This window comes from Corvus hawaiiensis, chromosome 2 (assembly GCF_020740725.1).
Source record: "Corvus hawaiiensis isolate bCorHaw1 chromosome 2, bCorHaw1.pri.cur, whole genome shotgun sequence".
In the NCBI taxonomy this organism is placed as follows: domain Eukaryota; kingdom Metazoa; phylum Chordata; class Aves; order Passeriformes; family Corvidae; genus Corvus; species Corvus hawaiiensis.
The window spans coordinates 51764698-52014184 of record NC_063214.1 but is presented as its reverse complement, the minus strand read 5'-3'; the positions used below and the strand labels follow the sequence as shown (position 1 = coordinate 52014184).

Below are 249487 nucleotides of genomic sequence, written 5' to 3'. Positions count from 1 at the left end.
TAAATTTCAGATGCCTGGGAGATGAAGCCAAGAGCACTACGTCACCACCACACCAACCCTGCTATGCTGAAAGTAGCTCATTCCCATAATGATGCAGGTGTGAGTGTGAGTGCATGTGAGTGGGGTCCAGCATACAGTGGAAATGCTTACTAGTATTCTTCTATTGTACTTGTGTTTTTCAGGGGCAAAAAAAATCTTGTTCCACTCTTTTTTTTCCTGTTCAGTAAAATATTGCTGAATGCATATATAAAACCAATTGTGTAGTGTTTTGTAAGAAAATGTGCATTGTAGCAGATTTTGCTTTTAGTAAGGGGTTGAAATCACTGGCATTCTGCTGTATGGTCCTGACCGAAAGAGGAGATGTGGGCAGACCAAAATCATGTTGGATGTGCCAGAGACCAGTGAGGGCCAACTGATTCTTAAGTGAGCCAAGGTCAGTAAAACAGGAAATGAGAGCAGTTCCCACACCAGCAAGGAGCCAGAATGTGGAATGACATGTTTGGGTCAGGATCAGGTCCAGAGACAGTGATCAGGGTCAGACTCTGTCTGGTGATTGCCCAGTAGGGCCCCAGTGGTGGTACAAGTCTGGGCACAGATGTACCTGTGTGAGCTGTGGTGCAGCATAAGCAGGGATCAGCGGTATGGCTTCAGGTTCAAAGCAGCTCCCAAGAGCAGCAGGAGCAGACTCCCTCCTCTGGCTATCACCTACTGCCGGTGAAGGCGGTGACCTTGTACTGGACCAGCTGAGCTCCAGCCACTGCAAATCCTGGAAGGGGATACTCTCCATGCCCAAGTATTCCAAACTTCCCAATAAAATGCCAGGTAACCTAGTTAATTGCTTATGCCGGTTAACTAATTACAATGAAAAATGAGCAGCATCAAATTACATGCTCCCATTGCCTCTACTTTCTTGTTATAGTTAGACAGCTGCCTGCTTTGCCTGCCCTCAGAAATGAACCTAAGTTTGATGCAGGTGAACACTGACTGGATACAGAGTCAAGAGTCTATACAACGTAAGGTAAAGCTCAGCCTTGCTGAGGGAAAGCACCACCACAGCCGTAGTTTATGTTTCTGCATACATTTACCTGTGCATGTGCCTGGGGAGCAGGTGTAAGTAGCTGTCCCAGTAAACACCACAGTACAGAGAAGAAGTCTCAGCTTCTGCTTCTCACAGTCCATGAGAAAACTAAGGATAATGATGACGGTAAATGGGATTTACTTGACAGTGTTCTTCTTGAACTCTGTTCCTGCCAGAGGATGTCAAAATAATGGTGATTGGAAACACCTCATTGAAAAGAGAGAGGAAAAGAGTCAGAAGGAAGGTCTTGGGCAGAGCAGACCCAGTCCATCTCACCTCACATCTTGCTCCAGGTTACAGTCTCCCCAGTAGCTGGATCAGTACAGAAAGCACCAATACTCTTCTAGTCCTCACAGTTCACTGCATCTCCCATTGTATGGATGTGCTTGCTGTAAGCTGTGCCAGTAAAATCATCCGGGTTATGTGACTCTCCATAGAAAGCATGCAAGTTACATCCTGGATTATTTCATCAAACTGTTTTAAATTGAACCCCAGAAACTGTCCTAAGCCTCAGAAATAGCTATGCCAGTGGAATTGACAAAGGACTATGGGGATGGAGGATGATAGACAGGGAGCATTGGAACCTTTCACACTGGTTCTGCAAAAATATTAATGTTTTCAGGTGATCAGCTGAAATAGTGCTTTGATTAAATTTTCAATCCTGGAAGCACCCACTCATCTTAAATGAAGTTGGCAGATGCAGATTCTGCAGAAGATCTGCAGAGGGAGATCCAGTCTGCTTTGCTTTGACATCTTTCCTTCTCTCCTGACAGCAAGAGCTTGGGACCACCTCAAGGACAGTCTAGTATGTTCCTGTGAGGTGTCTACCTCTCTGCTGTGCGTACAACAGACACCATGCAGTCCCTCAGCTGTAACTCTGACCCACACAGTCTTCTTCTATGGGCAGGCACCTGCAGTTGCAGGTGCTGAACATTGGAACCAGTGCCACAGGGAACTATTCTGAGCATTGGTGCAAAGAAGGAATTGTTTCCATGACCAGAAAGAGTCAGGTCATGTTGGGAGGGTATCAGCTTCTGGTATGAATGAGATTTTCCAGGCTCTTTATTTTTGGCAGGTCCACAGGAACTGTCCAAGCAATTCCTCCCAGAAGACTTGGCTAAAGCCTTAACCAAGGAAATTCAAGTGCCCTATTTCCATTCAGGAATAGAAACCACAACCTCAGAATGTGTCCCAGTGACTTGACTAAGTCACATCCATAGGGGAGTAGCCACTCCATCTAACTCCTGAAGCTAGACATGCAAGAGAGAGAGAGCATCGCCCTGGCTGAGTATTCAGCTATGAAAAGTCTGATGTGCTCAGGGTGATGTCTCTGTTCCTTTGTTGTGGTAGTCTGCTGCTCAATGTGGACCTAAGGTCTGAGTGCCTTGATTACCCATCTTCTCAATCAGCTTTTCTATTGCTCATTTTCTATGTTGTTCCAATGAGTCTGTTGGCCAGGAAGGGGCAAGGGATGCAAATTGGAGAGTTGGTGCTTTTGCTGCCTGACAACTTGATGATTTTAGTGTCAAATGTGTGGGTTGTTCAAGCAAAAGCCTCAGAGCAGAGTAAAATTCAACAATGCAAGGTACTGCTTGGGCTGCAAGTGAACACTGAAAACAAATGTTGTCTACTGTGAAGGCTGTTTCCTCTCTTTTTCAGCTTCTCTAGTGCTGGAGATTGAGCAGATGATCAGTCTTGCAAAATGTTTGCCTGATATGTTTCAGAGGGCTTACTCTCAGCTGCTAAATTTGGCTGATTTCCTTTCTAGTATTTAGTAATAGTATTTTTAACAAATGCTAGAAAAATGTAAATTTCCACATTTCAGAGCTGAAGGGAACATAACAACTGTTACTGTATCTGTTATTCATAGAAACATAAAATCATTGAATATTCTGAATTGGAAGGGACATGCAAGAATCATCAAGCCCAACTCCTGGCCTTGAACAGGACATCCTAAGAATCACACCATGTGCCTGAGAACATTGTCCAAACACTTCTTGAGCTCTGGCAGGCTTGGTGTGGTGGGGAAGCTGTTTCAGTGCCCAGTCACCCTCTGGGTGAAGAACCTTTTCCGAATATCCAGCCTAAACCTCCCATGACATTCCCATGGGGCCTATTACTGGTCACCAGAAAGAAGATCTAAGCTCCTGTCCCTCCTCTTCATCTTGTAAGCTACAGACCACTATGAAGTCTCTCCTCATTCTTCTCCTCTCTAGGCTGAACAAACAAGTCACTTGAGCTGCTCTTCCTAAGTCTTGCTCTTGAGGCCATTCACCACTTTTGTCCCATTCCACCGCACATACTCTAATAGTTTGATGTCCTTCTTACATTTTATCACCCAAAACTGCCCCAAGGACTTGAGGTGAGATCACACCAGTGCATAGCAGGTCGGGACAATCCCCTCCCTTGCCTGGCTGGCAATGCTGTGCCTGACACCCGCCCAGGATATGTTTGGCCTCCTAGCTGCCAGGACTCACTGATACGAGTCACTAACGTGAGTCACGCTGCAGACCAGTCTTATATTCAACTTGCCATTGACCTTTCCTGTGGCGCTGATCTCCAGCAGAACCTGACAGACTTGTAGTTATCAGGGTCATCTTTCTTGCCCTTCTTGAAGCCTAGGACATTTGCCAGCTTCCAGTTGAGTGGGACTTCTCCAGATACATGCTCGTGCTCCCCAGGGGCTCTCTGTGAGAGAGTGGGGGCAGCGCTGTCACTCCTGGCTTTGTCCTGTGCTGAGTCAGCCTCTCTTGTGCAAGCTGCTGGTTCCATGTGGGCCTGTCTTGGGTTTCCCCTGGCTCTAGAAACTCGCCCTATTCTCCACAATCCCCTGCTCCGCTGTGAGATATGCTTGTACCAGAGCTGTTTTCCTCAGTGAGTAATGGTTGAATTCCAATAATAAATTTGTCCTCACATAGGCCACCCACTACTTAGGATCAAACCAAGGCCTAAGATTCTGGTACGAAGAGATCATATTGCCTGCTGGATAGAGCTTTGCCTGAGACGGATCTATGACTCTCTCCTTAGTGTTTGTCCAGCCACAGCACACAAACTACTCTTCAAAGGTAGTTTGCACCCTACTAGGTGTTGCAAATTGCATGGTAGTAGTACACAAAAAAAAAATCAAGTATATTCCACACAGCCCTCCTTTTCACACACACACTGCCCATCTGTCCAGATGTTTCGAGCTGGGTGTTCAGACTGTTTCATCCACTTTCAGGCACAAGCTTCCTACTGTACCTTCATTCTGCTTTATGAGAATATCTGCTTCTTCTTTCTTCCCCATATCTCACTACTAGGGTCTTTTCAGTCTACAAGCTCTGCATCTCATCTCTCCCTGACCTTAACATATAAAAGAGTGAAAAGAGATTAGGAGTAGATCTTCGGGTTTGGCCTCCCTGGTCCTCAGCTACTTGAGTGGATCAGGAGCTGATGACATCTGTTGGAGAAGGAAGAAGCTATGTCTTGCCAAAGAAATGTGGTCTTTGGAGGGCCATGACTGAATGCAGCTGTGATGTAGGAGGTGTGAAGAGGATGGGGAGGATCTGGTGTGGCACGGCTGCTGAGCTTGTGATGGGGCCTGCATCATCTCAGACTCAGCATGTACTCAGCACTGGGTTCACCAAAGGCAGGCACAAACTGTTCCCTGAGGTCCTTCCATAGGGGGCCCTTGCTCCTAGGGGGTCTAAGCTGTCAGGATGCCCAGTGTCCTAGTTCTTGTTGGTCTGTCCTCCCTGGCTGACTGTTTTCCCAGCTGCTGTCCTCTCCAGTGGAGGAGGCGACTTCATGTGAGTCATCCTCTTCGGGAAAGAAACCTCTGGGTTCTCCCCCCCATGGTGTGAGCAGCTGAGGGGGAAGGTATCCATGGCTATTTTATTTTCAAGGTCTCAGCTGGGGGCAGGAAGATTGGAAAATGCAGACTTAAATTTGTAGCTTAGGGTGTAATTTATGAATAGGAGTCGAACAGACGCGTGCAGGAAATATTCTCACAGACTTTAAACTTTAAAGCTAAACAGTTCTTAAGTTAAAAACAACATCAACTTCTTATTTTTTTTCTTGCACAGGATGGATGGTCTGGTGGGACACAGGAGGTCTGAGTTCTATTTGTGTCTCCTGTCACCAGCTTCCTATGACCTTGGACTAGCTGCCTAACCTCTCTCTGCGCCTCCGTTTCCTTCTCTGTAAAAGGGGGATGATCACATTTACCTGCTCCATGCCGACACTCTTGTGACTTATTTCATAGCATAAAAATATAGGGAGGGTCAAACTGAAGATCTGACTCACGCAACAGCCTTTCTCTGGCTACACAGGGAAAAAGTGGAAGCACAGGGCTTGAGTTTTGCTGTCATGGGCTCTCTTCTCATCTTTCACAAAATAAAACATGCATGTGAAATGTGAGGTATGTGCATAGGGGGGAAGAAATATATTTCCAGCGCTGTCCTGGGTGTTATAGGGTCAGTGAAGGCCAGCAGGAATGCTGGCAGGGCAGACTCCCTAAGCATCCTCAGCCAGTGCTGCCCCTTCCTGGCTTCCCGGCTCTGAGCGCTCTCAGTGCTGCTGGCCGGGGACCCGTGCTGGTCTGGGTCAGGCCACGCACAGGGCGATTTGCCCCGCGGCTCTCCCTCCCCAGAGAAGGCGGGGAGCAGAGCCCCGGGCCCCCGGGGCACGGTCAGCGCTTTTGGGCGCTCCGAGCATCGTGCCCGGTAGCCGGGGAACGGCTGTAAATGGCCCCCGCCCGAGCTGGCACCCGGCTCAGCAGCCGGTGACGGGACGCGGCGCTGTCGAGGTTTTCCTGCGGAGCCGGAGAGGGGCTCCTCGGGACCGGGACCCCACCGCTCAGCATTTGGTCCAGGAATCGCAAGTCCACTCCATGCTCTCCCCACGGGAGCCCAGCGACGTGCGAGCGACGAGTCGCGCTGCCCGCCCCAGCAGCGCTGCGGCCGCGGCGGCTGGAAGCAGCCCAGCGCCGGGCTCCGGCGGGACGGCACGGCCGGGCTCCCGGGGGCCGGGGGCGGACGGGGGCGGACGGGGCCGGGACACCCGCGGGGCAGCGACACCGTGCCCGCCGACGGGCGGGCGGGCGAGCGGGAGGGGGACGCATCCCGGGGAGGGCGTGCTCCCGGCGGAGGATGTGGGCGGGGGGGGCGGAGGGGTGCTCGGCGAGGGGTGGAGAAGTTATAAATTAGCGAGGCTGGGGCTGGCGGGTATCTGATGCCCGCGGGAGGTGAAGCTGGCAGGGCGGCCCGCAGCTGATACTCCGTTTCCGCAGTCGGGTCGGGCCGGGGCGGGCGGGTAGGACTCGGGGGCTGCTGGATGCGGATTCCGCGCCGCACTGTGCCGTTATCTCTGCCACCGCGGGAAGCGCCCGGGACCGAGGAAAGCCCGTCGGAGTCCAGCCGGCGCCTCTGCCCCTGCCTCGCCGTCGTCGGCAGGGAAAAAGCCCTGCGTTCCCGCAGGCAGGACCATGCCCTGCCAGCTGCTCTCAGGGACCGTGCTGCTGGGAGCCGCCCTCCTGCTCGCAGGTAAGGGATCGCCGGGACGCGCTGCTCCAGTCAGACCCCGTTCTGCGCCGAGCTCTCCGCGACGGGCCCCCCGTCTTGTCGGCTGGGCCTCCCGCGCCCCTGACCTGTCCCGCAACACCCCGCCTGTCAGCTGGAGCCGGCGGGCACCTGCCTCCCCTTCGTCCTTCTCCTCTGGACAGGGCCGGGGAAGTGATCTCTGCTTTCCAGGGAGCGGCGAAACGCCTCATCCCCGAGCGGTCGTTATCGTCCGAATCCCGTCGGCGTGCCCCGGGACCAGGTCCCCGGAGGGCCCGGCGATGAGGAGCCGCGGTGCCTCTCCTCCTCCAGGCAAGGCAGTGGTGGCGTGGAGGCGAGCCGCTCCTGGGCACAGGGGACCGCCGTACATCATCGGGAGTTGTCCGAACCGGTGCACCACGGAAAGAGAGCATGTCTTGGCTGCAGGGCACGCTTCTTTCTTCCGCATCTTCTTTTCAAGTGTCCCAGCTCTGCCCGTGAAGCGGCAAAGGTGTACCTTTTCTGGCAAAAATCCGGGTCCTGCTGCCTCCCGCCCGAGCAGGTCGGCGGAGCACCGGTGGCGCTGCCTGCGGGGGTGGCCGCGGGGTTTTACTGGAGAGTGGGATGGAGCTGCTCTCCGATGCCTGCATCCCGCAATGATGCGTGTACTGGGATGGATCCTTGTAGATTTGATGTTCTTAATTAAGTTTAATTTATCTTTGAGCCAAGAGCGTGGGCCGGAGCGCCGTGGTGGGCAGTGCGTCCTAGTGTTGCGTGGCTGGTCACCTGGGAGCAGGGGTGCGTAGTGGCCGGGCAAAGGCTGGTCCCGCGTGGGGTCATCGCTCCGCAGGGCCGCTGACCTGCGGGGATGCGCCGCGGAGAGGGGCGGATCGGCGGCCTGTCCGCGCACGGGCTCCCCGTGTCCCGCCCCGGGGCAGCGCGCACGGCCGCGGGCCGCTCCCGCGGGGACGGCGCTCGGCAGAAAGGGGCTGGCGACCGGCGAGGAGCGGGAACAAACCCCGGGCGGGGAAGCGAAAAGCCGAGCTCCCCGCGGGACAGCCGTCGAGGGCAGCGTTCCTGCGGTTAGCGGCGCGCCCGCCCGGCCACGCTGCCCCGCCCGAGTGCCGGGGGCTCGGTCTGCTCCGCGCCGCTGAGCCCACGGGAGCGGTCCCGCTGCCTGAGGCTTCCCGGGAGGAGGGCTGGCGGGGCCGCTCCGACGAGACGTTTTCCTGCTCGGGAAGTGCTGATTCATCAGCTTTAACACAGATATATAGGTGTTCTACTTTTTTTTTCTCTTTCTTTTCCCCAGGAAAGCGCTAGTTTCCCCACATTATTTGTCTCCGCCTAGGAGGTTCTTATGCCCAAGATGAAATAGGCACAGGCATGGGACACTCACCCTGGATACAGGAAATGTGGGTTCAGATCCTTGCCAGGCTTCCTTCACAGCTTGAGTTTGAACTTCAGCGTCCTGCTCCCACGTGGGCTCCTGCAGCGACCAGCTACGCTAGGGGACTCGCTTCCTCTTTCCTGTCGGAAAGGTTTTCCATTGTGCAGATCATGGCAAACCCACTGCCCAGGGAGAGGGTGGACTCTGTGAGCCAGGGGCTGTGAGAAAGACCCTGGATCACCTTCCTGTTCATGTGCACCCTAGACCTATCCTGGTGGGAAAAGCTTGGCTTACTTAGGAGACAACCTGGGGCTCTGGATGCTGGGGACAAGCATCCCATCGTGATGGTTGGCTCAGGTACTGTAGGCATTGGAAAGTTACTTCTCTGTAGTTTGGCTGAGTGCCCTTACAACCGTTTTGCTGGAAATTCATATCCCACCCATGCACAAGAGATTGTGCTCAAATCAGAATTTAAATTTTTTCAGACTCATTGGTTTTGTTGCTTTTTTTGCTTGTTTTCTAGAAAAGCATTCTTGCTCAGCTTTGTTTGGACATTTCAAATAGGTTGACCATGCTTCTTCTGGGCCACTGGCAAAACTCTCCATAGTTGTGTTTGAATGGAGAATTTCAAAGTTATTGTTGCAGTTGTGGGATGTTTTGTACCATACATCTCTCTGTGCTTTTCTTCCCATTTCACCCTTCTTCACTGCTTATTTACCTACAATTCTTACTCAGGCTGCCCAGCGCTTCCCATTTCCAGTGTTCTTGATGAAATTCAGTTCATCATTGGTCCTGTCTTGTAATTCAGTCTCTGCAGGTGTCTGCTGAGCTTCCATTTACTGACGGGTTCTAGAGGAGTTTCTCAGAAACAGTCAGTGGTTCAGAAAGAACCTAAAAAGACCTCCACAAGGAAGTGACAGAAGGAGGTCTTTCAGCTCCTATATGTCTACTTAATAATTTAAATTTCCCAAAAGCAACATGCAGCCTACAAGCTTTGAGAGTACCCATTTGAAAAATGAGATTAAGGAAATTAAATTCATTTGACATGTGAGTGTTGGGCACTTCAGGTCTCTTGTGCACATGCGTGTTTTGGTTAACTTGGGAAAGAATGACACTTTTTTTCTGGGTTTTGCGTAGTACTCACATATGTTTTCTTTACATCTTAAATATATTTATTCCACAGATTGTATTGCATACGCTTGCTAATGACTGTACACATAATGGTCAACATGAAAATGTGGTTGCTGTATTAAGTTCAATCTCCCAGTCCTCAACTTTGTCTTACTATAATGTTAATCACTAACATTTGGGATTGTGACGGACTGTGTTTAAATCCTGAAAACATCAGACTCTGCAGCCTGGATCAAGGCTTATGCACCATGTTTTCAGAAATATAAACTGGTGATTTAGCTGTATTTCCAGCTGTATTTCTGGCTACCCACATAGAAGTGGTACCTCACAATTAGCAGCTAGAAGGTAAATAGACTCTATTACAGTCTTATCTGTGAACAGCACTATATGATCTCAGTTATTTCAGCTGGAACTAGAGCATCAAAATCCCCAGTGGACTTTTCAATTTCATGGTCAGCTGGAAAAAATGAAGGAAGAAATTCCAGGTCAAATCTAATCAGTGCTGACGCTAATTTCTTGCAATAACTAACCTGTCTTCTCTGAAAATGCTGTTCAGATGGAAGCTCATATGTTAAGGTTTCAATTTGGTTTGAGTACTTGCTGAAACAACTACACAGACAGAATAGTCCAGTTTGGGATTAGGGCTGGAGTTGTTAAAAAAGTTCAGACAAACTGGCTTTCCCACTTCTTCTGCACCTTCATAGAAATGGGGCTCCCTTAAAAATTCCAAACTGTATTCACATAAAGCAGAAGAGTTAGACACTGCTTTACAAGGGAGATTTTAAAAAAATATGTGTATGGGGTTAAAGCACCAAACTTTTTTAACATAGCTAAAGAAAATCACTTACACAGTTTACTGATGTTTTACCAGACAGACTGATGTTTTACTCATATGCTCCACACAAAGCTAGATTTCATTCTCTTAAAACTGGTGTAAATCTGGAGCAACCTTTGGGCTAGGCTAGCATCTTCTAGATTTACAGTTTGTGCTGGACAAAATCAGGACTTGACCTGTGCCGTAGTAAAGATCTTCATATCCAGAAGCACCCAGTATATTTAGAACCCTAAAAATTTGCCACTGGGGAGATTTGAGAGGTTTTTTGGTGGTGTTGGGTTTTTTTTTAACATCGGAACAGTAAAAAACAAGCTGTCTATTTTTTGTCAGATGCTTCAAAGACTGAAACCCGTAGCACTTCACACTGTGTGGGTGTATAGGACAAAAGGAAATTGTCCGGATTTGCAGGACAGTTGATAAGTCCTTACACTTTACGTGGTTTGGAAACTTCCAACACACTGTTTATCAGCTTGCTGGTTTTCATGTTCGACTGAGATTGGGAAAGGAAGAAGCTCAGCAGATGAGGGTTAAGGTTCAGTGTTTCAGAAGTCCGTGTCCAGAGGGGCTGTGGTGGGGCTTCAGCAGCAAAATTGTTCCTTTGAAACCCCCAGAGTCAGGGTTTGGGGCTTCTTGCTGCAGCCCCAGAGGGAATGGAAAGCGAGACTGCTGCAAGAGTAGGTTTTGCATGAAATGCCCACTCATGGTCACCTCTGCTCTTGGAGACAAGTCTTTCCTATTGGTGTGAGACCTTCAAGAGGAAAACTGCTCCCTCCAACAACATGCTTCATCTTTAGATCTCATCCCTGCCCCAGTAGTCTCTTTTTTCCCCCCTCTATCAATATTTGTGAGAAGGTAGAGAAACATTTCTGTATAAGTTTGAGTATGAATTCTACCCACAGACAGAACCAGGCTCTTTTCTCTTTGCCCTTGTGATGCATCCTTACTGCACATATTCCTGCAACTGGGAAGCAACCTTTCCCAAGCATCCTCAGCTGGGAATGGTCTGACTTCTTGATGCATCACAGGAGACTGCTTATCCTAAAATTGGTCCAGTGATTGTCAGGAAGGTGCCCACACAGTTTTCTCTTACTGAGATGCAGAAGTTCAGTTTCATTCCCCTATGGTTGGAGATCAGTGCTGCATAAATCCTGATGCTCGAAAGAAAAAACTATGCTGCAAGCAGGAGCTGGAAAAGGGAAAATGTAGTCATTAGTGCTCTCTCCAAAGCCAAGCATGGCATAATATCATGCTTTTGTGACCAGCAGAATGAGCTCATGATGGAACTAAGTGAAGTACTAACAGATTGAGAAACCAACAGTGGGGGTAAAGAGATTTGAAACTGTAGATTTCAGAGATACTTTTGTCTGAAACTTAAGTCTTGAGCCATTGAGATGTATGGAGAAACTTGGACAGGGAATGTGAATGACTGTTTCTTCTGTATTAAGTCATGTTTGCATTTGGGGTATATTTTGTGTGGCACAGTGAGTGGAGATGTGCCAGATTAAAGATGAAGAGAAGGATGATTTAGCTTGTGCTCCATCAGTGTATTCAAGAATGTTATAGATGCTTGTGCAATAGTTAATTAATTCATTAATCATCTTTCTTGGACTTTGGTTTGTCCTGTGTTAATGCAGATGCAAAAGGTTCATGTTCACGGTGAGTTGATTTTGCTCTCTGTTGTTTTTCCCTCAAATCACAGTTGATTTGTCATTACCAAAATCCATATCCACAATTTTAAGTCACCCCTGTAACATACTTAGAGCATAATCCAGTGTGATGTTGTTAACACTGATTTCTCTTGGCATGACTTTTCTGGGTGGTGGGGCTGCTTTTCCAGCATTCACTGATATGTGGCACTAAGCACATGTGCAATACTTCTTTTTGAGATGTATTCCTTCTTTTGGAGCTATGGCCTTGAAACAAGGTTCTCTTTGCTGGTGGAGCACCTGAAGGATGGGCAAGGAGCTAGAAGGCAGCTGCTTCTAGGATTTCAGTGGGTTGAAGATGCTGTGACATTATTCCCACTCCGTGCTTGGGAGCGGGTGAAGCAGGCAGGGCACAGTGGTCCTGGAGAGCTGGGGACCTGTGAGCAGATGTTTCTCCTCCTCAGATGTTCTCTCAGGAAGCCTGTGCTCTGGGAACAGACCCCCTGCTTAGTGCGTGGGGAGCGACAAGGGATGAGTGTGAGGGCATTTCTTGAGAGGAATTTCACAACTTCACATAGCTCGCTTAAGCGTCCTTCCTGTGGGATTCTGCCTTGACACAGAGTGAAGGAATTCACCTCTTTTGTTCCCATTGTCATTCCTCTGTGGAAAAACCTCTCATCAGGATCACCATAGACTAATGTTAACAGAAGCGTGAGAGTTGCCATCCTGGATCAGACAAGGGCTCTATTTAGCTTCATGTCGTGTCTTTACTGGTGTCCAACATCTGATCTTCAGGGAAGGTCCAAGAAGCCTTGCAGGAAGCAGTTATCTGATAAAATTCTCAAGAGGGGAATTTTTTTTTTTGTAGTATGATCTAAAATTCAGTATTATTTCATAAGAAACCATGGGATTGAGGGTCGAGGAAACTAAAATTTAGTTGTTGTCTATGTTTATGCAGGTGGATATTACATAGTAGAATTAAATCATGTTAAATTGTATAATACAGAGAATTTTCTTGTTCTGTTGTGCTGAAAGTGTTTGGGGTGAAACCCCACCTTTCTTTGTCTCATGCAGTGCTGCAATTGACACTCATCCTAATCTATTTTATAAGTATTATTGGTTATCATTTCCCAATGTAATTGAGCTACAGGCACGCTTGCCAGAAGATTTCTCCATGTGCATGTACCTTAGAGTTGGTGCTTTAGATGTCATTCAACAGCAAAGTGGGTTTTCCTCCCAAGCCATTGCAAGGGACTCCTCTGTGCAGGCTGTTCCAGTTCCTCTCACCTCTCTATTTTAATTTGTTGTGCTTCATTATTTACTTGCTCTTGTTTTGAACCCAGGGTTCAGTGCTTACAGCTCTGTTTTATAGGTTTAAGTGGGGTGGATGGAAAGTCAGTTCCTGACTTTTCTTTTTGTCTTGGAGCACTACAGGGCAGTTCAGCTGTAATGATGGAGCTTTGGAAATAATAAACAGCAGCCTTCAGCAAGGTGGAACTCCATCAATTTTGCTTTGTATTTCTTTTACATAGTTGCTAATTTGTTTCTTTGCTTACAATTTAGTGATTACTGAAGCCCCAGATGAGTTTGACAGACCTGTGTTGCTGGCTGAGCAGGTAGATTACTGGCAGGTAGGCAGTTTGTCTGTCTTTATGAAAGTCTTCCCATTCAGTCCTAGTGTATTACTTTATTTGTCCTGCCAAGTAATCTGTTACAAATTTTAAGTATCTAACTGGCAAAGAAATTTAGTTTCGCCAAGAAAATGTACACTTTAAATTCTTAGGAATTCTGAATTATTTTCATGTCAATTTTAGTATACTTGCTTTCTCTTTATAACATATCAATACTTTTCTACTCACTAATTAATGAGATAAACTTTTCTGAAGAATATTGAGCTGATGATTATGTGCTAGGATCTGTAAGGGTGGATTAGAGCAGAGGCACAGTACTTGCTGACACATGTCAGTCAGTAGATCTGATCAGTAGATCTGATCCAGGCGTGGCCTGGATGGGACTCCCTGCGCTGTGTAAGCAGCACAGGCTGAATGGTGTGTGGAGGCATGAAACAAGACCCCTGGGTGAGTGCCACTGGCTGATCACACGGCATCCTTTTTGGCTGGGCAGATGGCAGATTCACAACCACTTCTCGTCTGAATGGCCTGAGCCGGGCCTCCATGCAGGGGACAAGACAGGCACATCAAAGTGGAGGGGCATGAGAGCCACATGGATTTGTGCTGAATGTGGCTGTGAAAGTGTTGCTATAGCCTAGCTCTACTGTTACCAGCCTCAGCTGACCTGTTTTGTTTTGTTTTTAAGCTGGGCATTTACTCTGTTGGAGTGAAGACCAGACTAAGGCGGACACAACTGTGGTATTTCTCTTCTCAACGCACATCACATATATGTGTGTGTTTTGCCTCCTGGATGTGGTTTACCAAAGTGATGATCCCACAAGAGTTCATAATGGAGGTGTCAGACTGTGCATTTGGATAACCATTTCCAATTCCATATGCCCAATGGGAAATAAAAAGTTTATGGCTATGGCTGGTTTTACTTCTTCTCTGTAAATATGTCCTCCTTATATAGCTGATGAAATGAGTACCTGCCTCGGGCTAGATGCTCATTTCAGATCCTATATTCTAGAGATACTGCAACTTGATGGATGCAGCATGAAACCAAATTTATTTTTCTCTCAGGTTCTCCGGCTGTTTAATATTGAAATTTACTTTTCATTGGCATTATATGAAGTGCCTATGCTCAGGCATGGAAGTCACCTGGTGAGTTTAGGGCTTCTGATGAGCTGGTGAAACAAGTGCCCTCAAGCGGGTCTTATGGGAAAGAGAACACTGAACTGCATGGCCTTGGTTGCCCCGGTACGATGGGAAATGTTAATAATTTCAATTGGTAGTAACTGGAATGAAATTTTATGTCAAATAACCAGCTGAGATTTCAGTTTGTTTAATTTCTACGTCTGAATTTTTAAATGAACAACCCCTCCCTGCTCTTTAATAGAATGGCTTTACCACAAGCTTCTATAAAACCAGCCTGACCTAGCTTGGGCAAATACTGGCAAAATGTTTGGCAATTATTGGGGAAATACATATTTGTTTACATTTGCAGCTATTGGCCACATTGGCATGATAGTGTACTGCTCAGGGGTGTTAATGAAGTGTTATCAGAACTATTGTGCTATTTTTAGCAACCGGGTGTTTTGCTTTGCCTCTGTAACATTTACTTATATTGGTGTGTACACTAATCTAGGAACAGCAGATGCATACAGAGAGTAAACAAATTATAGCTTGCCCTGAGATCTAGAACTAAAAAGGAAGTGACACGCTTGTTTGAATACCTGTCTATGCCTACGAAGGCCTGTTTTGGGCAGTTGCACATCCATTTTCCCTGCAGACTGATTTTTAATTCCACAGCATGGAGTCATGGCCAAGGCTTTTAGTCTGCTCAGAAATCATTTAATCTACTGTTACAAATCCTATGCTGTTCAGACTCTATTATGATGTGTATTATAGAGCAGACCAGCTTTGCCATCCATTAACCTATCAATTTTTTTGGCTGGCTCTTACGTCCTGGTGGTACTTTAAATTCTTAATTATAGTTGAGATTGATCAAACTTAAGCATTTGATCCAGAAATCACTTGGCATGTGTTGCAGAACATCAGACTGGATAAATGGAATGTCCTTTTTGGACCTGAAAGGGATGAGCCAATGAATTGATCATTTTTGTGCATCTGTGTGTACTTTGTAAGTAAATGGCATCCAATAGTTTTCCTGGTCTTGAATGCAAAAGAGAAGAAAGTTTCAGTCACCACAGGGATATGTGCAAGTGATGGCTCTGTTAAGGAGTGATACAGCCTGAGCTGCTGCTTCTACCCTGAGGGTGTTTCTGTCTGCCAGCTGTGTGGTGCCTCTTTGCACAGGAACCGACAGGAAACAAGTACAAAACTACCTCCGAGTCCAGGGACCTGTATCTGTTAACACTTGTAAATCCCCATGGCTCTTAATTGACCTGCAAAGTTCTGCTTCAATAGAAACGGTGGTTACATTTTGCTGCTTCAGATCATGAGTTTGCTCATCTGGGCTGTTGTCAGTGTCAGCTTGGGACAAAGGCATGCCTCCTTGCTCTCACAGTTAAGCTGCCCTAGTTTCTCTTCTGCAGGCTTCAGGTGTGAAGCTTGGATTTACTTCAGAAAAGTGCTGTGAAATGAATGGAGACTTAAATGGCATCTGAAAGACCTGGAGATACTACTTGGAGTCTCAGGGTGGCTCATGGTTTGACACTGTAGGTCTTTCCCGGAGACTGTTTCTAAGTGCAGGCAATGGAGAGGGTGCTTTTACCCCCGGGAACAGGAACCAGGCTGTGCTGCCTTCTTTGTCTGTACCTGAGCATCAAAAATCCAGGTGACAGATGAGATGGGGGCTATTGATGCCATGGGGTTAGAAGAGTGTCTCCTTCAAGTAGCATTTCTTCCCAGCCACCAGCACTCACAGAAGTAGAAAGCTTCATTGTCCAGGGTGCTCCCTTCTCCCTCTAGTCCTGCAGCAGGACCAGGCCAGACAGTCACACTCTGAACAGGAAAACAAAATTTTCTTTTCCATTCACCACACAAATTTTAAGACAATTTCCCTAAAAGTTCTCCTGTTTTAATAAATGCAAGTATTAATGCTGATGAGAATCTCAGTGTTGATTAAACTAGAAGGACCTGTTGGTCAAGGCTTCTTCATGTGGTCAGATGTAAATCAGAACTTTAAGTGGCTCTTAAGAGTTGACCATTAGTTCGTCTCTCTCTATATCTTTTTTTTTCTTTAATAGAGTGAATTCATGTAATGATGTAATTGCAATTATTATGGATAGGTACAACTGTTTGACCAAGAAAAGAGTTATATTTACTTACAGAATGGCTTGAAGAACCTTTAAAAGATATGGTAATACAATAGATTGTCAAGAATAGCTCTGAAATAAAGAAAACTACTCATATCCCAGGTTTCCTTACACAATGGAGTAAAGCCATATACGCCATTTGAGGTTAGCTGATGGCCATGTTCTGGTTAAGGTGCTGCTGCAGATCAGAGTCAGCTCATTTTCGCTGGAGATGCACTGAAGGTCGACCCACTGGGTACTGCCATGTTCCTTTACGTTTCGTTTGGATTCTGCAATTGCTTATTAGTTGCACACATGTGGGTATTCCCAGTCCCATCAGTGGAATGACTCATAAGGAAGTGCTCATATGCATGAGTAAAGTCCTGGGCTGCGTTTGAACTGAATGACAGATGTTTTAAGCAGCACAGACAGGAGAAGACCCTAATAAGAAATCACGTGAGCTCTCCTTCCGATGCAGGAGTGTCATCTACAAAATGCATTTTTGCTGAATATTTGAATCAGGAGTAAATGATAGTTGATGGTAAAACCCTCAAAGGCTTCGTTATGTTTCACAAGGGGTAAAACACGTGCAAATCCAACAGTGACTGAAACAATTACTTCATGATGGATAACTTTATTGCCCACAGATGGCACTTTAAACCCAGAAGGTCAGATTCTTTGTACATGCTGAAGTTGCAAAGAGAAACTGATCATTCTCCTTAATCTCTCACTGTGCAGGTGAAAAAAAGATTAGTCAACATGTTGAGGATAGCTGGAGTGGGTGGAAGAAAGTTACAGTCCCAAATTATGGAAAAGATGTTAGAAAGTCATCAAGCCTGTCAACTTCAAGGAAATTTATAATAACTTCTAATATTGTAAATGTTTTTAACTAGGTTTTAAAGCTAGCTTTTTGATTTGCTTTCTTTAGTCAAAGGTAGCAGAAATTCTCAGTGTATGAAAAGAAATTTAAAAGTAGAAACTGGGAAAATCTGAATGGGAATAATAACCCAGATCATGGTCCCAATTTTGAGTTCAGCAAATCTATCATTTTAAAGAGAAAACAAGATTTAGCAGAAATCAGTGGAAGGTTCATCATGGGTCCATGGTTACTCATTTGTCTGTAGAACTGGACACACATTGTGTTGGAAAAATATATGCATGTTCATCTATTTTATCTTTTTTTTCATGACTTGTGATCAGTGGGTTTTTTTGGTTAACAAATAATTCAAATTTTTATTTACTTAATTTGGAAGACAATCAGCTTTTTTTGAAAGGCAGAAGATAATTGAAGAAAGCTTTTTTTTTTCCCCTTGCAAATTACAGATTGCTCTCTGTTTTCATAAAAAATATTTTTCTTTCCTTTTCTTTACTTAGAATGGCTAACTTTTGCAATCTAAATTAATGTTTGCTCATTAATTAAGCAACCCCATTGACTGACTTTCACATATATCTAATAAGCCTTCCATAACAAATAAAATACATCAAAAAAAATCATCCCTTTCCCCATGGGAGGAGATTCCTCAGTTATCAGGATTAATTAGTTCTCTTGTTGTCACATGAAAAGAAGTTGCACCCCTCAATGTAGGTCATTGTGAGGGTAGGCTGCTGATGGTCGCTTAGTGACAGGCACAATGATAAGTGAATGTGTCCTGTTGAGCCATGACCCTTCAGAAAAGACAGTGTCAAGTAAAATGCCCACAGAAGGTACATAGAAGGCATAATCTGCTTCTAAATATTGACAGTAGGAATTTCCCTGCTATTCTCCTTCCTTTTTCTTTCCTGGCAAACACGTCAAACTCTATTGCATTTGTGCTTTGCATCAGTTTTGAAGCATTTAAAAACGTAAGGAACCTAATGACCCATGAATAGATAGGATGTCAAATAAAGCTATTTTTCTTCAAGACATAGCATCTTGCTGGTAAAAGCATTGTCTCCCGTACTTGTAAAAGCAACAATATTGGCTTGAAATAAGACTTCAGTTTTTTGTCACTGAAAAACTAAATAAATGAATACATAACAAGGCTTGTATCTCTTGCCAAATACACTGACATTAAGTCTTCAATGTTAATATGATTAACTACTGGAGTTAAGTGTCTAAAATGTACTTGAAATCAATGATGAAATGCTGGCTTGTGTCAATGGGAGCAGAGTTAGACAAACACTAAGCACTCCTTAACATCCCACACACTGTGCTGTCTTTTAGATATATGTAAAATGTGTAAAAGGGCAAAAGCTCAAGTATGTATCCAGTATGTTTGGGTTTCTTTTTCTGCCTACGAGATGGGGTGAAAAGGTAGGTGGTTTTGTTACATTTTTTCTTTGATTTTAGTAACTCTGAGGCAGATCTGACCTACAGGCTTCCAGGCTGCTTTGTTTTTTATGCTTCATTTAGGATAGATCTTAAGATTTTCATGTCTGTTTATATCACTGTAAAGTTACGAAGAGAAAAACCTTGTAACATTTATGATGGTTTCTTGCTCATCACCTTTAGCAGACTTTGAGAACAACAGCAGCCCACATTCCCAGGGCTGGTCTCAGCATGGGTCAGATGTGGGCACGGTGCTGCATGACTGGCTTTGCTCCTGGGCATGGTGCCGGTGCCAGTGCCGAGCAAAGCCAAGCGCTCAGCACTGCAGGCATGGCCAGGCACCGCAGACTTGCTCTCCCGTCTTGCTGTCAACACCTGTCACTCACATGTATTTTTCCACTTTCCCACCAGTTTTACACAGGAAGCAACCTACACATTGCTCTCTAGCAACTAGGTTGAGTGTTGCAGCTCTAGCAGCTGGGCTTTGATCCCGATGGTTTCCTCTGGCAGACCATCATTGATGTTTTTTTCATATATATTGAACAGCTTGTAAACACTGTTGCATGCTTTCACCTTTTCCAGAGCCTCAAATAAGGAGCAGTTCAGGGAAGCTTGAGGTCCAGTGTCCCCCTGAAGTAAAAACCAAATTCGTAAAGCTGAATATAAATGCTGCCTTCTTGGGAGAGCATCTGACCCTTCAATTCTGGAATGACAAGAGGAATGCAAATGAAATGAGGGAATGTGGGAGTTTCACAAAACCATCAAATTGTTTAGCTGGAGGATGTTGACAAACCCTCTCAACTAGAGTGCCTGGGTTGCTCTCCAAGAAGCTGCCTAGGCTGTTGTAACATCTTATCTCAATTTCTCAGTGATTATCCTCAGAGGCATTGTTTCAGAACAGGGAATGAGAAGACTCACAGACTGTAAGTATCTATGGGATAGTATCCCATAAAAGCACAGTGTGCACTTTGGGGGAACCAGCACTTCAGTGTTGAGATTCCTAAAGGGCAGCTGAGAAAGATGTATGTTTGCAGTATATATCATACAACAAGTTGCTTCTTCAATGATTTGCTGCATCAGTTTTCTCCCCTCTTAATAGCTGGCAGAATATATTATTTTCTAGTTAGAAATATGATTGTCTAGACAGATCTCAGGGGAAGTCTGTGAGTAAGTACTGTCTCACCATTCAAATCTATGCTGTTATTTGTGGTGCAGTCCAGAAGGCATCTTTATTCTGAAAATTTGTTATGCCCTTGCTTGCAGCTTGTGCAAGTGAGCCATAATTCAGTTTACATTTATGTTCAAGTGTACCCTTTAAATCTTGCTTTGAGTAGGCACAGATGATAGAATATATAGGAAAACTACTGGAGCCACAGCTTCAATAAGATACACAGGGCTAAAAAGAAAGCTCCTGAATTTGGAGCACCCATTGACTTTGAAGTGTTTATACATCCAAATTTTTGTCACCAATCTCAGCTGGAACTGGTGTCCAAAAGTTCCTTCTCTAGTCAACAAAAGAGGGAGGTGTTTCTGATGGGTGATACGTAGCCACCAAGTAAGGTTCATGTATTTCTGCTATGTTTGTTGCATACAGCTGTTCATACTTGGCTGTGGCAGGAACCTCTTGGAAGAACCTAAAATAGCTGAGCTCAAACTGTACTTGACTGAGTTCTAGAAGAAAGATGTGCATTACCCTTGGCCATGAGATGCTGCTTCTCCCATATGTTGGCAAAGTAATACTTTCTCTTGGAGTGAAGTGGTTTGAGGTAGTTTCTTTTGCTCTCTCTCAACGCTGAAATCTTTACAAATTACACTTGAGTCCCAATTAGACTAAAACTGGTTTTCAACTTTTAACTGTTTTGAAATATTTTTATGTTATGTTCCCAGCTTCCGGAACATTTTACTGTCAGTGCAAGGGCAATGGGATGCATCAAGCACTGTTTCTTCTCTAAGGCATGCTCTTCTGTCAGCTTGCCATGGAAGCTTTTGTGGCCATAGCCTATTATGGCGTAAAGATAAAACACAATGTCTTTGCAGTCAGCACCTCCTGACTTGATGAGAGGGAAGATCTCGTGTTCTTCTGGCTTTCTGACCATGGGGCTTTTTCATGGTCTTCCTAAAAATGGCTCCACATGGCCTTTGTGAAGCCCACCTGGATGTTTTCAAGTGTCCTAAGCCACCTTGTGTTATACTGACACCAAGGGTTTCACCCATGCCAGCATGGTGTGGCCATGACAACATGCTTGCTTTCTCAAATAGGCAGCAAATCTGGTCTGGAAGGTGTCTTGATCCTGTTCTCAAAATTTACTGTAAACCTCTACGTTTTGACACTGCTTCACTGACAGGAAGCCCGCCCCTTGCAAAGGACCATAGGTAACAGTGCTGTGACCTTCAGTCAGGAAGGGAAGATCCTTAATGCCCTGTCCTTCCACATGAGTTCCAGCTTTGCAGCGAGCTGAGTGGGATTTCGGTATCTTAGAAGTCAGTCTGTGGCTCTTACCATGGGAGTGGCTGACTTTTACCCTTCCTATTGAAGGGGCTGCCATGGCCGTATTTCCTGAGGAAATGCAGCCAGTGGTGCCCAGGGGCACACTTCCTTGGTTAGATGTGTAGTCATGAGGTCCTGAAGTTTCTTCATGTTAGGTTCAGTGAAAAACTTGAGAGCAAAGTCATTGACAGATAGCTTTCAATTCTATTTTCTTTCCGGAGTAGTGCTGCTGGAAGGTTATTTGAGTCCTGAGTCAGGGCAACAGGACTTTGCTCAAAGGAAGAGAGTATGTGTGGTGAGAGAAGCACACAGTTTTCTTTTCCTTTCCAGTATAACAGCACAAATGTGAGTGGGCTGGAAGTAGAATTATTCGTCTTTGTTAATGTTTTGTTTTTTTCTTTGTTTTTCTAGGATCTAGTTCAGGATCAAAACTAAAAGTTCCTGAGCTGAGTATAAATGGCATACAGCACGTTGTTCAAGCCGGCCAGACTTTAAATCTCACCTGCAGGTAACCAGCTGAGTTGGATTCTGATAATTTGGCAGGGAGGCCATACACCTGACACTTTCTTTTTTTTGTAACTGAAATTAGAAAAAAATTAAACCTTATGCTGTGGGGAAAGGTGGGGAGTGAACTTCAATGGCAATTGTTTAATAGTTCTTTGTTGTTTCTGTTGTTGTTTTTGGAAAACAAGATAAAAGAGAACCCCATAAATAGCCTGATATAATAAAAAAGAAAGCTTGGGAACTGAAGCTATATAATTGCAGCCCAACATAATTGTTTCTGCTTCCTTATCTGTATTTGCAGGGGGGAAATGGTTCATTCATGGTCTTTGCCTGAAACTCTCAGCAAGGATAGCAAAAGGCTGAAAGTAATTAAATATGCCTGTGGAAGGAATGGGAAGCAGTCCTGCAGCAGTCTGACCTTGAGCAGAACTCAAGCAAGTGACACTGGAAACTACAGCTGCAAATACCCAACAAGTCCAGCGAAAAAGAAGAAGGAATCTACAGTCTATGTATTTATTAATGGTAAGATGAAGTTTTTCTAACACTTCTTGGTACTTGCTCTTCAATACAACAAGGTGGATAAGTAAGGCAGTTCAGCTGTGGCTGAGTTTTGAATGACACTTTCAGCCTTGAAAAATGTTAATTTACCAATTAATGTATAAAATTTTCTTTCCCAGTACTTGCAAATGCAAATGGTAGTCTTTTATCTGTTAGGAAAAAAAAAAAGAAGTAAGAAAAAGACCCAATCCAGTCACTTGTCTAGAGTAAACAGGAGTCCAGATGGAAGTGGACTACAAGCAAATATATGAAATGGGTATCACAAACCATATCCTACATGACTGGATGAGATGCGATTTCTAGGCCTCTGAAGGATGCTAAAGCTGTCTATCCAGATCACTGACTTGCCTCATGCAGCAGAAAATTACTATTTGCATGTGAAACCGTATTCAAAAATGTTCTCTGTAGTCCATGTCACACAGATTGAAAAAATCTAGAATAAATGGAATCAAATTAAACACAGAGCTGTGTTCAGCAAACAAGTATTTTGTAATGTATGGGAAGTGCTGGAATTAGGTCAGTTAGACTATAAAAGAAATTGCTTTCTGATCCTGTTTCCTTCCAGGGTATTAATCAGATACTTCTGAGGAGAGTTGAATTCAATAGACACAGCAATAAAAGAACAAATTATAGACACTTTAGGGATTTAATTAATACTTTAGTTTTTCCTTATTTTTACAGAGTAAAATTAATAGATTACTGTAGTATTTCAGGATTCACAGATTTTGAAAGCCCATGTTACAGAGAACGTGCAACTGGAAGTTTTCCAAATTCTGGGTCTGCTGCATCTAATGAGTTCACATCAGAGTGAATTAGCCTTTGTCTTCATTTTGTGACATGAAGAGTGAGACTGGCACTGTGAAAAAGCAGAATGAAGTGGACCTCTCACTACACTGATAGAAAATAAGATAGCTCCCCCCATTATTGTGTGTTGCTTTATTGAGCACTATTGGCTATTTCATGCTGTTCATCCTGCTTTCCTTCATCAGAAGTATGCTGCAGTGTTTTTGTTGCCCAGCTCTTTTCATTTAATTCTCTGTAAATCCAACAACAGATGCATCCATGGAAGAGTAGCCAAAATAGGATATTAATTTAGTGACCAACAGCCTGCAACCTAGGAAAACACACAATTTCCTTGGATTCCCTTTATAATTTCCCATCATGGGACCTTCTTGAACCTCCCACCTTGGATGTCATCCCTGTCTGAGACCTATCCACAATCGTCTCCCTTCACCACATGAGAAGAACCTCTCTGATAAACTGAATTTACGATACAAGAGATGCCTTTGCATTCTCTTGGTCTCTTACCCGTTTGAAGAGTTAATTTTTCTGTATCCTACATTTTTACAAATGAGAGGCACAACTGGTCTTTCTAACTCTTCACTGCTTCCCAAGTCGTATGTGGCTTGCCTGCATCTGAAAGGCACCTTCAATTAGATGATTGTGAACCAAGGTTATCTACAGAATTCACATGGTGATGGAAGAATCATTGCAGAAATAGTTTTAGGACAGCCCCTGCCACCACCTGTCCTCCTATCCCCTCTAATCAGTTAAAGAAGGCTGCCTAAGTGTCTTGGTTTCGTTGGTTTTTCAAGGACATTCAGTCATAAATCTTGATGTCACTGTTGAAGAGATGGCTAGATTTTTTAACTCCTCTAACCTTAATTGCCAAAAACATAGTATAATGTTTCAGGAACAAACCTGTAGCAACCTTAGACCTCTCTGGCATGTTAATTTTCTGAATTTGACAATCATTTTAATTGAAAACCAATTTCTTAATATTTAAGTGTTAATTCTGTCCCAGGAAATATACTTGAAAGTTAGAGAAAACTATGGATAATGAGGGAGGCTGCAAGGTTACTGCTCATGTAAATGGCTGTTGAAAGTGTCACTTTGCCCTAAGGTGGAGGAAGGTATATTAGTCTTCCAAAACTTTCCAGTTCCAGGAAGAATTGTTGAGTAAGTTGGAAAGAAACAAGATATTGAGTATCAAAACTCACCCTTTCTGATAAGTGTAGTGTCAGAAAAAGTATTTTCTTTCTCTATGCTATCTCATTATATCTATCTCTTCTCTATCTGTCTCTTAATATGAGTCCCTGTTTCTCTGAACATGCGTGAAATTCAATTATCTAGCTCAAGTGGGGTTGAGATGGGGGTAACAAAATCCGCTGTGAAGACTATCTTTCCTGAGTTTAGTTTTACTTTGCATTAATTTGTGGGTGTTTAGGAAATAAACATTTGTGAAATTTGGGTCCCTCCTAGTTTTGTATTGTTTCCTGTGGCAGGACGCTGTGTCAGTCCATTTCCCATATTAGCTCCATGTGGATCACCAAGGTGCCTGTTTCCCATGTCTTAGCATGTGGCCGATGAGAACAAATAGTTGCTATTTACAAACACAGAATCTGAATCAGGAAAGTTGATATTGTTTGTACAGGAAGTCATCACTTATTGTTTTAAAAATGTTATTCATTTCCGTAATTGGAGTGATACTGAATATGAACTGGATTTTAAAAAAAAGCCCAAAGACCAGACCACAATAAAGCCAGTAAGTCCTTTGGTTCAGTAATGAGTGTATGCTACAGCAGAAAATGAGCTGATATAGAAAAAAACAAGACACAGGACAATGAGGACATTGCAAGTCCCACAGGCCCCAGGATGACTTGAAGCATTTCTGAAGTCCTGCTTCTGGGGATGAAGGAGAGGCAGGCTGGTGACTTGCCTTGGAGGAGCTAATCCTGTCACCACCCTTCTTTCAGCTGGAGAGGTCACTACTGAGTTGCAGCGGGGAGCGAGTCCACAGTGTCTCGGCAACTCTTGACCCCACACAGCTCAGGAATTGAGACATTAAGAGAGGGAAATTAATTCTCTTAAGAGTCTTCAACTTTGCCACAAGAAAACTGATGGCCTGACTTCCCCCACAAGCCATGGGAAAAATCTGAAATGCAGCAAAACCTCTTTGCCAATTTCTTCACTGTCTCGGACCCAAAACTGCTCAGAGCTTTGTTTTGTAAGGGAACTGCAGCCTAATAGTAAAAAGGAAAAGATTTGCAATGAACGCTCACTGCATACATTGCAGTGAGGCATGGGGAATTTTCTGCTTGAAAAGAGATAATGGTGGAATAAAGACATTTAAGAAACACCAAATTATCAGCAGGCCATTCTGAATCGTATGTAAATTTCCCTTGGGACAGTACTAAGGGCTTTTCTTTCTGTCTGCTTTGTCCCAATATCTCCAAAGCATTTTTCAATTGCTGGATCTCATTCACTCTCTTCAAAGATGTATAGTACTCTTAATTCTCTACTCTCATAATTTCTTGCCTTTGAACAATTGCCCCCCTGGTATGACAGAGGAAAAGCAAGTTCAATTACATTGATATAGCAAAGTTAGATTTTTGCATGAAGGGTTGCTATTTTCTGTGATGAAGACAGATTTTGGCTAGTAATATACAAGAGTAAAATCTTAATTCTGCTGCAACAGAGAACAGAATTCTTCTTGAAGTAAAATTGTATTTGGCTATAGGGCAGTAGCCCATTTCTTAGTCAGTGTTCTCCCTCTCCTTGTCTTTTCTCATGATCCTGCTGTGTATGTCTTCTGGTCACCTACTTTTCCTCGCAGAATGAGATGTGCTTTAAAATCATATCTCTAGGCTGAGTCAGTCATCTGTTCTCTTCCCATAATTAACAGAGAACAAAAGGAGCTTCTGGTATGTGCTTTTCATCACTGACTTTTCAAGAAATCTGGGAAACAAGCTTAGAATAAATTCCTTGCTTTGAGATGATTTAAGTCAGGTGAGATAAATGAGTAGTTGTGCTCACCAAAGCCTAGAATGTCAGACATGCCTACTAGTTGTATGTGTTTGGCTTGATATGTGTCTTGGGCTCAGCAGTCCAAAATGAAGGGCTTTATCATTAGGCAATTGTTCAAAATGTAAGCCTTTGAAATCCCAAAACATCCGGGATTCTGAGCTCATTTTCAAACTCTAAAGTTGTATGCTGCAGGTTCTGAGTGTATTAGAACTTCCCGGGCATGTCCCTGGAAGGTCCTCCTGCTGACAGATAGCTGGATCCAGCCCCAGAACTGACATGCATTTGAGATTTAGCTTGAATGGATTGACTCCTGTAATCCTAGAGATATTATTGTTGCAGTACATGGAGGGTATCCAAAGAGTTCTCCAAAAGGGTCTCTTTAGATCAGAAGTATCAAAGTCAAAATAATTCAGCAGGTAAAAAAAGCAGTAAGACACAACACCCTGAGAGCTAACAGAAAGGGAGATTTTTCTTCTTTTTCCTTTTTCTTCTTATTCACAAATAATGCACTGATAAAAGAATCTGCTAAGGCCTGGGAAACTCTTCCTCCCTGGTGCCTTTTTTCTGTCTTTGCTTTTGGCACAGTTTAACATATGAGCAGTACGGTTTTGGCTTACACCGTTGGAGTCAATACTATGATAGCGCTTCTGTTATGAAGAGGAAGCTCGTTGGGATTAAACTATGTTGCAGCTGTATCAAGTATGTGGACACATTTTTAGTTTCTAATGAGGTTCCTGTTACAAAACAGAGACCTCTAGGACTTGCTGACGTCAATCGCCTGTAATTGCCGTGCTTTTGTCATTGAGTGTACATGGACTTCGTATCACGGGATACTGTGTGGAGTGGAGCATGTGTGGACACTTTGGCAGCATCAAACGCTCTGCACTCACCCCCCGTGGTCCTTCTCCCTCACCAAGGCTCATAGCTCCTACTGAAACAAATACCTTTCCAGGGTGAGACATCACAATGGAGGGATACGTTTGAAAGAGCGTTCCTAGTATCCATTAGCCTTTCTAGGGATTGTTTGCTGAACATAGTAATAGCTCTAGCGCGGATTTCCTGGCTAATATGACTATTTTTCCTGAAGATTTCTAACTGTGTTTCATTTGTGCCATGGTCCTACGTTGATGATAGCATAGTATAACTAGTCTCAAAGGAAAACAAACCAATCTTGCCTAAAAATTCTTGTACAATTGTAGTAGGAATTCTTTCTGTCTGAATGTGCTCTAGATATAAATTAATAATCATATAAGTCCAGGTAAAAAAAAGCAAAACAAAAAAGGAGGGGGATACTTATGTCTCAAGTTTTCTTTCAAGGTTTAGACACGCTTTGTTTTGGAAGAGTGTTATTTTGCAGGTAAGAAGAGGCAAGAGTGGAACAACCTTTCTTCCTGAATAACACAGACAAAAGGGGATAGTTTTTCTTTAAGGAAATAATGCATTTGAGCTGGTTCAACAGATACATTTCCTAGGGCATGATTCATCTCATTTTAAAGCAGATGTCTAAAACAGGTCAGATGAGTCTCATTGCAAAATTCCCCTGTCTCACCAGGACAACACTAACGGTTTGGCTCCTAGCTCAGTGAGAAATGTCTATATTGTAGATGTGCAAATGAGGCTGGAATGACTCTTGGTGCAAAAGATTCTTTTGGAATTACTTCTGAACAGCCCCAATAATTTATCTGGGATAAATTTATCTGGGATCGTAGGTTTAATCCCTACAATGGAAAGAGAATGTGGCAACTGGTCCATGAACTTCAATGAAGTCTGCATGTCTGTTCGTTCCTAAATATTGTGGTTCTTTTCACATGCATGAGGGAAAAGGTTGTTATGTGGATGTGATGATAATATTTCACCTCTTTTAGCCTGAAAAAAATCTTAATGATGAGCCAAGTGTAAGTAGGCATTTTGGAAGAACTTCAGAGGATAAGCTTTTAGAGATTTCAAGGAGCTTAGATTTTCCTGTAGTGACTTCTCTTCTTGCAAATGTATGTATAAGTCCTCTGACTTACATAGCTCAGATTATTAAAAACAAAACAAACCCAAGAACAGTAGCTGAAGCTTGTGGAAAGAAAAACCCTCTCCATCTTTTCGGAATTTGGCATTTCAGTGTTGGCTGATTTAGTTGTTTGTGCAAACCCCATAAATAGCCTAGACAGGTTACTGATACCAGACATAATATTGCTTGTGCTAAGTCTCTTATCAAGTTTTTATCTGGCTGCCAACTAGCTTAGTAAAAAGCTGCTATTTATGCTCTTTAACAATATAGCAAATGACCTTCATGGATTTTGTGATTTCATGAGTGCTCTTTGTGGGTTCATGTTGATTGTAACTGAGAGATATTGTAAGGAACACAGCCAACCCAGCACACAGTCATTCATTCTAGGCACAATTTAAAAATACACTAAGCTGACTTTTAAAGTAACCTTTAACATATGTAAATATTCTGGCTGTCCAGCTTTCATTTTGCTACCCTCACAGGCAGCTGTGAATAAAAACAACCAAAACAAACCAACAAACCAAATCAATGATTCATAAAAATAAGGTCAACCCCCTTAGATCTTCCATTCCAAATCCCAGTGAAGCTGAATGTAACCTGGATGTGGTCTTCAAGATAGGTCAGTCTGCGATGTTCCTTTTATGTCTAGAGCTTTCTGAACATAGAATTAGTGGAGCTGGCCCAAAAGACTGCTGATGGAAGATTAAGTCATGCCAGATGTGCTTCCAACCAGCTACATGGGGAAGGATGGCATTTACCTCCCCTCAGGAGGAAATTGAGAAGAAATGTAGTGGGAGCTAGTGGCAATAGCTGGGGTTGTGATGGGAAGGAAAGAGGAAAAAAAAGGCAAGGAGAGCTATTGCTTGGGGGACAGAAGAATTCATGTTGTTGGCAAACCCTGCAGATGTGGTATAACCTGCCCTGGCGCTGCCGTGTGTTCAGCTTTTCCTGATCCAGGCTCATAAAGCCCGCACCAGATTCTCATCTGCAGGCACTAAGAGTATTCCATTATGGCCTTTAAGGTGGAAGGAGAATAAAATTCAAAGGGAATCAAGAAAAGCCTCCGTGTTCATTATGAAAAAAAACTGTGCTAGGAAAACATGATGTGTATTTCTTTTAATCAAAAGCAGGAAGACATTTGGAGCACTCGGGGCCATCGATTGCCCTCTGGCCCATGGCGGAAGTCCCTGGTGATGTCAATGGGAGCTCTGCACACGAATAGCGGGGGCACGGCGACGCCTTGGCGCACACGGCAGGGAGTGTACCAGGAGAGGCTGTGACTGAGCTTTGCAGCCTACCAAGGGCAACCAGAGCGCTTAGTCTAATTTTATACAGCACTTTGTTGACTTCTCCAGGCGTGGACATGTATTTCCACTGAAGAAGAAGAAGAAGAAAGAAAAGCCAAACATGGTGTTTTATGCTGGTTTCCTGTCCTTGCCTTTGGGCGGGCAGGAATCCTGCAAGGTCTGAGCTGCACAACCCCCACTGCTTCCATATTGGCATCAGTCAGTGGTGATACTCTGTCTGCAGACAGCACCGCAGTCCCCAGAACAGCTCTTCCTCACACTTACAATGATCTGGAGATTATGGTACAGGAAACCACTTTGCAAAGCTTGCTGGTTTCGGGCAGGAGCTCTTAATTTTGTGACAAAGACAAATGAGTCTTTGGGGAGTAGTAAATCAGTTTGTCTGGTGATGTTAAGGGGCAGGTGACCTCTTCTGTGGCTGCAGCCCCTGAAACAAAAAAGGTTCTTTTCCCTGTGCTACAAACAGGTTCATTCTTGGTTTTTCCTTGAATCGTACTGCAGAGGAAACGTCGGCCTAACAAGTCCTCAGGGCATTTTTTATTACATATGCATCCTCTATTACTCATAAGTTCCTTTCGCTATCTCAGTGGACATTAATACCTATTATTAAATAATACTTTGTGACTTTCATTTCAGAAAGTTTGTATAACAGTTTCATTAAATGACTTTAAGAAAACTTTTTTCTGTATCCTGGAGCACATTTGAGATCCTCTGCTTTAGGATTTTTACCAGTATAAATTAGAGCAGAATCTGTTTTTCTTCCTGTTTGATGTCTCAAACAAAAATATTATTACACATAGTAAGAAAAGAGGATCCTAAGGGCAGAACAGTTTGATGACACTGGAAAGTGCATATTACGCTTTTGAAAGACAGGCAAAAGTAACTTACTTGAAGAACTATTTAAGTGAACATAGGTCAACATGCAGAAGTTTGGGGCCAGAACACTTGAATCAAGAGTTGCAGTTTGAGGTTTTATAAGGGATCAGTTCTTGCTAGCTTTACTAATTTCTTATCCAAGAAAGATTTCCATTGTTATTTCTAAGATTTTTGACTGAGTGAAAATAATGGGATTTGCCTGAAAAAACAGAGCTGTAGATAAGCACAGAATTAAGATCTGAATGTTCCACTTTTTTTAGGAGTTAAAAACCAAACCTTATGTGAATTTGGAGGTAGTCTATCTGCAATGTGAGTCAAACTGAAACTTCAGATCTGAACACCTGCAAAGAAGATTTGGAGCCAGAGCCTGTGGCTTGAGCCCCTCTTTGTTAAGTAGTCCAAACAATAGCAGCAGCAATGTTCCCTGTTCCCAGCGCAAGCTATTTATGACAATGCCCTTTGTTAAAGAGATTGTTCAAGGGACGGTAAATTACTCTGCCAAGCTTTAGTTATTGAGTCAAGAGGAATTAATGTTTTCCTGGCATTTTCATTTACCTTGTCACATAAAAAAGAGACACATAGGTATTGTGATAGTGGCAAGGAGGAGAATAATTAACTCTCTCTAGTCCGTATGCTCTGAGATGAAAATATGGCTGGATAATCACAGTAGATTCTTTCTCCTGATGCAGTCAATGTGAATTTTTCCTATCAATTTCCTTGCAGACAGCAGGATGGTGTACTTTGTAGGGGTTCCTGATAAGTGAATTTCAGCTCACTTCCCATATCGTTACTTTTCCTGGTGATAATAAAATACAAGTGCCATGAAGCAAGAAACACATATCTCAGCAGTAGAGATGTTGCTGTACTGGAAAAAATGTGCTTCCACTGTCCTGAAATTTAAAGAAGACTTCAAAGTACTGATACTGATATTGAATGATACATATATTTTCAAATATTTAATAATAGTTTGATGAACATGTTTAAACAAAAGTAAACGGATGATTGATTTCAGCACTTTTTTAGCTTTCATTACGGACAGGGCTAGTCTGTTTTTTAAGTCTGTATCCACTGTTACAATTCCCATACAATGTCTTGAGATTTCACATATTAACCTTTATTTTTCTTCTTTTGCAGATACAACCAATCCGTTTGTAGAGATGCACAGTGATATCCCTAAAATAATAAATATGGCTGTAGGAAGAGAAATGATCATTCCATGCAGAGTCACAGCACCAAACATTGCTGTTACTTTAAAAAAGGTACCTCTATCCAAGCGTGCTCTCAAAGTGTTACTGTGGATGATGTTTTAGTTTGTTTACAGCTATTGTAATGCTTTTGAAATATTTTAACAATTTAATATTTCTCATGCAACGTTTCTGGGTGTCAGTGTGTTCAGAAATATGTCAACCCTGGAGGCTTCATTTTGTGTCGCGCAGAAGGGCTTCATCAAATCTCCTGTAAAAGGCGGGAATTTTCTGAAGGATCTTAAACTTCTCATACTTCTTTATTAAATCCTCACTGGCAAAGGTTTCTTAAGCCCAGGAAGGAATTTCTTGTTAGGAGAAGAGATTTCCTCCCACCTCTTCCCCTGCCCTTCCTCCCTTTTCCTCTTCTGTCCTCTGGAACAGCCGGTGAGTCCCTGGAGACTTGCTGTGGCTGTACAAGGATCTCTGCAAGCCTTTGCCCTACCTCACTCCCACCAGTGATTTTGCTACTTCCTTTTACATATGAGTGCACTTAGAAAAGGGATGGCTTTTTGTTGTGGGGAAACTTTGCAGGGAAACTGCAGAGTTTGATGTGGCAGGACTAGTTATAGAAAAAAAATAGACATTTCCATGTTTTGGGAAAAACATTAGTCTAGGTTCCTTAAGAGTTACATGGACAGCTAACTGAATCATATGTATGTAGTAAAGTACCTGTTATCAAGACGGAGAATGGGGCATTTTTTTAAAGTTACCTTTTTTTTTTGCTTAAAAATTAGGTGGAGGTGGCAATGAAGTTTTATTTTCTAAATAAAGGGAGTTATGCACATAGTGGCAATGAAAGTTCATCACTGTTAAAAGGAAAAGAGGTTTGTCTCTTTGTAGAATAACATACAGTTGCCAAACAATACCACCATAAGATACTTGTTTAGTGCAATAGAAGTCTTTGGTTATTCTTTGACTGCAGAGTTTTACACCAGCCACAGATTTTACCAATTCTATCGAGTTCTGCTTTGCTAATATAGATACTGATTTTTCTCCTTGGTTTTTACTTGTTAAATCCCATGAAAGAGAACAAAATGCAAAGAAAAGAAAGTGATCTGACCCAGGATGTTGCCCTATGAGTATAAGTACACACCCACACAAACACACACATGGTTCTCCTGCAAGAAGATGCACAAGACTGTGTGGCAATAGAATCAAAAGCAAGTGAGACTTAGCATTCCATAGAAGGGGTGTTGTAAAGTGGGAATTTATTTGGGCACTGTAGTGTTGCATCTGAAATCTTAGCATATTAGATTTCTACCTGAGAAAACTCCTGTCAAGTTTCTCTAATTAAGCAACATTTAAAAAAAATTCTCCTTATTTGGAGAAGATTGAGACATAGCTACTCTCTTTTACTCATATCAACTTGCCTTTAGCCTGGGATTGTGGTGTAAGGCACAGCTTTACACCATCAGAACCAGATGTAATACTCTCAAAAGGAGAAAGAGGAGGTGGAGCCAAGTCTTGAAAGAAAGGATTGGTTGCTTACATGTTTTGCATTCCAGGAAAAATAAATGTGTTCCCTAATTAATCCTAGAATTTCCTGAAGCATGTAAGTTACAATGCATTACATCATGTCTTACTTTATTTATCTTCTATGACACCCTTATATGAAGATTCCAGCAAGGTTTTACTCACACAGCCATTAAGAGATGTGTTAAATGCATTCCACAGCTGCAGGCATACTACTTCTGGAGAAACAGCAAGAGCTATTTTGTGTTTTCCAGCAGTGATAAAGGAAGAAGTTGGTGTCCCCATAATGCAGTCTCTGGCTCTGGAAAGAAAATCCCAGCTCAAGTGTCATTAGGTTCTGCCTTCTATATTGCCAGGAAGTAAAAATATGAAATATTTTAAATAATCTCTCTCTTCTGGAAGGATTCCCTACAGTTGCATGAGCACTGCCTCCAGCATTTGTTCCTTTGCAGTGCCGCTTCTTAGTTTTAGTGGACCAATGTGGGAAAGGTTTATTATTCATCTTCAACACCACAACTTATTATTTTACTCGAACTGCATCTTTAGTCAAACTTTTTAAGATGCTGTGTTGTTTTCATTTTCAAGCTGAACATCTGTGCAAATTGTGTTTTATAGCATGGAAATCAAATACAACAGAGGAGGAGGGTCTTCAAAAATCAAGAAGCTAATAAAACATGGACTGGGAAATGGGAATGAAGCTTTTAATTCCTCATTCAAGTTCAGCCTTCAGGTCCTGCTGTAACCTTTACAGGCAGCAGCTGATGGGCTTTTCTCTTCCTTATCATATGAAGAATTGTGAAATCAATTTATAGCTTTGATCTAATGATTAATAGTTAGATATTCAGAGTCTCTGAAACCATCATTCCTATCAACATGATTCTAGCAGCCTCATTCAGGATCCTTAAAATAAGACAGTTTTTTGCAAGTAAGGTGTACACTTCTCTTCTCTTGCCTCTTCATTTGCTCTTATCTTGCCAAATGGAGAAAGTATCACCTTTTAGTACAATAATTTAATCCATCTGTTTGCTATCCTTTTGGATTCTCTATCATAAAAACAATGACATTCATGGGAATAGAAGTAAATAAGCTCCAGTATAAGGAATAAAACCTGGAAAAAAACCCAAGGAATGCCACAAATCACATATCTGGACAATCTGAATTCTTAATAATGCCACCTCATCCTTCCCAAGTTGGTGAAAAGGGAAACATGAAAGAAAAGACAAGAATTCAAGACTCTAATATGTATTTTTAATAACCTTTTAGTTGTCTCTTTCCAATACAATCTGCCTTTGGAGATGTGGAGAACTACAGCTTGACTTTAACTCTTGACCATATGTACATATGCAGTATGTGGCAGTACTGTGTTAGTGCCACCAGGTACCAAAAACTTTCAGCAAAGATTGAGCAAAGAAGGCGGCACAGCCTATACCAAAAAAAGTTTCATTTGAAGCAAAGTACAAAGAAGGTAAAAGGCCGAGAATGCACTGGGAGCCCCAGTGATATTGTCCGCACAGATTAGCATGTGGACAATAAATTCCATGTTTACTGCAGCCGTCGCAACAAGCTGATTCTTTGAATCACATTGATTCCCATCTGCAGGCTATTATTGTAGCTGAATTTATCCTCTGCTGCTTCAGTGGAAGTCTCACTGTTCCAGCATGATGTTTCTTCATAGGTTTTCTACTTCTCTCTGTGATGACCAAATGGCCAAGACTTTGAGTTACACTGGTTGTGCTCTGCATAGGGGTGGGACCAGATGACCTCTGGAGGTCCCGTCCAACCTAAATTATTGTGTGATTCTGGGATCCTCTGTCCTGTACCATCCGTGCAGTGATCAGCATGGTGATGAGATTGTGTTTCTAGTTGGTGGCCTGAAAGCTGGTTCAGGGCAGAGCAAAACAACTGTGGTTCTCTGAGAGTGGGAAACAGGTCATCTGAACTAGTGGAGTTGGCAGAGAACAGAATGGAGAAGAGCTGGGTAAGAAACTGAAGCAAGCAGGAAGAGAGGGTAGAGCTGTGAAGGGCTGTAGGGTGAGCGCCCAGCCACCACCCATGTTCTCATCTGAGACAAAGTCCTGGTATTTCCACCCTCTAAAAGGGACTTGGTGCAGTATCTTGGGGTTTTCCCCCTTGAGATTTGGTCAGAGACCGGCTATGTCACAGGGGTCTTTTGCTAGTCAGAGACCTCAGTTTTCCAAAGTTTTCCATAGAGTAACTTATTGTTGCATTATGCTTTCATGGGTGACTGAGTGTAACTTCTTAGTCTCAGAGCTGCAAAAATATTAAAAAAAAAAAAAGTAGCTCTAGTGGTTTTGAGAGGTGTCAGATGAGTAAACTGTACAGGTAAAGATCTGCCTCCAGAGCAAGTAAGCCTGCTAGATATCCAGACAACTCACAAAATTACATGTTGCAAAACAGGACTCTTCTGGGTGTTTTGGTTACTTTTCTATTCCTGGAGTAAGGCTAATACAAAGTCAGTAATCCATCAATTAAGTAATGAATGTGCAGTGAATGCATTCACTGGGAAATACAAGTCTAGGAAGGCTCTGACCCTCTGGCTTCGCTTTCTTCATGAAAGCCTATACAGAAATAAGCTCAGAAATTGTTTGATTTCCACCAAAGCAGCAAGAGGATAAATCCAATTGAAACTCTTGAAAACATAACTATGAACTAGTTAAACTGAAGTTGAAAATTTGTTTTGTTTAGAACAGGAATGGCAGCAGAGCTTGTAGGGACCAAGATGCTGTTGAATGGTAGCCAGCAGGCTGTAATGTAATGGGCTTTACTTGTGTGTGTGCTACACACACTTCCCAGTGATTTGCATGCTTATTATAGCATCTTATCAGCTGTTGTAAAGATAAGGAATTCTACCACGTCATTTTGTGCTCTGTATTTATTGTTCTCTGTATTCATTTGATTCACCATGCACTCAGTTATTTTGGAGGAAATGGGATGAGATGAGTGAATATGAACTCAAGGGTGGCTTTCTGCATAGGCAGGCAGCATCAAGGGTGGCATATTTTAGAGGGAAACTGTACCATGCTGGAAGGAGAGACATTCATGCTTCCCCCAGCCTCTGACAACCACCCATGATGGCTTTGCTTGTAGGAAGGAAAGGGCTGTCCAACGCATAAGTCCCCTGCTCAAATAAAGGGGAAGAAAGAGATGAAGGGACACAGTGAGACTGTTGCACAGTGGGAAGTGATGGGCTGCAAGGTGCTCAGTTGATCCAGGGATCTTTCCTTGGGACCATAATTCATTTGAACTCTGCTCTGTGCCAACTTTAAAAATATATTCTTTTTACCATAAAACCAGGTCTTACCAAAGTAGAGTCACAACCAGACTTTGTACTCATGGCTGATCTCTGTGCTCTCCAAATGGTGGCATTTATTCCATCAATAAGGTGTAACAAATAGCATGATCCAAAACAAGAGGTTTTGTCTGAGCTTCAATGGCTGTGTCAAGCTTTACTTTTTCAGGGTTTTCTTGATACCTTATTAAAATGGGGCTTAAAGTGCCAAGGATCATAATGTAGAAGATAACATGTACTGCTGACAAAGTAAACACTTGATCCCACGTGGCAATAATTTTTTTGCTTGTTTTTTAAGTCTTTGAGGTAACATAAATATGACATGCATGGAATTGAATCCTGGCAGGAATTTGTTAAAGCCACAAAATGACAGCAAATTAAGTCAATTTGTCATCTCCATTGAAAAATATGTGTTTGTTTCTCCATGGCAAAACCAGGCTACTTAATTGCAAAGGTTCAGAGAGATGAGCACTTTAGCTGCCAACCAGGAGCCAACAGAATAGCGGCCCAAGTGCTGAAGCTAATGATAGTGTCAATCTATTTTGTCATAAATTACATCCTGTTATAAATAATGAAATCTTGGAAACAAATGTAACATCCGCATTCTTCACCCACATTTTTCCTCTACTTTGTGATGAAAATGTGACTTAAAAAACCCACATCATTAAATGTCATCCTTTTCATGTTGATTGGCATTTTTTGGGTGCTTTTTTCCCCCATCCCTTTTTACTAGGCTACTTTGATTAAAGAGTAGACATGAGGATGAGCTGTTTTTATGATGCATGTTTGGCACTTCCAGATCCCACGAGAAACCCTAATTCCTGATGGCAAGACAATAATCTGGGACAGCATGCAAGGCTTCAGAATACCTAAGGCAACTTACAAATTCATTGGGCTCCTGAGCTGTGAGACAACCGTCGGTGGGCACACGTACAGCACGAAGTACCTAACGCATAGAGAAAGTAGGTGGCATTCTCCACTCCCTGTCTCTCAGAAAGCACCCTGCCCTGCTGGCATTACTAATTCTTCTCTCTCTTTGTCACATGCAGCCAACACAATTTTTGATGTTCAGCTAAGCACCCCGCGTCTTGTCAAGCTGCTGAAGGGAGACAGCCTGGCAATTAACTGCACTGTCACTGCAGCCTGGAACACCAGAGTGCAGATGACATGGACTTACCCTGGAGAGGTGAGTGCTGTGGTTGGAAAGGAGAAACCAGAGGTTTCCCACAGATCACACTGCATCCAGCATCCTGGGAGGAATTCTGCTTCGGAATGCTTGCCGTTTTTTGCATTCCATCATTTTGACCCTTGCTGACATGTCTCTTAATGTTTCTTTTTTTTCTTTCTGATGCTTAATTTCCTAAGTAAACATGTTTACACAATGTGCTGTGGTTATATTGCATAATCACGAGCGAACGCTAGAATTGTTTCATCTCTGGGAGCTTCTTTTCGACCTGCTGAAACGAGAGAAATTTATCACCCCATCCCAGGCAGGGGCTCTCTCTTGTGACAGAAAAGTTTTCAGTGAGGCTGTCTTCTCAACACATTCATTTCAAAGACTGGCAGACAGTCAGGCACCCGATTTGAGCATGTTTAGAAAAGATATTTTGATTTAGCTAGCCAAAATCTCATTTGTTAAGTGTCACACGAACAATCCTCTTGTTTTGACAACTACAGGAATGATCTTGAATGTGCTTCTCCACCCCCCACATTGGGACCATCCTCATAAATATTTGTCACTTACAGAATAACTGCCAGGCAGTCCGTGTAAAACTGATAAGAAATTTGACATTAGCTTAAGGTTTACAACTCCAATTCCTTTCATGTCAGTTTGATTTATGCTGGTGATTCAAGTCAAGATCATTTATTTTGTCACTCATTGTATCTAATCACAGGCTGAAATTATGATTGCATTATATAGGGAAGATTAATGCAATTGTTTATTGCTTACTGTGGCCATTTTCCCTGGCATTTTTTCACCTCAGAAATAAACAACTTAGCAACAAGAAATGCTCCAAATATATTATATTGCGCATTGCTGCCCTACCAAGCCCTATCTGGGCACCACACTTGTGAAATTGTGCTTTGTTTTTATTTAGATGGTAACTGAAGGGTGCTCAGTGTTTGTAAGACATCAACAATGTCCTGGGTTAAATAAACTTTGAGGCCAAATGCTGAGGGGGAGTTGCAGGAAATAACTCCTCAGAGTCGCATTATCTTCAGTTCCACCCTGCAATTCCCTTGCCAAATCTAGTCCCTTTTCCGTCTGTAGCGTTTCCAGAATTCTCCCCTCCTTGCATTAATGTCTTTTCTTCTATGTGTCTGCTTCCTATGGCACTGAATCCAGGCATCAAACTATGTGCTGCTCTTCATATCATGGCTTCAGAGATTTTTTGGAGCAGTGCTGGACAATGGCCATGGGGAGCCGGACGTGTTGATATGACAGGCTGTGCAAAAGGGAGGATCTTCCTCTGGAAAGTACTAGTTTGGATGCTATGACAACTTGGGTGAAGACAGGGATGAATTGCCCTATAATGTTGCTTACATTTTTTATTGTTAACCCTCTGGAAATGTTAAGCATCTTTTGTGTGTCTGTGCTGTAAAAAGGCATCTGGGATTTTTTTATTAAGTTATGGTGGTGGTATAGCAAAATAAAAATCTTAATAATCATGAAAATTGGTTTGATTAAGCTCTTTCTTGTTAATTTCTTTTGCTTCTATAGACAAGGAGAAGAGGTTCTGTAACACAGCGTATTGACCAGAAGAATGCAGAGGCCAACATCTTTTACAGCATCCTCGTTGTCGACAGAGTGCGGGATGTTGATAAAGGCCAGTACACCTGCCACGTGAAGAGCGGGCCTTCGATCAAGGCTGTCAACACAACAGTCATTGTTTATGGTAAGAAGTGGTGCAGATTTGTAGAATACTCAATGCTCTTGTACCAAGGTCTGTCACGTGATAGTTTTACATTGGGACACAATTTGTAGTACATTCATCATGGACAGAAGAAGGGAAACGAGGGAGGGAGGCCCTCCAGGAGGGAAAACATGCACCATTTCTTCCATGGGTGTTTTGTACTGTTGGCAATAGACATGCTAATGTTCAATTTGATCACTTTTGTTTGTTAAATACTGTGATGGCACTGTCCTTAGTTCTAGCACATACAATCAGGGAAAGTATAGTTTGGGAGGAAAAAGAAGGTACAAGCTGAATTTAAATAGAAGAGTCCCACTTCCTCTTCTGTAGTACTTATGCATTGCTTTCTATGAAAAAATGAAGAAGAAATAAATACCCTAGCTCTGCATGGAGCTAGTAGCTGGTAGACCATTCAAAAAATGCAAATCTTTAATATGGTTTTACAGCAGGACCCTTAATCAAGTTCCCTGTGGTTTGCCTGGGCCTTCTGTGAAATCTAGAAATTTCTGGTATTATTTCAAATGTATATGAATAAGGACTTTTTTGCACTGGGACTCTTTGGGAAGCGACCTTCTTTGGGACATCCTGTTACAATTAGAACTATCCGGGATCTTTGGACCACCATTGGTATTAAAGACCAAGTGGCTGGTGGGTGTCCTCTACAACAGATGACTCATGGTTAGAGTATTGATTTGTTACATATTTTCAGTGGTATATCTTTTCTCTCTTACCTAGAAGTGTGGACTAGGCACCTGGTGTTGGTATTCTTAGAGAGCTATTCCAGACCATTTTCTCTATTTAATTTCTGGAATTAGCCACTGGGAGCATAGGATGAACCATGGTACCCACTTACTGTATCTTAAACAGATAAACTGAACCTGTCAGAAACTGAATTTTAGATTAAAGTCAGAGAAGTTGGGACTGTTGAAGTCAGCCTGTATTCACATAAGCAGCCCCATCTACAGGGTGCCCATATTAGAAAGAGCCTGTGTGAATAAAGGTTTGCAGAATCAGGGCTGTATCTCTATAACTTGACTTGTGTAATTAAACTACTTATTTGTCTTGTGCATATTATTTTCAATGTATGTGGTAAGTGTGATTAAATGTTGAGCTTGTTTCATGGATATCCACCATCCTTATGCAGTCCATCATGTGAGTAAATATTGCACCATAGATACTATCAAAAGGATACTTGAACATTTTTTATACTTTGAATGTTTTATTTTGCACAAGTTGGCCGGGGAAAAGAGATATTTTCCAATGTATTGTATGAATTTTGTGTTTTATTGCCTCTGGTAAAAGCCATCAACTTGCCACAGAGTTGCAGATATGGGGCAGAGCAATTGGAAAAGAGCAAATTCCAGCAGGTTGAGATTATTCCAGTGAAGTGACAAAGATTTGTTTGTTTGATGAAACAGCTTCTTTACCAATGATAAAGAAAGTTTCTGCCTTTTCCTTTGCTATTTCTCTGAAGGTCCCTTAAATCCTCTCTGGCAGAATATTTTCTTTTGGAACATTCATTGATTCTTGGCCTGTAGGAGAAGAAAGGTCATCTGATTATCCTCAATTTGGCCTCCCACATACCACAGACCACTTTATCTCTTGTGCCTTTTTTCCTGGCTGGAGCACAGTGTGAATTTGGCTAGAGTGTATCTTCTCTAAGTAGATTCATGCCCTGGGAACTGCATCTCAGTTTCTTGTATATTTGTGGTATTCTTTTCTATTTTATAGATCTCTAGGAGGTTAGGCTCTATTCTTGCTGTTGACATGTGAGAGCATCAAAATTATTAAAGATAATTTTTATTTGGAGTCACATTTTCTTTAGTGGAGCTACTCTTTTTGCAGGATGAAAATAAGTAATACAAAGCACTTTTTTATTTTGTTTAAGATAAAATGTTCATTAATTTGAAACGTCGAAGGAAAACTGCGCTGGAGGCTGTAGCTGGAAGAAAATCCTATCGTTTGTCAATGAAAGTGAAGGCATTTCCCTCTCCAGAGGTTATATGGTAGGACAACAGTTACTTCCACATAGGCATCCTGGACCTCTTTTTATAATAGAGTTGGGGAGGTTTTTTTAAAGTTTTTCAGTTGCTTGGGGTTCTAACAATTTATGAGAACATTATCTCCATTTTGCAAGTGCATGAAAGGAGATACAGAAAGTTTAAAGCTGAGATCCTCAAATAGGTTGGGTATGTCTCCTCTTGAAATCAGTGGACGCTCCACAGCTAAATATCTTGACTGAAGTGTTACATCCAGCTTCCCTCAGACCTAGATATGAAACCTGAACTTGCTTTTCAGACAGTAAGAGAGAGGAAAGAAGGCTTTCATTAAAATAAACGATTGACTTGAGTCATACAGACATGCGCTGTTAGGCAAAACAATGGAAGTTGGTATTATTATGTGGTGACCTGCAGGTTGTAGATCTAATTCAGCAGAGCATTCACTGGATCATTCATTTTGTCTCATGTATCCTGTGCTAAGAAATTTTTTGAACAGTTTTTTTTTATTAATCCAAACCACTTCTATATGTAACAACGTTATCTATTCATGATCTCAAGGGGTTTTTTTTGTTTAAATCATTTTAAACACCAGTAGCTCTGGCTCAATTCATTGCATTTTAACAAAGGATTTATGACAAGACTGATTAAGAAAACAAGCCATACATATGTGAACAGTGGGAGTTCATGTTACAGCCAGGAATTACTTTTGCTCCAGAAGTGTTGTCTTGTTACACAAAACCTTTACATTTATGGCTCCATGTGGAAAACTAAGGGGTGAGTGTGACACTGATGCCAGCCATTTATACGTCATTTTCTGTTTCTCCAGTGTTTGAGCTTATTGATTACACATATAGGTCTGAAACTTCTGAACTAAAAAAATCTCCAAACGTTTAAAAATTTTAAAAAATTTTTTAATTTAAAATTGAGTTTGGTCAAACATTGGAACAAGTAGTCCAGAGTGGTGGTGGAGTCTCCATTCTTGGAGATACACAAAACCATGTTGAAAATGGTCTTCGGCAACCTTCTGACCTTGCTTTGTATAGGGCATTAGACTACATCACCTCCGAAGGCTTTTTTGGCTGCAACTCTTCTGTGGTTCTGTAAAATACAGATACAGTGAAATGCCTAAACCCATAAGTCCTTTGACCAAATTTTAGTGCTCCTCTAATAACAGTAAGAGTTTTCTGTGAATACTTACTAAAAGCTGTGAATCATTTCCATCAAGTCCATCATCTTAATGAATCTCAGTTGCACCCTCCTACTAACATCATGTTAACCTTGCAACTGTTAAAATATGCTTTAGACTGTACTTTAGACTTTGAATAAAAATGTTTTACTTCAGGAATCTGTGTGTGAGCAACAGTTAGTACTTTCTATGTTGATTTTCTGTTATCTTTAAAAACATTCACTTGATAGCAGGATATCTGATTCTCGAGTGCTTATCTAATCTACTTACTCTTCCTCTTCCTAAAATCACAGCTGTGCTTAGGCTACTGTAATACTTTGTCCCAGGATGTATTCTGAGGTCATAGAGAAATGGCCAGTGCAAGATGATGCAATCTTTATTTCTGTGACTGACTCTTAGCCAAAATGGTTGTCTTTTAGACTAAATGGCAGCACAACCATGGACAACTGGGATCTTTAGAGACAGAGTTGCATTTTTCAGCAACTCTCAAATACCATAGAGCCCTGTCAGATTCTTATCAATTTTAATATACAGAATAGTATTCTCTAAAGTGGTTTACAAATATCAGCAATCTTATTTGAAAGGAAAGGACAAGCCTCTGGTAAACAGAATCTCAGACTGTGAACCCAATCCTTTCCCAAAGATTGAGGAATATGATGTAACATGGGTGGTTTAAGCAGAAATATTTTTCAGAATTTTGATTTCTGGAATTCCATGAAACAGGTTAAAAGATGGGCTACCTGCTGCTGAAAAATGTGCCCGGTACGTCATTAAAGACTATTCGTTAGTCATCAAGGATGTTGCTGAGGAGGATGCTGGAAACTACACCATAATATTGAGCATTCCACAGTGGAACTTGTCAAAGAATCTTACAGTCACTCTTACAGTAAATGGTAAGTTTGCAACACGTTCCCATGCTTCTCCTGAACATGTAAATGCTCAATTTTCTTTGAGCTGGATTGCCACCATTCTTGAACGCATCAGGTCACTGTGGGCTCTCTTACTGACTTCATGGACCCAAACCCAAGCCTCACATGCAGGGTGAAAGACCCATCTTTGAACCAGAAGATAGACACTGGTTTTCATTAGAAGTGTTTCTGTCCTCCACAGCCACATACTTGTTTCTGATGACTTAAATGTGTCACTAACCACTTGTCTGACTTGACTTAGGACTGCTGTTTTTCTTTGTTCTCCTGGGGATTTTTCTTGCTACTCACACTGCAGGAATGTAGTATTTTTATAAACATGCAATATATTGGAAATAAGCTGGTTTTAATTGCTTTCCAATTTTTACTCTTTCCAGTGAAACCGCAGATATATGAAAAGGCTGTGTCATCATTCCCTGATCCCAATCTGCGTTTACTAGGCAGCAAACAAGTGCTGACATGCACTGTGTATGGTATTCCTCCACCTAAAGTTACATGGATGTGGTACCCCTGTAAACAAAACCATTCTAAAACAAGGTAGGACAACTTCTTTACTTTTATTTAGCATGTCTTCCATTATTATTACACTTAAATATTTTTTTACAAGCATAAAGTTGGCTGTAAACATTGTTTAGTTAATAGAAATTATCTACTTTTTATCAATGTATTTTTTAATGGGCATATAGTCACAATGCAATTTTTTCTCCTTATTTGAAGATGGAGGGCTTCTTACCCTTAATGGTGGTTATTTGGTATTGCTGTTTGGGTTTATTTATGGTTCACTACTATTCATGCATGCAGTATTGGTCCAGAAGCGATAATTGCTTTTTCATTTTCACGGGAGAAGACAATGTCTTGCAAAGTTCACATGCTTTCACGTGGAGGAGTTTTCCTCCATGCTTTTCTCCATGAACAGTGATTCTTATGTGTGGCTTCTTTTGAAATTAACAGAAAACATCTCAGAAACTTTTTCCATTATGAAGGTCACATCTGTCCTGTGATATGTTTAGTCATATATTCAATTCAGCAAGCTAAATGTGCCCGGCATTCTACAGATGATATTTAAACAGGGTAAAGAATAAATGGCACCATGTAAGCTTACTTGATGCTGAGGTGGTGCTCAGCTAATCCTCTTTTTACATTTTAGTTTTCTTTTGAACTCTGTTTCTTATGATTAGGAGTTTGTGTTGACTCACTTATCCAAAGCTCTTCCTGCATCATGAAATCTGACACAAACTTAATGATTAACACCCAACCTCCACAGTGGCATTATCCTTCAGTTGCTATTGGAGGGTTCAAACAGGCAAGGTATTTGAATCACAGCCCAATGAAGATATTTAAAAACCTAACAAGTTTAAGAGACAACATTTTCTCAGTCTCAGTTGAAGAATAATCACATTCCATAGGATGTCAGTTTTTTAGCACTTTCATAGAATTGGGATTTAGTGCCAATCCAGACAAATATTTAAGTACATGCTTAATTGCAAGGGTACAAGACATGTCATTCAACCAAATAGGACATCTCAATACTAAGGGTCTCAATACTAAACATCTCAAACTAAGGATACTTATAAGTGTTTTGATATCAGTGAGAGAGTGGTCAGCACTTTCTAGAAGCCCATGTTATTTTTCCCACTATGTCTTTGGGATTATGGCTGTGCCCTTCTCACCAAGAGGTGGCACTAGCAATCTCTCCTCTTCCTTGAATAGGTATTACCTGAAATCTTCCATTTCAAGGACAGGTGAGGGCTGCATTTCCTCTGTCTGGTATGTCACCTTACAAGGACAAGTTGCAAAATTTATTTTTGCTAGTAGATGTAAGAGAAGAGAAGAGAAATCACAACATCTTTTAACTAGAGAAACCTTGAGAAAGGCATGTATGAAATTTTTCAATCTTTTAGTTTCTTTCAAGGGTTTATACAAATGAATACTCTGGATTGAAATCCAGTGCAGTGCTGAAGAAAAGGCTGGGTCTTCCTTGGGAGTCAAGGTGGTGCTCATCTATTGTCAGATATCTCCTTTTGTTAGCAAGCACAGGTCTGCACTCCAGCACAGGAGAGCATGCCATCAGAAAGAGGAATTAACATCTGCACGCAGGTGTTCAATAATGTGCTGAACTGTACACTCCATTAAATGCTAATTAGGAGTGTGTTTGAGCAGGTGATCAAAGCAGAAATGTAACAATTCTATTCAGCTATTGGCTCTGTTACAGCGTTGTTTCCAGAATGGCTTCCAAATTGCCTTTGTAATTGTTCTGTGATGATTCCCTTTAACCCTCTCCCCTTCCTTCTCCTTTAAGTACTCCCTGAAGAAGTAGTTTGGAGAACACCATTTTAATGCGTTGCCTAAAAGGAGTGGGATGACTCCCTCTGAATAATATGACTATTAACTACTGCAGAAAGGCAGACATGCCTGAGTAATTACATTTTGTCTCCTGCTCCAGGAAGGTAGCAGGGCAAGGTGTACCTCAGCAGCTGGCACACCTTGCTCAGCCTAATGTCTCTGCAGGTTCAGGTGTTCTCCCTGCAGAACTAGAAAACCCTTTAATCCCACCTATTTCATTATACTTTTCTCTTTGTGGGAGGGGAGTTTTGCCTGAACAAGACATTTAAGGTGTGTGTACCTTGTGCAGCAGATAAAAAGCTTATCTTGTTCTGCCATTACAGCATTTTTTTGTATTTATCTACCCAATGTTAGATTTCCAATATTAAAATATTGCTCTACTTGTGCTCAAGTAGTGCTCGTTTCTGCACACAGATGTACCTTGTACTTTAAGTCAATAAACCCCCATAGGTTATCCCTCACTGTAAGGTAGTAGGGATTCTCAGGAAATTTCTCAGGAATCCCATGTCACAGGACAGAGTGTGCACACTGAGTAAAAAGATGCCTTTGCTGCAAAGACCTTGCAGTGCACTGTTGGCTCCAAGACCTGTTTGCTCCAATATTTATGTATGTGCTTAACTTCACACCCTTGAGTACTGTCACTGCAAGCTGGCGACTGACACACAGTGCCTAAGTTAGATGCTTTTATTTTTGAAGGACTGTTGCCTATGGCCTCCTTTAATAGCAACCATTAGGTTGTGTGGATACTTCTTTCAATTTATCTTCCAGGCAGTATTTCAGTTACAAAAATCTAAACATACCTCAATGAATTCCATTGCTTTTAAATGCAGATATAGTTTCAAGCTTTGTGATTGATACAATCAATTTGCATAACTTCCTTCTGCTTCATTCAGGCCAGTAACAGGAGACTGGCCAAATAAAATAATTTCCATAGTTTTCTCTAAGCAAATTAATTTTTTTTTTAAAAAAATGGAAAAATTGCTCAATTAATGTGAATTTTTGAAATGTGGAAAGACCCACATCATTAAAAATTGCCTGTTCTTTATTTTCTGTTACAATTACTTTGCTTGAACCAACTCTTGCCACTAATAAACCTTTTGTTAGCTAGCTAGCTAACTAGAAAGGTAGATGGAAAGATTCTCTTCTGATGTTCACCCCAGCAAGGAAACATAGAAGAGTCGAGGAAATCTGTCCGGGGCAAAAAGCAATATTCTGGGGTTTTTTAAAGCTTATGCAGAGCTATTAAATTTTGAGATGGTAGCCAAAAGACAGTAGAGACACAATGAAGAATATAATTAAAAGTAATTAGAAAAAAAATTAGTCTTTGTTAAATGATTGAGAAACTGCTTTGCCGGGGCTATCCTACTGCAGCCAATGCTGCTGCTCTGCAGCAGACACAGTCCCAGGCTGGGCAGCCCCCAGGTGTTCAGTGGATATAGAATAGGACAGCCCAGTGGGACACTGGTCCTGAAGTGCCCAGCAGCCTCCTTGGCCTCTTTTCTGCCACTCTGGAGCTGTTCTTTCTGTCCTGGATTTGTCTCAGGCTGGGCTGTCAGCAGAGGTGTATGGGAGCAGACAGCAGCAGGGTTTGCTGAGGATCTCCAGAGCCAGGCAGGCTGGGATTCACCTAAACCAGATCAGCTCTGAGGCTGCAGAACAAGCGTCTGCATGCCAGGAACGTGCTTGATGTTAATGGTTCTTGACCTGAATCTCTTCAGTAGATTTTGTTTATCTTAAACTGACCTGGCAGAGATGGCCAAGAAAGGCATGTGGGACACTGCTATTGCTCACTGGAAGCGCTGGCTTGCTCAGTACTTGTGCAGTGTTGTTTGGGGCCAGTTTCTCTGGCCGAACAACATTTCTATGTGGGCAGCTCAAGAGAGATCTTCAACCTCTGCCCAAGGTTTGACTGATTGGCCCTTCAGAAGTTGCAAACAGTAACACTGAAATTTTACCATGAGTGTTTTAACTCTCCCATCACCCTGATGCCTCACTCTTTCCTTGAGCTTTGTTTAGCCTCAAACTGAATGCTTTATTATTATTTTACAACCCTGGCATCGCATCAGTCTGTGTTTTTTTGTTTTTTGTTTTTTGTTTTTTTTTTTTTCTCTCCATGTGTTTGCTTGAGGGAGAGAGAAGTATAACAGTATTATGGAGTTGCTCACAAAAAAAAAGTAGTTGGGGAAACTGGTACATGATTCTCTGCTCTCCTGACTGCAGTGTCAAGATATGAACTCTACTTGGTGGTAAAACCACCTAATGGTGGGATTGGAGATGAAGGGCTGAATACATGAAGTATCTGGGAGGAAAAAAAAATAGAGGTTTTCCTTGAAACTTCTGCAGAGATACAGAAAGACTGAAACTATCATAATGACAGTGCATGGGCAGACTCCCAGCAGCTTCAGTGAAAGAGGAGGCAGGCCATGCGTGCATAGCAGTCTAATTGCATTTCTGCATTGTTTATGTCAGGGTATTAATAAGGGATTGAAAGGCAGAATCATTAGGATGTGCTTGGATAGATGATCAGGGGGAACCAGATTTGGAACATCAGTGAGGTATGTAAAATGAACAAGTAGAGAACAAATGTTAATTGTACTTAATTAGGAATGTACTGAACCACCCAAATTTAATTGTTGGATGTCTGCAAATGTTGATGCCCGTTAGTTTGTCCACAGCGACTGGTTTTGTTCCCCGTGCCACCTTCTATTTTCAGGAAGGGAAAGTCTGAGTCTTTGGAGCTGGTATAAGTAGGTCAGATGCCATTAACAAACAGGTAGTTCTAAAATGCCTTTGTTTAATTTGGCAGGTGGCTGGATCCTCAGCTCTACATTCACACTGGCTGAGGGTCTGGCTGGTGGCCTTTGTGCCTTCCACCCTGTGTTACAAGAAAATCTTACAGTAATCTAGTAATGTAAAGGTACTTATGGGTACACCAAAAATCATACTAGCTATTCCCTTATTTTGGTGTAGTAGGGGAAATAAATTAGTGTAAATAAAAGTCACACACTGTGGTTTTTTACATAACCTTAAAAAAATGCACTGGAACTGTCATGAGTGTACATTGCAGCAGCATGGACTTCCAGGAAATTTGAAGCCAAAGGGAAGAGAGGAGTGAAACAGCATCTGATCTGCTTCAGCCTGAATAAGCACTATGCTCAAGTATCTCATTCTGCACTTTCGCTGGGAGCCAAAAGCCAATGCTTGCTTGTGAACACATTCTTTCCTCTGAGTAGAGCTGTATCCTTGTTTTCAGTCATTATTATGGTATTTAAAAATATTTTTTTAATATTTTGATTGCAAAATGCTGTTTGAATCAGACCTGGCACATAGATATGTGCTTGTCAAATACATGCTTTACAGCAAGTACAGTTTACTCCTGTCTGTCCTCAGGGTTACACACTGATGAATTTATTCTGCAAGTATAAATTACTTCATTATGGGTCTTAGTTGAATCAGAACCTTAAGATTTCAAGTTTCAACACTGCTAGTTTCCAAATCACTTTAAATCAAATTTTAAAAGAAATTAAAAGAAGAAGCATTATATTTTTTAATTTGTCACTGATCAATCTTCAAACATTAGAACTACAGCAAGATCCAGATGGTCAGGGATGCTCTCTTAGTATCACGCTTTTATTCTCAATTGCCTGTGTTGGGGTTTTTTTCACTTGCTCTTCCTTTTATTTTTTCCCAGTTTCTTTCTTTTCTTCTTGTTGTGTTGTTCACAGGGTGGTCTCTTGGCTTTTCTATGTGCAGTCTGACACCTAGCCTTAAGGAAAAACACGTAAGGGTCACGTAGGTGGTGGGATGTTTCTGCTTGATCTTTTACTCCGTGTGGCCCAGCCCATAGGAAATAAAGTGTGTGACTGGCTGTACGTGGGGACTGCACGACGTGAGCGAGGCCCCGCACGCTGGCGGTGTCCGAGCCAGTGGGGCGTCCCAGTAGCCAGAAGCCTGCTCCTGCACTAGCAGGGGCTCCTGGCCAAAGGAAGGCACCAGATCAAACTCTGTGTGTGCTTAGGCGTGATTATGAATGGAGTACTATTACTGGATTGAGTACACCTTTTACAAAAATATACAAACTGTAGTTAGCATCCTCTTTCCTTTTATGTGTATGCCTTTCAAAAAGCCTTTGCAGAAGACTTTGAACAGACATGTGAGGTAGGATCGTGCTCAGAAAAAATATTCAGTTAAAAAATAGAAAACAGAGGTTAAGAGGGAACAACCAGTTCTTGCAGCTTAGGGAGGTGATCGGTGAAGTTTTTCAGGAGCTGCTGCTGGGGTCTGTACTTGTCAACATGTTCAGGAATAACCTGGAAAAGGTGGTAAGGAGGTGACAGAGATTGCTGATGATGCCAAGTTATTCAGATTTGTAAGGATGAGGAGCTGATTGCAAAGAAATGCAGAACTCTATGAATCTGGGTATCTGAGTGAAAAGGTGGCAGGTGAAATTCACTGAAGATAAATGTGCATGATGTACATAGGAAAAAAACAATCTTGCTTTCGTATGTAAAATGCATGTTAAAAAGCTGTTGGCTGATCACTACTGCTACAAAGAGAGATCTGAGTGTTGTGATAGATGGGTTTGTGAAAGTGAACACCACCATCATGAGCAGGTCAAAAAGAAAATCAAGTGTTAGGAATTACCAGGAAAGAAATAAAGACCGCAATACAGAACACCATGGTATCTCCACAAATCCATAAATTACTGACATCTTTTATACTATGAGCATTTCTGATCCTTTCGTTTCAAAGGATGCAGCCAAACTGGGAAGTACACCAGGAATAGCATCAAAACGGATCAAAGGTATATCAGGGAATGAGAGGAATGTGTGAAAGATGAGTGGAGAGCAAGGTCAAGACTCTTGCAGACTGAAAAAGAGGTGACTTGGGAGCTACAGGATAGAGACCTACAGACTTGTGAAGGACTCAGGTCTGAGGATCAGTTGTGTATGTCTTTTCGAGTTCAACAGGTAGGGGCCATTAGATGAAGACAGGAGGAGCAGAATTTGGAACAAAAAAAGGATGTAGCAGTGGATAGCATATCTGTGAATCTCCTTGCCAGAGGATTTTGGGGGTTTGAAAACTTTCCACAGTCTTGAAAGAGAAGTGTAGAAACAGTCTATACTGCGGGAAGTTCCTGAGCTGATAATAATTGGTGACTGGGGGAGTATTAGGAGGAAATACCTGAAGTTAGTCCCGCTCTTACTCATCCCCAACCATCTGCATATGGTCATTGTTGGGACAGGATATGGGGTAGATGGATCCTTGGTCTTACATGCATGTCTGTCAGTATTTTCTCTTCCTGTTTTCCCTCTAATTAACTCCCCTCTCTCCTTAAAAATGTTTCCCTCCATTCTTTCTCATCCCTTCCTTGTTTTCTGCCTGCACTTCAGTCCCTCACTCCAATCAGCCCAGAGTTTCTCCCAGACCCCTACTTGAAGAGAAGTTAAAAACAAATTATCTTAAAAAACACAACCTAAGTGGATCAACAGCTCCTCCGTCTCCTTTGCTTATCACTGGAAAAAGGAAAGGGTGAGAGTTGTGCTTCCAGCTTGTCAGCAAGACGGGCAGTATGAAGGACTATGCAAATAGGCTGCTAAAGAGTTACTCCTTTCTAGAACCAAGAGGATCCAGTTAGGACAGCAAAGGAAAGAAAGGGAATTTTGGCATTATGAGAAGGAAGGTGTTGTGGATACATGGATCTTGGAATATTATAGATGTAAGGTTATGTCTAGAAGTTGAGTGAGCTATTAGAAGTGACTTGTGCAAGGAAAATAACTTACACTAAAAGGATCTGAACAGTATGTATTTATAGGGAACATAAACTGGAAATAAAAGAATTGAGTGCAGGGGTGGACAGTGTATGTAGAGGTTTTGTGGACTTTCCCTTTAGGATTCTGACTGTTCAACCAAATCGCAGGACGTTCTTACTTGCAGTACTACGGACTCTCAAGATCAAACACTTTTTTCCCCTGAAAGAAATTCTAGGTGCCTGTGGAAATGTGATGTGATTTCTGTAGTTCCAACCAACATCCTGCTTCTTTGTGCAGGACATGATTTTTGCTTTTGCACAGAGAAAGTGGAGGCTGACTCACAGTGACTTCATGGGAGATGAGAGTGATTACAGTTTAGTAAAGGAAGGAATAGAGGTGTACAACAAGGAAGGTAGGTTTGGCAGAAATATGATAGTATTCTGTGTCCATGAAGAATGTTAAGCAGTGTGAAGCAGAAAATTGAGGGTCAAGAAGCAAAATATAATTTTCTGATAAGACAAGGTGAGAAAATTTCAGATAACCTCAGTATGCGTAGGCACCTGAAAAAGACTTCCAAATGCTGTTTTGTTCCCTAGTGGTCAGAGGTCTCAAGTACTGACAAAGAAGTGGGAAGCAAAATGGGTTTTTTGGTGACCCTCAGCCTCATTTGCATTTTTTGTTGTGAGTAACTGTTGTTTCAGGGTGCCCAGGTGTCCAGTTATAGAAGTGATTTTTTTCCTGTGGAAATCTGAGTGTGGGCTGATGAAATATGTAAAGTAGGGGTACGTAACGTTGCTGTTGATCTTACTGCTTCTTTTGAGATAGGTCAGATCAATCAGCTTTCCATGTAGCAAACTGGAATAGCTAAGGGCAAGCCATAATGTTTGGAAAGGATGAGTATGAAAGGGAAACACCATCCAATTATCTGGTTGCATATCAATAACAGCAAGAAAAGCAATGTGCAGCTATCAAATGCTTCCTTTTTCGACAGAGCCATGGAAGTACACGACAAAGCTCTAAGTGCCATCTACCCTGCTCTTTTCAAAGATACTCCCCAGGAGAATGAGGCTTTTGGGACATCAGGGATCTCCCCTAGAGAGTGTAGGGGAGTTTCTCTCCAAATATCCCCCTCAATGGGATATTCTACATCCTACAAAACAGAAAACAACTCAGTCCTCCCTCTGGCAACTGAGAAGTGCACCAGGGCCCCATCCCAGCCTAATTCATAGAGGCCACTTAGAAATCCTCCATCTGACCTGCAACTTGTCAGTGAATAATGTCTCAGCATGGTGTCCTTGATGACAAGTTGCACCCTCGCTGGAGACAGAGGAGTATTGTTGCTGCACTCTCGGAGTCATGAATGTGTCTGAAGTGAGATGGGCTGGTGAGGTCCCAACTGCTCTTGATGGGCAGGTGTTGACACTGTGATGGGAAGCTGTAGGGAACAGAGACAGTAGGAGGAGAGAGGAGAAGGAGACTGGGAGGGAAGGAACCTGCACCCCTTTCACTAGGATTGCTTGTTTGGTATCCTTTGCTAAGGTCCTAAATAAATATAAATAAACAGTGTAAAATATATCCAGTTCTTACCGCTTGTAGTTTTCCTTCTAGCCCCACTAACCCACATATTAGGGAAGGTTCTTGGGATGAGCTCCCAGCTGCAGTTTTGCCAGTAGTTCAACCTCTAACTGATTGGTTTTGACCTAGAGCAGGAACACCTGGACCATAGCTTCTTAGAATCACAGAATCACATGCACAGACAAAGCTGGCGGGGGGCCAGCACATGTTCTCCTTCCCCCACCCCCATAAAGCACGTTTTACAAACTGTACATGCTCCCTGCTACTATTTTTCCTCTCTGTTTCCTGCTTCAAATTGACTCAGTATTCCCAAGGGCACGTGGCTACACCAGCCCTGTACTACCAATCGCATGGCACTGGATGCTGAGACACAGAACAGGCATGGCCCAAGTCATTCATTTTTTGGTAACTTCCAAATAAAAATCAGTTCCTATGTATTCTTTACAATTCTAGGAGTTTCCAGAGTTCCTTTCTTAACATTAGTATCGTCACCATTGCCTCTTGAAAGATGTGAGTCAGCCCAACTTGAATTTGTAGGAACATTGCCCTGATGTTGCTAGGAATTGTTGCCCTAAAAAGAGGATAGATGCTGAGAAAAGTATGGTGACTGCCATTAATCCCTCTAAAAAATGAGTGCTGTTGGTGACAGGATGGTTTGTTCTCCCTCTCAACAAATACTACCCCAGTGAATGAGAGCATGAGTGAGGCTGCCAGGGGCTTTGCCAAGAGGAATGCTTAGAGAGTTGAATGAGATGTTACAAGAGGTAACAATTGCAATGGCCTCTGGAATCACACAGGAGAGCTTGGGAGAGAGAAGCTGGTAAGACAAGGAGACAGAAGATGAGTATTTTCCAACTGATGTGGACTGAGGCTCTTTCACTGGTATTTGTTGTTGCGCTGCTTGAACTGAAAACTGCAGTACTGTCTTTGGGACGGGGAAGATGTGTCTGGATAGGCTGGGTCTGGGGCTTTCAATCAGAACTGTTCTACTCAGGGTCAAACCATGCTATGAATAATGGGACAAATTGCTTACCTCAGCTCCCATGCTCTGCTGTAAATCAGTGAGGAGCTTTTCTTCTGCGACCAATAGTTTCAAAGGCAGGACTTTAGCTTGGAGCTGGTTTGTAGTTTGATTTCAGTGAAATACATCAAGATGACAAGAAATACACTCTTACCCTGGAAAATTTTCCCTGTTGGTAGTTATAAATACACCACACTATTGTGCTTGGCGTGCTGCATGCTAATAGAAGCGAGGGCTCAGAAACTCATTAGGAAAGGGAGCGGGCCGTGGAGCGGAGCGAGGACAGTGTGAAGCGAAGGTTGATCACCACAGCCTTGTCCAGAATAGGCCATGAGAGTTTTCTTATCTCGCTTTGGCAGGAGGTGCTGCTAGCTTCCTGTGCGAAATCATGAGCATATGCTGCTTTCCTCTTGTTGTTTGGCTTCCTCCGCTACACAAGACGGTTCCCAGCACTGTGATTATCTTTGCATCTTCAAACATGGCACACTCTGCTTCCTCAAGGGCTTGATGTATTCTTGAGTAGCAGGCTGGCTCCCCTCCCCCCATCCACTTCTCCAGGGCCCCTGTGGGTGCCAACTCCACACATCACAGACCTTTTATAAAGCTGGACTTACTTCTGGTTGCATAAGCCACCCCCAGCCTCTGCAAATTCATGTAAATTCCCGGAGCTCTGGGCGATGAGCAGGTCTGACAGCAGAACTCGCCCTACCACAGGCAGAGCCACTCTCACCCCTCTTTCTCCCTGTGCTGGGCTTCTCTGAAAACCTTACAGAGAATTAGTGGCTCCTGTTTTTACAAAAGAATAGCCTTTTTCTCAGGCTCTTGACACAAAGGCCAATGAGTGCCTGTGTGGGCGAACACCTGCAAATGTGCACGCCAGCACGCATGCAGGCACATGGGAAAAACTACTTAGGGCGTGATAAACCTGAGAGCTCTGCTTTCACCAGCACTCGACTAAGGCAGCAGAGTCTGATTACCTCACTCCAAGGTTGTGTAACTTCTAGAAACTTAGGTTTGTACACAGCCCGTTAGCACTTGTTATGTGGGATCTCTACACGTGCAGAGTTGCACCCACAAAGTAGAAATATGAAAGGGTCTGCAGGGACACAGGTGAAAGAAGTGCTTAGAAATGTGCTGGCAGATATCAGCTTGTTTATCAATCCCTGCACACACTACGTGCTTTTTCATTAACCTGGCGGTAACCCTGCTGTAAGATTTCCTGAAGATGCAAAGCACTGAGGCTCATCCCACAACAGAACACTTCAGGAATTCACGTGCTCTGGAGATATCTGGAGTAAGATTAAAGTATCTAAAATTCAGTAGGATTCCCTGGAAACACAGACAGTTCTTGCTAAAAAGGCAATGGCCTTGTTATTTTACTGCGTGGGCAGTTTGAAGAAATTGGTGATTTCCTTGAAATCAGAAAAATATGTAGCTGATGTTATGTGAGGACACATGCTATGAAACATCAATCGAGTTAACTGGAAGACGATTGCCTATTTTGGTTCCAGCCAGCATAGATTTTTGTGTTTTCAGTTTTCTCTTTTTCTCTCCAAGCATCTGTGCTTAACACAAACATTTGGTTTGATGATTACATCTAAGTTCAGCAGAACCTTTTCTCTTTCTGCTACAAAATGCCAGTTGTTAGAAGGTGAGGTCACATTAAGAGGCAGGACTCCTGACTAATTTTTCCCTTCCCCATCTCTACCTGATGCTGCTGGCTTAGGCAGCGTTCTTCACATGGCACCCCAGGCAGCAGTAAGAGGTGGGATGACTTGGAGTACTAACCTGAGTAGCCAGCTCAGAATAGTGGACACAGCTCATGTGCTGTCCCTGAGCTATTTTAGTGTATTTGAGGTTAAAGTGAAGGGATTTGGCAGCTGATGAGAGAAAGCATCTGGTTCTGCACCCAAAGGGATGAGTCTGAGTTTTGTCCTAGACTCTGCCTGGCAGCTGTGCTGCAACTGATCTGCAAACATTTGTTGGTCCAGCAGCCAGTGGAGCTGAAGTAGTGTGTACAACAGTACGCACATCTCCAGCTGTGTGCTGTTGGATGTAGTATTTTCAGCTTGATTGTGACTCCTTTTTTATTAAAACCATGGACAACAGCTATGACATGTATTCGATTTTCTACTCTAATTGCATTAACATTGTAATCGCCAGTTCGGATATAGAATGGAATGTGACGTCAGTAGAGTTCACATATGTGCCTCCAGGGCCAATCAAGCACTTTACATGTGTTTTTCTTGTTATTGTGATGCTATTGTAGTTATGATGGTGGTTTGCTTTCTGGTATTAATGAGTAATCAGCACCTCATTGTGCTAAGCATCAACAAAGACATAACACTGTCCTCATCCCTTAGACATGGCACACTAAATGTATATGGTCTTTTTAAGGAATTGTGAGGAAGAGTATAATAATAGCAACTGAGTCTGGAGGCTCCAGAGCTGTAAGAAAGGAAATTGGTGATGCTTTTCTGAGTTGCACAAAGAGCTTCTGAATATGCATTATGCCTTCTCTCTGTCCTTTACCAATGTATGTTTCTCTGTAAGGACTTCTATGTTAAAGAGTACAAAATTTCAGCAATGTAACAAAGAAACATAAATGCATTCCGTGGGGATAGGAAAAAAAATTAGGAGGCACTTTTTGACACAGGTGAAGTGAGATTTTGTTGTCTCTATTTTCCTGTACAGATTACATCCAGTCACAAAGATGTGCATTTGCTACTGCCTGTGTGCCTGGCATCGTAAATTGGGTTCTGATATCTTCTATGGCATGAAAATGTTACCAGCTTAGCCAAATTATCATGCCTTTTGCGTTGTATTCTTGTTACAGAACCAGATTTCTTAAAGCATTAAATGTGCAAAGTAAATGGCATCTACCTTTCTGAATAATTGTAACCATTTTTTCTCCTCTGAATGCAACAAGTGCCCATACTAATGCAGCTGTTTTTCATCCACCCTGGCCTCAACAATCATGTATTAGAAGTTGGCTTTTAAACCAAGTCTGAAAGAAGTGTAGATAGCCGTGCTATTGCTCCCTGTCCTCTCTCCATGCATGAATCTCCACTGCCTTCTCCTGGGATTTTTTTGTCTTTTCTGGCACACTGATCCTTTCAATGCACATTGTGAAATTTGGGCAGCCCAAGCTAGTTTCCATGTCATTATTTCTTTAAGCTGTAATATCTGCTCAGACGTTGGCCAGTTTGACGCAAAGCTGCACAATTAAAAACAAGCGTGTAAAGTTGGTGTACCATTGATATTCTAAACGACACAAATTTTAAGCAAACTGCAGAGTTGGCTGAAGGGAAATTAACCTCATTCTTTGGTCAGGATTGCATCACATTCTATTTTCCAGTCACTGGGCTTTAAAGTTCATTTCTCCAAACAACTGTTATACAAACCAGAACTATTTGATTACAGATACTACAGCCGTTATCTTTCAAATCCAAGAAACACAGTGTATTTGAAAGAACTTCATGCAGCTGAAGGGTTAATCTCTGCCAGTGAAGCTGGAACTGAGCAAGCAACAACTAAATTCTGGATGAAAAACTGAACTAGATATTCTCAAAGAAGAACAGAGTCAGGCAGCACATAAGAAGCATTCCAATGTGTTTATTTCCATGTGTACCAAATCAGACTTTAAGAAAAAAATTAGTTCTACCATGACCACACCTGAATGTTCTGATTACAAGCCAATTTGTTGCATAAGGCAAAACCATTTTTTCTCTGGGACTTCCATTCATTAAGAAGAATTTTATTTTTTTTCCAGTTAAATGATCATTTAAATCCCTTTGCAATCTAGGTACGTTAAGTTTAGTTTAACTTTGTTTTGTTAATTTGCAGGATTATGCTTATTTTTACCATGTGTCTTGTAATCATTGAACCTCAGTATTAATATCTTGGCATTTTGTAAACAGAACTAAAAAAAAAAAAATTCAGAAGTAAAAACTGGCATCGTTTTTTGTTAAAACAAAAAGAACCTGCACAGAGTAAAAGAGCATCCAATGCATTATGGAATGGATCTTGGAACAAATATAAAAATAGTATGAACTCATGTTTTGGCAATGTCTGAAAACAGGAGCTTTGGAATTGGGATGTTGGTCTTGTACAGCCCTATATTTAGGCTCTGACTATAAATTCTGACCTCTGAGTTTGCAGTGGGTTAACTGTGAACACTGATGCCAGAGAGCAAATATTCAAGGAGGGGCTGTGGAAGTGAATCTGATTATCAGGCTCCAAACCTCAAGATTTAATGAGAAGTAATTATACTTGCCTGGTCATCACAGCACCTGTAGTTTTCCTGACTAATCACTGTTTTCAAAACAATTGCTTTGTTTTATGTGTTCAATTTCTATCACCAAATCAGTTAAATTTCAATTTTTATTGTCTTCAGGCATGGATTTTGCTTTCATACTGAAGGATCTTTCATCCTGAAAGCTGGCAGCCACGTAGGAAACAGGATCCAGAGCATCTCTGAGCGAACGGCTGTAATAGAGGGCAAAAATAAGGTATGTTTCCTAGGAGCAGATAACTTTTCTGTGTGACAGCATGTGTTGAAAAGGCACTGTAAGATGCTTTGAGAACAAGGTAACAGAGAAGAAGCCAGTATTTTGATATTGTTTGGATTTGAGGACTTGCATACATGCAGATAACTTTCATACTTGGTATTTATCTGCTGAGAGGCAGAGATGTATTTTTTTCTGGAGGCAGTCATATTAAGGTAAGTGACATACCAAGAGAGTGTATCAGCGGGATTCACTGTATCTGCTCTCTTAGTCATAGCCTGAAGTATCTTGGGGTACCTCAGGAGCACAGGGGCAGGGTTCCAGGCCATCTTTGCTTCATTTTGTGCAATTGCACAATTTCATGTTGTTTTTTCTATGAGAATTAAACTATTTACTCTCATCAGTGAGTTTATTCACAGATGTGGTCCTAGATGATTAGATGGCCAAGTCTTTTTTGGAATAAATTCTGAAGAGCCAAGAGAATCCAGATTACAGAAGCAAAGTTTAAGAGAGATCTCAGTCAGAGACAGCAAGATGGGATTTATCCCAGCAGTGTTGATCATCTAAATTTTAGGTGTTAGTCTAAGTCAAGCATCCCTTTATGGGCCATGGGGAGATGCAGATAATTCCAAAGGGCATGTGGACCTGTAGTCTATTGGTGTCTAATGTGGAAGAGAAAGCCAATGAGATTACCTTGCCAAGGGCTAAGGAGGGCTGTCCATCAGTTAAAGCCTTCAAATCAAGGATACCCTAGATCAGCTGCACTTCCCTGGGATAGACATGAGACTGATTTGGTGTGGTTGGGTGGTCTGTGCTTCTGAGCAGCTCAGGTGAAGATGTACAATGCTATGACACTGTCACAGAGTCTGTTCTCACAGGTTAGTTTGGTTTGTGACAATAATACCTAAAGAGATTATAAATTTTAAAGCCTATCTTACTCTAGGCCTTTCACTTTTAGTGACATCAAAATGCTTTTTGTAATTCTAAGGGCACTGGGGTTATAGGTCTCTTTTCCTTGATGGCTTTTCAGTTTCTTGAATATGAAAATGGGTATAAACTGTAGTTACTCTCATGTCAAGGCCCTTTCACACACCGCAGAATAAACAGGGTTTTACATGCAGCCAAGAATCAGATCTGGGACTGCATTTTCTCCTGCTGTTATATTATTTAGAAAGTATCACAGGTGTTCATGGCACCATTCCAGCACATGGGAACAGCCTGGATCCCAGTGAGACATTTGCCCTATTTAGCTGTCCAGCTCTACGTGCTTAAAGATCAAGGTGAAGATGGGAGCAAACAGTTTCCTAGGGTGGACTATCATAGGAAAGCACACGAAAAGTGAAACATAAGGAGGGATTTGAAGGAGGAAAGGGAAATCATTTCAGGCACAGGAAGACACCGTCTATTCCAAAGCGGGAATGATGAACAAGATGCTAAGAATCAGTTATTTTCCAGCAGTCATATAGCCGTGCTGTGGGTGCAGTCCTACCTGTTCACAGGGTGCAGAAGGAGCTGTCTAATGACCAGATCTCATTCTCCTTGTGTACCATGTATTTTGGAGACAGTGGAAGAGAAGTGGCTAAAATGTCAAAGCAACTTCCAGTCAACAGCAAATAAATTTCTCCCTGGAGGAAGATGCTAATAATGGGTCCTTGCAGCAGAACTGCAAGTCTTTGGCAAGCAGCCCTTTTTGAAAAATGTGCCCAGAAATGAACCAAGGAATGGTCTTTGCATGGAAGGACTTGCAGTGAAACTTACTGGTCCTCCCTGGTATTCCTTGTCTTTTTGCTATTTAGTTCAACTAAGAAAGGTCTGCCTTGTTTTGCCTTGTTCCTCCTGGTCTCTATGGGGAGCGGGAGGTTGGTGAAACAATCTCTTTACTCAGCTTTTTCACAGCTTTTCTAAAGTTTCTCTACTGCTGCTCTTCCGTAGCTTTTCAAGCACAGCTGGATTGCTATTGTAAGTAAAAAATGCTCTCTATGCCCAGGCTCCTGGCCAGCTGAGAGTTGCATGATTAGTGCACATACAGCTGCTCTAGAGCATCCAAGATTGTTCTTTTAAATCCCTGGGAGTCTATGGCTTTTTACTCTTTGCAGCCCAAGACTCACTCTCAGTCTCCCTGAGCAAACTCAAAGAGACAGTTCAGACAGAACCCTTGCCCATCTGCAGCAACATTGTCAGAGTGTTAATAGCACTGAGCTCACTGAATGCAGCACGTCATCACGAGTGCCTGTCTCTGATGGACTGCTACTGTGAGCAGTTCTACTCCTGCAAGCAGCTGTGAACAGCTCTCTGAGGCACTTCCACATCGGTGGTGCCCTGCTAAATAAACAGTGTCTACCCTGCTTCCACATCCCAAGACAGCAAGTGTGGTAAAAATAATCTCAAAGCTCAATGGAAACAACAAAGATGTAGGAGACAAAGAGGTAGGAAATGAATGAAGAAACTCAGAAAGTTTCACATTTGGGTTAGCATGAAAGGAGAAATGAGGGTGGTCACAGGATGAGATTATTGTAAGCAAGGGAAGAGATGAACAAGGAGTGATCAACAGGTTTCTTTAGCAATGAAGGTAGCTGCTTTCACCTTCCTAAAGTCATTGTGCCAGTTCCACATGTTTCCTGTATGTGCAACATCTAAGTGCTTCCAGTTTGGCTCTTTGCTGTGGTAGGTTGTTTGTTTGTCTGCAGTTATCAAGGTAGCCACAAGTATATTTTAAAGTTAGAAAAACCTCAAGCCCTGTGCCTGTGCAGTTAAAGTAGTGCAGGAAGCCTGCATTACATTATTCTTTGGTGACAGCGAAACTGTGACAACAGTGTTTTAGTAACATTTCCGCTAAAGCCTCTCTAAGCAGACATTGAGAAACTCGAGTGGTACAATGGAAGAACTTCGTAACACAAGCCATAATACTTAATCATAAGACAAATCTTGAAGTGATTTGCTTCCCCCACCCAAAGTTTTCATTCTTGTTTTGTTGGACATTTCAGTGACTTCCTACAAAGCTGTGCTATTCTTAGGTTTATCGTGTAAACAGGTCACAGGCACTCTCCTGTCATTCAACTACTAATACCCATCACTTCTCAGTGTTCCCAGCTAAAGCTAACTGCTATGTCTAACTGAGGGCTAACACTGATTATTATTCTTTGCATGGTCAGTGTTCATTAGAATGTCAATCAGTGAATGATCTGCAATAATAAGGTACAAAGAGCTGGTGTGTTCATTGTGCCAGTGCATGCCATCAGAAGCAGTGCATGCATACAGGCATCTGTTCTCTCCTGAGCATGCGGGCACACACTAGCTTATCAACAGCTTTGGAAGCACTTGGTACACCTTGTACAAGGGTACAAGGGACAAGGTGCTATAGGAGAAGTCAACAAGGATCCTGGGCATGGAGCATGTGCAGAAGACCACTAAGAAGGCAAGTTCCGATGGGGGAAAGCTAAAGCGTGGGCCAAGAAGAAAGAATTATAAATCCAAGGAAAGGAGACAGTAGATGAGAGGGTAGTTGAGTACAGGGAAAAGTTGGAGGGAGTGGGAGAAAATCCTCTTGTTTTTGGGACCTAACCTATAGAACCACATTTTTGAGAACCTGAAATGGAACAGAATGTCCGTGATGGCCTCATGCCTCTGCTGCTAGCAAATGTTGGAGCCCCACTGACCAATAGAAGGTACCATGAAAGCTGGGTCTGTGTCACAGGGTATGCCTCCAGGAATTGTGTATCAAGGATAGTAATGCATGAAATTGGGGTTTATCATGCATATATGTATGTGTGTGTGTGTGTGTGTAAATATATATATATGGATGGATGGATGGATGGATGGATGGCTTTGTTTTCCACTGCATGAATACCTAACTGACACAAGTCTTTAGTGGCACTTGTGAATGACAAAGTCACTTGACTTCATGGAAAATGGAAAGTAATGGCCCTGCAACATGATTCTGTGAGACAAAATTTAGACTCACCCTTGTGCATCTCTGTCTTGGCTGGCAAAGATGGTGGTAGTTTTAAAAATTGTAAGCCTCCAAAGCGGAGTGCTAGATAGTCACAGGAGTCAATCCTTCCTGGACATGACTGATAAGTGTAATCGTGCAAAATAGAATGGTTCCATCTCTCCTGCATCTTCTGTGCCAAGCCCTAAACATCTACCTGTCTTCCAAGTTCCCACATTACTGGTGAGGTGAAGAAGTCATGTGCTGTGTCTGTTCTCAGTCCTGACACATGCCAGCTGTCTGGCCAGTACATCTGTGCAGATTGGCCATCTGGAACCCAAAGAGGAAGAGAAAGCTGTTCAGCTCACTGCAGCAACGTTTTGATCTTTCTTCTCTACTCAACAGCTGGTTTTCATGAAATGCATGAGATCTTACGAGCTTTGACTTGTCAATAAGTTTTGGACAATGGATTCAAAAATTACCGAGCACGTGGGGGAGGAGAGGATACTGGCAGACAGATGGACAGGCTGGCAGGCAGATGAATATACGGACAGTATGATCTTCCTCAGAGCCCAGGCTAAAGATAGCACTGGGAGCATCACTTGCCTCTCTTCAGCACGTTGTAACTTCTCCTGGAGCCTTCCCGAGTGCTACTAGAATTGCTGTCAACACTCCGAAGTGAATCGTTGGGAGGCACCAGCAGAGCCAAGCCCTTGGTGAGATTAAAACCAGCAGAACTTGGGGCTTGCTGCTGCTGAGCTGTGCCTCCCTCCACTCCAGAGGTTGATCCCCTCCCTTGGAGCAGGAGGGAGGTGTGAATGGAGCACTGCCTTGCCCTGGGGAGGAGGGCAGGATACTGGTCTGTGCCGTGATTCTTTGCCAGCCAGCTGTGTCCCATGGACTGTTCCAGCAGGACAGCATGGGGTGCAGAGGGAAAACGCAGCTCTGCTTGCTATATGGCAGCAGCTTGCAGAGATTTTTCTGTCTAACCTCAGGGGGAAAGTGGGTGCTCTCCTGCACATACTCATGTCCTCCTGTTGTGGATATTCTGGTGTTTCTTCTATGGTGGTCCTGAAGATGAAACGTGTTGACCAGATGTTTTGCTCTGATGCTCCTTGCCAACATGTGAGGCACGCAGATTGAATGTCTGTGGCACAAACAGACCAATCCAACAGTGAGGTACCAATATTCAGATATGGATCTTCCTAAATGATATTCCTTTAGACAAAGATAAATCCAAGTGTGTAAAGAGAGCATATTTTCATTTATTTCCTTTTTTTCTTTCAACAAATAGTCCTTCTTAAAAGCATAACTAGAAGGGAATCGGCAATAACTGACAGACTTGCACTAACCTGCTCTATGTTGAAAGGACAGTGTTTTGTTTTGCTTTTTAAATGCTTGGGCTGTTTCAAGAAGTCAGGTCAGCAATCTCTGAGCAGAGCAAGTTTATGTCAGTGTCTACAGAGGCCTTCTGGGAGTCACATAAGAGCCAGGTTGCCAAACATTTTCTGAAGACTCCTTTTCCTTCTCTGCCATCAGCTGGAGCACTGGGAATCCTCTATCTCAGCTACTTTGAGAAAACAGAAATTCAAGCAGACCCTCCAGGGGAAAGACCAGCCCACCCTGGCTCCAAGCGCAATGATTGTGTCAGCTGCTTTGTACTCTCTTTGCCTCCCCAGTCTTTTTGTCATCAGTTTCCACCACAAACAAATCTGTAAATTCTTCTTCCATCTCTTAGGATTTCTGCTTTGTGTCTCTTTTATTTGCCTGGCAAAGCAGCAGCAGTATGGGACTTATTTCCCTAGCCCCTGGTTTGAGATGAGCCTGTAACATAGTGCTTCAGCTGAGATGGTGGGAGTAGAAAAAAAGGACTAAAGGGCCAAAACTTTGGTGGTAAATGGGGTTTGTGGACAGATGATGCTCAAGATATTGAGCATGCCAGGAGGGATTTGCCTGTTCTGTCTGATCATGCCAACTCAGTTCAGACTTTCTGTATATAACATAGTTGCAAATCCAGAGCCTGAAACTCCCAGTTGTGATGCTAGACAATACAAGATTGCAAAAACTTTCGCTTCTTTTGCAGCAGCAGCTGTATAGAGGAACCGTGCTGCACGAACTGATCTCAAACAGCCATAGTTTCTCCATAAACAACAACATGCCATGCCTAGTTTTGTACACACTGTTTCTCGGGTGGGTTTTGGCTGGCATCCACAATGCAAAACACAGACAGCACCACTGGAGGGCTCACAAACTATTTAAAGAGATGTTATCTTATCCTTGTGACTAATTTATAAGCTAAAAGATTTACACAGAGACATGTTGTCTCTGAAATATTCTGTTCTGTTGCAAAGTCAGTCTTGCTTCCTCCTAGACACTGTGGCTTGCTCTGCCTTAGTCAAGTAAACATATCAGTGTGTGCTCTCTGGCACCAAGGCCTCCTGTGCTCATAGCATTTATTTCCCCTGCCTTCCAAAGAGACACTGCTTGCATGGGAGTTGCCTGTTGGAAGTGATCCTTGGCCCATGCTAAAGAGGTATTTGGGACCGTGTAAGTTGGTCAAAACCAAAACACTGCATAATAATAAGAAAAGGCATAGTCTGTAAGTCAGCGCAGTCATATTGCTTTAGCATAACTCTGTGTGCTGTCCTCAATGTGATAGAAGTGATAAAAGTGATAATCACATCACAATGGGCTGAAGCAGTAAAACTCAAAATAGTATGCACAATTTTCCATTAAAAGATAATGCCTTATGGTATAAGGACAAAACGTATTCTGATACTTCCAAAAACTTTTCAAACCTTTGGAGTAGTTGTGGGAGGGATAGTCAGCATGTGTTTTTCAGGCTCAGAAATGCTCTGCCTCTGTGTATAGTAGATTAAAGACAGGCGTCCTGGAGTCAGAGAGCAAGAACTTCATTCTCCTTCACTGTGCATGTTAGGTCACAGTTGCTTCCTGGGCAAAGTTGCTGTGAGGTAATACCAGCTAGCAGAAAAAAGGCTATTTTTTTGGTGGAAAGTCTGGGATGGCAGAAGCAGTTTTTAACCACCCACATTAGCTTTCTGTGGCAGACATTGTGGGACTTCCTTCTGGTCTGAGTTAGTGTTGATAAAACAGATGCAGGAATCCTGGTGCTGGGTTCTGTGTCCACACTTTAAAAAATTATGTTTAGAACCTGGAAAAAATTCAAAGAGAATGGCAAAATATGGACAGGGCTGGGCCCACCCTTTATAATTAGAAATTTGTAGAGATCAGCCTACTGAATTTAGCAAAACAGGATGATTTTTTCTAAGGGCTGTAATTATCTATCTGGTATTACTGATCCTCTTTCATCTCACAGAAGACCCAAAAAGGTAGTTTAGAAAAATTATAGCTAGAAATGTTATGTAGTGTGCTAGCAGACAGGTAGTTGGCCACAGACACAGTTTAACAGGGTAGAGGTGCTTTTAGCATGACTTGTAGTGATTTTACCATAGTGCAGTCTTCTAAAACAAATAAGCCAAAATCAAATTATTTGCCTCAACTGTGTTTGCTCAAGTAGTAGGAAAAGTAATAGACTCTTTCTACTAAAGAATGATTTTTGGAAACCAGAAGATCTATGTTATTTAGGGGCTCAACAGGAGTTTGGAGATAGCTATGAATTCTCCCAGTAGGAGACTAAAGCAGGGCAAATGTCCAGTCAGTGTTTATGTTGAAATGTAGATAACTGGTCCTTATTTATTACTGCCTCACCCTCTTGTGCTTGTCTCTGAACTCCTGCAATCAGGCAGACTTAAAAGAATGTATTAATTGCACAGAACTTATTTTTAAGGTTTTTAGAAGAGTCAAACAATTCCAAACAGTGGGATTCTGAAGGCCCACAATTTCCTTTACTGTCCCAGCTTTGCGTGTAACTCCAGCCAAACCATGTTTTACAGAAGAAGTAAAATGGCAACAGAAAGACATAAAATGAGGCTACCAAGTTGTAACTGGGAGCACATTACACTGATGAAGTCCGTTCATGCCTCATGTCTCAGCTCTGTAACAGAATGACATGTCAGTTCTTTCTGCATAACTTTACCCTTTTGCTTAGTGTACGAGCCATTAGACCATGGCTTTCCATCACCCTAAAGGTATAACTCTTATTATTACAATGGTTTTTATGTTTCTTAAGGGCACATTAGGTGGTTTTGGTCCCTGGCTTTTCAAGGTCTTATCTTTCAAGTCATATAACTCCGAGAAAATAACTAGTGTGCTGGACCTCTTAAGATGGTGATAGAATATAACATAAATAAAACTGACACATTATTATTTAATTATAGAAATATTAAGTCCAAGAACAGAAAATAGTACAAAAGAGAATGGGTAAACATCTCTTTTGCTGCTGTTCTGTCTCACCTGACACATACGTGGGAAAATGAAAGAGAAAGCAAATGAGTTTAGTGCCAAACGGAGTGACTTTTTTCCCCCAGCGTTATCCAAATGCCTGAGGCATGCCTCACCTACTGCCTTTGCAGTCTGGCTCTCCTACAGGCTGCTTATCTCCTCGTGTGAAACACACTGTGTCATGCTTCATGTCTTGTAGATTACCATTACATCACCAGCGAGAGATAAATCAAACTCAAAGACACATTCAGAGATTTTTTGGTCATGATGGCTTTGATGATATAAGGGTCACCCAAGGAGCTTGTTTCCTGTTATTCTTCTCCCATTTCCAAAACTGTATATGATGACATCTCCTTTAAATAGCCCCAGAGGTGCCCATCACTGAATGAATGGAAAGAGTGGATCTTGGGTCTGCCAGTGGTGAGACTTAGGAAAAAGAGAAGGCAAGCTTTAACTGAGCTCTTGAGCCGGGGAGAACTAAACCTCTTCTTTTTTTTGCAGACTGCTAGCACTCTGGTTGTAGCTGAAGCCAAATCCTCAGGAATCTACAGCTGTGTGGCATCCAATAAAGTGGGAAAATCTGAAAGAAATGTCAGTTTTATTGTAACAGGTAAGATCTAATCCTCTATAGATTCAAACATGTTTCCTGATCCTGGGATTATAACTGTTAGGCTGTTGTGGCTTTTTAATATACCATGGTTTCAGAATTGCTGTAATGTATGCACTCGTAAGCTCATACCATGCTTTTGGGTGATGCTGGTAGGTTTCACAGCAGCTGTTCTGAATTTCTAAGATTACCAAATTGGTGAATGACGCATTCCTCCATCAAATATCAAGCATGACACAAATTACTCACAAATACAACAATGAGTAATTCCTCATTTTGGTTAATCTCTGCAGTCATTTCATATATGAAATTTTAGTGTATTTTCATCCACCAGTAAGCCAGTTTCATGTGTGACATTTATGATGTCTACAGCCTTACTCTGTTGCCCATCTGGATGTGTCACAACACAGCATCTAGAACAGTGCCAGTGTCTGCAGCCTGCATGATGCTAGAGATGTCTGGGGTACCCCTCACAGATCTCAGGGACAATGGCAACTTACAGATGTAAAAGAGTCAGGGTACAGATTACAGAGTTTTGTTTCCTCTTCTGAGAAAGACAGCCTTGAATGTCATTTGGACCAGGGAATTACTGAGAATTCCTATCGTGTTATCTGTGTGCCTGAGTATGCTTTCTATTATTTTTGCATTACAAGATGTGTTTAGAGTTTTCACAAACAAATGATTTAATGTTTTACTTCAGGAATTTCTGAAAAAACCCACAATGTGTTTTTGGGAATAACTACTGCATTGTTCAGCAACGTAAAGTCTGCGCATGCAACTACAAAGGATTTGTTTTCTGTCAAAAGTTTTGTTTTGTTTATAGAGCAATAGTTTTATAAACTTAGACTGTTGGCAATTTTCAGGGTAGATCATTAAAGAAATGTAATTCATTTGAAAATATGAGAAAAAGCAAAAAGGCTAAAATATTTAGATGCTTTAATCCCCAAATCATAATCTCTGGGATTTTTATCTTGTCATTCTCTTGTTTATAATTCTGATGAGTGATTTTAGTGAAACTCATTCTATTTCTATTCTGAGAGATATCAAAAGAGAAGGGACACTCACTAGATTTAGTAAAAAAAAAAAAAAAAAAGGAAAGCGACTTCACAAAGTGCTCCCCCTCCCAAACTTTGTATTTTTTAAATATTCTGACTAGCTGAATCATAGAATACCAAGTTGGAAGGGATCTCGAGAATCATTTGGTCCAACCTGTCTAGGCAAAAGCACAGCACCATGTCCAGATGGATCTTAAGAGAGTCCAATATTGGGGAATCCACCACTTCCCTGGGGACATTATTCCAATGGCTGATTGTCCACATTGTGAAAAATGTTCCTTTTGTGTCCAATCAGAATCTCCCCAGGAGTAACTTGTACCCCTTACACCTGGTATTTTCCATGCGTCTCCTTGTAAAATAGGAGTCCCCAGCTTCTTTGCAGGCACCCTCTAAATACTGGAACATGTTGATAAAGTCTCCCCTAAGCCTTTTCTCAAGGCTACACAAACCCAGTTCTCTCAGCCTCTCCTCATACAGCAGACTTTCCAGTCCTTTGATCATCTTTGTGGCACCTTTCCGGACCCTTTCCAGATTTTCCATGTCTGTTTTGTATAGAGGGGACCAAAACTGAATACAGTATTCTGGGTGTGGCCTGACAAGTTCTGAGTAGAGTGTCACGACTTCTTTGTCTCTGCTGGTTGCACCTTGCTGGTGCAACCCAGCAGCCTGTTGGCTTTTTTTGCCACAGCAACACACCGTTCATCCTGAGCTTGTTGTCCACCACAGGTTCCTTTCCACAGAGCTGCTGCCCATCTGAGTAGATCTGTTGACCCAGATGATCTGGTTTTGTGCTTCCAGGAGAGCACCCTTTCCTCTAACTGGTAAAATAGAAGAAAAGATAGTTTGGACACCTATACTTTTCTCTGGCACCTCCAGGATTTTGTAGTCTTCCTTGAATCTGCCCAGATTCCAGCTTGAGGTATCACTCTTGCTCACACAAAAGAGCAGCAAAGAATAATAGTCAGTGCTCCTGACAAGTTGTGGCACCTTTCAGTAACATCTCCGGCCTTAGCTACCAGAAGGCAGCATAAGTCCCTGTCATGCCAGCAGATGGGCACCTTAGTGCCCCTAAACAGAGCATCACCCACTGCAAGCACTCGTCATCTCTTTTTTCGGTATCCACTGTTGTGCTGCTGGTACAGTTTCACCTGGCAGGCTTCGTTTGTGGGTGTCTACAGCTGTTAAAGCTCCATGTCATAGCACACTTTCACATTTAGAAAGTGCCAGTTATCTATAAATATAGAAAATTGGTAAGGAGCATGAGAAGTATAAGCAGATAAGTGACACATAGGCAGGTTGTTTGTTAAAGTACAGAAACAAGCAGAATGTCTCCATGTTCTATTAATGGAAGTGACAAGAACATTTGCCACCTTGAAGATGACTCCTGTCCCCACTCTCAGTTTTGCTTTCATCCCTATCCTCACATTGTGTCTGTTTGGACATAAAGCTGAACAGCACATAGGTTTGCATAAATTAACATGCCAATGATAGTCTCATCTTTGTGTGGGTACTTCACATGAAACTTGGAGAAGTCACTGAGAGTCATTCACTGAGAATGCTGCTCTTTCAATGTGCAAGATGCTGAATTTGGCCTTCTCTAACTCTTACTCCTCAGTTTTCAAAATATGTCATGGAAGATCCTGAAACCAAATGAAGCTGTACTTTGATGGACCCCATTCACTGTATCCAAATCTCCCTTTCAAAGTTTTGATGGTGATTTTGAGTAGTTTGCAGTAGGTGCAGTGACATGAAGGAGTTAGTTTTCCTGCTTAGATCTAACATTCTCAAATCTTAACCAAGGATGGAAGGAAATCCTTCTCCTTGATACTAAAGCTTGCATGAGAACATGCAGAATATTGTGACTTTCCTTTGAAGAATCTTATATTGACTGGTGTTCAGAAAGAGGAGTGCCAGATTTGTTATGGCTTGGAATTTCTTAACTTCTTGACTGGTGGCAAGCATTCTTTATAGGGTGGTGAAGTTGAAATGCATTTGTACTTTGAGCTCCTGGAGCTGAGCACTTCAGTTGTGTGACATGGAAAGTCCTGATCATCCTCTGACACTCACTTGCATTGATCAAAGGCAGTGTAAATGATACTGCAGTTTGGTCCCTACAAAAATCCAGTTAGGCTCACCATAATTCTCCTCCATTGGGCTGAGACCAAACTGCCGTGGCTGGGTACAGCCTGTGTTTCACATCAAGAAACAAACACGTCCAGAATGTGCTGGAAAATGCACTGAGGGAGTAAAAACCTGAGAGCCTTAAATGCTGATGGATGTGAACAGGACACTGCAAAGTATTTCCTTCTGATGAGTCCAAAACCAATACTTCAGGTTTTGTGTGACAGCTTAGGGCTAGTTTATCTTATGTTGTTGAGTCTGCTGGCGCCATTTGAAGTCAGTCTGAGCCACACAAAAGTGTCTACAAGTAAGAGAAGTGTCTAAGCAGGAGGGGATGATTCCTTTTAGGAAAAGGAGCTGCTGCCCTCTGTAAAAGTGACAAGCCAGAAATTATTCCAAAGAGCAGATGGAGACAAAGCCTGTTCTTAACAGGAAGATCCCTTTCCTTGAAGGCAACCTCCCTCAGCCCTTGTCCTGAGGGTGAGAAAATGCACGTACTCCGGTGGCGTGGCTGCAGTGCTGTGAGGGGTCTCTTTTTTGTAGGCAGAAACCATTAGGAAGGTGGTGGAAGGCAGAACGTGTCCCAGGAGCCCTAGTTTGGAGCTGACAAGTTCCACTCCTTCAGGGAAAGGTAAACATAAGGAGATTAGTGCCAGGAGAGAGAACCTAGGAAGAACAAGCACTTTCTTTAGTTACTGTAAATATATTTCTGGGCTTAAATTGAAACCTGCCTATCTTTTCCTAGGAAGTTTGAGAGTGATATACATCATTTTATACACTGTGCCTGAGGGTGTATGACATGAAGACCATGGGCATTGGAGTAGCTTTCCTATGGCTTCTGTTAGAGGAAGAACATTTTTGGTGTATTGTCACTGACTTAGCTCTGAAAGCAAATTATCGTTCAAGACTCGAAAGTAGCTGTGAAGCTTATATAAAAGCAGTGTAGAAAGGTGATTTCTGAAAGCTCTCCTGCTCACTGGTATGGAAACAGTCTCTATAACAACACCTTTATGCCAAATTTAATTCTATTAGCCCCCTTTCCTCCAGCCTGCCCCTTTCCCTACATTTTGGGCTGTTTTGCTGGCACACAGCAGGCCTATGGGTGTGTTTGCAATTACAGAGGGTGAAACAGGAACAGCTCTGCCTTATCTCCCTGGTTTCCCAATGTCACTAAGCGCATTTTATTTTGAGATTCCTGATGGTGCTTGGCAAAGATAAACAAAATCTTCCATCAGGAAACCTGGGAGCTATTTCCACAGGAAGCTTCAAATCACTAAAGTAAATAAAACCCTTTTACATTATTCCCAGCCATGTTATTTAGCTAGCCTGAGCCTGTAACAATTGGTGAGAGGTGTCATATATTAGGAGGCTCGTAGCCTTTAAACAAATGATTCTTTTGGAATCCTGTGCATTTTTCTTTTGTCCCTAGATTTATTCAGAAAATAGTCTTCACAGAAGGCACATTGAGGAAGAGCTCCAGATTTGACAACATGAAAGTAGTTGTAACTGTATGATTCTGTTGGCATGCTATCCCTTTAGGCTAAAAATAGTTCATTTGCCTCAGTCCCCAGGGATCTTTGGTTTCATCTTGAGAGTTTTGCTTGGCTCTTCTTAGCTTTTACTGAGTACTGGCATCTTCAGAAGCAAAAATTACCACTATTTCTAACCTGGCTTTCCCAACACACATAAGAAGAATTTGAAATGTACTGTGAGTAAGATGCAGCAATTCCTTTCTTTCAAGTACTTACCCATATTCAAAATGTTGGCCATTTGATTGGTTCTAAGTGTATCTGAATTAAATGCTTTTTAACAAAATCAAGTGTAGGATTCACTTCTTCTAACTTAAATCTTAAAGTTAAGTATCTCAGCCTAAGCTGATCATGTAGGATCTCTTTATAATTAAGCATGAGGGACCAGGATCTCCAGAATCTGACCCATCTGAAAGGGATGGTTTGCACTGCCCTCTGGAGAAGGCTGTGTCACCCCATGGGCTATAAACTTTTGCCCACATACAGAACACAGAACATCTATATTCAAATAGATGTTTAGATTTTGGCAGCTGAGGCTAAATATAAGGTATTCTATGTATGAAGATGTTTCATCTCAATAGCACTTTCAGTCAACATGTTCTTAATTGTGATCAGAATCTGGCACCACACACTCTTACATATGAAACAGGATCCTGATGGTGGTCACTCATAAATGAGTTCATGAAATTTGAATTTTTTTTATAGCTTTGTTTGACAGAGAGAGAAAACTGGTATCCCAGTGGAATGTTAAGTGGAACAAGTCAACCCACAGGCTTTAATACCCAGTCTAGTATTTTAGTGTCACGGCCTCCATTAGGTTGATCCTTGGACTGCACACCTGAACTACAGCTGATGACAGGCACACACTTTGCTCCCACTGCAGGGGCACGATGAGTTCAACCAGCAGAAATCAGGCCTCTCCCTGGAAGGCATCTACTGTCAGGAGAAATTTCAGTTCAGGACTAGCAGGAGCTCATTTACCCTCTGTTTAGCACTCAGGGCTAAATGTGGAAAAGAGGACATTAAGGGGAACAACTGATGCCCAGCTTCCAATAGGCAGGGAGCAGTGAGCAGGTTGTACTCATGGTTCCCCTGGGAGGCAAGGCAGCCCAGTTTGCAATATGGGGACTTAGGGAGAAGCTTTCTGATGGATCAGTCAATCAATGAGAGAGGTTAATGAATGAATATGTGGGATATTATTCACTTGAGAGCTACTTTTTACACATTCCTGCTGAAGTGACATCAAACCCGAAGCAACACTGGTAAGAATGAACTGAATGGAAGTCAGCATTAAGCTGCTCATGATCTAAGAAACAAGAAAAGAAGGTATAATTCTCCCTTACGAAAGAAGAAGCCATTCTTAGGATTTCAAGTCAAGTTTACAGCCAAGTGCCGTAGCAATTAGTAGTGAAAGAACAATTGAAAATAGCCACAGTCGATGTCACTTGACCGAGAAGGAAATTACTTTATCAGAATATTGGCTACAAATAAACCAAGAGAGGTTGCATTCTAGGAGTAAAACTTGGAAGTGCTTTCTCTCAGGAACTTACTTCTACTTTCACTGAGGTCAGTGGTGTAAGGGCCTCGCTGGAGGGATGAGCCCCAGGTGGAGGCAGCTGGGAGGCAGCTGACACCACCACAGCTCTGCTCCACTGCACAGGTGGAGGAAGTTGCAAGTAACATTACAATAAACTGCAAACAGGACCTTTTCAAGTAGGACTTTCTACATTGTTGGCTAAATTATTCCTGCCTGAACCATCTGCTGTGAAGTGAAAACTTAAGCCATATCTACACTTAGTAAGTTGTTAGCGCAATGATCCTTGATTTCTGCCAGGTGAAAATACCTTTCACTTGCGTTTAATGCTGAGCCACCTAAACAAAGTATCTTCATCCGAATGCTGCCCACACACAGCTGGCCACCCAGGGCAGAGGGTACTGCTTCTGCTTACCTCTTGGGTGGCTGACAAGCTTTAAAGGTGGGGAGGGTAAACACCTCTGTTCCAAGGGAAATCTCAGGCATGTGATCACAGATGCTGTAATTTCTCAGGATTTGAAGCATTTTGAAGAAACAGACATACTTTATCTGAATACCTTCTGAATAACATGAAAACAATATGACCAAACATGATGAAATGCAGTATTTTTATACTGCCCTCTTGAGATTCCTTTTCTCTTATGCAGTTCACAAGCTGGAGCTGTGATCAGAATACTCCTCCTTTTTCATAGTCCCACTGCGCTGTCTTTAAATAATTCTGCTTTTGGTACCTTGTCCCAGTCTGTCTTGGCATAACATTTATACATACTTATTGCTTCCAAGAGCAACTTCAGTTTACACCAGCTGATGTCTGAAGCCAACTGTATCATAGCTCCAAGACAAATTATAAGAATAACTGGATCCTAGTGTATGAAATGAAAGATTACACACTTGAGCAGGAAGACAATGACACTGATTAGTTCAAAGACTTCCTGATAAAGGGGAAAATATATACTGTGTTAATTTTGGCTCATTTGTTTCATATAAACTAAAAAGTGTTCTTGATTTTTGACAGATGTACCAAGTGGATTCCATATTAGTTTGGAAAAAATGCCCATTGAAGGAGAGAATTTGGTATTGTCCTGTTCGGCCAACAAATTCCTGTACAAAGACATTGCTTGGATTTTACCGAGGACAGTCAACAATCAAACGAAAGCAAAAAAGTCTCACAACAGGGAGTACTCCATCACCCTCACTCTGACCATCAAAAACGTTTCCCTGGCACACTCAGGCACCTATGCCTGCCGAGCAAGGAACATATACACGGGGAAAGAAGTGCTTCAAAAGAAAGACGTTACAATCAGAGGTGAGCACTGCAACAAAAAGGCTGTTTACTCTCGGATCCTCAAATATAAAAGCACAAGGAATGATTGTACAACACAAAGCAATGTAAAACATTAAAGGACTCATTAAACAGTAAGAGATGTCTCATATCATCTTGATTTTTTTATTACTGTTGCTACCTTTCAAGCCCTGAGGTGGTGCTCATTTCCCCATGGGTTGGAAATAGGAGGAATAGCAAACAAAATCCTAACGTGTGAGCTTCCAGTTGAGTTCAGACGGGTGTTTTCTGCTTTGAAAAGGCACGTGGAAGCTGGGGTTTGGAAGATCCCCTGTGCTACATTTTACATGTCGTTATTTTTTCTCTTGCTGTCTCCTACTGAGCAATAAGGAAAACTTTGGATCAATCTTTTCTTCTGCTTTGATATCGGCCTCATCAAAAGTGTCAAAGCTGAATAAACTGATTAACTTTAAAAACTGCTGTTTTCAGTCAACAATGGACATTTAATAAGCTAACTTGAATGTGCAGAATGAGCACAATTCAGTTTGAGATTGACTGGACTATATATTTTTTATTTTAATCTGATCTTGATGGACTTATAAATATTACCTGCTGAGCAAGTTCTAATGCTTATTTATTTGAAATTATTTTCTACACTAAAGTACATTAATCTTAAAAACTATCTTCTAAAAGAAGTATGCAGGGAAGAAATAAAAATGTTGATATAATGCACAGACCTATCATATCATTTATAATAATGATGATTTTACAACTGACAGACGTGAACCATGTTTCTCCAAATAAATCCAGGTAGATTTCCAGTTGCTGTGTTGGTCAATTTTTAAAGTCAGTTCTGCACTAATGTAAAAAACTACTGATAAAAGTGTGAGTGTTGCTTCTGGCCTGAAGATTCAGGAGTTTGTAATGCTGTAATTATTTTATTAAGTGAGGAATGTTACACTAACACAACTGACAAGGTTTTAGCCAGCACAGTGAGTTAATACATTTTTAAAATACAAATTCAAAACTGAAGCCATTAAAAATATTCATTGCTTTTGGTATGCAAATGACAATTGGATTTATTATGGGGATTAAGAACCAGCCAAACTGCTGAAGGAGAATTAAGGGCAACCTGAGAATTCCTTGTGAGCATTTCCCCTTTTCTTTTCCTTTGTCATGATTTTGCTATGAGATGTTTCTGTGTGCTATAAATTCTGTATAAGGAAGAAGTTACTATTTTTAATAGATCTGATAACTTTATTTTTTTACAATACATAGCTTTTATTATTTTTGGTTACATTTACGATCGATCATTTATATAGCATTTACATAAGCCATAACAAAACAGACCACAATGACCAAAATAGCTACAGCAAAGGAACAAAGTGGCTGTGCTTTTAAAATAGAGGTTGACAACATGACAGTTTCTTGCGCTTGGGAACTCACCAGACTATTTCCTCCTTTAGGTATCGAGACTGTGTCCCACGGCTAAACTTGCCTTTCACGTGGGAATTGCTTTTGTCAAGTGTGAAAGGGTAAACAATAGCATTTCCCCATAATGCCAGTTTCATGGAGCCTAAAATGCCTAGAAAACAATTGATAACCTGGAAGTTGTCAGAGTAAAGAAAAGAATAATCATTTATATGTTGAAATGTCACCTATAGCCTACTTGTATACAGTAGCTCTTTTGTTCATTATTAACGTGATGGCTTCCAGAAACAATGTGTTCTTGCAAAGGGATCAGGCTCTCTTTTTTCCTAAAACATGCCTAAAATGCAAATGAAGTTGTTGGTGACTGCTTAAAAATGGAGCAAGCGCACTCTTTAGCATTTGCAATTCTTCAGAAGAATTACAATACAGAATCCCCTTTTTTCCTAGGGTATTTTGTGGGAAGACATTTGATGGCAAGGTGGGTGGTGATGACAGGACGTTATGAATTTTCCATGGCCTTGGGAGCCGAAGCATGATGATTTGTAGCAGCCAGTTGCCAGGCAATATGAGTTTGGGTCAGAAAAAAAAGAGATGTGGCAATTAGACTGTTCTTCTGTGAAATTGTTGTGCATTGCAATGATGTATGTCACTGCTGAGTGGATGTCCCACCAGCCTGGTCTCAACCAGCACTCCGAGGGCCACGCTGTGCAAGGATGTCATAACATCCCAATGTGGCTGTCCATGTTGGAGGGCACAGAGAAAGCTCACTGGAAACCTTTGAGGAAAGCAGTTGGTGGCAGGATAAAAACTACTGATTTTGATGTCCTCGGATGACTGGAGAATCTCATGGGTTTGGGGAGTTTCTCTGCCTTCTGTTGTGTAATATATTATTTAGGGAGAAAGGTGTGAATTATATTTCTTCTTTTTTTTTTAAGTGTTTAAAATAAAGCTTGTATTTATATTTTTGTACTGATCAATAAAAAATAAGTGAACAGACAACATAATAGTAACAAAGGGCAAAAGTGGATGGAATGCAAATGTAAACCCCAAAATTAATGAATTGTAATTTTTTTCCCTTTGTTTGCTTTTAAAAATGCAAATTTCCCCTCCCTACCATCCCAGGTCAGACAAGTACTCTGACACCAGTGTTCTGTTCTCCCCTCTGTGACACCCCTGTCACTCCACTGGGCCAAATTCTGCCTACAATGAAGTTCCTCAGAGTAACTGAGAGCGGAGTTTGGCCAGCAAGGCAACATTTGCGGCCAAGCATGAAGGCTGGGGTCGGGTCCGGGGAGTTGCCCTGGGCACTGAGCCCCACGCTGTGCTGGCGGCCAGGCTAGCCCCTCGGCTTTGGAGTGAGCAGAGTGGGACATTGGAAACTGTCCCCTTTGGCTTCACTGCAAAAATGAACGGGAGAAAGCAGGTGGTTTGCAAAACAGAATAATCCTCAGGTTGACCAAGTCCTTGAAAAATCAGCTGATTGTAGCAGAGAAATTATTGAAAGTATGTGAATGATGACTTAAGTTTTAAGAAAAAAAGCTTTTCTTAATATGAAAACCCATCTTTAGTGTATGGCTATAAACAAATTAAAATTAATCACAACTCACAGAACGTGTGATTTGCCTTTGTTTTGTCATCTTGTCCACCTTCATTTTGGATGTCTGGGCTCGGGTGTCCATCAGGGACTGCTAATAAATGTGGAGTTCTTCTCAGCACATGTATGTGGATGTGCCTCAGACTGTACTTGATCATAGTGTTGTGAAAAATGAGAACTGAGCAAAAATTGAGGCGAGGTATCAAGAAGAAGAGGGCAGTCTTCTTGGCTGCAAGGCAAATATAGTTGACTATGTCATTGTGTAGGTATGTGATGAAGAATTTATAGCGTCTCTCATAAGCAATGCTGTTTGGGAAGAGAGAACAAATTATCTACTGGTCTCTAAACAACAAATATCACTGCCTGTGGAAATTATTGGCTTGCAGCTCAGAAAAGCCCAAAAGCCATAGTCATTGCACAGTCATGGCTATGTTGGGATTAAATTCAAGGGGTAAGGGCACAGAAAAGGTAGCCCGCTTTAAAAGTGTTTTTAGTGCTGTGAGGCTCATGCACACTGCATAAGCTGGTTGTACATAGGGGTTTAATATTTCTGGACAGTTTTTATTTATGGCTGGTAACAGAATAATTATGAAGATGGAAATGGCTGATGGCTAATTTTTCTGTAAGGATAAAGAATAATCTTCCAAACACATAATATCTGAAATTTAGCTGATACTGAACTTGGTGTATTGGCATCTGTTGCAGCTTCAAAGAAAATATTTGCAAAGAGTTGGTTTCTGCTTTGTTTTGTTTTGTTTCATATTTGGAAAGCGTGTATTACCATTGCTGCTCCTGGCAGTGTCCTTGAAGGGAAAGGTTGCAAATAATCAGGGAATTTGAGGGAATCTGCAGAGCATCTCCATCTATGACACTGCTCAGGAATCCTCCATCGCTGCTTTAAATGGACCAAAATACCAAAAATAATTATGTGAGAGTTGCAATGAGAATGAAAGATGTTGCCATATAATGTGCATAAATGTTGTAAGTACTTTGACCTTTGTCAGAACAGCCTTCGGCTCTGTATGAAGTGAGGGAAGAAGTGGCAAAGGGTTGAAATGATCATGAGATTGTTTTGTTTCTTTCAGGGATGACTTTAACATGATGTTTATACTGTGTTTTTGAAATGCTATGGTGTGGTTTGGCCAGGCCTGGTTATGTCCAGCCAAATACATGAAACGCAAAAGTGGAATAAGTTATGAAGACTTTGGTACAATTCTGCTGTGCTCATGGTTACTGGTTTTTGATTATGTGAATTTACTGGGTATGATTTGTAACTGTACTCTCTAAAGTAAGTAAATTATCAAAGTCACACTCATGGATGCCATGGTGTACGGAGCTGCAAGGTGCTATCAGCAGCACAGAGATACTCGGCTAACAAGAGTGTCCTGACGATTCTTCAAATCTTTGGTGTCACAGTTTGTTTCTTTTGATGATGAAAAACTGAGCTTTCATAGAAACTCATTGCTTTCGGTATAAACAAGCGTGGTTGGTCATGGAACTGAGAAAATCTTTTGAACACTGTCATCATTGTGTGTCTTCATGGGTCACCATAACCTGCTATTGCTGAGTAATGGGAGTTCTCTGTACACACCAAACCCTCCTGAGCAAAGTAGAAGAGTAAATAAAATCAGTGAAAAATGAACTTGGTAGAACAGCCATAGCAGTCTCTAACACCAGTAAAATGAGTGTAGGGAAGATAATTAAATCCCCACCGTTACAAGAATGTAAAACAAAGGTGTTGTTTTGTCTTATAGCTCAAGAGGCACCAGCCCTGCTGCAGCAGCTTACGGATCAGACAGTGAACGCCAGTAACTCTGCCATGTTGGAGTGCCAGGCTCGTGGTATTCCTGAGCCCCAGATATCCTGGTTTAAAAACCATGAGGAAATACAGCAAGAACCAGGTGAGAGCTTTGTGTACTCACCTACCTCTTACAGTAGGCTTTTTATTTACCCATCTGCCTTAGGAAGCCATTTCCAGAGTCATTGGCATCAGTATCCAGATGTAAGGAAGGCAGTCAGGCACAACCCAGGTGCTCCAGGTTATTCTGTTTCACTCCAAAACGTGAGCCAGGCTGGAGATCCAGACACAATGGGTCTCTGTGGAACTGGTGAACAAATTTTCATCTCATTAGAGTCATCTCCAGAGAAACATATTTCCCTCCATTTATTATAGAGGGAGCCCAAGGGTCAGGTGTCTTAGCCAGCAGATAACTAGGCAAGAGAAAACTAAGCTCTCATGATGTGTATGGAAGTACTGGGGGAGTCTGTGGTCAGGCGTTTGAGTTTTGAGTCACAAGCTATACAGGAGACTAAATCCATGTCTGGGGTGTCCAAAATCCAAATGCATCTACTCGTGGCAGAGGAATCCAGGTCTCATGCAACAGAAAAGGAACAGCTTCCCAGGTGGCAAGTTGCAACAACAGGAAAAGTTTGGGAGCTGTTTACTGCTGTTTCTGGAATGTGGTTTCAAAGATCAGCTAAGGCTAAATGTCCAGCTGCTGGCACCACAGTCATTGAAGTGTTCCTTGGATATTTCAGATGGAAATGAATGACAGAGGAAAAGGCAAAACCTTTCTCATGGGAATTTATGCCCAGCAAAAATGTTCAGAGAGGTTTGATTCATAGGAACTTGAATTATAAGTGTAGTCTTCTACAGAATGTTTTAGAAAGTTTGTAGTTATGGTTCTGTCTTGAATTATTGGAAATTACTATAGCATGAATAAAAACAACTGGAAAACATTCAGAGGATTTCTGCAACTGAGTTATAAGCCTGTGCAGACTTGCAGCCCAGGCACTGAGCTTAATCTAGCGCCAGATTCCATGAAGCTTTGCAGTGACCCCATCACTGCAGTGTGCGTTAATAACACTATCTTCCAAAATGATGTGTTATGTGTCTAACTTGGGTGCAGTGCAACAGATACAATTAAGAGCCTGGGAGATGTCTCCAGAGGGTAGGTCAGAGCACTATACTTAGGTGCCTGAAATAGATGGTGGGAATACATTTTGATGGGACTGAGTTCTGATGGAGCCAAACACAAGTGTGCACTTGACTGCACATTTCCTGGCTAGAAGGTGCCTTAGCAGCAGTCCTGAGGCCAAATCTGCTCCCTGCCTCTTCCTTGCTTCTTGGAGAATTGCCCAGGCTGGCTTCTGGGTTGACCTAGGTGGAATAAATAAGATGTTTAAAACTTCAGGGTGTTTCAGGGTACACTGCCTGGGAACTCTCTTTGCACTATCCAGCACCCCTTTGCAAAGGAGCCCATCGTTCCATGCCACATGGGCAGGTGAGATTTGGAGCAAGTCTGCTGCCCATAGGGGCAGTCTGAACAGCTTTTGGAAGGGCTCTAAGCTTGAGCTGCTTCTGGGGCAGACCTGGGCCTGTAAGTGCAGTAACAAGAGTACCCTTTTTCCAAAAGCTGGAGACACGCCAAAGCGCTCACATGGATGAAAGCATAGGCATAGTGCTAATCAACATAAACAGTACCAAGTACTTCCAAGATCATTCCCATAGGCTGAGCTTTTTGACTCACACAAGTGCTTTGTAAACACTGATTTCCAAAAGATTCACAAAGCATCCCAGTATATTTGGCTTTCCTGCAGATAACATTGCGCCCTGCAGTCTGTGGTCAGCTTTCTTTTGGGAAGAACTTGAAGCAGATACTGTTACACAAGGGCCAGTTTTTGTTTATATCCTGGCTCCCTCTCATTGCAAAATATTTCATTTCACAGGAATAATTTTAGGGCCTGGAAGCCGAATGCTGTTTATTGAAAGAGTAAAAGAAGAGGATGAAGGACTTTACCAGTGTATAGCCACCAACCTGAAAGGGTCTGTGGAGAGTGCAGCGTATGTCACAGTACAAGGTAAAGCACCACACTATATGGGAAGAGCAAGCTTTCCAGAGGGATGTTCTTAGGCTGGAAGGGCAGGGGTATGACCTGGACTCATCTGGTGATCTCTGAAGCAATTTGAAGGAAGTTCTAGCAAGGGAAGTGTACCAGGTTGGAAAGGAAGCCCAGCAGGAAATGCTAACTCAGAGTGTGTTTACACTGACCTAAAAAGAAGAATTGCTTCAACCCAACAAAGATCAGGTCAGGGTAGAAGACAAATGTAAATTTAGTATCAGCAAAACAAACAAAAAACAGAATAAGAAACACTCTCCTACCGACACATTTTCCCATTTTGGGTTAATTCCATAAAAATTAGAGGCCTGGGATATTCTCTATTGTTTATTTTCAGTGTAAAGTGAACTGCCAAATCAGACTAGAAGGCTTTAGCCTAGCAATAGCTACATATGCAAAGGTACTACTACAAAGAAGTAGTTTGATCTAGTTATTTCTGTAACCACTACTTGATTTGCTATTCGTTTAAATGTCCAGCATTGTTCTGCCTTCTGACAATCTCAACTCATGCCTGTGGCAGTGATTTCTATCAATTAATTTTACATTGAATAAAGATAAAGTTTATTCAGTGACCTTTCAGTTTCATTGAATACCCTTTTGGCTCACGAATTATGAGATTAGAGGAGTAGGTTGACATTCTCCATGTAAGTCAGTGTCATGTATGAATCAAATTTGACATAATCTCTTTTACTGACCTGGTGTTAAATAAATAGTCCTAAATGCATTTAGTTGCTCCTTATAGAACATAATTTGACTATCACCAGGCCTCTTAGGCAGAGATTATATGTTTGTGGATGTTCTCATACAGTTGTTAAATGTGTCTGAATACTACTCAGTATTCGGATACTACCCTGCAGCACAAGAAATTAAAACTAATACTGATTTTTTGCCATGAGTGTGTAGGCAGTCGGAACTAGTGGTGATGATACAATGATGTTTTTGCTTTAAAAAGTCAGGGATAAGTATATGTACATGTGGGCTCGCCTAACTAGTGAAATTGAAGAGTTAAAGCACCTATCCCCTTATGAATAATTATAGAATCATAGAATGGGCTGGGTTGGAAGGAGCCTTAAATATCCTCTAGTTCCAGCCTGGTCTAGTGGAAGGCAGGAACACCTCCACCAGACCAGGTTGCTCAAAGCCCCCTCCAAGCCAGCTTTGCACACTTCCAGGGATGCAGCATCCACAGCTTCCCTGGGAAACCTGTGCCAGGACCTCACCACCCTCTGAGTAAAAAATTTCTTCCTAATATCTAATCTAAACCTGCCCTCTTTCAGTGTGAAACCATTCTCCCTTGTCCTGTCACTCCATGCCCTTGGAAGAAGTGACTCTCCAGCTCTCTTGTAGATCCCCTCCAAGGAATGGAAGGCTGCCAAAAAGTCTCCCTGGAGCTTTCTCCTCTCCAGGGTGAATGACTCCAGCTGTCTCAGCCTGTCTTCATAGGAGAGGTGCTTCAGCCTTCTGGTCATCTTTGTGGCCCTCCTCTAGACTCACTCCAAAAGATCCACATCATTCTTATGTTGGAGGCCCCAGAGCAGGACTGCAGCACTCAAGATGGGGCACAAGAGTGGAGTAGAGAGGCAGAATCACCACCCTCTAAGTGCCTTGATAATACTAAGGTTTTTACAGCTGCTGTAACAGCTAAATTAATAACTTGTGCCAGGCGGTTGCTATCCAAATCATCCTACTAATTCATACTCATGGACAATGTAATTCATTATTGTATTGATTTTTAACATAACTGAAGCTTGCCTGTTCATTACAATCACAAGCATTCTGTCAGATGGCTTCTAGGAAGTCATATATCCTAGTCCAGAGGAGAGGAAAGAGAGCAGCCAAGAAGGCTTCTTCAGTGGTTACATGTCCTGAGGGACCACTGGCAATGTTCTTGTACGACTGCTATGGGAGCAGGAGGTGAAAACTACCACATTAAAATTCATGGCTTTGAGACTGGATGATAAAAAGAGAGAGAATTTTTCTTATCTACTATGATCAAGGAAAATGTCTTTCTATGCTTTTCTAACTTTAACTACATGAAGGGATGTCACTAGAGGTTTTTTACCCATTCCTACACTCCTCTGGAATGTCTGTCCCTCTCCCAGGAAATGGCAGTCTCCCACCTCCTCCCTGAGCCTGGAGGGACAAGATCAGGGCTTGAATGTGGGGCTCTCTCTAAGCTTTGCCACTTTCTTGTGTCTCTGAGAAATACAGGCCCTGTGCCTGCTGCTGTGAGCACCAAAGCCTTGCCTCTGTCCCGCGGCTCTCGGAACATGGGGCTGCAGATCAAGGGGAATAGAGCAGCGCCTCGTGTCGATGGCCACGTTTAGCAGATTGGAAGAGTAGTTTGTGAATGAGTCAGGAAGGAAACAGTCTGCTGTCTTTATTTCCTCTGAAAAAACATTCTTATACTCACAGATAAAACAATGTGTTATTTTTGTGTCCGAGATGGATGAATGGATGGCGGAATCAAAGGGCCGTCTTTAAATAATTGTAGGCTGTGTTTGGTTTGGAAGCAGGGGTTGATGGGCTGTCTGAGGAGAAGAAGGGCCACGTTTGGGTACATGTCAGAGCAATCTCTCTGCTTGCTCTTGGCTCAGGAACTGAAGAGGCAGCAAATCTGCAAGGACAGAATAGAAACAGCAAATGGCTGCCAGAGCACCCAGCAGGTGGGGAGAGGACTGTATCCCTAAAAGTCTGGAGAGAAATGCTGATAGGCATGTGGGGAACACAGACTCTTGGGCAGCTTTCTTTTGGGGGTCAACCCGCTTGCAGAGTTGCCATGAAAGCCATGCCCTGCCTCCCCTACTGAGGGCCCTCAGACCTCCTGTCAGAAGGAGCCAGGGATACAGTTAATTGCAGAGGTGCTGCTTTGAAGGAGATGTGTTGGCAAAGGAAGGAGCACCTTTTACAGCTCGTGCTCACTGAAATATGGACATAAACAGGCAAAGGAATATAGCAATGTGCCCTGTCTTAAAGGTGACATTTGATAACTTAATGTGAACCCTGCTGATGAAAAGGAAAGCATTTCATTTATTAAGTATTCACTGAACTATTCTGATACTATGAAAATGGTGTTAGCTTTTAAAATAACTTCTATTGAAATTACTTCTTTTAAACAACTTTCCTTTCCTTTCCTTTCTGTCTGTCTATCTATCTATCTATCTATCTATCTCCTTCCCTCCCTACCTACCTACCTACCTAACCAACCTTTCTGACCTTGCATCTCAAAACGTTGTTGTGCCTTTTGAGTCATGCTGAAGTAATCAAGAACTTCGCCATGAAGTTTAAGTGGAATGCCTGCAGCTACTAAATGAAGCTCAGCCTGGGTAATGACTTAAGTTTGTAAGAGTGAAGGTGGACATCAGGGGACACTAAGACTCCTGTTACCTCAGAATTCCACCAGAGAGGGTTGGAATGGAGCCCTGGTGGTCAATAGTTCAACCTCAGTTCAAACGAGGGTCATCACCAATGGTCTGGCTAAGCTATGGCGACCTCCAAGGGTGGACATTCTTCAGGATGTCCGGTCACCCATCCCGATGCTGCAGCACTAGGATTGTGAGATCACACGGATTAAGCAGGGTAGATCCCATTGGGGTAGGGGTGAGGGATGCTTTAGCTGCAGCAGATTAGCATTGTTGCCCCAGGCATTGCTTTTTCCCTGGTTGACACCTGAGCTGCACTGCAATGTTTAGGTGTTTAGAGCTGAAATCCTAATGGGAAAGCCCATGTCAGCCAAAGGCTTGAGGTGGTAGCTGGAGGGATCAGCACATTAACCCAGGCTCTCATCCTGGCATACTTGCATTGTTCTAATGGCTTCTGTTGCTATGAAAAAGAGAAGATGCTGCTGGTGGCACTGCTTCACTCGCCCCCACATCACCCCTCTGCAGTCCTGCACAGACATGGGGTGGTGCAGGGGGGCTTTGGAGGGGCTCTGGGGGAGAAAGGGGGCTGCTGCTTGGGGCGGTCAGGCAGATGGGACAGAGCTGCACACTGGTAAAAGTCTTTGTCTAATGAGGTGTTTGCTGAGTAAAGGTCTGGGATGGGGGTGTAAGGGGAAGACAGAAATCTTTGGCTACCAGGCAAAGAGAAGGATTTAGTGCTGGTTACAGCCTCACCAAAGTCTGCTAATCCTAAGGCCTCTTCTGAATGTTTTTGTCTGTTCTGCCTCAAATCAAACCTTTTTCTATCCACCTGAGAGACACTCAGAGAGCTCTGACTTCAAGGCTTTTAGCAAGACTAGGAGTCTGGCATTTGATAACCCAGCCCAACCTCAGCTTGGAGAAATGCTTTCCGGTTGCCTTCATTTACCCAAACATTTCAAAGACAGCACCTTTGCGTCTCTTTGCTGACTCCTGGGCAGCTACTGAAGTGGTTAGACGGTTGCTGCCTTCCACCTCAGGCCTGGCTGTACCTCATGGGTTTTCCATATCCTGCATATGAAGCTGTGGCAACCAATGAACCTTCAGCCCCTCCAGGTTTTGCTGAATAAATGTCAGAAACTATTATCTTCCATCTGCAGGAGCGCTGTTCAGAAGCAAGAGGAGACTATCCGTATGTAAAAGGGAATACTGATGCCAGAGACTGGGCAAGCTGCATTAGGTGTATTATTTGTGCCATCACTATGTTCCATATCTAAACCAAGTACTTAAAAAAATGCTTGTGAAAAAAGAACACTGTTGGTATTTTTGGGGACTATTGTATCTCCATTTGTAGTTGCAGCCATGTTTTTCCTCAATGAGCTTTATTCTCAAAGCTCCAGAATGGACATGCCAGGGGAATCTTAGATATGGGGCAGGAATACAAATGTGATCATCATTTTTAGGGAGGGAAGACATTATGCTAATTAAGGAACACATCCTCTGAACAAAGCTCTGTAGCCTTGCCTAAAACCAGGCAGCACATTCCTCTGGATTACCAGGTAAACCCACCAGTGAGACATAATAATACCTTATTCATTTGTCAGGAGCAACACCAAGCTGCCAGGCTCTAAAACTCTGCAAGTGCAGTTGACAAAATACTGTGAAATCATGTTCCAAATTACTCCTGCTTGTCCTCTCATGTACCCTCTCTGGAGGGTATATCAGAACAAGCGGCAGGATATGATGGTTCTTTTTGCATTTGCTACCAATCAGATGGAAAACATACTGTGGGGAGTGTGGGATTTTGATGCGATCACAGGATTTGCAAAACAAACTGCTCTGAAACTATTTTACAAATCCCTAAATAGCAGTCTGAAGTGAGTTTTATTCTGGCTTTTTTTAAGATCCATCAGTGGGCTCTAATACTTTCCAGATTTCTAATGTTCGTGGTTTTTTGCTGCTTCATTTTCATTTGTTGTTGGTTTTGTTTTTCCCTTTCTGTGCTTAATCTGGTACCTGGTTCTCCCAGATATCTGGGTTCTGTGAGGTGCTGCTGGGAAAGGAGGGGGTCCCGTGTTCCCTCAGGGAGCCTGGCCATGTGCTGCTCCTGTGACTGGCAAGAGACCTGAGGGCACAGAGTCTGCCAGGGGAGCAGTGGATTGGAGGGAGTGCTCAACCATATGCCCTGGGTTTCTGCCCAGTGGGAATGAGGCTCAAGACCCCTGGACCATGCTGTGTATGAGCTGAGCTCCCTGGTGACAGAACAGATTCGTCCAAGCCATGGGAAGAAGAGCTCACGGACTCCTGCTGGCAGCACCATGAGTCTCCAAGAGAATCCCCAGCTCCCACCCAGCGATGGTTTTGCTGAGGGCTGGTGGGTTTCCAGCATGTCTGGGATGGAGGTGCAGGCTGCAGAGCTCAGCCAACAGCAGGGAAGAGCTCTCTGAGCAGTGGATGAGGAAAGGCATCAGGTCCTGGACAGCAAACCCAAGCAGCAGCACTGCAACATGCCCTGGGTTGCCCTTGGAGTCACTGATGCCTACACCAGCACAAGCCCTCCCAGGAGCTTCTCCTGCACGTTAGCAGCAGCTCTCACACCACAGTACTGCCTGTGGGAAAGGCCCAGCAGAGCCATCCCCTCTGTGCAGCCTTGTCCTCTCCTGAGGCTGCAGGAGACCTTTTTTTTGGCTCTGTGAGCCAGTCCAAACAGAGATTAATACCCCATTGAAAAGAGCTGGTCCTTCCTGGTATTTTATTTTAATGGCAAAAAAACATGAAGTGCCCTTGGTTTGCAGGTCATTTTCTAATATGTTTACCACTTGATTTTCCCAGGCATATCAGAGAGGTCAAACCTGGAGCTGATAACTTTGACCTGTACCTGTGTGGCTGCGACGCTGTTCTGGCTCCTGCTGACCCTCTTCATTCGCAAGCTGAAGAGGGTAAGAACAGACAGGGATCTCCCAGTGACACCTGTGTCTCCTTGGAAGCCCTTTGCTCACATCAGAAAATTTTTCCCATGCTGCTGGGATTGCTGAGTCTACCAAAGAAAAAATGTGTTTCACTTTCACAGCACCAAGCCTGCCAGAGCTCAAGGAGTGTTTGGACAACACTCCCAGGCACATGGCATGACTCTTGGGGCTGTCCTGTGCAAGGCCAGGAGTTGGACTTTAATGATCCTTGTGGGTCCCTTTCAACTGAGAATATCCTGTGATTCTGTGATTCTTTGATACTGCTCACCCTTGTTCCTGGTGCAATAACCAGGCTGCTGGTGGATGCTGGAGAACTGTGACTTGCAAGGCTGAGTATGAGTAAGCCAGAAAGAAAAGCCTGGGTGGGGGACAAGGCTCTGAGGCTCACAAGAATTTGGGTGCCTGACTCACACCCAAGGCATCCTCATTCCCTTATAAAAACTGTGGGGGTTTGGCATCTTAATGTCTTTGAAGATCTGAGTGAGTGGGAATGACAGATCTTCACAGAATGTGCTGGGGTCTGGTTTGCACAGTGTCTGGTATGATTACATCACTTCCAAAGTAATATTTTACTGAAGGAGTTTTGATGGTGCAGCTTCAAAAGCAGGTGATCCTGTATCATCATGATGAATTTAACTGCCCCTGCAGCTGACCCTCCTTCTTGTCCGAGGCTGACTGTGATTGTCTAAAACCCCTTTTTGCTGACAGCACCCTGTCTGCATTGTATGGTGTGTGCAGGTTAAACCACAGCAGCTTTCCCAAGCAGAAAATACAACTCCTCAGCCCTGCAGGAAGACCTCAGTGTAACCTGTAGGAGCAGATGGATTTGAGGGAAGGTACTGGGGCACTGCAAGACATGAGCTGAGAAATGGCTGCGTGCCCCCCCCGTCCTCACTCCCACAGCACCACCAGCCCAGGGGTATCACAGAGCAGCACCACAGGGATCTGCTCACAGCCACCACAGCTGAGCATGTCCCAGCTGGCTGAATGATGCTCACTAAAGGTCCACTGCAGCCTGGAAGCACCATTTTCTCTCAACCTGCATTAAGGCCTTCCGGTATCTTAGGTTGGGTTCTGAGGACATTTATTGACTGATGGGAAAGCAGCACTAGACCTCCAAATCAGGGTGGTATGGCAGCAGTCACTCTGCCTGCATTCCTACTGCTGCAAGCCTTAGTGAGGAGAAATGTGTGGGAGTTTGGGGGAAAAGGAAAGCAAAGGTCAGCTGAAGCTGTGGAGAAACTTCATAGCTGTAAGAGAAATTACAAGGCAAGTGGGACCAGTTCTGAATGCTCAACAGCAACGATGAGGCAAGTTATAGCATGACTGCAAATCTTGGGAAAAAGTGAGCTTTAAGTGTAGCAAGGGGCTGCAGATCTTTTTCGTTTATTTTTTATGAGACCAAAACTTGTTAGATTGTTAAAAGATAATAAAAACATCATCATTGCTGTAGAACAAGGGACTTTGACTAAATGATGTGTCAAGGCTCCTTTCCAGATGAGCCTTTCCAGCTAGTGCTAGTCTGTGTTTATGGTCTTCTCTGTGTTTCTCTTATAAACCCTTACTCTCAAAGATTTATGTCTGGAATTAGCTCTGAATTAAATTTTACGTAAAAATTATGTGGCCACAACAGAAAAAAAAATATATGTTCTCCAAAAGCATTTTCTTAAAGCATCTCTGTGATACACACAGGGACAGATTATATCCTTAACAATGTTTTATCATTGAAAATGTTGCTTCAAATCTCTAATTGTGCCAAAAATTTGATATTGAGTGCATGTGAAGAAAGAACTGTGGGAAAATGTCTGAATTTTCCACTCCCCTATTGCTTTTTCTGGGACGGGTCCACTTAAAAGGCTCTTCTGATGTGATGGGTAGGAGCAGTCTGGTACACACATCTCTAACTAGAAATGCCCTTTCTGGAGCACCACACAAGTTTCTGTTTCTACCCATATCCCACTTATCCATGCCCTTTTCAGACTTAGTGAATGGTTTGGAGCCAGGTTTTAAGCCTCCTGACTTTTCCCCAAGTATCAGTGCAGTCCTTCTTGGGACAAAATTTATGGCTTTGGGTAGGGTGAAAAGCAACTAGAACAGCAGTTGTTAATTACTGTCATTTTAGTTTAGTTCTGTTTGTAATCAAGGCATGCACAGCTAGTAATATCCTTCTCAAAAAAACATACCTGGAAATGCAGGTATTAGGGACATATTTCCAAGCTGTAGAGGAGGGAAGTTGAAAGTCATAGGAGGCAGTTAAAGCAAACAATAGAAAAGAGAGTATGTGGTTATATCTGTAAGTTTGTCATATCTGTATGTCTGTGCCCAGGCGCTACTTCCACAAGTTTAGGAAAAACAACACCTTCAGGTTCAGTTCTGCAGATTTCCCATAAATTCCAACCAATAGCCAGGAAATTATGGCAAACACTAGACCTTCTCTATAGAAGTAGAAGTACTCCCGTGTCAAGAAAAGTCCAGTGGATTAGAATGGCAGTCTTGATGCTCTTTGAAGGAACCTGTATTTCAAAATGGATGAACTGCAGGAAAATTTCAGATCAGGTTCATCTTTTCTTATATTTCTTATGTGAAGTGAATAATCCAGTTGCTCAGGAGAAACTAAACTGGCAAATTAACTTGAAATTTTATGGTTTAAATTACGTGTTTGAGTCCAGCTGTTTATAAATTCCTCCAGACTCAAATGATTTGAGTAAATTTTTCCGAAATGATAACAAAGAAATAAAAAAATCCTGAAAATCTGTCAGCAGTTTCTGAAGTGCATAATGTCCAGTGTCCTGACAAGTAGTCTTGCACAACTTCTAACCACATATGACCCATCTTTGTGGGATATATGGAACAAATAAACCCTGGCAGTAGAACTCCATCTGTTTCATGTGGCCCCTTCTTGCTTTGCACAATCATGAAGGAAAGTTATTCTTATCAGCAATGTTTAGTCACTTGCTGAAAATATTTCTCCTGATTGTGCAGGGGGCCTGTGTCCTAACACCATGTGTTAACACAGACCCACATGGATTTCACTGAAGAAACTGGTATGTCACATGGGAGGAAAGCTAAAGGAAGGAGTTTCTTTTATATAAAAACTCTTGCAATATATAGAAAAGCCAAAGGGAGCTTAACCAAACCATCCACTGTGCAGTGAAAACACGCAGCTTTGTGAACAGAATGAACTTGGAGCCCTTGATCCAAACAAGAAGATGCTGACAGATAACCTTATCCTCTTTTTCATTTTGCATTATTCTTTGTTTTCTAGCCTTATTCCTCTGAATTGAAGACCAACCATTACCTGTCAATCATAATGGATCCCGATGAAGTCCCCTTAGATGAGCAATGTGAACGTCTACCTTATGATGCCAGCAAGTGGGAAATTGCAAGAGAAAGGCTTAAACTAGGTAATATTGGAACAGTTTGTGTAGTGTGTGCATGGATTGAATAAGACGTACCTGTAACTGTGGGTAAAGGGGAGCTGGGTGTGTTCTAGGCACTGCCAGGTTTGGTGTGACCTATTCCACACTGAGAGCATTGATCTGTGAATGAATTACAGCCTTTAGGACTGACCGACCACGTCTACTTGACTTTTCACATGTATATTTTGACTCCATGTGGGAAAATGAAAGTGGAACCACAGGACCATTTAGGTTGGAAAAGACCCTAAAGATGAAGTCCAGCCATGAATAATCTACCTGTTCACTCCAGGAAAAAGCTGTGGGAGACAGTGGCAAAGGCTTTACTAAGGTCCAGGTAGACAACATCCACGGCCTTTTCCTCATCCATTAAGTTGGCCCCCTGGCCACAGAAGGAGAATATAGACAAGAGTGATGCATTCTATTTTGGAAACTGATTTACTTAAAACATGACACAAACAAGGCAACCAAAGAATTCCAAATCAGGCTGCCAACTTCGATGTTTCTCTCTCTAGACTCAGGAGCCTGATCTTTGGCATTTACTGTAATTTTGGTGATTCACTATAATAATGATGAAGGGTCTGGAGGGAAAGCTGTATGAGGAGCAAATGAGGTCACTTGGTCTGTTCAGCCTGGAGGAACTCATTGCAGTTACAACTTCCTTGTGAGGGGGAGAGGAGGGGCAGGCACTGAACTCTGCTCTGTGGTGACCAGTGACAGGACCCGAGGGAATGGCCTGAAACTGTGTCAGGAGAGGTTTAGACTGGGTAGTAGGGAAAGGTTCTTCACCCAGAGGGTGGTTGAGCACTGGAACAGGCTCCCCAGGAAAGTGGTCACAGCATCAGCCTCACAGAGTTCAAGAAGCATTTAGACAACACTCACAGGCACATGGTGTGCTGCTTGGAGTTGTCCTGTGCAGGGCCAGGATCATCCACAAGGATGATCCTTGTAGGTCCCTTCCAACTCAGGATATTATATGATTCTATGGTTTTCCTCTCTTTCTTCAACCTGTAAACTTGGAAAAATGCCTGTGCAGAAATGGGTCCTCAAAATCCATCCTGCACCCCTTCCTGTTTCTCCCTTTTCTTTTCTCCAGCACAATCTCCTTGTTTTCTCTCTGTGCTTCAGTTTTATAAATATTCTTGTTATTGCACCATAAAGTGCAAGAATGTGACACGTAAATCCACACATAAATAAATAAATATCCTTGAAAATGTTAAACCTACAGCCAGCTCCCCTGTAGATCTCCCAGCAAAAGGCATGAGTTTGGGACCATTCCTTATTAAGCCTAGTGTGCGGCTGATGGGAAGGGAAGGGAAGGGAAGGGAAGGGAAGGGAAGGGAAGGGAAGGGAAGGGAAGGGAAGGGAAGGGAAGGGAAGGGAAGGGAAGGGAAGGGAAGGGAAGGGAAGGGAAGGGAAGGGAAGGGAAGGGAAGGGAAGGGACCGTATTTTGAAGATGATGAATCCCTCCAGAAACCACACAGGTTTTAGCAAGAAGGTCAACACTAAAATATCAGTGATAAGCTCAGCATTGTTGCTATAGTGCTGTTTGTTCTTTCAGGCATGCATTACATTTGTCCTACAGCAAGGTCTAGAAAATCCTTGCATTTTAGTTAGGAGCTGTAACAGATTCCTCCTGTCCCCCGGGTATCAGGGACCGAACTAGATTAACACACAATGTGCACAGTTAGGATCACACTTAATTTGCCTGCCAGAAGACACAAGGTGACCAGATGTGGATAAGCACAGCTGAAATATATTTCTCTCGATTTATAATTGTCATACACAATTCTGGGAATGCTGGAACCTTGTGCTGGAGTGACTTCAATCTTCAGGCAATTTTCTTACAACGATGGACCAAGAGCCTGATGTGCAGACAATGTGACCACTGGGAAAGAAACAAGCAGAAATGGAATGTAAACACCAAGGAAAAACCCATGCCTTGCAGGGTTAGCGTCTGGAGTCCAGAGGTGACAAACGATGACCAGAGAATGAGTTAAAAGTGGAAGAACTGGTGTAAACAAATAAAGAATGCTGACAATGAATGAGAACCAGATTTGAAGAAGCTGTGTATATGCAGTATGCTAGATTAGCTCAGTGCAAGTCCTGCCTACATGGCAGTTGGCTCAGTCTTTGAGTAACCTTGGCAGTCTCTGAGGATTAGTGTCTCACAAACACAAAATGTTCTTCTATGGTTTTTAAAATATATTTTTATTTAGAAATGCAACCCCTTCCAGCATCTGATGCGACTGTTTTTCTCTTTCCACCTTCTTATCCTCCAGGACACATATTTATTATAACTTTTGCAAAGAAGTATCTCCTTTCAGCCCACATCTCTTTTTCTGTGTGTTCCTCCAACATGCATACACACAGCCCACAGCTGTGATGCAATGCTTATATAACAGGACTCCCCCTTCATCTGTACGTGGTACAGACATTACAGGAAATTTTGTATGGGCATCACTGAAGTCAGGGTAATTAACATTCAGCATAGATTAATCTCACTGAGAGCAAAATGTCATCTTTTCTTTAGGCAGAAAAAGGCTGGTGCTATAAATCACTGTCAGTGTGGTCAGTGATAACACACTGTGTTAGCTGAGCTATCATGCACTTCTTACTCTTGGGCTTGACCTTCCTAATCTGGAGAGGTGACACAGTGCCGATGCTGGGATGCAGGACCCGGGGGAGTGTGGCTGCTGGCTCCAGCTCAGTGTCACACACACTGGTGGCTGCCGGCTTCCCGAGCCCCGCTCCCTCCCCTGCGCTGCAGGACCACAGCGCTGGAGCAGCACTTCCCACTCTCCTGCCCGTGCACAGCTGCCCTGTGTAACATAATGGAAAACGTGAAGCCACATGTGGGGAAAACCCAGATGGCTCAAACCATGGAAGAGAACCTGAGAAATGAACACGCCTTTGAGCCTGTGCCCTCACACAGACATGGGGCGCGGTGTTCTATGCTAATGCCCCAGTCCAGCAAGTGACATTCTTGAAGGACACTGCTAAAATGGGACTGAAATGAAAACCACCTCATCCAAAACTCGTTGACCGAGGTGTATGTTCACTTTAATGCGTTCTAAGCGGCCCAGTAAATCCAAGCCAAGTGTGGAAAACTTAAGTAGATCATTTTGCTTCATTGGTCTGGTTCTAAATGCTGCAACATTACATACCTGAGCATTACCCCAAACATATCCAGTGTAGCTGCTATAAGGCTACGGCAGGCTGACTGCTCAGATGGTTGGGCAACTTAATATTCCTCTGTTTAATAATTTTGTAGTTACTTCGTGTGTCAGCATAAGGGGCTTTTGCACGAACAACCATAGCCACAACTGCGTACTAAACTGGGGAGTTCAGAGCTACATGCCGGAAAGTTAAAGCAGCCCTGTTCTGGGCTGTCATTCAGCATGGTACGAAAAATAGCAGAGCAGCAAAGACGAGTGTTATTACAGCTTCCCATTGAATCACGCTGCTGTTTAGAGAAGGAAGTGCTGTTTCCAGTGCTCATTCTCCTTTATGAAAAGTTAGCAGCTTTTTGCAGCTTTATGAGCCCATGTGTTTTCCAAGTGTTGACTAAGTAGGTTATCACAATGTGGGAAGTGAATTAACAGTGCTGGAAACAGATTCAAGCTATGGATTAAACAAAGGTACGATGGCTTTTATAGGCCCTCAAGCTGCAAGTTCATCATGTAGAAACTGTGAACAGTCAAAACATTAGGGACTAAAAACATGAATTCACTAAGAAAACTGAGACTTGAGTCAATGATGCTTCCCTTACACATCTGCTGAGTGAAGAATCTATATGCAGTAACGGAAAAAGGTGATAGTAGGTTTTTAGACACACACTGATTCATCTGTATTTCTCTAGCAAACACTAAGCCCTTCACAAACCAAGGTCAGCTTGTTGATGCTTTTCAGTCATGTAGATCAAGTTCTTTGTGGTTTTTATTTGCTGTAAAATAATTACAACACTTGCACATCCAGGGTGGAAATAATTTTCTGGGGTTTTTTTGGCTTAGCATATTCCACTTCATGTTTCCATTGCCTTAATAACATATGCTATTTGCTTCTACTGACAGACATACTGAGAATTACAGTTTAGATATAGTATACATATATAAAAGGCAGTATTGATTTAAATTAATACAGACAGAAGCTCTTTTTCTCTGCTTGCAAGAATCTGAGTGGGATTAATCTCTCATTCAGATACCAACAAGGTGGATGTCCAAGTGAGCGCTAGTCAAACACGTGTTCATCATAGGACTAGGCAATTGTCCTGTGGAGATGGTCATGTCGCTTGTGCATATCTGAGAAATAAATATATGGCACATGTTATGCTTTGCTTTTATATAAAGAGCCGACTGCTATTTTCTGCTCTTCTCTACACTGCAGATCCTGCTGCCATACTCTTGCCAGCCACCCTGGTACCCGGGTTCTGATGAAGCACAAAAGCCATCCAAAAATCACTGCTTGGAAATAAAGCTTAGTGCTAGCTGATATGTTGACAAGATCTCCCTGACCAAGCCTTTGACAGCCTCTGTAGAAGGGCAGAGGCAGCCAGACCTGTCCATGTGAACACATTGTCAAAGGGGAAGAGGGTCTGTGTTATTGAAGACATAACTTGCAGCACCACAGGCTGCTGCACCATGCAGTGTGCTCAGGGCAAAGAGGAGCAAAATGTTCCTCTGGCAGAGCTAGACTGAAAAAATCAGGTTTGAAGCCAGTGTACCTCCACTGAATGGTTAATTCATTCAGTGACATTTTCACTCCTATCACTTCCTCCCTCTGAGGACTCTGTCTTCTAACTTGACTGCTTATTTTCAAGAAAACCCCAACAAACCAAAAACCCTAAACCAGCTATATGTTGGAAATATAACTATTGGACTCATTGGAAAGTACATTTTTCAGTTCATGATCTATGAAGCCATTTGCTGACAAGATTCCTTTTTTTACCAAGATGTATCTCTCCACTTTATTTTCTTTACAGGAAAGTCTCTTGGACACGGAGCTTTCGGAAAGGTGGTACAAGCATCTGCCTTTGGAATCAGGAAATCACCAACATGCAGAATAGTTGCTGTGAAAATGCTGAAAGGTATCTTGCTGCAAATCTGCATTGGAAAAAATGATGCCTTATATAGTGGTGCATTCTTTATACAATTGTCTCAAAACAAAGTCTTCCCACAATAACTCTTTGAAGCCTCCAAAATGTGTACAAATCAAGTTTCAGGTCCACCATGAGTGAAATGGCAGAACTATGAAACAAAAATTGCATCCACAGTAAAAAGTCATACCATTATGCTAGACTGACCCTATACTATACTGAATGCTGTAAATTAAATTTAGCCGAAGCATAAGGTATCCACCTTGATATGAAGACACTTGGATGGAAGCTTTCATATTTTCCTTGGTCATTAGCTCCAAAGAATAATCATCTTACTGTTAAAAATGGATGCTTTATGTCTAATTTGCATACGTTTGACTTCTGCATCTCCTTCTAACCCTTTCCATTAGATTAAATAATGATTTTTCTTCATGAAGGCCCTTTCATTAAGCTAAACACATTGAGCAGTTTAAATCTTGGTGGTGCTGTGCAGGTGTGTCCCCTCTGAACTGCCTGCAGGCTCATCACACAGTGCTTAGGATGCTGACAGCCAGGTTGTGCAATGGATTTGCCAGCACTGTTCATACACCAGTGCTCATCTGAAAGTAAAATCATCCCCCAGCTATTCACTGCCACCTTTCTCTTTGGAGCAGAAAGGACAAAACTCCCTTGTTAATTTGAAGAGGGTGCTTGGGATGTTAGCAAGCAGGATGATGTTCAGTCATAGCCTGCAGCAGCTGTGATTGAATTCCCCAACCCAGAGTCCTGGTGGCATCCCTTCATATGTATTTAGCTTTCTCTTCTTTATATGTGTAAGGATCATAGCAGGATTTTTTTTTTGCATTGCCCCAGGAGTTTATGCTGCACTGCTTATCTGCCGTAATCCCTTAATCCTTTCTGGTGCTGTCTCTCTGCCAGGACACATCCCCTATTCTGCCAGTATGGCTTGGATCCCCGATGCTCTCGGCTGACTCTGTTCAGGCACGGTTTGAATAAACCCATCTTAGCCAGTGGCTCCTAGTTTCACATATGCTTACTTATCATTTATCAGGAGATGTGTAGGTGTCAATTCCAGCCCTTGGAGTGGTCTGCCAGGTTCAGGGTTCCTTCATGTACATCAGCAGGCTTCGTGTGCCAGCCAGCGCCACCAACGCAGCAGCGAGTGCTCCTGGAACAAATGGGAGCAGACAGCAGCTACAAGAAGTCTTCCTGGTGGGATTCACATGTGCGTGTGCAGAGTAGATGCTTATATCTGAGTCAGCCACTCAAATACCCTTCACTGGCAGTGCTGAGAAACAACAGCTCATCCCATCCTAAGGCAGATCCCTGCACAGAGGGAGCTGAGTCCTTGTTCAGCTCTGCTGACAATGAAGAGAGCCAGCGGTGACCAGAACTTCTGTTGGTATCTTCAGTATCTCACCTAAAGCGCGGGAGATCTGCCTCATTCCTTGTGTCCTCACCAGATTATCCAGGAACTTTGCAGTCATTCATAGGCTTTATCCTCCCAGAATTCCCATGAGGTGGAGGGGATGTTCTCCACCCATACGAGCCAAGAGCGGGTCACTAAGTAGAAGACAAGTTTTGTGTGGGACACCAAGACAAACTGTTTCCATTCAGATGCTGAAACCAAGCCCTTTAAGACCCAGCTCTAGGGGTTTTTCTGCAAGGCTGTTCTTGGTGTCACTAAACTGAAAAACTCCTTTTGGGCCTACACAAAGCAATATGGTTTTTTTCTTGTTTTCTTAAAGAAATTAAATTCTGCAGGAAAAACTTTTCTCAGGGGAAATTAAAGGTTTCACTCAACACTAAATAGAATGTTTCAGATTTGTTTGAGGGACTTCTTGCATCATTACTATTATTATTGGTCATGACTGGTAAGGGTGAGATGCAGTCAGCTCACTTTAACCAATGAATATTTACTTCCCTGGTCTATCTCCAGGCTTCCTGTATAATGAACAGAACCAGACAGGCATCACCAAGGGGTAGTTCATCTTTTCCTTATACAGATGGCTAAACTTGATGGCTGCATCAGCTTCTGGAAATACTTTGTTCTTGCCACTGACCCCTTAAGATGTTGATTAGTTCAGGCTAGAATATAACCCTTAGCTAAAGTCATGTCAGATGAAACCAGTTCTAGATAGTGTTAATCTTGAAATCCCTTTTTATTTGTTCTTTCATTTTTTTTGGCTGAAATGTCAGAACTATTCATGTGAAAAAAAATTCTTTCAGTTCTAAATATAATAGAGTCTACTGGGAGGAAGCTGAGTGCCTGACTCTTTTTATGGGTTTAATTGCAACCAAGAGGATGCTGAGCAGGGAGGAATAGAGAGAGAACATCAACACAAGAAGTACATCCAGTAATGGAGGTTATTTCAATGGAAAGTAATGAGAAGTGGTAAAGCTCAGCAGGACCAGTTCTTTGCCTTTTCAAATTTATTTTGTATTTACAGAAGGGGCCACAGCAAGTGAGTACAAAGCACTGATGACTGAGCTGAAAATCCTAATCCACATTGGTCATCATCTCAACATTGTGAATTTGTTGGGAGCTTGCACAAAAAATGGAGGTAAAAAAATCTGCACTGCTCTGAAAATGAGTTTGGATTATTCCCCAATAACAGCCAGTTGGCCACGTTGTTTTTCATCCAGAGGTCAAGTTAGTAACTTTTAATATTTGAGCTCATCCTGTAGTTGCTGAAAAAAAGAGAGGAAAAGAAAAAGCGATTTTTAGTCATTTAATGAAGTGATTAAACATTTCCTCTATTTAAACTCTCTTTTAATATTAACATGTGAAGTGTGAATTTAGGAACATGCCACTTGCTGTCCTTTATCTCACTCACTCCACTGCTCAAGCTCAAGTTAAACATGATCTGGAAAGGCTGGGAACAAGGGATATCAGCTGCTGGCCCTGAACTACGAATGACAATACAGCTGTTGTAAAATCTTTCATGATATTACGCTAAGAAAATCAAAAGGCCAGTATGGGAGATTGTTTGTTTTAGATATGTCGCCTATTTTAGTTCAACAAGTGTGTGTGGGCTGTGGGACTCCAGTCTGAACTGTCTGAAGAGGAAACAGAGGGTCCCTCAGGACCCAGATTTAAGACCCAGCTTTCAAAAATTAGGTGCTGCCCTAATTTCCAGAAGCAGTATTTTTTTGATAATGTCCAGTGTCCTTGAAGCAGCCTTCTACTCCCTTGGACATGTTGCCAGTTACTCTGGACTCAAGTTGTAGTTATGGGCATGAAAGACTCTTTCTCAGAGCTGACGCCAGCTTTTATTGCTTTACGCTGCTCAAAATGCTTTTTTTTTTTTTAATTTTATTTAATTGCCCAGGGCCTCTGATGGTGATTGTTGAATACTGCAAGTATGGGAATTTATCAAACTATCTGAAGAGCAAGAGGAATCTTTTCTGCCCTAACAAGGTGAGGAGGCAGATGGTCCTGGTCGGGTTCATCTTTCCTGACCTAAGTGTTGGTAATGTAGATGTCAGCTCTGAGCTGGTCTCCTCAGACTTTCTTCTACCAAAGGAGAGAAATGACTTTTGGGTGAAGTTCACCTGACCTATATTAATACTTGGTGTTGTGCCAAGAAAGGATTCACCTTTCTCTCCCTGACTGTACAAGGAGACTGCTGTGACTCATTTGGCTGGAGCCATCTACAGCAAGGGGAAGTGAATCCTACCCAAAGTGTCCCCATATGCTCTTGCCCGGCTCCTGATGAACCCATTCCTGGTGAGCTTGAGGTCAGCAATGCCAAAGGAAGTGGTTTTGCCCACTGATTTCAATACTGCTGGGAGCACAAACAAGATAATAACAATTAAATCTCATGTCTCAAGACACCCTAATATTCAGAGATTTACAAGTAATCTTATTATTGTGTGAGGAGAAGAGCTATCAAGAGGAAAAGAGATTAGAGTCTTGTCCTCACATCCCACAGCCCTCCGAATCAAATTCATGGTATGTTTCTTATTACAAACCTAAATCCAAATGTCCCAGAAAATTCAAATTATTCCAGAAAAATCCTCCAAAGGATCCAGGGCTCTGAAATGAGGCTTAGGAGCCTGGATACAGAACAGTAGGTCTCAAAATCCCTGCTCAGCTGTGCCAAAAGCTTGGCAGCACCTCAGGGTCTTTTTCAGGAGGGCTCTGTGGGAGAGCCTACTCGAGAGGATATCCCCCTCTAAAAGGCTTTTGCTGAGTCTCTGTTCCCAAGGCTGTTTGTGTTGTACTCCACATGAGACACAGCAGCTGGCTCCTCCTATACGTGTTTGTTGGAGTCCTCTGCTCAGCAGGGAGTATGGCTGGGCAGGCTCCATCCTGAGTGGAGCCACTCCCATACCCCCTTCCCAGCACTACCTAGTGCTCTGGCACCCTTGGGAAGGTTGGCCAGGCAGGAAGGAGGTGGAAGTTTGGCTCTGCACCAGCATGCACAGGGAATAGAGACAGTTACAGGACAAGAGGAAAGGTAAGAGGGGGCAAGAGTATGGCCAGGCAGCCAGGCTGCTCTACAGGTAGCAGTGAGGAAGCTTTTTCCAAACAGTGTTGCATGTGTCCCATTAAACCACCCCATCACTGGCCATAAGAAGAAAGCATCAGATAAAGGCACTGAAGAGAGGCAGTCACTTCCAACAGCAGCTCTGTTTCAAACATCAAGTGCCCTTGCTCCTCACTGAAAGGGCTTACAAGCCCACACCAAACCTGCACAGGGACATAGAGGCAGATGTCTTAAGCAGCCTGGGACAGGCTTGAGATTTGAGGCAGGATTTGAGAGGTCTGGGATGCCTGCATGGTGGGCACAACCTTCCCCACCCACTTCTTTGTGCTCCTTCTCTGTCTGGGGGAGAGAAATGGGCCCTTTCAGATGTCTCATTTCAGGCTGAGGTGAGCCACAGCCCAGCAGAGAGGTCCATCCATACATCCTGCAAATCCTCACTGCGGCAGAGATAGCCCATTGCCCTGGTGCAAGATCATGCTCTGGTGCTCCCAAGCCACCATGTTTCTGCCCTCTGGGGATGAGAACCATGGCAGAGCACAGCCCTGCCACCAGCCCCTGCCCGACACAGTGGCACTGGACACCCCCGCCCGTGAGCGATGTGACCACCCACGCCACAGACCACCAGCCCGGCAGAAAGGCGACTGCAGTGTGACTTGGTTCCTTTCCCACCCCCTCTGCTGCTCTGATGCAGCACCTCTTCTCCTCTGTTTGTTTGAAGGACTCCACTCTGCAGGGAGAGCCAATGAAAGAGAAAAAGGATATTGAGCCAGTGGAAAGCAAGAAACAAAGGCTGGCCAGTGTCACCAGCAGCGAGAGCTTCGCGAGCTCTGGGTTCCAGGAAGATAAAAGTCTGAGTGATGTGGAGGAGGACGAGGAGGGTAGGTATTAATTCCTTCCTGTCCCTACACGGACTGTGATATTTTTACAACATACTGTGAATCCCTGAAATTGTTTTCCTCATTTATCACCCTAATAAACATCCGTGGGAGACGCTCAGAGGGTCATGTCCAGAGGGTAGAAGATTTAAAAAAAGATTATTTCCAGGGTTACTAAATCTGACAGGAAAATGTGTGATTGTTTCTTCTGACTGCTCCTTATCTTTGGGGAAAACACAGCAGTGTCCAAAGCACGGGGTGTAAAGCAAGCACTATTTTTGTTTCCAATGACAGTGGGTTGACCTTCAAACAACCCTCCATGACGACTGAATTTATGGGAATAATGGGGTCTGTAAGAAAGGGGGGAAACAACTGCCTGTGAGGCATCTTTGTAACAAACCCTGCTTTCCACCTCTGCAGATGCTGATGATCTGTACAAGTTGCCCCTCACTATGGAGGACCTGATCTCTTACAGCTTTCAGGTGGCCAGAGGCATGGAGTTCCTCTCCTCCAGAAAGGTGAGTTTTGCACTGAGGGTTTTTCACTGTAGGACAGGATTCAGAGGTGAAATCATGTCTACATTGTAGTGACACCTTCCTTGGGAGAGGTCCCAAAGGAAGAGCCGTTTTCCTCTTGGCATTATAAATATAACTGTGTTTATCCAAGTATCCATAGTCCATAAACACAGGATCATGACTGAAGCCAGTGGGTCAAGCTCATTCATTTGGGGAAGATCTTTCGGGTGTGGTAGGTTTTTCCTTAATTTCAACATATATTAGGGAGCTCCAAATGATTCAGCTCTTTCCCTGCAAATATCAAAGGGCTTAAAAACTTGTCACTTTCTGGATTTAGTATTTTTTTTTTTTTTTTTTAATAATTACCACTCTTCACAGTAACTTCATGTAAACTACAGGCAACTTCCCTAAAAAAATTTAATTTATCAATAATAATAATAATACAATATTTAAAGGATATGGGAGACAGGAAATTTGTGGGCAGGAATAAGGAAATGCAGTTTGATTGTCACACTGTTTTATTATAGTGCATTCATCGTGACCTGGCAGCCAGAAACATCCTTTTATCTGAGAACAATGTTGTGAAGATCTGTGATTTTGGCCTCGCAAGAGATATTTATAAGAATCCTGATTATGTGAGAAAAGGAGATGTAAGTCAAGATGCTGTTTATTTACCCCAATGTTTATAACATGTCATTTCACACTGTCCACCAAAATGTTCTGTAGACGTTCACACTTCCCGAATTAAGACCTCAAAAGCTGTCATGGTTTTTATGTGAAGATGAGCTATCCAGATGTGTTGTGGGTCTGGGAAGCATTTCTATCCTCAGGCATAAGGCTTAGACATGCTAACTGCTTCACAGCTTTGCCCGGCTAATACTTTATTTTTTAGACATTTCTTGGCTGGCACACCAAAACCCCTTTACTCTGTAAGCTTCCTTCAAGGAAACCAGTCCCTCCAAAAGAAGGTGTGTTCCCCAAGAATATCTCCAGCAGCATTATAGCACGGTTGGTGCTCGGATGCAGGGTTTCCTGCCCTGTCTCTGTGATGCTGGCAAGAGACTTCTGCTCCTACATACCCCCACATCCCTGTAAGGAAAAGGCCTGGTCATGAGTTTCCAATGTCTGGTGTTTTGTGCCACAGGTTTTTTAAAAACAGCCTTTTACTCCAACAATTTGTTAAGTGTATGAATGAGTGTGGGTTTATCTTGACTGCCTGTAAGGAAATCCCACAGGTTCCTGCTTGAATGGTAATTATTTACATTAACAATATATAGCTGATACATCTATGATTAAAATCTTTTGGGCTTTGAAAAAGTCAGATTTGTCCCTTTTACTCCAGGCTCGACTTCCTCTCAAGTGGATGGCTCCTGAATCCATATTTGATAAAATCTACAATACAAAAAGCGACGTGTGGTCCTATGGGGTCTTGCTGTGGGAGATATTTTCCTTGGGTATGTTAACTCTGCACCCCAGGAGCTTGACAGTAGTGGGGACTGCAGCTTGGGGAAAACATCCATTACCTTCAATGATCTTTTGCTAGGTGTTTCAGAAAGACCTAAATCAGTCAGAAGTGAGGTGTGTGGGTAGAGGCAGAGGGATTATCGTGCCCCTGTGAACTAGAAATTTTGGTGGTTGTAAGAGCACTGAAAGCTCATTTGCCAAGCTGAAAGCCTTAGCAGATAGCACACCTGAGAACTTTACCACCTGCTTCTGCCATGGGCAAAACCTAAGCTTCCCTCTTTTGCCTGTAGAAACCTTAGGTAGAGGATGCAGAGCAGCACAACCAGAGCAGTCACAATGCTTTGACTGACGGCACAAGCCAGGAAAACAGGGCAATTTTTAAAGCATTTTAATGGAATGTGGAACCCTGTGGGATAACACACAGCTGTTATCCTGGGTCATCAACTGCCCAAGACCAAGGCACCACCTCCTGTGCCACAGACAGCATTGAAGACACTGAGTGCCATGAGCTGGGTGCTCTCCCAAAAGCTTCTTACTCCTCTTGTGGGAGCAAGGGCGCCAAACCCACAGTTTGCATGTCTCAGATTCTGTCACCTCCATTTCCAGCCCGAGCCCAGGAGGTCCCCCCAGCGCAGGAGGGATCCAGCAACCCCTCACCCAGGCTACTGACATAGCAGGCAAAAAGCATCTGCACGGATGCTGCAGGAGGAACTAGAGCATGCAATCTGAAATTAAAACCCAGTGAAGCCTTTTTTTTCCCCTTTCTTTCATGTGGAAAAGGCAGGATACAAGATGTACACTGAGTGGAACAACAATGACCATCAGAATAGAAGAATCTTAATTGAGTTCAACACAGAGGCTGACAAAAGAGGCGAACAGCAGAGGAAACAATACTATACAATTCTCAGGACAATCAATCATTTATTAGTTTAAATACGTGTTGTTGGTCAGCCTGCCAACTCTTGTGATTTTATGGTCAGCCTCATAATACCTGCTATTTTTTTCTTAAAGCACCAGCTCCTTGAACCTGGTAACTCTCTGACTCTATGAAAGGTCTTTTTTTTTTTCATTTTCCCTTTTCCTGATTTTTTTTGTCTACAGAAAAAAAAAAGACTAACAATACAATCAGGCTGCATCTGAAAAACACAGAAAACAGAAAAACAGTGCAAATGTACTGTGATCTGATCTAAAACAATGATTTCATTTTTGTCAAGGTGATTTTGAGCATTTGGGGTTTGTTAATATTGTGCTCACTAGAATTTGGAATAGTACAAACCAACAGAGAGATTAGACTTGGCTTTTCAAGGGATAGTGCTCAAATCAAATTCATGTGTATTTTTTTCTGTTCAGGCCAGGAAAGCCCCACCAATAGTTGTGGTCTTGATCTTGCCCCCCCTCCAAAGACTGGGGCTTGGAGCATGATCAGCAGTAATTCCCTGCCTGTGGCAGCTGGCAGGGCCAGACCCTGCAGGGGGGTCTCCCCCTGACCCCCAGCTCTGCAACCTGATGCTGCACACCCCAAGTGTTTGAGGGAGATGCATAGGGCCACAGCTAGGTCACAGGTACTCAAGGCACGTATCTATTCTCCGAATGCCACCTGCAGGTGCCTCTCCTTACCCTGGAGTCCAAATAGACGAGGATTTCTGCAGCAGGCTGAAGGAAGGCACAAGGATGCGAGCCCCGGAGCAAGCGACTGAGGAGATGTAAGATGCCTTTGCTTGCCTTGTGTACCACTGCCCTCCTGGGCTGCCCTGCAGATGATGTTCCAGTCTCTGTAAAAGCACTCTGTGCCAGCCTAAGGAAAAACGACCCAATCCTTCATCGGTACCTTCTTGTGCACCCCCCACCCTGGTCCCTGGCTCTCCCATAGAGTAGGAGAGGGTAGGGAGCAACACAGACCCGAGCCCAGTGCAACACCAGGGCTGGGCTCTGAGGGGAGCTGAGCAAGGAGGAGGAGGAGGGGGAGGAGGAAGGTCATTCATTCCTCACGAGGTTTAACATTTACTGACATGCACACAGATAAGTGCTGGAGGAATGTGGCATTATTAACACTGTCTTAGGAAGTGGCAGCAGAGGCTTCCTCGCAATCACTCGGGTAAGGAGGGCCCACCCTTTCCTGCACACGATGTCTGATGGCAGAGGAAGGTGACGGGGACCTGCAGCCTCCCCGCCCGGGTTGTCTGAGTCCTTCCACCGCCACATCAGCTGTCGCTCCCTGCTCCCCGGCCTTCAGGTGCAGTCTCAAGCTGCTGCTGCATGGCCAACATCTTTCTGGAGACCCAGGTGTGTCAGGACAGAGCACCTTGCCAGGGGAGGCACATGCAGCACACTGAACATGCACCCTGTGACACAAATCATTGAGGACCACGAACATGTCCAGGGTATTTTATCTCTGGAGGCAAAATCAAGTACGTGTGGGTGCCGTGGTGCCTTCCCGAGTGCTATGTCATGACTCTAAATAGCAACACTTACCAAAAAATAGTTCTGGCAGAAGAAAAGGATGCGAGACAGCCATACGTATCTGGGAGTACTGCCCATTGACTAATTTTATTATCCTAGTGACTGTAGATAAGAGCTTTTTTTTTTTCTCTCTTCCACATATTTTATTGCAGGAAGGAAAGCTCAGCTCAACTAATACAAGGAAGTGACACATCCATATAAGTCATCTTAGGATGCCTTTAGGATACCTTAACCTAAACATTGCCACTTCATAGACGCTTAATACAAAGGTTTAATGCTTAATTAGGAATGAAAAAAAGGAAGTATGACTGGTTGGCTGAATTATCCTTTTGATGTGGTTTTCCAGGGTGTTGCAGGACAGTTTTCTTTTTTTGTGGAAAGTTTACTATTTTACTTTTAGGAAGAGGCCTCGATGGTGTTAGAGAGAATCTTTGTAAAACCAAGCAGGTTGAGGAGTTATCATCTGTATCTGTCTATCGATGACAAGCTGTCAAAGACTGTGCTGCCTTGGATCAAACTGAGCTGTAACCCCACCATGTGCTCACTTTGCTGTTGTCCTCACAGTTACCAAATAATGCTGGATTGCTGGCAGAACAATCCCAATGACAGGCCACGGTTCTCTGAGCTGGTGAAAAAGCTGGGTGACCTGCTGCAAGCAAATGTCCAGCAGGTATTAATGTCACAACCACGTGCTGTCACTGAGACAGGGGCGACTGGCCACGTGGACCCAGGAATAATGCTTTCCTTTCTTGTTCGCCTTTAGGAAGGCAAAGACTACATACCCCTCAGCACAATATTTACAACAGAAAGTGGGTCTCCCCCTGCATCTGGTCCTTTGTGCAATGAAAATTTTCCTGTTACAAGCTCAAGTTGTGGAAGCACTGAAAACATCAGGTGAGATAAGCAAGATTAAGACTGGGTTTCTTTGCTGGGGGTGGTAGCTCGCTGCACAGCCTGCTTTGGACCTGGATGGGAGAAAACAGGGACAGCCCCCAAGTGGCATGAGTGTCCCACCAGTTGCCAAGTCACCCACTGCTGTGGGTCTTTGGAGTGCCCCTGTCCAAGGGGACCTGCAGGTCACAGGGTTCAGGCACTGTGAGAGGGGCAGCTGTGTGTACCCCAGGACTGGGGAGTGAGATTTGGGTGGGGTCTGGTTAACAAGTTCTTTTTATATGACCTACCTCGATGACAGCTGGGAACTGCCTAAAGAAACAGAGAAATACCCAACACTTCCTGCTCGTGCACTTCACACTCTCACCAAAAATTGTCCTGCTTCTCTTGTTGAACAGATACATAAACACTTTCAAAATAAACCCCCCCCAGCGCATAAAGACATTTGAAGAGCTTCCCATCAAGGAAACACTTGTATTTAACGTAAGTGACTCCTGGGCCAAATGGTTTGCCATGCATTTCTTTTTATTTGTGCGACAGATTTAGAGAGGGATAGTCAAGACAGGGGGTTACTGCTTTGTCAGCTCTGATACGAGGTGCAGGATTAGCTGTGCTTGCAACAAGAGGTTATCCCACTGTCCTACAAATTGGGGTCAGAGATCCTTGCTGGCTATGCCATGGGCTGCAAACACTCCTTCCCTGATAAGAAGTGGTCAGTTCCAGTAGGTCTGCACAGTATAGCTACCAGAGTCCCACCTGAAGCCCACTGGTGTGGGAGAAACACAAAAAAATCCCTTGGATTTGCACTTTCACCTGAATAGTAGTGCACAAAGGAGAATCGTGAGTCACTTTTCCATCAGAGGGCCCTGGTAGGAACAAGTCCTGTTATCAGAAGGACTAGCTGGAACCATGTCTAACAATGGGACACACACCCAACCCTGGTGTGGGTGGGCATGGGTGAGAGGATGGGGCAAGCTTTCAGTGAGCCAGTTGAATGCAGCAAGCAGCAGGAGGTGAGAAAGGCACAGTGGTCCTTGCAGGGTTGAACTGGTGGCCGGCCAGAACCTCACACTGTGTGTAGATGCTTTTCTTCTAGCACTCTGCATCTGCATTAACATTAACATTATGCATTAACATATGCATCCCAAGGCATGGGTGGTTTGGAAAGGCACCATTAAATACCTGTGCACTGCAGCACCTCCAGCAGTACAGAGCTGCTGTCTCCTAGAGCTACCGGAGTATCCATGACCAGAAGGATGCTGGAAATCAGACCAAAGAGGAACTGAGTCCTCTGTAAAATACAGTTAACACCTAACAGGACTGCATCTTTCTTTTTTCTTCAAGGATTATCAAGCAGACAGTGGGATGGTGCTGGCTCCAGAGGAACTGAAACGCTTCACATGGACAGGCAGCAAGCAGAAACGGACACTCTTTGGGTCTGTATTTTATGTTCCTTTCTTCTCAGGTTTAAGATGGCAAAGGATAATTCAAGGTCTTTGTGCTAAATCATGCCTCGTGAAAGTAGCTGAGGTGTTCCCAGTCCCTGCAAACACGCTTGCTGAGGTGTGTCTTGCTTGGTTGAATCAACTGTCAATCATATTCCACACCTATGCCTTTGAGGAAGCAAATGACCCTCAACCCCTTCAATGCACATCAGCAATATGATTTACTAGCACTTTATTGATCCACCTAATGCTCAATTTAATGCCAGGCTGGACAAGTGAGTGCCAGAGAGCACTGAACTATGGTAAGAGGCAGGTAACTGTAGGAAACAAGCCCTTAATAATGGGGGAGGAGGAATGAGTGGCTGTGAAGGATTTGCAGTTGTTTCTGCAAGTCCCAAGGGCACCCCAGCTGGGACAAGGCCCCCTGTGCTTGTTTTTGCCCTTTTCCATGACTCAGCTAAGCATGGCCCATTTAACACCCATGGGCTCAGGATGCTGAAGTGGCAACTTTACAATAGATGGATGTGAGGGCCTCACTTCTCTTCCTGCCTTTAAGCACTTGAATATATTGGCCATCTTCCTCCACCTAATTCCTGACAGCTGCCCAAGCAGGGAACTAGGGCTGCTGTAAGAAACGAGTTGCACTGACATGAACTCTCTGTAAATGGGAAGTGTTTATTGTCTCAATGCCGGCGCTGTATCAGTTCCCAGCTGCTGCAAAGCTGGCAGTGTACTGGTTTCAGCTCACTGCTCCCAGCCAGCATGGAGACTGCCCAGACCCAACCCATCGTTCATGTCATGCTGCCAAGTCAAGGCCAGCCTGCCATCCTGCCCGTGCCAAACGTGTCAGTGACTTGCAGTCAGGCAGGCTGGGAGTGTAGCATTGTCTCAAAGAACAATTAAGAGCGGCTGAAACGTGCGGTCAAGGCGGACAGGACTCGCTTCACGAAAGATTCCAGTGCCCGAGAGGCCGTGGGTTGAAGGCACAGAAATACGTGTAGGAGAGCACAGCCGCTCACACGGCTGGAGAGCACGGCCTGGGTGAACGTGCTGCTGGCAGCAGCCGGCAGTGCAGCACTGCTCATGCGTGGCAAAGCCAGGGCAGCACAAGCCACTCCAAACAAATGCTGGGAAACCCTTTCTCCTGCCTTGACCTTTCAGAAAATAGGCTCCTCAGCCAATTTTTGCTACTTCAGCTCTGTTGAGGCATGCTGTCTTTGGAGGAGGCACTACAGAGCTTGGAGTGTATGTGGATATTACAGGGTTCCAAAGGATGGAATGTTCCCTAGAAGTGGTTTAACTCATTTTTTTCTCTGGGTGTTTCAGAAGGCTGCTGTCAGCCACAGGGGCAACATGGCAACCTCCCCAAATGAAATTTATGAAATGCATTTTTCTTTGCATGGCAGAAAATGTATGGAGTGTGTCCCAAGCAACCCTCTGGAAGTGCTTTAAGGGGGATTTTCAAATGCAGAAGGAAAAGGAATGCTTGGATAAGAAAAAATGATTGAACTGAACAGTGGCTATAGAACATAAATCCTTGGGAAAACAGAGCAGTTGACTGAGATCACACAAGGTCATCTGGCCTGCAAGCTAAACAAGTGGTACCGTAGCGCTGTGCCAAAAAGCACTCATGTATGTGAATGCAGGCAATGACCCTTCAGTCTGCACACATTCCTAAAAGTGGCAGCTTCTTAGCTAAGCATCCTTTACTTAAAATTAATCAGAGCAGTAAATAAATACCCCTAAAATTCGTCAAGGTGGAGCCTGGAGGGGTTTGAGACATGTAAACTGACCTAAGCAGATGTACAGTCCTGCTTCTTCCCTTGCATCTCAGGCACGCTGCTCTGCTGTCCTGTGCTCGCTCTTGTGCTGACGCTTCACCTTGGTTTTTCTTGCAGAGAGTTGGTTCAGGTTGCCAGATTGTCAGAACAGTTTCTGAGTGAGCAGTAGCAGCTCACTGTCAGGGCAGCTGGTGCCAGCACCAGGCTGAGGAAGGGTTTCAGCTCCCTTTGGCAGCAGCTTACCTGTGGTTAGATGCCTTCGCTCTAACAAAGCATTGGATGATTCAGACTGGGCAGAGCTGAAGCACTGCACAGGGTGGAAGGAGCCAACCCCAGTGCATCCAACCTGTCTCCAGAAGCACACCCAGGGTTTGTTTCAGAGGAAACTGATCAGTTGACTGCAGGAGAGAGCCAGCATCTCTCCTGAGTCTACAGCATGTGCAGTAGTGCTTACTCAGTGTGACCAGCCTGAGAGGCAGGCCCAGGGCAGAGCAGAGCAGAGAGCCAGCCTGACAGTGCAGGGGTACCCCACTGATCCCAGCGAGGCCCCTCCTCTTGGGCTTCCACTTCCGCTGGCTTGGGAAAGGCACTAATGCCAAAGCTCACCCCTGGTTTCACTATAGGAAAGAGCAACAGCCCAAATGCTGGTGAGCCCCTTAGGCCCAGGTGGTGGCCAGGAGAGCAAAACATGAATGGCTGCAACACGTCTCAGACTTGCTAATGCCACTGAGATGAAAAATGATATTTTGCACAGCAGGAAGAGAAGTAAGGTTTTCCTAATACAAGGCCTCAGGCAAAAAGACCCCAGTAGAAAGGTTTGGGGGCAATCTTCTGAGCTATGCTCCTTTGCAGGTGGAAAGGATGCCAACTGCAACCCTTTTCTAGCTTTTCACTATTGGTGAAAAAGCCCAACCCAAGTAAGCCAAAATCCTTGGGCTGAGGCAAACCCTTGTGTCAGTGTAAATCGCAAAGCCAGAAAAACAGCAAGAATCCCACCTCCTATGAGCTGGAACAAGCATCTCAAGAGCTGCAGCCAGCCTCTAATCTCGTTCTGGTCCTGAACATGGCAGGAAACCAGCAGCCATTTCCTCCAACAAACAATCCCAATTAAAGACCAATTAAATACAGTCTCCAATTTACATTCCTAGATTGGCAAGAACATAGTCCACAGCTAGAGAAGCCTCTACTTACTGTAAACTCAGTCTCAAATTGAAGCCTGACTACAGATGCCAAAATCTCTTGAGCTCTCTCAAAGATCTTTGTGGGAATGCATGCCCAGGTACAGCAGTGCACTCCAGGTAAAATTAACAGACGCAGCTCTACTGGTATGAAGGTTTATTAAAGCAGAAGCCAAGTCTAGCTCACAAGAAAAATCTCAGGATGCAAAAGCCTGATGATGATGAAAGGATCAAAGCATGATGGTTTTTATGCTCATAACTTCTCATGCACACTCCACTTTTGCCAGCTCCTGAAGACTCACAATTACAATATAAATCACAGAAGCATTTCTCTTAAAACCCATCACAAAAAGTCCACTGCATCTGTGACTAACCTTGTCATAGTTACGGAATTTATCCCAAGGCAATTACTTCTCCATCTGCCAACAGATGCAATATAAAAATATGGGATGCATCTGCAATCCTCATCACGAGGGCTCCTCCTCATGAACTCCATTCACCTACTAATAAATGTAATGGGGACACTACATCTTAGGGGGACCTTCCAGTTTCCCAGTAGGACAGAAGACAGAGACCATACTCCCTAAAAAACCACACAGGCTTGTGAGTTAAGAATTTGAGAAACTGTGACATCTAAAAGGAACTGTTGTAATCATGAACGGTCCTGTGCTACTATTTCTGTAGTTTTACTTAAAGACCTAACAGCGCAAAACAAAATGAAAAGCAAAACCCCAGGCTCTGAAAGCCTCAACAGATGCTCTGTCTTCTCTGGAATTCAAGACGAGAGCTGCCAATGTTCCTGACCTTATAAATGGAGATGGGTGGATTGTCCATGAACTTACAAAAATACAGGGGAGGAAATCTAATTTTAGACACTGTGGTCCAATGTGTTTACTTTAGGATTTCACATGTAATCAATGATGGAAGAATGCTCTGGCTTGTCCTTTGTCTACAGATAAATCTCTGGAATCCAAGTTCAACGGTGTGATTCTCTTTGCTTAATTCTCTTGGCCTTAATTTTCTTCATTATTGGAAGAGCCCTTTTAAGCACTGTGATCTCTGAATATGGGTGAGAAAGTGCTGTAAGGCAAACAGCGTCTTTAAAAGTGGCTTCACGGAGAAGACATTAAACCTCTCTTTGTGTAAAGGGCATCTTATAAAAGGATAACTGGTCCTTTTATGGGACAGTAAAACTAATTCAAACCAGCAGTTCATGGCAGCTGCCAAAAGAAGCCAAAAAAAGAGGAGATAGCCAGACCTCATGCCCTTCCTCACAAACATCAGCCATTTATATTAGAAATTCATCCCAGCATTAGGCTTTGGGAACACTGACACTAGCAGTTTTCTACTTTTGCCTCAAGGCTTGAGACCTTTCATCACTTCACTCCTGCTCAAAAACCCCTATTCCCTTAGGAAGAAACATTTAGATGTGGGGATCTAAATCCACCCCGGCATCAGCAGAGATGCCAGACACCGCCCACTACTTCCCCCTGCAATAAAGTTTCATTCCCCAGCACCTGCCACAAATGAGCAATTAGAGCTTAGGCTGAATAATCAAGTACTCCCCCCAAGCAGCAAGACTGATACAATGAACACTAACACCTTTAACAGTGATGTTCACTCACAGCACCTCTGTTCCAAAGGGGACTCACAGGGAACACAGAAGGGCTCCTTCATTCCTCTGGCCTGCACTCCCATTGAGCGAGTCCATCTGCATCAATGCCCCTCCCACCATGTGAGAATAAACAAAGCTGCTTCTTGTGACCTGGCTTTGCTCAAGTCACTAAAACAAAAACCTTTACATGTTAAGAAAGCTCACAATATCACTGCTCTATTACAGCATTAAAGGTGCCAGCAGGAGCAAGGAGTCAGTGCTTTCTGGAATAACCAAGCCAAGAAGCTTCTGCAGTTTCAGCTGTGACCAGCTCAGTGACTCCAAGCGAAGATACACCTATGGTTATGCGATGCTGGAGAAAATGAAAGCCAGCCATTCTCCTCCTGACTACAACTCTGTTGTCCATTACTCTCAGCCACCAGTTTAAGTACTTCTAGGCCAAGATCTAAACACGCAGGTTCTTATGGAACACTGTCAGTTAAAAACTTAGACCCAAATTATTTTAGTTACCATAAAATTTAAGAAGTTATCATTGGCTTAATCACAGTGATCTGCTTTTCTACAGATTGCGGCACACATATTCAAAATACAGCAAAATATTATTGCTTAAACCTCAGCTTTCCCAAATGCTCAACACCAATAGCTTTTGCTAAAAATGCCGAGTGCTTCTGCATCCAGGAAAATCTGGATGGTCATTATTACAGCCTCTGCTCAGACTTGGGTGCAGCACTGCTGTCCTGATTGGGAGAGGCAGCTGGGAGCCCTACAGAGCCGGGAATCTGCACCAGGCACTGAGGTATTTGCATCCTATTGCTGGAAAATAAAGGATTCTTCAAGAAGACAGAAACTAGAAACAGACCACAAACTAAGTTTTTAATGAGAACTACTTTGAGAAACTTGTGGGAAGGCTGATGCTTGGGGAAGCTGAATAATAATCTACTTGGGGATGGGGCATTGTATGGATCTTACTGCTCCAGATGGCAGACGCAGTAGGGAGCCTCGCAATGCAAGGATTTAAAATGTGTTGCTAAACACAATTGGCAAGGATAGAGGAGGACTAAGACCAGATCCAGGGCTGTAACAACACATATCAATTCAGTTTGGACAGTCCTGCTGAAATCAAGTAAATATTGAAGTTTTGCACTTTGTCAGTAAGCCAACATGCACACACTGGAACCAAACCACAAGCTAGATAGGTTAAAGCCAAGCTCTGTCCATAAAACCTCACAGACCTTCTAACACTGCACTGATTATATTTTATTTATGAGAATCTGTCTAAAAGACAGGATGGCTACTAGACTGCATACACTTTAATTGATCACTAGAGAGTTTGAAGAGATTAGTTAGAAATTACAAGACAACCTGTAAAGTTAGGGTAGCTTTTCTATGAAGACAGCTAAATTTCCATGTTAAGTTACCAGTATGTACAGGAATAAAAATGTATCATTCATTTCCAACAGACTTTTGCATAGCATCTCAGAAAGGTCAGGAGTGTTCTTTGCTTGAGAAGCATTAGGATGCACCCATTCCCTTTCACCTTTGAATGCAGTATTAGGATGAGAGCTGGACATTTAACGCAGTAGCACTGATATCTGCCAAATCAATTACTGCCCAATCCCAGCTTCTCGTGGTCCACTAAAATATATATTAACTCAAATGCTACATGTTATATGATCTCTTGCTCTCTTAGAATTCAGCTAAAGAGCTGTGAATGTAACCCACTAACAGACTTTAAGGCAAATGACCTTTTGCATATTTACAAATAAAAACTATCTTAGATATTCAAGTAAAATAAATATGTACCACTACTTCTGAGCTAAGTATCTCTGTGCAAGAGATCATCAGTTTTAAGTATCTATTGCACTGTCTCTTGTTGGTAAAGTGTATTTGACCTTGATCAAAACAAAAGTTTCAGAACTGTTTTGTAACTAGAATTGAGCAAAAATAGTTACAGGATGATGCATCCAAAAGGACGTGTTTGCACACTGTAAATATATAAATATGCTTTTTGTGCATAAATATTTAAGAAAACTGGACTACAAAGATTACTTTTATATGAACCCCCAAGTGTCTTCAGATGTGAATAACTCCTGTTTTGTCTTGCATTTTCTGTCTTTATATAATGTATTTGACTGCTAAATTCATATAATAAAGTTTGCTTTTGAAAAAAAATCAGAGTTCTACCAGTGTCAAAGACTGCTGTGGCACACAAGTCAGCACTGGGCAGTGCAAACATCCGGCACACATCCATCCCACAGGCTGGTTTTGCGAGCAAAGGAGAACATGGAATAATCACACAGAAGGCACACTTCTCGCACAGCAAAGCGGATAAGGTGACAGACACCTGTCACTATTCCTTGTATGGGTGACATCCCCTAGGTTCAGCATATTTAAGAAGTGCTTAACTGCTGTCTAGAGGCAAAAATTCAGCTCAGCCTCTGGGAGAGGCAAGGTTTCATGGTGGGGGAAGACAAAACAGCACATGGATAAACATCCACCCAATCCTCCACACTTCCTGGTTCCTTCTGCAGTTAGAAGATGCACTACAGACAGAAGGACAGCAAACAGAGCAAGGCATCCCCAACAAAGCCTGTTCTGAAGCTACTGTGACACCAGGTAGCACCTTAGGCCTCGGTAGAGAATCTCCTTCGGACAATCCCCACATCTCCACGCCATCCACCTGAAGCTGGAGATGCTGCCTCCACAGAGATGTTCAGTCAAGTGCTCTGTGCTAAACAACATTTGATCATCTGAGGGGCTCTCCAAGCACTGGAAGGAACTGGAGATGAAACTTTCTCTGGGAAAGCAGAACATAATGGGATGGCAATCTGCTGCAGGAGCTGTGTAGCTGTTACTCCACATCACTAAGGAGGAAACTGGAGACTGGATATGTGCATCAATCAAACTTATTGCAGCTTACATAATAACATTTCTAAAACACTGCAATTTAAGGGATAATGACTCCATGTTAAATAGGTGCAGGGACTATTGACAATTTCACATATATTACACAAAAATTCATCTTCCATAAGCATGGTTGGGATTGGATGGATAGGAAATTTTATCCCATCAGCAAATCATCTAACCTTTGCTGGTTAAAAATACAGAAAAAGAACTCCTTGAAATGAAGAATTCATGCCTCCATGTGCAAATTCTCAGAGAAATTAACATACTTTGTTATTGAGCAAAAAAAGCTCAATAAACATGGAAGTAAGGGTACTTGAGCGGAGTTTTCAAAAGTAGAGCTTATTGAGTAAAGCAGGCCTGATCAAACTGAAGCAGATGGGATTGGACTTGGGAGTTAAGGAAATGTGCATTAATACAATTCTAGTGAACAGTATCTCTAAGTTTTAGGATATCTAATACACTCTAAGTGGCAAGCACTAAACACAGTTGGTGACTCTTGTTTGCTTAAACTCTGCACTGCAGACAGAATGAATACAAAAGAAGTACGAGACAGAATGAAATAAAATTCCGGCACCAAAGTTGAAAACCCCTGGATTCAAACTTCAGAACTTCACATTGTCAAAATAAGGCCATGTTACTTCTGGTATTCTTTATTAAAAATACTGCTGTACACATGAACAATGAAAACAGGATTAAAGATGAGTAACACATACTGGGATCATGACATTAGAACTTAACATACTGGTGCTTTTTAGGGGAAGCAGTTGACACCTGAATTACTGAAACAAGGGCAAATCAAAAATACATAGGTACCCTCAACAAAATATTTACAATATAGTAAATACAGCAACAGAATTTAAAACAGGTACAAAAATTAAAATGACCAACATCAGATGATTTCAAAGGTTGTCCCTTCTGTGCTTTTAGCTGTAAAAAATAGGAAGGTCAGAAATAAATTTCCCATCTGGGAGGGCACATCCTGGTGACTCTTCTTTTAAATACAGATATACAGTTCTTCCTATGAATGGATCAAACTACAACTTTAGGACAACCTTCTAAATGGAATTTAAATGGGGTAGAAGGGCTCTCCCCAAAAAAACACCCAAGCTGAACTTCAGACTGTTCAAATCATTCCCAAATACAGACCAAATAAAATAAATAGAAAACAAAGATCAACTTCTTTTTAGTTTTATGTATTACCTGACACCAAATATTTTCTGGCTGACATTATGTATGAAAACTTATTAGCTGTCTACCTTTTTATTTTTAAACCAAGTCCTGAGGTTACTAGGGGCTGAAGCAAACTGACATTATGCAAATACACACAGGTTTGCAATTTAGACATGTCTTGCAGAGGGTGTGCTGGTCTAAAAAGGATGAGAATTCAAGCCCTATTTTACCCCTGCCTTACACTTCCACAAAATATTGGTCCACAAATTAAATTTTCAAAGGTTCCCAAACCCCACAACTGAACAGATGATCCCCTTTCATTTTCAAAGAAAACAATACTGGAAAAAACCTCAGCCCGCTTATAAATTAAGCATTCCATATTTCTTCTAGAATACAAGTACTTCTTTTTTTGTACAAAAGAATTACAATATGATTTGTCAAAAAACATAGAAAAGACAGCTGCTCTTTTCCTCAAATACATGAGCTAATGATAAAAGACTGTTCTGCATGTTCACTTTTCAAAGTTCCTGTTCCTTTTATATTAAAAAGAACATTCTGGCAACTGTTATCGTTTGAATATTAAACATTATGTTCCTTTTAAAATTGCAACAATAATTGATTTTTAAACTCAACAACTGATGCTACCTAACGTGGATTCAACCACATTTTCTAAAACGTGTAAAGCATGTCCCTAGTCTTCAAAGCTTTCGATGTGAAGAGAGTTGCTTTTTTCTTGATGCAAGTCTCAAGGCGGAGAATCATTTTAAAGCTTATAAAAGTGGACAGAGAAATATTAAAAACTTCTCTGAAAACTACAAATATTGAGAATTATTAAAATTGATGTCAGTAACATCAGTTGCAAGTGCTTAAGAGTCTGTCCTGACCTTTTGAGTTTCCACATTTTCTTCATGGTGAGCACCCAGTGCTATTAAAACATTCAGTGCTGGGAAAGGATAGATACAGTCTTCACTACTGCTTTACGAAAGGAAATTCCTACATATTTGGCAGTCTTCAGTATCAAAGTGTAGGTGTTTAACTAGAAATCCCATGAATACCCAAGTTTGGAGACAACTGCATGTCCAAAAATTAGAAAGGTAATTGAGGAGCAAAATTCCAGACTTTTGAGACTGAATTACTTCAGGAATATTCATGTGTTGAGTATTAGCAAAAGTAATATTACTTTGGGCTAAGCAGTGACTGCAAAGGCACAGCAGATCATTATCCCTCCAGATTCAGGCCGTAAAACTTGAAAAGCTCTTGATGCCAGACAACTGCTGTGTTTAGTTAGTCTTCTTTTAACAGTGTCTTTGTATCTGTATCCAGTGTAGCGTACCATAATAAAGCTGTGGTTCAAAGAACAGAACTTTATACAAAAATTATACTGTAAATAACCTAAAGTAATACACTCCTGAAACTCCAGGCATTTAAACAATTTCTTTAAAAAAAAATCTATTAAAAAAATTGCATAAATGTAAATGCTTCTGACTACCAGGAAAACGTACAAACAGTTTTTAAAAGGCGCTGGTTGTGTTTAGAGCAAGTTTGATATGCTCCTTAAATTATAGATGTTTCCCATTATGCTGTTTTCGTCACTTCGCTTAGACAAAGTTTAAATCAAATGACAGGGGACTTTCTTTCCTTTTTTGTCAATTCACCAATACTTCACTTGACTGGTTTGAAAATGTTTCTTCTTCTCACATTTCTTTGAGCTAACAGTGGGTGGCATACAGAGCTTGCATACAACACACTCTTACAGAGGTTACGAACTAAACGGTCATTAATAGAACAAAATTTCTATTAAATTATTTACCTGGTCCTTTATGCTATTCTGGGTGCAAATAATATCAAAAATGAATAAATTTTGCTATATCCTCAGTGACAAAAATGTATCCCAGAAATGTCCTTGCAAAGAGTTTCCCTTAAGTATACAATGTGGCAAAACTTCAGAGATCAGAAAAGTCTTAAAAAAATTAAAATTAGTGCATATACAAGTGGAAAAAATAAAAGTAGGAACATCATGCACCTGATGTGTTCCTTAATCTAAAATAAATTCTTCACAGATAAAGCCTCCAATGGCAGCCTTAGCTCTAGGATAAGTGAAACATTCTTCCCTTCAAGTAACAGTGTACCTGACTGAAGTGCAAGCAGCTTTGCTCATCTCCTGTTTGTTTCCCAAATGTGAAATGAGATGACAACAACAATTCAGCTGTAGTGCAATTTGCTATTGGTTAAGTTCCTCAGCAATGTCCTGCATGCTTTCAGCAAATACTACAACTGACCATTTGCGGCTGCAATCAGTTCTTGAAAAGTATTTTCAAAGCAGCGTTTTAAATCGCTGTAAGTTACCACAAGTACACTCTTCTCATCTCTGGAAATGAGGCTTATTTTTTCTGGCACACCAGCATCTAACTGTAACAAGAATGCAAAAGATAAAATAAAAGAAGTGTGAAAGAAATGGCAAAACATTTCCCCAACAACAAAAGCAATCAATTTCTTGGCAAGTACATTGTTATGGTGCAGTTCAAATCTGCAAACAGGACACAAAGGAAGGATCTGAATTGCACCACAACAACATCCTTGCCAAAAAATTGAGACATTTTGGTCTTAACCTGAGGGACATTCCAGACCTTAGGACTAGACAACAATTGTTTTCTTCCCTTTCCCCAAAGCTAATAATCCTGCAATGCTATATTTCCCTGTGTAGAAAGCCAGGCCGAATTTTCATGTACCTCCTGAAGAACAAAACTAAATTTGAAATTACATTTGCACGTAAGATCCACAAGCCTAAATGTTGGGTAGGTAATTTACTTCTTGACCACTCTAAAATGAGATAACCGATGGATCAGCCCCAGGTAGTCTGGTAGAAACCCAATCCTCACTTTTTTGGTAGTACTGCGAACAAACTAGTTCCTATAGCTCCTAAGCTGTATGGTACATTTCATCCCTTAGAAAGAAAAAATTACTTTGGTGTAATCCATAACCAAATGGATGATTTGAGGTTGAAGATCAACATTTGTTCCACATTTCTTTTCATGCTTTGTTCCGACTTCTCAAATTTAATATGTACCTTATTTATTATATACCATTAGATCCTAATTTCTAACAGAGGAATATCCTGCTTTACATGCTGAAGCCCATTACATTAGTGCTTCCTATGTTCTTCTCACTTTGCAAGAAATGTTCATCAACAGAGAACTGCTAGACTCTCTTATAATGCAGAACTTCTGTAGTTTTGTTTTAGTCAATACGTTGATATTTCCACCACAGTCTTCCTTATTCCAATACAAAGGCAGGGCAGAGACAAGTGAGATATGACACTACCAATCCATTCTTTGGAAATACAACCCCAGCAGGTTCAAATACATGTATTATAAAATGTTGTACTGAATAGAAAACCAATTACATTTGTCACAGAGATGTGACATTAGCTGCTGTGACAGCGAGTTAGAAATTTCTTGCATTTGTCATCTAAAGTAATGTTTTGGGCGTAACATTAAAAGCTGGAACCTCCACATTTTAAAGCTCCTGCTTTGCAAACAGTTTCAGAAGGACAAAAAGCAAGCCAATTAGCTTCTAATTTTTGTAGAGTAGGAAAAAACCACCAGTGTCTTCCAACATCCATTGCAAAATATTAACACTATTAAGGTGTTTGTGAAATACTGACCACTGTTCATTCCCATTAGCATCATACAACAAATCAATTACCTTAATAATGTAGGACATGGAAAACCTGTATTAAGAAAGCCACACTGCTAACTAGAAACATCAATATTTATGGCTATCTTCCTCTCCCCCTGTGGAGGCATAAATCAGTATTCTCAGCTGCAAAGATGCTCAAAACACCCCATCGAAAAGAAAGGTTTGTTGTTTGTTGTTTTATTTTTAACAACAGAGTAGCTTTAATTCAAAAAGAATGCTTTTGGCAAGTAGCAGTAAAGTCCATACAACTTTTCTAGTACTTCTGTAGTTTCTGAATCCCTTTTTAGAGTGTATTTCCAAAGGAGAGTTCTGTAAGCCTTACATTTTTTGTGTGCTGAGCCCACAACCACAAAAGAGAAGAGCCTCTGTTTAAAAAGGGAAGCCATGAACATTTATAGAACAAGGCATTCTTTGACATTGTCTCTTACCTGACCTATGAATTCAGGATTGTCCCCTCTTGCTACAGTACTGTATGAGTCACTGCTTTCAAATCATGATGGCATTTCAATGCCTACTTGAATGTCAACATGCTTTCTTTTTGATTTAGCCTCAATCCCTTTAATGTCCTTTTTAAAGTGATTACAGACACCAACCAGAAAGATAAAAAGGAGGTTAAAAAATGCACAGCAGTGGTCTAATAGGAGGTTAGAAACCCTGACAATTTTAAAAAAAGATTTAACTGTACAGTTATTACACGTCAAAGGATCTGAACATATTCCATTTTCTTTGGAAGGGAAAGTTGGATATCCTAATCCTAGAAAAGAAAATATTGGGCACTAAAACTGTATTGTCAGTGTCTGCATCACCATTTTCTACAGAGCAAGTGAAATTACCAAGCAGCTACAAAAACAACAACAAAAAAAAGTAGCAGCATCTTATAGTCTCCCATGAATTAGTGAAGCTTGGCAAAACAATGTAAAGTAAGTTGAAAGCTGATCTACCAATAAAAAAATAATCAGCTCAAGTACTTCTTAATTTATGGAACAAGACGTTCTTCATCTACTGAAGATGTTGTGGTCTCTCACACATCTGCTATTAATCATGAGAGTGCTCAGATAAAATTTTGCTAGTGGTGCAGCTCTTAGAAAACTGCAAATAGCTTTGTTAAGTCAACCTTGGAAAACAAAGGGCTGGGGAGGCTAGGGAAGTTATTACAGAAGTGGACTTAACATTTTAAGTCTCAGAAATTTTCCAGCACTGTCCTAGACGGTAAGGATTTTGCACAAATTTCTGTTGCAGTTTCCCTCCTGTCTCCTACTCTAGTCAGCACAGTTTAGGAATGGATCTTGCCTTATGACCATCCTTTGTGATAACTATCAGCAGAAACCTTCCCCAGTTAAAGGAGTATTATGGATCCTTTATGCTGTGTTGAAAGACCAGAGTAGCATAAAGGGACCAGCATTGCTTATCCACAGTAATCAATGCATTCTAGGATGAAAAGTTAATACTGTAGCTCATGCTATATTAACAAATTTTTAATATTCATGTACTAATTTTATTTAAAATAGCCATAGATGTTGGAATATTAGCTTAGTGAATACATGGTTTTAATCCGAAATGGGAAAAATAACTGCCAGCTAAACCAACGGCATTAACCTTGCAATGTCAGCTTGCTTTGCAGTGGAATACTCTGTTAAAGAACACTAACAAATGTTTAAAAGCTAACCAAAGTACAGTGTACCTTGTTAAGACATGAGATAATGTGACTGAGGTCAATCCAAGGAGTACCCGCTTCTGTCACCTGATGGAAAAGGTGATCTCGAAAGAGCTTTAGTAAATACCTGTCTCCAGTTTCTGACCATGTTGGGTCCTTCTGAAACCTGGTGTGAAACAAAGGCTCATATTAAAGCTCAGTCAGTTAAGAAAAACCAAACCCCACAGATATAAATGACACTTCAACGTCAGCTGAGTAGTCTTACTGCACCACTGATCTACCTGTTATCAATTGCAATTAAATTAGTCTTCCCCTGCCACAAACAGAAGACAACTGTAACAGAAGATACTCAAAAACTTTCTCAGCTGCTTGAACACCTAAAGCTAATGCCTTCCAAGAGCCACAGAAAAGCAACAGAAGAAAGCAAAAATTATCTGCAACAAGTTTAACACATAAATGTTAGAAGCCTGCATTATAAACATAACTCTAAGTTTATGCAAAAGGATGGAAAACAGACCATGAACACTTCGTTTTGATGTAGTTAGTCAATAAAAAAAAACAAGGTGAAAACTCACTAGCTTAAAACCAGTATCTACATCCTTTGCTTCAGTTAAAGGAAGCTATGGATTTCCTCCAAAACTACTGCCGCTCACAAGAGACTGCTGAGTGAAACCATACTAAATACAATGAAGCAACTTTGGCATAACTATTTGTAGTCTTCTCTTGTCTATTTAAAGTTTTGGTCAAAGTCGCTTATCTAATTTTTCTCAGGGCTTCTGAAATACTCATTTCACCAGGGGCAAATATGGGGAAAAAGGTTTAGCTTAAACTTATGAAGGAAGAAACAGTGCATTGCAAACCGGGTTTTACATACTCTAAACGATAAAAACAAGTATTTCTTACTCTGGCCTCTCATTGATTGTTCCCAATTTTGCTAGAAGCCTGAACAACCTTCCATTTTGCACCTCCTAGAAAACAAGAAAAAGGTTATTAAGAGTTTCTGAAACAAAATTATGACATTTACTTGCAAAAGATACATGGTAATAATGCCAATGAAGCACTATCAATTATAAAGACTTATTTATTCAAAGAAGAGGGTATAATTTTTTCAGACAGAGATCAAATGCATTGTTTTATGTATCAGTAGTCCAATGCTCATTTTAACTCTTCAAATTGTAATATGAAGATTCAACAACTAATGATACCTTTCTGCCCCAGCAGGAACTGGATCGAGCAATCTATTTCTTTGTGGAAATACAAGTCTAGTCTCTTGCCATCCTATACTCACAGATATGCTAAAATATAGTAAGTTAAACAAGAAGAACATGGGTTTTTCATAGTTTAACATAGTTACCAAGATATGCAGAAGCATGCAGTACACCACCTTATTTCAGGTAAAGATGAGAAGAAACAGTCTACCAGATTTTTCAGAAATGCTTTGTAGGCCATTATTAGTAAATATTTAGCAATAATATCATTGGATCAATACTCAAATGATAATTGATTGAAGAAATAATTTTGAAACAAGTCAAAACAGCTAGAATCTAAGTCTTAAAAGAGTATAAATGCTGAGTCCATAAGTGACAGAAATAAAGCAGGGACAACGAGGTCACACAGAGGCAGAACATTAGAATTATAGATGTTTAGAATATATGCAACTGGAAGTTGATTTAGTATGTTTTTCCACATCACTTAGGATGCAGTAAAAACAGTAACATCCTAGCTTACATTAAACAAAAAATTAATTCACAGTGTAAATCAAAGTTGTCAGGAAAAGATTCTCTCCTGGTATTATTCACATTCTCCAACGGCTCAGCTCTACAACATTATTCACGCTAAGATGCATCTCATTCCATGCATGATCATATTGATTTCAAATTAATTCAGTCTTGAGTAGATTACTGTGCACAGCTGGATAAATAAAGTAGGTCAAGGTGATAACAGCTTGACCTTGGACAACCTATGGGTTGCAGATTTCTATTTATAGTCTAAAAACACACTGGAGAACAGCTTGTATCACAGCAGTTGCTACACTTAAATAAACTGACATGGAAAACCAACCTTGTCCAGCTAGCCAAGGTCTACTATTTGGTCTAACCTCCAAATTATTTTTTGGTATGTGGTCAAATACACAAAAGCCAAAATCACATTTGTGTGAAGGTCACTGCCTTGCAGATTCCCAGTCAATGGTGACACAGCTGAGCAACAACACAGGCACTAAGTCTCCAGGTGGCCTCTCTGCAGGCTTAGTAGCCTGTAAAGAGGCAGATATTCTCCACAGGGCTTGGATAAACTGAGGCTTTGGCTGCTACTACATCAATATGATGAATATACAAGTGAGGAAGGAAAGGAATAGCATAATAGGGTCATTGCTCTATGAAAAGTGAGCGTTATGAAGATATTAACTGCATACAAACCATTCCCAGCATCAGAAGTCCCTAAGCTACAGATGAGTGCATGCTTGGACAACATGAGGAAAAAAAAAAAAAAAAAAAAAATCACACATGCTAGTCTTTTTCCAATACTCCCTCCACAGGATCTGCTTTGGGACAATAACGAAGAGATGGTACTAAGCTAGACTTAAGGGATACTGTAGCTCTGATGTTAATGGAGGGGATGTGGTAGTACAAATGAGTTACTGCATGAAAGCTAATTAAGAAGTGGTATTTATCACTGCCACATAAGCAGTTATTGCCAAACTGGGGCTAAGCAACAACTTGGATTTGTAGTAGCTCTGCCCACCTGCTAATGATAAGCAACTGCTACAAACAACCTGACTAAAAATACAGAAATCTTAATGCTGATCACTGGGCAATCTCCATCTTCGCTATGGGAGAGAGTCCATCTGCCCAGCTTTGTGCAGGCACATAGGCCACCTTAACAAGAAATGATCTTAAACACCACTGGAGAAGGATTAGTAGTTGATTCTGATAAAGTGGGCACCCAACATCTAGAGGTACATAGATACTGCCTGGCTCTTCTACAGCTCCTTGCTTCTGATAGATTTCAGCGTCTTTCATTACAGAGGGGAAAACTGCTCTCCAACAAGACAACAGCGTAGAAATCAAGAGAACTGAGTCCATCAGAATACCAACCACTGGCCTACTGTCTCTTAAAAAGTTCTCAATGAGGCGTTATAATGGAGTGGAATCACAGGAGTTGATTAAATCCTTGTGTAATACCCTATCCCACACATTTTCAGGACCATGTAAGCATTCTGTAATGTATCTCAGAGATTATTTCTAACCTCCCACTAGAAATCCTGCTGTCAGTGGCTTCTGACTAACAGACACTCATTCCTGTTGAACAAATACACTCCAACCTGATACAAAGTACATATTTCCTTTACAGCTACCACTTGATACCTTAACTGAACACCACAAACTAACCAGGCCCCCACAGCAAGAGTGCATACTTCAGGAAAGCTGAACACGATGTCTCCATGAATTAGAATTCATTTGGAAAAGAAAACATGAGAGAAGCAAAGGGACACCAAAATGCAAACCTAAAAATTTAAGGGGCAACATTTGTGGCTGTATAACCTTTAGCATACATTACATTGATATACATGATGTATTATCATGATCTACGTTACATACATGGCCTTATTTACTCAGAATGCTATTTTTAACCATGCTATAAAGAACATCATTTCCCCAAGTCTGCTGGGTAGAAATGAAGATGTTACTTCAGTTAAAGCACAGCTGAGGACATCTTAAAACTAGGCATTCTCAAAGCTTTGGGGCTTTCAAAAGCCCAAGCTTAGAGTTGTCAAGCCTTCAGGCAGATTACTCAGGTTAATAAACAAACAGAAGGAAAAAAAACCCAACAGAAACCAGTAGAAAACATTGCCTTTTAAAGTACAGCTCTAGGAATACTGACTACTGGTCTTTCTGCAGGAATTACTAAGATAATTTACCTTTGCTAGGTCTTCTTCTATAACATCATTTCGCATCTGAGCAGCATCCAACTGAGTATAGAATCGTGCACCAATCATAGGCATGATATCATTTACACTGCGAAGCCTGTTTTGGTCGGTCAGCAAATACCTGCCAAAATAACCCAACCCCCAAAAGATTATATCCTGCAAATGCCAGAGATTATATTCCATTATGATTTTATAACTATTTGACTTTTGGTCAAATTTAACACACAAAGTTGACAATTGTTGTGTTTCTTAAAAGAAGATACCACCAGGGAAAATATATGTTAATTTGCATGTATACATCAAGTCAGTTATTTAAACAAGACAGGAGCTTACTTTCATGGAACTGTGCAGTTCACCCCACTCAAACAGCAAGAATAAATACAAAAAGAGAGAAGGATGCAGGTTCAGACTGTAACGCAAATGAGGGAAAGAGCAAAGACTTCTACTTCTCCCACTCAGGATGCAAGGGAAAAAAGGCTGACTATACTGAAACTACACTAAAATAATAAGCAGCCAGAAAAAAATAGCACTCAACGTTTTGGCCAAAAAGGCAATGTGCCATTTCTCAGTACCTTCTGAAACTGTAAGATAAGACTAGCATATTGCTATTGCAGAGAACACACAATAAAACCCAGTATTGAAGACAACCTAAAATGCTTGTTTTGTTTACACTCCTAATTCTTACTAAGAGCTTTACCAGCATTATACAAAAAAAATTTATATCAATGTTTAACAGTGCACTGACCATGCAGACAACTCAACTGTAGATTTATCTGTAATCTTACTTGCATCTAAAAATACCATTTGATGTTTGCATTTGTATACGTAAAAAAAAGCTGCAAGTTCCTTTAAAAGATTTATTAAACAGACTTACAAAATCAGATTCTTCAGATCAGAGGAATAGTTGATTGTCACTAGTTCCATTGCTTTCTGCAAATTCTCTCTCTGAATTCCTGATAAAGAATTGCAAGCCAAAGCCAACACAACTTTCCCCAGGGAGATCAGATCTGCTTGCTAATAGGGAAAACACACACAAGTAAGATTCTTAGTATAGATAAATACTACCTATGGTACTAGATGGTGTTAAAGAGAGACAGTTCTTCAATAACCTTATAAGATTTTGAGCAACTACAGTAAGTACTATTCAAATCATAGTTCAATATGATTGTTCAAGTTACAGTAGTTAAAATGTACAAAGGAAAATCTGTCCTGACACCTAGCAATTTTTAGGTACTATATTTATCTTTGAATTATTAAAATGTACCTATTTTTAGCTTAAGGACTGTACCAGAGAGAACTGTGTAGTGAGCACAAGCTCTGTAATAAGGTTCTCTGAACCACCCACCTGCTCGATCCTGACAAGTCAAGGAGCTGGTGGCAAACAGAGAAAGTCTTCTCAATATGAGGTGTAGAAATAAAAGGATTATTTGTTAAACTGAAACCAGAATTTTCTGCATCCATATCTTTTCTAACTAGCCATCCAGTATGAATTCCATACTGGAATCCACACCACATTCTAGCACATGATATTACCACTTTAACAAATTGCTCAAATATTTTCATCTCTGATGGACAGTGTGAAAAGATCTGAACTGTGCAAAGTAAGTAGACAGGCCTATATGGCTGACAAACTGAACATCATCATGTGTTATGAAGACACCCTTGCATTACTAAACACTTTTGTTAAAAGCAGAATTGCTCTTAAAAGATGAATGCTGGATACAGCCTGCTTTGCCGTAACAGAAAATTCTGCCAGTATTAATAGCCAGCCATGAGAAATGATTTTGAAAAGCTGTAATAGATTTTGAAGTCCACTGCTAAAAGCAAGAGCCTAATTTAGTAGCAAACAATGACATTCATACGAAAAGTTGAACTGATTCTTTCCATGGAAAGGCTTTCAACTGCACACAACTTGGTCAAACTTAAAAACCCCTGCAGCTTTCCATGCTGGATACATGCCTCAGAGTGAATTTAAGTCAGCTAGAGATACAAAATTAGAATTTTCCTGAGGGTTTTTTTTTGGGTTTTTTCTTTTTAGAAAATAAGATATTTTTGCTAAACTAAAAACATAAAAGCTACTAGTAATTGAGAATATCAGTTCCACAGCCTAGAGCAAGGCCAAGCCATTTAGCAGAGAATGCACTCATACAAGGAATCCACCTTCTGTCATTTCTGTAAGAAAGGCTAAAAATCTGGCAGCACTGCAACATTAAAGGTTCTGGTTAGAATTTGGCAGCTTTAGGAAAGTGCTGTGATGGTGAATATGCCACAGCCCCTCACAGCTCTTCCACCCAGAGGCATAACCACACTTGCTGCCTCTGGCTGCAGTAGCTGAGCAGAGCCTTCCCTGAAGCCACGTCTCCCGGGTACTGCAGGACAGGGAAAAATACCAAACCTTTCCAGGTCTCTCAATGTCCCTGTTGTTCCTTTATCAAGTATGATTAAGCAGCACAATTTGAACATGGATACACAATATGTCAGAAGCTAAAAAGCATATTATTCTTGTAGCTAATGAAGACAGACAGGATGTGGAAAATGAGACAGAAATAAGGACAAAGTGGCTGATAAGGAGGTAGGACAGGCATTTGCTAGACTCTACTTCCTAAGCAACATGGAATTTCTGAGTTTCAGCATTCCTTTTTCCTTTGGTAAAGAGAAGTTAATCAAAGCAATAAACGCCCATTTTGGTGTGAACTCGCTTCCACTACCAAGTGGTCAATTTCAGCAGCAGGGAATACTGCTGTAGTTCTAAACAGAGGATTTTTGTTGATGCAGTATCTAGAGACATGTGTCACCTGAAACAATGGCATTTCCATTATGACTTTTTTCTTCAAAAAGACTTGGAAGAAACATGCAATTTTATTAACCACAGTCTTACTTCTTTCTGCAGTCCCCTACTTTACACTCAGTATCTTTCAACTCTTAGTCATTCATAGGAATATATCCTATATAAATTCTGTATCATCACACAGCCCTGAGACACTGAAAATATATGACTTCAGGCAAGACCCTATGAAAATGCAGTCTTTGCACAGGTGCTTTCATAATACAGATTGCATTAGATTTTAGAAATGGTTGAGAAAGTCTTACATTTAACATCTGACAGGAAATTCTAAATTTGAGCTTTGTGAGGTTTTGAGCATTTGACTTGCAACCTTAATTTTTTGTTTGTTTAGCAAATTACATCTACCAGAAGAACTGGCAGAGAGGATATGACACCCCAGTGCAGCCTCAAACACACAGTTTTCAAATTACAGCCAATGATTAGCTTGCTTTAGACATGAAAGTGGCTTGGATTCATCCCACTTATTTTAGGAGCTTTGAGCATTTAGTCGACAGACTGACCACTTTAAGATACATCTGTAATTCTGTAAAACAATTCAGATTTTGAGCCAGCTGAACTGCTCTCTGGAGGCACTTCACTACTCACTGATAGCTGAAATCCTGAAAGAAAATGTTATCACAATACCCGATGTCTGAAGTTTTACAAGAGTACACAGGCAGTATCTCTCCTGTCTGACTAGAGAGTATCTCGAGCTGGAAAGATCTCATAAAGTTCAGGATTTCTGAGAGTCAGATTACTGGTTTAGAAGTGACTAAATAACCATCCGCTGACCAACTCTATCTATTCACAAAGGGTACATGACTTCCCAGAAGCTGGGTTACACCATTCTTTCTGCAAGGAAGCAATCCACATATGCCTATTAAGTCCTAACCTCTCCTCTCAAAATACCAGCAGATTCAGCTCTTACTGCTTCTAGGAAGAGAAAGGTTAAAGAAGGCACACAAGAACTACCAGATTTCCTTGCAGCAGGAACACCAGAAATATATGCTGCATTCCTGTAGTAGCTTTGCTAGTGCAGTGTATGGATCAATACTAGGTACAATCATTTCCCTGTTTATACTCCCTACTGTGTTTGCATGCTCCTATGGATCACATCAGTTCCTTTTGCCACAGATCTGACAGAAACCTCCTTCTACGGTAACTATCAACAGTGACTGTGAAGTCATACTAAGTCGATTCTTAACTTCAAGGAAAAGCTTTACACCCTCTAAGTACTGGCAGCATTTTGTTCAAAAATGCACCTTGCATACAACTAATAACCATTTAATTAGTGATTCAATTCATAACTGCAACCTGTACCAACTTAATTTTTTATCTCTTGAAAGCTTTGCTAGTAAAGATTTTATCAGCATTTAGTTTATTGATAGAACTATTAAATAGCTAAAAACCGGCCCTAGGAGATAAACTCAGAAACAACCCCCTTCATTAACGTCTCCCTGTTACCAAGTCAATTTCAAGTACACCAAGTGAGTAATTTAAAGGTTAATTGCATAAGTACCCTTTCTTAATTTTTTTATATTAAATCTTTTTGTATTAAATATAATGTCCCACTATGCCAAATGCCCTTGAGATATCTCAACATTTTATACACTTGATTTTACCATGTGAGCTATTCAAATAAAACTTTTTTTTTTACAGGATCCATTTTCAAGAAACTCTTTGAAACCAACATTATTTTTTCTTTTGTTTTGTTTATCCTGTTCCACTGCTATGCTTGGATCAGTATCAGCTCATCCAGACTCCAGTTCTGTGGATTCACTTATCCTTTTAAGTTCTGGAATTGTCCTTAGAAGTACCTCCAAGTTCCTACTTTTTGGTGGGTTTTTTAGAGTCAATAATAATATTTGAGATGCCTCTTCAAACTAGTCTCTCTAAATTTGGGGAGGTGCATGTGAAAGTTATTTTGGTTTGCTAAATTGAAAATATTTACTTTAAGCAAAAGTAACATTATAGCCCTTGTTAAAACAGTAAAACTTGTGTTCTCGTATTTTTGTAAAGGGGAGGATTCACATTTTATTCCAAATACAGAAATATTTATTAAACCTTTTCACTGTTTCCTATACCACCATTTAGTTTTCCTATCTGTACCTCGCAATTGACTGACACAAGACTTATGGACTGGGGGGACGGCAGGAAGTGGTGTGCTGCAATTTATACAGGTTTTTAATGCAAGTGGCTATTCATATTTAATTTACTTCTTTTGCACTTCTCTTATCATTGCCTTTATGTAACTATTAAATGACCACAGAGATTAAGGTGTTTAACACAGATTGTAAAGAACAATTGCATTCCTTTTACATAGCGCCTCACTGTTTTGGCCAAAATCTCTCTCTATATATTAATCACGGGAAATAGCCAGAAAATGGCAAATCCTAACAAACATACCTTTCTCCATTGAAGACAACAACAAGGAAATGCATATTAGCTGGGCAGTAAACCAAGAGATAACCTATGTTTTTAACAGTCACAGGAGTCCCAGAGGAATTCAGGAACTGGGTCATGGATCAAGAGGAAAAAGGACAAACAGCAGCTGTTACTTTGTAATTGTATCTGGCATGGGCAAACAAAGGTAGAGCATGAGAAACAACTCCTGAATTTCAAGGAATGAACTCGGTCTGGCATCTCTGAAGGAAGAAAACGGGCAGTGAAAGCCTAGCCCTTCTAGAAAAAGCAACAAAAGAAAATGCCATACTGTATTTACTAACTGCAGTTTAGATCTTCCAAACAAAGTATTTAAGAGTACTTCTCTTCTGGTTTAGTGGTGCAACCTAAACAATTTGAATATTAACAAGGTATAAAACATGAAAAGCCATTCCCCCTAAACAAAACTAGGCATTATCAAGCAAGTCAGCTATGGTGCTAAGTGCTTTTGACAGATTTGTGTACCTGCAAGTATTTTTAGATTTGTATCTCCAAGTATTTTAAACATTTTGCTTTACTTGAATGTCATAATATCTCAGGAGAATCCCTTTCCAAGCTGCAATTAAAATAGAGAAGAAGTACTTAGATGAAAAAAATCTCATTACATTTTTAGGCATGAAATCCCTTACTTATATGTATTTTCATCTTCTCTCAACTGTTTTCCACTGAATTATTACCAAAAGCCCACTGATATGTAGCTGGGTGTGTGTGTGTGTGTGTGGGTGTGTGTGTGGGAGCCTGAAATCCTTTGGTGTACTCCTCAAAGTACACTGAAAACTGCTTTACTGTATCATAAAAAAAAAAAGTTATGTTCTAGGACATGGTCTCCAACAAGCTAGTTTCTGCTGGCCAAAGTTCAAACATTTCAGTTATTACTTGAAGACTGTGAATAAGCAGTTCTCACAGTGTTATATAAGCTCAATTAATGAAAATAAATTAAATCCAACTCCCTACTGTAGTCTTTCACTCCCAGTACAGACAGGGTATGTGATCACTGCTGAAGTAATGTACTTTACCCTGAGGGGAAGTTAGGGAAAGAGGCACTCCTGTACACAGTGATGCTCCAGATGACTGTGGAACAGTTTTTGTTAAGTCTAAAGGGGTTCTTCTTAATTCAGGAATTATGCAGAGTCCACGCTTCAGAGAACACCAGGAGAGCACGGAAAAACTAGGAGCCCAAAATAAAGATACACTAGAATCTTTTAGGCATGAGGAGAGGGCCTAAACGCAGTTAATTGAAAGATCTTACTCCTCTCTGAACAGGTATTCAACACAGTTATTTATGCTAAAAATCACAAAAGACAGAGCAAAAACTATTACTGAATAATTATCTTTTATCTCTAACACTAAATGTAAGATTTTTTTTCTCCTTAGTTTAGAAATTTCTATTTCCAATTGTTTCTCACTTAAGTTTGTTAAATACTAAAGTTCAACCTGTTTGGTGAGCTTGTGAAATTTTAGAAGCAGAAGATATCAAAGTGAGTATTCACATTTCTAAATTACAAGCAAATTTGAATAGTGTATGGCAGAACCAAGATCAAATCAGAAATGAAAAAATACAGTTATTTACAGATAGGTAACACTGGACTACAGTTTAGTTAAAGTACTTGTCTTCCAAAAAGAATCATACTGGTTTGCAACAGTCCCTTTGCCAAGCCACCAACCTAACCGTGACAGTGTTGTCTTACCTGAAACTGAGCCATTAATGCCAGTGGATTATTTTGACTGTTGTCAAATGTCAAAACATCAAAGATTCCAACGCAATTAACTCGTAACCTTTAGGAACAAGAAGAGAAAACGACGAATTGCCATTAAACTTTATTGGTTACTCCATTTTTCCTCTAGCATTCATTGAATGGTTTGATATGATAAAAGCCATCAGTACTTAGCAAATTATTTATGCATCAGAAAAGACTGATTTTACTATTTGATAAGATGCACAGACAGTATTCAGTTTACAAATAAATCAATAAATTTCTGAACTGACAGTAGTGGGACTGATCTGTAGTTTGAAGATAATGCATAACTCTTCCCAAAGTATGTTTTAAGACCTTTAAAAAACCAGAATTCCAAGCTTTAGCACACTCCTCATGCCAGTTCAGAGCACTTAGTAGCTATTTATGTATCAGGTGCACAGTCAGCAGCTGCCATGAACGCAGAGCACAGTAACACAGTGAGACTGAATGCTTTCATTACCTTGTTTTGCCCGTTACCAGAATCTTCGTTGGATCCATAACTCTGCACGCCAGTCCTGCTGTGTGAATGGTCCGTAAGGCAGAGCTGAGCTGCACAATATATGCCCATATCAAAGACTCTGGAAGCAATCCCGCGTGCTGCCGTGGCAGAGGGCCATCATGCTGACCTAGAACCAAAACATTGTAAGCATCAATAGAAGGCTGCTGTGCAAAAAAGCAAATGACAGCATCTTGAATTATACAATTAACTCACATATTCACTTCATTTAACTCTTAATAGTCCTTGAAAGACACATCTATTGGGCTTTAAAGGTGAGTTTGGGAGTAGATTTTTCTTTGTTGGTTAGTTTCAGTTGTGGTTTTCTGAAAATGTTGAGAATTCACTAGGCATTATTATTTTCACTCATATTCAGGGAAATGATGCTGATTTTTTAAGTTTAGAGTGAGCACTGGTTGGAAATTGCTCAAAGTGGATAGTACATCAAAATATGCTGGTACTTCAGAAGTAAGAACACCAGTATCCTGAGACAGAGTATGCACCAGAATAGCTGCAACAGATCCCATTTTACCTCCTTTATTGCAGGTAGGCTTTCCAATTAAACATTTTCTATCATCTAATAAGAAAAAAAATAACAAGCTAATTTCAAATTACATGGGCAAATCAGACAAGGATTTGGTGGCTAAACATCTTTGAACACAACTTCACGTATGTTCTGCTGTGACACAGCTCCCTGACACGTCATCACTGCATAACCCCTATTCCATGGGTCATAGGAAAGCAATGCATTGCTCCCCTTCCAAAAGGATTTGTAGATCTCCTTTCAAAAGTAAAACTCAATCTTTGCAAACACACACAAATTCTACATTGCAAACAGTTTGAGTAATGCTGAGTCACAGATCAAAAAATGAAGATATAAATAACAAAAGTTATTTTTAGTATGATGTGTGTAACTCAAAGAAGCTGCCATTGTGCAAGGCAAACAAAGTTGAAGCAGGAGAAAAAAAATACATCCAGAGTAAGACATCAGAGTACACCTCAATTTTACAAACCACAACAGACATTTCAAGAGGTTGCCTAAGTACTGATTTTGCTAATTCTGAGACCAGTAATATCATCAGTATTAAGTAAAATCACGTTAGCATCTGATTCAGTTTGGCTGTAAACTGACTGCACTCTTCTCTAAACAATTCTTTCTTTTTTTGGAGGGGGGGGCAGGGGTTTTGGGTTGTTTTGGTTTTTGTTGTTGTTTTTTGGGGGGTTTTCTTTTCCCCTTTCCTACAGGGCCATATCAACATCTGTGCATTTGATCAAAGTAAGCGTGTATATGCTTGCATGTGTATGCACACACAAAATATATGCACAGTGAAAAGAAATGGAACACATTACTGATAACTTCTTACTTGGAAATTTTACTGACTCCAGGCAGTAAATGGGAATGTTAACCAGCTTTCATTTCTGAGCTTTGCTTAGTCCATTTTTAAATTTTAGTTCCCTTTTCAGGTTTAAGGTGCTTTGGTTTAGATTATGAAGATCAAGACACTGACTCCTTTAAAAAGCAGTAAGCCCAGCATGTCTACTGAAAGCTGAATATAATGAGATATTGTTTGTTTTTTCTGGCCTCCTAATAAATCATTATACAAATCACTTCCCACAAAACCAGCATACCAAAAGTCTCATGTAACAAGCTTTTTCCCTCATAATTCTCTTCTTCAGCATGACAAAAATTAGAGTATAAAATGACTGAGGAGATATAACATCACGTATTAGTTGAGACTCTCTCTCTTTACTACTTGCTGTAGAATGCACTTTATATTTGGGGAACGGCAATGTGAGTAGTAGGGTTAACAGGGATGCACATGGATACTGTAAGACAGTTACATGCGTATGCAGGAAGTCCAGAATAGAAATGTTGCTATAATATTCCAAAGAGAGAGAAAAGGCAAAACTTGGGAGCTATTTTTCTGCACGCGTAACAGCACCTGCCCTTTGATTTTCAAATTAAGGCAATGTAACCAAGAGAATATCCAATATACACTGAAAGAGCGAGGTGAACATAGCTTCTCCTCATCTATCAGAAAATCTCAAGCAATGTTATTTTACTACTGGAAAAACTAACTTGAGGCTACAGCCAAATCTAGGCTGCTGCTTTCACACCAGCTGGCTGCACCCCACATTCACATACACTAAACGTACAAGCTAAAACATGGGAAGAAGCAGCTTTGAAATGCCTTCTTATGTATCCTTCTGTTCAGAATAAGCCCGAATAAAAGCAGCTCAATCTGCTGCAATGCTGACTATAATGTATGCCTCAAGAGGCCCATCAGACCTGCCACAGACAGCACCTGAGCAAGGACCCAAGGAGATGAAACCCAAAAGCTTGCTCTTCAGGAGGAACCCACAGCTAGAAAGCTTTCCAAACAGTGCTGAACACAATGAAAAACATCACAAGAATATAAGTAAATGTTACCAAAACGATCAGAGTATTACTTAAAAAAGTGGTATTTTAAGAGATTCCATGGCTGATTTGCAAAGGCTTCCCACTACAGGATGAATCCATGGCTACAAGAAGCAAAATTTCAGACTGTGTTCTTCTTACCTACTGCAGGGTAGACTCACCTCTCCCAATAATTTCATCTGAGATGTAGAACACAGACACTAATGGAAAAGATTAAAAATATAAAACCTGCTGTTTCAAAAACAGGTTATCCATTATTTTTCCTTGCCACATTGGGATAAACATAAATAAATAAAAATGCTGACAGTTATTTTTAAGTTCTGTGGTATGCTGATCTCAACAGAACAAAAAAATTTACCCTTTGCGCCAGTGTGCATGTGTATATTAGGTTTTTGCTTGCTAAAAAAGCATTCAAATGAAATTCTGTTCTCCAGAGCAATTATAGATCCAGGAAGAGTCCTGGGGTGGAAAGTAAGACCTGGGAACACCAGCACTAGAACCTGTTTCATATCATCAGGAACACTGTCAGAAAGCATGCTAAGAACCGGCAATTCTCACACAGTTATGAAGGAAAAAAAAAAGGCCCAATAAACGATTTAGCCATTTACTAAACTGAACCCCTCAGGCTTGTAAATCAGTCTTTATATTTAGAACTGAGAATTGTTCAGTGTTCACTTGGTGTTCCTTAAGTTAAAGTACTGAAAACAAGGCAAATGCAGTAGCCTTCATTTCTCCTTCAGGGGAACCTGGGGTTTGGTTTTACATTTCCCAGTCTTAAATATACAAGGTTCTGAACTACTAGAGTGCAGCAGTATATTTTGTAAAAATTCTGAAGCTACTGAAAATTAGAACTTACGCTGAAAAAGTTGCAGCTTTTGGCAAAGGTACTTTAGGATAATTATTAGTCATGTATTTCGTCTTCAAAAACATCATGCTGACTTTCAATATTCATATATTCTTACTCCTCATCACACACTATTCATCTAGTCATCACACAACTTATTTCTTTTTCAATGGAAGGGATATCTTAAGAAAAAATATTCAGCACGTGGGGATGCAAAAATTGTAAAGTCAGCAATGAAGTCCATTTTTGTGCATTACATACTACTGTGTCAAAAGGAAAGCAATTTTCCCGGACTGTGTTTATCTTCATCAGAAAGTATTTGTTTGCTGAAGAGCAGAGACACTGCTGCTGAAAACTCCTACTACCAGCACGTACACTAACTTTTAATTACTCAGAGTGTTTAAAAGCAGACCAAAGGACATATCAAAGGCATGCTTATCTCTGCTAACCACAAAAACTCATCAGGACAAACCTTTCTGGCAGCTGTCAATAGTCACTGATAATTTGCCATGATTTTCCAGCTGTTAAGTTTTAAAGCACATACATTCAGAATTTGGTTTACCATTCAATTATTGAACTGTTAAGAGCAACATTTCAGTACTTTTGAGTTAACTTGCTAATGCAAAGAGAACATAATTTCTGCAGAGATAAATGCACTAATGCGTACTATAATCTGAAGCTATAAGAAATATCAGAAAGGTGGAATAAAACCAAAAAGTTCCAGAACAACAGATTTAATGCTTAAAGTATGAAGAAATGTTTTGAAGAAATATAAGAAGTGAGAATAAAATAAAAAGAAACTTTTCAAATAAATGTACTTTGAGTAGCAATTAAATGAAAATTCAGATTTGTGATTTTAAAACTTGTGCAAATTTAGTAAAATACGCCAGAACAAAGTTAGATTATCACACTATCACCTGAAGGAAGAGGAGGTATTATTGAATAAAGAACACAAGCAACAAATTCTACCGCATCCAGAAGTTAGAGACATTAGTTTACAGTATAAAAATAAATGTAAGCTGCTATTTTTCTCCCCCATACCAAATCTCTACCAAGGTAGTTCTGTAACAGGGTCTGTAAATAACACAGCAAGAAAACACCCAAGACTGACCACATTGACACCAGTGACATGCAAGACAGCCATGTAAACCATAATCCTCATCTTTTAACTATGAAGGTCTCATGTTGCCAACTGAAGCGTTCAACATAAATAAGGTTGCATACCTGAAATCAAATTCTCTGAGATCACTGATCAGGTTCACAGTGTTGTGCCTCCTAAAATCTTTAAAAGCAATTGTACTAATCTGGGCCTCATGCTGCAGAGTACCCAACTTCCATCCATTCCCCTGCTTCTCTTGGGAGTCTCCTCTAGGCAGGCAGACGGCCAAGAAACTCTGTGAGGGGATGGAGAAAGGATCCATGAAGGCAGGCAATTCTGAGAAATCAAGTTATAGGTATGCAATCTTATTTTTCTCTCTTAAATTGCTCCTTCTACTGAGAAACAGACTAGAAAGCAGCAGTTATCAAAAAAAAAAAAAAGAAAAAAAAAAAAAAAAAAAGAAAGGCCAAAGCAAAGATGTGCAGAAAGATTTGGCAAAATTTGGGAATTCGCGTGACTTTTCCCCTAATTTATCTAATAAAAAGATTGAAAGATCAGGTAATAATTGTCATAGTTAGGAGACAGTTATCTTCCCTAAATATCCCTGTAAATTCTGTTGTGACAGCTCATTTTAATTAAATAATACTTTGAACAGACATTGATGCCCTATTTCCAACTTCCCAGATTATTCCTGCCTATAAAAGAAAGTTGAAATAGGCCAAATAAAGGGTCCAGATAGCCCATGAGCCTGTTTCAAACACACATACACTAAAATCAGCTTGCAATGAATAGTGAAGTGTATAAACAAACAAGCAGAATATTCTATTAGCCTCCAGTGATTTGCAGCTCAGAGGTAGATACCATGTCTTTGCAGTCCCCAAATATTTCTCCTCCAGGAGTAAGCCCACTTCCCCCTTGAACCTAGGCAAATGTCCACAATAATCTGTGAAAGTTCCATGGCTTAATTATCTTTACACAGGTTTTGAATTTGCTACTTGTCTAGTTTCATTGGTCAGTCCTTAGTATTAGGCTGGAAGAAATAACAAACTATTTTTATTCATTTCTTCTTTATTCCAGATGATTTTTCAGACACCTACTACATTCCAGTCATTTTTAACCCCATTCTATCCCTTTACATCTTTAGAAGCATGAAAAGCACTATTCCACTTTGCTGTTGTTCATCCAGCTGTTCCATGCCTTTGATCATCCCTGTCATCTCTTCTCAGCTTCTTTGCTGCTCTTTTACACCCTTCAAAATACATGAGGAGGACCACAACTACAGATAGGAGTCTATCAGGCACACATCTTGAATACAATGTCTTCCATTTCATTGCTCTTTCTTAATAAGCTACATCAATCTCTTTCCTATTTATAGCTATTCAGCAAGAGAAAAGTATTCTCCTCAATCTACTTAACTATGGTCCCAGACCTATTACTGAGTGGCAACAGTCACAGCAGAGATCATCACTGTATATTTAAAGCTAGAGTTACATTTTTTCTTTGATCACATTGGTTTACATTACATCACCTGCTATATTATTGGTAGAAGTTCCAGTCTTGTAAAATCCTTCTGCAATCAATCACAACTGGCCTTTGTTTTTAACAATCCAAATAATCTGGTATTACCAGCAAACTTTGACAGACTATTTGTCTTCAGTGCAAACAAGTGAATGTGTTAAAAAATACAACTCCCAGGACATCATCTTGTGAGACCTGTCAGTCAGTGATCTTCACTGTTCACTCTGTTTCCCATATTCTAACCAGGCATTAACCTGAGAACCTTCTCTGCCATATGATTACTTAGGTTCTTTTAAGGACTCTGTTGAACTTCATTGAAAACCCCAAGGTTTTATCTACTGGATCTTCCTTTAAAGAACTTTGATAGATTAATGAGACATGACTGCCCTTTATAGAGCCAAAACTTAATTATTTTCCAGTGTGACAGAAGAACGTGTTCCCAAGAATTTTATTGTAACTTCTATTATTTTATCTAGAACAGACATCATTCTTCTACGATTCTCTAGAGAGATACAAAAACATAACGAGGACTGATTTACATGGAAATTGAAAACTGTGACTGGGAAACGCTCAGAAGTCTAGCCCTGCATGTAACAGTCATTAACCTGGCAGTAGATCTTCCAGTTTCATCTCACCAAATTAGTTCCACATCAGGCTCATTGAATCTGTAATTGCACTCTGATTTGCCAAAGGATATGACACATCAAACTAGGGTTTCTTCTGTCTGAGATATTACCACCAAAATCAGTGGTGGAAATCAAATTCCATCTCCACTTATACTGGTCAGCTCAGTGCAAAGTCAGTGAGAATTATGCAGTATATACAGTATCCACAAGTCTTTGAATGTATCTAAGTTTATCTTCAAGTCTTTGAATGTATTCACACACTACCAAACCAATATACTGTGATGTAAAAGATAGCCAAGTAAAGTTTTACAGCTCAACCTTTGAAACAGTTTGAATTCACAGCTAACAGCTCTAATTTCCAAAGGCACAAGAAAGAAAAAAACCTTAGCTTCTGTTTCTCTTCATATGCTGGCAGCCTAAAGACATTTAGGGAAAATGTCCTCTAATTAAAAAAAAACCTAGGCCATGTCACAGTCCTCTGGTCATCCCTAGTGCTGGATCTAATTTCAGGGCTGGTCCTGCATCAAGCAGGAAGTTGGTCCAAAGAAGCTCTGCAGGGTACCTTTCTACCCTAAGTCTCTCTGGGACTCCATTCGTTACCACCTCTCTTTCTCAGCATGGCACTGTTGTATTCCAGACAACACCTGACTGCAGTTTGCAAGACTGCAGGGGTCATGAACTGGTCCTAACAGGAAGAATGATTGAGCAGACTGTTCTGGAGAGGAAGTGGTTTTAGCCACAAGCATATGAGCTCTACTGGGCTACTTGCTGAGCCACAGACCACGCTGTGACAGGCTTTATGAATGTTGATGCAGTTTTAGTAACTCCATTGAAGCTATAGTATAAACATGACTTTAAAAAAAAAAAAAAAAAAAAAAAAATCAGACCTAAGATAGGACGTTAGTGTCTGAAAAGAATATCCGGATATTTCAATCCGTTTCTTAACTAGCACTTCACATCTCAAACCATCAAATAAAATACCGTCTAATCACTCCTCAAAATACCTAGTGAGGAAAAAAATAGAAAGGTAGGACACCTAAACAGCAAGCATCAAATTGGCATATCTTTTGAGTTTTGGAATCATTGCCAATAAATGTTAGGTGTTACCTGGTGACAGACCTGCAATACGGACACCAGAGCTCCTGGCTCCCAATTTTGTTCCATTTTATTTTTCTTTCAAAGAGCCTTACACACTGACATCAATTTTGTACTTGTTTGTTAATCTAAAAAAATTTTACAAATAGGAGGTGAAGAAGAGTTCTCTCATATCAATCAGCTTATGATATGACAGAACTGATTAGCCAAGAAATTAGGCTGAACAACTAATTCTGACCAGATGTTTACTGCTGAAGTATTGGAAACAGCGTACAGAAGTATTACATGATAGTGTAGTTTCCTTACCCCATTTCCGTTTTGTGAAATAGGAATCAGCACTAGGGTCATTGAAGTGTCTGCTCATCATAGTCTCTCCTCCAGCATGAAAATCATATGCAAACACAAGAGCTTAAAAATAGAAACAGGTGACATTTATTAACTCAAGCGCATTTGAAAAAAGTATCAACACATCAGCTGGGGGGAGGGGAGGAAGGGCAGAGGGAAAGAAAAAAGAAAAACTTACAATGTTCTCCAAAAGCTTTAGTGGTAAACACTTCACGCAAAGTTACTATATTTGAGTGCTGAATCTTTTTCCACATGTCAACCAATACCATGCACTTTGTGTTAACAAGACGAAAACCTAGGGAAGAAATTAAACCCACGGTTTAAAGTATAATGTTTAGGATGAGAATTTTCTACTTTAACATTTCATCTGAAACTGCTGAGAAACAACCAGACATTCAAATATGACTGCTATGCTTAGGAATGCTCATCCTACTGAGACAACTCAATTTTTCTCACCATGTATCCTCCGAAGGCAATATGGCAGGTCATCTTTACTATTTACGGCTTTATAGCACGATGTAATGTACCCAAAGTTGCTCGTTTTCTGTATCCGATTGGGTGGTGGCAGTGGTTCCAAAGGAAAGAGACTGTGGTAGCTGTCCACTTCCGCAGGAACTGCTATAATCAGTTTAGACACAGAAACACATTAGGTCTCAGCTGACCTTGAGAAAGTTACTGAGCAGCAGAGAAAACTAAAATGACTTTCACAAACATGTAAATTATCTCGACCGTCTTTTAGATGCATGTGAAGTTAAAATTCACTATTTTTGTTTTAATACCAACATACTGGTAGGTTCCTAGAAGTGATCTCACAGAATTAAAATAATTGTCTTCAGAAAAACAGTTACACAAAATAAAATCAACAGAATAGATGCACAGCTCCATCTGCCATTTCCTCATTTACCTTAGAAATTCACACTTATGAATGACATTTCTTTGGTGCTTTTCGTATACTGATTCATTAATAAGCACCAATTTCCATGTAGACTTCATACCATAGCAAGAACCCCATTTTCATCAGGAAAAAAAAAGCAAGTATCAGTCATATATGTTTTAATATACTGGTTTAGAAAACAAGGAGAGAGAAATGCTAAAGGTTTACAAATCAGATTACGAGACTACCCTTGCACTTCTGGATTAAAATACTGAACTGCATTTTTTTAACTGCATTGTTATCATATATGCACACATTTAGGAAGTAAAGATACTGCAACCAAAAACTATTTAAATCAAGCTGAGTAATGTAAATTGCCCAAAAGCCAAATCACATTAAATAGTATATGGTTCTTTAGCCTGACAACTAGTACAAAAGCCTTCACTGGTATTCCAGCCAATTCACTTCAAAACACACTGCTTTGCTAGTTTACATACAACCTTTGAAAAATACATGCATCATTTAAAGAAGTACCTAATATCTACAGAGTAATATAAAACTGTTCTTCACAATGCTTTACTGCCTTAATGATTTTTCCTTTCTCAGCAATTTGAAATATTCCTAACCATTAAGGAGTTTCAAAACAGAAGAAAATTAGAATAGAAGAGAGAAAAAGTAATTCATATTTCTAAAACACCTTGCATTTGGTTATCCACAGCCCAAGCTGATGATTAAAGCTTCATGAAAAATTAAAAACAGGTGGCATTTTTTGCAAGATGTTGTTAATATTGATGAATGTGCATGGTTGCAGAAAAACATGATCACTGTTTAGATTCATAAGAAACACTTACCAGGAATATCAGCCTGATCAATCTGGGCCATCGTTATTAAGTGTCTGTTGATGAGTTCCTAAAGGAAAAATTAAGTCAAGTTTTGAACATTATAATTCAGCTCATCATTTTTGATAACTTGAGAACACTGTCTTTGAAGCACTAGCTACCTGTACTAAAATAAGAATCGCTACAAGTGTCCAGGGCAGAGAGGGTCAGAAGACCACTAGCTTGAAAATTTGCATGATGAAATACCTAAATTCTGGAAGGAGCTTCAGAAGACATTTGCTATAACTGGCATTGACAAAGGCACCTTCTACAGTAAAGCTGAAATAAGTAACACTCCCAGCCAGCCTTGAGATGATGAGTCCTGAGAACAGCTCTTCAACTAACACCTGCATACACTTTCATTTCAGTGGGAGACTTCAAAACTGAGTAGTATTGCAGCTTAAAAGAATGCTACAAAAATAAACCCATGCACACCAAAAAAATACATCAGTAATAGTGCTGAGCTGAACAGTAAATCATGGCATGCAGATTAGATTGCAGTCATATGTGTTGTAACTCACCTGCACCCGCTGTTGTACTCTACCTATTTATTACAAGATTTGATTTTTCAAATTCTCCACAGGGAAAACTGACTGCACGGATTGCAAGTGTCTATTTCTCTTCTACCACTAGCAATTTTCTATTTTTTGCCAAGATATGCAATTTTCCTTTAAATTCTCTATCATCTTACCTGTCTGAGCTCATCTGCCATGAAGAATGAAGGTGCATTTGCTTTTGGCTGCATGTAAGCAACATGAGGTGCAGCTGGATGGTAGATGTGGTAGTTTGGAAATACCTAAAAATAAAATATTTCAAGAAGCTTTTTAAAATCCTTAAGGATAAGGCAAGTAAAGAGTTTTCTCACTCTCTCAGTTCAAACTACAGAACTATGAAATCTTCATGTACAATACAAGTTACAAATAAACTGTCAGATACATTACACCTTTTTTATGTGGTACTCACTTCTACTGATTTCAAGGGGGAGGGAGGTGTGTGCATATATGTATGTACATAGCTATTTTAACATTTTTGTAACAGCCTTTTCCCTGTCACTGTAAATGTAAGAGCTATTTAACCTATCAGAAAGAAAAACCTGACTTCTTGATGTTTTCTCATTACATACGTATCCACTAAGACACACAGAATGCTTTCTTTCTATTGCTGTATTAAAACCCCACAAAGCTCTACACAGCTGTAAATGAAAAAATACATAAAAATTTCTCTGGTCCTCATATTTCAGTGATTTTTGGAGAACAACCAAAGTAATTAAAAGGCCTAATCTTCATGCAGAATAAGCAGTTTAGATTGTTAAAAATAATTATCTGTAGCATGAACCAATTCAGCACTTAGAAGCCCCAGAGAGTTGTGTATTGAAAGCCAACATACCATTCCTGTGAGAGGTGCTGGAGTTGTATCAGTGTAGAAGTATGTTGTTCCACCCACTGTTTCCTTCTGGATCACCTGGCCAGTAGATGGAGGCTGAGAGACAGCATTAGCGACAGACGCAGAGGCACTAGTAGGCACCATATAGTTTGCTGGGTTAGGAGTATGACTTCTTCTTCGAGGAGCAGGAGACGTATGAGGAGTTATTTTGGGAGAATGGAGAGGTGAAGATCCTGCTGACAGTGACATTCCTTAAAGAAACACAAGTACATATTGATCAAATCTGTCACCAAAAAAAGTTTAGCAATTTCAGAAAAGCAGCCTTCACTACCAACAATATTCTGAGCAGGTGAAGACACTTAACTCTTCATATAGATAAAGAAATCCTTGAGAAATAAACCAGTAAGAGCATGACTGAACAGAAGTATTTTCCCAAAAATCTTTGCTTAGTGCAGAGAGATAGGGCTTGGGAACTTAAGATATAAACACAAAGAACTGAAATGAAAAACACAGAAGTAGCTGAAAGGGGAAGACAAGTCAAAATAATGCTGTGTCTAGAAGATAGATCATTAAACTGCAAAAAGATAAAATATTAATGACTATATAAGTGAGTGTTTACTTAACAGTTACATGAGCAGTCAATGGAGTTTGCTAAGATGTAACTCACTTCACCTGATTATGCATGTACCTTTTATTAGAACTCCACAGCTATGAATGTCTCCAGCAATACAGCACACAAATAAGTGTGAGTAATCACCTATTTTCCTGTAATTACTATATTCAAAAGTCATCCTCCAACAATCTATTTGATATGTAAAGATAGGTAACATCTCATGATATGAAGTCAAACAAACATCCTTGCAGGGATTTTCTAATCTATTTGAAACTATTTTATTGGCTGGTGTTCACCTTCAACATTACAGAGGCAACTCCACTGAAACGTGAGAAACTCTGCTTCTAAACAAAGTGCATCAATGAGAAAAACAAGGGCAGCTTTTTTGCATACACACTTTTTAGTTACTAAAAAATTGAATTACTTCAAGAGTTATTGCATGCAGAATTCTCAGATTTGCTTATTTATAAAAATTTAGGTGTAAAATAGACGTTCCAGGGTGCTGCTGAGGAAGAGGTAACTCTTCAAACAAAACTCCTTGCAGTTACTAGCAGATCTGAGATACTCAGGTGTTCAGATTAACACCAAGGAAAACATCTTTGACATTTATTGTTGCTCAGTTCAGACTGGGATGCACTTTCTCTTTTATACAATTAGAATTGCATAAGTCATACTAAATCCTTTTCTTGAAAGAATAGAAGATACACACCTTTCATATTTAACGTTCTATTGACAGCTGAGAATTCTTCTCTAATTAAGAATTCTGTTAGTTATTACTCAGATATTTGATTAAAATAATTCCATAAACTCTAGTAACCAGGGCAATTTAAGCAAATACTCAGCAAAAGAGAGCAAGAGCAATTTTTTTTGCATACACACTTTTTAGTTACATATACTAGTTTATTTCACTTCAATCACAAGTTACTGTACGCAGAGTTCTCAAAATGCATCATCAGTAATGTGTAGGAGTGATTTTACACTCATATCATGTCCCTTAAGTAATCTTATCCCTCCTACATTTCATTTTTTTTCTTTTTTAAACAAGGCAAAAGCAAATAACAGTTTCGGTATTAACAAGTAAGCAGTAGCTTGGGAAAAATTATTTTGAAGCTATATTATCTTGACAATATTAATAGAATATTTGTAACCTTTCATTTAGCTCCTCTCATTTACTCCTTTGACGTATCAAAAACCATGCTTATTAATTCAGCACAATTCTCTTTTATTCCTCCAAAGTGAATAGTTCCAACAGAATAAACAAGATTTTTTAAATCTAAACTGTGGGAAAATCACATGCCTTTCTTTTTAATTATGTCTTTAAGGTCATTTATTCTTTTTATAAAAATGTAAAATATAAGAATATGAAAGGAAAAAAAGTCTGCACTTTTCCAGGCCAGAACTTTTCTTTATATTAATACATGTACATGTGTGTAGACACACCTTGTATATAAGCAATATTGTAGAATATTGCTGATTAGTATACTAACTTAAAAAATATAGTTATAATAGGCACTTCTAAATGGTAACATAAGTAGTCTCCTAAAAATCTGTTTAGAAATTAACTCTATGACTGTAAAACTTTACACATTTTGATAGCACCAATTTATGCTACAAAAGAAAATAAGTTTTCATTAACATAAAAGTTACCTTGACTGACTAAGTAACACTTCAGTATTTCAACAGCTACTGTAAAGATTGTTACATTTTTAACAGAAGACTAGAACATGAATGCATTCTTCATCCACTGGGGGAAAAGATCCATTTCAAAGGAAACTATATATTAGTATTAAAAGTTGAAGGATGACTAGAGTGGCCATTAAACTGAAGAAACTCTACAGTTTATGATATCCAAGAGTCCTCTTCATCTGTGGAAAGCTACTGACATGTCTTTCTCACTCTATTCCAACAGAACAGAGTGAAATAGAAATAGAAAGCAGTATTAACTGAAGTCCTTGAAAGCACATCATCTCAACCCAGACAGGAATAACTGGCCTTAAGAATAACTGCTTCAATAAAACAGTCAACTGCAGGGATCATGACATAAAAACTCAGCAGCCTCATATATACTGATGGAAAATTAACTGAAAACCTCTGTGCTTTAAAATAAACACTATATGTACAAGACACAGTATACAGTAAATAATATCTTAAAGAAAAGTGCAGACTTGCAACTAGCTAAAATTATACTGTGACCTTCTACTGCACGTTTCCCAGAAGAAAAAAGATCTCTAGTGGTTTTTACGGATACAATTTCAAAAAATCTCCACTTTAAGATTTACTTTTTAAAAAAACTTATTCCTGCCAAAGAATAGTTACACACATAAATCCTTAATGTCTCTGCACAGGTATTAATGCAAGACTGAAAGAAAAGGATCACAGCACATCCTCTCAGATGGCCTTCCAATCTAGCTAGGTCTCATTTTGAAAGGACATTGAGAGCTCAGTGAAAATCATCTGGCAGACAGAACACATGGGCTCCTCATTTGCCAATATGCATAGTGACTTCAGGAGATGAAAGAAGCTTGACTACACTTTGGTTTTATACTACTAGAACAATATACTACACATGCTACAAGAATTTAAGAATTTTGCTCCTAGTGCCATGGGGTACAGACAGGCTGAGATAAATACTGAAGGTGATAGATTCTTCTGAGAGACTTGCATTACATTCTACACAATCAAAGTATTGAAAGCCCAGTATAACAACAACAAAAAAAAAACCACCAAACTTCTAATACAGTGAAACTTATGCGTATTTCAGTACTTAAGGCAGCGAATACAGTGCACAAAGTCAAGCAGATATCACCAACTTCATTAGTATTTCAGTCAGTTAAAAGCATATTAATATTTAATCATAACAAATAGAATTAGAGGAAAATAAAGGAATATAGCTATATTAAAAAGTGAGTATATATTCCTACTGATTCATACTCAAGGAAAAAGATGTTGCTAAACATACTATAGTAACAATAGAACCACACCTCAGAGTATTAGGCTGGGTTTAATAGCACAGTTTATATAAATGCCTATTCACTTAAAGGCCTAAGAAAAAACGGGCTTTGAAAAAATCTATTTATGATTTACACATATATATAGATAGATATAGATATATCATACCAGTGATCTTGACAAATACCATTAGGCTTTCTCTATGAGAGGGTTCTAGATTCCCTTATATCAAAATTCAAATGCCAACAGGAATACTACGATAGACACCAAAAAGCCTATTTCAAATTGTCCCTCCTGAGACTTTTCTACCAGCAAAGGTGGCTCTCCATTCCTTGTCTTGGGGAATCTACACTTCATGAAGAAGTCAAATACAATCTTAAAAGATGAACTGCAAGAACAGGCTTCTTTCACTTCACTGTTATTTATATTTAAAAAGAGGTAGCATGGTATGCAGCTGTCATGGTGTCACACCAAGGTGGAAATGGTTGTGGGATTCACAACATTCACAGTGATTGTGCAGGCTACCTACACACACCTGCAGCTCCCGATGCCATCCTTTTCCTGTAAAGAGAGATCATAATTTACATATCTCTCTTTATTCTTGTATTTTCATTTCTTGCCTTGTTTTTTATTTTCATTGTGACTGAGGAAAGGGAAATGGCAGACTTTGACATGCATTTGAGGCAATGCTCAAAGACATTTAATGAGATTACTGCTACTAATAAAGCTTTGTAGCACACAATGTATTTGAATTAAAAGCTAGGTTGTATTTTGAATCTGAGAATTCACACAGATAATCAAGATCAAAGGGCATCAAGCATGATCTCTTAATGACTCAGTATCTACAACTTTTTGATTTAATGAGAATTCACAACTTAGTGAGGCAGGATCTCATTAAGCTCACGTGTATGCAAATTAGCTGGCCTACAACATTAAAGGTTTAAAAAAACCTTCAAGTTTTGCCTACAAATTTACTGATCTACAACTATATCCCTATGCCTCTAATGCTTGTAACGCATCCATTTTATCACTTTAATGCTCTGTACTTCAGAGATATCCCAGAACTAGGTAAATTTTGAAGAATGACAAAGCAAAGTAAATTATAAAATCAGGTAATTTCAAGAACTTGAAGTAGCATCCTTAAATGCATTAAATATTTATTTTACTGTAAGCTTTCTATCAGGTCATTAGCATTGTAGCTGTGTATTTTCAAGTTAATTAAATCTGCTTCATTCCCTAAACAATTTAAATCATCAATTCTTCCTCTTCAGTTTTAATTGGGGAAAAGATAATTTTACAGTCTCTTTGCCTTCTTCTGTTCTTACATTATTCTGGAATGCCTGCAGAACTTCCTCTGCACTATACTTATCCAGGAGGAGGGAACAAGCTCTTGGGGCCTTCAGCCACACAAACCACCTCAGCTGAAAGTGCTCCATCTCCAGCTGGGGCTGTGGGCTCTGAGAACGACACTCTTGCAGCTCATCACAAATGGAGATGTGTCAACTGGACACAAGCACAACGCCTTCTCACTCTGGCTCCTAAGCCTGCAGGTTCATACTGGCAGCAGAAGCGGGATCTCTTACATTCTGCATAAGCTCAGAACCTGACTTAGACTAAATACAGAAGCAACAACAATTTGCAGTCACTTCCATCAGTGACAAAGGCATCATTCTTCAGCTATAACCTACCTTTAGCAAACCCAAGACAGACAGATTTTCGCTGTTGGGAGCTATACATCTGTTCTCTCTCAGGTTTAACACAGCAATGATGTCTTACCACTTCGATGGCATTCACGAATTTCTTTCATACACTGCACTGCATATTTTAATGACATTAATACTCTAAAACAGCTACACAGGACTGGGTAAGAAGCTTGTTAGCAAGAGTGCTGTTTGAAGATTGTGAACTCCTTACTAAATTTTCCACAGAAATGACAAACAGGGTGTGTTTCCTAGCAAGGAAAGGGAGGAGCAACAACATAGTATTCATATGAGTTTATGGAAAAAGAGCTTGGAAATGGTGAAGAAGAGATGTTTACAACTCTTCACTGAAACAATTTTCTCCCACCATTTGTGTAAGTTGCATTTTATATCACTCTATTTCCATGTTCTATTAAAGGCTACCAAGATGAAGACAGATTCTGTGTTGAGATTACCCTAGAAAGCACTTACGTAAGTAAATGTGTGAATGTAGCAGTAACCTTCTTCATGCTACATCCAAATGGATAGGTCAGGCATGGATTCAAGCTATCCACTAAAGAATTTTAGATTTCCCCTGTCATATTTTTCAGTGTTTCTGCAGTACTGTTGACAAGACAGGCAGAACAAATATTTTCGAAGGATAATTGAGTTGAATATGAAATACTAGATGTCAAAAGTGGTTTTGATTTACACCTACCTTTAGGGAAATCTCAGAAACTAGATATGTGAAAGAACTTCTATTTTTCCATCATCAAGAAGGAAATCAAAGGACTATTTTCATGATTTACCTACTTTGTTATGGGTGAAAAAAACTATGGAAGTCTTAAATTATTCCTACTACATTTTCTTATGTTTTATGAAATCTTAATTTCCTCCAGTACCCTGTAAATTACTATAAGCAATCTTAATCTAATAGAAATACTTCAATCTGCAAAGTTATTCTACTGGAGAGTATACACCCGTTAACTGGAAGGAGACTTATCTTTATTCAAAGGAAAATTCTTATAAACTCTTTATATGGGTTTCATTTGAATTTGTTTTCACTTATTGAAACCTAACAGATCTCAACCATTTTTTCATGACAACTTCTGAATGTATTTAAACATTTTTTTATTCTGTTATCCAGCATGATCTAAGTGGTGAAGCTTCCCCACACAAAGATACTGCTTTCTTATTTAAGAGCCTAATTTTTTTAGAAAGAGCACCTCCTAGCTGACCTTGAGGTAACAGGAATTTCTGTGGATGTATTCTGTTGACAGCTTTAATGTTGACACTTAAATAAAAATAAATGTCTATGAGCAGTATTTACATAGGACACTTGGGTTCAGAGAATTCTGCACTCAGTGAGAGAAGAAAAAAGCTTCTAGAAAAATTCAGAGTATCCAGCCAAGATCCCTACTTTGAACTATATTTTCTTTTTAATTATACAGGAAGAGCAGGGAAACAAGCCAACTCGGCCTGAAATTAGCTCTTATGAATACTCCCCCATCCCTCTTGTCCATAAACAAACAATAGTATCTGAGGCTAGAAAGTATGCAGCATTGGTATCTATATTTATTTCTAGGAGCTGAAATTGTTGTGCGAACTTCTTTCATCAGTGTTACTTATCCTTTCAAGTATTACTTACAGATAGTAAAGAAATGGGACTGTGAAGGATCCCTCTGAGACCCCACTGGACACTTTCCAAAAGTAGATCATTTTACTGTATTCTATTTAATCCTTTATACACTTTTCAATCCAGGTGACAAGGCTGAGAGGCATATAAACACAACAGTTTTCCAATAAGATGGTACAGCACAATATAGCATCAAGCAGACACAGAACCACAACATGTTCATTTGATCAGCAAAAGTATCAATCAATCACTTTCCTAACCTGCTCTGCTAAGTTTTTACATGCAAGCTAAATGCTGGCTTCTTTCACACTGACACTGGCACCAAGAAAGACTGAAGTTCATTTTAATAAATGGTAATTGCCAATAGATGTTTAAAAAAAAAATCATCTGTAACATTTGTCTGTCTGCCTTTTGGCAGCTACCTAATGCTTCTTGTCAGCCGCAAGAGACTGCTGGAGGTTTAAGAACATACAGAAACTCATTAAAGAATCTGCAGTGTGAATATCCAGATCTGCTGATGACTATTTATTGGAAATATTTTAATTTTATTTAAACAGAATTATTAGAATTAAGTTAATATTTTAAGATCAGAAGACTAAAAGATGCATGAAGGGCTTCAACTTTTCAAACGTGTAAAAAAATCTGTCAATTATATGACTGCATGAAACATTTCAGTAAGAGTTTTAAACCTGGGAAATAACAATAAAGTGGTCTTAAAAGTTTGAGATTACATGTGACAGATACAATAAAAATTAATACTATTTTGCAAGGCAAAGTATTTTAGAATTAGATTGTCTTCTACTTTTTGTTTTTAATCCAGATTTTAAAGTCCTCATATACACTCATTAATATTGCAAAAAATTACTTCTACATCACACAGTCTAGAAACAAATAAAAAGAGCAGATCAGTGTATGGTAATCCAAGATCATATGTATTTTAGACTACAATGCATTTCTAGACTATGGGTAGTTTAAATCACCTTCAAGTATTGTTCTGGCAAGAACCACTTAAGACACAGTATGTGATAACTCAGCAATCCTTTTCCCCAAAAGGAGCAGAGTTAAGTTGTTAATATCAGTGCTGCTGTGGCTGAGCAGATTTCACAGCCTGCAGTGTGATTTCCATACTACTGGAAGATAAATCCAAAGTTCCCCTACTTTTTGAAGATCGCCTTAAAATTAAGAGCTAAAGTAGGAGGTAGTACATTTATACCCGATAAATCTGATAACTATATATATATAGAGTTATGTTTGACAAAACAAACCACTGTACAACAAATCAGTACTCTCAACCTACCTGGTGCTAACCCAGCAGCAGCAGGACTTCCCATGGAGGGGTGAGAGAACAAGGCTTGAGAGAAGGCAGACATACTTGACTGGGATACATTACTCAGCCTGGAAGTTGATCCTCCTTTGGGAATAAACTCACTTGCAGAAGGATTTGGTGTCTGTTTAAAAAAAAATAATAATAAATTAAATGTTTATTTTAAACGAAAAGGAATTGAGAGTGTCTACTTGGTAGAAAATACTTTCTAGAAAGGCCTACTAGTACAGGGGTTATTTTTAAGGTACATACAGCTTGCTGACAACAAAGAATACTGGAAGCTGGTCTACATGAACAAATTTAGATGTGTTTTTAGCTTATGTCTGAAGTAGTATAAGCAAACCTTCCATATGAACAGCTGGTGTACAAATTCATACATTTTGCAAAGGGCTTTCCATAAGCATTACATTACAAGTTGGAGAACAGACTCGACACTGAGAAATCTTTGCCACAGCTGCATAGACTGCTCCCCCATGACAGCAATTTCATTTCAAACTAACTAGCAATTTCAAATTAAAGGAGTGAAAATGATTCCCACTAGAAAAGTCACCCCTGCCTCTATTTCAAATAGATCTGTATGCTCAGATTTTTTGTGGAGTTAACTCTTGTTTTAATTATGTGTGTTTCATTTATCTAGCACCTTTATTATTAAAGTTTAATTTGGTGCCACAGAAAGAAGTAGAAGCAGAATGATGGTCAAACATCCAGTATTTGTTAGTACATAAAAACACAAGCAATTTTTAATTTCTATTAAAATCAGTGCAGACAATTTTGTAGTTTGGGGTTGTGGCGTTTGTTTTGAGATGATGTTTTTGTTTGATTTGGGGTAGGGAGGGTTACAAAAAGAAAATCCCAGTTAGAGCTCAAAAGGCAAAAAAGCTTATTATTGGACAGCCAATTACAAATGACATGAGTGGAACAAAAACTACATTAAGCCAAGAAATAAAACCAATTATTGCATGAACACACTGAAAAGCTAGAAGATTATTAAATTACAGGGTTTAGCTTATTATGTAACCTGCAGAGTACCTCACAAAAGTGTCTAAACAAGTTAGGTAAAATACGAAGACAGCAACAGCTCCCAATAGACAAGGGATACTGTTAAGATAATCTATAATGGTTTTTTACAGAAAATTATATTGGACTAGTTTGGTTTCAGGCAGTTTTAAAATGACCAAATATATCAGCTGTTAGTTAAATTACCTGTATTGATTTTACCAATATAGTGGCATCAGAGAAAGTTAGTGCCAAATTAGAAGCGAAGTGTGAACATCAATTTAGACAGTAAAGGAAGTATTTGAAAAGAGTTTCTGCTAATTGGGTTTTGATACCTCTATTTCAATATTTCTGCCAAATATCATAGTATTAATGTATTTCAAAGCACTGAAAAAGAAGATTCTCAAAGTTGTAAAATTAAAGAAGATGCCCAGGTTTAAAAGCAAATAGCAAAAATACTCTACCTTTAATCACGCAGTAAATTTTAACCACTATCCACTTTATGATATCAACTTTACCCCCTTGTCATCTTACATGTTTCTGAATATTCAAGGAACATCTATAAGCAAGTACGTAGATTGTGAAGTAAAACACTTACATTTAAATGCGTAAAGAGTTCACATGAATTTTAAAACTCTTTAATCACAGTTAAGGAATGCCTATTAAGCTATACACTAATACAACAAAATAAATGGTAAGTTGAATTATACAGACTGAAAACACATAACTGACACATTTATACTCAAAAGATAATATTCTGGACTTATCTGAATTTAGGTACAGGAATAACTAAGAGAATGGTGTTCCTCTAGATAAAAACTGGCATGCAACCATTCAGCGAAATCTGCACTGAAACTGGAGAAAATTACAGCGGTGGTAAAGAGTAATGTAGAACTTTTCCAAACAGCGACAGAGCTAAACAGTCATCAAACACAACAACTGGGAGAGCAAGGGACAGAATTTGTAACATCTTGCTAAAAGAACAAAATTCTAAAGAACTACAAGGTCCACATTTTTCCACTGCTAAAAGCAGCAGTGACACATCCATAGCTCTATCACACCTAAATTCTGTGTCAACCAGGCAACAAGGGCAGGACATGGCATAAGGTTTGAAGCATGCAAGCAGAGAGAAAAACACCTTCTGGAAGATAACTCAAACTTTCCTAGAGCAACTGAGAAAGTTCCCAAAATCCCATCCATGGCATTCTGGATAAACTCTTCCCATTTTCATCCAGTGATTCAAACAACTCCTACAGCACAGAGATGGTTCTTATTTCTAAATGCATTCTGCAAGTTTCATAGAGACCAGTTTTGGCATCAAAAAGTTATTTATTTACTAAAAAGTTACTTACTTACTAAATCACTTATAACCATCAAAATTTTTAAATGCAGCTTCGCTTTAAAAAAGAGCTCCACTTTAACTGTAGGTGTTTTAATTTATCCAAGTGAAAGAGTCAAACCCAGGAATCTGCTAGGGCTGATCTGGTTTATGCTACAGAATTACAAACAGCAGTGGGTCAAGTCTGATGGAAATTCAGTTTCATTCTATTTTTTGATATCACAATTCAGGATGAGCATCAAAGCCTGCTAAGATTAAGTTGTTTTTACATAACTTTGATGAAAACATTGTATATGAGTAAACAGCTTTGATTTACAAAGATAGACCCTATACTATGAAAGCCTGTTTTACTTCTCTGTGATGCTACGAACATGAAGCTGCAATCCCAGACTTTCTCCACTGGTAAAAAAAAGTGTTTTAATTTTGGGTTACAATTTTAAAAGACCCTTCCACCTTCAAGTTGTTTCCTAAGTATAGAAAAATACTCAAGTTCCACAGTCACTAGCCAGAATAAACTAATCAAAGTAATACAGCAAATTTTAGTAACTGGTGGTCAAAACTAGCAAATACTGTCAGACAATTTGAAGCTTAAGCCCCAATCCACATTTAAAGTCATTACATTTATGTAAAGCTGCAGTTCTTAAAAACTTTCATGCTTTTGAAAACATTTTATCTGAAGTAAAACATTAATTTTTCTGAATACTATTTTCTTCCATGCAAATAATTAAAATAATTAGGCCACAATAAATGACTAAACTGAGGTAGTGTAATATTACTATAATTTTTTTAATTTTTAATTTTTTAATCATTTTTTAATCATTGTAGATAACCATTCTGCAGCAATGACCATGCAAATATGCCAGAATTATAAAGCCACATTCTTAATGGCCAATGATTCAAAATATTATATTCCTGGCCTGAAAAAATATCCTACTTTCACTCTGTCATCTCATAATACAAAGTATAAATTCCAGGTTTAGTTCTACATTTGGATCAACAGTAGGTTTGAAAACGGGTTTAAATGGTAACTATATTTTAGAACCTGACAGTATTCTTACAGTTTTTGCCTTAGAGTCCAACCAAACTTCCCAAGATGAAGTAAAAAAGAAAATTAAACTCTTATAAGAACGAAAATAATCTAGATCTTCTAAGTGAAAAACATTTTCTTCATTCTGTATTATGTTTAAATTTTGCATAAGTACAGCTTTTAAACAAATTTCATTTAATTAGTAATTAATTACTCATCTCAGAATAAAGTAACTTATGCTAGATGAGGCTTAAAATTTTAAGTCTGAATAAATCAGGATTGGTAAAATATGTAGAGAAAACTGGTATTGAAAACTTATTAATTTTCAGGAGTAACTAAAAGAATGGACATGCAAGAATCATGTAATGATTATGCAACACTGTGATGTCAAAAGGCAGCAAATGTACTTCTAAACACTAAACAAAAACTACTAGCACTGTCTGCACTGTGTTAAATAAGCCTATTTTCAGTTTCAAATGCAAGTGTCCCATAAAAAGGCACATACAAAATTTCAAAATGCTAATAAACATGTTTTCAACAAACAGCATTAAAGAAGTATAGCTGAGCCAGCTATGTTATGTTTTTCTAGCAAACCACCTAAGGCAACTTCTAATGGATATCTTTGCTAAAATTGCCATCATTCCCTTTTCCTCTCAATCTTGCCAACTGAAATCTCATCCCCCTTCTTCCAGTATATTAATAAAAATGCTGTCAAACTAAAACAGTGAAGCTACTTCCCTAATTATTACCTGAATACCTACATCATGCATTCTCAGAATGATTCAGTGAATAAATTTCATCAAAATACCCTATTTTCAGATTCTTTATGTCCATGCCTCTTTTCAGTCAGCTTTGCAAAGAAACTTCCAAAGACAGTCCACAAAACTGAGTCCGCCCAGCTCCACTTACAAAAACAATTCCTATATTTCTGTACATCAGAGTGAAAAAAACTTTATAAGACACATATAAATACAGTCCAAATGAGGGCTGAATTTAGCCATGATGCAATTACTAAGGATGGAACCACAAAAGTACAAAAGGAGGCCAGGACTATTAACTCATTTGCGTCACCAGTCAGCTCAGAATTTGTCTGGTGCTTTTCCAGGTATGAAAGGAAATAAAATATAGCATGGAGGGGAATAACCAAAATATTCTGTGACTACCACAAAAAAAAAAAAAAAACCAAAAAAACACCAAACCCAAAACAATTCAAGGCTCCTTAAAAGAAGGTACAGATGAAAGTAAAGAGCAAGCCAAGGAGCTAAGCTGAAGACCATCACTGGAAGGACTACACAGCCGCATGTAGCATTACTGTATGTTGAGGAGTTGCACATAACAGATTTCTGTAATCCAGAAATAAAATCAAAATTCCTGTTTCATCAACTATCAATTTCGATACATATGATATGTCTTTACACTCCTGAGTGGTAAACTTGTAAGGCCCCACTGCTGCAGTAACTAATAATGAATCCTCAAAGTGCCTTTAAGTACAGAAGTGAGCTGGAACACAGGGACATACAAGTTATGAAGCCTTTGGAAAGTCACACAGGGATCCCACAAGAACACTGGATACCACCCTTCTCTCTCTCTCTCTCTCATTTCTCATTCAGCATCTCTCAAGACAGCATGCAGCTGTACAGCAGCAGCCGCAGCAACACCACATCAGTCTCAGAGGGTGTAATGCTACTTCATTAGATTGGTTCTGGTCCCACATTCAACCAAAGCCCAAAGCCAGCTACCTAACTCCAAAAGTAGGCCAATCTCATTTGATTTCAGAAGGATGTGCTAATGTACTTAGCATGCTAGAAACTGGATACAAGCCTCTTTGTTCTCTTTTTATGTTCTCCCTCACTTCCAAATTCATGCTGATCTGTTCTGACATCCCAAATTACATAATCATGTAATGGTTACAGAAAACCATCACTAACCCACATCCATGTTATAAAGCAGAGCACTCCTGTACCAGTCTATTTTTGGCATAGTTTTCATAATATCTCTTAGGAACACAGAAACATGCAGAAGTCTTTCTTGAGCTTAATATGTTGTTATTTTGTTGCTGTTGGGTTTTGGGGTTTCTTTGTTGTTTTTTAATGGGCAGGTATGAGGAGATTATATGAGGAGATTCACTTCACAGAGCATTGTTGCAATTCCTCCAAGATTTCCTTGAGAGCCATGACATCAGGAAAGGATGCATTTCGTGATGTCAGAGCAACCCAGAAGATACTGGAGGTCACCAACGACTTCAAAGCAAATCTTTCTCTCCCACCACTGAATTGGTGTAACATGCTACATTATAATTACTGTGACAAATCATCACATCACTCCAACAATAGGCTCTAAGAAATTTCAATTTGCCAACATTATTAGTTATATTGCTCTACTGCTCTTGCAGAAGAATTAAGAGTCAATTTCTTTAAAACTGGGTAAAATTTGTTGGCTAAAGATTTATTGGTTTATAAACCAGAACACAGACTCAGACAAAACTACTAGCAAAGTCTTGTTACAACTGGCAAGTAGATCTCACTAAAAAGCAAACTTTAAAAGATTTGGAATATTTTCACATTTCTTTAACAAAATCCTTCAAAGTACTGTAAAAACATCTAAAGTTTTAGAAGTCCATGCTCCTAATGCAACATACTTGAAAATTTTCTTTTTCTCTGATTATTTTTTGCTCAGGAAACAAACAATCAGTTATTGATGGTGAATAAGAAGTGATCTGTGTAACTAAAACATACCTATTCCTACTATTTTAAGGAGAATTACCATTTGCTATTATAATATGTATCATGTGGTAGTATCGTAGCTCAGGACACTTCCTAATGTAAGGTAGGATACATCACTATAAAACAAACTCTGGTTTGGGTTTTTTTGCTTTTTTAATGCACAACCCAGAGTACAATTCACTCTGCAGACTTCACATTTAATCATGTCAGTGTAACACCATACTTAAAACAGATCCAGATTATAAATTCATAGCCATGCAGGAGTAACAGTTAAATTATTTTACAAAGCAAGTTCTAACACCCTTCCTTCTTCAGTCTTGCCAGACTCCACAGTTTCTCTTCAATCCCTCCTGTTTCTCCTCCAATTCTATTTATTATGGCTGGCACATCCTTCTGTTTGTGTTTGCACCACATGTGCATATACATGCTTCGCTAAAGCCCACGTCTCCATGGGAAGCCATGCAATTGCATCATGCAATACAAAATCTTACGCTGCATGTACTTTAAATCAATTCTGTAGCTGGGACTCTGCTGCAATAAAGGAGCCTGGAACTGCACTCTTCAAAAGAGATGTGCTCTGCAGCCAATCCCAAACAGCACCAACCTCAGACAGCATGGGGACCTTAAGCTTCCTTCCCTTTGCCACACTTTGAATGCTACTTCAGAGTGCACAGGTACTGAGAAGACAACTGCTCCTGGCAAGAAGCTTCAAGTTTCAGGCTACTGCCTCTCCAGCCTCCAGAAGCATTAAGTTCTTTTGCTTCTAATCTAAATGGAGTAGATTAACAACAAAGCTTATTGCATCACTGTACAGCAAGAAAACAACAGAGGACAGGAGTGCAAACGGGACTTTTCTCGCCCTCTAATGCCCACCTGAAAACTTAAGACAAATTTTCTGATTCTGTCTTCTCAGAACAACTGTCTTTAATTATGGCTTACACTATTAGATACACATGATAAATTCAGTTTGTCTATCTTCTCTCCCTTCAAAATAGTACTGATTCACAGGCTCTCACCATTGTCCTTCAAGCTTACCTGGTCCTTCTACCAATGTTTCCTTTAAGCTTCATCTTTTCTCCATGAGTGGCTGTGCTGCTTCCCCAGCAGCAAAAGGGCCAAGATAGACTGATGGTCCAACTGTCCCTAAACAATGTAGCATCAGTTTGCCTACATCATGCTGCTCATGACTGCCCATTTCAGTAACACAGAGACATCCAAACATCAAATAACGTAAAACTAGTATCAGTGTGGAAAGGAGCTCATACAAGCATCATGCTGGCCCCTAAATGGCAGAAATTTAGTGAACTGAAAGAAAATCTTAAAGTTCCACAAGTTCTAGTTGTAAGTCTGTTGTCAATGTACCCATTTCATTCACTTAGAAAGTACCAAAAATAACATAACCCTCATAGGAAGACAAAAATAACAGTCTCTGAGGAATCAAAAGCACTACATAAGTGAAAACAGTATTAGCAGCAGTGGTGCAGTCCCAACCACTGTAATATTTCCATCTAAACTCCATTTTAAGGGACAAGAAGCAGATTCATCCCAGACTATAATTATCCTTCATTATTATCCCAAGGATTACCTGCTACTTCAGTAAAGAGATTAAAATCCAGCTGTACCAACCCCTCTTACAGAGCTGAAGAAGATTCAGGAATAAAGTAAAATGATGGTAAGAGTTGCATATATTTCTCAAACAAGTTGAGAAATATAAACCACCCCAACAGAAAAATTAAGAATTTACACTTCCTGATCATGGCAGTAATGTCTTCAAATTCCATACTGAGGGCATCTATTTGCATTGTGTCAATCATTTTAACAACAATCACTAATTTTACCAGTAGAAAACTTCCTAGGATGAGAATTAAAGGTTGTAGTTGTTTGCTTTTAGAATACATTAAATGATTACTTTTGCTCCTTTTCCTCAGATTATACGAAAATCAAGTAAAGTACATAGCTCAGCAATGGTGAAGATAGCATCTCCAAATCACACTCTTAAATGGCCACTACACCTATTTTGTGAAATAAATATTTGATCTTAACTCATGGAGTAACTGTTTCTAACATTTCCCAAAATTTAAAATAAAACATCCAAAATACTGAAAAAGTGACTAGTAAAAAATAATTTTACCTGTAAATTGTTTTCTGTGACTCTGTTCCACCAAACCATATTGATGGGTACTCCTGTTTTACACCTGTCAGCCAGACAGCCAATAGGGTTCTTTGATTTTCTTGCTTTTGATCCCACCGGAACTATCCTCTCATCCAGCATCCCCAGTCGATACTTCCTGGGCTATGAAAAAGAAGGAGAGAAACCAGGCCACTCCTAACAACCCTCATCTAAAGCTACACTAAAATAGGTATTACACTGTGATATGATTCTGGATTGGTGGAATAGGAAACAATTTGCAAGTAAAATTTAACTGAGACTGTTTCCTTTCAATCCTGACTATGGTTATAATAAACAATGCTTAAAAAAAAAAAAAAACACCAAAAAAGAAAATAAAACTTCAGGGACTACTAATTATTTGTAAGCAAAACCATCCATCATGAGTCAGCCACTAAGAAATGGACATAAATTTGGGAATTCTGTACAAATAAGGAATTGTTTAAAAAAAAAAAAAAATCCATATTTTCAAAACAGATACCTTCAATCACATCATAGTAATGAACACCTCCCTTGAAATTTCTACCAAACAAATTTTAAATTCAAATTTGCCATGATTTAGCTCCTGAAAATTTGCTTTTAAAAATCAGGTGGAACTGAGTAGCCAATTGCAGCAGAACTCAGGGGAAAATATTTCTCTCAGGTTAATGTTTAAAAAAAATAACTTCAGCTACCGTCTTAAGTGAAAACAGACAAGAATTAATACGACAAATGCATTAGGAACTGTCATAAAATTGAGAAAATACACATTTAAGGAAGTTAACATGCAGGAATTACTTGCACTTCATTAACAGTGACATTTCTATTACATTGGCAGTGATCTCTACAAATGGAACTATTTATAGAGAATAATATGAACATTAAATTCAAAAGGCACACTGTAAAAAAGAAAATCTGTTAAATATTTTCAAACAGGTAAAGTACAGAAGTTTTCCAGATTTCTCTGTGCTTTCAAACCTATGCGTATCTACCTAAATAGTAAATATCATCAAAAGAAATATTTTAGCATCTATGCATATTTAGACCTTTTATACCAATTATATCAATGACTGGATCAAACTGCAGGGGTTGGCTGGTTTTCTTTTGCTGTGGGGTTTTGTGTGGGCATTTTTATGTGACAGTGCAACTATCATCTGGATAAAGATCACTTTATGTAATCAAAGTTTAACTTACCTTTATTCAGATACCCACTTCACCTAGCACCTTAGAAATCTTAGCAACATGTACCTTCACACACATTTTAGAAATTATTCCTCAGGAAACAAGGCAAGAATCTAACTGGAGAAGACTTCCCACTCACACAGAAACAATTTGTAAAACACAGGACATAACTACCATAAAATGGCTGCAAAAACAAAACCTAAATAGATTCTCTCCTCTACTTCCCGGAAGCCTTTTAGGCTGAAAGCTTTGGAAAGAATTAAGACTCAGTAGAGTCAACAGTACCTCATTTGCCTAAAAAACCCAAACAAACCAACTCCTCCAAAAAACCCCACAAAACCCACAACAAAACAACAAAAAAACCCCAAAGATACCAACATGGACTATGAACTACCAAAGGCAATAAAGTTCATGGAGGAGTTAACCAACCTTAGTAACAATCAACAAGACTGAATTTTACCATACCAATTAGAAATCTGTGATGGGTAGCACAAAGTCCTCCTGCAGTTCAAACACACACCTGATCATGGTAAATCTAAGTATCGGTTCTTTATTTGGAGAAACACTCAACTATTGGGCAACTTATTTCAGTAAATCAGAAAGACTACTAAAATCCTAACCTGCAAAGCTGTAAGGTCTGAGAAGCTAGACATCCGAGCAAGATTTGACTTCAGGGCAGGGTTTGAATACAGTATGTATTTCTCTTAGGCCAACTATTGGAAATAGCACAATGAAGAGTAACAGTTTCCATGGAAGCTTTCCATCTCTCCCTGCTCTACCAAGTGCAGGGGCACAGTCTGCCTCAGACTACTGGACTATAACCCAGTGCCCAAACATACTTCCATTCATAAAGGGTTCTTCTAATCTTCCATAATAACTGGTTTTGCTTTTATCTACAAATATTTAAAAAAGGAGAACCAAAATGAAGGAGGAAATGAGCCAATCTGGAAGAAGGCTATTTTGGTTCAGATTCCAGACAACAGGATGAAACTGTATTTTAGGCCTTATGAAGGACCATACCGATAGCTGGGAGGCAAAAAATGGTTAATTCTAAACCCTAAAGCAACATAGAGACAATATGAGTTCATGTTCCAGTAGTTTTTGGCCTACTTGTATTAAAAAATGAAATTAAAAACTGGATGAGACCAAAATAAAATTTTTACTTTCATTACCCATCATAAAACACTACGGGATTACTAGGACAAGATTTCATTATTTAGACAAACATTAGAAGATGGAATATACAATATTAACATTTGGAAATAAACTTTAGTCTATTTGCACCAAAGTCATTCTAAATAACACTAGTTCTCAGTGAGCAAAATGGAATCTGAATTTAACACATATCAGAAAACAGTATCTGCCAAGAGGAAAGATGCAACAGAAGGGAAAGCAAATAGAGAAGTTTGAGAAGTTTAAGTGTATCAACTTTGCTACATCCTTGACCTCCACACAAAGTAGGAAATAAAGCAACACAAAACAGTTCACCTTAAAATGAGCAAGAACTCATCAACCACTGATTATTTCTGAACTTATATATGCACATATATGTATATATATGAACATGTAAATACATCTACCTAAAACACAGAGGGCATGATGATCTGGACTAATAAACCAAACTTTTATGCTTGGGGACAATTTCTCTTGGATGCTTACAAAAACAATTGCTTTTTTGCCATCCCTACAGTCCTTCCATGAGGTAAAAAAACTGTTCAGATATAGTAATTACTGGCTGCAAATGTTTACATGAGGCAGGGAACAGCTAACCATCTTTAATTGCTAGCAACAGCTTAGCTTCCCCCAGGGTGAGAAGGGTAAGCATTTTCAACCATAGCTAATAATTATAACCCTTGCCCTGCAGAACCAAGCTGCTGCCAGCAATTAATGATAGGGACCTACTGGTTGACACAATTATTAGGAAAGATAAACCCCTAAAGTCTGAAAAACATTACACTTGAAACAAAAGAAACCCATTCCAAAAACAAGTTCTTCCTAAGTAGCATCTTCACATGAGAACACTATTAACGATTATTAATTTCACTAGCCCATGCTAGAATGTATTCCTCAAGTCGGCTTAATTACTTGGTTCTCATTCATTCAACAAGAACTTTGGGAGAGTGTTCAGCAAGTCTATTTTCTTCCTACTATTTGCTATAACAGTGTCTTTGCCCCTAGCTCCTCCTGTTTCAAGAACAGCAGGCAGTATCACACTTCCTTTTTTAAATTCAGGATTAAACTGACCTCTAGTGTAAGATGTTCCATGGCTATCCTAGAGGAATACATTGAAACAAGAAAATATTTACAAACATTCAAACTGTAAAGACTTCCCCATCTAATAACTTTCATGTAGTATTTAAGTCTAGATAAGCTGACAAACTATACAATTGAAAAGTTTTCTTCTACTGAAGATCTGCAACTCAATTTTTTTCGGGATCATTAAGGTCCCAAATTACATTTCTGTTCCTTAAAATGCATTTAGCTCTAGCAGGTTTTGAATTTCAGATTTACAAGACCTTGTTAGTACCAAAACATACCCAGTGAAATCTGGCATACAAAAACATGAGCAGGCTCTAGTCTTTCAAAGTCTGTGAAGAGTCTGAGCTATGGTAATGCTGTCTATATGCTTCTACTACCAAACCAAACAGAAGCGATCTTAAGCCTTCTCCATCGCAGGCTAAGTGAAGCAGCATTACCTTAAATTACTATAGCTAAAAGGTATCACAGAAGCATTAGCTAGGGCTCAACTGTTGCACATTGAGTTGACTGTATCTGCACATACAAACAACAAAAAAATATTACATCATCAGACACAAAAGATCAGCTATACAAACTCACACTTCCCTTGTACTACTGAAACCAAAATTAAAGTGAGATACACAATTTTAAATTTCAATGCTGACTTTTGGAAGACTTCATTTTTTTAAAAATTAATAGCAGAGAGACCATTGGAAAAAGAGGTTAAACACTCAGTTTACTGAAAAAGAACCAATTTCTGTTTTATTATGCCTTTAAAACTAAAACCAAAATAGAAGTTCTTGGTGTCATTACTGCTATTTTCACCCAACAATCATAGCTGATTAGCTGGAGTAAGATAGTACTTGAAACACCCAGCCATGGAGATGAACTTCAATATGTTACTGAGCCCCTATACAGGCACAATCGACCAAGAAGCACCTTAATTATGAATACAACTCTGTAACTGTGTTCAGTAATACACAGTGAAGTGTTACATCTGAACATTAGTTATGGTCAACAAGAATATCCTAACAGATTTGTAAGATGGAAATATGAAAAAGAAAAGCTGTCTTTTAAGTTTAACTTAAGAGTTAAGTTTTGTAGTCAATAAAGCTGCAAAACCCCTTCACACGGATTGGGTTAATTGCGAATCAAACTACCTTGGTACTTACTACTACTTTTCCTTTTCTACAACCTCCCACGGGTAGACATGCAGACCACATGTTTTTTGTATTTCAGCTTCTGAAGGTTGGAACCAATTTTTTAATTTTTGATATCCACAAAAAAATTGAATAGGAGCTTGGTCAACAGCTTAAAAATAATTGTGTGGTTGGCAGGTATTTGTTGTTGGGTGGAGGGTTTTTTCCCTTATGAAAGAAAGAAGACTATGCTAACATTTATAATGCTTATATGTTTATAATTTTGAAGTTTCCAATACTATATATGGAGATTAGATGCATTTAACAGACTAGCCACCCTTCCATCCAGATTGCTTATGAAAACTTGGGTTTGGCTGGGGACAGAATTCCACTAGCTCAAAAGTATCATACAGAGAGAAACAAGAAAGATTCTTCTACCCAAAGAAAACTTAAGTGTGCCATTTGGCATTGAAATATGTCTTATTCCAGAGCAACACATCCAACCATTGCAAAAAAAAAAAAAAAAAAAATTCTTGGTTTAAGCAAATTTTAGAGTAAGACATGCAATAGATCAGGCACTCTATCATGCATTTTAAACCATAGCTAAGGGAAACTTTTCAGGTGAACATACTAAAAAGGTTTATTTCGTGAGTATATATGCTGAAGACATGAAAATCTTGAAGAGTTCAGAAGCAGGAAAACTGACATATCAAATCTTCTCACAAATTCTGCAGTCTAACTAGATTGGGATGAGATATGAACTACCACCACAACTTTAAATCCTGGCATGGATGTAGTTATACCAACAAAGTTCTTTACTAAGAAATTCATATCACTTGTTGAACTGATGTAAACTGGTGGAAAACCAAACTTTTTTCTACTACCATTAAAGCAGATAGTTCTAACTGTAGTGCAGACTTGTCAGACAACCACCACCCCATGATGTACTTTCAAAAATTCCATTGCTAAATGAACACTATGAGCAAAACACAGGTTTTTGTCAGGTTTAAATGTTTCTTTTACATTTCTAGGACAAATTTTTGTATTACTTAGCAAAAAAGTGGGAAAACAATGCACAGTTACCAAATATATAGGTAAGAGGGTTAAAAACTGATGCAGTTTTTACTCTGGTCTTTAATAAGCATATGATTTCCCCAAAGTGGTATATTTTCTAGCTGCTTTAAATATTTGTACAGCGTCTTCAACTAATGTGTGCACAAGTTTAAAAAGTTTTTAATTATTTTACTGCAGATCATTCTTGAAGACTACATACGCCTTGGCATAGAAAGAATCAAACAAAGCTTGTAAACATAAGCAAAAGCATCTCACATATCAGTTGCATTTGAAGTTATTTGACTACAAATACAGAAAAGGATGAGGCAACAAAATGTAAAAGCGTTACATATTTCTAAAGGGAAATGCTTTTATAATTTGATTTATGTATCACAATGATCACTAATGCACAAAAAAAGCAAATAATATATTCTCTCATGTCACAGTTTGAGGTGAAAAATACATTTATCTAAGTAGTAATAACTAAAATAGCAAGAGCAAACAACCAAGGAACAATTCCAATAACTATCTATTCCAAGGAAAAATGTAAAGTAAATTAGATTATATTATATCCTTGTAACACATTTTAGACCACAGTACTACCTACAAACAGTAGTTTTCCCAAAAAGCATAGTCTTTCTGCACTGCTGCAACAACTTTTTTTAGCATGACTTATCCACTAATGTTTTACTATTGCAGTATGGGTGCATAAATCCCAGAAGGAAAAATTCAGGTTTGAAATATAAATTTAGCCCAGGTACATTATACAGTTTGTGCAGCCATAATTCTGTCTCTCACAGCACAGTGACATGATGCTTGATCATTACCCCTCAACTTATCAGAACATGATTTGTGCTTCTCAGATTGTATGCAGGAGGCTCTGAAAGGTGAAAACTGTCTCGACACATTTTCATTAAAAGTACATTCAGCAAGACTAAATATGGCACACAGGGCTTTTTAATGAACACCACTGAACTAGATAACGATCAGGTATCGGAGGTGTCAAGATAGAGCTGGAAACAGGAAGCTGGAGAGAAATACAGCTTCCCAAGAGGCAACAAAACTAGATGAAAGGCAGGACACTCAAAAACAAAATAGTAACCATTTAAGTCTTAAGAATTTAATATCCACAGGACTTGAAATTATTGGTTTCTTTTAACTTGAGAGGTCAAGCTTTTCTCATCCTCATTAAAAAGCTTGCATTTATGCAGACTAGGCTTACAGGTAATCTTTTGTTTCAAATAATTTTCTATGCACATTTATTACTGCCGATCAAAGTAAATTAATTAAGTCTGCTGTCCAGTCTCACTTGCTGTAAGTCTCCGCAGTAGGCACTGAACAGCTGCACCCTGTTTGGGGTGAACTTCAGTTCAGATAATCTCTCCTATACTTTCCTTTCTAATCTAGAGTTTTTGACCTTGCCTTTATTCACCTAAAATAATGGAAGGCATCCTAGAAAAAAAAGCCTTCAAAACACATAAACAGCAGCATTAAAATTGTATTTGAAGTTGTTCAGTACAGCAATTAGTTCACCCCTTGCAGCCTGGGAACTGAAGTTACTCTCACCTTAATGGACCTCCTCTAGGTGTGACTGAACAATTAAAAAAATGAAATGGAAGTAAGTCAGTGTTAGAAACTTTTTGTAAGAGTTCAGTTTTCATGAGGATTGAAGGTATGAAAAAACAAAGTAAAATGTAAAAATAAATGCTTTTCACTACCTTGTAAGGCTGACCAGTGACAAGTACAGGAACCTTTTAGCCTGGATTGGTGGCAACAGTCTCAGAACAAATTTAAACAAAAGTTTCATAATATATTTTCTTCTTGGTGCATTAAGTTGTCATGTCCCTGGCAGCAGATTCTGAACAGTTATGTCACACAAGCTTTTATGAACTGTTTACCAGAACCACCAAAAGGAAAGCAAGAATTTTTCCAGACAGATCATTTCAGGTTTAGAGAGGAGCACTTTTCTAGATAATGGCTAAAGTCAATTTAGGAAAAACACCCAAGAAGTTCAAGTTCAGAATGCCATCCTATTTTTAACAAGCATAACATGTACTTGAAGAAAAAATTAAATAAGCATGACATTATTCTTGGGAAAGTGTGTTAGTCTATTACTAACTCTAGCTTTTGTTCCATGCTTCACAAATCCTATTTGTGCATTGTAGATTAATACTTACCTAAAAATCTCTTATAGGAAATTCACTTTAAGGTTGCTTGTCTTACTGCATGTGGAGTTACAACAACCGGACAGTAAATCCAGAAGGTTTTACAGTTGACAGAACCTCCACCAAGGCTCCATCTACAGAAATACTTAGCTCCTTTGATTTCATTTTAAGTATCCTATAAAAATGTCTTTAAATAGTAATCTTAGCTTTCCTGAAATCTAAAATTGAAATGCAGTTTAATAATTTCTAAACAGAGATAATTACCTCAAGAATGTTCATAAAAATTCAAGCACTATGTTTACTTTTTAAACAGAAAGCAGAATATCTCTAAATATCAAATAATCAAAAGCAAAATAAATAGCTCAGTCATACTAACTAGTTTCAAAAATGCTGTCTAATTAAAAAGCAAGGATATTCAGAATTACAATCATCAACTTATCCTTAGTATTTTATTGATATCAAATATTCTCCATATGGCTTGCCCATTGTTAAAGGGCTGCCAGCATAACATGATCAGCAATATCAAGAGACAATCAATGAACTTGCTTAACACAACTACATAGAACATGCTTTTACAGAAACTATTCAGTTTTACGTGACACAATCATGCTATTTTTATAAAGTTCCAAATAACTTAATATGTCAAAATATTACAAATTAGAATTGTGATATTTCTAAAAGAAAGCAACTGTTCTTTATTCACTTACCAAGACTGTATTATATCTGTCCTCCAAGTCAGTGATAAACGAAGGAAATGCTGGTTTTGCCAGCTAGTTCAGAACAAACAAAACCTTAGAGTTGGGCTCTTAGTAAGATAATGGAGAATATTTTTCCAAACAGTAGATGTTGTAAACACCTGCATTTGAACTAGTCACCAAGGCTCCCTTCATACAGCAAGCACTGAGCACTGGCTTGATAAATCCCATTGTTCAAGCTCTAAACAAACCCCAGTTAATGGCACAGAGGGGAATCACGCAGGTTTTTAAACACCTGGCTCTCAAGCATTTAGTGCTTTTAAGGAAATCACTTACTACAATTTGGATATTGTAATAAAAAAATACTAAAAATATTTTAAAACTACATCCATGGCTATTTGCAGTGTATTGACTAGCAGCAAAAGTCGGTCAGTCACAAAACAGTAATTAATTTCTCATAACTTTAGCCATCAATTTTTGTTCACTTAAAGCAATCACCAACATCTGGTCATTTCCAAAGTATTTTTCTCAGTGTGAGCTAAATGTTTCTTTAAGCTACTCATCTCTCTCTGCTGACTATAGAGGGAGCCTGGATGCCTAGATTTACACAGCTCAAGCAATATTTTACAAAAACTCCCCCATTACTAGAATTTAACAACCTTTAATAAAAGCATACATTACAAAATAGCAATCATAATAAAAAATAAATTATTAATACGCAAAGAAAACTACAAAATTCTTTCAACTAATGCAAGTTATAGCAGAAGTGCTAACTAGAAAAAAAATCCAAGTTAATCAATTTCACAGATAAAACTTACTCTTAATACTATTTTAGCAGCCAGTGCCTTAATTTGCTTCTTTTTCTTGAGGAAAAAATGGACCAAGTCAGAAAGCACTCTGAATTAGTATTTGAGCTTTGAGATATTTGTGCTTTACAATAATTAAACGTTATACTGCTTAACTTTTGAAGTAATTTTTAGAGACAGTGGTCATTCCTGCAATACTTCTGTTTCATAGCTTATTTTCTTTGGTGCATGTGGTTCATACACATAAGCACAAGTTTACACACTTACATACATACCTACGTGTATATATTGGCTCTCAAAGCCTATGTTAAGGAGGAATGTACAATTATTTTTCATTTTTACCAGCCTTTGTAAATGGATAAGCAACACATTTATAGTTCTTTACATCCAACTTTCAGTGCACTGTACTGGCATTAAGGAAAAGAGCAATGCAGATATTCCATGTACTTTGGATACATCATAATACTAGAAAATTAATGTTCTACAACAGCACTTATATTTAAAAAACAGTGTGATGGACCAACTCTAGCAATTATCTTTAACCTCAATCTTCACCTGCAGGAATAATACAGAACATGCTGATGTAGCCTGCTTTCATTATTTACTACAGGAAAGCTCAAGATAATGTGGCTAATATCAGTGAAAGTAAAACTTAATAACTGGTTGGAACAAGATAAAGTCTGTTTGGTAAGTGACAGATCACAAAAATGAGAAGGAACTCTTGTGCAATCAAACTTTTGTCTCCTATTCCAGCCACTGAGCGTGTAACCGGAAAATACCACAACCTGCTCAGCTGCAGGTCAAAGGTATTTAAAGACGCTGTCTAGCCCTCAGCAAAAGAAAGATTTCTCAATACAAATTAGAGGGATGGAAAAAAACCCCAAACCCTCGCTTCCCAAAGATAACAGTGTCTTTTAAACTAAATGCATTTCAAACTGTTATAATTATTATCACATAATGTACAAATAAATGGGAGAATGATTCTTAATGTATTCTGAACTTGCTGCCGTAAAGGCTTGCAGGTCACATGTCCCTTAGTAGAATAATTTGTTTTCAAATTCAATGGACTGCATACTACATTTCATATTCTATAAACTTCAGTTTACAAGTGCCTGGAGTATTTCTTAATAGCAGCAGGAGTCTGATGTAGCAAAAATGAAGCAGTAAGATCTTATTTATATCAGCAGCAACATATTGAAATAAATCTAGTAACATCAGAAGAAATGCTTATTTCATGTAGCATTTCAAGTTATTCCATATCTTCTTCCCTGTCAACTCATATATAAATATGCTACTTAAGATTTAGTTGTTGCCTACCTTCCTCCTTTGAGACACACTGAGGGCAGCGAAGTCATTAAACAAGGATGAATTTGGTGAAGTTAGTGGATCTATAAAATCAATGTAAAATCAATATGTTATATATATATACACTACTAGAAGAAACTCTGTATTTTTTAACTTACATCTGTATGGAAAAAATCCTTTTGACAAAGCTAAGTTTAGCAGTCACACTGCTAAAACCCACAGCATTTATTAGATTCTGTGCAACTGCTTAATTGAAATGGTGCTCATTAACAGAATTCAGTAAGTTTAATTGCTGTTGACACTATTTAAAGTCCACCTAACATTTCGCAGCCTTCATCTGATCAGAAAACCTGTTTTAAGTGCTTCTTACATTTGCATGTTATTTTTAATCCCGTAGATGATACATTAGAATGTTTCTAATTCACCAGAAGATCCTCTGAAAGGGCTGACAAGCATTGGCAAGTGCATGAGTTACCATCCCTAGGGGTACCATGTAAATGTAGTACTGAGGGACAAGCTTTAGTAGTGCACTTGGCAGTGCTGGGGTAACAGTTGGACTTGATCTCAAAAAGCCTTTTCCAGCATAAAGGATCCTATGTGATCTCCAGCTACCTGAAATTAGCAATCTTCTGTGTAACAGGTCTTAATGATGTGGATTTTGCTTGTCTTGTCACTGTTTTGCACATCCAATTTAAATCAGAACCAAGCAAAAGTCCGCATTTCGTTAATAACTTTTTATTGCTTTTCTTTGTTCCTATTCATCATTTCCAGAGTTGAAGTTTCAAAAACTGTGTAACATTCACAGATGCAACTGAAAACTGCATGGCTAAAACTGTCAAATTAGCAATGACTGCCAGCTGTAAACATCGGTGTTTTGATGAAACACTTTCTTCAACATTAAATTCTTAGAAGACAATTTATCTTAAATTTGATCAACAATAAATATTCCCTAAAAGGGCAATTCTACAAGAGAAGCATGGCTTGGTAGAGCAAGGGGGAGAGAGAGGGGGAAGGATCTGAGACACAACAATATTTAAAGTGGTTTCCAAAAGTTGGTCTGGTTTCTCTCCTTGACATGCATCACCATTACTATTTGGCCTGTCACAGTCAAACTCTGACTACATTTAAAACTGGAGACCTCCATTGCCTTGAATAGCTAATTGTTCAGTGGGACAAAAGTAGCAGACTCAAAGCCTACTGGAAATAAACTAGGAAGAAAAAACAAAGAAACACCCACAAATTTCGACTTTCAAGCAAGTTCATTTTACAGTAGTTACTACCATGCTTAAAAAATTATAATCCTAGTAAGTAGACTAGCTGCAAGGTCAGATATGCAAATGTAGTTCTAGAGCATAATTTACACAGCAATTTTCAAAGCAGAAATTTACTTTAAATGTATATCCTTGCCATAAGGAAGCAATACCCTCTTCTTTAAAGAACTTAATTTAACAGCTACAGCTGAAATAATCTGCAATGATTCTCAAGAGCCCATTACAAAGCTCAATACACCCTCCACAATAATTTAGCGAGTATGTAGGCCTCCACTATCAAGACATTTTCTTCAGCTGAAAACCATGTACATAAAACACGTTCCTAAAGCAAGGCAAAAATAAGAGGCAAAGTACTGCTTGCAAGACAAAATAGCTATTAAAAATCATCAGTTATGTGACATTTATAGGTATTAAAAATCATCAGTTATGTAACATTTCACAAAATCCACACACTCTAAATTTAAGGGAAAACACCTGTACACTAATCTCACACAGTAACTTCTCCAAGAAGCATAATAAAAAGGGATACTATGGTGAAGCAACATAAATGCTTAAGCTATCAGTGCTTTACAGTGGATATCCAAACTAACATTTCACTTGAAGTGACAAGACTGCTAATGACTTTTTTTAGTTTTTTCCCCCTACAGCAAAGAGAAGCTTAAAAATTTATGAGTTCAGTAACACTTAAGCTTTCCATTATACACTGTTAAAAAAATAAAGTTCTGCTGTATCTCAAATAAAATCAGAGAACAAGTTAACACTTCCTTAAGCCTCAGTTTTGTGAAAGTGAATCTCAAATTTTCAAACATACTTTTATATGTATTACTTTAAACATACTTACCATGGCCTGCATACTGCTTGGCACTGTCATTGAGAAGGCTAGGGGAGCTGCTGCTATTTGTCATCCTCTGCAAAAATACAAGATGAAAGTGTACATGTAAAATAAAGCTGTAACAGATTAAGTGAGGGCATTGGGGACAACCTTTAAGAAGTTTTAAGGACAGACTATGAAACTTGTGCTCATTCCCCATTTAGTAAATACGCTGAGCAAACAGACTTATAATTAACAAAAATGTTTAGTAAAATAAAGCATTTTGCACAACAGAAATGCAAACCAAAAATTACTGTATATTAAAATTAAACACTATCTTCATTAATTTCTTCTAAATGAGAAGTGTCTACCAAACCTATGGTTCTCTTCCTGCATGTTGTGAAAACATTAGATAACCCAATTACTTATCTCCTTAAAACAGTCTTTTACACTGCACTCCTGAAACAACTCCTCCCTTTAATAAACTATCATCACAACATGAAACTTCTCCCATGAAAAATACTTAAATTAAGTATTTGATAGATTCTTTTTAAAAACAAAAGAACCTTTTGAGACCTTTCAGCAAAACATCCAATTCTTCCAAGTCAGCAGGACATCTGAAACCCTTTTAACATTCCTGCTAGGCTCTCCTTGCTTTTTCTACATTCCTCTAGAGATATCAGCGAGCAATAAAGTGGAGTAAAGAGAAGCAGTGCTGCTCTAAGAGCTACTGCTTCTTTGATAGAGAAGTTTTAAAGTGTCTCTTTTTACTCCTGCTTATTATTTTATTTCACCAGCCTCCCAACAGGAAGAAACGGTGTGAGAAGTAAAGGAAGGCAAGGTCAGGAAGCGTTCTTCATCACTGAGAGACAACCACTAATTTGTTAAAATACTTCCTGGCATGCTTTTGGCACACATCAACCCGGAGTCTCCCAGCCAATTTCCAGGCACTATTCAGCAGTGAAAAGGTTTGAGAACCCTTCAAATAGACAGTTTGCATGCAGACTCTGCTTCAGTGGGTGAGCACACACCAGCACAAACAGGCCATTTTGTGCCAGCTGGCCCTAAGCAGCAAGGAGAGTTTCCAGGCATGTTTCATCTAGTAGTCTAGACACAGAATGACTCAAAACTGGTCACTGGATTCGCTCTTTATGGTTATTTTTTTCCGTAGCTAGTCTCAATGTTGGTGGCAAAGGGCAGGAAGCTTACTATGTTATGTTCCAATGCCATTTCATCTAATTGTTGACCACAAAGATCAGTATTCTGGAACAATTTTGGTAAGAACAGAGGACAACCAATAGAAGCTGGAGCACTATCCAATTTGGTAGATCTGTAAATCTACTGCAATTCAAGTCTCCCAACACTTGCAGTTTTCAGAGCACCACGAACTTCACCAGAAGCTGCAGCTTTAAAATTTGTATCTAAAAGAATAGACAGTGTAAAGTAGCTCTTATGTGGAATGCTTACACATGTAAATAGCATATAAACCTTCAGCTTTTTCAAGACTTCAAGCAAGCTGTCTGCTACATGCTTGTTCCCTTATTTTGATGTCACCTGTCTCATGCTCCTAAATATACTGAACTGACACAATATAAATATCACTAACTGCTTAAGTGATAAATACTTAATTCTATACACAAAAGGCATGCATCTAGTGAAACAAAGTTGACTTATTTTTACGAAACAAGGTACCACTTTGAGAGACCCACACTAAATTGACAATCTTTGCCCAAATTTAAGGAAGCTCATCCTACTGCTCAAAATCATCAAAATAAGAAAAAAAATACATCAAAATCATTTCTGGATTATGGTAGCTCAAGTAATCATATGCCATATTCCCTTCCTAAGCAATGGAAAGAAGTTGAATCGTTTTCCACAAATACTTAAAAAGCATCCCTGTTATGCATCTTTTTTTGGCATTTGATACATCCACATTGACCCTCATAAAGCAAAGAGGTTTAAGAAGAAATTTCCTCAGGCAAACTTTCAGATATGCACAAAATTTGCCCAGGTGTAGACATTAATACTATTTTTATCTATTTATAATACCAGATTTAATAATTTTAATGCAAAAGGTAACAATCTGTTGAAATAGGAATAAATATGATATTGAGAGCTATGTTGGTATCAAAGCTGGTTAAGCACACAGGTTAAAGTTGGAACCAAGTATTTTTATTCCATCAATATTCTCTATCCTAGGTAAAGGAGTTAAATATTCAACCAACAGACTTTCAATGTGAATAGGAACCTGAGACGATGAAAACCAGCGCTGACACGATCACTGAGAACACACAGTGCACACACAGCAGAACGCAACAGAGCACATTGCTCTGGATTCTGAAAGCACAGTGCAACCCAAATCTGTGAACATCAAGTGTGCTTTTAAAACATCAAGTTCCCATTCAAGGTGCAAACGTATCTTACACACACTAGGATTCTGAAAAACCAAAGCTTGGCAGCTCTCGCCTTAACAACTGCTTGTAATCTGTACCTTGAATAGTTAGGAACCTCTACCACATTCATGAATTTTTTGCTTTGCTCACTTTTATTACACATGCATAAGCTTCTTACCTTAACATTATTCATAGAAGACCTGCATGTAATCAGTAAAGGCTTTTTAAACTGTTTTAATACTAAGATTTCTACCACACCCAAATGCATTTAGTCTTAATGAAGGTTACCCCTGTGTCTCATTTTTACCAAAAAGATTTTGAAATAAAAAAAAAAAAATCAAAAGAACATACAAGTGCTGTTTGTCATTTGTGTTTTCCAGAAGGCAGTTTTGATTTTAAATAACACTTCTCAACCTCTTCTAATGATGTTGAGCTATTTTTCATACAAACTGAATTTCAAGAAGACTGTAAGCACCTCAAGCCTAAGGGATGAAAGCTCCAGAAAGGCAAAAGCAACCATTCACAGGGAAAGAAAATTTAATATTAAGCCTGACAGGGAAGGTAAGAACACACATATGAGAGCTTCAGACTGTTTTAGTACATCAGGGCTTTTATCACATGGAAGTTAATGTAGAAAGACAATTTTGTCATAACCAAGTGACACACTCAGTTTCACAAACTTCTCTTCTCTGCCGGCCTATTGCTATGATTTACTGAGGTTCTTTAAATACTACTCAAAATTCAACTAGGATGGCTGGCATACATCCTGCCCCTCTCCCTTCAAAGGAATTAAAATGTTGTGTGTTTTAGCTTTTCTTCACAGGAGGGATGCTCCAGTACCTGCACCATCTTTGTGACCCTTCATTGGGCTCTCTTCAGTATATCCATGTCAAGCGTTACAACAAACGCTCCCACCTTCTAAAGGTACACACCACCTTGCCTCCACCCTTCAATATTCAGTAACAAACCCCAGAATTACAGCTGCACTTAAGGCAAGTTTGCTTTATTTTCATCTCCCTCCACTAAAGGCTATATTACAAAATACTCATCAAGATAAAACATGAATAAAACTTTGATGCAGACAATTACATCTAATTTTACATAGCTTATAAAACTTATCTTGAAGTGAGTGTTTTTCCTTTTTTCTCCACCACTTCTTATCTCCAAAATACATAAGAGATGATATTTATTCTTTTTGTCTCCATATTCCATGTCCTAACCCTGAGAAAGTAAGGATTTTCCTCATGGCCATTCCATGGTGCTAAGCATACCATCTCGAGTATTTTGCAGTATGTCATAATCTAGACTCTTCACCTTACTACTGTTTTACTGGAACTATATTTCAGAATACTTCTTTATAGTTTTTAGAATAATGTTGATTGGAGCACAAAAAGTCACTCTGCAAAAGATTGATTTGTTTGGCTGTGACATTGTTTAGTTGTCAGATTCTCTGACCTAAAAAGGGTGGTATCTTTTGCTTTTCTTTTTAAACAATCCAAAACCTGTCCTTGACAGTTAACATGTGTGGCACCATCTATAGCACAATCCACTCAAATGCTGAAACTAAAGCAACTGGATTTCCTCAGAAAGCATTATGAAAACAACCGCATAATTTTATATTTAAAATAGCACATCTGTAGTAGCACTCAGTTCTCAACAGTTAAAAACTGAAGACATTTACAAGCTTCTGTGCTATGAGGAGAGTTTTATTACTTGACTGTTGGCAGATGCAGCAATGGCAACAAAGGTCTTCATGTTTATTCAGCTGCAAGGCTTTGAAGTGAGCATGGTTGCTACTTCTCAGGCTATTCAAGAATGCTTAGTACACCAACATTTGCATGGTGAAAGCAAGCAAAACCAATTCTTCTCCATTGCTTGGCCTTGCCAATTTCAATGCTGAAGACTGTTACCCCCTTATTATTTTGATTAGGGTGATTTACTGAGAACTTTACATTCTTCCTTGCTATGTAACCTGCAGTCTGATGGAATCCACATAGTCATAAATCTCATCCCATCAAAATAAAGAAAACCAGATTTCTGTGAAGCAACATGGATGAAGGCACTTTCTACTGTTTTATGCTCTTACAACCAAGTTGCTCAATTCTAGTGAAACGTTTAAAGTTTTTAACATCAAGATACTTCTGTGCCTCATCCTGCTATAATACCCTTTTAACAGGCCAACATTATTAAAGCTTCTTTCTGCACCACCTGCGTCTTTGGTCAAGCCACAAGTTAGTCAAAGGGCAGCACTAATGCCAGAGGAACAGTGACACCAGCCAACCAAGCGGCAACTGAGCAAACAGCCAAGCATTACAGGCATCCCAGCCAGCCAGCTCCTGCCTCCTCACTGCTGGGAAAGCCAAAAGCAGTGAGCTGCTTTTTGAACCACACCTCTGACTGTCTCTGGGCAGCTGCTGCTATGCCAAAAAGAAAAAGAACAGCTTTGAGGACAGCATGCAGCCTGTGGGCCATGTGTTGTGCAGGTCTGCTCTGCAGTCCATTAGCATTACCTAGAGAAGGGGAAAACAGAAAAAAAGTGCTTTGATAAGATGGAAGACAATACTGTTAATATAGTATATGAAAGCATATGTAGATTCAAGGAAGAAGAGACACATGAAACAAAACAGTATTACGGAAAAACACAAACCAGTGAGGACAGAAGACTATTAATCAATAGGAAACCAGGTTAGTAACAACAGAAGACAACAATGGGGGCCAAGGAAAGGCTGGCTAACAGCAAAGACCTTTGAAGTAGGAGGAGTGGAAGATGAGGCAAAGAGATAGCTTTCAGAAAGGAAGAAAAAGGAAGAATTAGAACCATGGCCACTTCAAAAATCCTGCCTCTTCTTAACTGTGCTGAGTATTTTTACTCTGTTTTCCCCACTGCAAAGTGAGTATTGCCATTAATTGCATCTTAACCACTAATCTAAGCCCAAAGATATGTTTAAGATCTCATAAAATATTCTTCCACAGATATAAATAAAATCTGAAAGTCAGAAATAGCCATTCTACAGAAATGTTGACAACTATTCATCTACATTATTTATGGTCAAAGCAGTACATCCACACCCAATTCATCATGATGTTAGCCACTTCCCTCCCTTTCGCTGCTTACTGAACACTGAGTCTTAGCGATCAGGCACTGCACACAAATGTGGTAATTGCAAACTTTGGATATAGCTTTGCTTGATGCAGTTCGGTTCCGTTATATATGCATTATGATAACCCCAACATATACAATCACACACTCTTTTCAACAAACCTCTGTTTTATGTGCTGCACATGACAAACACATTCTGGAGATTAGACAGGAATAGTCACGACAACTCATCAATTGAACCTGATGATTATGTTGAGAGGTATCTAGTGAATGAAACAAGGACAGCAGAAAGACTTTCATGGTAACAGAAATGAGCAATACCCAGAAGGGACTGATTTTGTTACTATCGTTGCTAGAGTGAGGCCAGTGAAGCAACATGAACCAAGTATTTTACTGGTGGTTATTAATTCCATTCCTCACCTTCCAACTGTAAAGATTAGTTTCAAAAACTCAGGTCTCTTGTTTGCCAGCACTGTTGGGGCATTGTTTGTTTAATTGCCATCCTTTTCCATCCCATGCATCTATAAAATGTAGACTACTTTCTTGTTCCATAAGGAAAGCATTCCACAAAGTTTGATGGAATAATTGCAACGGCACCCGAAAGTGCACTGCCAACTAAGTCTTCGCAAGGATGCGAACAGCATGCAGGAATAAAGCACAGAAACGATGAGCATTTAATCAAATATCGAACAGATGCTCAATACACATGGATGTGCCACACATCTTGTGTTCTCAGTAAGTCCCACTAATAGTTTTCCCGCTGAAAAAAAACTACACAACATTATGAGAAATACAACTCTATATATAAACCTCAAGGCTGCACTCGCAACCTAAACTTACCATTTCCTAACATCTTGCTGCATCTTACTAGTGTTTTTCTATCAGTGTGTTTATTTGCATGCATTTGCAATTTCCCAGCTTTAAAAAACAAGCTGAAGAGCTTGCCTCATATTGTGAACTACACACGTTCACCAGAGATGACAACGCAACTCAGATGGAACTGGTATTTCCATCTGCAAAAGCAAAACTGAGAGTTAATCAGATACTTTACAGAAGACATTTGACGTTTCATTGATGGCAGAATACTGCATTTTTAGTATCTTTAGGTTGATTCAAGAACCTGGAGAGAAATAGGAACATGGATTTGTTCTCTCCACCCTACTTTGTCCTGCCTTTACCTTATGAAAACTTGTTTTCAGTTTCTGTGTATTGCATTTGTACCATTCCAGTCCCCATTCTGTGAGTGTCCCACCAAGGTCTCTTCTCTCCTTCAGTCCCTTTGCTCAATCCTTCCTGGTTTCTTGTTTACTTATCTTCAGCTCAGCTTCTCTAAGCCTACAGCATAAATCTCTTTTCCCTTACCAACCCCTCTGCTCCAATTAACACAGATACAGCTCTCTTTCATTAAATATAGATCCACTTCCACGCTGCTTCAATCTGAAGTAGAAGCAAAGAGGGAAATGAACCTGATCAGCGTTCCTTCTCAGAGTTCAGGCAAGGCCTAGATTATGCCAGAGCTGCAACTGCAAAAACATACTCAAGCTGGAACATGTCAGTGCAGATTACATCCTTGGGAAATTATCTAACATCTAGGAAGTCTCCAGTGGGTTTATCTAAACCAGTTCTACAAAGGTTTAATCGAGTGACAAAATCTGTACAAATTTTCAGAGAAAGCAAGCAAGAGGTATATCCTTGACACAATAACCAATCTATCAGATTTAAAGTCTCTGTTTCAAACCATAAAGAACTAGTATTATTTAAAGTCAAACCCACTAAAATTTCTCCCTTGCCTTGTTCTCCAAAGGGTTGAATTACACAGAAAATCTCATTCCAAGTGGCTAACCTTTGTCAGTATAGACTTAACCTAGAAGCTGACATACAGTCAAAACAGACAGCATTACCAGCTTTACCTATGCAAGCAAGAACTTAAAATACAGGATTCAAAGGAAAAAAATCAATATAGGAATGCTTTTCAAACTGTAGTTTGATGCCTGTTAGCACATTCTCAACACGAATAAAACCCTTCTTCAGAAGTAATTTTCCTTATCTTCCAATGGGCAAGAGGCACACTGATTTCTTCTCAAAAAGAAACAACAATGCCTTGACTGTAATCTCAGGCATTAGTAAAGTATTTAAGAATCCTATGAGCATTCATGTTAGATGCATGCCTTATTGACTGTCTTTCTAGAAGAAACAGTTATAATTAAAAATTGGTGTTTAGAAAGACACCAGTGTTTCTGCAGAATACCATTTAAGGATACAGAACATAATGACCTTGTGTTAAAATTATAGGACCTTAGTGATACAAAAATTTGTAACTGCCAGCTTCAGTAGTACACTTTGGGATCAGAGGTTAAAATTTTTCTTTTTATATCATGCATAACTGTCAGTAAAACATTTCCATACTTCTACAATTCTGTCGAATAAGAAAATCCAGCCTTCTTGAAAACATGCAGGAAAAAAAAACCAAACAAACAAAAGAAAAGAAAAAAAGGAACACACCTAATTAATTCCCACCTTTTGCTGAGTTATTTTTCAATCCATAATACAGCCACAATTGAGATCAAAGTAACCTCATAAGGAGAGTTTCCTCGATATAAAAGAAGAGAGGTGTTGTCAGGACTCAGTGTGAATTGTTTGACTTGTGCGCTCTCTCATTTACCAGAAGTTGCTTTGTTTAGTACAGGATAGAGCATCTTCTTTTCAGGGACAGACTGTGCTGCTTTTAAAATGCATAACACTTTGAGGGAGTTATTATAGTACTTCATGTGTTAATTCAGTAGATACTCATTTAGGTTTTAAATACGACAGACATCTGTTGCAAATTTTGCATAATACTACCTACACAATAAATTCCATCTCATAGGAGTTCCTATGCCAACCTCTACAGAACACTACAAATACAGGGAAATGTTTCAGAAGATTTAAATATGAATTCAACATACTACCACCAGAGTCTGAGCTTACAAATTCTGAAATTTTTGCCTAGTAATTTCAGGTTCAACAGTTCATATTTTGCTTCAGCAAATTTTGATATTTGAAAAGTTTCAAAATGTGATTTTTATATATTTATCAAAAGCTATGCACCTAAAAAGAAACCTAGAAATTCACATTCAGTAAAGAAACCTAACACAGAGTTAATGTATGCAGCAAAGCTCAGCACAACAAGCTCAGGTAAGTGCTAACAAAAACAGATTAATTTTAAAGCAATGATACTGTTTCATTTCCATTTGCAAGATTAAAGTGAGTATATACTCTGGAGATCATACAGGATGACACATTCCAAAAGGCTCCATTTGTCCTGCCTCTTGAGCAGTTTTCCCTTTTTGGTGTAACACCAGCCGGACTAATGAAACAAATCACTGCTATTACCTGCATCATGGGATACTTTGTTTCAGCAGGACTTCCAAATCCATTAACACCAATGAAGCTGGTGCTAAAGTACGAATCCGTTAGACTAGCATCAGCTAAGCCACCACCATCCATGCCGGGAACTAAAAGGAAAAGAAAAAAAAAGAAAAATGCTTCAGAAAGTTTCCTTTACCATGGGTTTATTCGCTAGAATCTATTAGACGTATATTTTTTGGTAGGGGAATAGAATAGGAAACAGCTGGTACTACCGTCCTCTCAGCAAAACAACCAAAAACGTATTAGTGCATAGCATGAAAAAGGAACTTTATGAAAGAAGTTGCCAAATGAGAGCATCTGTAGCATGAAGTTACAGCACATATGCAGAAAGAAGCAGAGGAGTCTGATCTTAAGAAACAAGAATAACAAGGACAGTAATGATATCAAAAAGAAAATAAATCAATTTAAAAAAACCTAGAAGACAAGCTTATTTTATGAAAACCCATATTCTTGCATGCCCTTCTCGGAAATATATGAGTTAAGCAGAGTTTTGAACTGGATGCACTGGTTCTTTTAAAGGGTAACATGTAGAAAATGCACACTTAAAAATATCTCAAACCCTTTCAGAGAAAGCACAAACACTTTAAATGCTTCCTTAAGAGCTTAAGACAATTTTCATCATCTCATTCTTCATAAAGTCGCAACAATTTCCTGAAATGTAGCCAAAAAAATCCTTTAGATTGAAAGCAAGTGTGAAGGATGCAAGAAGAAATTCATCCCGCCTAGAAACAAGGGCCTCCACATACAAAACTTTAACCACAAATAAATTAATTCAATACAAAAAAACTACAAAGAACAAGATGTTGTCATAATTAACACAAAACTCTCAAGCAGGTATTACTTTGACAGGAAAAAAACAACATTTACAATGGTATGCAAGCTGCAGTTCAAATTAACCTTCTGTAAAAGCACCCACAGTAAATTATAAAGACACTAATCAGTATGGCCAGACCACTGCAAGCCAACAGGCATGAGTAATGGGTAGCTTTAAGGTAGGAAGGCACACATCCAACTCAGAGGAACATCCTGTACCAAACTATCCAACTTGAACTTCTGGGAGGACTTGCAGCCAGGTGGTGACACCCGGAAACAACTTCCTGATCCTAATCCTCAAAGGAAATAAAATGCAACTTAGTGGCACAGCTAAAGGAATGCATATTACAAACTGTCAAGTTTCATCAGAACAGGAATTTTCCCTACAAAACAGACTACATAACCTGATGAGCCCTTTCCATGTGTTAGGCACAGAAAACAGCAAAAGAAGTACAGTCATATGCAACCACAGGAAGGGCTGAAGAGGAGGATGATGAGTAGCACGCATACCACACACAGAAGGAAACACTGCCCAGCGGCACTCCCCTGAGACTGGAGCTGCATGAATCAGCCCACTGAGGGTAACACCAACACCAGTTCAAATGGAGAGCTGTATGTGAGACACCAAATAAATGGAATATCTCAGTGGCAATAAACAGTTTTGCAAGGGAGAAAGATTCTTGAAGTTTTGCTGCCAAATCTAGAACATTATTTGTATATTCTGTAGGTTTGAAGGAAATAACTAAGAAACTTTAAAGATGCTAATTATTAATGCATTGCTACTTCTTTTTACAGAAGTTTTAAAAGTTACCTAAGAGAATAGGAAAATAAAACTCCCTCCACTATCCATGTCCTAGATCCTCCTTCACAACTCTAAATAAGCAGCCACATAGAAACTTCAGATGTCCTCTTGCTACAGCCCTAAAACAGACAAAACTTTTTGGATTTGTCTTCTAAATGACTGTTCCTCTTTCACCTTCACTTGGTGAAGTCACATTCAGAAGTCTAGGAAAAGTATTTTATAGTTCAACCACTGTACTATGGAAAATAGTAATATCTGCAGTAATGCCAATTACTGTCTCATGCTTCCTGCTACTGTCAGTCCCTAACTTACACTGTGAAGGTTAGCATATTACATATGGTTTTCTGGCATCATGAAAAATACTAGGACGACCCATTCATACAAGAAAACAAAAAGACAGCATATCCATGTGTAATTGTAAGCAGTTTCAGTCCAGTTTGCTCATAAACTATTCAAGGTTTTCACTGTGTTTTTTTATTTATTATAAAAATGCATTTCCAATGTAGCTTTCTCTGCCTATATTTCAGCCATTATCAAAAACCCCTGCAGTTTTTACACTACACCTTGACTGACCAGCAAAAACTGTTTCATTTCCAGGAACAGTTGTCATTTCAAGGTACACTATAAAATTTCAGCAGTATATCTGCTACTTCATCTTATACTTTTGCCAGAAATTATAGAATCTATCCAATTTTTAGCAAACTAGCAAGATACTCCCTTAGGTGACACCATCAGCTTTCCAAATCCTTCGGGCTTTATTGAAGAATTAAGAAAGACTAATTCTTCCTGCTTCTCCCACTGCTCCTCACTATGCCAGAGTCATCATGAGACTCCACATACCTTCATTTCTCCCTTGAATAAATACAGTTAATGCACAAAATCCTTCAAACTGGGAAGAAGCAAATGAAAACTTGCAAGTTTTGCCACACTGAGAAACCCCAGAGCTGACCTGCAGTAACTCCAGACAGGTGGTACAGTAGCTCAGTCACCCATTATCCAAACAAAGCCCTGGAAACTGTGACAGTTACCTCGCTAGGGCACAGATAAAGCACCAGGTGCTCTGCTCCTGCTCTGGCTGAAACACCCTCAGTGACAGGCAGGTCAGGCTGGAAGCATGAGCAAGCTTTGGGCAGCAACCCCAGAGCTGAGCAAGGCTGAGGATGCTGCTAGGATCTTTGACGCTGCATCCTTTCTACTGCTGGTATTTACTATGCCAGCCTATCCAAAACACTTAAAACTGCTCAAAGCTACAATTTAGGCTATTGGCACAGTGATATCTAACTGGGCACTCCAAACAGCAGAAGCTACTCCAGAACATTTTCTTTTATCTAGCTGCAGGAAGACCATCTCTGTACTGAAGTGCTGTGGTTTGGCCATACCAATCAGCCTCCTTGTGCCACTCCAACAAATTGCTGTACTCCACTGCTGACCCACCTTCGCAGCACCCAATTCCACTCGTACCACAGCAATTTCAAAATGGCTTTCAACTCCAAGGATTTTTATTGTCCTCTTCCAAATGGTCTAGAAACATACTGCTAGCAGAGGGACCCAAAGCACAAGATAACGCATTCCACAGGAACAATCAAAAGAAAACCATCAAAAGTACACTCACAGGAGCAGAGGACAGTTTTCTTGGCAGTAGCTCAGGTTTAAACAGAAAGCTCTAGAAGTGGCAAGTATAACTATTGCCTTCAAAAGAAAATTCAATACTAGCCTCTTTAAACTGACTTCCCTGTAGCAATCAGCAAGAAAATTAAGCCTGCAGAAAAGATAAAAAAAAGTAATTCTTGCATTGCTTATAGAGTGAAAAAAAGAAATGTTCAACACATACTCCATTTGTGTTCAAAGGGACATTGAGCTTCTACACTGTTGATAGCCCGGCAAATACCTAAACAGCCAAAGCATTTTTACTGTATTTGGCACCTGGCCTTCCCTATGAGAAGTTGATAACTTTCTCCTGCTTCTGCCAAACATTTAGCAAATCAGAAATTCTCACTTGCTTCTTGAAGACCACAGTAGTTTAGAGAATGTAAAAAGAAAAATTATTCATCATAAGCAACCCATAAAAGGTCTGCAGAAGTGGGCGCACTTTACCACACGAGCAGTGTGATATTAAAAAAGTGGAAACCTAAGCTGGAAAAAGAATATTCTAGTCCTCAAAGTTTTTATTCTCATGTGTTTACTAATTCACATCAGTCCCTGCAATTGATTTATCCATCCATATCTTTCTTATAGAACAATTGCAAGCAACCGCTTTAAAACATTCCCATACACCATGGTATTGAAATAGCAATAAACTTCTGGTGTCTGTCTTTTCTCTTTTAAAGCATTGATTATAACTTTAGATAAGTTTAGGCAATTTTAGGAAAATCTTGAATTAGCTATTTTTTGTTAAAGGAATAAGCCCTTCTGTTGTGTAGCACTATCCAGGCATTGAAGCTGTATATATTTCAACAGGTTCTTCTTGGAGAGAACCAACAACTTCCTTGTAAAAAGAGAAAGGCTGACCAGGCAGGTAAGAGAAAAGACGGATGTGCAAGGGAACAGCAAAGAATCCGGGGGGGGGAAAAAAATGCTAACACGTTATGTAAGGACCTGTGTGAAAATAGAACAAATTTCTCAATCCCATCAATATTCAAAACAGAAGTTGCATCCTGGCAATTCTGGAAAGAAATTAAATAGAACATCTTGAGAAATTAAGATGAAGTCTTCTACTTTTTATACACATATCATCTAATACATTTCTTGCTTGGTGAGTAACACTGCAGCTTAATGTGACAACTGCAATTAAAAATAAGTATCTTCTTATATAATTCCTCTCCCACAGAATTTTAAGAGAAAGTAGGCTTCCCGCCAGAGGCTCGCACCAAACAGGGAAAAAGAAAGAAAAGATAGTTACTTTTGCATTACAATGATATTTTTCAGAAACAAAGTATCTCACCACAGCTTAAGTGCTTGAGTAGTACTGCGATGAACTCAACACATATGCTTCAACTGAACCCGTCAGTTCCAGTGAATTTTAGTTTAATACTTGTCTAACACGGGCACTATCTGAACACTAATACTATCTGGAAAGATTTTTTGATTTTTTCAGTCTATGCTTTCACTAACCAGTAAACAAATACTGTATTATCCTAGACTACTTCTTTTATGAACCCAGTATCAGCACTGACAATCTCAGACACTGTTCTTCATATAAATAAGGATCCTTTCCAGTAATGTGATATATTGCTCCCAACATGAATGGGCTAAAGCAAGGCCACAACAGATTTAGCTGATACTTTTCAAAACAATATTTAAAAGATTTCTGGCAAGGTAATAAAACATGGATTTAAATAATTCATTTTGCTATTACTGCTTTTTAAAATGCACAATTGTTTTTATGCTGAGTAAAAAGTTTATACATAATCTTGATTTAAACTCTCAGCACTGCAACAGTGCACTTTGCATGAGCTGGTAAACTGAATCATAGGTTCGTTGTATACACGTGCATCCTAAGGACAAGGTGCTATCTCAGCTGGATATAAAGCAGTAAAAACCACAGTGCCATATCTCCGGAGGAATTTACAGAGATAGCCATCCTTATATTGAGACAAAAACAGTGAAATGCCTATACAAAGCTTATCTAAGGCAAGTCATTTAAGATTTGTGTCCTTTTAGTCACCTAGAAGCATTGAGGTGTCAAAGGAGCTTATGCTTGTCTTCCGTTTTGTACTGACATGTACATTTCCACACACCAGGAAATCCTGTGCTGGTGGTACTAACCTCACTTGTACACCTCAGTGTTATTTTCTCTACAGTGCCACTACTTGGAACTTGTTAGGGAAATTGGATTCTCTGCTGTTTCTATGCCTTTCTCATTTAATGCAATGTTTTTGAAAAACAGACTAGGACTCTCTGAAATAGAGGCACCAGACAAAGACAATGAACGACACTCCCAGGCATGAGAGGCAAAAATAAAAGCACATGCCTGGGTTAGGATGCTGTGACAGAGTGCAGTCGGAGGGCAGACAGCACAAATGAACCAAGTTAGCTGAAAGGCAGACAGGAAGCAAAACAGTTTGGGAAATGCTGCTTTATTTACAAACACTCCCACTACACACAGAGATATTCATGGGCAAGCAAAGGAAAACAGCTGTCTTTACCATAATTTTAAATGGCTGAGCTGTCTTTTTTTTGTATACCTAACATATCTGATGAAGATACCATCTGATGAAGACTGAAAAACAGCGTAAGTGCCATCCTTCTGCTCTGTTTATTACAGAGTAGAGCAGCTGGACTCCTCATCATGGATCAAGTCCAAAAGCACAGTGATAATACAAATTAAAATTGATACTTTCTCAAAAGAGTAAATCAGAACTATCCTGTTATCAGAAACAGCAATTTAAAGTAGTGCAATTACTTAATATCATGGCTTTCAGAGCTAACGCTCTCCAAGATCTTTTACAACTCCTAAAACATTGCACTAAACTATTCAATAAACTGCATCAATTTTTTCAAACATTTAAGCTTTTGTTTTAATAGCCTCCAATTAATACTCAACATTTTATAAAAGTAATTGCATGAAGCATGTGCAGATAACCTGGAGAGAACATTAGGATATTTTTCACAGCAGCTGGGGAGAATGCATAAAAGAAAGGAAAGGTTTTCTTGCCATCAGCCTCAGCATTAGACCAACTGAAGCTGAGGGACTCTACCCATAAACTACAGGAATCACACATTTTACGACCGACTTGACAGCAACTTGGACAATGTGGTCTCTGCTCTCCCTTTTGTATACCTGTGCTTTGTTTCTAAATTTCCAGTCTCAAATTCAAAAAAGGTCAGCAGTAAAAGGCTGTTAAAAAGCAAATTAAAAAATACAAGTAAGTTCTAAGCACAAAATATCTTTGAAGATCAAACAAGGCAACCACACAATCGGAACTTTAACTACTGAAAGACTCATGAAGCCTGCACACACACACAGAGTGTGATCAATTTCAACTCATGTCCTATACTCATGTCCATACACAGTGATTCACCACACACTTTTCTGATGACATAAAGCATTACATCTTTACTAGAAAGAAACAAATCAGGAAAACATCAGCTTACTATCTAAATCCCTCCACTGACCCCTTTTCATCAGCTGCCTCACAACCAAGATTATTTTTTCCGCTTTGGAGGTTCTACAGAAATGCTTGTGGTCTATCACCCCACCCTCACTTAGCATTTATCCATTTTTCCCACAGCAGTCTAAATTTGCTTCTAGCTGGTTCCTTACACATGGAAACCTTTCTGGGCTAGTCCTCAGAGTCACTATTTTCTGGACATTCAAATCATTCCTGAAGGCCCACTCCTACAGTGATATCTAAAACAACCAGTTTCTAATACCTGCTAGATAGGAATTAAAATGGGGTGTTCTGAATCTTGAAAAACAAGCTTCCAATTATTAAGATACAGCATACAGTTTGCTCATATAGTGTAGCTATCCTCACACTCACTCCTTTTCATGTTTGGCTTTGAAGCAGGAAAACGACAAGAGTAATAGTGCTACAGTACTCTTCAGTACACAACACAGCCTGTGTTCTACCAGAAACAAGTGATTACAAATACTCCTCTGGTATCCATAATTCTTGTGAATTTTTTGGACTTTGAATGAATTCCTATACAATAAGAAAAACTCACAAGGTATATAAACAGATAAAATCAAAGCCAATTACTAGTGCAATTTTTTTTAAGTTTCACTGCCCTCAAAATCCCAAATAACCTTGCAGATTGAGAAATTTTTCCTTCTCTTTCTTTTTCCTTAGCTCCCCCAAATAATTTTCCTCCTACAGGCTATTCAGTTAACAGTTGGACTCAACGATCCTTGTGGGTCCCTTCCAACATAGAATATTCCATGATCCTGTTATTTTCACATGAAACACATAAAAGCAAAAAGAAAATCCGTGTCTAATTGCCTAATTTCTGCATCTGACATATAAGACAAAAAGTGATTAAGTGAAGTTAGTAGTCTTCATTTCCTCTCATGCATCTCTAACCAGTTATTGGTTTTACTCTTCAATTCTCAATTGTATCTGTCTCCAAATGTCCCTTCAATGCTCAGAATTGTTTCCCCATTTCTTAAAAATATTCAGAGCAAAAACAAGATGAAAATTGTATGATCTGTCAACTCCTGGAAAAGGCATAATGAAAATTAAAAGGGAAGGCACCTCTAAAAGAAAAAAAAACCCCACAACTGAAGTACACAACTAATACAGCATCACTCACAAAAAGTACAAACATGTTTGGAAAAAGAATTCTCAAGCACACACTTTTACCTGTTTTCTCCATAGAAGTGGAGAAGAAACAAACCTCAGGAAAAGTGAAGAGTATGTGACATACTGCAACATACTTGTACTTAAAAGTTTCCTGTAACTATCTGTTTCTAAACAGTTCGATCTGTAAATACTGAAATGCTACCAAATGTAAAAAAAAATCCACATTTACAATAACCCTGAGCAGTTTAACTGCATTAAGGAGTGTAATCCAACAGATTACCTTTAGTATCAATTTTGCTGAATAGCTATCTTTCCATTTTTTCTATATCAGCTGCTTCATTTTGTTTAAAAAGGAGTGTACTGGTAAAGAATCAAACACCTTTTAAAAAGCAGAAAATTCACAAATGTCTATGTCTTTCCACTCCCAGCATACTCAGGGATTTCACAAAACCAAAGGTGCAATGCTCACTAAACTAACCACGGAGCGATTGCATACATACGGAGTTTCTACAGCAGTGACGACTACCGCCCTGACTAGACACAGCATGCAGGTGGTTGGCTGTAAAAACAGAAATAATGCTTTTATTAGGGCTGTGAAAACAAACAATGCTTTTATTAGGCCAACCCAACACACCCCAAGTCTTGAGGTCCCTTTCCACCTTCTCCGCAGGCTGGCAATAAAGTCTATTCACAGATGGGCTTTTCTCAGCAGCCATAGGAAAATACCACCTTGCAGAAACACAGGCCTGTTTTCCAACTACAGATTTCCTGGGAGGGCTTTGCAAAAGGCTTTCTAGAAGAGAAACGGATTCAAACATGTCACAATGAAAGGGTGGGCTAGGCTCTGGCACTGGAAACTCCTGCAGCAGCAGCACTGCTGCTGTGGCCAGCTCCTCACAGGCAGCTCCGCAGCTGCCACTGGGCCCAGAGCACACCTGGCACTCCTCAGCTCAGTGTCCCAGTGTTTTATAGGAATTGGAAGCCAGAAGAAAGGGTGAGTACTATGTATTATCAACTTCACAGCAAAAAGTGTGGCAGAAACTAGCAAATGTTTGGAGCCATACTTCAGCTTGTATCTATAAATATACGAGGTCTACATGCAAAAGAGTATTACACCTGTTCAACTACCTGAAAGCTAACAAATACAATGGCAGTTGTCCATGCAACTTTAACTTGTCTTACCTAGGTACAGGCATGATACACTTTAATACCACATTTCCCTCTAGATCCTCCCTCAGGCAGCACTGAGAAGGGATGGTGGCCTAGGACCAAGCCCACAGCATGCAGCAAAGGAGACTGCTGGTCTGCTGTTTACAGAAGTTGCAAAGTGCTACAGAGAACAGAGGGCAGATATAAGAGCAGAAATTCTTCATGCTACCATGCCCTCTACTCATCCTTCCATACGCTACTCCTTTAAATCCTGTTAATCTATCATATCTTTTCCCCTAAATAGCAAGTACCAATCATTTCCCCTCCTCTGCTCCTTCTATAGCCTTCTACAGATTCGGTCCTGCTGCCACTGCTGCTCACTGGGCGGACACATGGGACATACATCTATTAGAAAAGCGCCACGTGCAGATTTTAGCAGCTACCAATTTTGGAGAAAATGTGCTATTTCCCTTTCCCCCTTTTTGTCACGGAAGTTCTAGGTACAAAAGATTAATTTTTTAAAATAAAATTTTAAATAGGCAATATCAGCTATGTTCCCTATTCTGTATGCTGTCAGCTGGCCACGTTACTCTTGGAAGGTGAACTATGCAGAAGGCTGAGCACTCACAACTCTGGTGGAAGAAGCAGGAATGATGCTTTGAACACATGCTCCAAATGTCAACTAGTCTAGGGGCACTGGGCAGCAGCACTACCTTCTGAGAGCGGGTGAAGCTCATGGACATGGTCAGTCTTGCTTCCCAGGAACATAAAAAGCCACACCATCAAGCCAAAGCCACATTAAGCCCACTACCTCATCCGGTATCGGACAGCAGTAGGTATGTGGACAAAAGCATAAGCATGAGGCAAGGATAAAGCAAGATTTCCCAGCAGGCTTTCAGCCATATATATGTAGGGGAAGATGAGTCTGATCCAGAGATGGGGAGGTTTTGTATTTAATAACCTCAAGCAGAGTTTTCTTCCAAGACTCTCTGATCACTTCTGGAATTCTGTCAGATGTTTGCATTCAAAACATCTATGGGCACGGAACAGCTTAACCACACATCGCCTGAGAAACTCCTCCTCGTTAGCTCTGAGGATGCTCATTCCACTTCATACTCTGAGATACTTCCACACTGGAGATTTCTTGCATTTTCACTGTTCACCATCTCCTCATCACTCAACATTACTACCACCCATGTTGTGAAAATAAGTTGGTATTTGGGGAGCCCTTGTGATTAACACAGAAAAACCTGTAAGTAAATTAATAATCCTGTACTCAAAGCAGGATTAGAGTAACACGCATGTTAGAATGAGGCACTGACCCACTTTTAACAATAAATAGGACTACCCAGTTAATTAGTCAATGAGCATTATCTGCTCTGTGCACTGAATGAAGCTGGTGTCCAGTGAGGAAGGAACAAGAGAAGGTGGCATCCACAGTCACATTAAGACTACCAAATACTTAGAGAAGACAGTCAGTGAGACTGTACAGGCAGGTGATTCTCGGCAATTCCCAATTTCATGTTCCTAACCTCAGAACGTTTTTAATATAACTTTGTGTTACTTCCTACATCCACAGAAATAAAACTTTCATTCCATCCACTTGGAAATCATACTGTTAACACCACAGGCAACCAGCAAGGTAAGGAATTTAGGTATTAGCTTGTCAGTACTTATACATATCAACTTCAGATTTTGAAGAATTATTTTCCTTATTTTTTTCACAAATGCATCCCAAAGCAAAGGAGTTTAGAAGTGAGACTAGGCCCATTCTCTGGCTCTTCAACTTAAATTTCCCTGTCTTTCATTCCCAGGCTCTTTTTCCTAGCTAGTGTCCTTCAAGATCTTCTACCAGTCAAAGCTTTTGCCCCTTACAACAGCTGATATGGCCTTCCCAGCAGGCAACCACTGACAACCTCATAGTGGGCTTCTCCATTCTTGGTGCCCTCACTCATTAACTGGGCACAACTGCAGCAAGCGCATTCAATAGAAGCAAGTGTTTCAAATAATTTAACTGCTCAGCAGTATCAACTCCCAAGCACACACAAATTCTGAAGATTTTTGTCTTAGATTCAGAGCTTGGGCAAATTTTTTTAACTGTTTCTTAGAAGAGTATCCTTCATATAGGAGCTTTTACCTGCAAGCTAAATTATGCATCCTCTCCCCAAGTCTGAATCCCCTAACCATTTTCTTTCACACAGGGGAAAAAGTATGTTTCATACCAAACTCTGTCCAAAAGAAAAATTAACAAAGATTGACTTATTGCTGCTGAATCCCTCCAACACATTTCTATTCCATTAAAAAAAAAAAATAAAGGCAAGACAGCCTTCAGCTTGAATAACTTAAGTTCAACAAAAATCTGGTAGACTTTTAAAAGAAAGCCTTACGCAGTAGTATATTAAAAGGCTCCCCCTGAAAGGGGAGACAGGACAGTCTGGTGTTAATGTAAGACACTGAGAAGCTACCAACTACAGTTCATACTCAGCAGCACAAGCCCACCGCACCTGGCAAAACAGCAATTGCAGGATCCCAAAAGATTTATCAAGCACTAAAAACCTACATACAGGATGTTCAGCATGGTTGCATCTTAATTTCAGAAAAAAAATATAGTTGTGACCATTTAGTAGCGAAGGTAGCTAAAGCATTTAATGTAAATAAATGCCAGGCTTGTGTCAAAAATCAGTAATGCAGCCAAGCTTAACATACTCATGAAAAGAAGCACGACTTTTCTGAAGGAGCATGTTTCCATAGCCTGCCAAATGCTGCTTCACCTAAAAACAAATGGTTATTAAAATCAGTTTTCCGCAAGCTCCATCTAACTATGGGCCTGCACATCAGGAGGATGCACAACCGAACAGCAACAGCAGTGCAGCTCTGCATGACATACAGGCTATCTGAACTCTCACCATTTGAAAAAGGGCTGCGCATAAGGGCTGAAAAACCTGCGGAAAAAAAATTGAAGCAACTTCTGCTCAGAGTAGTAAATAACATAGATATCTATCACAGAATCATATATTGAGGCTGGAAGGGGTCTGGGGATCATCTAGTTCAAACCCCCTGCCAAGGCAGAATCACCTAGAGCAGGTTACACAGAATCCATCCAGGTAGGGTTTAAATATTTACAGACAGGGAGACTCCACAAGCCCTGGGCAGCCTGTTCCAGTGCTCTGCCACCCTCAACATAAAGAAATTCTTTCTCATGTTGAGCTGAATCGCTATTTACAATTCTTTTCTTGTAATTTTAACACTGTATTTTAGCTGGAACATTTAAGACTTTCAAGAGCCGACACTCAATACACGCTGCTCGGAAGAGCCCATCCAAGGGTACCGCTCCGGAAAGCGCTGCCTCCCTGCTCCCGGCCTGACTTCGGGCAGGGAGTACCTGCACCAAGCCTACCGCTAAAGGGACGGATGGACAGCTGCCCAGAAGCCCCTTTAAAGCCACATCGGAGGAGCCCCTTCCCACACACACCTGCCCGCACCTTCCCATCGGTACCGGCCGGGTCCCCTTCGAGCAGCCGGCCCAGCCCCGTCCGCCCGTCCGAGACGGCCGCAGCAGGGCGGGCGGCCCGGGGTCCCCCGGCACCACCATGGCTGTTGTTACTTGTTTCCGGCAGCACCGCGGCGTGCCGGGGATGAGGAACAACGCGCCGCCCGCCTCCCCCTCCCGGCAGGGCCCCCCCACCCCACCCCCGGGCCGCCCCGCCGCACTCACTCGCCAGCCGTGGGCCATCCAGCCCCCCGCCGCCGCCGCCGCCTCCGCCTCCCGCCCCCAGTTCGGCTTTCTTAGGCCCCACCACCGCTGCCGCCGGGCCCGAGCTGGCCCCGTGCGCTGAGTAGCCCGGTCCGGCGGCGGCGGCGGGCGGGGGGATGCCGAGCGGGAGCCCGCCGAGGGGGGGGGCGGCGGGCCCTGGGCCGGCGGGGGCGGCGCCCGGCTCCTCATGCAGGAACTGGCACTCCTCGCCGTAGAAGCAGGTCTTGTCCTTGGCGTAGTAGCGGCAGAACTTCAGCTTCACGGCCCCGCCACCGCCGCCGCCGGCCCCCGCCCCGCCGGCCGCCGGCCCCGCCACGCCGACCCCCGCCCCCGGCGGCGGCCCCACCACCGGCGACGGCGACGAGCAGGGCAGGCCGCTGCTGTTCATGGCAACCGCCCCGCCGCCGGGGTCGGCACCATGGGGAAGGGGGCGGGCAGGGGGAAGGGGCGCGGGGACCGCCGTCACCCCGGGTCCGGCTCCGGAAGGGGCAGGAGGAGGAGGAGGGGCCGACTCCGCGCCTCTTAAAGGGGCCGCGCGGCCCGGGGCGGCGGCGCCTCCTCCTCCTCAGCGGTCCCGGCGCTCGGGGTTGTTTATGCCATTTTCCTCTTCCTGAGCGGCCGCGCCTGCGCCGGCGCGGAGCATCCTGGGTAGCGCCGCCGGCCGGGCCGGGGAGGCGGAGGGGGAGCCGGTGGTGCGGGCGGGAGCAGGCCGGGAGGGAGGCAGGGAGGGGTGGCGGGATGGAGCGCGGCGGCCGCGCAGCCGCGGGCGGCCGAGAGCGGTGTCCGGCGGGGCGCAGCGGCGGGGTCGTGGGCGGCGAGGGGCGTTAACTGCCCGCGCCAGGGAGGTGACCCCCGGCAGGTGACCCCCGGCACACGGCCCGGCCCCTGCCCCGCGGCCGCTCGGCTCTCGAGCGCGCTGCCAGCCTGGATCTCGAGCCTTCTCCCCCATCGCGGGGTCGAGGTCAAAGCACCGGCGGTCCCAGCAGGATTTCAACCGGCTTCCCCCCGCAAAAGTCTCGTACCTCTTTCCTGCCGAAAAAACACAGGGCAGCCTGCTGGCCGTGCCTTGCCGGCTGGCATAACAGGAATGCAGCCTGAAGGATTCTCCCTTTCCAGGTGACGAGACGCAGTTTTTAAGAAAATGCTTCAAGTCTTTTCCCCGGAGCTTGGACAACTTTGTTACGTGAATTTTAAATGACTGTCTTGCAGGGCTACTCAAGATTTTAAATTTTTCGATTTTTACTCAGTCAAGTTGTTGGCATAGCTTGTGCAATCACTGAAATAGTGTGTATATGTAGTTGAAAAAATGTAAGTTAAAGTGCACTTGACATTATTTTGGTAAGAAAAACATTTACTGTGGAATTAAGATTACTTGTTGTCTATCATAGCCTTCTCTCTTATTAAAAATGAAAAGAAAATCAGGGCCTGCCTAGAAGATGCTTTGACAGTTTGTGTGAAAAGAAATTTAAAAATAATGAGTGAGCTTGTCTCATTGGAACAAATCAGTCTTTCTTCATCAGATGGAATGTTCAAAGACCTTGAGAAGTAAACGTGCCTTAAGCTGAAATCTCAAGATCTAAAATTTTGGACAGAAAACTAGAGAAAGGACAAGACTACAACAGTGCAGGCTTCAGTTTTAGACTGTATACCAAGAAGATGGTGAGGATATAATCTCTGTGTCATTCTCCAACAATTTTCAGCCTTTTACTTTCTTTCAACAAAGAGCTCACAGCTTCTGTCTTCCTCCAAGCTTGAAAAGTAGGCCAAAGGGTGGAAAGACCCTGTTGGTTTCTCCATTAAAATCTTGGTGTCGGAGCTCAGACAAACCACAGTAGATTCCACAAGGGAGAAAGACCTCCTAAATGCCTCAACCATGGGAAACATTTCAGTTCCAACTTGAGCCTTCTGAGATAACCAAAATCAGTTTGCTTTAGTGCACAGATTGGTCCCGTCTGCTTCAGGTGAGGTGCCCACAGTGCTGCTTGGTTGTGTATCACTTAGACCCCTGGCATTAGTGTTATGCCTCTGAGGAGTGAAAACAAAGGCTTCCCTGCACTGTTGCAGCTACACACAGGTACCTGCAGTACCTACTTCCCTCAGCTGCTGCAGTGAAGAGAGAGTCTGGGAGTGCATTGTTTTCCCTCCCTTTGTCTGGCTGATTAGTGCCCTGGGAAAATGCCAGCAGAAGGTGGAGGTCTCAGGGAGATGTGTACTTCAGGGTTCATGGGTTCATAGAGGGGAATAGGAGGTAGAAGGTGTTGTGTTGAGATGATGCCAGGTGTGAAGGGGAGAGAGGAACCCAATATCATCCTCTGCTTAAGCCTGATTATTATTATAGTCTATTTATCACCTCTTATTCCAGGAATGATGTCCCTTGGAAAACATCCCTTCTCTCCCCAGAGGTCAGACTGAGTAGAAAAGTTATATATACATGTGAGGCAGTTTGAAGGAGAGGCACAAAAATGCTAGTAAGGGAGAAGAAAAATCTCAGCTTTCACCCAGAGTTTTCCCAACATCGGTGGGTCTTTTGTCTGGAGCTTTAGTATTGTGGATTTAATGGTATCAAATTATCTTAAAAGAGATTTGAAGATACACATAGGGTAATACCTTTTCTGGGTAAACTGGTTGAACATGAAGTTTATTCTTCCAGGCAAAGACTTGAGATGCATAGCCACTCCCATCACTGAAGTGTATTCTAACCTTGTGGATCTGCGTTTCCCACAGCTCTTTTGCTGATCTCTGCATATGTCTAATATTACATGTACACAGTGAGGTTAGCAATAAGGACACAAATGGGCTTGTATATGCACAACCCACATTTATTCTATCTGCATGCTGTATCTCAGGTTCAAAACATTCCCGCTGGATGTAGGAAGAGCTGAGGTAGTGGACTGGGCAGTAGTGCATGATCCTGCCAGCCCGAGTACCCAGCTAGCAATGAGGTGTGCAGTATGGTGCCAAGAATGTTTGGGTTCTCCCCCACTGAAGTCAGCCTAAGTACGGTACCTGAGCCACTAAACAAACCAACTTGGAAGTGTCCCTCATCTTTTCTACATTGTCTTGGCCAGCAGAGCAGAACTGATAATGGGAAGAGGCTCAAGGTGGCATGAGCCTCTTTTTGTGACTCTGGCAAGCTGTCACCTCTCCTGTCTCTTCATTTCTGTTAACTATACACAAGGACGTGGCCTGGAGACTGACCTGCAGTGAGTGTCCATATGGGAGCCTGACATCCTCTCATTAATCATGTGTCTCCCTCCAGATTCTGATTTTTATTGCCTGTTCCTGCTGGTCAGCCAGAGTGCTGAGGAGCCCTGCAGACCATTCTCCGTCTGCTTCAGCTTGCTCCCCTGCTTTGTGTAGTGCATGGAGATGGACAATGCATTCCTGCAAAGGAGTGGTTGACAATGTTATTTTTTTTCACAAAACTAGGTCCCCTGATCATTGCAGCTGGTACCTCTGAGGAGAGTGTTGCTGTACTTTGCATGAAATTCAGGAAGCAAGAGGAAAGAGAAGCAGATAGATACCCCTGGGTCTTGTCCCACTTTGTAGTTAAGTGATAACTGTGGTGTGCTTTTCGACCCAGAAATGGGGAAATACTGCTGTATGCACACATGCAGCCATGGCCAAGTGATAGAGTTTTTATGAGCTGTGCCAGAAAGCCAGAACCAAACACTATGAGAGGGGCGGGGAGGGAAGCCTTGGAAAGGAAACACCTGCCAAGAGCTCTTTTTTTCCAGCCAAATCAGTTTGCAAGTGCCAAGCAGCTCCCCCTTAACATTGAACCACTGTTGAGAAAGCCATGTTTGCTATTGAGAATGACAGTTTCTCTTTGTGTCAACCCAGAATTAACATGTTTATTAAATCATGTGGAAACAGATCCTGAAGTGCTGGCTGGCATCAGATAATGCAAATGAATAGCAATACTTTTTAAGGGAGTTGTTGTAACTGATTTTTTTTTTTTTTTTTGAGGTATAGGCAAGACAAGTTTTGTAGGTAGGAATCTTGTTTAACCAACCAAGTAGTTGAAAAAAGTAATGTGTAAACACTGGGTTTTTTCCAACAGTACCAGTTGGTATATTAGAAGATACTGTCTCTACTTACAAAACTGGCCTTAATATTATTGAAACAGATGAAAGGAAATACTTCTAAAAAAAGTCTTCACCTAATCTGAATTTTACTTTTAAAGCCTATCATTATAGTATATAATTAAGGAAAAAATACAGATATGATCAGGGTCCACAGTAATATTAGACAAGAATTTAGCATTTACTCATTTATTTTTCAGAGGAAGAGTAATAAAGCCTGATACTTCAGATCTACACTAGCTGCTGTCTGAAGTCAGAGGGAAATTGCCACTCTTGAGGAGATTATTCCACAAAATTAGGGAATTTTTTATCTGCCTTTGAAATATTTGAGAATTACTAATATGGCAATCAGGATGTTGGACTGCATGTGCTGAGCTGCTGTGGCAATAGTCATGGGTCCCTAACTGGACAGTTGTCAGTAATTAACAGTATCTGGAAGAAACCAGGTGTTGCTTCCAGCCGGACTCCCATTCACATGCAAAAAGAAATTCATTTCAACTCAGTGAAGTTTTGAATTCAACTCAAGTCGCAAATCAGGCGTTGACCCTGAAGTGCTCTTCCTAACACCTACATTAAAAATGTATGCTAACACCTATATTAATAATGTATAGGGGGGAGGTCTAGCCCTAAGCTAGAATTCATATTAGTACAGACACTGAAATGTAAGTTTAGTTACACTGTGCTGGTAATCCGATCATATGGTTTAGCTGGAGAATTTCTCATCATGTGGCTGCTCTCACAGGCATAGGCTTTATCTACCTGTTGCAGTGAAGGCCAACCAGGATGGGACATGAGTTGGACAAAATACTTGATAACAGAAACCACTTTCTCATGGTGGAAAAAAGCCCTGCTCACTCAAAGAATACTTTACTGTCATATACATGTGTATGATTCATGCATTGAACCCTTTCTGACTCCCGTCCAGCATCTTTATGAATAAGTTAATTTGTCAGAATTTATAAATATATTTTGGCTTAGTCCAGTAGATATGAACAGTCCTAGCTGATGGCATCTTTCACAGAAGCTTTTACGCTGAAAACCTGACATACACATTAAAACTTCTGATACCAGATCAGCTGAATCACCAGCAACAGATTTTCATTATTAAACGTTAGTTTCTCCTTGTCTGAACCACAAAAAAGCAAGTATCTTCAATGGATACCTAGCAACTACCAGTGCTGAATGCATCAGATGGAAGAGAAAACAAAGCACTTGGGTCACTTGCCAATTTTAAATCAAAGGACAAGTATCCACTTGCCTGGTAGATAAGTAAGTATTCAGACAAGTCTTTGTCAGGCCACGCGCCTGACAGTGAGCTCTCAGTGGCTGGGGTAGATGTCTGTTATTTTCGGAACAGAAGCACAAACTGTCTACTCTCTGTTTTCTGAGGGCAAAACCTGTATATATGCGTGCGGTTGAAAGGGGTACAAGAAAGTACAAGACGTGTTACTGATAAATAACATGTTGAACCATTTCGGACCCAAAACGGATCCCTCAGGAACACCCTTCATCACTGCTCTCCACTTGGACATCAAGCCATTGACCACAATTCCTTGAGTGCAACCATCCAGCCAGTTCCTTATCCACCGATTGGTCTCTCTGTCAAATTCATGTCTCTCCAGTTTAGAGACAAGGATGTCGTGCAGGACAGTGTCCAGCTCTTTGTACGAGTCCGGGTAGATGATGTCAGTTGCTCTTCCCTCACACACCAGTGCTGTAACCCCGTTGTAGAAGGCTGCCAGATTTGTCAGGTGCCATTTGCCCTTAGTGAAGTCATATTGTCTGTCACCAGTCACCTCCTTATTTTCCATGTGCCTTCTCATAGTTTCTGGGGGGATCTGCTCCACGATCTTGACAGACATGGAGGCTGATTACACTGACTACACTGGTCTGTAGTTCCTCAGGTCTTCCTTTTTTCCTAAAGATGAAAAGGGATTGGGGTATCTGGCATATGAGAAGGGGGTGAAGCGGCTGGAACTGTTTAGCCTGTAGGGTTGGGGGGAACCTTATCAATGTGTATAAATATCTGTTGGGGGAGCCAGACTCATTTCTGTGGTACCCAGTGACAGGGCCAGATGCAATGTGCACAAACTGAAACAGGGGAAGTTCACTCTGAATATCAGGAAACAATTTTATACTGTGAGGTTGTTTGAGTACTGAAGATATTGCCAGGAAAAGTTGTGGACTCTCCATCCCTGTTGGTATTTAAAACTGTACAGGATGTGCTCTGGGGCAACCTGTACTAGCTGATGATGTTTTGAGCATAACATGCACTGGACTAGGCAATCTCCAGGGGTGTCTTTTAAAGTCATTCATGCTATGGGACTGTGTACCAGTGCGGGCTGTGGAAAAAAAGGGACAACCTGCCAGCCAAGAAATGTTGTTGCCATCATGGTATTTTCATGTTTGCATCAATTTCTTTAATGCCCATGCAATCCTTTTCTCATTTTTGCATCTTTGCAAATATGTACCTCCCTAGTTTTCATATCATTCCAGCTCCTTCCTTTGCACTGAAAAACACACAAACTTGTCTTCAGCACCACAGTACAATGCTATTGACTCAGTCAGTGTTTCTAAGGCAGTCTTGTGAGAGATCATGCATTCATATCCATGAACAATGCTGGCCTCTGTGCCCCATTGCCCCTGCAGTTACCTTTAGGATGTTTTCTGTGTCTTCTTTTAGATGTGGTATGCCTGTCTAGCTCTGGTCCATCTACAATTTTATTTTGACTTCTCTAATGCAGAAGATATTTTATTATTGATACCATCTATCAATAAAAAATAAAAAATCTAGATATCATCTCTGAGATGTTTCTGAGAACACTTACCAACACTCAGTTTATTTGCTTAAGGATTCTTTTTACCCAGGTTCTGAACAATTGCAGAATGAATGCTTAGCTCTTGGCAAGTAAAAATAACAACTGAATGAATAATATAATAAAATATAACTTTATATATAAATTACAACAGCTGAGCAAATAATAAAAATCCCCCAGCCTATCCTGGGGTATCATGGGGGAGATGCTGCAGCTTAATCCTTAGAACTGGATCCACTCTCTGCCTGGTGACTGTGATACATAGCTGTGCAAGGTAGGGAGATCTGTCTGCCCCTCTGTGATGTCCTGTCCTGGTACAAACCAGAGGGGCTTGCTGGCGCCAGCAAATTCAGCTACACCTGGGCCAGTTCCACCCCTTACACACCAGCGACCAGGAGCCGATGAGGAGGCAGCTCCTGAAGCACTATGCTCCAAGGAAGGTGGCAAGCAGGGACAGGCCGAGGGCTGAGGGACTGTGCCCCGACAGGCACGCATCTGAGCCTGGAGGCCTTTATTTTTATCCCCTAGACAAGTAATCTGTGTAACGACTTCAGAACAGCTGTAGCTTGCTTTGAACCTTCCTGCAAACAGTGCTAGTTCCCTGTTCCCCCTGGTATAAGTACAGCCCCGTGGCACAAGCTCCCTGCCCGGCTGGTAGCCCCCGGGCTCTCGGAGAGGACTGCAGCAGGTCTTCTGTCACCAGCAGAGCAAGTGCTCACCAAGCATGGGAAACCTCCCCCAGCCCACAACGACAGATGCGGCAGGGTATTCCCGTGGTGTCTCACAAACTTCATTTGGATTTTTTGGTTTTTTTTTGGAGCTCTTTAGCTTAGCAAAACACTTGCTCTTCCCCTCATCAGGACTTGTAAAAATTAGGCTTTCTGCCAGCACGTGAAAGCAGAAATTGTAACTGCTTCAAAAATAAGAGTTGAAGTGAGACAGCAAAAAGTCTGCTTCACCAAATTTACATGAGAAAATATATCTTTGTAAAAGCGTGAGCAACAGTCTGAAGACTGAGCAGCAGAAGCAGAGGCAGCTGCTCAGCTTGGTGGAGACATCCTCTGACAGAAGATGCTCCCCGACCCCCAGAGAGGCCCCTCTTCTCTGTGTCCCACAGCCGCTTCCTTGTGGCTCAGCTCTCGAGCCCTCTCTTTTGAAGAAGTGGTTTCACTGTGGGCAGTGACATGCACCCTTAAGGCAACCACCTGCAGGCTCAGCTTCACTTGTGGGGCCAGGGGACTGCAGAGCACCACCAGCCATGACAGTGAGCTGGCCCCATGGCCGTCCCACTGGAATTCCATTTCAGCTAGCAGGTGAGGTCTTCTCATCACACTCCTCAGGCCTTTTCGTCTCCATTTCCCACTCTCTCACTTCATCCCTTCACATCTTTCCTTCCTTTCTCCTTTGATTTCTTTTTCTCTTGAATCTTTTATTTTCTGTCTCACCTTTCTTCTCTCTTCTGGAGATGCTCTTCTTTCTCCCATCACCATAATTTCTCCCAGCCCAGCCTGGCCTTTGCTCTCACTGCATCTGACATGTTTCATGCTCAAGGCAAAAAGTATTTAAATTACTGATTTTTTTTTTTCCTCCTTCTTCTGATGTAAATGTGTTTCCTGCTGTTAATGCTAGCTTGACCTGAACACTTTAAATAATATATATGCAATTTCCCACATAAATAATCTATGCATCAGATACCTTGATAGAGTGAAATATAATGATGCATCTTTGTCTTACCAGGTTTTGTTGTTGTTGTTTAATGATCTAAATAGAAGAAGGCATAATATTAATATATAGAAAGTACCTTTATTTACTGTTAGAGTGAAGAATTTTGGAATTTAAAGCTTGATTTCCTCTACTGAAAATCAACTCAACAATTAACTGTTATGAAAAAGGAAATAGCATTTGCTTCCATCTCAAATGCCTGAAACTGTTTTTCTCTAAAATTAATGACTTGTTCCTATAAAAAATAATCTTGCTGATTCAAAATCCAGGACTGAGTGCATGTTTTTCTCGTGATTGATATAGTTCTGATGCATACACGAGAAAGGTTTTTAACAACCTGTAGTACACTTTCAGCTCCATATACAGAGATAATAATATTTACTTCAAAGAGCAATTGTTAGATATTATTCATTCATGGCTGAAAGTCTACGTGAGCTATTTGAAGAGAAGGTGGAGTAAAAATGAAAACGAATATTTTATGATCTCCTACTTTGCATGACTGCTGATACTACCAAGCAAACCCTGTCAAAGAGGGATTTCTGTGTTTTCTTCTTGACTGAGCTTTGCTAGGCTGCACAACAAAATAAATAAAAATTATTAGCATCTGGGATGTGATGGTGCCCAAAGGCCCCTGTCAGCACGGCTAGGAGACAGTTCTGCAGAAAAAGCAAAAGGTGTGAGAGCCCCAAGATGTGGTTATCCTCTAGGAGTAGTGTTCTTTCTGTTGAGGTATTATTTAGTCAAGACAAGGTGTACAGGGAGGCAGTGTTTCTTCTTGTAAGGCTGGCTATTATAGGGGAAAAAAATGCAAATGCTTTTGGACATACAAAACAGCTAGGATCTGAAGGATCAGAGACAGAGTTGTCCGCAAAAATCCTGAGAACTGCTAGTTCCATACATGTCTGTAGCAGATCACTCTGAAAAACAATTTCGATGTAAAAAATGTTAAGCATTTAATGAATGATATCTACTTTCTTAAAAATGCCTGTGTTTCCTCTAAGAATCTGTTGTCTAGAGATAAGACCGAGTAACAAATTGTGCTGACAACAGATGGTATCCCTATGATGAGCCAATGTCATCAGAAATGGCAACACTTAACCAGAAAAGGAAAGCTAAACTATAATAACACCTGGAGGAAAATCTCCGCAATATCTTTAGACTTAAGGCAGCGGGTCGGTCTTAAAATTACAGGCTCAGAACTGCAAAAGTTTCAAGAAAGAACAAACATCTTGCCTGTGTTATTGGCTGGAAATAAATGCTCCCCAGCAGCAAGAAATTCAATCCCAAGAACTCCAGAAAACCATATATACAATACAATATATATGTAAATACAGCTATATACATTAAAAGCACTGTTCCAGTTTCTCATTTTACATTCTTCTGGTCATCCCAAGCAAGAGTTGGTGGCTAAAGGGAATTTTATCTAGCATACAATTAGCCCTGCATTAGTGGATGAGGTGGGGACATGGATGGGGCCTGGGAACAGAGGCAGTAACAGTTTCATGTTTTACAAACTGGAAAATTTTTTTAAAAGAGACTTTCGATGACCTTTCATCAGAGGAAGTTTTCCATTGACAACCAGTCTTTCTTGCTTTTTTTTTATTGCACCCCTTCTTACTGAGAGATGTTCATGAAACCCAGTTTCAGGGCAGCTGAGAGAAATGAAGATGTGAGAAGCTGCCTAAGGTCTCCCTGTGGCTGGCAAATGAGAGGAAATTTTATATGAGCAAGGACTGCAAACTCAGATTCTGACCAGCTGCGGATTAGATTATGGTGTGTCTGACTGAACAAATATTATAGGGCAATACTGTTGAAAACTCCCCCACAGAGCATACAAGTGTCCATTACATTCCATGGCAGAGGAAAATATGAGATGAGCCAGCACACTTCTTTTTAAGGACAACCCCAGAAATGTGTGGGACCCAGCCACCTGCACAATCTGTTCATCTCCCAGCAATACACTGATTTCTCTCCAGCCAAACAGCTGACAAACATTCCAGAGCAAGTTCAGGCACTGAGCCCTGCCACTGGCAGGAAGGTGAAATCAATGGGCACCCCGGGGGGAATCAAGTTTGATCTTGTCTCTTTCCCAAAACATGCAAAAACTTGGGTGCAAGCTGGTTGTGAATGCTGGATAAGGCCAGTACATGGTCTGCTCACTCAGGGAAACTGTTGGGCCCAGCAGACCACATATTTATGGTAATCCATCACCATATATTTCATGGATCAGAAGATAAGGTATCATTCTGAAGATTCCTGAAGGTGAAAAGACTGTGCAGGAAAATGGTTATTTCCAATGGATGTAAATCTATGGGTGTTTTACTTCTTTTGAGGTTTGGAGCCATTTGCTTTTCCCCTTTTTTTCTTCAGAGAATTCCTCTGGTTACCCATATTACAAGCTGCTGAGAAGCAGGAAGATGCCCAAAGTACAGCCTGACTTCCAGGGCTGCCCCCACATCTCTGCCCAGTGGTGGGTGGGTGCTGCTGCTGTGGCTGCTCAGCAGAGGCAGGTTTGTCAGCAGAGCAGAGCTGTGGGCATCCTGTCCTGCTGCACCATCCGCTTCAGGAGCCCCTCCTACAATGACCCCAAAGCAATGTAGCATGGAGCACCTCTTGTTCACAGGCTTCTGAAAATGTATCTTTCAAAATCCCTCTAATGTCATGAAATTCACATTTCAGCTGAGAAGCTGGTTTAGATGACTAGGTTGAGTTAGGTTTTCTGAAAATCTTCCTTTAAAATGGCTGAAAAAAATGAGCAGGGCAAACAGACAGAAAAGCTAGCTTATTGCCTGGATATTTAGCTCTGTTACTGTTGCAGAAGTAAGACAGTATTTACTCCTCTGTGGGTAGGTGAGATTTCTAATGTGTGAGATACGAGGGCTAGTTTGAAAGGTGATTTATTGTTACAATATGCTCAATAAGGAATATATTGGATTTTACATTTGTACAACTGGTTTGGGATTGCAATTATTTTTAACCCTAACCTCCTAATAACACAAATAGGAACAGCTAGTATTTATTTTGTTAATTTTTACTGTATTTAGTACCAAATAGCAACTATGATTTTTTTCAGATAGCTTAGATTTATTTTTGTCTTTTCTTATTTGCAGCAAAATTGTTCTATCCCACTCTCCCTCTTTCTGTCCATTCTTCCTCCATGTACAACTCCGGCCTTCTGTGTTCCCTCCTCATTCCCTCTTCCAGGAAAGTAAGGACAATATCATCTAGTCAGTTATAGAAACTTGTTTTCATTTAAAAGGGAAGTTTTACCATACGAGAATGACAAGAAGTATCAGTTCTTTATCTCCATCTTCTGTTTTAATTTCTGTTTCAGGCAGATCTTTTTCTTCTTCTTGATTATGTGTGAGGACTCTTATACCTTTACCTTTTATTTAACTTAAGTTAAAGTAGCCTTTGCCTGCAAGAAGTTAAAGATTCCACTGATGTCAGTAGATGTGCTAGAGTGTGTCAGACTGGAGTACTTTAACACAGAGCAGTTAAAAAAAATAAAAGAGTTAAAGAAAACTTACTTATGTCATTAGATGAGATGTATCTGCTTACCTTACTTCAGGGTTGTCTATCCCCCTTCTTAATACCACAAGCATGTCATTCCCATGAGCAAACATCCTCTTGAGAACAGTCAAGAATAAGGACAGCCCAATGCCACTTTCTGATTCATGGGAGGCCTCTGTGGTGGCATCACATCAGTGCTTCTTTGCTCACAAAATTGTCCAGTTGTTCATTGAATCACAGCAGGGTTGAGGAACGGACCCCTGGAGGTCATTTGATCCAACCCCACTGCTCAAGCAGGGCCACCTAAAGCCAGCTGCTTAGGACCCTGTCCAGGCAGCATTTCAATACTTCTGAGGGTAGAGACCACCATCTCTCTGGGCAATGTGTGTCCATATTTTGTCACCCACATGGTGGAAAAGTCTGTGCCCATTGCCTCTGTGTCACTGGGCACAACTGAGAAGAGCCTGGATCCATCCTCTTTGCACCCTCCCTTCAGGTGTTTATATCTCTGAGCCTTCTCTTCCCTGGGTTGAACAGTCCCAGTTCTCTCAGCCTTTCCTCCTAAGAGAGATGTTCCTGTCCCATAATCATCTTTGTGGCCCTCCACTGCACTTTCTCCAGTATGTCCATGTCTCTCTTACACTGAGGAGCCCACAGCTTGACAGAGGATTCCAGGTGTGTCCTTGACAGTGCTGAGCAGAGGCAAAAGGACCTCTGTCTGCTGGCAAAACACCTCCTAATGTGGCTCATTGTTCACCATACTAAGTGGAGTGGAAAGGTAATGTGGGAGCTGAGAAGAAGCTCCCTTGAGAGCACGGAAGATGTGGACAAGAAGCAGAAGAAGAACCAGCCACAATGTAGGCTCTTCCTCAGAGAGGTTGCCATGGTAGCTGAGGTTTATTGTGTTTTCAGCCACTTTTCAGCCACTTCCTAAAAAAAGGTGTCCTCAGCAGTCCCAGTTATTCTTTGCAAACTGGATCACAAGTGACTGGAATGGCCCAAATATGGCTAAAGCAGCAGGGATTTCAGTGAGCTCCCTGTGAGCACCAGCCTGAGCAGTCAAACTCAAAGGTTGTTTAGCCACTGTGACAACAAGCTCTAGTTTAATATCTCTTCTGAAGAAACACTTTTGAGACCATTAAAATAAACAGGGGCACAACCTACATGAAGGTGTTCTTCTGAGAAAGAGGTTCTTATTGTATGAGTTATTCTTATGAAAAGAAAACCCAAACTTTTTTCTATTTTTTTTTCCAAAATCAGAGAATCAAGACCTCTAAGATCATCAAGTCCAAGCATTGATCCAGCACTGCCAAGTCCACCACTAAACCATGTCCCAAAGTGCACACCTTTTAAATACCTCCAGGGATGGTGACTCAACCACTTCCCTGGGCAGCCTGTTCCAATGAATGACCACTCTTTCCTGAAGAAATTTTTCCTGATATCCAATCTAAACTTCCTTTGATGGAATTTGAGTCCATTTCCTCTCATCCTCTGATTTGTTACCTGGGAGAAAGAGCTGATCCCCAAGCTCACCATACCTTCTTTAAGGTAGTTGTAGGCAGCAAGAAGGTGAGCCTTCTTTCCTCCAGGCTAACCTCCTTTAGCCACTCCTCATCAGACCTATGTTCCAGACCCTTCCCCAGCTTTTAAAAGTATTTTTAAGCTTTCTGTCTTTCAATAGAAAACCAGAAAATGTTTGCTGGAGGCGCCATGGGAAAAAAAAGTAAGAAAATAAAATCAGTAATCAGCGATTTAACTAATGCATGGAAAAATTTACAAGGAAATTTTGTGTCACGGTTCGTTCCCTAAGAGCATGAAAAAGCAGGGCATCTCCTCTGCAATCACGCCGGAGCCAGAACTGGGCGAGTTAGGGGTGGGCGCTGCGCCTGTATCCCGGCGGCAGTCCCGCAGGAGCACCGGGATGCGCGGGATGCGCGGGATGCGCGGGGCTGTGCGGGGCCGCAGCGCCCCCTGCCGCCCGCACGCCCCGAGGGCCTCCCCGCCGCTGCTGCGTGTCCGAGGTCGCGGCTCCCGCACGGACACTGTCCCGGGACAAACAGCGCGGAGTGCCAGCGCCTAGGCGGGTGGCAGAAATTGGAGAGGAGCTGGGGGGGCGGGGGAAGGGGTGGTGCCAGATGCAGGTGGAAAAATAATCCGCGTGAAGGGCTGAAGGCCGTGGCAAACGAGACTGGCAGGTGACAGTAACATTCCAGGATGTTGTATAGTAGCAGTGTTGGTCCCCATTATTAGTTTTTGACTCAGTACACAGACCCGAAATGAGCACTTTCTGAAAGCACACGACCTCCCCTGCTCCACTCTTCTCGCTGCTGTCCTGCTCAGTGATTCAAGTCTAGAGATTCTTGTCCCCTCCCTCTAAACCTCCACATAGAGCTATCACACTCTATAGCTCTTCTTTCCGCCTCAAAACTCAATCATGCTTGAACACGGCTGTGAATAATTAAATCAATTCCCATGACATTTATTGCAATTAGCTGGTAAGACCAGGTAAATGACTGCTCCTGACCCAGACATACCCCAGACAGTGTCACAACAGCTGGTCACAATTAGCACGAGCTGCAGCAGTGGCATCTTGTCACCCACCTTGCTTGTTAAACCTTGTTCTAACATGGTTATTATTCCGAAACATGGAGCAACACCTCTGGCCACATCACCATGTGAGAATGAACTCACAAGGTGCATATTTTTCTGAGCTGGGAGTTACTTAAGCTGAAAGGGTGAAGATGCTGAGGAAGGAAGCTGTGCAAAAAGATGGGGATGGACAAAAGTTTGATGGGAGAGAAATAAGATATGGTTAAAAGATAGGAATTAATTTAAGATCAGTTCTTTCTACCTGTCCTGCCTCCCTCTGATTATTACTATATTTATATTGAGTACAATTCTCACTTCAGGATCCACCACTTTGGAGGTGATTTGAGAAAAAGGCTGCCACATACAAAAGGGGGAGGTTTCAAGAGTTAATGAATGATTAATAAGCTAATCCATGCCACCACTTTGAAGATTTGTTTCTGGCAATTCATGACAGACATAACAACAGTTCTCCCCTGATCAGGAAGAAAATTTTGTAAAGTTGATCCAGAGTCACAGCCAGGGGAAATAGTCAGAAGCCAAATAAGACCCAAATCATGGTTTGCTTTATGTAAATCTTCTGAGCTGTAAAGTGGAGTGGGAGATTGTTCTATGTCTAGGAAAGGCCTGACTGCTATATAAAATATTAAGCACCCTGAGCTGAACACAAATACAAGATGCATCCCTTGGTATGAAGAGAAGGGTTTTCATCTTCCACAGTTCTCCAGTTCCCAAGCTATTGTCTTTCAGATTAACTCATACTTTCAGCATATTTTGGAGTGGTTTTCCCAGTTTTCCAAAGGCTATCTTTTGCACCCCCCATTTGAAAATAAAATTTTGGAAGCAGTTCCATTCATCTGATAGCTGAACTAGCTTAAACAGAGCTTCTTGGTTTGGTATCTCTCCAGCAGACTCAGGCCTTTCTTCTCAGCACTGTAACACGTAAGCTCCCTTTTTGCCTTTTACAGCCATTTCCCCAAGTATGTGCCTACACATCTTGATGAAAGCTTGGCTCTGTTTATGGCAACTAGACGTTTGTCTGGCTGCAGTGAGAACAAGACTTCTCCTACTGCCTTTATTTTTGTATAACCTATAAAAAGATAATGAAGATGGAAAGCAGGCATAAACAAACAGGCATAAATTGTTCAGAGGCAGTAATTTATTTTCATTGCAGCTTCACTCTAGTTCAGCAATAGGCAATACGATTATGCATGCTACATATTTGATATTCTTTACCCAGTGCTTTCAGTCTCTGCAGTTCTTAATTTGGGTTTTCAGGAGGACAACTGATGTGCAGACCATAACAGCAGTCCCTGAACAGGCCAGCTAGAAGCTTAAAGATCAAGACAGCGAATTAGAGAATTACCATTTTCCCAATATTTCTTTTCTTGATTTTACTTGTTCTGAAAGGCTCATTCATGCTCTGATTTTCTGTTTTGTCCTACACAAGGTCTTTTAAGACCTACACAAGTTTAGGCCACTCAATGTCATGTAAATACTTCTTACTATCATATTACTCATCTGTTTCTCACTGTAAAGCATCTGGAATTAGGTCAGGTTCAAAATATCCTTCCTTACTGTAAAAACCTTCGTGGATTTCACAGGAATAAAGGTACACCACAGCAGTGGTAAGCTGTTGCAGTTTACAGGAAAATGAGTCACATTTCCTCTTACACATGAGGGTGTCAGGGGGCTCACTACTTCCAGCATATAGTCCCACATACCATCCTTTACAGATGCAGTTCCAGCACATCAGACACTTCGTTTGCATGTCTCACTCACAGTCTGGTTGCTACAGCTGTCTTTTAGCTGCAAATCTTCTCCCTGTTGGTATTTAAATACACCCTTCCCTTTTCTGCTGTGGCCTTAGGAATCCTTCTAACAAGGCAACATGAGCAAAAAAGTGGAGTAATGCCACATTGGGATACACTGACCTAGCTTGTACTATCAGAAGCTAAAATTATTCACAAATCAGAAACCTAAAGCAAGGGAATGCTCAGCAGGCCAAATGAGTTGTGCTTTTGAGGTCATATTTTCAGGTGATTTCTGCTGGTGTATTATGTAGGTGAGTTTCCATCAGCTAAATCCCTAGCCGTGAGCCAGGTGAATGGTCTCTGCTTTGAAAAGGGTGAAAGCAAAATCAGTCAAGAAACCAACAGAAGTGGAGAAAGCTGAGCAGAGAAGGACTTAGTGAAAGGCTAGGGAGGGAGGTAGAAACCTGAGTTGCACTGATGGAAGGAATTCAGCATGCTTGGTGTAGATACCTAACACACACCTGCCCTTCAGCTGCCTCTGGCACTCCATGTCTCAAGAAGTGCCATTATTACTATTTTTATTGTCGATGAATGGAGATACATGTCTCCACAAAGAAATCACGTTCGCCTTTCTTAGGAATAACACTCAGGGTCTTACTCAGACATCTGCAAAAGCAGACCATTGCCTGTGCATGCTGTGGAGAGGTGGCAACCTAAATGAAGTGTATGTTGGATGCCTGAATGAGAAAGACGCAGCCATAATCCACATTTGCCAAGGAGAAGAGGTTGTCAAAGTGTTGCCAGTTTAGAGCTCCGACAGCTCCAGAAGACACAAATGGCAAGGAGGAGATGGCAGCAACTCTTACTCATTTCTTCCTACTTCGAGTTTTGCTCCTTCATTGCCTGCAGAAAGAGACTCATCGCTTTCATCCTTCAAGTACATTGTGATATATTTACCTTTTTTCCTTCTTTCAACTCTAGCTTTATGTACCACCATCTCAGAAGCTGAGGGGGTAAAAAAAGAAAACAAAGCAAAAAGCCAAGGCCTGAAGGCAGAAATATTTCAGGTTGCCAGGAGAAAGATGTTATTTTATTATTCACTGCTTATTTGTACTGTTGACAGCTGGCTTTAGGGAATTAGTGGAAATGAGACACATTTTACCCAGCCAGTTGTACAGTCTTACTTCTATTTTGTGTAGTGGTGGGTACATGGCTACTGTAGCTCCTTTAAGGCTAAAAGGTGACCTTTCAAGCTGTAGTCCCTGCAGAAAGGCTTATAGTAAGCATTCTGGAGAGATGATGCCTTTGAGGAATCAGAAGCTTTCCCACACAGCTCCTTATACATAAGGATAAAGGACTTCTGCTACTTGGGGCACTTGCAACTGTTCTGGGCAGCCTCATCCAATGCCTCACCACCCTCATAGTGAAGAATTTCTTCCTAATATTTAATCTAAACCTGCCCTCTTTCAGTTTAAACCATCCCCTCTTGTGCTATCACTACCTGCCTGCAAGATGCTAAAAGGCCTCCCCAGAGCCTTCTCTTTTCCAGGCTGCACAGCCCAAACTCTCTCAGCCTGTGTCCATAGGAATGGTCCTCCTGACCTCTGATCATCTTTTTTGCCCTCCTCTGGACATGCTCCAATGACTCCATGTCCTTCTGTACCCCGGAGCTGAACACAGCACTCCAGGCGGGGTCTCACAAGAGCAGAGTAGAGAGTCAGAATCCCCTCCCTTGACCTGCTGCCCATGCTGCTTTTGATGCAGCCCAGATGAAGTTGGCTCTCTGTGCTGCAGGTGCACACTGCCAGCTCATGTTGAGCTTCTCATCCACCAACACTCCTGAGACCTTCTGCCCAGTGCTGCTTTCAATCCATGTTCCACTCAGCTTGGGTTTGTGCTTGGGATTGCCCTCACCTGGGTGCAGCACCCTGCACTTGGCCTTATTGAGCATCATGAGGTTCCCCCAGATTCACCCCTCAGGCCAGCCCAGGTCCTTCTGGATGGCATCCCTTCTCTCCAGTGTGTTGACTGCAGCACACAGCTTGATGTCATCAGCAGACTTGCTGAGGGTGCGCTTGATCCCACTGTCTGTGTCATAGATAAAGATGTTAAACCGTATTGGTCCCAATTCTGACCCCTCAGAAATACCACTCATCACTGCTCTCCACTTGGACATTAGGCCATTGACTATCCAGCCAGTTCCTTATCCACCGATTGGTCTCTCTGTCAAATTCATGTCTCTCCAGTTTAGAGACAAGGATGTCGTGCAGGACAGTGTCCAGCTCTTTGTACGAGTCCAGGTAGATGATGTCAGTTGCTCTTCCCTCACACACCAATGCTGTAACCCCGTTGTAGAAGGCTGCCAGATTTGTCAGGTGCCATTTGCCCTTAGTGAAGTCATATTGTCTGTCACCAGTCACCTCCTTATTTTCCATGTGCCTTCTCATAGTTTCTGGGGGGATCTGCTCCATGATCTTGACAGGCACTGAGACTGCCTGGTCTGTAGTTCCTCAGGTCTTTTATTTTCCCCCTTTGAAAATGGGACTTATGTTTTCCCTTTTCCTATTGGTGGGAACTTCACAGGATTGACACAGCTTCTCCAATATGATGGAAGGGGCTTAGCCACTTCCTCTGCTAGCTCTCTCAGGATTCCTAGATGCATCTCATCAGGTCCCATGGACTTGTTCACCTTCAGGTTCCTTAGAAGTTTTCAAACCTGATCTACAGCAGGCAGTTCTCCATTCTCCCATTCCTCGTCCTCGCCTTCTGTGGGAGGCATTGTGCATGACCATCCTCCACCTCACAGTGGGCGAACACTGACCTGTGCTGCAGGGTTTGGTGCTGCAGGGCCCTTTCCAACACAAGGATGCAGAAGGGAAGTGCAAAAGAGAGTCTGTGTTTGGTAATATGGTTTCTAAAGGAGACTCTAAAACACATAGAAGCTTTTGGTTTTAGACATTTTCTGCAGTATTATGAGACATACTTGTAAATCGTGATCTGCCTGTGATGCCTTAGGTTTTAACTTTAACTTTTAGGTGGCCTTTCAAGGCATCACCTATGCTTTTGAAAGGTTCTCCAAATAGAGCTTCACTCAGCTTCAATACACAGAAGAGTTAGCAAAATTTTGTGGTGTATCTGCATATTTAGTGTGGGATTTTTTTTAAGATGCAATCTTTCTACAGTTTTATTGTATTTTAACTAAAATTATTATCCCTGAGTGGAGATCTAGACTTTATTGCATATGTTTTCTATTTCTGTTTTGCAGTTTTTGTTATGACAGCAGCTGCTTTCACTTCTACAATGACTCAAAATACATCTGAGATCACGTGTGGGTTTATCAGCCAGAAGGATGAAGGTTCAGAAGCACCAGAGACATCAGTATCTCCTAAGGTGATATAACAGAGAACAAGCTGCTTATAAAATGTTCCTGTCCATTCCAGAAATACCTTCCCAGGAACTTACAACGCCCTAAACCTTTAGAATGTGAGGACATAACAGTCAAAATAACCAGGGTTATGCCAAATATGGCTACAGAAGGTTAGAGGGATTCTCTCATGAGGGATCCCTCTCATGAGGGATCTCATAATTCATACTTTGAAACTGTGGATAGTTAAGTACCAGTTTTCTCTAAAACTGGCTTTTTAATTGACACCTTGATACTGTCTTTTATCAGCATGCCTGAATATTGCTGGATATTGCTGGCAATGTATCAGTGTAAAAATATATATGAAAGTATGTGCCCTTAAGAGGAGATTTCCAAGGCCAAGGTGTGTGTGTGTGCCATAGCTGCTGGGACTGACAGGGAAGCTGCACCACCCTCTATTCCCACCACCAAAGCCCATAAACCTCTGCCAGGTCCAAACCTTGGCTTAGACACCAAAGCTGCACAATGAATTGCATACAATTTTATTTTCTTCTCTTCTGACTCAAAATGGCAGAAAGCCAGGTGGAGGTGACGTGTAACTGAATTATAAATCAGCTGAGACTTGTGGTTAAAATATTTCCCAAGGATTCTTCTTTCAAGGAAGTCTTATGAAATCTTTTTCATTCCTGAACAAATAAATCAGTAATTCAAATAACAAATGAAGGTGTAGCAGCCAAAGCTGTGCTGTCCTTGTATCTGACAAGGATATGTATCTGACAAGGATATGTATCTGACAAGGCAAAATATGGCTGCTATTTCTAGGTACTTCTCAGGTCAAGAGAAAGGAAAAAGGAGCAAGGCATGAAAAGAACCAACCAGCCAAGCAAAACGGGGATGCAATCAACTCTGTCCTTTCATAAATTTACACTGGATAAAATTCACCCAACAAAGCAATGGAGACATTTAGGGTTCCTCTTCAGAAGGAGCTACTTACATGCCACCTTTTGCTGCAGCTAATCTTAGAGACCCATTAATCCATTGGTGGCTTTCAGAATGACTGTGGAAGATTCTCTTTCTGTTTGCAATTCTCCTTTAGCTGTACACAGGGGTGAGGAAATGAAAACTATGACGGCATCCAGCCTGAATGTTCTTTACCTAGTATAGCCCCCAAGGAGCTGAGGAGCAGTCTAGCCAGATGATGCAGTGACAACCAGTGAGATGCTAAAATAAACCCAAGATTCTGACCCTGCCTTTGCATCCAAGTTGCAGACAGAAAGGTTTTATTATAGTTCTGTGTCTCCCTATGGTTCTAAGCAAAAGGAAACAAAATTAGGTGTAAAGAATAACCTGTATCACTAACTGAAGTTATCATGGCTCCGGCTATGATTGTTCTGTGGTGTCTGTCTAGAGAACAGAATTAACTAATTCAACAGGAACCCTATAGAGTTTCCTCATGCAGTAGAATCCAACATATTTATTAATAAGTTTGATGGTAGAAATGAAAACAAGAGCATCCTTTAAAAATATTTGAACGCAAAAAACCACAAACAAAGCTAACTGCGAATAAATACCTAACAGTCTGTCCTACTGCATTGCAGGTTTCTAGTATTTTGGAAGATCTTGGGTGTTACTTGAATTCTCAAGGAACAGAGAACATCTACCAAACAATTAAAAATGTGGAAGTCAACATATTTGAAGATATTGAATTAAGAATAACAATGAGCATTTCAAATATCATTTCATGTTTCTGGTTCTTTAAAAAGAGCAAAGCTTGTAAACTTTCTTTTGATGCAGAGAATAGGTAAGTTAAGGGATGTACTGGATCAAAGATCCTTTAAGAGATCTTTTCTTTTAGAATGCAAATTGAATGTTTTCTGTGACTGCCTGTGTTTGATTTCATGTTATGCATTATCTTTTTCAATCTCCTAATCCTTAACTCTTGTCACCCAGCAGCACCTTACCGATTGTCATTTAGATCAATGTACACATCTGAATCTTAAAACCAAGAACATTTTAAAACAAGTTTGTTCTTTTAATTTGTATAGCATCATGCATGGGGGTCTCCAGGCGCTCTCTGACATTGATGAATTTGAACTTTGCCATGCTCACATGAGGAAAAATTGTGACTTTATAGTCAAAGAAACAGAGGCATGGAGAATTATGTGACTTTTAGGATCAAGAACAACAGCAACAGCATTCTAACTCTCACAGCCAAACCTGGACAGGAACCTGAGACTGGATAATTGCCTCCTCATGCAAAGCTTGTAGAATGAGACTGTAGGTAAAGCATTTGGCTGTGGAGCTCCTGAACTACCTTAAGCTCAGGAAGGCCATCCTTCCAACCCTCAGCATTAAGCATGTGGTACTGTGGCTGTAAGTTCCTATGCGCTGCTTGTGTAGGAAGACACATGATGAAAGCATTTCAGGCTGAAGAGCACTCTGTAAATCATGAATACCAGTGTCTTTGAAGGGATTTTGTAAGCACTAAAGAGCTAACATTTAATTGTGTGTGCTGCATATTACGTTCTTCATATTAGCATGAAAAATACTACTTTACTTTCTGTTTTATAGATATATTACATCTTTGGCTTTTTCCCAAATACAAGAAGGACAAGCTGGAAAATACACCCTCTTGGTGACAAGTAAAACTGGCAATTACACAGTGGTTGTGCCTGTTCTCATCCGAAGTAAGTATATCTACATGAAAGGGGTCATTCCATCATTAGGTTCAAGGGCAGAGGCTCAAGTTCAGCCAAAGCAATGAAGCTTTCATGTGCTGCACTTCAAGCATCTTCCTAGATTAGCATAGCACTTGGAGCTGTCTTTGGAGACTGAACCACAAACTGTGTGAGAGTCGGCTTTCTCTAGTCAATAAACCATGCAAATGAACAAATAAAGATGTAAATGTGCAGAAGCTCTCTTCTGCCCTGTGAGAATTTCCCCTCTGTGTCAAAAGGGACAGATTGAGGGTGGCTTTTTTTGTGCTTTCAAGGCTCGTGTGCTAGATTTGTTTGCTTTCATTTTAACCTGGTTATTCTTGGTGTTGCTAGCTGGGTTGTAATCTGGACCAGACCAAGATGTCCCTTTTATATTCTGGTCAACTTTGACCCACTGCCGCTTTTCCACCTATGCCTGCTTCTCTCGCTTCTCTCACAGCTTTTCCTTTTACGATTCTGTGGGTGGCAGGAGGCCCACTGAGGAAATGGGAAAGGAAAGGTCCTTCTTCTCAGTGCCAGCTTTTACTTGTTCATTGTCTTTTAAAGCAAAACCCATCAGTTCTGCAGCTGCTCAACACAAACGTACCCAAGAAGCTGAGGTTTTAGCTGCTGTTAAATGCTCATGGCAGAGCACCTGCAAGGTGCAACTTTTTGAAAGGCTCCCAGTGGGAGCGGATTTGATAGAGTTTTCTCAAGGTTCACACAAGAGACATCTCTGATGCAAAGGCAAGAGCTGCAACAAAGTGCAAGCTTCTGTTTCTAACTAGGGTGTCCAAAAACATCTCAAAAAACCCCAAAAAGACACATGGTGACATGATTTTTTAACAGAATAGGAAGACTATATTATTTTGTCTGGAAAGGGACAAATTTAAAGATAAAATTTAAAACTGCAAAAAGAAATTTCAAAGAACAGAAGGCAAAACGTCAATCCAAACAGCTAAAAGACTAGCAAACCCTACAAGATACAGGTCTAGCAAGCACTATTACTCGCCTTGATTTTAGTAAACTGTGACTAATCAACATTTGTTTTTCCCTCTTTATTTGTTTTTAAAGTATTTATTCTGTTTAACTTCTTTTTCTCTCTCTGGTGTCAGAAAAGTCACCTCCAATCTCTCCTTGTTTTATTTGAAAGCTTACTGCATGCCTCAATTATAATTTTAACAGCTTCATTGAGGGGACAAGGTATTAAACCTTTCATTAAGAATTGTCATTTCTGTATCAATTAGCCTTTAGAGGTAAAAAGTGTTATTACATGTGCAAGCAAGAATAGTTTGAAACAATGTCGGTAAAGGTCTTTTCCATATCAATTGCTTGGATTGCTTTCTTTTTGCTCCTGTGAATCTAATGTCATAATTACATCTCTCATAAAACCCTTCAGGCTAGATGTGAATCCTTCAACAGGGATCTGAATCTCTGTAGGTAAAAACAACCTCTTAGGCCCATCTTATAAGAGGTAAATGAGGAAAGAAATTACAAAGCCATGAGTATTACTTTCACCTTAGCGCGTCACCTTGCCCGTAATGGAAGTATGACTGAGGAAAATGTCACTTTTCCATGTGGAAGCTGCAATTTTATTGAAAGATTACTTAAAACTGGACTCAGGGCTTTTCGAGTCAAATCTTTAACAGTTTTAATACATTAAATTTTTTGTTCCTAGCCCAGTTCTGTGCCTGACAGGTTCAGGGTGCTGGGAATTGTCTAGGAATCATTTCCCTCTGGGTCACAGATGCAGGGTAGAGAAGTTTGATGGTTATCGGAAGTCATTATCACCCCTTGTGTCTCTACCGTGTATCTGATCTGACTGAGCAAACCCCATTTGGTGTACAGACTTTGTAGTCTCAGCAGATACTCCACCAAAGGATGGGCTTAAGATGTGATTTCAAAATCACAGGTGCTCCTGCCCAGTGAAATGAATAGCAACCACAGCAAATTACCTTTCAATATCAGTCTCAGGATTATCCCCCGGCGTATAGAGGCAGGGCTTTGGTACAGGCAAGCTGTGCCTTTAGCAATCAAGCCTGAAAAGCTCATGAGACCAACCCACAACATGCCTAGGGCTGAATCATTTTCTGTTCCCTCAGTGTTGAAACTCCTGAAACCAATCACAGCTCTGTAACTTTATGTACTACGAAATGAGCAAAACACTGTTTCAAAATTATTTCAACTTTCTTAAACATTTGCATGATTTTTATCAGAAAAACCAGCCAAACCCTACTTCAGGAAAAGGGAAAAATCAGATTCTATTGAGTGCATATCTGAGAGCTACCCCCAGCCCTCTGTGGAATGGATATTCTGCAAAACACCTGAAAAGAGGTATGTGTGTGTTTATATACATGTTGAATCTCTAGACTGAAAATTTGCCATCTTCTGAAGAAAAAGTGACAGGGTGAGAAGAAATTACCTCAAGATGTGCTGGAGGAGGTTTAGATTGTATATTAGGAAAAATTTCTACACTGAAAGGGTTGCTAAGCCCTGGAACAGGCTGCCCAAGGAAGCAATTGAGTCACCATCCCTGGAAGTGTTCAAAAAGCGTGTAGCGTGGTACTTGGAGACCTGGTTTAGTGGTGAACATGGCAGAGTTAGGTTGATGGTTGGACTCAATAATCTTAGAGGTCTTCTCCAAACTTAATTATTTTATGATTCTACACTGCATACTGTGCCTACTGAGCTGGGGAGATAACTGAAGAGCTTTTGATTCAGAATTTTTGGAGATGGGCTCTGCTGCTTGGCACACATGGTGGTTGAAAACTTATGTCCATGTGATTCACTTTTTGGAGTGCTGCAACATATTTTTCTTAGAAATTTTGACTGTTGTGCTCTTTTGGAAACTGTCAGCTCTTGGCTTTAGAAATGTAATTCCCGATTCATATTTTGATGTCACAAGAGCAAATCAAAGGCGTCTTGTTTCCCTCTAGTTTTTCCCACTGTTTTTAAATTTTAATCTTACAATAGTAGAATACTTTGGATTGGAAAGGACCTTTAAAGCTCATCTTTGAAGTCCAAGTGCACTGCAATATGCAGGTACATCTTCAAGGAGATCAGGTTCCTCAGAGCCTTGGCCAAAATGACCTTGAATGTTTCCAAGCATGGGGCATTTGCCACCTATCTAGCAACCTGTGTCAGTGCTTCACCATCCTCATAATAAAAAAACTATTCCTTGTGTCTAGTCTAGATCTCCCCTCTTTAAGTTAAAAACCATTACCTCTTGTCCTATTTTAGTAGGCCCTGCTAAAAAGTTTTCCTGATGTTGCTGATAAACCTTTAATTACTGGAAGGCAGCTGTAAGGTCTTCCCAGAGCCTTCACTTCTCCAGGCTGACCAATCCCAACTCTCTTAGACTGTCTCCGTAGGAGTGGTGCTCCAGCCCTCCAGACTTCTTTGTGGCCTTCTCTGGACTCTATGCAATGTGTCCACATCTTTCTTATGCTGAAGGCTGCAGAACTGGGTGCAATCCTCTAGGTGGGATCTCATGAGAGTGGAGTAGGGGGGCAGAATCACCTCCCTTCACCTGCTGGCCACACTTCTGTTGATGCAGCTCACAACATGATTGTTTTTTTGGGCTGCAAGTGCACATGGCTGAATCATGTCCAACTTTTCATCCACCAGTTCTCCCAAGTCCTTTTTAGCAGGGCTGCCCAAGGTCTGTTCACCCCCAGCCTGGAGGGATACCAGGGATTGCACTGACCTAGGTGCAGCACCTTGTGCTTGGCTTTGTTGAACTTCATGATGTTCCCATGGGCCCACCTCTTGAGATTTTCCAGGTCCCCCTGGATGTTGTCCCCTCCCTCACATGTGTCAAATTTACCACACAGCTTGGTGTCATCTCTAAACTTGCTAAGAGTACACCTGATCCCACCGTCTATGTCGTTGATGAAGATATTAGTACTGGTTCCAGTACAGAGCCCTGAGGGACACCTCTTGTCACTGAGGGCCCACCGGACACCAAGACGTTGAGCGCTACTCTGAATGTGACCATCCAACCAAAGTCTCATTCACCAAACAGCGCACCCATCAAATCTGCGTGTCCAATTTAGAGAGGAGGATATTGGGAGGGGAGCAGATGGCATCTGACACCATTCCCTTGTCCAGTGATATGTCACTCTGTCATAGAAGACCACTAGGCTGATCAGGCAGGATTGCCCTTGGCAAAGCCATGCTGACTGTTTCAAATCACCTCCCTGTGCCTTAGCAGAACTTCTAGCAGGCCCTGTTCTGTGACCTTCCCAGGCACAGAGGTGAGGCTGAAAGGTTGGCAGTTCCCAAGGTCTTCCTTTCTACCCTTTTAAAAAATGATGCAATATTTCCCTTTTTCTGGTCACTGGGAGCTTCACCTGGAGTATTATTAGAGCTGAGAAGACAAGGGATCATGACTTTGTGACCTAAATAATTTTTCGTATTCTATTAATATATAAGGTTTATTCTATTAACAGGGGCTATAATACCTTTCTCTGCAGCATGGCCGTTCAGGGTCTGGATCTCACAATGGCCATTGGATTTGCAGCACCTCACACTGCCAGGAAATTAGAGATGTGGTGTGAAAGCTCAGCCTGTATGATTTCCCTCTTGTCTGAATTTTAATCACGTCATTACCTGTCTAAGAACCAGTTTGAACATATTCAGGTCATTTCAGCCCACATTTCTGCCTAGGCTGTGACATTTTTTTTTTCTTATCTTTACCTTTCCTAGTTCCTTTTTATTCAATATGTAAGATCCAGTTTTCCCACTATTGTTTGCATATTCTCATGGCTTGGACGTTTATCAGATTTATTTGCTTGAGGTTAACCAAATGAGTCAATGAATAATTATGCTTGTAATTGCAGTTGCCCTTATAAAAGGCATGAAGAAACTGGAGAAATAGATGGCATACAGATGGTGCAACATGAATTATTTCAAACTTACATATGGTGCTGTGCAGTTAATGTCCTGGGCAGAGAATGCACCAACCTTTTCACAATAGGTAACTTCCCTCTAAGGTTTACTTGCATGTGAGCTCAATCCTGCAGCTGAAGTTAGTTGCACTAACCATCTGAGCATGATTTCTGGTCTAAGCTACTTGTTTGTAATCACTGGAATAAAGCTAACAGTGAATATGATTGCTTTGTCACATTTAAAACCTAATTCCAGTAGCTCTCTCTCGTCTCTGTAAAAAGCTTCTTGCCTTTCCACATTTGCTATACATGTATTGACTTTTTGTTCATGCTTTTAGGACTGTGTGCATGGAAAAGCTCTTCAAAGTGTTCTCAAACATATATGTCTATATATAATTATTAATTAATATATGCACTCCAGTTTGTTTGCCTGTTTTTTTAAGTAAACCCAACCTGAGGTAAGCTCTATGATGCATTCTGCCCTAGAGGTGTATTGTGAATCATGACGAAATTTGTTTTGAGACATCTAAATCTCTGAAGGTTACTAATTTCACAATTATGGTAATTATCATTACAATGTAAAAGTGAATATCTATACCACATTAGCAGAAAAAATGTTGATCTAACTGAGCATTTTTCCAGGCAAAGTGACAGTTGTTTCAGTGTCTGTGTTTTGGTTTTGTAGATTTAAATGAAAAACAAGCAGCACCTTTACCTGAACTACTACTTAAGGTCGGAGAACCATTGCTGATTAGATGCAGAGCTGTCCACCATAATTACAAATTCAGAATACAACTGTCTTTTGAAAACAGAGAAGTTGAGCAGGTAAAAAGACAGGGCGTATTTTAAAATAGGTTGGGCACTATCTACTGATTAAATGTGAATCTCTGTTGAAAACCAGGATCGCTACTTTGAAGGATTGGAATATCAAACAAACTTCTCAGCAATTCGCATCCAGTATGTGTTCGCTTCAGCAGCAGGAAGAAATGACAGTGGACGTTATACCTGTTCTTCTACTGCTCATCCAGATCAAACTGCTTTGATCACAGTTTTAGGTAATTCCAACCCCTGGTGTTAATTTTGTCTCTCAGTTGTTTTGCTTTGTTTTCCATGTGTCAGTTCTTTACTTGCAGATATGCAGCGTATGTTTATAGTTCCCTTTCGAAAGAAAAGGTCTGTTTGCACTTACAGGCAGTCCAGGAGAGCCAAGAGATTAATCTGAACTGAGTCATTCTGGTACCCGAATACAATCAACCTTTTCTTTATATTGCTTTTTGAATAATTCCCTTTAAAAGACAGTGCTTTTAGAAGTTTAGAGATGTAGTCTATATGATTGTTTCAATGGAATCTCCTAGAAATACAGGCTGGGATTCATCTCAAATCACTGTTGGTGACTCTCAGCCAGTGTGCCACAGAGCCATAATTTTAAAAAGGAAATCTCATTCTACTTAAGCAACATGGTGATTTAAAAGCCAGTGGTGTTGAATTTAGTTGAGAGCAGCTTCAACTGCAAACTTTGTGTCTCAGATGAAAATAATATATAAACAGGCCAAAGTCTGGAAATAAGGCATAAAAAGGAAAGCTGTAGCTAGTACCACTCTGCTGGAGTAGGTACTGGATGTAATTTAATGACTGGTGTGCCTGGAGTTGGAGCCTCTAGCCCTGACAACAAGGCTCTCTGAAGCAGTCACCACATGTTTTACCTTAGATTTAGTTGCTCTCAGAGTTACAATATCTAGGCTAGGAATGGTAGGAAGTGAGAATACTTACCCCAGTCTCTTCAGAAATTACTTTCCCAGTGCGATATCCTCTTTTCAGCTTCTGCCTACCACTGAGCAGGAAGTTCTCTCATCATTTACAATAACTGAGTACGATACCTGCACATTTTTTCTGCACACATCTTCTTAGCAAACAGGAACACAGGGGTGAGGGTGTACTGTACAAGTAAAGCAAGATCCTCTTTTTTATCAGTAGAGGTGCATAGGTCAGAAATAGTGGCTTCTTGGATCTATAAACTATCAGGTGCGAGCATGGGTGACAATCAGAGAGAATATTTGAGTCACTGTCCCTGGAAGGCTGTGTTTCTGAGCAGGGTATTTTCTTCACTGCAATACACCAACCTGTAATAATTGTTTGTGCCCTCCTTAATACCCCTGATGCCAACAAAACTTCTAAGTGTTCATTGTCTTTGCTGATGAAAAAATCTGTTTACTTACATGGTGGATTAAAGTGGGTGATGTTGTCATACCAAGCTAACAGCTGTGCTTCTCTCTCAAAGGTTCTACAAGAATATCCTGTGCTTCTGATCCATCCCAGCCTTTAGCCTAATGTGTTAATGACAATCACTGTGGGCGTGAATTTATGCTAACAACGCAGGTTCCATTTCAGCAGTGATACAGATACAGATTGCCCATGTCTTAGGGTAGCAGCTTATGAACCAATCAGTGTGCCACCTTTAAACCACAACTGTGAATGAGTCAACACCTATAGCTTCACTGGAATCATCATGGTGTAACTTAACCAAGATAAAACTGTCTCGGTTGGTACACACAGCATTTCTTCAGGGGCCTGGCTAGCATAGCTACATGGATGGGAGGTCTTTGAATCTCTAATGTTTTGCAGCTAGGCAGCTTTGGTTTGCTCTTTGCTAATTGATACTTCACCAATTTATTCCATTTTTTATGACTGTTCAGGTCAGGAAGAGTGGTTAGGCCACTTCAAAGCACAGGAGAGATCATGCCAACAACTGCAGCTGCAAGGCTCCTTGTTTTAGCAGGTCTTATGTTCAGTTTCTACCAGGGTTAAATAAAGAATTTTTAGCACTATACAATCATACTTAAGAAATATGTAAGTTATTTTGCAGCACATTATATTTAAAGCAACAAATAAAGAAATATGAGAAACACAGAGGGTTGTTCGGTCTCGAGAATTTCATCTCACCTCTGTGTCATTGCTAAGTGTAAATAGTCAAAAATACACTTAAGTCTGCCAAAAATTTATAAAGCAAGCAATAATGTGCCATCTTCTTTCTTCTCCAATAATGAAACTACTATTTTTTCTGAGATGTTTTCCAGAGAAATAGCATACACTGCTCCAGGGTCCTTATCCTTTTCCTGGAGAAAGCCTTTACTCTTAGTTGGTTGTGTTGTTAACAATAAACTCAGAGATGGTATTCTGCCTGGAAGGATGAGGACCAAAAAAATGAAGGCTCCATGTATAAAATCAAAAAGCCTTTAATATCAAAAAATAGGAGAGCAGTCATGAAAGCAATGGTTTCTTGTTTTAAATACTGAAATGTTTGTGGTTTTTATGGGAGTTTCCAGGTAGTAAGTAGGCTAAGACAGAGATAAAATATGCCAAGCAGAATATAGGGTTACAATCATAAGAAAAACACTCAAAAGGAAAAAACAGGTCCAGCAATATTTTTATGGTGCAGTTTTTCACCATGTGGCTGATTAAACACCACCACAAGTTTTCCAGAGGTTGTACAGTCCTTGGAGATACCCAAACCAAACTGGACGTGACTCTGAGCAACCTCATCTAGCTGGACCTGCTCTGGGCAGGAGTTTGACTACATATTCTTCCAATGTATATGGTTCTGTGATCTTTACAGAGTTGATCCTAGAACTACTAGTATCTTTAGGACAACCTCCCCACACACATGTTTGCTGTCCAGTCTCTTTGGGTAGGATTCATTCCAAGTCATGAGACGTCTAGCCCCAGCAATGACTTTGGTTCTTTCATCAGTCAGTGCCAACAAACAGTAGTTCCAGAAGCAGTTCAGTACATCGTTGTTATCTTCTGCTTTAGGATGGGATACACCTCAATATGCCTGTTTCATTCCACTGAGTTTATCAGAGATCCAAACAAGTAGCTCAGGTGGATCACAGAACTTTGGACATCTCCACTTGGTGAAACAAATCCCACCCTAGGAGGGCAAATACCAGCAACACATGGTTCATAGACCTCTTCAAAACATTTTTCTATGTTGCTGTCATCTTGCATGAAATACTTTTAAATTTAAATGGAGAAATAAAGAAGCAGCTACAGGAATCATTGCAAAATCTTCAGCTCGTTCCAGGGAAGGAGAAAGAACTACTGTCACTATCTGATTATGATGGTTGTGCCACCTGGTTTTGTTCCTGTAGAAGGAAAGCCAGGAATTGCAGCTGTTATCACCTGGAATACCCACCCAAACCAAACCAAATAAATAATGACATTATTGGCCCTGTGACTCTGTAGAGCAGATTGAAGAGAAATGTCAGGCCATTTTGGAAGTGCTCTGCTCTGACCAAATATGCAACTTCTTCAGGCTCAATTAATTTGTCTGCAACTGAGCACAGTGACAATATTTCAATATTATTTTGAAGCATTATCTTACTCTGATTAACAGGATATCTTTTCTGATATAACATGTTTTTTGCTTGTGATAACCAAAATGAAAAATGCCTTCATTAAGCAGTCCAGCCTTTCTAATGTCTTTTCTTTTATTTTTTCCTCCAGAAAAGGGATTTATAAATATAACTGACTCTAAAGAAAATTTTGAAATTGGTGAGGAAGAGTTTTGCTTTGAAGTTAACTTTACAGCATATCCTCCAGTTAGATGCATGTGGCTATTTTCCCAAAAAACATTTCCATGTAAACAAAGTTACAGTGCGGATGGACACAGGTATTTGAATATTTTGTAATAATTTAATATAATAATGTTTCCTCTTTATATCTCATTTGGAGGGTTTACTCTCCATGTTTTGTACTCTCTTTTTGTTTTGAAAATATGGACGGGCCACATGGTGAGACTGGGTTAACAAAGGGCTCTCAAAAATAATTTTGGCTTTCAACAACAGTTCACACAGATAACTTGTGGAATCACTTTATTATAGTTATACATCTAGCAACCTTTAGTTTATATGCATTTTGCCATTCGCTTTCTCTCTAACGTAATTTCTGAGTCACAGATCTGTTGCAGTTTTCACACTGGATCACAAGTTCTGCATGTTCCCATTTTGTCATCCTGTTGTTGATGATGTTCCCAGTGTCTTTCAAACAGCTCAAACCAGGTCCAGGGCCCTGTGGTTCCCAGGCCTCGGCTAGGTCTGCTGGGCTGTGCCTGTGTCACAGAAACATGCTGTTCTGCTCGTTACCCAGGTCATGGATTCTTCCGCTGCTGCAGCAAAACATGTTTTCAATAAACCTGTTAGTTATCTACCTTTTCTGTTATTTCCTACAATGGACTTCTGGCATGAATCCTGTTTAAGGCTAATGTTTTCTCCATTCCCTAGGCTTTCTAATTTCTTGATAACATTATCTAATTTCCTTCAGGGTTTCTTTCAGGGTAGTACCATGGCTTTGAAGGTAACAGCTCTTACTCACCTCAGTGGAAGTAAAGCCAAGCTGCTCTTTTCGAGTTTTTACATTATAAGTGAGCAGAGCGTAGGCAGGAGCTAATGCAGCTGCTCTGATTTCTTCTCATATTCTTAAAACCTCTGTTATCACCTGCATAAAGCTGTGTCAAAGCTTTGATTACACTTCTTTATGATTTCTTTCCATTGGTACCTTTGATTTTATTCATGAGCTTGTCAGGTTATCTTTGCAGTAGACTGGCCTTTTCATCTGCATCAGATGGTGTATTGGAGTCAGACCTCAGTGAAGTTCAGAGACAGCTCAGTTCAGGTTAGCAAATTGTCATCTCCTGGCAATGGCCACAGGAACTCTGTCCCTGCTGATAAAGTGAGGGCTTTCAGCAAACTTTGATAGCACTGGCTGGGTGTTGGTGACTAACCTGCAATGCCTAACATGGACTTGGCAGAACTGTGCTTTGTGACAAGACTGATTTTGGAAATGAGGTCTCAGGGGACAGCCATGAGCATGTGCTCATCCTTGTCCAATAGGTACCTCCCTCCAGCTGATAACACAGAGTTGATTTGCTTTGCTTGTAGCAGCACTACTCAGTTTTGCTTGGATGATTGACAGTTGGTGTAAATTCAATCCAGATAAGAATTAGGTGCTGCAGACTGTGCCAACAATAATAATAATATTGAGAACTCTTGAAACAGATTAGGCAGCTGTCATTAGTAAGGTGCAAGGGCTGGCCTGGGATTTATGAGTCACTTCAGAGCCGTCACAGCGCAGAAGCAGCGGTTGCTGAGTGCTGATCACCACCTGCCAGATGGGGGAAAGGCCGGCTTGTGTCCCTGGAGCCGTGTGTCCGGGCTGGCTCGCCCATGGCCGTGGCCACAGCCACCAAGCGTTGCTGGCGCGTGGCCCGGCGGCGGCTTCAAGCTGGTGACTCGGCCATTAGTCTGACTGTGCTATTGGATAAATAGGATTTTTCTAATGTTTATTTTGGGTAGTTACGCTTTGCATTTATTTGTCATCCTATTTATTTTCATCCTCTTTATTTTCTGGAAAAATAAAATAGAGGGGAAAACACTTATATTTGCTGATTATTTCATCTGACAAGTACATTCTTTTGTACAAACATCCCCCACAACTATCCAGTTTTGGTTGAATACAAGCATTGGATAGACATGTCTCACCTGAGGAAAAAGAGTAGGGGTACATATTTCATTCAGTTTGAAGTGCCTAGAAGCAGCAAGGGGTAGTAAGGTCAGGAGATTCTGCCTGCAAGATGTAGCACTGCAGATTTCAAGGTGATTTTAAAGCAGAAAGGTTCTCAAAGCAACACAAAAGAGGTCATCACATATCTAAACATATTGCGAATCTCACTTTGCATGTTCTAGTAAAATTCTGTGTAATCCTGACTCCCAGCACTTCTACTTTGTTCCTTTCATATCCTTTTTCATTTCCTGATTTTATTTTTTTTAATTTCTACCAGTTGCTTGTAAAATTATTCCTTCAGATTAAAGATCATACTAAATTTTATTAATTAACTCTGTCCTTTTCTTTAGCTTTTCACTTCAAAACCCAGCAATTAATCTCTCCTGTCACTACACTTACAGTATATTTTCAGACATTCCTTCAGAATTTCCGTTTTCTATTTGCTTTTGTGGGCTCTCTGTTAAAGCACACTGTTGATTTTCACTTCCCTCCTAAGAGCTAATGAGTTTTCATACGCACAATGTCCTCTGTTAAATTTATAATAGCTCACATCCCCTTATATTTTCAGATATCGAAGATACTGTTTTAAATTTTTTTTCTGATTATTTCATTAGGATATAATCCTTCCAACCTGGGATTTCGAAAGCAACTAATTATTTTTTGTTTGGCCCTTTTCTTCTCCTGTCTTCAGTATCTATTTTGAGGCAGCTTAAAAGGGTTCTGACTTTAAAAAATACATGAGTTCGGAGACATCATTAAGAACATTTCAGATGAAGACATTCAAAAGTCAATAACGATATGAAAGTGTGGCCTTAGTCAAAAGGCAAAATTGCCAGTGGCTTCAAGGGGAGTTTTCCTGATTTAGAATTTTGAGGTGATACTTAGTTCCTTTGTATCTTGCTTAAGGAGAAATATCCTGATTTTAGTTCTCTAGACTGATCTCATTACTGCTTTCTCCTACTTTGCTTATTACTGATATGGGCTGTCTGGTTTTTGGTTTTTTTCCTTCTCTTTTTAAACTTTCTGATGTTGCTGCTTGCCTTTATCACTAAAACTGATTTGGGCACCTACAACATGGTTACCATTGAGTTGTCAGCAAAAACATCTATTCCCAAAATGTCAGCAATTAAACCTAAGAGAGATTTTCTTGAGTTACTCTTCCAATGTTGGTGAACTGCATGATCTGCTATTCAAAGCTGACAACTGTCCTGACAGCAATAACCTAGTTGAAAGCACAGAAATAGGATACCATCACTGTAAGATGATGTATTCCCTTCTCCTTGCCTCATCCCATGTCCCATAAACCAGAGACTCAGCAGGACAGTTTTAAGATTCATGAATGAATCTTTAAGTCTCTGCAGCTCTCTCTTGTTAGTTTCTGCCCAGAGATTTGTTAGCGACCCTCCTCACCATCTCCATTGTCACAAGCTGTCTCCCGCGTGGTTTGGGTCTTGGTTTTCTGCCATCAGCTCAAAGGCCATAGGCATTAGCAGAAGGCTGGTCTTCCTTCTGCAGAACTACCTTGATGGTTGGTGTTTGATCTCATTGACAATGAATGATGGTGATCTCATTCCTGAGTTTATGTGAGTTATTTCCATGTGGAGATGTTTGTCTTTTATGTTCCTCCCTGTCATTGTTGTTTTCTAATACAATTTATCACATCAGCTAGAAACTCCCCTCAAAGTTCCTTAGAGAGTAGAAAGTTTGATCTTTGCTGGTCTTAGCATCTGTGCCTGGATGTGTTATATGCCTTGTCTTCCAGTGGATTGGTAACAAAATCACAGCTTGACAGCCTGCATACACTCCAGGAACTGCGAGAGAAAAAATGCAGAATGGAATCAATACTGAAGAAAAAAATATCCTCTCACCAGGACAGTTAGATTCTGGGATTTATATTCTCTAAGCAAAAATAATTTCCTTTGTGCTCTTCATTAGAAGATGCAGAATTGTTTCAAATCTATATATGAGTCTTGACTGCATTTGAAATATTTTTCAAGTCAATATTTTGTCCTTTTCCCTTTTTTTGACTTTGTTCCACAGCATTTCATCGAAGTTCTGCAACCATCAGCACCAGTCCGGGATATATGTATTTTATGCTGAAAATGATGATACAGCTGTAACAAAAAAATTCACTCTGTATGTGAGAAGTAAGTGAGAAAAATATCACTGTGAAGATTTGGCAAAGTCTGGGATTTTGTCACTGGTATAAATGGAGCTATTATGTTTGGGTTTTTTTCATTGGTATTCCCTATTTCATTTACATAGATTTATTGTTAAAAATGGAGGATTAGAAGGCACATGAGATATAGAGTGTGAGGAAACCCTTATCCCCATTAGGAATTAGCTTTCCATGACGTATTCAACATAAAATCTTTTTCCTAGTGGTGTTTTTGAGTTAATGTAGTTAGTGTGGAGACCCTCTGGTGTGTAACTTGTAGGTTTTGTCTGCAGTGCCCCGTACACTCCTGCCTACAATTCACACACATGCACAGTCTTGACCAATGCTCTCAGATATCTCAGTTCTGCCACATGACTGCAGCATCTCTCCCTTGGTCCAGGTCTGGGGGCTTAATTTGTGATATATTGTTTATATAGTGATCTGTGTGCGTTTCGTATAGGTTGGACACCCAGAACCGCAATGCCAGGGCAGTCCTAGGGCCAGCTGCTTAGTCCAAGTCAGAAAAGCAGAAGTCAAGACTTCTAATTCTGGCTCTGCCATTGTTTTGGTCTGGCTGTGCCTATACAGAGAAGTGGCTGCTCCCCTTGCCTTGCCACACTGCCATCCACAAAACCGAGGAAGGAGGAGGACTGTGAGCTGCAGCCAGCTCTTACAGTGACGTGGTTTTTTATTTTGAAAACAGAAGCAGACCGTGCTCTCAGCAGATGTAACATTGACACATAGGTGTACAGGGTTCTGTTGCTTCAAGTGCTGATAGAAATTGTCTTGCAGAATCATGGAACTGATTAGGTTGAAAAAGATCTTTAAGATCATAGAGTCCAAGCATTAACCCAGCACTCCCAAGTATACCACTAAGCCATGTCCTCAAGCCTTGTGTTGTCTCATTGCAGGGAAGCCTGAGATAAGGATGGAGCTGTTGTTCAAGCAGATCTCCTGCGTTGCTGAAAGTTACCCTGCCTCATCCTGGGTTTGGAGGAACTGTCATGAACTGAACTCATCCAAGTAAATAACTTTCCTTCTTCTTATTCATTGCAAAGACTATCTGAGCTGTCCTTGATTAAATGAAGACCAGCCTGTAACAAACTAAATGTAAAATGCACACTCAACTGTTTGTCCTACTCCAGGGGAACCAGATCACCAGAATTAGGGAAAGTTTTCCTTTTTTTTTATTATTGCCATCAAATGAAGTCTATAAAAATGTGTGTCTCAGTCTCTTTACACCAAAATACATCCCACTGGGTTTTTATCAACAGTTGGGTGGTTACATAGTCCAATCTAAGTTTTTCTCTTAGCCTATCAAAGTTACAGGGATTCAGGGAATGCATTGGTTAATACCAGCTTGATTAATTGGTTAAGCTTTGGTTAAAAGACCTGCTATGGTGACCTGTTACCAAAGCCACTAAAGTCAGTGAGAGTGTGTTTCCAGTAAAGTTAGTGAGAGTGTTTCCAGTAAAGTTAGTAAGAGTGTCTCCATTTCCTCTATTTATTTAGAGCAATGAGTCAGGTTCTAAAATTTCAAAAAATGCTGAAACAGCTTTGACCTGATTTGTAAACTCTGCAGCTTTTATTTAGGGATGCCAAAAAACTAATAATCCCATGGTGCAGAAGAATACTAGGTCAAATTTTCCTTTGTAAGACTGTGGATAAAGTCTTAAGTATTTATTTTAGCTGGACATAAAAAAAAAAAACCCTAGACAATTTTCTTATCCATTCCTCTGAAAAGATTTCCTTACATCAATCTGTTTGTGCAGAAATGGAAGAGCAAATAAACCATACAGCTCCTGTGTTTAAAATACTCCTTAAATCTGGAATAGAAAATGCTGTGACACGTCTGTTCTTAGGAATTTCCAAATGTAGAATTTATTTTTTATGTGGAGAGTAAATTAGGCAGTAAGTTGACGAATGATGGAAAAGCTAAAAGTCAAAATTATCTATGTGGACCTCCCTTCCCTTTAGTATAAAGTTCCCTCTTTCTATATATCAGGTCTTAAACTAGTCATTAATACTCTCCGTCTCGGCGGATGGAGGATCTCTGTCTTGAGTGAGAGCAACTTCATGGCTGAAATGACATACCTTCAGGGAAAGGAGTTAGAACTTTGGCTGTGGGTTCATATTGCACTTACAGTTTTAGCAGTGGTTCATTTGGAGCTGCTCAGTGGTTTGAATGTTTGAGGCAAATATGAAACCAGTGGGAATAGAAGAGGTACGGGGGCGGGTTGTGTCAGCAGTGAAATTGGTGGAGGTTCCAGAGTTCAGGGAGTGCAAATACCCTGCCAAGGCAGTGGTGGAGAGTGGGAGTGAGCCCAGTGTGGGAGGTAGCTCAGTCCCTGCTGACCCTGCCATGTCCATCACCAAAAAGGAGACTGGTGAGTGACCTGAAGTCTTACTCTATTGCTGACGAAACCCAAACCCCTTCCCTTCTTCTCTTCCAACACAGACATAAGACATGATTTGAAACTTCCCACCTTCTCCCCTGGAAAATGTCACTGTGAGCTAAAAATCAAAACTGGTCTGCTTCCTTTTTCAGCTGCACAGAAGAAGTCACAGAGGGGATTCAGAACTTCTTGCCAGAGAGGAGATCCCTGGGGTCATGGATTTCAAGCAGTACTTTATATGTAAAGGAGACAGCAACAACCTTCTCAGTGGAGTGCTGTGCAAACAATTCCGCTGGTTCAGCCTGTGAAAAGAGTTTCATTAACCTGTCAGGTACCACAAGCTGGTGTTTTAGCACAGGTTTTCACAGTTAAAGCTGGCATGGTAGCACCTACAATACTTTTAAATCTGGCTAAATGGCTAACCTTGCAGTGGCGCTGCAGTTAAAACATGAGCTCTGTATGTACACAGTGTCAGAAATGGTGGTGAGTGGGAGACACAATTCTCTTCTCTAGGCCCAAAGCAGAGGCCTCCCTCATTAAGATAAGCAGAAACTTAAATAAATAGGAAGTGCATGATGGGGCTGTGGCAATGCTGGGGGCTCATTTTTTGTTTTTCCTTAGTCATCCCTGCATGAATTCTGGAAGGACTATATTTGGGAAGAGCTAAAGGCGCTTTGGTAGCTGGTGGCATGTGCTCTCTCTTGCTACTTTCTGGTAGGACCCTGTGGTGCTTCCAGAAATGTCCATGGGATCTCTCCTCACCCCATGGAGGTCATTGCACACCCAAGCAAGATCATGGCTGAGCCAACAGACCCACTGAAGGGTCAATCCCTGTCTGGAAATCAGGAGTACTGGGAAAGAGACCATCTTAAACTGCTGTAGGCAGGTGACAGAAGGTTAAATCCTGGTTAGGAAGTCTCTCTTCTTGTCAAGGGTATGACAGATTATTTCCTTCTTGAACCAGAAAGTCAATATGATTATTTGCACTTTGTACTTGTAACACCATATGTATTCCACAGAGCAAAATATTTCACTTAGAGGGAACACGCTGTGGCAGCAGGAATCGTTTTCAAGCACCCAGGTATTTCAGTACAGGGATTTCCTTTGTCATGCATGAACAAGCAGTTCGGTGCTTTTGACTACAGCTGACAGAAGCTGTGACCACTGTCAGGGTTTGAGCATTCATGTTGAAATTGCAATAGAAAGTAATCATAATACTTATGCTTTTAGAAACAACCAAAATATGAGGGTAGATCTCATGTTTGCATCCTCACCTACCAACCAATACCTTATTCCTGTTTATGCTCACAATGTTCAATCCAAGGATCACACCAAGACCCCCATGCACTTAGATTTATTAATGTAGCTCTTTTTTTTTTGAAATGAAAACAGATGTCAGAATTACCCAGAACTGAATGCCTCCTGCCCATCGTGCTTTGCATATGGCTGCATCTCACTGCCCATGCAGAGGAGGCTTGGGTGTGAGAGGGCTGCAAACTGCCAGAACTGGCTGCGGGTTCTCCTTGCATTTTCAGCTATACAAACAAGCTCTGTTTCAGTGAGTAGTAATATGTGTCTTTTAAAGTTGCAGGAGCTGTTTCTTCCCCCCTGGACAATGCTGCGTTCTATGTCTCTGTTGGATTTTTTCTCCTCTTGATCCCTTTCGTGTTTGTATTCATTTTTCTTAAATACAAAAAGGTAAAAGCAAACATAAATACCTGACCATCCTTCTTTTGTTCCTTTCAGGTTGTTTCTTCTCTAACACTTATTTATTGTGTGTTTTTTTTCTTCCAAAGCAATTCAAATATGAAAGCCAGTGGCGAATGATACAGATGATAGGGCCATCAGATAATGAATACATCTACATTGACTTCAGAGAATTCGAATATGATGTAAAATGGGAATTTCCCAGGGAAAATCTGGAATTTGGTGAGCAATCCATAAGGTAAATCCCAATACTGGAGCAGTAGTCTGTGCTGTACCAGCAGCAAATAATATTGGAATTTTCTGTCTTGTAGGACAGGTCCTTGGTTCTGGGGCCTTCGGGAAAGTGGTGAATGCAACAGCTTATGGAATTAACAACGCAGGAGATTCAGTCCAGGTCGCAGTCAAAATGCTAAAAGGTATGATAAACTCTGGTGACTTCCACAAGCAGTGATGTATTCTAGTACCTCCAAAGCAGAAGAGGCATTGGAAATTCCCCTTATATACAAACTTCCTGCAGTTACCCCTCACAAATGCTTGGCTTCAAAGTCATTTCAGAGTGCTTTCAAAACCCTGTTTCAGTTTGGAAAGGTATTGCTGAAGTGCCTTCATCCCACAGCACTTTGTATTTTGTCCTACACACTACAGAAGGTCTGCATTGTGTGGGGAAGTATGGAGCCTCTAAAGAGGAGAAATGCAAATCCCCAGTGCAGGTTAGCCTACTGGATGTATTGATGACTATGACCTTTGGTGTAAGGTCCTTTTTTCTTGTAGAGCTGTCCAGCTGTGGCATGCCCTTTGCCTGCTGTGTCTGAGCTAGCTTGTTTCCAAAACTTCCAGCAAAATTTCCTGTGGTCTTTTTTCTTGATGATGACACAAAACAATTTCTTTCCACCCGTCCTTATGAATAAGGCTACTAAACCTTGAACACTCCTTTCTGCTATGGTCTGGCCTGTGTCCAAGATGTCTTGACTCCTCATATAAGCAGTGTCCAGGAGCAAGCCTCATTGGCAGCAAGGAGAGGAGGGCTGCCTCACTGTGTCCCAGCTAACCATAGCCCTGTCCACAGAGTGTTGGAGTAGTTTACACTGAAAAAGACCTCTAGGGTCACTGAGTCCAGCTGCGAACCATCACTGTCACGTCCACCACTAAACCATGTCTTTCAGTGACACATCTACGTGTCTTTTAAATACATTTGGGGATGGTGACTCAGCCACTTCCCTGGGCAGCCTGTTCCAGTGCTTGACAACCCTTTCAGTGAAGACATTTTTCTGAATATCTAACCTAATCCTCCCCTGGCACAAACTGAAGTTGTTTCCTCTCATCCTTTGACTTGTTACTCGGGAAAAGAGACCTGTATCCACCTCACCTGCCCTTCGATACATATCGGAATGAGCTTCACACTGATACCAGCACCCTGCCCACCTGTGTGCCCACACAGCCCCTTCCTGCCAGCACTGCTGTTCAGGTTTTCACCCCTCACTTGCACATATGCATCAGTTTTATGCTTATTTGGTCCACTCCTCTGTGGTAGCTCAACTTGATCATTTTGGTTCACGTGCACAATTCACTGAAACCACGAGCACTAAATGCTTGCTGAAAAACAAGACTAAAGCTATTACTGAAACACAGGGTGGCCATCTCAGCTATTGGGTTGCAACTGGTTGTATGCCATATGGCTGCCATTTTTTTCTCTTAACACTTCTCTGCAACAGGCTTGACTGCCATTTTTTCTGTGCTTGGGAACACTTTAATATATTGCTGTCATCCCTTGCCAGCCCAAGAATGACAAATGTTGACATTTAATGACTGCTTTCCCAGGCTTTCAAATGATCCACACTCACTCAAAAAATTAGTTTCCACCTTTGACTGAATCATTTTATACTTTGGAAAGGTTTTTTTAGGATGTTCCCAAATGTACTGTCAGGCCAATGAATTTGAAATGAAGATTTGCGTGTGACAAAGCATCACAACCATTTAAATTTTCATTTCTTTGCTGGAGATTTCCAAATCTATGTTACTACTTTTACAGAAAAACCTGATGCTTCAGAAAAAGATGCTCTAATGTCTGAGCTGAAAATGATGACTCACATTGGAAGCCATGAAAATATTGTGAACCTACTAGGAGCTTGTACTGTGTCAGGTAACTTGAAATTGTGGAAAGGTACCAATTAAAACCTCCAGAATAATGAGGACCAATTTCGCTGTTCTGTGTTGGCCCAAAATAAGATGAAGATGAACTGAAAGCAAATACAAGGGCATGCATGTGTACAGAAAAGGGTCCTTTCTGACTGTACTGGCAGGAAGAGATACAACAGTCCTTCTATAGAAGAGGATTTCCTGTTACAGGAGTGATGGCACTGGTATGAGCCGGTTTATTAAGTGAAAAGGAAAAACTTATCTGGTGTCAAGGACTTTTGTATATGCATGATTATGTTCACTTAGGAAAATGTAATTTTATTTTTTTTATTCATGTGGCTCACCAAACAGTGAAGTTGTAGAATGAATGGATAAAAATAGCTAAAATTTAGACAGGAAACAAAAGAAACTGAAAACTCACAGGGGCAGGAGAGACACAGAAAAAAAGAAATGAGACAAGTAAAGAGCAGAATATTTACAAAATACAGCTTTTTCCAGCCTGCCCTACCTTGCTTGACAGTGAGCTTCTGACAGAAATGTCCACAGATTCATAGTCGGCCTTTCTGGGCCAGAAGTGGTGGTGCCAGCGTGAGGCTTTGCAGGGTGATGTGTGACCACTCTGAGCTCCTGCTGGCTGGTCATGGCTTTTACCCAAGCCTGCCCGAGTCAGGAATTGGATGTATTTTCCCTTTCTTGAGAAAGTGGCCTGACCAGTGCTCTACTCAGATACCTCCCCTTACAAGGTGTATATCCCTCATATAGGTCCTCTCAGCAATTACTCTTGGGTTTCAGGTGGTCTTCTTGGGGAGAAAAAAAAGGAGATTTCCAGAGCATGAAGGAAGCACAGATAAACAGAAGGATGTAGGTCAAAGGATACAAATTCACACCATCCAGATAATTAACAGGGGCATCTTTATAGCCTATACTGTCCTCCCCATTGCCATTGGAATGGGGAAGGATTCCTCTGTTTCTATAGGGATTTTCAGTGCAGTTTGAGAGATGCACCACAAGGAAGAAGCTATACAGACTTTCCAAGGGACATTATAGTCAGTAAAAAAATTCTCATTACCTGCCCATGGGTACAGCTTATTTACCTGGGAATGGAAGATGCTTGGGATGTCTTAATACAGATTAATCCTGAGGGAAAATGAAGCAGAATTAGGGCTTTAACGGAGAGAGTGCTATAAATAGCAGCAAGCATTTACATTTCCAACTATTTCAGGACCAATCTACTTGATATTTGAATACTGTTGCTATGGTGACCTTCTGAACTACTTAAGGAGCAAGAGAGAAAAGTTTCACTGGACACTGACAGATATTTTTAAACAACAAAACTTCAGCTTTTACTACAATATCCATCAGGACCAAAACTCTAGGTAAAGCATTTAGTAACAGTTTGATACTTTTAAAAACTGCTGATGCTTTTAAAGCTGCATTCTCATCTGTGCTGCACACTGGTGAAATTATTGAATTCTTGAGAATATGCCTTCACATACTTTAATAAGCAATGCCTTAGGAGGAACTGAGATTTGATTCTCCTTATGGAGACTGCAGAAGACAAACAATCTCTTGTTTCTCTTTCCAGTTTTGAGAAGAATCATGTCTGTGTTCAGATTTTTAGTAGTAGTAACTGTTCATGTTTTTCACTGCAAAAGAGTCTATGTGTAGAAGATTATGTGATACACTGTGTGAAACCTTTGAAAATGTGTTGCCCGCTCCAGGGTTGGGACTCACCTGAAGTATGGTGTGAACACAACTCTAAGCAGAGAGGATGAATTTGAAATCATGCAAAGAAGTCAAAACGTAAATGTGACACCTGGAGCAAATGGAACTGTGGTGCTTTCTGAGGAAGGTAAGAGATTAATTGATTATATCTTCAGTAATTCTGTTATTATTGTATTTATTGTATTATTGATCTAACTAGACTAGATTCTGTGACAAAAGAGGCCTCTTTGTATCATATGTCTCTCTTCAATCCTGGTAGGAATTTTTCTTAAGAAGGATTCGACTACACTTAAGGCCAGAGGCTTATGTTTCTGCTGGTGCTATACATAGTATATGAATATGAAAACACTCTCCTTTATTTTGTGTCTGAGTGAAGGATAAAAAAGATGGATGCTCTTTGTGATGTTGCTCTTGGTAGGAGCATGTTAAAATTCTTACAGCACTCAGTGGAGTTAATCAGAGAGTGAGGAAGTCCGTGGAAAACTCATACATTTGATTATTTTTTACAGATAAAATTAAAGATGCAAGAACACAGGTGGATGAAGAAGAGGATTTTAATGTGCTCACTTTTGAAGACCTTCTGTGCTTCTCTTATCAAGTTGCCAAAGGAATGGAATTTCTTGAGTCCAAATCGGTATGGTGAAGGGTAGCAAATTTTTCAGATAGAAAAGATGCTAAAAATAGGTCAGTTTATAAAAAGCAGGTTGAAGAACAGAGCCACTCAGTGGCAAGCTTGAACTATACCTCCAGGCTTGAACTACCTACCTGGCTTAACAGCAAAGACTGAGTTGCAGTTTTAGGCAACACCCTGAGTAAGAAGCAACTGCACAGCACATTTGTGCCTGTTCTGGCCCTGTCTCCTTGCCACCAGCAACCAGGGAGTGTCCAGCTTGGCCATTCACCAAATTATTTAAGTGGAAGGAGATGCCAGCTTGGAGAGCAGGGAATTGTCCACCTCTGATACCAAATGCTGCAGAGTGTTAACCCTTCCTTTCCTTCTAAGTGCATTCACAGAGACCTCGCTGCCCGAAACATACTGGTGACCCATGGAAGAGTGGTGAAAATATGTGACTTTGGCCTTGCCAGAGATGTAATGAATGACTCCGACTACATCGTCAGGGGCAATGTAAGTTCATGAGTGCTCTCTGGTTTTCATACCATTGTAAGAATTACAAGGAGCTAAGAAAAAAAAGTTTTAAATTTTTTAATTCCTTGTTAGCTTTGTGCGTATCTGTACAGGCAATGCAGAAATCTCACTTTTTTCTGCCCTTGGCAAATGCAAATTCTTAGCTTGTAATTAAACTAATCAAGCTGGCAGTGTAAATGAGGTGGTACCCATGCTCTTTCTAAAGCACACTGAAATCCATCGATGGAAGCACTGGGAGTTGTTTGCTGTTGTGGGCAGTAACAGTGTAGGACAACAGCATATGTGTGGGGGTGTGCCAGATTCTCTGGCTTTGTGAAGAAGTACAGTGTGGACATCTCCATCTGGGCCTCTCTATGCTGGAAGCCAGAGGAAGGAAGATGGCTCTTCCAGGACTGAGCTCATCTCTCCCTTCAATAGTGATCTGAAATGGATGAGACAAATTGGTTCTTTAGAAGTGTCTATTTCTCCCTGTAATGGGAATGTCCAAGGACTGGTGACAGAGACACAGCTTTTCACACAGCAAACATGAATCGATCATGCTGGCAGTGAGAAGCACAGTGAGTCACCTAGAAAGCCTTTGTCACAGCATGACCTGGCCTCCTTCCCTCTGTCTGCACAGGCTCGATTGCCAGTCAAGTGGATGGCTCCTGAAAGCATATTCGAGAGGACATACACCATGAAGAGTGATGTCTGGTCTTATGGAATACTGCTATGGGAAATATTCTCTTTGGGTACGTTTGCAATGGGACAAAAGAGCGGTGTTTCATTTTGGCAGCTTCTGAATTAACATATATTCTCCAACAATTTCCACAGGTGTAAATCCTTACCCTGGTATTCAGGTTGACACAAATTTCTACAAATTAATACAAAGTGGATTTAAAATGGACCAACCATATTATGCTACAAAAGATGTGTAAGTGTTTTTCCAAGTGATGCACAGCATGAGAATTTATACTTACTAGATCACTGTTTGAATGACCTTTTATTTATTGTACACTGTATCTTACCCAAAATTAGTTGCAAAACATGAGATCTTCATCTAAATCTAACAAATACTGCCTGATCCTGCATGTTTTGTTGTAAAATAGAAGTGATTAACACAAAATTTTATGTGTGTATGTGTATTTATTTAGTTGTGCCTTCTTTCCCTAGGAAACTTCTTGTTCTCAGGCCACAGATTTTTTTTCCCCTTTTTTTTCTTTTGCTTTTTCTCTTTTCCCTTTTCTTTATGTTTGTTTGTTTGTTTGTTTGTTTTCCTAAAAGCTATGTTTTCCATATTGACTAAATTTTTGGTGGTTTTTTCCAAAACTTTATTTCTTAATTGAGCTTTACCAGGTTTGTTTCAGTTCCACGTGGCTAGGGTTCCTCTTAGACAAACACCCTTCTAAGGAAGAGTTGGGGGGAAGCTAATTCTGTGCTCTCAGCACGTTATTTTCAGCCTGTGCCTCTGTGCCTGGGGGGACTCTGGGGAGAGATAGGCTCCAGGGAACAAGAGAAGAGAAGGTGACAGACAACTGTGAGATCTGGAACACAGAGGAAAGGGAAGGACTTTGGGCTGGCTGAGCTCTTCTGGCAGGCATTTCATAGATGTTCTAAGGACACAGCGCCTTGCTATGACACTGCACTGCTCTTATAATCTCCACACGAAGACTGTAATGGCATTAAAGGTACAGGTAAATCTGACAGATTGACCCGTGAAAGATTGATGGGAGGGTTTTAAATACCAGGGAGCCTATTGTCCCAGTAACTTTGCAAGGGACTTTAGCAGTCAGACACTGCACTGGGGCCTGATGAAGCTGCAATATCTCTAAGGTGGTGTTTAAATTCCAGAAAGATTTTTGCGATGTTAAATTACATAAAAAGACTTGCTGTGAAAAGCGTATTTAAGACTACATAGTCCACAAGGAACAGGTTTAGCCCCAAAGACAGACAGGACTGTCTTCCTAACATTTTCTGTGTGGAAGCTGAAAAACAAACTCATCATGCCATTACGTGGCAGCCAAGGTGAAATCCTGCCCCTGATACTACGAGGAGGATTTTAGTAAGGACTCTCTGATAAAGCCACTGTAAAGATAATTTCACCCTTTTTCCTTACCTTTCTGCTTCTTTTCCTCTGCTGCAACACTGTTATTCTGGCCTCTTTCTATAAAATCATTCTGATCCCCATGATTCCCATCCAAGTCCTTCAACTCCATGTAGTCACTTACAGAGAATCCAAGAGCTAACATGTTTTCTGTGCCATGTCTTTGCTTCTTCAGCTATTGCATGATGCAGTCCTGTTGGGCTCTTGACTCCAGAAAAAGACCCTCTTTTTCCAACCTGGTTTCCTCTCTGGCCTGTCAGCTGGCTGAGGCAGAAGGAGCAGTAAGTAAACACAGTAAGATGAACACGTGAACAATGTTTGTGTTTGGGTTTTTGTGGGGTTTATATGTAGTTCCACAGATCATGATGAGCTGAGCAATAGCCTTCTGCTTTCTACTGAAGTTCACAACTGTGTTATGGATGCATTGCCCATGGACCCATGTAAGAGCTTGGGGCATGTTTTTCTGCCATCAGAAAGAATCCTGACCTTCCTGACGAGGATTTTCTTCCTCCCAATGCCTGCATTGGTGCTCTGGAAAGCTGAAGTCTCTCAGCCTGCACTGTGGGAGTGGGCTTCCCTTGTACAGCAGCCAGTGCAGTCAGGTTTGGTGATGCTGATAGCTGCCATGGGAGGGGAGCTGAGCATGGACCAGGGGCCAGGGGGTCTCATGAGGGATCACCATGCCATGTCCTCACAGACATGCTGTATGTCATTCTCAAAGGCCAAAATAATAAAGATGATCTGAGGAAGTCCTGTTCCGTCCATATCAGGTATTTATCTCCTCTCCAGGGAGGATAAACAATTCCTTCCCAAACTACCAATTCCTACCTGGGTATCCACTCTGGACTAGACACGCTATTTCCCAGTGCAGTGTCCTTGAGAATATCTTGGGATGCAAGGAGCTATGAATGGCTCTTGCCTTTGCAGCATTGTGCCTCTCTGAAGGCTGTTGGCCGGGCAGAAGCTGTGAAGTGTAGAGGCAAACTAATAAGCAGCTTCATAGCACTGTACCTAGGGAAAAACCTTCCTTTAGAGTCCAGTGCTGTTCCTCAAACCAGCTCTTTTTAACATGGATAAGGAGGTGGTCTGTACCCAACAAGTGCCTGCTTCATGGGGAGAAGAGCAGTTTTCCAAGCACAATAAATAATAACAGAAGATATCTTTTATTTCCTCTTCCCAATTCTAGGTTTACCATAATATGAAGAAAAATGTTGCTACACACCATTCCAGCATCATAACTAAACCACGTGTAAGCAGGGATGAGGAATCTTTGCTGCCCACAATTGTGCTCCAGCATGAAGACTCTCAGGTTGAAAAATAATCTGGTTGTGGATTTGGTCTCAGTATTGTCATAAACCCTGTGTAGGATAAGTGCTCTATATCAGCTCTAAGAAGAGAAATTGTTACCAACTGCTGCACTGTTTGCATTTCTTGTGGGCCAGTCCATATTAATGGGACGTTGAGAAGAAGGTGTCATTCATTTGTTTGAATTCAGCAGATCTATAGCAAGACAAATTTTATGGCTGCCTCTCTACGACTGAATATCTCTTCTCCTGGTGCTGTGTAAATAGTGCCTGATCAGCTTATTGAATTCATACTGTTCTTGCCACATTGCAACCAAAGATGAGAAAATACTTCTTTTTGTTTTATCAATGTTTACAAGCATTGACTATGCAGCTAAGGAGAGCTGGTGTGATTTCCACAAGTGCTATTCACATCTTCATCTCCAGGTGTCAATGAGCACTGGAAAAAAAGACCCATTGGGGTCACCAGTTTTAGATGTCCAAATGTTAAAGTTCTATCAGTCTTGTTTTACAAGGAGCTCTTAATTTGATTGTGTGTAACTGTCTTACCCTGGACATCTCGATGGTTGTGGAGTAGCTGTTGGACGTGCAGTTCAAGTGAGCTCATTTTATCAAGATTTAGTTACTCAGGTGGCCTCTACTCAGCCAGGCTACATTCTGCAGCTTCTGATGAGACATAGGCACTCACAGTGAGTGATTTCTTTCTACCTAAAATAAGCATCTAAAATAACCAGGAGAAGTGATATTTGCAGATAACCTTCTACCTCCCTGGTCTGGAAAATCCAGCTGGCAGTCTCCAGCTGGAAGTCTCACTTCAGCTGAGTTACAGCTAATTCCATTCATGGGGCTTTGTGTGTTACAATAGCAAATTAAAAAAAAAAAGAAAAAGAAAAAAGAAAATATTAATTTTGAAGAAATTATCTTCTGTAGCAATTTAGGTGTGTATTATCATCACTCCAAATCCACAGAATTTGGCCTGGGTGTATGAACTCTGCTGCACTAAAATTAAAGTATGTCTCTTTAACTTTCTCATAGACACCCAGGACAATACCCAGAGGCTTGATGTGTTTTCAGTATAGTTAAAAAGACAGCTATTTTCATTATGAGGTTTAGGAATTTCTAAATGCAACTTTCATCATGACTAATAGGATATATTTGTCTGCATCACAGTGGATGAAGACGAGAATATATTGGTTAATAGGGTTTTTTTTCTCTTTTTCATTTTACAAGGTGCTAACTTCAGTTAGGATTTTTCAGAGGCATGTGTTATAAATTAATAACTGTTTGGATAGAATGTGCTATCACAGAAATTGAGCTGCTCTTAACTAACACTGTCTGAAAATAATGTTGTAATACAATAATTATGATTTGTATATTTTTGTTAATGTTGTTAATAATTACTGATGAATCCTTAATATTTTAATCAGATTCAAACTGCTGAAGAGCAATTTGGAGTTATTTAGACAGAAATAAATTTCAACATTGCATTCTCTGGAAAATGTATATTATTTTTAACATACCCATAACAGTTTGAAAATGTTCATATGCCAGATGTCACTGTTCAGCACTGTTAGCACACAGCCTGCAGTGGCTGGACAGTGGGAATTGAGCCTTCAGACTTAGAGGAACCTAATGCTGAACTGGTCACTTCCAAGCCTGGCTGACCTTAGAAACTAAGCAGACGTGAACTTGGCTCAAAGAGGAGCAGCTGGGAATCCCATGTACTTAAAAACATGCCAGGGAGCTGTGTCACATGTTTTTCCACAAGATTTAAAAAGAACTGGACATAGATCAACCGGCCCCATCATCACTGCTGAGCTGAGACTTGGGAATACAAAGGCAAATAGAGAATCTTGGAGTAAGTACAGCTTCTCATGATTCACACATGAAAAGCAGCTCAGGCAACACAGCAGTCTGTGACAAAGAGCAATCAGGAGAAAAACCCCCGTGTAAGGGCTGAACATAGAAGAGAGAGATGGAACAAAGCTACAGGAGGTATTGAGTGAAAAATAATTTCTTTTAGGACATTTCCTTTCCTGGATGCTTCCAACACAACTTAGCAAAGTGGTGGTCCATTCCTGAGGCTTACGCAGAGCCACAGACAGTGCTGTTGAGGGAGCAGTTTCATGATTCTTGAAGGGAGATGCCCACATTTCTCTCATTAGGATCCAGACCCCTAATCTGTGCCTCCAGAAGCACGTTGTCAGGAGAAAGTGATGCTTTCCCCCTATAGTGAATGGAGAGAGTTAAGCTTGTTTGAAGACCTCCAGCAGAGATGCCTTTAGTCTAAGGCGGATGCCTTAAGTTAGGCACAGACTGACAAAGATTCAGTAATCATTAATCCCGGAAGAAGAGCAATAGAAGGGATTGAGGTCAATTAAAAGCGCTGAAGGGCAAAGGACACTGAGCTCTCCCTCGTAACAGTAACGAAATAAGAAGAAACATAATTTGACAACCCAAGCTGAAAGACAGGATGGCGCTGCGGAATCTGCCCGAATTTTCTTTCCCCCCTATCTGCAAGAGCACACCTCGGAGCCGGCAACCGTGTCCCGAGGGGTTCCGCCCGCGGGATGCCCGGGCACGGGCGGCCCCGTTCCGCCGCCGCAGCCGGCACTAGGTGGAGCTCCGCGACCGCGGCTGCCGGGCGGACACGGCCAAGGGGCGCTGGGCAGGGCACAAGGACCAGGGCTGGCGCTCAGCAGGGGGACTTGGGCCAGACGCAGTGTCTGAGCCACAGGAGAGCAGGACTGGGGACGTGAGTGTCGGTCAAAAGGACTGCACAGCCTCGTAGCACTGATGGGACAAGCCCAGTACCAGCACAAACCACTCAGCCCCCTCAGAGCGTTTTCCCAAGCAACCATGTCCGTGTGTGACAGGCAGCAGGGACCAAAACTATAAGACACCCTTCTCGGTCCCGATCAAGGGAAACTGGAAGTGCTTCTCCAACACGTCATGCTTTTGGGTTTGGGATACCTGGGATGGGCTCTGTGGGGTCCCTCTGAGAGAAGCTGGGACTAACCATGTGTTAAACCAGAAGAGAAGCGCAGAAGTGACCCTGTCATGCATGCTAGCAGTGGCTTTCAGTCCACATGTTCGTGGAGGGAACTGTGAAAGGCAATGAAGAAATCTAAGGTAAAAGTTGCTCCAGAGCTATTTGCAGATTGTTATTTTTTAAGAGGCAAAACTTCTGCTGGAAATTATTTCAGAGGCAAAAAAACAAAGCAGACTGAGGATAAGTGGATCCCATGGAGCTGGATACACCAAATCTCAGCCCCTTCTCTCAGACACTGAATTAGATCAAGTGGCTCAGGGCTCAGGCTTCCCACTCTGCCGCCTTCATCAGTGGCTAATTAATTAGACCATGCAAAGGAAAACAGCTTTTAAAAAAGGACACAAAAAGACCCACCGAAAAGGTCTCAAATGGCTTCAGAAAGAGCTGGAAGGCTTCAGAAAGAGCTGGAACCCGAGCCCAGCTCCTTCTCACCCTCAGCGAGCACCCCAGCATTATGGAATGGCCTGGAAGGAGTCCCTTCCAGGCAGGTTGTCTGACACCTGGATTCATGCTTCCTGAAATGCTTCATAATGATGAGATAAATAGCGCAGCTGCTCAGGGCAGAGATCCTGCCTTTCAGATGGCTGACAGATTGAAAATTGGGTGTTTAATTATGTACTGGAAAACTGATAGAGTTACACTCCTAGAAAAAGTGTAGGTGCCCTGGGGCACAATTTGGTTCAGATCTCAGCTAAGAAGGAATTTTGAAGACTTGTTTGTGGAGAGAGGTAGGAAATTGGTGATACTTCTGTGGTCACCTCCACAGAGGCACATAAAATCTGGGGTGAGATCCAGTTCATTTAAACACTGCTTAGCTGGGATGAAAACAGACAGGAGATCCTGACAGTGACCCACTCCTGCTGCCATGTAGTGCCTACACCTGTTCATGATCCTTTGCACCACAGCCAGGCTTTGACACTTAGTTTTGGCTGCCCAGAGAAGCCTCCTTCCAGCAGCACTAGGGTTTCTCTCCCTTCGTGCTGTATGCTGTGTGTACGTCACCATCTTCCAGCTGAAGAAAACCCAGAAGTTACTTCTAATGACAGTCCTCCAGTCCCACCAGTGCCATGACAGCCCTGTCTTCAGAGGAGGGTTGGAGGCTTCAGATCCTAAAAAGAAAGAGATGCCTAGCTCTAGTTTCCCACGTTTCTCTTGGAGAAGCAATTACGTGATGTGTACTGGGTTCTCCTTTTGAAAGCCTCCTATGTATAGGGTTGCCCTGGGTGAGGAGGGCTGTGAAGCTAAACTGACACAGGGCTGGGCTGGTCCCTGGGAGCTGAGTCACAGAGGAGACCCCAGGGGAGGGGAGTGTGGGCCACAGCTGGGAAGCTGGCTCTGGGTCTGCCTGGCCCTACCTTCTGCTCCTTTTGGGGCTTCTTTTCAGACCAGAAACAAAGTGTGGTGAGACTCCTTTTAGCTCTCAAGTACTAGAATAAAACAGCTGGGAGCAAATGTGGGATGATGGAGAGCAGTCAGGTACCAATTCCTCCTTGGAGCCAGAAGGACTAAGGGTTTGGGTTGGAGAGTACAGGTTTGTCTGTGGAGAAAGATGAGTCTTCTTCTGCCTTCCTACAGCCCCATCATAAAGCAAGGTCCCATGTGGGAGCCTTGGCCTGCTCCCTGCCAGGCCAAAGA

At 40.9% G+C, this 249487-nt stretch overlaps 3 protein-coding genes across 9 annotated transcripts; 2 read left to right on the top strand and 1 right to left on the bottom strand.

Moving 5' to 3' along the window:
- Positions 1-6284: 6284 nt before the first annotated feature.
- On the top strand, positions 6285-115490 carry FLT1 (fms related receptor tyrosine kinase 1). Of its 2 annotated transcripts, none has more exons than XM_048294969.1 (30): positions 6285-6600; positions 21671-21767; positions 22065-22285; positions 31445-31569; positions 37140-37302; positions 37390-37526; positions 39063-39237; positions 41144-41261; positions 43165-43334; positions 43745-43904; positions 58456-58570; positions 67359-67467; positions 74719-75009; positions 79765-79911; positions 81740-81871; positions 88102-88208; positions 91504-91642; positions 96636-96740; positions 99200-99313; positions 100082-100170; positions 101934-102120; positions 102538-102635; positions 103160-103282; positions 103975-104086; positions 105700-105799; positions 107121-107226; positions 107320-107450; positions 107846-107930; positions 108792-108883; positions 113692-115490. In XM_048294969.1, exons 1-30 carry the CDS (start codon positions 6543-6545, stop codon positions 113891-113893), a joined length of 4008 nt encoding a protein of 1335 aa, XP_048150926.1. In that variant the 5' UTR covers positions 6285-6542; the 3' UTR covers positions 113894-115490. The 2 variants fall into 2 exon arrangements, with proteins under 2 accessions (XP_048150926.1, XP_048150927.1); XM_048294970.1 differs by having other exon boundaries at positions 6286-6600; positions 101961-102120.
- On the bottom strand, positions 93847-196781 carry PAN3 (poly(A) specific ribonuclease subunit PAN3). Of its 5 annotated transcripts, none has more exons than XM_048294974.1 (20): positions 196123-196781; positions 183366-183487; positions 174531-174597; positions 172431-172501; positions 170320-170382; positions 161821-161982; positions 153578-153728; positions 145407-145654; positions 144712-144816; positions 143994-144051; positions 142725-142886; positions 142447-142563; positions 142230-142331; positions 134287-134452; positions 133779-133866; positions 127699-127838; positions 126816-126945; positions 123800-123864; positions 122924-123062; positions 93847-99440 (listed from the first exon to the last, which is right to left on the bottom strand). In XM_048294974.1, the coding sequence occupies exons 1-20, from the start codon at positions 196547-196549 to the stop codon at positions 99414-99416; spliced, it is 2610 nt and encodes an 869-aa protein (XP_048150931.1). In that variant the 5' UTR covers positions 196550-196781; the 3' UTR covers positions 93847-99413. The 5 variants fall into 5 exon arrangements, with proteins under 5 accessions (XP_048150931.1, XP_048150930.1, XP_048150929.1 ...); XM_048294973.1 differs by lacking the exon at positions 93847-99440 and adding an exon at positions 117008-118886; XM_048294972.1 differs by lacking the exon at positions 93847-99440 and adding an exon at positions 117008-119952 and having other exon boundaries at positions 142725-142883.
- Positions 196782-204287: 7506 nt separating this feature from the next.
- Positions 204288-246287, top strand: FLT3 (fms related receptor tyrosine kinase 3). 2 transcript variants are annotated; one of them, XM_048295597.1, is made up of 24 exons: positions 204288-204375; positions 215903-216027; positions 217600-217802; positions 218573-218688; positions 220914-221031; positions 223539-223675; positions 224272-224411; positions 224488-224641; positions 228090-228255; positions 232185-232291; positions 233214-233325; positions 234851-235029; positions 236284-236396; positions 236495-236627; positions 236717-236821; positions 238435-238545; positions 239764-239917; positions 240263-240393; positions 240776-240900; positions 241270-241392; positions 242033-242144; positions 242227-242326; positions 243672-243777; positions 244683-246287. In XM_048295597.1, exons 1-24 carry the CDS (start codon positions 204321-204323, stop codon positions 244815-244817), a joined length of 3060 nt encoding a protein of 1019 aa, XP_048151554.1. In that variant the 5' UTR covers positions 204288-204320; the 3' UTR covers positions 244818-246287. The 2 variants fall into 2 exon arrangements, with proteins under 2 accessions (XP_048151554.1, XP_048151555.1); XM_048295598.1 differs by having other exon boundaries at positions 243672-243790; positions 244683-244771.
- The last annotated feature ends 3200 nt before the right edge of the window (positions 246288-249487 follow it).

What these genes read in the sequence shown, in the direction of transcription:
- FLT1 (XM_048294969.1), top strand. Translation starts at nt 6,543, where the DNA reads ATGCCCTGCCAGCTGCTCTCAGGGACCGTGCTGCTGGGAGCCGCCCTC. An exon ending in AGTCACTCTTACAGTAAATG is followed by an intron (nt 43,335 to 43,744) that starts GTAAGTTTGCAA and finishes TACTCTTTCCAG; the next exon opens with TGAAACCGCAGATATATGAA. An exon ending in TGTGGAGGAGGACGAGGAGG is followed by an intron (nt 102,121 to 102,537) that starts GTAGGTATTAAT and finishes CCACCTCTGCAG; the next exon opens with ATGCTGATGATCTGTACAAG.
- PAN3 (XM_048294971.1), bottom strand. Translation starts at nt 196,549, where the DNA reads ATGAACAGCAGCGGCCTGCCCTGCTCGTCGCCGTCGCCGGTGGTGGGG. An exon ending in CAAAGTATCCCATGATGCAG is followed by an intron (nt 174,598 to 183,365) that starts GTAATAGCAGTG and finishes GTATTTTTGCAG; the next exon opens with AGGATGACAAATAGCAGCAG. An exon ending in TTTCACAAAACGGAAATGGG is followed by an intron (nt 134,453 to 142,229) that starts GTAAGGAAACTA and finishes TTTTGGTTCTAG; the next exon opens with GTCAGCATGATGGCCCTCTG.
- FLT3 (XM_048295597.1), top strand. Translation starts at nt 204,321, where the DNA reads ATGACAGTGAGCTGGCCCCATGGCCGTCCCACTGGAATTCCATTTCAG. An exon ending in AATTCCATTTCAGCTAGCAG is followed by an intron (nt 204,376 to 215,902) that starts GTGAGGTCTTCT and finishes TCTGTTTTGCAG; the next exon opens with TTTTTGTTATGACAGCAGCT. An exon ending in GAGTTTCATTAACCTGTCAG is followed by an intron (nt 235,030 to 236,283) that starts GTACCACAAGCT and finishes TGTCTTTTAAAG; the next exon opens with TTGCAGGAGCTGTTTCTTCC.